At 39.1% G+C, this 238,839-nt stretch overlaps 2 protein-coding genes across 6 annotated transcripts; both read left to right on the forward strand.

Moving 5' to 3' along the window:
- Positions 1–12,102: 12,102 nt before the first annotated feature.
- WWC3 (WWC family member 3) lies at positions 12,103–112,196 on the forward strand. 3 transcript variants are annotated; one of them, XM_082772486.1, is made up of 23 exons: positions 12,103–12,460; positions 49,878–49,987; positions 54,942–55,145; positions 58,238–58,314; positions 60,101–60,180; positions 65,821–65,950; positions 71,789–71,938; positions 74,091–74,164; positions 83,176–83,418; positions 86,667–86,756; positions 87,912–88,486; positions 94,415–94,535; positions 95,263–95,337; positions 96,338–96,424; positions 98,905–99,097; positions 102,461–102,628; positions 103,368–103,519; positions 103,975–104,134; positions 105,256–105,420; positions 106,432–106,524; positions 107,526–107,756; positions 108,130–108,257; positions 109,657–112,196. In XM_082772486.1, exons 1-23 carry the CDS (start codon positions 12,195–12,197, stop codon positions 109,721–109,723), a joined length of 3,639 nt encoding a protein of 1,212 aa, XP_082628612.1. In that variant the 5' UTR covers positions 12,103–12,194; the 3' UTR covers positions 109,724–112,196. The 3 variants fall into 3 exon arrangements, with proteins under 3 accessions (XP_082628612.1, XP_082628610.1, XP_082628611.1); XM_082772484.1 differs by having other exon boundaries at positions 12,111–12,460; positions 107,529–107,756; XM_082772485.1 differs by having other exon boundaries at positions 12,112–12,460; positions 94,415–94,463.
- Positions 112,197–112,915: 719 nt separating this feature from the next.
- CLCN4 (chloride voltage-gated channel 4) lies at positions 112,916–159,666 on the forward strand. Of its 3 annotated transcripts, none has more exons than XM_082780133.1 (12): positions 112,916–112,947; positions 126,175–126,326; positions 126,661–126,760; positions 132,662–132,849; positions 138,535–138,657; positions 140,554–140,760; positions 140,853–140,933; positions 141,494–142,039; positions 144,945–145,131; positions 147,611–148,009; positions 153,636–153,852; positions 155,380–159,666. In XM_082780133.1, exons 1-12 carry the CDS (start codon positions 112,944–112,946, stop codon positions 155,468–155,470), a joined length of 2,295 nt encoding a protein of 764 aa, XP_082636259.1. In that variant the 5' UTR covers positions 112,916–112,943; the 3' UTR covers positions 155,471–159,666. The 3 variants fall into 3 exon arrangements, with proteins under 3 accessions (XP_082636259.1, XP_082636260.1, XP_082636261.1); XM_082780134.1 differs by lacking the exon at positions 112,916–112,947 and adding an exon at positions 115,647–115,699; XM_082780135.1 differs by lacking the exon at positions 112,916–112,947 and adding an exon at positions 120,953–121,066.
- The last annotated feature ends 79,173 nt before the right edge of the window (positions 159,667–238,839 follow it).

Raw genomic sequence — 238,839 nt, forward strand, 5'->3', positions numbered from 1 at the left:
AATATGTAAAACAAAATACTGAATCCGGTCAACAGACAGAACAAAGAAATAGGTAAAAGTTGTGTTCATTGTTCATAAATTTCAAATAAGTGTTGGTCAGCAAAATGTGTATGCTATGTGAGTGAGCAGCTTCACAGATATGAAAGAGTAAAGTTCTTGTTAAAGAATTTGTAGGACTGTGGCCAATATAGTAAACACATTCAGAAGATTTTTTTTTCTTACAGGCAGGAAATAAAAACCCACAATCCATATTAGTAATTAAATCGGTTTGCTTTTAATCAGCACATATATAATGACAATTATTAATGCATTGGTTTTCACTTCAGTGCTGCCATAATAAACTGTTGGGCTATTTGGCTTTTTTAAAGACTCCTGAAGATTGCAATTCAATGTTTCCTTGTAATACAAGGGATTTCCTTCAGTTAGCTGGTTTTTCTCTGTTGGTTTTCTGTGTTGGCTTTTAACCTGCAGCACCATGAGCAGGCAAACTGGAGGCTGTGGTTTGTGACTCATGCCACTAGCTTTGCCCCTGGCATCACTTAGGTAGGATTATGGAAAATCTGTTTCCCTCTAAACTAAAGGCGTCTTGACGGTGTTAAGTGTGCTGTCCTGATTTTCATTTCAGTGGAAAATTCTTCCCTATAGAAATACTTGTTCAGATTCTCATGTTCCATGCACATTTCTTGGGAAGATTAGGAATACTTTTCACCTTCTCCTCATGGAACGTATTTATGGAAACACTTCTCAAAGATCAATTTGACATGGACTCCTGAGGCAGGAGGAATTTCATTATGTCTTGTCAGGCCTCTGTGTCTTGGTATGTGCAAGCTGGAATTTCTCTTCTGCTGTAAACAGTGGAAGTATCTCCTTTCCTCCTTCTTTCCGCCTGCCCTCCATCCCAGTGAGGCAGGGAATTGGCTTTGCTCCTCCTCTAGGGATCTCACATGGCTACCCATCACTTACATACAGGATCTTTCTCCTCTTTCTCTGATAAACTATGGAGAAGTCTTCTGTGATGACAATCGAGATAAATCTGACGATAACTCCACCTTAGCTATCAGTCTATAGGGCACACTCTGTTCTGGGAAGTGGCTACAGAATGCTTTTTGGACTGTAATCCTATACTTATATGTAACAGCACATAATATTTGAGTTAGCTGCAAGCAAATGAAGCTGAAGGTTGGAATTCACGAAAAGAAAAGTGTTGTTTTTGCTAATTGGCTAACATTTGGGAGGGTTCGGCAATGTGATTACCAGCTGCTACAGTCTGCAATTGATGTCACCTTCTCTTTGTATATAAACATTAGTCATTTACTAAAGAATGTGAAAAACAGGTGTTCAGTGTTCACTGGAAATCTGTTCTTTTAATGGGATACTGTAAGATAGCACCTGACATAGAACAATCCCTTCTATGTTTGTTGTTATTAACATAAACACACTTGAACAGTTCCTTATGCAGTGCCATTGGTATGCATAGTACAGAAAAGATAAACAAAATGACAGATGAAATTACAATTAACCTAATGACAGACAAAAATAAAGGAAGTGTGGCAGGAAAATGTGAAAGAACATAAAAATCACTGCAAGCTGCAGTCACTAACTTTTTTTTTGTTTGTTTTTAAAGAGGCAGTTCTACATTTTGTGACTAACATGGGAAGTGAAGGTCGAAGCTGTAACCAAGCAGGGGGAAAAGTTGCTTCCAGACATGACTCTTTTAAAAGATTTTGAAATTCAGAGATGCTTTGCATATAGGATGAGAGAAGATATTGAAGACCAAGAAGTTTGCATGGAAAAAAAAAAACAACGGTGTTTAGTGGTAAAAGGGAATTAAGCCATGTCCGTAAGGTGTGCCCTCCTCGGAGCTCAACCTTCATATCAGCTGTACACTGCAGCAGGAAGACTGATACTGTAGCCCTGTCTGGACTCAAACTAGCATGTTTTGATTGAACTGCTACAAACAGATTTCATTAGAGCATTTTAAATTTATGTGTAGAAAAGCCCAAAATTAAATTCAAAAGGCATTAAATAAAATACACCTAAGTGAGAACGTACCAATAAAAGGTACCCATTTGTCTTCAGCAGGCTTTAAACTTCTCTGAGTGCGGTGCACGAGGATGTTTACATCAAGCTCCTTTGGCAGAGCAAAGGTGCACTAAGTCAGGGCCAGGCTCCTGCGATTCCAGCATGGAGACCCACTGAGTACCAACTCGATGTGCTAGCAGCTCACCTCCTGCTCTCATATCCCCTGTGGGGGCACAAGGCAAGGAGGGTGCTAAAAAGGAGCATGAAGAAACCCCTGTTGCTAATTTATACTAATTATAGGCTGGTGCTTAGGGATGCTGTTGAGCTGAAGGAGGAGTGTGAAGAGGCAAGCCAGGAAGCAGTGTGGCTAGGGACAGGGGAGCATAAGGAAGGTGTGATAGAGTAGTAGTCAGCGTGATATGCAGTCATAGCACACTATCTACAATCTACCCACAGTCAGACTTTGTGCGGATATCATGAAACCATGTTTTGAGGATCACTGGGGTAACTTTGAAAACATTACTGAAGTGCCCCTTCACATCGAGTTACAAGGAGATGATGCATGTTCAAAAAACAATGTTCCAAAGAAAAAGCAAGCTCAATTTTTGATCTCAGATAGCACTCACAACTATGTTTGTAATGCAGGAGATAGACAATTACCTAAAAGCAGTAAACTGTTAAAAAGGTAAGTAATTCCAAAAAAAGTTTAGAACTCTCACCTGGGGGTAAGCAATCAAGCAGCACCCCGGTAGAGCTAAAATATTTTTCTGCGTTTGTGACAGTATAATTTTATTTTATTTTTTTTAATGTGTGTGTGTCACACATTGTCGTAGTCTCCCAGCCAAAATTGCTGGAATTTTTTCCATTGTGCATGAAGCATTTTTACACAATTATTCATCTATTCTTAGTAAGATGTTATTTGGTGCGAATTCTATCTATTGTTAGAAAGTGTTTTTGAGAAAATATGATTCTAATCTTGTGGCTTTTTGCCTTGATATCAAGAGAGTTACTACCAAATATGCAGTCGTATCTTTTGTTAATAAAACCAAGTTAGGAGATCTATTCATAGAGTGGTAATAAATAATGGTGGTAGCGGGGGGGAGGATTATATGTCATTTTACTTGTAGTAAAATGATACTCCCAAAGGATAATGATATCAGGAAAATTAGCTGCTATTAACCTAGTTCATATACAGTCTGTCTTGTAGAAAAAATAAAAATAAAAAATGGAATAACCTCCGTGGAAAGAAAAATGTCATTTATAATTTTTCCAGCCACGAGCAAAAATCTTCTATTTCAGCCCCAAAGCATACCACTGACATTTGTGTCAAGGGGCATATTTAGTACAGTACAGCCCTAAAACTTTATCAAAACATTGAAACCGTAGCAAACAAAGAAACCAAAGTCAGGAGTCTCACAACAGAAAAGAGAATGCTGCCTGAAATGGTTGTTGCTCATTTTCTAGACTCTCCTTTATTCTCACGGCAGAGTATTGGCCATCCTAAATGTGCTGACCAAACCTGCAGAGGAGCTAGTGGTTATGGAAAAATGCGTGCTAATAATGTATGCCAATGGGAAGGCAACAGGAAGACCCAAGGGGCTGCCATAACTTTCACATACACAACTATCACATTCTGAATAACATTGTAAATTAACATTTTGCTGTTTTTTTTTTTTTTCTTTTTGTTTGTTTGTTTGTTTTCCTCTGTGTGACTTCCATATTGTTCTATCAGATCTGATAATGAAGTTAAATTGGTCTAACCCCTGATATCCAATTCAGGCATAGGTTAAAATTATGTCTCACCACACTTCATACACACCACGCATGCTGGTTCATTTATTTATTTATTTATTTTATTTATTTATTTCGTACTGATTCAGTTTCATGAAACACATAATGGCCTACCGATTTGTTTCCTCAGTCATGCCAGTGGTTGGCAACAGTAGTGTCCAAGACCTGCAAACCAAGGAAAAATTTTGTGTGCAACCCACCTTTTAAGGTAGCCAGACCTGGAAATTGTGCATGGCAGCTCTCTTTCCATCTTTTGACAGGATGATTGCAGGACACTGTCTTTTGCAAAAAGGAAAAGGCTGCAGTCCCTCAGCTTTCCCCATGGAAAGCTTCCCCTGGCAATCCTGGTGTCAGAGATTGTGAGGGAAGCACACGGCCCTTGGACCACTTGGAGTCTAACATCAGCAGCACTGGTTGGTGCCATGCTGGTCATCTAGAAAAGTCTCCTATGCTGCATGGTCGCTGTCATTTGAACCTTTTCAGCTTTAGTTTTGATTGAACTTTGCCTTTTTCACTTTCGCATTCCAAAAGCTGGAAGTGTTTAGCAAATGAAACAAGAAACTGCACCAAGAGAAAGTCCAGTGATTAAACCAGCTGCATCCTGCCCTAGAGAACGGGGCTACAGCCCTGCCCTTGCCACAGGATTTTCATTCTTTATGATGGTGGGCAGCTGTTTACAGCAGATATTACTAAAGCATAGCATTTGCATCACTGGCTTCAGGCAACTCAAAGCACATGACAGACATAAAAATCCAGGGCTTCCAAATCTAGATGCCCACAATGCTCATAGAGTCCACGGAGAGGATGCTTCTAGACAGGCACTGAAGAGAAGCTCTCTCTGCTTGAAACTGGACAAAATCTTGAACTTTACTTTGCCATGAAACAAGGAGTAATGCAGCGCTAGTCTTCCCAACATCACACAGCTCTGAAGGTACTGACTTTGACTTAGGGATTTTTCTGTGCAGATGAGGTTTTGGGCCAAGTAATGATTTATTTATTTATTTATTTATTTTTAACTTTGTACCAGATTGCTCTGTTTAGTGACAGAAGCATGTTGCTTATTTCAATACAGTGAGCTCAGCAGATGCTTTTCCTTTGTCTGTATTATTGCTATACTAAGTATCTTCATGGTTTTTACAATACCAGCCACTACAGAAACTAGCAGATTTTCCTACAGTAAGGATAAAATAAAGCAATATAACCTTGATTTTACAAGTTTGATTTTAAAGGACTGAGAGATCTTAGAGTTAAATTTTAAAAGCCAATTACAGATTTTTAAACACTGGAAAAATTCTAAGCAATTAAAAACATATTTTAAACTTTCCTTAAAATTACATATGATCCACTGAGAATACTAATCCAGCTGTATTTGAAAAATATCATTTGGAGGTCAGTTCAAAAATAAATGTTAATGTGAACTTTACAAGAACTTGAGAGTATCTGAACTAGGAAAGCTCTCAGAGAATAAAAAAGTCTTTTGTCTAGGTAATTGTCTAGGTAGTTTTGGTGAGATGGTATTTACTAAGGAATGATGGAGGGTAAAAAACAACCCTCATGTCATGTCATGGTTGATAAAACAATTGAATGAATACAACAAAGAAAATCCCAAGGGAGCTGTTAAATACAAGGATATCAGCTCAGAGTAATATCAGGTCAGAGCATCCTGAGCTGAAATTCACCGGAGATTGGGGTGGGATAAGGATATTGAAAAACGTTACTGCATTTTTTATTTGTTCTTCTCCTCTGGACAGCTGGTAGTGGCCATGGTTAGAAACATGGTATTTGGCTGGATAGATTTTGGTTTGACTTGATACAGTCAGTCTCACGTTACAGAGGTTTTATAGTTTGTCTCCAGTACCAGAGTCACAATGCACACTGTGGGTGTTATTCTTGTATTACTGAACTGGAATGTATATTTACTGGAATGCATGTGAACAGGAGTGCTTCTTTAGAAGGAGAAGAAAAGGAGATTGCAGGAGGTGGTTTTGTGTTGTTTCTTTCCCTAAGAGTATGCAATACCACGGACAATACATCTTTGGATGGAAATGAAAAATGAGCTGTAATAATGTGCTTTTGTAAAACAAAATTGGGCATATTCTACACAGCAAACATCTTGTGCTGGAATAAATATCTCTCCGGTGATGTCAATGTGAGAACAAGCACTACAGTGTTAGTGAAGTAATTGGGAGTCACTAAGCAAATGTGCCGGGGAATCCTGCAGAAAGCCTATATATGGTAATTTATCTAGAAAGTTCTCTATTTCTGCTTTTACAAAGCTTTATGCAGGGGAATGAATACGCTTACCACCTTTTGAAGTGACACAAGACACGCTCCATCCTTCAGGCCCCAAGAAGCCTTCCACCAAGCACCCAAACAGCAAGGAGGAGACCTCAGCACCAAGGGGTGGCACAGCACGCCTGCTGACTCTAAGGCCAGGAGGCAAAAACCGTGTCCTGTTGGTGCTGAGGTGTGTAGGCTGTGGTCACCATATGTAGTAAAGCTTGCTGTTATGAGATTTCAATGCTCTTGTATTTTTTTTTTTTTTTTTTTTTTTTTGTGAAGAAACCATTTCTTTCCTTATGGCAACTTGTTACAAAGACAGAAGTAGCACAAAATACCCATTGCAATCCCTGAAGCTAGGATGATATAGAGTAAATATAGTACACTAAGCTTTAAATTATAATTTCATGCAGTTGCAATTTATTTTGTACACTTGAGTTTACAATTTTCTCTGCTCACACCTCTGCAGGATCTCCCTAGCACTCAACATCTTGTCCTCCCACCTGAGGGTCCTCTAGGCCTTTTCCACTGTCCCATTTTATTTTGGGCATATGACAAGACTGAGCTCAGACTGAGTCTGTTTCTCAACATTTTTTTTTAATAAAAATTAATAGCAGCAAGAATAATGAGGCAGAAGGAATAACGTGCCAGTATACAATCATGCAGCAAATGGTTTGAACCATTAAACTGTTCCAGGTTCTCTGTGGCCAATTGCTAGGACCTGGATGAAGGAGGAAAAAACAATCGCATTCTGCCAGGAGAAGTTGTTAAATTCCTGCGAGTGAATGTGGTCCTGACTTAATTACCACTTCCAAGAGCCTATTTATAGTTGTCTGGGAAAGCACTTAAGTGAAATAGCCTTAAGTTTGCAAATAGAATAAGTGGGTGAGTATTCACAGCAAAGACAGAGACAAGAGAGGCAACTACCCCCTGCCCTTCCAGCCCCTGCAGTGGGATGTCACAGCAAGATTGTTATATTGATGGAACTAGCTCAATGACTCATCAGATTCCTACATTGAATTTTAGAAATCTAAAATTGTAAATGTTGTGCAACTTACACACAGATTTAATGATGAGCTTTGAACTTGGAAGTTGCCTGGAACAGAACATCCCACAGGAAGGCAAGTGAAAAATTCCTTGTCCCTCCAAAATAAACAAACAAATAAATAAATAAATAAAAACTCTTCATAATTATAAACATCCTAAATGTTTGGATAGATAAAATGCTATATCTGGATGTTTAAATGGTTGACAAGCTGGGCTGTAGGATGAAGAATTGAATTTGTCCAGGGAAACGTGGTCAGTGGGATTTCCTGAGTATGAGCACTTACACTGTTCTAAGCAAACACTACTGACAGCTGATAAATAAGTAGAGCGAAGAGGGTATATTAGGAATGAGAAAGAGAAATTCCCATCACCTCTATCCCAGGCCTTTTAGAGACAAACAAGTAGGTGCCATGAAATGGAGAATTAGAACAGGGTATGCAACCTGGGTGTAAGCAGGACTGCACACTCAGAGGAATTGATCTATATTTAAATCTATTCCTACAGTTATTTAATATCTAGCTCCTGTATATTTCACAACTTTTCTATTTGCAGCCAAGGTAGTCTTATATAATCTGTGATGCCTGGAGGAGTATCATACATGTATCTTATTGTTTCTACAAAATTCGGTATCTTTAAAAGTTTCTGTTCAATAATTTCATCTATGTATTTTTTATTAAATCAAAGCCATAAATGAAGAATCTTGGTATGCCATCAAATTTCAAATGTACATTACAAAAACACATTATTTACATATTATTATGTTTTATGGGCATAACTATTTGAGAACAAATAGCTATGTATACAATTTATTGTACCAAGTATCTAAGCACTTGATTTGCATTCAAGCAAAGGTTAACCACAGCCTCAAGATTTGAACTAAAAATCATGTAAGAGACTATTCTCTTCATGTGCCTAGAGGTACCATCAGCTTTGTTATCTACCTCACCCACCACCTATGTATACTCTGTGCTATGGCAGTGCAACTCTTGGGCCTTTTTATGCTATTTCCATACCAGGAAGTGAAGCATCAAACAATAGCTTGTTATTATTTCCTTGGCTGCATGTGGACTACTGACCCAGAAGGCTGTAACTATAGATATTCCATGTTCTGTTTAATTGGAATTACCATGAAGAAAAGAATCAGGGGAAAAAATATCAGTGACTACAAAAACTAGTAGAACTACTTCTTTTCTCAGATGATCTTGTTGCTACAGAATGAACAAACCTTCCCCTATACGAATGCCTCCTGATAAAATATTCTTGTTTGTGAAAACTTTCAATAAGTCTTCATGTTAGATTCAGACTTACCCTTTGCTTTTCCCACTGATTTGGGATTTTCAGTCTCTGCTGTGTAGGAATACCCTGTCTCAAGGAGAACTCCTTATCAGACCTGTTCAGTGTGCAGAAAGGCATGCTTCCTTCTCATGAACGTGGACACATCTCCCTCCTCTGTTTCACACCCTGAAAGCCCTCAGTGATTATACATTTCTGTTTTGTTTCTCAGTGCCCTTTGTGCCTGTACTTGGGCTAGAGGACAACCACTGACAGGCCCTCTACTCCCGCAGCCAATGAGGGTTGAGGGTTTGCTGCTCTTTGGTTCCTCTGTAGTGGGTTACTGTTGATCATGCTTCCTATTATATACAACTCTCCATGTTGCCTGTTGTGCCATCTAGAACTCCTGTGTAACCCATGGTGATTTGTGTTCATCCAGTTTGCCTTCCATGCCATCTCAATTGCTAACCCTACAGAAGGGCCAACGTTGCATCTTGTTTCACATATTTAAACCCACGTGTCAGACCTCTCCTTTGCCCAGCAACTGTCTGAAAGAGCTTCAGACATCATACCAGCCTGCAGCTGCAAAAGCTGGGCAGCCAGCCTGGTTTCCACCATCCTGGAGGATGAATCTCTGTACTGCATCCCCAGGAGAACTTTCCCCTGAGACAGATTTCTCAGCAGTAAAGCAATTCAACCGATTAAAGGGCTGCCACATGCAGCTTTATTTGGTTTGGAGAGGGGAATCCCCCAGCAGTCTCCCCCAATTTGCAGGATGAGTGTGATAGCTGGCCTTCAGAAGGGCAATGATGATGAAGGAGCCTCCACTCTGCCATTCCAGAAGACATCTATGACCACACATGGAAAATGAGAAACAAATTACAAGTAAGCTCTACAGTTAGAAGATGAGGCGTGGAGTTGTTATTATACGCACAGAGGTCACAGTTCTGCCCAGCTGCCATTTCCCGGCAATTGCAAGAAAGAAGTGGAGTACCAAAGGAGATTGGGATTTTCACGCAGAATGAAGGGGTTTTCCCTTTTCCACAGTGGGACAGCTGGAACTTGTTATGTACAACCTACAGCTGGAAAAGTCATCTATGTGTTCGATGGAAAATGTTTTGATATCCATTATGGTCTTGGTTATAAGAGCACGTAGAGTGGAGAAGATGTGTACATAGAATCCGTGATGGTAAAAAACTGACTATGGCAAGGGAGGGTACATGTAGAAAGGCTACATGTGTAATTTTGAGCTAATGGGAACAGGTGTGCCTGAGGAATGAGTGAGTATGTGAACAATGTTTGCAGGTGGAAAAAAATGTGATTAAAGAAAAATAGGCATGGAATGAAGGTGTGTGAAATCATGAGAATCAAGATGCATATTCTGAATATATGGAGACCAGTGAGACAGGGGACTTATGTGAGTTTATATAAACAGATACATCTTTATATGAAATACGACATACTGGCACGTGTGAAAGCATTTCATCTACTGTGGCAGACTTCTATCTCTTCTAAGCCTTCTGTGGTGTACTTGCATGTTGCTTATTATGTAGGTCACCTTTATTTGGCAGAGGGGTTTGTTTCTGCAACCCAAAATGGAGAGATGCTATGCTACATCACTTTGTCCATTCTTCTCTTTCTCTTTTTCCTGATGAGGTATGACAGACATTTAAGAGGAAGGAAAAGGATACTGAGGGAGCAGTGATGCAGGTTCAGTAGGTTTTCATTGCAGGTGAGGATGGCAGAGAATGCACTGCAAATTAGTGCTCTGGCTTTAAAACTGTGGCAACTTTTTCAGGTTCTTCTCTTCATATTGCTCAAAAATAACCATTGGCTCCTGAATGCTTTGTTCATTTCCTCCCGGGGAACAGGCAAAAGGATGAGGTAACATCCGATGAAGGGCACCAATCTGGCCTTAAAAATAATTGAGAGAGTTCCTGCCTGGCATCTTGGCACAAGCGTGCTGCAGACAGAGGGAGTTTCTATTCTTGTGTGGCAACCGCTAGCCCTATCATTTCCTACTGACTGCCATAACCAGCTCTGGGTGCAGCTGGCTGGATTCTTGGAATCACATTTTTCAGCACCTTTATTCAGAAGCTTCCATTCCTAAACTAAGCTAGAGGTTTTTTTCTAAATATGGAGAGCCTAGAAATTAAAACTGAAGGCTGGGACAATTTTAAATCGGAGTTTTTCAGGACAAGTTCTCTTGTTTAGCCTGAAAATCTTTTCCAGGCATCATGTACAGACATATATATTTTTTCCACATTTGTTGAAGATTTTGGGAGATATAAGCTACCAGTTGGAGAAGCAGCTACTGTGCACCTGAAAGTCTTGGCCCTGTCCTTCACACAGCAGCAGATGCATCCTAAACGGCAATTATAATGCATCCACGAGATCCAAGCCATACTGGACATCCAGCTCATGCTTTACACGGAACATGTGTGTCATAATTCTGCCGAGAAACCACAACCCAGCCAAGTCCTGTTCTGGCTCTAGCCTGAAGCACTTTGCCAAAGTTAAGACGAGAATTTAGTCAAAGGGCTATGAGCTGAATGAAATGTTCCACATTAGGTCCCGTCACTTCCCCTCTGCCCACCACCGTGTTGAGCTCCTTGTCCCCAAAATACTGACACTCCATGGTCAGTCAGTCCTGTACTGTTTCTGCAGCCTCAGTCCATAGGTTCCTCGCTGAAGCTGGACCTTATCTTGGGACTGCGGGGAGTGATGAGGAAGAGGAAGCTACGCTGCACATATCCTCAGCAGGGCTAATTAGTCTTGGTGGATTACTATAACGACCTGGCTCTGCTGCTTCCAGGTACTATGAACTGGTGCAGCGTCTTGGCACGGTGCTGTTGTGCAGACATTGTGCTAAGGTAATCGCTGCAAGGCCGTTAAAGGCAATGAAGGGAGAGCTGAGCTGTGGTGCAGAGGGCTTTTTTTTTTTTTTTTTTTTTTTATTCTTTGAACAAGAAAATCCAGTGTCCCAAGGCATTGCTAATACAGACCTGTGCCATTTGAGAACGCCTACCTCAGCTAAATAAAGGCTCGGAAAGCCTGGGAGACATAATTAAAATCCTAGAAACTGTAACCCCTGACTTAATACTTTGTGCCATGGCTTAGCTTTGACCCACGCCTCACAAACACTTGGCTCCCGGGGATGCCGCCCGCCGACCACCCTCGCCCCTCGCCCCCGGGGAGCAGCGGCCGGGCCGGGCTGGGGCCCGGCTTCCGCGGCGCCTCCCCCGCGGGCGGCGGAGGAAGGGGCGGCCGGGCCGGGCCGGGACGAGCCGAGCCGAGCCGGGGGCCGGGGCAGGAGGGAGGCCGGGGGGGAAGCGCCGCTCCCCGCGGGGCCCGGCCCGGCCCTCGGCGGCGTGGGAACGGGCGGGCGGGGTGGAGGCGGCGGCGGGGGCCGGGCCCTGGCGAGGGGGGGCGGGCGGGAAGATGGCCGGGGCCGGGGCCGGGGCCGGGGCCGGGGCCGGGGCCGGGGCAGGGCCCGGGCGGGGTTTGTAGCGGCGGCGGGGCTGGTCCCGGCGCCGAGCGGGGCTGTCGCGGGGGAGGATGAGCCCGGCGCGGCGCAGCCGGAGCCGCCCGAGTCCCGCTGCCCGCGGGGCCGCCTGCTAGTGCTGGAGGAGGAGGAGGAGGAGGAGGAGGAGGAGGAGGAAGAGGAGGGGGGGGAGGAAGCGGCGGGCGGCCGCGGGACGGGAGCTGCCCCGGCGGCGGCGGCGGGCGGGGAGCGGGTTGGTGCCGGAGCTGGGCGGCGGCGGCCCGGCGCTGGGGCGGCCATGCCGTGGCTGAGCGGCGGCCGGCGGCGGCGGCAGCAGCAAGGGGCGGCGGTGCAGGGCGGCGGCGGCGGCCCCGGCTCCGGCCCCGGCCCCGGCCCCGGCCCCGGCTCGGCGGCGGCGGCGGCGGCTGCGGGCGGGCAGCGGGGCCGGGAGAGCTCGGAGCTGCCGCTGCCCGCCGGCTGGGAGGAGGCGCGGGACTTCGACGGGCGCGTCTTCTACATCGACCACAACACCCGGCAGACCTCGTGGATCGACCCCCGCGACAGGTACGGGGCAGGAGCGGGCGGGGAGCCCCCGGCTGGGCTGGGCTGGGCTGGGCTCGTCCCGTCCCGTCCCGTCCCGTCCCGCAGGATCCCGGTCCCGCTGCCGGCTCCGTGTGCCCGGCGGCCCGGCGGCGACATTTTCCTGGCCGCGGCCGCGGGCGGGGTGTGGGCGGCGGGGCCGGGCCGGGCCGAGCGGGGCCCCAGCGCCGCGGCTCGGAGCCGGCCCCGGCTCACGGGCACGGTCCCGGCCCCGAGTCTCGGCAGCTTGGGGTGAATCGCAGCAGGTTTTGCACCCTGTGGGGTGTGCGCCCTCTGACAGAGCTGCCCATAAAGGCTTAAAAGTTGTCCGGGCTTTAAAACTTCTGGAAGCAGGGGGATATCTGCGGAGGGTGCCGCCTGCTGCACGCACCCGCGCTTTGAACGCGCTCGCCCAAAAATTTCCACGCGGAGCTGCGGAACACAAGTGTCAGTATTCGGAGGTGTCTGCGAAATAAGAAACATATGTCTCCGTGTGTGCTTTTCTATATTAAACAATGTTTTTATAGTAAGCGAAAGTTGGACAAGGACAGTTTGAACTTCGGCCAGAGCTACCTTGCCAGAGCTATGCCAGGAATGTTAAGCAGGCCACAGAAACATTTAAGCGCAGTCTGGGTTAAAGACTGAAGTAATTTGAGCAATTCCTGCCGTCTTGCACAATGATGCATAGCTGTTTAAATAGCCTAAATATTTACCTACGAGATCAAGATCTTTTGTCTCGTTGTTTAGACATACTTACGCATGCACATATTTTTTGCTGATGTATTAAATGCTTGTTATTATGCTTTAGCGCATTTTTTTCTGCAGCGATCTGTGCGTTTTTTAACGTCCGCTTACTTGCAGTACTCTGTTTTAAAGGTAACCGGTGACACAATAATGTGTCTGTGGCTTCTCTGCGTGCTGTCCTTTCCATTAAATTTCAGGGGGTGTGCAGTTTCGTCTCCTGGAGTACTTTATGTAGAGACAGCAAAGAAAAAGACTTAGCAATTCCCTGCAGTGTTTAAATTCAGTGGCGATGTAGCGCCGTGCAATTCGAATAGCACTGCTCAAATTAGGACCTCATGTTTTGAAGAAATAATTGAAATGCCACGCGACGTTTGAAAATTTCTTTAAATACTTCACACCAGTATTTAAACCGAGATGTATTTTTCAGGTGAGGAGATCAGGCTGTTGAGCAGAGATTGAGACAGTTACACTGGGGCAGGTAGAAAAGACACAATGTTTCCATGAGGAAATGTCAACAGTTTCTACAGGATTCAAGCAGCAGAAGCTAGTTTTATGACTGCAGAGTTGATCTCTGGCTGAGAACAGGCTGCTGTTAGTGCAGTGAGATGGCTGTGTTTTGCATAGCGGAAGGTGGCTGGTCTTTTGAGTTTTCATTGCAGCTACTCGGATTCCTGGGGGCAGCAACAAAGTAGGAAGGGGTCAGGTTAGTTGTGTTCTGCCAAAGTTTGGAAAGGAAAGGTCGGAGCACCAGGGAGATGGTACTGAAGGTGTTTTTTCTGCAAAAAGAACTTGAAAAAGTAAGGTAGAATAATGTGTTTGGTATCATATTTGCCTCAACATTGTCAATTTGCCATAGAGTGACAAGTCAGCCCCCTGTTTCCGTTCCTGGTGTGTTGGTTTCATTTCTATCCAGGAGGAGTTGGATGAAATTATGGGACCTCGGGCCATGTTGCACATGACCTGAACTCTGAGAATCAGCACCTCCAAGCTTTCTTATGGGCAGTGATCCTACAAGCATCCCCACGGGCTCCTCTTTCTCTGTAGCTGGGACTTAATAGTTTTTTTGTTTGTTTGTTTGTTTGTTTGTTTTGTTTTTTTTTTTTTTCTCAACATTCCCTTTGAGATTTCTCAGCCTTTTGTAGTTAGGTTAGTGAATTTAATATGAAGCGGTTATTTGATATAAGAAAAAAATAATCCTGTTGAAGCCAAGAAGAGAAGGAAATACTATTTTGGGAAGTTAAGGAAGGAGAAATGTGCTGTATGAAGGATTTGGGGGTTTGGGAAGAAGGTGACAGGAGCAAGAGGTAAGTCAAGGTAACAGAGTGAAAGGGATAAAGGACCTAGAAGTGGATGCCATATGATTTTTTTCTTTTTAGGGTAGGAAAAATTGAATAAAGAAAAGGGAGAACAGTAGGAGAGTGATAAAATGAGCAGATACGAGAAGCTGCTTTGGTATCAAATCAGTGGTTAGGTTGATGGAAATTATTGTGTTGATCTGTGTAGATTGCTAGACAGTTGTCTAGTAGACCCTGTAGATCTTGAGGTGGAACCATTCAGTGCACATTTTCTTCTTGCTGTAGTAGTTGTCTTTTATCTTAATAGATTAAGGCAGCAAATGGCCTTTTTATCTCGTGTTTGCACAGTACTTAGTATATGGAGATGCTGGTCAATAACTGGGGATCGTGAATGCTCTTATAAAAGACTGACTGCGTTTGTGGTTGATATTGATGATCTTTGTGGCACCAGGTCTTACTACAGTTGCTGTTTGTTACAAGGCTGTGTTTTCAAGTGATTAGAGCTTAGCCAAAACTGTTGGCAAAAGCTTTCCAAGCTGGTGAGTTTTTGTTAGATTTTTTTTGCTTGTGGAAACTACAGCTAAGACACAGTGCTGTTTTTGCAGAACCTCACCAGGGGAGATGATTTGATTTGTTTCCTTCAGCTTCTTAATGTGAGTTGTCATCTTTGTTTGTTTGAAGATTTAAATCATCTTGGTTTGGAATGAGGATTTTAAACTTGCAAGGTGTAGCAGCATTTTTGCATGGAGAAATAATCCATCTGGGCCAGTTTGGGAAGCTTTGAAGAATTCGTATGGGTTGGGTAAGGACTTGTATTTCTAGCAGCTGCGTTTGCAGGAGCTTCCTGCAAGCTGGACTGCTGGTATCTTTATTAAGATCAGGTAGCTCTTCTGTCCTGCGTCCTCAGCAGCATCTTCATTCTTGAAGCTGGTGAACTTGAACCCAGAGAGAAAGAGCCCTGGCCTTGTAGAGGAGGTGGGTTGGAACAAGAGGGATTAGCCTTGGGATTTGACAGGAGGGGGGATGTTTTGGAGAGCTGCGAGGAGCAAAGCAAATCAGGAGCTGGGGGTAGGGAGAAGGCACCTGAAGCCTGGGAAGCAAAAAGTAGGGGAACTGGACTGAAAACCTGTAGGACAGGGAAAAACAGGTGAGAAGAAACCGGTCTGGTGAGGGTTCAGGGTGTGAGGGTGTCAGCTCTCTGCTGGCTGTGCAGGGAACCCCGAGGGAAAAGAAGGAGCACCCGCGTGGGATGGGGAGTCTTCAGAGGCAGAAAACGTGCGTGCTGGGAAGCCTGTGGAGAAGGAGGAGAGACTTGGAAGGTGAAGGACAAGAACGAGGTGTGAAACGTCAGGCGGTGTAAGATATGCTGGAGGAGGAGACTGATGAAAAATCTGAATTATGGAAGGTCAAAATAAGCAGGAAAGGGTAGTGTACTTGAAAGGAGTTGGCTTGAGGAAGTCACTAGGCAGGTACGCGTTATTAGGAATGCATTGCAGAACAGCTCGAGGTAGTGGGTAATGGGCAGAAAAGTCCAGAAGTTTGGGCTGTTTCTCCCAAACTATTTCAGGGTTCCTCCTTGTTCTCATCATTTATTTGGTGTTTAGCAAGTGTACTACCCAGCTCGTCTCTTCTTCCTGTGAAGCAGGACAAAGGCAGTTCCTGCTAGCTGCTCTAACGATGTGGTCTGTTAACCACCGTTCACAGCAAAGCAAAGCGTGATGCTGCGTCATGCGATTTCTCTTTCCCCAGTTCAGTTTTTATAAAGGAATAGGAGATGGCGAATGGGAAACTTACACCATATTCTTGTCAAATATTCAGAGCTAGAAAACTACAGGTTTAAGTTGCTGAGCTATTGCTACTTTTGCTTTGAGAGCATTTTTAGTGACAAACTTTTTGATACCTTGCCTCCCCTGAGACCTGGAGAGGAGCAGCTCTGAGGGCAGGTAAGGGCTGGGAGGTGAAATAGATTTAGATTAGAAGGGCTACTCAAACTTTTGCTGAAACTGGAAGACATGCCTCTAATGAGGCAAAGGATCTTCTGGAGCAACCATGTGTGGTACCCTTGGAAAGGCAGTGGCCTCTTTGTCAAGGCCAGAGAGTATCTGCCAGCATAGTGCATTGTATCTGCCCAGCTGACAGCATTCAGCAGCCCATTGACAATCAGGAGAATCGTTTAAATCACAAATAGCATTTTTCTAGGCTGGGCTTAAACCCCTGCACTGAGAGTTACGGTCAGTGTCATTCAGCATTACAATTCAAATACTTCTCTTGCCAAGCATGGGAAAGATGAAGGCAACAGCACAGTACCACCACGGTTTTTGAAAGTTTGCACTAAGTTTTTGTGTGTTTTCAGACTTTTTTTTGTCTACTTCAATTTTGTTGTATTTTGTCACCTGCGTTAGCTCACATTTTTGTTTTGAACTAATGCTATTTTTGGAATGGGAAGAGAACAAATCAATTGTTGATCGTTGTAATATTCATTCTGAAAACACGATGATGACAGGACAGAGTTAAATCATGTGTTTTATTTGTGCGATGCAGACTGTTAATGTCAAAAAAAAAAAAAAATAACCTATAGGGTGCAAAAAAGTATTTTTGGAAGTGATGCTTTGAAAATCATTCAAGGTGAGCAGAAATGCCGAAATACTAATTTGGTTGTGATTTTATAAATAAATTAGCTCCTTAGGCTGTCAGAGCTAAGGTCACAAGAGATGAAGATGGTTATCTTCAAAAAAAAAAAAAAAAAAAAAAAAAAAAAAAGAGTAAATGAGTATGAATCTGGAAAACATGCTCTCCCAAGAGAGCAAGGGAGCTGAACTTACTCAGTTAAAGAGGTGTTTAAGAAGTGGTTTGAGTGCTGATTGTAAAAAGAGATTATGATATCTGAGACTTCAGATCTCTTTTGTTTAATAGATTTATAATAGTGTCTGATAGTCAGAAGTTGAAACCAGAAATTGGATATATTTTTTTTAATAATAAGAGATATTAAATGCTGGAATAGTTTTTCTACTCCTTTAGCTGTCTAGATGAAATTATCTGATTTTTTTTTTTTTTTTTTTTTTTTTTTTTTGCCAAAGTCAGCTATCAGTTGAAGCCCCATTGTCTGTGAGCATCTATTTTTGCTGCCTCCATTGCATGATACATCACTTGACCTATATATAATATATCTAGCTAAATATATCTCATACGGATTGGCAGAGCAGCCATGCTTTCATTAGAAAGTGGAGAGTTTCTCCAGGTTGTTTCTCTGAACACGGCAAGGAAGAAGTCCAGTTTACCACCGCCACTTGAAACATCTGGGTCACTGCAGTTGCATCATGTGGTTACCTCAAGTTAGCAGCGAATACAGTGGACTTGGTAGAATTTGTATGAAAAACAATGCATATAAAGTACTGCTCGAGATCCAGATGTTTTGAATTTTCTGTGCAAATGTCAAGCCTGGATGCAGTCACAGCGTGGATGGGAAAGCCGTGCAGCTGTGCGACTGCTCTCCTGGCATGCGGCTGGGAGTATGGGCTGCAGCACATGCGGGAAGAGAGGGCTGCGGTGCCCTGAGCCCCCGACCCATCAGGACATGCTTGTGCTCTAGTTCTTCAAAATAGTCCAGTAATATTTTTAAAGGTATGCTGTAGCTGACATTTGTTGTGAAAGTGTCACGTTTATATGCCATGACATATTTATTTCTTTGCCATTCAGAAGAGAGATGCATTCTATTTGATTCATGTATCTATTTTTTTTCATTCAGTCTGGTAGGTTTTCAAACAGGCAGATGTTTAACTTTTATATGGCACTTGTATGAAATTGTTTATGATTCAAAATAAGCATAGATATGAGAGTCTCAGAATTAATGTCTGTGCATTTTCAAAGTTTGTTTTCAAACTCAGTCCTTGCTTTCAATTGTTAGATTCTGATAACACGTAAACATTAATGAGCTGGTTCGTGGTAAATTAATTTTAAATTATTGCATTTTTTTCTTGATCTCAGCTCTCTGAATTAGATACCTGGATGAAGTAAGCAATACCTGTATGAAATACGTGTTCACATTTTCTGATAAACTACTCTTGTAATATGACATAGTTAAAAATGAGTGCTTTATCTCCAGTAATTGAGGATAAATATTTTTAAATGTTTTTAGTAATGTTTCAGTGTCTCAGAAAGTAGAGGTGGGAAGCATCCACTCCTTCTTCCTGAAAATGAAAGGTTGTCCTTTTAGTACAATAGTAGTGAATTGTGATTTGTTTGACTGGTTTTACAGGTTAACATATATATACTTTGAAAATCTGGCTTAGATAGCATAAAACTGCAAGACCTAATTCACATGTGGTAAGACATCCAAACAGCTACAGAGCCAAGTTTACCTCATTAACCAAGAGCGTTGTTGCATTGTTAAGCTTCTTAATGCTTCGTTAAAGGTAAAAGTTTTTTTTTTTTTTTTTTTTTTTTTTTTTTTTTTTTCCTCCTCTCCTGTGCACGTGTAGTTTTTACTGAATTCTAGATGGAGGTATTTAAGTATTTTCAGCAGTCAGAGAATGCAGACACCTGCCTTGCTGTGTTTGTGTGCTGGCTAGAAAGGACTAAATTAGGGCTTGTGACTGCAGTGAGCTGCAGCAATGCAATGGCACGTGTTACAAGGGCTAATTCTTGGAGGGTTCTGTGCAGAGGTATTGGCTGTCTTGCCTATAAGTTGGATCTGAGAAATCTTGGTCTGTCAGATGTTGCTAGTGCTCAAAACTATCAGAAAAGGTAGTTTACTGTTTTGTCTGTGTGTAGACCAATGCATATGCGAGTCACTGTAGACATAGTGGTTGTATTTATTGTTGCTAGACAGCACCAAGCATTGTTAGAAGAAAATTACGTATTTGAATGAATGTCTTTGAAAAAGTTGGAGGGGAGAGTGTCTGCTTTTCAAGATCTATAAACCGCACATGTGAGAATACAAGATTTGAAATGTCATGAGGCTAGGGTCTGAAGTTCTGTTATCTCAAGAAAAAAATATCCTATTTAGGCTTGGATTTTAGAGATAAGTTTAGTTTGAGAGATAACAACTTCACATTTTCAGCAAATGTAAATATAGTGACAGCAGTATGCAAACATGAGAACAAATGAGTTGTAGGCAATAAAAAAATTAAGAACTTATCTATAGCAGGCAAAGTCCTGTTAACAAGCACCGTAGAGGTGTCTGTTCAATGTAATGTTGGTTTATAATTTCACATTGATTACGGGAAGGTAGAGCTTTGTAAAGTTGCACGTGAGGCCGAACAGAAGTATTCAGCTGGTATTTTGGTGAAACAGTAAAACTAATACTTTTTCTGCCTAGAGTTAAAAATAGAACTTCCTGAATGTCTTATCTGCTACAGATGTGACCGCTCACGTTCACCAGCAAAGCCAGGGAGTATTGCAGCTTTTCTGTGATCTTCAACTTGTTTCTGGCTGCAAGAAGCTAGCCAAAGAGGAGAACAACCTCGAGGGACTTGCCCTACCTCTCCGTGGCAGCCCAGGCTGCACGCTCAGCAAGGTTTCACAATACAGCACCACCGAGTGAGTGGTTCCCTGTTGCCAAAAGCAGCGGTGTCCCCCCCTCCAGCCTCATGGTCTTGTACCTCTCGCACTGGTACTGGTGGTTATCCAACCTCACACTAAGTCCAGCTGGCAAAAATAAGCTATTCAGCATTTAATTTTTCTCTTTTTGGGAAGGGTGCGTTTTGGCCTGTTCAGCTCCCTCAGCTGACTTACCCTCAGGGCAGATGGATATTTAAATGGCTTATGGCAATTAAGTTTAATTCAATAAGGACCTGGCTTAGGCAAAAGTGATGAGTCAGTTTAAAACCCTCTTGGGTGAATCCTCTTCGTGAATGGCAGTCCTGACTACTGACTTCTAAAATACCCCCACGGTAAAACACTGCATCTCAAGTTACCTTTTTAAAAGTGAGGATTCACCTTTGAAATGTCAGACAGATGTATAAAAACTAACAAAAGTGTCTTAAACAGGTTTCACTGTAACTTTGTCCATTGGGTAGTGGTGTGGAAGTGGCTTTTCAGTCGTGAGGGGCAGGTACAACCTGCAGAGCTGATCTGGGGGGGGAGTCTGGGTTTTCAGCAGCAGCTTGGGAGTGCTCAGGAAGGGTTGGTGGAGTCGATGGCAAGTGTTGCCATCGCTGGCAGGGAGCGAAGGAGGCGGCTGGGAGGATCGGGTGTATGATCAGATGGGGAGCTGGGGAGGATGCTGGCAGCGCGGCACCTCGGAGGAGTGTGAGGGAGTTGGGTATGAGATCGGGTCGATACCAGGAGGATGTTGACAGTGGAGTACCTCCAGGGAGAATCTCGGCTCGGTGGGGAGGCACGGGGTGTACCTGAGGAAGGGTGGAGTGAGGAGAGGCACGTCGAGGGGATAGCAAAGCCAACAAAGCAGCTGTCAGAGGCCTTGGAAAAAGTGGCTTTACCGCCAGTATTTTGGGCTACAGCTGATCAAAAGACTGTTCGACGGGAGTGTCACTACGGGACTGGAAGGAATAAAGGTTGAAATTTCCAGCTAGAAGAGGAGGAGGTGGCTGTAATGCTGGAGTTACGTGGTTTACAAGGCTTTTGGCTCCCTGCTTATGAAGAAGAGCAGGAGCTCTGGTGTCATGTTTTTGCCTTGCCTGTTTTGTGGCCCAGTCCAGGGCCTGTTTCATGGAGATAAACCCCTTGGTTCTTAATTGTTCAGTGGCAAGGGAATGGGGATCTAGGTTTTGTTCTGCCATGCTACAGGGGCCTTGCTCGTTTCTTGATTCTGTTCCAGATAGGAAAATTAATTTGGATTTGGCACATTCAGAGCGTGCTAAAAACATGGAGAGCCTCTGCTAAAAGTTGACGGCCCCGTCAGTTCTCCTGGCACGTTGAATCATTTGAGTCAGCTCCTACCTAGCGAGACTAGCTCGAGATGCGTGTTGTATTTTCAGATAAGCTGGAGTATTTCTCAGTTCCTGTTTCTTGGCCTGTTTTTTCCTGTCCTGTGGGTGCTTTGCTAGAGTACGAAGGTCTCTTGCATCCAGTGATGAGTCCGGTCTGTCCCCTTCTAGTGTGGGGGATTGAGGTGAGATTCTGTGCTGGCTAACAGCTGATTGCCGTCAGGGACTGAATTAGTGACTATCAAAAACCGGTATTGCTGTATTTTTGTTGTTGTTGTTGCTTTTGAAGACTTTTCTACTTCAGCGCATTTAATTGGCAGTGGGACAAAAATAAAGTATAGTGGTATCAACAGCCTTGAACTGGCAGCAGAGGATCAGAAGATATCTTTCGTAGCTTTCTGAAAGAGTTATTTTCAAGATAAAATATGTATAGAGAACGTCATTGAAACTATTTTGATTTATATTGTACTTAGGCTGAAGGTTTTTCACACGTACAGTGATTAGTATTCCTTATGGCAAAATGCAAAGGTTGGTATCAAAGCTGTGAACACGCAATATTTCAAAGTTGATTTATTTAATATTGGATTCCCATTTAGACAGCTAAAACTAAGACTTTTTAACCTTAACACACAATGATTCTTAGAAAGAGTGGCTTATCTGTGTTTGGGAAGATGGCTGAAAATGCTGCATAATTATCCAATTCTGCAGCATAAACAAATTGTGTCACACTTCTTACAGTCCAAAGTTACTTGACTGGAACAACAACCCCATGCGTGCTTAAAAAGGGAACTTTCAGAATAAAAACTAAACTGACATTTCTATTTTCTTTTTGGCAATGTAGGGATGATTTGTGGATGGAGAAGGTATTACATATGTTTGGAAATGACTGTTTAAACATTTGTGTCTTCTGTTTCCCTCAGATTTCATCTTTTGGATAAAACCAAGACTGGCAGTATTAAAGATCTGATATGGTACATAGGTCTCTGTAACCCAAACTTCAAAATAAGTTAACCCAAGAACAATTTATTAAAAAAGTATCACAGCTGTTGGTTCATACATAGATCAGTTGTTGGAGAATCTAAATGGTCTCTAACAGTAACTGATGAGAAATACATATTAGACCTGTTCATTATCCATTATGAGATAGAAAAAGCTACACTTAGTGTAGAGAAAGCTACACTTTCTCTATCCTCTCTGTATAATAAAATTGAAAATGCATTTAAAGTCTTCACCAGTAGGTAACCTGTAAGGTTCCAGTTTAAGAACCTGTATATTTGTACTGTATATTCAGATTAATATTTCCAACTGTATGCAATGTATTGAGTTATGACATTAAAAAACTACTTTGCATTGTTTTGAGTTGTATTACCTTTGCTTTTCTGCCAGCTCATAGTTTATTCAAGGGAAAATCTAGTCCTGCTCTTGTGGTTATGGTTGTACTGAGATCTGTGATAAATAGGCAGCATGTACTCAAGACTCTGCATGGACATTTGAATTTCAATTCTGAGTTTAATGTTGCTGCTTAGTTGGGCCAATTCAGTTACAGAATTTCTGTTGCCTCTAGGGGAAGTTGGGGAGTACATCTGAAGTCATCAAGAGGAAAATCTGATGTGAAAACTTCTTTTAGTTCTGAACCCTTGGGAAATTGCAGTTTAATACACGAATGGGACAGTATTTTAATGTACTTAGTTACAGCAAGGACTTCAGAAAGAAGTGACACTTCACTTATATTAATCAAAAGTAGCTACAATGTAGGAGTCTAAAAATAATGGATTTCCTAAGCTTTTTGCCTTAGTCAAGGGGAGTGTGCTCAGAGACGGGGCACAAGAGGTCCTAGTGCTTGTCCTGATGCTGCCTGTCTCATTGTTTGTGTTTAATACTTCTCCGGGCTTTGGCAGTCTTGCATACTCATTCAGCTGAACTTTTCCTCGATTTCCCATAACACCACGTAATGCACTGAATTTAAGAAGCTTTTTTTTTTTTTTTTTTTTTTTTTTTTTTTTTTTTAGTTATTATTTTTTTAATATATATAATGACCAGCTAGTTTCAGTCAATTCAGTCAAGTCACTTTGAACTGATGGAGTTGTGGAGTATGATTGCTGTTCTTGAAGTGTGCTGGTTAAGTGCCTTCTGTTCGGGAAGGTGATATGTGTGTGTGGGGGGGGAATTAGCTGCTGGATTATGAAATAAACCCTTACATTTTTGCTTTAAGCAAGTCTTTCCCTTTAGCCTGTTTCTGGTGTAAAATGTTGAGATAGTTATGATCAGTCTGACTCTTAGGTTCTGATTGATTGATGGTGCTATAAAGATATTGTATTTCCAGTTCCAGGAATTATTTTCCTATTGTAAAATAAGCTGCTTTGCAAATTCCTCCTTGTCTTTTTTTACTGTTTTTCTGGATGTGTTTATATGAAGCTTTGGAGAAGTCTTTAAATTTCTTGACTTAAATACAATAGAAGGTTTTCAGAGCAAAAAGTCTTCTAATCCACGAAGGTGTATGTGAATGTTTTGTGCAATGCCATTTAATCATCTGAAAAATTGATCACCCCCAGGATTTACTATCTGTTAGTACCCGTTATTCTCACTTTACAATTCTGAAGGTTGGAGCTGAGAAGTGTTTCTGGGAAGTGATCTGTGGAAGGTTTGCTAAGCTATGATCATTTAAAAAAAAAAAAAAGGGGGGGGGGGCTGGAGGGGACAGTAGCTGGCTGTGAATGGCCTTTAAGGACCCCTCAGTTATTTGTACAGAGTCTTTTCTTGCAGATTCAAGGGCATCTTAGGGAATGGTCCATCATCTTCATTTTTAATGCATTTTCAAAAATAGCCTGTGGAGATTTTGGCACAAATTTTGATGTCCCAAGTTTTTGTCTCCTAGGAGTGTCATGTGCTTTAAAAAAAAAATAAATCTTAACTTTTCCCAGAAGTGCATTTAAAAAAAAAAAAAAAAAAAAAAAAAAAAAAAAAAAAAAGAACTTTTCATTGGGCCTTAGATGTAAACCTGTTTTCATGCTAAGCCAAGTTATGCGATGTCTTTCTATGACTTAATAAAAGACAAAACACCAGATGGTACATATGGGCGAGCTTTTTACTTATTTATTTTAACAAACATTTGTAAAATTTGTGACTCTGTTCTAGAAACTTGACAGATTAAATAAAACTCCGACAATTACGGAAAACAGCCTGTTTTTGTAAACCTTGTGCTGCCATGTGAAGTGCCTCCTTTGTAGGGCTCGGCACGGGTGCAGATGAACTTGCTGGTGCCAAGGCAGGCTGTAGTAGCGTGTTGGGTAAGTTCCTTCTGGGAGTGATCTCGCAGATCTGTCCGTGCCTGTTCGTGGCTTCTGTTTGGTAACAGTGATGATGGAGCGGGTTGTGTGCTCTGGACATCTGCCTGCTAGGAGCGAGCCGATCTCCAGCCTGTTGCACAAGGTCTGCTGAACAGCTTTAAGCTGGTAATACATTTTCATTGCTATCGGTACTACTGACCAGGTCTCAGTTCAGATCCTTGGTTTAAAGACTATTTCATTCACTGTATCTGACTTCTATGAAGCCTTTTGGCCATTATCTGATTATTTCAGCAACAGCATCTGAATGACAGTGTTGATTATATGTTTTCTTCCCCTAACAGCTTACATTTAAGGGGTTCAGAATTTTTAGAAAGTTGTCTTGTTCTTTTGAAATACTACTCCATCATTCTGCCATTAAAAGTTACTCTAATAATTTTTTTGGAATCTGCTTTCTGTAATTATGTACAGTAGATGAACATCTGTGTTTTTTGAAGTTTTGCACGTATGACTGTTTGCCCGTATTGTTCTTCAGATATTTGGCTTGTTCGTTCTGAAGTCAGTTGATAAAGAAAATCATGTTTATTCTTGACCTTAATCACAACCATAAGTTTCCTTTTCTTTACATTTAGAAGCCATGGAGCAGCTATAAAAGGCTTTTCTGTCCGCTTTAAAAATAAATTACCCTGTGTCCAGGACTCTGATTCCTTTAGAAACACCCCGAAACTGTGGATAGTGTCCTGGCTGTGGAAACGTTTTCCCCACCCTCCAGCCCATGAATGGTGTTCTTCAGAATGCAGCTCTGCAGGGATCATATGTTCGTTTTTCTGTCTCTGACCTTTTACATATGTACTCTGAGGCTTGTTTTTCAAAGTGGTTGAAGATTTTGATACTAGTACCCATATCCAGATATTTTTAGGGTATCTCTACTGTGAAGTTTGCCTGAGGCTCTTTCCATGTTTTCGTTTTGTTGTTGTTAGCACTTTATGTTAAAAGTGAAATCGTTCCCTTTAGCTGTGATTTTTGTCTCAAATAAGGAATGTATCCTTTTCCTTTCTTCTGTTGATTGGTGAAGATAGTCAGGTATCCAGATTTCTGAGAATAAAACCCAAATAGTTGTCAGAGTGCTTTCGTTAAAGAATTTCCAAACATTTTAACACATCACACTTGGTATAAATTAAAAAGGAGAAAAGTCCTTTTCTTGAAGAGAGGGAAATCGGTGCTATGAATAGAACGCTAATGCAGGAGATTTTCCTTGAATCCACATTTTATCCATTTTATACACTGTCTGTATGCTAGTAGGCATGCCTTTAAAACGTGTTTTTTTTTTTTTTTTTTTTTTTTCCACAGTAAAAATAGCTTGCTGCTTATTGAAAAACAAGGCAGACCTGTGCCTCAAAATCCAAATGAAACTGCTGCTTAGCTGAGGCTCTAAAGAGGGCATTTATATGTTGTGGAATGAATGGCATGCCTGCGCTAACTCCCGCGGGCCGGATATTTCCAAGGTATCAGACAGAGCTGTATATACTGCGGTCTTCCCCCTTCGGTTACCAATGTGCCTCCCTCGGCAGAGGCTGAAGGACCCCTTGCCCCTGCGGAGGCAATGGGGTGGGCAAGGGGGGGCAGAGGAGGAAGGGAAAATACCGAGCAAGGTAATTATAGGCCTTTTTCTTTTTTTTTGCTTTTTTTTTTTTTTTTTTTTTTTTTTCCACCCAAACTGTCCTGTGATAGTCTGTAGGCTCCTTGTACTTTGTAAGTTTCTGTTGTTTTTTTAATCATTGTTCTTTGAACAGCGTAGTTAGGAATTTCCTGTTCACGTTTTACTACAATGGTTTGTTTAAAATGACAGACCGCAGTCTTTTTCCTGACCTAAAACTAGATTAGCCTTGAATGTTGGAGAAGTCAGACAAATAAAGAGGGTAGACGGTATTTGCTTATGTCATGGAGAGAGGCCTTTTAACCGGGCTCAGTTGTATCAAATACCACAAGTCATGTTTCTTAAATATTTATTAAGACAAATAAACATAGTTATTGTATGAACTGGCATGCCTCCAAATTCCTATCTCTTTGATTCTCATGGGTGGGTCGCTTTTAATCAGGAGAAATATTTTTAATCAAGACTTAGATGTCTGCTGGATTGCTGAATCCCGGGTTTGCTCAGTTCTCAGCTTTTGCCCTGTTTTATTTATAAAATGCAACAAAACAAACATCAGCGAAGTTCAAGTTATAAAATGTGGCAACAAAACACTCAGGAAATACTGAAATTGGGAATGAACCTGTCTTTTCTTAAAACTTCTGGTGCCTGTCTTAAAGAAAGAGTAGCATAATCTTCCTATGTATCACCATGTGTTTTCTTTCAACTTTGGGGGAAAAACACAGCTCCCAAACCCAGCACTTTTAGGTTCACCAGCAATTGCAACATCCTTATACAATTTTTGTTTATTTAGGACAAGTTGCTTGTATAACAGTGCTAATGTATGTAAATAGTGCATACACGTATCGATGGACCCATACAGGCAATAAGGCTATTGATTTTTATCTGTAAAGAGATCAAATTTCGGCATTTAAAAACAATGCATGACCTACAATTTGGGTTTTTATTTTATAGAAAAAAATATTGTAACGTGAATTGTGTTGTGGCATGGCACAAAAGCTTTAAGCAGTTTTGGAGGGGTGGTGGATTAACCTGCTACTGAGATGGTTACTGATGAGCATCAAACTCCTGAACATACACTTGATACAATGCTCTTAGGTATTTTCAATGCAAGAATGCCTGTGCGAATGTGCATGTAAAATTCTGATAAACATGCTAAATTAATTTTCAAGCTGGGAGATGTCAGATTTGTGAAGATGTGGTGTCTATAGCTGATATGACACACGGGCATGTCATTACAAGGGTGTTGCCAGTTAAAATACTCAGCTGTTATGGTATTTCCAGCTTAGCATCTAACTTTGTTCCACCCAGCAAATAGTCACATAAATAGGACTAGCTGTGGATTTTAAAGGAAATATTTAATGTATTTTTAAAGAAAATAACTTTTGGAAGGGAAAATATTTGGGTAGCTTGCACGTGAATGTCTAGGGCAGGGCAGGGAGATGCCTTGCAGGATACTGAACTTGATGTGCTGAAGAAGCTTGCGGTAGATGTGGAAAATGTCACTGTTTATAGAAATCAGGTATTTCTACGAGTCCCGGAACTAACAAAGCCTGGTTTCCTGCGGGTTTGTGTCTTACAGCTATCAACTTCGGTGTCTGGGAAGGTGAAGGCTCTGCTGGATGCTTTTTGCCTTGCACTTTGGGGTATTTCTATCTGTTTGCTCCTGAGTGGATTTTCTGATACCTGATGCAGTGTGAGCACGGGAATCTCACTTTCTGCTGGGCCCCCTGCTTGCTCTGAACTCTATAGGGTATTGGAGTATTTGAATTACCAGGGGGCTTTCAGAAAAAAATTGAAACCAATCAATGGAATAAAAGCCAAATAGACACTAAACTAATAGTGTTAGTAATAAAAATTGCATATCCGTATTTTTATAAGAGACCAGATTCCAAGACCTTGTTTTTTTTATTTTTTTTTTTTTTACATCTCTGCCTGCTGGTTTTAGTAGCCACTTGACTTAAAGAGAAGCCAATTCCTAAAACCAAGCGATGGTTTTACCATTTGATTGATAAGAACAGTTATAATCAATTAATATAAACACATTCTGAGGTGATGATGTGCCAGATCTTATGGTACAGGCTTGGCTTATAACCATTCTGTGGAATGTATGTATCTTCACGTGGCTGCATTATTACAAAAAAATGGACCAAAGCACTGGACAAATGTAAGCTTCCTGTGTAGCTGTTAGGTTACGTGACCTGCAGTATGCTGCCTGGCTTTTAGCATTGGTTTCCCTTAGGTGTGAACAAGCAGTGTGATCTTAAGAAGAGATACAGAGTCTTGCAAAAGGTTTGTTGGTGAGATACCTGCTCTTAGTGAACCTCCTGGAGCTGCCAGCAGCCCGTTTTTGTCCCTAAGGGTCGAAGATGTATTATTGTCTGAACTGCCCTCAAGTGTAGAAGGTGCCAGTGGTTTTGCTGTCAGCAAAGATTGTTCATTTTGGTTTTGACCTTCATTAAGAACGGATTTTTCTACCTGGAAAAGCTGGAGTTCAGAAAGCTTGGGTGTGAATAAACAGTGCCCTAGATCTTCCATGTAAATGCTCTTTGTGTAGCAATATGGGTGAGTAGTTTATTCCACTAGATGAAGTAAGTGAGGTGAATAAGGTGAGTAAGCAATTTCATTATGAGACGTTCTCAGTTGTGTCTAAATGCTATGTTGCAAATCCGGCTCGTGCTTTGAGCTGGTCGGGAGCCAGGTGCCTGTGGTTAATTCATCACTGAACCTGAGCTAACAAGCCCTGCATAGGGGAGGTTGGGTTAGACGAAGCTCCCTGCCACTCTCAAGTAGCTGGCAGCCCGTACATATCTGAGCGAGGGCTGAGCTGCTTTGGGTCTGCCCAAAACAGTTCGGACAAACTCTAGAAGTGTCTGCATATAGTGGAGCGTGGAGTAATTACCTTAGTGTGCAAATCTGTAGTATCTCTACTATAATACTAGTTTCTTTAGAGATCAGTTAGCTCAACCTTCTTTTGTGTGAGTTGGAGACACTAGTCATGCCTTGTAGGGTTGTACTTATGAAGTACATATTAAATGCAGATTATTGTAGTATATATCACCATGGATTCATTATAAATGGATTCATAACTTTCTTAACTCTTGATTGGCACAATGTGTTGGCATACAATGCTTTGTATATAATAAACTGCTATTAAGGGAAGATCTTGGAAATAAAACAGTGTTTTCAGGAAGATTTTTAATATTACCCAGTCACAATACCTACTTGGAAGGATAAATCGAGTCTTTGCAGTGGACAGTTATATTACCCTTCTCAGATACTTCACAGAAGCACAGAAAGGTGCACTTCAAGTTTTCTTCCCAGTCTCCCAAAATCCTGCTTTGGACTTACCGCCCGATCTCCCAGCTCTCTTAGCACAGTGCCTTTTCGGACCTCTTCCTGTAGCTGCTGTGAAATACCAGTCCTGAAATGTTTGTCTCTTTCAGTCACACCCCTTCAGAGCTAGAGAGGCTTTGGTTCAGTGGTGCTGGTTTGGGATGTGGGAGACCAGTTCTCCAGACTTCTTGCATAGCGTTACTTTTAAACTCCCCAAGGAGTTTTCAGCCTGAGTACTAATTCTGGTGTTTCTTACCTCATGGTAGTGTTCTGCTTATAAATGAATAATGTGATTGTATGCATACTAATAAAACGGGAATGTAAAGATTCATCTCTCCTGTTTGGCTTTGTTTTCAGACCCCTGTGCTTTTCCCTTGTAAAGCACGTTCTAAAATCAGTGACACTTAGGAACTCTCAGCTACAGCCTTCCAAAGGCAGAAGACCTCAGCCCCTGAATCTTGTATCACTTCACATAGTTATTTGCAATGAAGCTTTGCAGATTACACCGTGAAGAAAGTTAGCAATGAGCAAGGTTGGTCTGAGGATAGAGTTGTGCGTTCTCTCTCCCTTCCTCCTTTCTAACTTGTTACCAACATCAGTTGTCATAATGTTTTTAAAGAAGCATTAGAAATTGATGGGGTTTATTGTTCTTCCAAAATTCATGTTACAATTGCGAAGCATGATATGATAGGTGTAGATGCCTTGCATTTTCTGGAAATGTACTTTCTCTCACATGTAAACTGTATCTTGTAGCTGTGTAGCTTGAGCTAAAGTTTTCTTTTCATTAGGCTGATGAGGGTGAATATTAGGCATTCATCACAACGCGGAATAGTTGGCAGTTCAGCAGCTTCACCAGTGGGGATTTTGTTTGTGGAAAGCAGTAGCCGTAAGGGCATCAGGCAGCTTTTGGAGACAAGTAAGACGCGTGTGGCTATTGACAGTGTGCAATAGGAAAAACTGTGTTATAAATGGTTAAGTACCCTTTTGGTGTCTCCTGCTCCATCGTGCCAGCTCTTTGGGTGGGAACATGCTGGAGGAACGTGTGCCGTGGAGCTGGCGGAGGAGCTGCAGGGACTGGCTGGCCTCCGGTGGGATTGGCTGCCGCCAGCTCTGCCCAGCCGCGGTGGCTGCAGCTGCATGGCTGTAGGAAAGAGAGGAGGAGGTGGTGCTAATAACGGGTATTTTTTGTTGTTCGGGGAGCTCTGTGTTTTGTACAGTCAAAATCGGCACGTATAAAATGACGCGAATGACAGCAGTGCGAAAGGAACACAGCAATTTTTGCCGCTAATGTGTGTGTGGGGAAGCACATGTCCAATCTGGATCGTATGTTTGAGAGTGTTTTTGTAGTTCTCTTGTTTTGGAAATCAGACATCAAAGCAGTGTACGTCCAAAACAATGGAAGAATGTGCTGGGCTTAGTTGCCCAAAATACGTGGGGATGAACAGTTTACTGAGGACAAGATGAATGCATTTTCATGGCTACTTATAAAGAAGAAATAGAAGGAGAATTAATGTTGCAGCTCTTAAGACAACTATTTTTTTTCTCTTCTCAACATTAAAATTCTGATGGATGTTAGAAGTTGCCAGAAGAACTTGTCAGTGCTTACTGTCATTACTATCTTAGGACCTGTTAAATTAAATCATATGTTAGACAAGCTGCTATTGAAAACGACATTTGTGTAATTTGTTTTCCTTTTAAAGGCAATTAGTCTATATGCAAAAGCTCTTTAAATATTTTTATTTACTTTCATACTGTTCTTGGATCGTGTAAAATGTTACATTGTGAAATAATTTTGGCTGGGTTGTCAACAAATGGCATCTTATCCTTTTAAGAATTCTGGATTTATATTATGGCAGCAACAGTTCCATCCTGTCCTTTGCTTCTGTCAGCACTCATTTTCTAGGAAGAAGTAAATGTTGAATAGTGCCCTTTTGTGTGTTTTCTGGGATTTTGAGAAGTACAGATTATTCAATCAGTAGAAATGTGCTTGCATCCGTGGATGTCTGCCCTTAGCATCACTTTGGTGCCACTTCGGAAAGCAGCAAGTTTTACAGATGGCTTTGGTAGCTGGTATGCTGCCTTGCATTTTGCTCTCTAGGTTGTATATATAGTCTTTGTGAGTCTCTTCCAGGGAGTTTGAGTTTGGCTCTGGTGATTTTTTTCCCCCAACAGGATGAGGATCAGCGTTTCAATTCAGTCTCGACTATTTGTTTAAATTTAGTGCATTTATGATTGCTGCATTGTTGAAAGGAGTTAGTTTTATGCAGACATTTATTTTTCCCTAACTTTTGCAGGAATTGGGAAGACTAATGCAGTGCGTTAGTAACAAGATGCATTGCTCAATACATGGCCAGAGGGAAGGAGGGGGGTCTAGACCAGTCATACCTATAAAACTTAAGCTTCCGTTAAAATGTAGCAGAGCAACAAGGTTTAACTGGGTGTGAAGTGAGTATCCTTGTCTCGGAAGGCTGTTCTGAAAAGAGACAGAAAATGATCAGATAGGCTGAAAAATGATTAAAATAGCTTGTTAATTTTTTACTTGTTGCCCTTTTGATAATGGCAGGAAAAAAATAATCTAGTGGTGGTAATACCTGAAGGGGAAAGGGCAAGGAATAGCTTTAATTCAATATGAACCAATTTATGTAATCAATGGTATCTTCATTGTACTCTAGCTAACTTGATAATTTTGCCCTCAAATTCTAACTTCTAATCCAAATTCTTTGGGATGTTAAAAATTTAGGATCAGACTTTCAACTGTGACTATGAGGAGGGAAGGGGTGGACTAAAGGGGTACTCTCACTCTTCTGACAGCTTCCATCTTTGGTAATTCCTGTCTGTCATGCTGGGGCAGAAAGGAGTTAGAAAATCTAAATTGTATGAATAAGAGTCATGTGGATTTAGCTCTGGGAAGAGCTGAGAGGGGCAATGCATGTAAACATATGAGTTCACTTATGAGGGGGAGGTAAGACCTGCAAAAAGAAGCTAGACAAGGGTCATAGCAGAGAAGGTTTTCCTGGCAGCAATGGCAGACTAGGAAATCTTTTCTCCAAATTAGTTGTTTGGCTGTGGTTTAAGTACAAGGTGAGGGAGGAAGAGTGAGTACTCCCTTATTTTTTATTTTTTTTTTTTTAGCTGCCTTCTTGCTTAATGGGTAGTAGTAAAAGATTTTTAGAAAATGATACAGCACAAGAATGTGTGGAGCAGAGTAAGTACATAAGAGTCATTACCACATTTTTCTTGGAATTTCCTGTCATGCTTGTATGCTCCCCTGCCTTCCCCGTGCTCTGCTGTTTCCCTTTCAGTTCACTCGGGTTTCTTAATAGCCTTGGAGTGGTAAATTTTTGAAGTCATAGTCTCTGAAACAGACTTTAGTCACAAAGTTTTCAGCACACATTAGGCATCTGCTGTCTGGAATAGCAATCGTGGTTTAGTCTGCTTCATGGCCTTCCTTTTACTGGATCTCCTGAAGTGTTGCTCAACTCCACTAAGCAAGGAGGCTTCGAGTGCCTCTGAAATCTGTGAATTTTCTCTTTCATACCACTCAGAGATTGAATCACTAGATCTTTGAGTAATGAGAAATAGCTGAAATTGTTGGAAAAAGTATACCACCTGTCTCAAATTTTGCTGATCAGTTCTGAAATTCAGAGGACTGTGCTATCTACCATCCTCACTTCGAAGACTTGGGATCTCACTGCTGGTTAGATTTATCCCAAAAGTAATTTTGAAGGAAGTAGGTAAATAGGACTTACAGAAACTTAAAGTTTGGATGCTTCCTCTGCTAGTAACCCCAAAGAGTTGTGAAACAGAGAATTCTTTCTGTAACAAGGCTTCATATCAACTCTGTGAGGCAGGCAATTTTCTGTATGAAACAAAGCATCGTATCCCATCTCCCTTCTGGCAGCACTAGGTAGAGCTTAACTTTAAGCAGTCCAAACTGCTTTATGCTCTGTACCAGAAAGGCTTCTTGGAAATGGGAATGTTTTTCTCTTCCTTCCTCTGCTTTTTCTGCAGTTCATTTAATCTGCATCTCTGATATTTCTATGGCTTTTCTGGTGTTGCGTGTGGAACTTTAAAGTCTATGTTAAAGTTAGGCTTGTTCTTATTTGAAAAAAGAGAGAGAAGGTGGAGATTTTAATTGCAGATACTATGAAAAAATATTTTGTATGAGCATATTGTAGCGGATATGTTTTAAAATCCAGTAGCTATCTCCTTTTGCATAACTTTTGTTTAAAGGTTGTTTGGTCAGTCAGTCATTACACATTTTAGTAGTTCATTTCCTTCATGAATTATTCTCTTAAGTAGCTCCCAGGGTATTGTTGCTTTTTAACCAGTCTTACCAAATAAATGGATTAATTTGGTGTTTTTGAAAGATATTATCCATATCAAGTTCCCGTGTTGTGTCTTAACATTTCATGAGCAATGAAGGAAGTGCTCATATTGTGGATTACTGTTACTGGGACTTACAATGCCATTGTTTGGAAATGGGTATTTAGAAGTGCCTATCATGTCTTGGTTTTTCATTTGTCGTATACTTGACTTTCTTAGAAAAGAACAAAACTTTTTCAATACACTTTGACCTTCCCCCAAATGTTTGAAGGCTCTTTAAGATATGGACCCTGGCACCTAAATGAACTTTTCCTAATGGAGATGCTTTTATGAGATGTGTGTGTAAATTCTTTTCATGTTTATTGCAGTTGTATAGTTGAACACAGACACCTTATAAAATGCCAGAATTAAGGTTCGCTATTAAATTGTTGTGAGACAGTCTTAATTTATGTGGTTGTGTTCTGTTGTGTTGGCTTTTTTTCCCCTAAAGAGCCTTGCCACAGTACATTAAAAAACTTGATTAATGGTTTGTTACCAATAGTAGGAGGTCTTGCTTGCCTCCCTTCTCCTCGGCATTGTCTTGAACTGGTAGTGAATCATAGAATCACAAAATACCCCGAGTTGGAAGGGACCCATAAAGATCATCAAGTCCAACTCTTGGCTCCAGACAGGACCACCCAAAAATCAGACCATGTATTTGACAGCGTTGTCCAAACTTCTTGAACTCCGTCAGCCTCGGTTCCGTGACCCCTTCCTTGGGGAGCCTGTCCCAGTGCCCCACCACCCTCTGGGTGCAGACCCTTTCCCTAACACCCAGCCTGACCCTCCCCTGTCCCAGCTCCATGCCATTCCCTTGGGTCCTGTTGCTGTCCCCAGAGAGCAGAGCTCAGCACCTGCCCCTCCGCTCCCCTCGTGAGGGAGCTGCAGGCCGCCATGAGGCCTCCCCTCAGCCTGCTCTGCTTGGGTCTGAACAACCCAAGGGGCCTCAGCTGCTCCTCACACATCTTGCCCTCCAGACCCTTCACCATCATAGTGCTCTTAAGTGATGGCGTTGTGCAGAGGTGGTGGAAGTTGGTGAAGAGGGCAGGGATCTCTGGTTCAGTGGTACTAAGATGGTAGTTCAGCTTTTGTGCAAACTGCAGTTGGAGCTTACTGAGGAATTGGAAGTGGGCGACCATGGGGAGTGGAGTGGACAGGGGAGAGAAGCTGTGATCTGCCCTGGGATTTCAGAGCAGAGGGCCATAGAGGACGGCATCTGATGTTGGCAAAGCCTGCCTGTCCTTCCCTGTCCTGTTGTTGAGGCCGTGCTTTCTTTTTCCCTGTGATGTTCAGATGTTCAGATCCCAAAGGGGTCGGATTGGGAGTGAAGGAAGAAACTTGTCTCCCTAGTCTGCTCCTGGGCACAGAGTGAGGAGCAAGGATGTGCTGGAAATGTTTTTTCTGTAGCAGCTCTGTGCAGCTGGAGCAAGCTCAGTGATGTCCCAGCACACAGGGGTTGGGTGGGTTTGTAGCCAGCAGAGGTGTCTGGAGATGTCAATGCATGTTGTGCAGAGTTTAAATTCTGTGGAGTTTAACCAGGGCTTTTGCATTTCACAGTTACACTGAGCATGTGCAGGAATACATTCCCACCCTTCCACTCCTTTGTGCCTTGGCCAAACTTGAACGTTTTTCCACAGGGATAGCAGGAGACCTGAAAAATGCAGATCCCAGTATTAGTAGTGGAGAGAGAGTCTGTGAAGCTGCTGTGGGAATGCTAGCATGGGGGTGGGGAGGGACAGCATTTTTTCCTCTGTTTTATTCTTTCCAATGGTAAGCTGCTTTAATTGAAACTTCTCACAAGAGATGAGAATGAGACACACCCCCAGGAGAGAGAACTTCAGCCAGAACAATGTCAGTCTAGCAAAATTAGAAGCAATCAACAAATTTCCTAACCGGGCGATGTCTTATGAAGGGTACCAGGCTTCCTAGTGAATGCATGGCACTGCTGTAAGGTAGTGTGTAGATGATACAGACTGGTATCAGGATTCCTCCTATTTTTGTGTTGTTGGTCTTCAGTACTTTGAGATAAACAGTTCAGATACTTATTCTGCAATGTACATCTTTTTTGATATAAACAAACAGTTCCCTTACCAATATGGAAAATATGCTGTAGGTCAACCACGAGATGTTGGGCTAGATGCAAGCATTGCCAGCTGAAGTTTTGTGGCAAGCATTATGCAGAAGGTCAATTAGGTGATGACAGTGGTTCCTTCTGACCTTAAAATATGGACCTGGTCAGCTGGGATCGTGCTGTGCTGTGACAGCAGAAGTCAGAGGCTTCCCGTGGCTTCTGACTTCCTTGAAGGCTAAGGGCCATGAAGGAAGGGACTTGAAGCTGGCTTTCTGTGGCTCTTACTCTCTCCTTCATAGTTATTGAACTCTTCTTGAATGGGGAATTGGAAGCTTTGTCCTGAAAATATCTGTGTTGTCTAACTGCAAAGCAATGCTTAAATACAGAAGTATAAGCAAGTACAGAAGATTACCCACAAAATATATATAGCCCTGTCTGCAGTGCAAGGGGCCTTTGGGTGAGCAGTATCCAAAGGTATACTTTCTAACACCTACACCTTCCAGAGGGACTTGTCACTTACAGACAGTAACAGTAATACAAACCGCACAAGTCAGTTTCCTGAGTTGCTGTAAATGGAAGCATGTTTTTAACACTCCTTCTTTTCCAACACAAATGTAGGAAGCTGGCAAAGTAGCTAATTTCAGTGCTCTAGAAAAGTTTAAAGGGAAATAATTTACGGAAACGGAAGCCTCTATTTTTAACTTTGTCAGTCATGGGAGATGGGGAGGAAGAAGAGGAGGCCATCTACTGTTGAAGTCTCATTAGTATGTTATCATATAAGCGTAATCAAAATTTCCACTGCTTTTTAAGCGAGGAGCTACTTGTTAAATGTGTATAATCAGTTATGTGCAAATTTAAGATCAGTGCAGATCTGAGACCATGTGCTGTCTGCTATAATTGTGCTTCATCTCTTATGTACTTTTTTCCCATTTTTTTGTTGTGCTGAAAGTTTATACTCTAAAAATACAAGACACGCTGTTTTTCTCTCTGCTTTAGTTTATTATACTGAAAAATATTTTTTTCTAGTAAGTTAAATATTTTTTTAATTTGGAGTTTGAGCAGGTTTCCCCACCCCCCCTTTATTACCTTACTATTCTTCATAAACACTGCATTATTTGTCTGGAATTCTTTATTTTCACAAATATTTTTTATTCCTGTATTTTAGCAAATATGCAACAGGGAAGTTATGAGTAATTCCTCATATTACTTGGAAGTACTTTATTGGTCTAGCTTGAAACTTAAATACAATACATTGCATAACTGCTGGCAACCATAGAAGTAAGAACATCAAACTTCATAACTTCAACCTCTTGAAAAGTTTCATATGAACATAAATCTGTATAATTGTCTTTTTCTTGAGGATATATTACTAAGTCACTGAATTGATTGGGGAATATATTGCGTTAGTTTGCATAGTCAGCATTAAGGAGAAGTGTAGAGGCAAGTATATTTGGGGAATTGTAATATCACTGGGATAACTAAATACTGGGAAAACATGGGCTAAGTTTTTGTAAAAGCATGAAAAATACTTGTTGTCAGGGTGGTGAACCTGGAGTGTGGAAGCAGTTGTAAACAGGTCTTAATGTGTTAATAATTTAAATTTGTAGGGACTTTCCCTCACCCTGCTGTCTGTATGAATGTTATATGTTTGTAGCTTATGCATTTGCATTCATGACTGCAAGCTGAGAATGGTGAGAATAAAAAGCTTAGAAAGTACATAAACTGACATATCAAGTACAAATAATTTGACAGATACATCTATAATTTTAAAGCAAAGGCAAAGAGTGAGCTGTGAGAAGAAAATGTAGCAAGGCTGCAAAGCACTGCAGATCCATTGCTCTTTTCTAGACTGTTACTGGGCTTTAAAGAAGTAATTTTTTAAATTCTTTTTAGCAAGGGTGTTATTGTTCCAATGGTATAAAAGAGCAAAGATGTTAGGGAGATGTAATCTTTTGTTGCATTTCTTGGTGCATTTGGAAAATAGAAAAACCTATTAGGGAAAAATTGCATAAAATGGGACTATTTTCTGACCACCTTTAGTGTCTTAAAAGTAATAACTAAATTTTTTTTTAATAAAGTTTTAAAATATGTTTTGCTGGATCTTTTAAGTAAGTAGGTGAATTGAGAATTCCTCTAACTGTGCTAATATACGGAGTATTTGCTAATGACTTGTCCATGACTTGTCCATCGCCACCTCTAGGCAACTGAAGCATGCACCCATATCTGCTTGACTAAGGGTCTCTAACTTCTGGAGGAGTGAAGAAACCTTCAATAACGAGGCGACTGCCATAGATCACTGCTTGCAAGAAATGGAGTCTGAAACCCAAAGCATCAAAGATCCTGTCAACATATTTTCTCTCCAGTTGCTTAGAGCTAAATTGAACTTGGTAACTCTTCAGAAAAGTTACTGAAACGGTGTCCTTGGATTGTCCCCGTGTCACGTTGGTTGCACTCTCTCCCACTTGCTTTATTAATGGGAGTTGAGGCTGAAGAAGCAGTCTGGAAAGCCTGCCTTGTGGATCTGCTGCATAATTTGGGCAGGGTCTGCTGGAGCACCATGTGTTGTCTTTGATGGCCCATGGCTGCCCACCAAGTGGGGCATGTGCCGAGGGTGTCTTCTCTGGGGACCCTTCTACAGGCAGAGGTGGTGTGTGACAGCACAGTACCATCTTAGAAGATATTGTGCAGAAATGGTGTGAGAGCCTGTAATACTTGAAGGAAAGTGGTAATCAAACGAGTTTGAGAAATGCTGTACGTGGTACTTTTAGAAAACATATAGGACTCTTATTTGAGTGGGCTGGAGGAGGAGCAAAGGTGTTCTCAAAGCTCAAATGAGAAACTCCCGTCTTGAATTTCTAATATTAGCTGGCAGTGTAGAGTTTTCAGGGCGTGAGGCATTTGTTTACTGTCTTACCTCACAATTTGTTTTCAATAGGATGTATGTGAAGTCATGGTGTGCATAGCCTTTTGGCACTTATCTACACATCACTTTGTTCAGAGACTTGAAAAGAATGGTCTCTTGAATATGTATTTTTCCAACCATTGTTTTATACTCAGTCCAGTTGCATTTACTCTTTCCTCCCATTGTTAGTTGTTTTCTGCTTTATTCTCTAGAAACTGTTTGGTAACTTTAAAAATGTGTATTGTCTTTTATAAGTATCATTAAGTGATACTTACTGATGGAAGTGGTTTTACAAAATTAATTTCAGTACAGTTTAATTGAATATACTCAAATTATAGTAAGTTTTAGCAAGATTGGGGCTTAAAACATTTTAAAACATCAAATACATCAAATTACTTTTTTTTTTTTTTTTTTTCATGGGAGTGCTGAGCTTCTTTGTGCACATAGACATGACAGATGTCTGGTTTTAATACCATTAAACTTAAATTTACCTCTAGGGCAACACTGGTAGTTAAGCATAGTTTGGCTGCAATATATTCTTCTCTCAGACTACAGAAGTATAAAATGCCTTTAGCATCGTGTTAGTTGGCCTGTTTTCTAGCATGATGGGTTTTCTCAGTATAAGAAAAGGGTTTTCTTTGGTTAATAAGCAGTTGTAGACCACATCAGGATGTAATTGTATGTATACCTCAAGATTCTGCTGCTGACCACTGTGCATCTGCAACTACTCGCCTGCTAGTCAGACCAAAGATTGCTGTTTAACCTAATGAAGATACTCAGTTTTGCTGACTGTGACTTGTCTTTTGTGTTCGTAAGCTATAATCAATTCACAGAAGCGTTTTACATCACTCTATTGAAAAATGTTGAAATTAAGCCTTGTCTCTGTCACTTGACACCTTAATGGTATGTGAACAAATTAGTAAATACATATTGCATCTTATATGTTTATTTCCAGGCTGGCTAGTTGGTAAAGAAAGATAAGGACTACAAGGACTTAATACAAGGACTTAAGAGGAGAGAGGGGGCCTTCAGCAGGGTATGGCAAACTGCAGCACATGTACAGAAAAGTGAATTACCAGTGGCTGTTAAAACATTTTAGAAAAAATTGATGTCAAAATTCTGAAGAATGGTTTAGTTTAGTAAGGTTAGATTTTAGTCTACTAAGGTTAGATTTAAAGGTAATGAGCTAGTCAGCAAGTGCTGGCATAATCTTCTGGGTGTAGGATGTGTGGAGTTAGTGAGTGAACATAGTAGATGGGAAGGCAGCTGTGAAGACCTTCCCTGTTTGCTTCTGTATTACTCTAGAGATAGCCAAGGTACCTTACTAATATAGAAATCAAGGAGGCAATGTAACACTGAGCATGTGGTAATCTTTTTATTTTTATTTTTCAATTTAAATTTCAGTCCATACTGCAAGAATCTGCAGGAAGTATTTCACTGCATGGCAGCATATAAGGCCAATTTATATATACATTTTTTATTGAAACATCAAGCTTCTTTTGATGCTTCCTTTTCTCTTAACATTGAACTCCATGGGCTTGAATTTGGAGTTTTATGCCCCATTTTTGTTCTCCTTGTCTGCTGGGGACATTCCTTTTCCTGCTCTTATTGCCATCTTCCTCATTTGATCTGCTCCCATTGTTCAAGTGCAAAGGGCTTGTTATGAGAACTTGCTGGTAAGGTCTGGCAGATGCACCTTTTCATCTTTGCTCAGGTGCCTACCGTTAGGAAGGTACAGGTGTTTCCTCTTCATCTGGTGTTTGCACACAGAAGTTGTGACCAACAGGCAGAAAGAAGGCAACGATTTTGTGAGTGCACGCATATGCTTTCACACAAACACATACAGCCCTCTGTATAAAGGGGTAGCAATCCATCGCCTCTTCCCGTGGCTCTTCTAGGATGGTTCACTTAGCCTGTGGACAGGATTGTGCCCAAGTAAGCTTGTCAGAAATTGGAGTTCTCAAACTGGAAGAGTCATGGCAAAGCTAAGCACAGGACTACCAAGTGGCATGCTAGATGGAGCTGAAGCTGGGAGTAGGCTTTGATGTGTACTGGGGATGTAAAAACTCAGACAGCTGCATGACTTGCTCTTCTCCAGCAGAAGGTTGCAGAATTGTGGTTGGCAGGATGGAAGAAAAAGAGAGATCTGCAGGGCTGCCCTGTACTAATTAGGACGTGAATTACCAATAGCATGTAATTGGAATATTGGTTGGAATATGATTAGGGATATGGTTTAGTGGGGACTGTTAGCGTTAGGTCAGAGGTTGGACTCGATGATCTTGAGGTCTCTTCCAACCTAGAAATTCTGTGAATCTGTGTGAATCTGTGGAATATACTGTTATTCACAGAAATTGGAGAAAAAGATAAAATGTTCATGCAGTATCAATAAAACTAGAACATGGCTTTACTTGCCTGCTCTAAAGCTGTGCCGTGTCAGGTCCGGTGCAGTGTTACGTTAGGCTTTCAAATTGGATGCAAATGAAAAATTAGATATGTGCTATTTCAGAAGCTAGCTGCAGAGAAGCTGAACTCGTATCACTGTTGGAACACTTCTAAAAGAACCAGTTTCTGAAGAGCCACTAACAGAGCCACGACTACTGCTCTGCTGTGTTTTTTTGCTTTTATCTACTTGCATATCTGAGTATAGCCTGGAGTTTAACCCATTGTGTGGATGATGTTTTACTATTTTTTACATGAATAATATTTATTAATTAATACTTTGTAACAATTTGTGTAAATGAGTCTCAAAAAGCACATCTGAAGATCCCCATTGTCCTGGTTATTCTTACAGAGCTGTAGGAATTCGGCTTTGTTCTCAGATTCCAAAGTTCCTGATTAAATTTCCAAATTTCCCTTTTATTTCAATCTTGACTTCTGATTTTTATTTCTTTTTTTAAAGGTTTCTCCCAACATATGTCCTTGAGAAGATCTTATAAATATTTAGAGATTTTGAGTAACCAAGGCAGCTTTATTAGGATTGGCAAAGGAAAAAATTGTAAATATCTTGCATACAATTGTTTCTGGCTAAGAACCTCCTGAATGCAGAGGTCCAGTTTGACATCAGCTGGTGAAACTGTAGTCTCCTAATTTTCTCCCATAACTGTTTTAACTGCTGCATGCTGTCTGGTGGTCTCTGATGGTGTATTACTAGGCTCCATGTGTACTTCTGTTTTCTGGTCTGAGATGTCAGGACACCTGCTGCTAATCTTAGGTTCTGGCTGGCTGCTTTGTACAGTTGCCCATAATTTCAGACCCTGTGCGTACACAAACAAAACATGTTTTAAAGTGGTCATGGAAGTCTTACTTAACCCACCTGTCCCTGTTTTTTATTGTTTATGCTCTGTAAAGACAGCAGATACTAGAAACAAAAGAAGTTTTCTTAAGAGCGCTGACTTTTAACCCAGCTATGATTTCTGGAGGAGGAATTTTACTTGTCTTGATGAAATGCTGGCACCTTTCCAGCAAGAATTTATGGTAATATTTGTGTCTTGAATTTGGATATGGATCATTGCTGCTGCTGCTAAGATATGGGTAGCTGCTTGGAAAACTTAGCTGTGTGGCATATTTCAGCAGTTCCTGAACAGACAGATAAATTATACTGCAACTGCAGTATAGATGCAACTGGAGCTCACATACTCTTATGTTTCAACGTGCTAACCCAGGATTTCTTTGCTGCTTTGGTTTTTGTAAGTATGATAAAGGATAAAAATAAAAGCATATTATTTCTCTGTTGCTTGTTAGTAAATGTTTATTGTTTCTGTAAGAATGAACAGAAAATAGAGTAGGAGTCCTGAGGTACATTTCTTGTAAATGTCTGAAGTAGGCAATGTAAGCTTCTATGATTTCTTTTGAAGCTAACAAATTGTATAGCTTATCTCCTATTCATACAGGTAACTGCATTTGCATCACAAAATCTACCTATTCAGGGATTTTATGGGTACCTACTATGTTTTGAATTTTATGTAGTATAGAGCATGTTGTGTGTGATGAACAGTTTTCATCTAAAATTAGTATACTACCTTGCCTGACAGAAAAGTGTTAATGAGATTAAAAAAAATAAAATTAAAAAGTGAGGGGTTGCCTACCTTGAAAAAAGTGAATTCTTTTTGATTTTGAGTCAATTGGTTCAACATAGTGTGTAACACAGGACACAATGATATGAAGAAATTCTTTCAGAAACAAAGTATTCCTTTCAGGTTTAAGGTGCCAAAATAGAGTACGAGGGCAGTCTGGTCATTGCACTGAGCTTTTATAGCATTATTTCATTTTTTTCCTATTTTTTTTTTCTTTTTTCCTTCAGTACAAAGTCAGAAAAGAGGTAGATAGCTGGCTATCACTTACTTTTTCTTCCTGTACTTTTTAAATATGTGGTATGATATGATGATGAGAATGTGATGATAAGAGTGTGAGGTCCTGGTCACAAAACCTGATCTTTGCAGTGAAACCTCTTGCTCTGTACTTAATTTCATTCATGAGATCTGTGGCAGTAAAAGCCTTTTCCTGCAGATCTCCCTTGAGAGGTGCCTGGGCATGATTGTGTGCCACTTTCCATTGCTTGTGAGTGGTGGCAAACCATGGCTTGGGCTTGGGAGGTGACTGACAAATAGCTCAAATGTTTGCGGGGGTGAAGTGCTTGTTGGCTGTCTCAGCATAGGTTGTCCAGGTTTGAAATAAAGTGCATTAAAGGGCAGTTAACTTTTTGTATGGAAACAGGTGATATCTAATAATAAACACAATTTTCTCCATGCATAAAGATGTTGATTCATTACTGTAGATGATTAATTCTATCCTGTGCCTTGCTTTGTATCTTGGTGCATACTTTTTTTGGCTTATGTTACTGTAAAAATCACCAAATCATGTACACTAGCTTGACACTATTATCAGTCTTCATGTCCTTATTGTTTTAAAAAGGAATGTAAATTACTGCAAAATGCAGTGTGGTCTTCAGAGGAATGAATTTCAAGTGCCCTTTAGAAGAATTGGAGCTGTTATTTCCTTGCTCCAGGGTGTTTTATTTTGAGGGGAAGTACATCCCAGCGATGACTTCGAATACAAGTTACTTTCTTCAGGTCTTTGTCTTGAGCACAGAATTGCATTTGTGCAAGTTTCCACTTCACTGTCTGTACTGTGGATTTGTCTACATGATAGACCATGTAGATGTTTATAAAGTTATTTTATTCCGAACGTGGGATTGAATTAAGTGGTAAAATGAAAATACGGCATTTGTATTGTGAAAAAAGTTGCAAGGGGGATTCATCTTGAAAATATACATAATGTGTGGTGAACTTCATTGCACTTTTGACTAAGCAGGCAGTACGTACTTTGCTCAACCTTGTTTTGAAATCCAGCTTATTTTAAAGATTTGGAGAGGTCACTTGAACTAAAACACTTCAGGAGAGCTGAGGCTGTTGGGCAGGACGGGCAGCAAGGAGAACATGGTTTCTTTTGGAGCACCAGAGGACTGGCCCCATGGTTCACGATGGCACCTGCTAGTGTAACGTGGTAAACGGCTCTGGTTTCGAGGTGTCAGGAGAGCCTCTTGCCTTGTCACCAGTGCATGTATGTATACTCAAGTATGTGCCCCTAATGTTGGGGGGTGTCTTCAGAGGGCCTGTGGGCTGGGGCTGTGGGAGGCTGTGGGTGGCCTCAGGGCTTCCTTCTCCAGAGAAGTCCTCAGGCCCGGGGTGCCCCGCAGGCCGGGCTGGAGCTGCCAGGGCGAGGTGCCTTCAGGACTGCAGTGTGATTGCTGAAAACTAAACAGCAGCCCCCACCCCTGCCCTCCTCCCCATCAGCTGGTGTAACAGCTTTTCTTGTGAACCTCTGTGGAAAACCGACAACAAAAACATCATCTTCTGTTTCTGTTCAGCTTCTTGCTTGCTTTTTATTTTTTTTCCTGTGGGACTGGGGGAGATACAAGCTACAGTACAAGGCAAGAGGATTAGTTGAAATTTATTGCAAGGGCTGTAATTTAAATGACTATTTGAAAGGAGGTAAGAAAAAAATGTCTGGCAGAAAGCCCTTAAGCATGTGCATGACTTCTCATTTTGCCTTCTCTCTTTCTTGTCTTGTGACTCTTCAGTAATATACTTGGTGTAATACTTTATTTTGGATAAAGTATCGCTAGGTGTGTCAGAATGGTTAATTCTTTTCTAGTTATACTGTTGTTTTAAAATTGCATGTCATTTATCAGATCTGTCATATGAATTAATAGTTTTCTAGCCTGTAACTTGGGTTTGTAAGGCAAAAACTCTTATCCCATCAGGCTGTTATTCAATCTGAGATTGGCCTTAAGAGACTGTTCCTCCTAGTTGTTTGTTGAGGAGTATCAAGTTTTATTACATGTTTTCTGGCTTTGTTCTTGGACCTGTCCAAAATTGGGAACAAAACCAAAAGCACAGTTGATGCTTTTTGTCCCTTTTTTCCCCCATCTCCTGTGCAAAGAGTGTTTTTGATTCAGAACTTGTTGGTTCATTTTCATAACCTGTGAGTTGTAGACCTCGCGGTTAGCACTTCCCTTCAGTCCTAGCCCACTTCAGAAGACAAGGTGACCCCGCATGTCATTTAGGCGTCTGGGTATTGACTGAGAGATGGCAGCTAGTTTGCTGTGGAGTTCTTGCGTTGGAAATGCTATTTTTTTTAATTATTATTTATTATTATTTTTTTTATTTCCTGATCAAGATTTTGCAAAAACAGGCTGTTTGTCTTTCTTTGGTTTCTCCCAGGGGAATTTTTGCTCGATTAGGCTTAGCAATCTCGACCAGCCGGGGCCTTCTGTTGTGGCATAAGGGACATGGGAGGCCTGAGGATCTCGTCCAGTATGTTCTGAGGCTTTGCGTTTGTAGAGATCCAGTTCCATTTTTGGAATCCCCGTCAACAAAATTGCTGCCCCATGCTAGCAGTCAAACTGCCTTGTGGAGACTATGCCTTTTCTTTGAACCCAGGAGTGTGCTGTTATTATTTAAAGGTTGAGTTTTTTCTGTGGTTTTGGGGAGCTGAAATGAGATTCTGTTAATAAAGTATGTTAAAGCTAAGAACAGTTTTGCAGTAATTCTTCTAAAATGGTACTTAGTCATTGCCCATTGCCTTCCTTCCCACCCACTCCCTGCTATGAACTGATGGAGTATTTCTCTAGCTGTTTTATATTCAGAAAGCTGTAGTGTTGCATTATGGAAGCCTTCTGGATATGTTTAATGGTTCAAGGTATGGGATAAATTGGCAAGGAAGGGGAAAAATGCCTCTTAGTCAGAAACTGTTTTATTCAACTGTTCAGTTTTATTTTGCGGTTTGATTTCTATATTCTGTTTACCTTGATAATTGGTACCAAAAATATTAATGTAAAATTTGGGTTTTCAGAAATGTCTTCTACTGCATTCAAGTTCCAGACTTCCACTATTTCTTAAAGAAAACATTTAATTTGGGTAGCGTTAGAAGTGACAGATCCACAGAGCAAGACCATGCTCGAAGATTTCTGTCGGCTTAGTTTGAGGGATTTTGGTGATAGGTGCTTTCTTCTGAGCTTTAGTATCTGCTTTTGAAGGGTTTCTGAGACACAAAATAATGGGTGCCTGATGACTGAAGAGCATCTTTACTTTTGGAAAGGAGAAACATTTAAAGATGATGAATTAGCCAAACAATCAAAACTTATGATTGGCTCTTTGACACATGCAAAATTGGTCCCCATGGACGATGGTCACTTACACCTGGGCTGTACATTCAGCGTCCATGCCCAGTTAATGTGGAAAGTGGTGCCAGAGGAACTCTGTTTTGGTTGGAAGTTCAGGACCAGCTTATACATGTCAACCAGACATCCTGTGGGACAGGAGATGATAACTTGTGACAGAAGAGACGCCTTACTTTGTTTATCTGCTACTGTGAATGGGTGGCAGAACAGTTCAGGGCAGCCCTGCTTAGTTTGTTCTTTAATTAAAGATGGCAGCATTTCTTTTCTGTTCTTGTTTGTCTTTATAATGCTTGTACGTTGTGCAGAAGCTGAGAAGATGACCTGTCCTATTTAAGCTATTTGGAAAAAAAAAAAAAAAAAAAAGAGGGGAAAGCAGTATTTCCAAAGATACAAAGTTTCAGTAGTCTGCTGCTGCATTTTGTGGCTGATCTCCAATACTGCATCTATTACATTTTTTTTCTTTGCTATTTTGGAACCCCCTGATTTCCCTAACTATAAAATATAACAATCTTGTTCTCAGAGTTGTCCTGGTCAAACAACAAAGGTGTTTTTTCACTTGACTTAGTTAAGCCAATGCAAAACACAGGGACAAGCTTTCAATTCTTATTTTGAACTTTGCATGGTTTAACCAATTGATTCATAATTTAGTCGCATTCAGACATATGTAGCTTGATTATTCTTCACTCAATGTTACGTTACGCTCTGTCTGAAGGAAACTCAAGCTGGAACAACTTTGACTATAGTTCAAAATAAGCAACATCAAGTTAATAGCCTTTGTGTCTGAAAGGTGGCTTTTTATATGTCCTCTTTCTTACAAGGTTTCCTTCAAAAGCATTAATTAAACTATTCACACAGGCTTTATAACGTTGGAATGAAAGCTGGTTAGACAGGTGGATTGACGCTCTTTGGTCACCCTTCTCCAGAAAGCCAGCATTGTACTTGGGGAAGTTGGGGCAGTGGTGGGACCATGGAGAGTGGTGAATTAAACTTCTTGTAGTGCAGAGGGTTGGAGTATCCTGTGCAGGTTTTATTTAGGAATAAAGGGCGAGAGTGTGTTTGTATAACAGGCAAGCATGTCTCATAACTTGTTCCAAAGAAAATCTTGTCTATAGTGTGGTAATTGAGGAACCAGTGTCTAGACTGCTTTGATAAATTGTAAACATGATGTCTTCTGAAAAAAACATGAGAGTTTATGAAAAAATGCTGCATGTTATATCTTTAATATTAGACTGAACTTCAGGGAGATCGGAAGTATTTTGACAATATTTGTCCTGCCTGCTAGATCAAATACCAAAAGAATGCATATGGCAGCCCACAGTAACATCTTCTTTCTCGAATGCTTTGGATTTATATGATTACATGATGTAAACTACATATTTGTCAGGAATGGAAAGTCTTTTAAATAGTGGTGCAGGGGTTTATGTGCATCTTCATTTTCTTCAGCTTTTTATACAGCTTGAGAATCTTTGTATAGAGCTGATTAAAACTTTACAGTTACAAGCTAAAGAGGATATCTATCTATCTATCTATATGTATGTATAGATACAATAGTTACAAGCTAAAGAGGATATCTATCTATCTATATGTATATATCTATATGTATATCTATATATATGTGTATAGATAGATAGATATCCTCTTTAGCTTGTAACTATTGTATCTATAGGTATATAGATAGATAGATAGATATACATATACACACACTTTTATCCTACTACCATTAGTTTTGAACACTTTAATCTGAAGAATACTAAAATAGTTTTAGGAGACAGGACAGATAAATGTAGTTTTATGTTCTGTATATTTTGTTAGTGACTGAGTGGTGCGCTTACTGGACCATTGGAAGAGCTCAAATATAGCCATGGTATTATTTCCATCATTTGAAGTCTTTACAACTGAATTTGGTTGGTTTTATTTCAGTGTGGGGAAGTGAGGAGAGATTAGTGTTTCAAAGAAGGACGTGTTTGAGTTCAGATAAAGCTATTGTTTTATTCAGGCTTTATCAAATGAAGTGAAAATACCGATCCCAATGATCCAGTGTATTTATAAATACAGTCCAAATTCTGGTGTCAGGAAACTTTAATTGGATATTATAATATATGAACAGTTTCCATTTTACGCCAAATACTATTATGGGCTACTCATATTATGCTGAACTTAAGTCAGTCCGTAAAAGAATGCATGCATTGAATCTTGGCAAAGCTGTTGTCATTCTAGGTATTAAAAATGCCTCAACATACAAATATTGAAGTTGTTGGAACCATATCCCATGTGTAACTGAAATTATTATATTAATAGCTTTTCTGTAATGGATTTTTTTTGTAGCTTTTAGAGGGAAACACTATCTTTAAGTGATGATTACAATGTTTCCCAAAGTGTGCTTTGGGAAGTAGACATGATTCAACTGAATGTTGAAGATTTTTATTTGCATCACTTGTTTTTCCTATTCTCATTTTCCTTGGTGTTGTAGAACAGCATTGCTACATAGTCTGTCTTTAGAATTCATAACCACGTGTTTTCAGTATTCATGTACATACCAAAATTGTTGTGGTTTTCAATTACCCACAGGTCTGTCAGGATTTTGCTCAGGAAGGTACGTGTGTGACATTTTAAGCTTTTAGATAGGAGGTGCCGTTACCTGTTAGTTACTGTTTCTGCTCTAGTGCAGTTCAGAATTGTTTTTAGACGTGTTTATATCCCCTTCTTTATGTTTTGGGGGAGAGGAAGTAATTTGGATGAGTCAGGACCAAAGGAATATCATTAATAGTAGCTGGAAATGTATAATTGAAAATAAATCAATAGCACTATATAACATTTATTTTTTAAGGACAAACAATTATACTGCTTTGACACCTTGAAGAGGTTAAAGCCTATAAAGCCTCTAATATTTTTCTAGTAGTGATGAACTCCAACTTTCACATTTGTGTTCTTTGCAATATGGGAGAAAAACTGGCAGGACTGCATGCCATCATAATTAAATTGTTAAACATAGAAACTTGAAGGTAGAAGCTCGTCTTTCCTGTTTGGGGAGTATCTGTCAGCATATTTAAAAACTGTATGTTTGTAATTATTAGCCCATTCCTAAGCAGTATAACTATTTTGTGATCAGAACATGGTGGTATCTTCAAATCATGTAATAACTGCACCTTTTGTATTTACATGTGTTTATTTTTGTTTTTACAGGATTACAAAGCCATTGACATTTGCTGACTGTGTTGGTGATGAGCTTCCTTTAGGATGGGAAACTGTTTACGATCAACAGATTGGAGTTTATTATATGGACCACATAAATCGTGAGTAGATGTGTGGTTATTTTTAGGATCACTAGCAAGCTGATGTTAACTGATGGCACTAACTTTGTTTCCAATACCATTTATGCAACTCATGTTACAGTGAGGGAATGCATGCAAGTAATTTCTTGTACTATCTCTTTCGTCATCTTTCCAATGGGCCACAACCCTTCTTCCCTTTGTAAATAATTTTATAATCGATGATTGAGATATAGTGTATAAAGTTACTTTGTTTTTCTTTGACAAACTGTGGACTGTTGGTGGTAATTTTGTTGCTTTTTATATTTATCAAGATTTTCATGTTATACTCTTGCACTTCCTAGCTTTCCAGTGATCCATAGTTCACTCTTCTGTCTTAAAAAAAAAAAAAAAAAAAAAAAAAAAAAAAAAAGTTCTGAGAGACAAGTGCTGATTTTTTTAATTAGAAGCAATATGAAATACAGTAATTTCATTTGCTCTTAAGCAGTGTAAATTTTATGCTTTAATATAGTACAAGGTACTGTCAAGAAGGACAACAGATGACCCTTTGAGAAACTAAGGGAATGATTTCCATCATTTTCTCTTCTGGACTACTGCTGAGCTTTGTATCACCACGGAGCTGGCACATCTGCCAGTTCTACTTTTAAAGTAGTATGCCTTAACTTCACAGCTTTGTACTGCTGCTGCAGTTACTACTCTACTCTATTGCTATCATTGAACATCTTATCACCAAGGAGTGAACGCTTTCAGTATTGTGGGAATTGATGGTTGATGAGGAGGGAGAAAAGAAGAAAGTAGCTATATGAGCTATCACAGTAATGGTAAATAATATAGTCTGCACAAGCAACCTCAATACTATCTACTTGAAATCTAATCTATTTAAAAGAAAAATGTAGAATTAGTTTTTGGTTTCCTGCCATCACTGGAATTACTTGTATATTGTGGTTTAACAATTATTTAAAAAACAACAACAAAAAACAGCACAACACAAAAACACCAGAATAACAAATGTTATTTTTTATACTGTTTGACCCTCATATGCGCTTATTTGTTGTGAAGTTAACAGCTATCCCAAATTAAATAACACACTTTGAAGAGCTGTTAGTGCACTGATCATAAGGATAGATAAGCTAGGCAATTTAAAATCAACAAATGCAAGTAGTTAGGTAATTCTTACAAAAAGGTCAACTTAAAAGAAATAGTAACTTAATGGCTGCTATTTAAATTGTCATGGTAACTTTAGTTAATGCTGAATAAAAAATGAGGTTTACATTGGAGTCTATTTGCACCAACATGTATGTGCATCAAGGTGCATATTTAAAACAACAACAATGAAAAACATGAGGATATTGGCAACTGTTTTTTTCCTTAATCTTTGTAAAAGGCATTAGAAGCCACTGTGAATAATGAGTAGAACATGAACTCCTGTTGCAATGCTGTGACTAAAAGAGCTAATAAAGCATCCCACCAATAGGAACCTTTGATAGGAACAACAATCACCATTGCATGCAAAGGAAATCACTCCCTTTTGTTTTTCAGACTTTGTTATTAGCTGTTTTACCACAGACATCAAGTTTGAACTTAGAGTAAGGATATTAATCATTGTAGGCATGTCAGATCTGGCTTGCATTTTTTTCTGTGCAATTCAGAGCAAAAACTGTCGAAGAGAGTCTTTGCAGAGAGAAATTAAATTCCCAAATGATCGATGGGAAGGCACAGAAAGAGAAGATTAATATAAATGAGTCTGGGAACATAAAGCTAAGCGTATTAGGAATTAAATAAAAGAAGTTTATGAACCGAGGGATAGAGACTTCATAGGGCCAGTGCTGAGCTGAGTGAAAGGAATCATTCTGCAATTAACAAGGTTGCAAAATTTGTCTCTTTCATGATAACTAATTACTTGCAGCCCACAGATATTATCCTAAGTGGTAATTCAGCCGTCACAGCAAAATGGGTTTGTCACCCTTAGGCTAATACAGTGCTTGCATATACAAGCAAGATTTATATTCAGAGGGAAGACAGAGTTGATATTCTAGCTAGATTATCATTATTCAAAAATTACTGGGATACTCGGTCCAATTTTGAACTGTGGACATCAAAGGTACCAATCAGGATGGCATTAACTTCCTTTGTAGGAGTGAGAACTAATGACTGGGCCATCATGTGCATCACGGGACGGTGTCAGGCAAGTGGCAGAGGTGGTAGAGGAATGGAAGAAATGTCTTTTCAAAACAAGTGCCTTGCATTGTGTTCTGAAATACGTCTAAAATACTTGAAATAGCAACTTCCAAGTGAAAGCAAAGTTTATTCTTCAGACCTTCTCAGGCTGCCTTTAGCGACTGATCAGGTTTAAATGCTTTATACAGCACTGGAGCTGTGTTAATTGACGAAACAGTTACCAGTGCTTTGGTTTCAAGAAATCCCGTGAGAAAATGCAAGGAATGATTCAAAGAGATTCTTCTTGAAGTTATAATTATCAGGGAACTGTCATGCTTTGTGCATCCTCTCAGCTTTTTGCCCTTGCCCCTTTTAAAGAAAAACAACATCTAATTTTTCCAAGCCTCCTCCTGTATTTGTTTACCCAGAAAGCAATAAAAAGACTTCCAGGCAATAACTTTCCATTTATATTGAAAAACCCCAGGAACAGAGGAATCTTCTGTAAATCTCAATGGTACTTCCAATCGTGATCTCCATCTTGTTCTGTAAATTCAGTACTTTGTTGACACCCTTGCTAAGCTACTCTTGGCTCTTGTCCAACCATTGCTTAAAAAACTGTGGCGGCTGCCAGCCGCAGAATTCCTTTCCCTCCTCCTCAGAGTCTTGGGAGCCTTTGAAGTCTCCTTTAACCAGTTGGGCATTCCCCAGTGGGGGAATAATATATTCTTTGCGTTTGTCTGGGGCTGTTCTTGAATTACTATAGTTGTGTTTTTTTTGTTTATTTTTAATTGTGTACAAAGAAACAAAGGAAGTGAATTTTATCATCCAACTTAGCTTTAGTTTCAGTCGTTACATGGCAAACTTATGTAGAAATCCAGGGCAAAGTGAAGCCTCTGTACACATAAACCAGAAGAGAACGTCACTGCTGTACCAGAGAAGTTTTCTGTCCCAGAAGAACGCTGCTAGCTTTTGAGAAGGCTTCTGAAATTATTTGAAAAGTGATGCAGCGCCCTGTAGTACAGAACCTCAGAAACATCATGTTTCAGCCTTGGCTGTTTGTTGAGATTAGAACTATTAATTTTCTATTCCAAAACAGCTGCTTACTATACAGCTCTTCTGTGTCTTAAATGTTTATTAATTTCTGCATACTTTCCATAGAGGTTTAGCAGTTTTAGGAGTATTACATTTGCACAAACTTGAGGGACAATGATGGATGCGATCGTGTTGCCAATTATCATGCCCTCTCTAAAGGATGGGCTGCAATGTGAACTCAGCAGTTTTCTCTGCTTGCCCTGCATGCAGAGACTGGGCACGTAAACATTTATGGAGACTGGAACAAGTTATGGCACATCCTGCCCTGGGCTGCAGAGGTAGCTTAGGGACATCAGAGCTGGGATGCTTTGGAGACTGGAGGTGCTGCTGGGAACAGAGGGTCACTGGGGTGTGGGGAATACGTTGGAGAAATCACACAGCTGTAGGCACGATCCTCATACTGTTGCAATGTGAGGAGTTGTGGGGAGAGAAAAGTGACAGCTGTTGAGAGAAAAGGTTATTGGGAACATAATACGGAAATTTGTTGGAAGTACTCTTCAGAAACTAGCTTCATGGTGTTTTTTTTTTTTTTTTTTTTTTTTTTTTTATCTACTTTTCAAATAACTCTCAAATGGTAGAGCTGGTAACATGACCATGACACCAGTAGAGATCTTAATTTGTTAAGGTCAATCTTTTATAATTTCTTATTTCATCACAAGCACCAACATTCTGAATTATGTATGCAAGATTAATATTAAACATAACTGGCTTTCATCTCTTGTGAGAAAAAAAGTTTGGAAAAAATGACTAGGTGCTTGCCTCCTGACTGTGCTGCAGGTTCTGCCACTGCTTTGACTACTGACAGTGCATCTGCAGCAACTTCAGTCTTCAGTCATCAGGAGTTAACACTTAAACATGAAACTTTTCATGGACATCCTCACGTAAAACATGTTTGCTAGCTTGAACATCACCACAGAGACAAAAGCAAGAGAACTAATAACATTTTTAGAATTTTATTGTATGTGTATTACAAATGTTTCTGGAACTCTGAAGGGATTGCTGTCAGGTAGTAGCTTTGAAAATAAGCATATATGGGAACAAATTTTGTACTGGAATCCTATTTTAAATTTGTGTCTAAATACAAAGAGTTCTAAACTCTAGAAGGAGAAAGCGTGAAAGTGCTTTTTCTTAAAAACAAAACAACAAAAAAAAACAACAAACAAACAACAAAACAAACCACTAATGTAAATGTTTTTTCTGGATTTGGGATTAAAATGCAAACTTTTCTGTTGAATAACTTTGTTTTTGACTAGGCAGGTATAGTCAGTAACCCTTTCGGGATGTTGAACCTGCAAAGCTATTTGTAATAATGTAAAGTAACATCCCAGCTGCCTTTAGAGTTAGGGGTTAAGCATTAAGTTAACTTCTGCTTCCCAATGTGGTTCTGAGTTTTGAGGTAGTTCTCAGATTTTTCAAGTTGGCTACAAAGGAAGGTTAGAGTAAAAATACTGTTTTCTTTGGGTATGTTCTCTTTTGTAAAGAAAAGAATCAAATTTAAATGCCTTTTACGTTTCAAAGGGTTTTCTTATTCTTCCACTCTACATCCTTCCTTCCTCTTGTCCAGGCTGGAGTGATTTTGAGCACTGTAGTGTTAGGCACACTTGTTTTGTCCAGATTTTTGAACATGTCACTCGTAAGCTGTGATATAGACTTGTAGAACAGACCTTAACAAAATAATTTGTACTTCGTGGGATGGTGTCTTAAAAGATTTTTATGTTTTTCTCCTTAGAGCTCACACAAATTGAGGACCCAAGGGAGCAATGGAGAAGGGAGCAAGAACGCATGCTAAAGGAATATTTAATAGTTGCCCAGGAGGCACTTAATGCCAAGAAAGAGATTTACCAAATCAAGCAGCAGCGTTTTGAACTAGCCCAAGAAGAATATCAACAATTGCACAAAATGTGTGAGGATGACAACCGTTCTTACGCTAGCTGTGAGTATACCAGCCTTTTCTTGATTTATTGTGAATACAAAATGCAGTGTGTGCAAACTGGCTTTACCACCATGTTCTGTTCTGAATGAAAACCCTGAAAGCAGAAATGAGGCACAGTCCTTAGACTCTGCTATTCAAGTACTTTAGTTTCCTGTTAGGCATTCCTGTTGGAGTATGCCTTTTTAACGTCATGCAGGGACATACCTCAACCAGCATCTCTAGCCATCTTGGAGCCAGCCATACTGAAAGCTTCATGAAAGGCAACAAAAGAATGAACGCTGCTGGGCCAGCCACCTACTGGCACTCCTAAATTCATAGTTACTCTTCTCTGGAGACTGGGGAGACAATCAGCTTCGGGGAAGTCTTCTGCAAATCTGTGGTCAGTTTATCAACTTTATAAAGAGTTCAGAACAAAGCTTTGTGGTCAAGAGTACCTCTGATGTGACAAGTTAAAACATCTTGGTGCACTAGGAGAGTTGTCTGATAAAAGTAGGCATTTCAGTAGTGCACCTGAGTCTTGGATGCCAGGCTCTGACCCTAATGCTGGCAGTAGGTGGCAGAACCTTGATGTCTTGCTCTTCTTGTTCCTCAGATGTCTGAGGCAGCTTGTGGTAGTAGATGGAGCACTTCTTCTAAAATCTGAAGTTGCACTGCTGTCATCACTCATGGTTAGTGCAACAGAAAAGGCATCTTCAAGGGGTCAAAACAGTCTAGTTCAAAGGAGAAGTGTATCAGATAGATACACCCACCAGCCACGTGGAAACCTAGTGGAATTTCACTGCACGGGTGGCTTTTCAGTGACTTTGTGTACAGCCATTGTTCAACTGCAGCATTTGCTGGTAAATGCCAAATCCTTGGTAAATATGGGAACCTCCGCTTACCCCTTTCTGAAAAAGTTTAAGAAACCTGACCATGAGGGTTTAAAGCAGGCATCTGGATACAAGTGTTTAGATATTGATACAGTGTTATTTATTAATCCCAGGTAATTCATTTGTATGCATTAAAACTAAGTAAAAGATGGTTTTTAGACCTGAGATGTCCCAGATGGTCTTGACCAGTCTTTACCAAGAGTTCTTTTACTGTTGAACTGAATTATCTCATCAGTTTATTTAGTTTTAAATATATGTATTTCTATGATTTAGTTTCTGACATGACAGGTATGACTGGTCGTATTTCTCCCTTTTATATGGAAGTTTCTTAAGAATTATTAAGAAAATATTTTTTTCTTCTTAAGGCATTTTTTATTAAAAAACAAAATATCATTCAAAGAACTTACTATTAAAAGACTTGGAGTGGGATAAAAAGATTGTGATTTCAGTATTTCAGATTATTAAATCTAACTTTATTGCAATACTGTTCTAGAAGCTTGGGTTTTTTGTTTTTTAAAAATTGACAACATTTCAGTTTGGTATTTTGTTGAATTATTTTGGGTGACTATGCAGGAAGAAGATGCTTTTGAAGAAGGTAATATACTAGAAAAAATATATTTTTTTCATATTTTTATAGCTCTTAGGAAAAAAATTGAAACACCAACAAGATTGACTGAAAATGACTAAGCTGGAATTTATCTGTAGCATGAGTGCAAACGTGTTGACTTATGCTTCTCAGTCTTCTGCTAGTGTTTGTATGTGTCTGTGAAATCGATAACAAGATACTGTAAAAATCATTTAAATAAAACCTTTCACTTGTTTTAAAGTGAAAAGATATTTTAATCTTCTACAGATGCATTAATTTATTTTATATTGCTTTGAGGTCATATGCATCTGTTTAGAGAAAATGGGTGGATTGATGATTCAGCGCATCATGTTGGTTTTTTTTGACCGCAGTCTTTATTTATTTATTTATTTATTTTAATCCCTTTGGGGATTATTCATGCTGTCTACATGAGATTCCCCAAGGCTTCTACATTTGTTTTTCTTAATTCAGCCACTCCCCTGCACTCTGGGATGCTTGCTTCTCCATTTATTGTGCAGAAATCTTTGACTTCTAATTAGATAGCCAAAAGGTGGGCACTCATATTGTGAACGTTCCTGCCTTCACCGTCAGTTGTTTCAATCTGTTGCATTAAAAATGTAAAAGTACACAAATTGTTTTCGTTCTCTTTTCTTGGGGATGCTGCTATTGCCTCAGTACAGTGTGCTCATGAGTGGGAGGCAGTGTGAGCTCAGCGGTCGTGGGTTGGCAGGGAGGTGCCCATGCAGCAGTTTTGTGACTCAGTTGCGATCAGCACTGTTAAAAAAAATTTAAAAATAATCCATAGAAAATCCTGGATTTAAAGAATTAGCCCAGGCATGACTACTCATTTTGGCAAGTTTCTGCACGCTTGACATGACCTTGGTGTTGCGGTATTCTTTTGAGAGTGGAAGGGCTCAGTGAAATGCAGACATGGATATGGGTTTCAAAGCAGCAGCCTTCAGCTCTACAAAAGGATGGTAGGTCTAACAGCACAACCTGATCCACTCGCATACCGGGCATTTTTCAGTGGGCCAGTGCAGCTATGAATGGCTCACTCAGTAAATCACAGATAGTCTTGTCCAGCCTGTTCTCCAGGACCTTTACTTCATCTGTCTAAGGTTTAGCTGGTAATGTCATGGCTTGAAATTGTTGCCTGGCTCTACAGATATGTTGCTGTACGAAGAGCTCTCCTGCCAGAGGTGGAGCTGTGTCTCTGTTCCCCACACCGTTGGTTTAGGAGGCAATGTCTCCCTTTCACTGATGGCATTTTGTCCTGCCAGTAGTTTTGTGACTTTAGTCCCTATTGTAATGGTGTGACAATGTACCAAGAAAACAATTAACAATTGTTAATGTTACACAAATCGTTTGCATAGGTAAATGCTACCATCTTTTAGTGGAAGTTACTGGCTTTTTAGCAACATACAATGCTGCTATAAACAATATATTTATTTTCTGTTCAGGACAAAAAATCAGGCAGGCCAAAGATAATTCTTCCGTTGCACTTTGGCAGGGAGGATTATTCTAAAAACTAATGACTTGTAGTACAAGGAATGGATGCAGTGGTCTAGTAAACACTTCTACATCTTAACAACTATGTTAAGAGAAAATATATAAAATGCTGTTTTCCATCTGTTTAGCATTTTCTGGATTTTCAACTAATACCAAGTATGACCCATATCAGATTAAAGCAGAAATAGCCAGCCGTCGTGACAGAGTGAGTAACCTTTTTTAATTTTGTAAAAATATGAATTAGGCATGGGGAAGGGAGGGGGACTACCTGCTTTTGCTTTTGCTTAACATTTACACTGGGTGTTGCATGCATTTTTGGAAAAAAGTATAAAAAATGCTTTTCTACTCTGACTTATTGTTCCATTAAAGTGAGTCTGTATTTATTGCATTTCAGTGACTTGTAAAGTAATGCTTTTTCCATGTTACAAGCGTCAAGATTTTGTCATGGATGTCAGAGACAAACTCAGCCAGGCTTTCAGAAATTACTTTCTCTGTGCAAACTGCTGCAAGTAGTAAATGCTCTGCAGCCAAATTCTTCCTTGATTGAGTGCAGTTCAAACCCACTGTCTTCATATTTTCCCATTTACCCATTTTCAGTGGGGTTCCATGGATGTCATTGAAGATGATTTAGCTATTTGTTTGGAAGTCTGTTAACAATTCAGTAGACATGCTGGCAAAATAGAAATGTTTTAGCTAATTTTTGACCAGAGCTCTTTGGGGATGGGGTGGGGAAGAAGTGCAAACTTTTTTGTAGTGATAGGTGGTTCTGTAATTAAAATGTTTTATTTCTAATTAAAATAAATAAAAATGACTAGAACCATACTTTTGGTACTGTCTTGTCTGAAGAAAGAATATCTGACTTCTCAAATTTCTCCCATGCTGCAAACAGTTGAACTCCGTGTGTCTGTTTAAAGCAAATTGATACAGTAGTCAACTGTTTTTAAAAAAATAAAAAATAAGGCAGTTATAACATCAAGCTTTAGGACATGTTTTCTAAATTGTACATTTCTCTTTATTAATCAGTAAAATGGAATTTAGTGTGCCAGGTCAGCCTAAAAAAATCAATTAAAAAATACTGATCTTTGCAGGATAGTGTTCCGGTTTTGTTGTAGTGACCACTTTCCACATGAGCGCCTCTGAAAATAAATCCTGTTCACCACCCTTCAAAGGCATTTATTCTATCTGTATATGTTTACTACATGCTGACTAGTGTTTGCTTGTTTTACGTAGCCTACATGTCAGCATATTCTAAACAAGAAAATACGCCTTATTTGTTTAAATAATATTTAAAGAAAACAAACAAGATCTTCACTTATGACTACTTCCCTCTGTTTCTGCATCTTAAAATAAAATGATATCCCAAGTGCGTAGGACAATCTGTTCCACTGAATGCATGTATTTGTTTTCATGATTGCTTCAGGTAATAGAATAAGTAGAATAAAATGTGCAGTGTAAAGTGTTTGTGGATAGTTCTTCAGACAGTGCTTCTCTTTTACTTTCCATTTATGCACACTAGCTGGAGGGGGCAGAAGGCAGGACAATATGAAAATAACCATAGGAAATCAGGCTGCCGTTTCTGGAAGAGAGACCAACTCTGCTGCCAGTGATTTTATTCAACACATTGAATGTGTTTTAATATTATTATTTTTTGACTAAAGAGCTAAGAGGTATTTGTTTGCTGCAAGGGAAGAAGAAAAATTGGGACTGAAACTCGTTAGCTGTTGGCATAATCTATTGGAGGCAGAAGACCATCAGAACAGATGAGGAAATCGATACTCTGAACGTTGTGACCACAGTTTGATTGGGTTGTATTATTTTTCAGAAGGTCTGTTACTTTTGTGCAAATTTTAAAGAAAACAGCAACAGCCCTTAGATTATCACTTCCATTAAACAAACAAACACAACTTAAAATTTTGATTCGGACATAGTTATTTTTTATAATGTAAGTTTCTGTTTCATACTGTTACTTTAAATTATTTTGATATATTCAGCTTTCTAGGCTAAAACGAGAATTGGCACAGATGAAGCAGGAGCTGCAATATAAGGAAAAAGGAGTGGAAACTCTGCAAGAGTAAGTTAAGGGTTTGTGGGAGGATGGTATTTTTTCCTTTCCTTTATTCATCTTGGAATGACTTGCTTAGAAAACTATTGCCAAAAAAAAATTTGAAACCTTCTAATTGCTTTGCTTCAGAGTTTCTGCTGTGATAGTGTTGCAGGTTGAGAACAGTGTGAAACGATGGAAGAAGGATTGGACAAAACTAGTTCAAAAGGTGATTTCATGGATCCATATGCAAAACAATTTTGTAGGCACTGTCTTATAACTCTGGCAGAAAATTTTGTGCAGGTGGAGTCAGATTTATAAAATGTTCTCTGGACATATCCGAAGATATCTCTGTCTGGAGCACAGTGAGAAACACCATGCAGAGGAGTAGCCTTTCTGTGAGCAGTACCTAGGCTTTCTGTCTGGGCAGTGTATTTCTCCTGGGAGGAAGGCTTGAATGCCTCTTTTTCCTTTTACCTTGGTAGTCAGACCTTCCAATTCTGCATGCTGGTGTGTGCATGTGCAGTATGCTCCGTGAGACCCGGGGTTTTGTTGCATGTGTTCAGAATGACTGTATGTAGATGTGACCCCTTGTCTCCTCCCTGGCAGGAGAGGTAACTCAGGGCAATTTGCCACTGCTCCTGGGACAATTAGACAGCCTGCACTCTGTTTCCCTCACACTTACCAGTGGCAAAGGTTGAGAACTGTTGTGGTAACCCTCTCCCTTCCACTCTTCCTGCAGGCCATCAGATGGGAACCGAGTGACTTCCATCTGTGCGCTGCTTAGTCACCTACACACATAGCACATACATGGGAAGCCCAGTGTGATAGGGAGAGAGGTTGCCAGGCCATGGAAAAGATGGCAGGTAAACACATGTTGCTGTGGCTTCCAGATCTGTTCAACAAGCTGAGAGGCCAGGCTGAGTATGTTGAACAACTCTTGGATTTGCTTTGGACGTGTGGCCGTATATTTAGAAATCTTGGCCATTTGTGCTGTTTCAGCATGCATGTGAACGAACTGCCTAATGCAGGCACTTCTTGAAAATGTTGGAACCATTGCATGTCTAATGCATTTTGCAGTGTAAGTACACTATCTGTGGAAATAGTTTGAAGCTGTGGATTTATTGTGTTGGTGCTACAAAGCATGGGCACGCACTTTCACTTCAGAAATCCTGGCAAAGCTCCGGAGGTCCCGGAGCAATTAGGTTCCTGATTTTCCAGCTTAGACTGCATTAATCAAACATGGTATTTTGTTAATAAAACTATATAAAGGGAAGTACTCAGGTTTTACATTTAAAGGAGAAGGAATAGCCTATGCATTTCATGTTTTCTAATCTTACGAGGTTCTTTTGTTTTGTAATGCATTTTAAAAGCTTCAGAGAAAAAAAGTTTGACCAAAATCCTTCATTGGCAGATATAATATAATCATTCTCTGATAAATGTAGTTTATTGACTACAAAAAGCATTTACACTTAGTTGCAGGGGAGTTGTTAATATATGATATTAACTGCAAATTTGTAAAGCAAAGCCTTCTGTATATTGAAACAGCAAATATTCTAAGTATGGTCAACATTTCAGGATAGTAACATAATTAAGTGGTAACAGAACAAAAAAAAATCATCTTAAGATTCTTAGTCATATTTTCTTTATTTCAGTAAGAATTGCCTTGCCTGTTCTACTTTATTTTCCTCCACGTGGTTACTGTTTTTTTTTTAAAGGGCGTAGGTTCAGTTTTTTATAAAAGGACAAACCACTTGAGGGAGATGAAAGTATTTGAAGGCCAATTGAAATTGAAGATTGTTTTAATTAATATAATTAATCTAAGACTGTCCAGCAAAGCAGTGCAACTTTTTGAAAAATAAAGTCTGCAAATGATTATGAGTGCAAGTGTTCCTTTGATTTTAGCCCAAGCTAAGTTGCCTGGAATACAGGACGGGGGTACAGGAGAGACTCTCAAGAGAGGAATTGTTTTAAATCGAGCTGCGTTCATCACATCGGTCAGTGGTAAATGTAATCAGCTGGTTTAAATGTTCAGGGATGACAGCTCAGTGCTTCAGAGCCTCTCATTGCTGCAGTCGCTCTCTGTGGGTGTACAGGGTGGCAGACATTGTTCGCTGCAGCCGGTGATAGCGTTTGGCTGGGTGTTAGCCTGTATTGCAGTGAACTGCAGTTGGTGCTTGTGCCCTGCTGAGTTCTGCTCTCTGCAGTGACTTCTGGACTTTTTTTATTTTTAAAGTAATTAATTGGTTGCCTTTCTGGTAAGGTACGTGCTTTCTTTTGAATATTTTGCTTCTACTAGGAAGTGAGCCAATTTGGAGAGTACTCATGCTGTCTAACAACTGAAGAGAGAAGCTCTTCTGGCCTCCTTGTGTAGGCAGTGGAGAGGCAGACTGCGTCGGTGGTCGGTCCATGCCAAAAATCTGACTGTGCTCTGGGTTGTCCCTGGGCCTTCACTCCCCCAGCTCTCTTGCTCTCTTACTTGTCTGGGGAAGAGTCTCTCCAGTCAAGTACTGAAACTAAAGTATTTTGCTGCTTGTATATTCAAAAACAAAACAAGTGCATTGTCTGAAAAGAAACTCGCTGTTCCTTCTCTAAATTAAAAGGTTTTTTTGTTTGTTTGTTTGTTTGTTTTTTTTAAAGATTCTTGCATTTCAGGCATTTCCCTCTTTTGTTACCTTTTCTAAATTTTTGGTCTGCCTAATTTTTGTTCCTTCTTGTGCTAGGTCAAATCTTCAAGTAACTGCCAAACTGAGACTGGCATACATCCTGGTCAGCTGTTTAAAAAGCCATGTTCTTCATTTTATTTTAAGAACATGCCAAGAACAATATTGGGAGTTGTCACACTTCAGGCTTTACATCTGGCCGAACGTTTGCCTTGAACCTCTGGACAGAATAGCGTGGGAGCAGGGACCAGAACTTGCACAGCCCCGTGTTTGGCCGCTGCTGGGCCCAGCCCTTGGAGAAGAAGAGCCCCATTTTTTGCTGGGGGTGGTTAGGGTGCTCGGTGTTCCTACTGCTTCTTGGTGCTCTTAGATTCTGATGCCCTTGGTTAAATGCAAATCCTCTGCATTGAAATTTTCCACATACATTATCTGCCTTGGACTAGGTTGTCATCTTTTCATTTTAATTTTAGTAAAATTGCCTAGCCATTTCTGAGAATTTAAAAAAAAAAAAAAGTAGAGGAAAAAATGAGTTTTGTGGGGGTGAGAGGGGATTGCAGGTTTTTAGTCTCTCGGCAGCTCCAATACAATCAGAATTTCAAATTTTGTAGTGTGCAGCATTTTGTTAGGTCTATATTTTCACCAGTTTCATCCAAATTCGGCAGTATTGTCGTAAGCCTTTGAACATTATGGTCTGCTTTTGCCCACTGCAGGCTTTCTGGAGGTATTTCAAGCCTGCTGGGATCCCACCCTGCATGAAAGCCTTCCCTGCTCCTTGGTCCCCAGGGGTGTCTTTGCCCTGAGGCACAGCTAGTCCTGTCGAGGCCCAAGGCTAGGGGTTTAAAAATGAGCCTTACCTGGAACAAATCCCTTCACCTGACCTGGCAGGGACTGGGAACGAGGAGCAGCTCCTTCTCTCCTGTGTTTTCAGTGACCCTGTTGCATGTCGGCAGGAATTTTGGAGGAAGAAGGCGTTTAGCAGGAAAGGAAATGAAAACCTGTCCAGTTGGCCGTGAGAGCACAGGGACCGCTCAGAGAAGTGAGGAGAGTTGGGGAATTAGGGCTGACTAAACAGTTTATAGCTGCAGATTAGTTCAGAGGATATAAGACCTGACAAAAGCTTTAAAATTAGGCTTTAACTCAACTACAGACCTATGCTTTGGGGGGGGAGTCTTAGGTATTTGAAAGACGTGGTGGAAAATAGAGGAACACAGAGACTGCCATGTAGGACCAAAGCTATTCCGAGTGTGTTAATAGCCTACATATCCTGGCAACATCTTCCTCAGAAAATGTGTATTTCAGTCATGGGTTGAGTATTACTTGAATGTTCTTCCTGTTCGTATAAAGGGGTAATCTGTTTTTGCATCACACTGTTTTCCATTAATAAATGGAAGATTCCTGTCAACATGGTGGCTTTCAAAACTAGAGATTTATGAAAGGAATTAAAAACTAACAGACAATGAATAAGCAGTAGTTTTGTAAGATACTTAAGCCGGTTTGGATTGACAGCAGTACTGATTTAAGTTCAGATATTTCTGGCAGTAGAATATTATCTGATTCTTTACTTAAACAAATACCAGTTCATAAGTTGGGCTCCAAAGTGACGTCCAGGAACATGAATTTGTGGCTAACTGGACAAAAATCTGGTTGAAATTAAATAATTTCCTTTTCCTGTAATACCACCTTGTACCTGGCAAACAGTATAATGAACGGTTGTGTAGGAGGCATTTTCTGGTCTAATATTTGGGTGGAATCTATGTTCTTAAAATTAATCTAACTGTCAGATAAAACCACGTTATCATTTTCATGAAACTTTTAGTGAATTGGATTAGTTGTTTTATCTAATCTTTTCTGGATTTTAACTGGAAATGAGTGAAGAGTCAAGTAACCATCTGAAAAAAAAATAAATAAAACTTTAATCCAAACTTTAGGTTCTTTCTGGTTTTTGAAACAAAATAAAAGCTTACATATTTTTGTATGCAACATGAGGAGAATTGTGCTTAAGCGGAAAGCTGAGGTTCAGACTTACTTTGCATTTTGACAAAATCAGGAGTTGTCAGAAGAAAACAAACAAACCCAAACTGTAGAAACCCAATCTGCACTTCCTCCTGAAAGTTGTGAGCTGCACAATAAAACCACTGGAGTTTTGTTCAAGCCTTTTGTTTTTTCTTATTATAATTTTAATATTTTGATTTTAACACAAGTGGCTATAAGTGGATTTTTAGTGTTTTTGTTTCTCTGGCAGAACGTAGTGAGGAGGGTAACAAAATTTTTGAATAGTTTAAGCTGTGAATGCACTTGCACTCACATTTGCACTCGCATTATCATTTTGGTGTTCTATGGAATCCAAAGGAAGAACTATGGGTAGTTCACATTGCATTTAAAATCTTCTGGGATGGTCCCTGTGTGCCTTCTCGTACCCCAGTGCAGGGAGATGATACTGTCTAGGAAAGGTATTTAAAGATTCAAATGATGGCAGGAAAGTATTTATAATACAGTTTTCAGAATTTAAAATTTATTTTAAAAATACCAAAAGCAAACAAACAAACAAACAAAAAAACACTCATCAAAAACCAGCACCCAACAAACAGAATGCCTTCATTGTAAACTTCTAAAACAAGATCAGACAATGTCCTGGAAGAGGTGTTGCAATGTGTAGTGACGCATCAGAAATGTGATGGCTAGGCTGCTAATGTCTTATTACTTTATAGGTTAGTTTTAGGTTGATTTTACTTTTGTTGCATAAAGTAAACCACAGACATTGCTTTTGTGAGTAAACTCTGTAGTAGGGGACATTAAAGACGTGGAATTTGTTGGTTCGGCAGAACAGGGGTTCTGCATTGTTTTACCTTTTGAATGTACTGGATGCTGAACGGTGTTCTGATTCCCTGTAGAGTGTCATTTTATTCCTGGAAATAAAGTGGTACGTGAATAAACAAGAAGTTTTACAGCATTTATGGTATTTCTTATTGTGTAAAAACTATTGAACCTGTCTTCATCTTTTCAACAGGATTGATCGTAAGATGTCAAGTGCTCATACAAATTATAGACTGGATGAAGCACAGGCTATAATGAGCGAACTTCGAACCATAAAGAAAGCTATATGCACAGGTGAAAAAGAGAGGCAGGAACTTATGCAGGTAAAAAAATAAAATACATATATATATGTATATATATATATATACACATTATATATATATATAAAAAATACTGAACAAATAGCTGCTCAAATGTACAACCTATCTTCATTTTGTTGTTTGTGATTGCATTGGGATTACCAGGTTTAAATAAGCAAGGGGGAGGGGAATAATCTGATTTTTCTGTTCGATAATTGCCTGTAGCAGATATTTCATAAGAAGTAGTCATTATCTATACTGTGAACATGAGACTTCATGTGACTATTTCATATTTTTTGTCTTAGATAAAGTACTACCCTTACATTTGGATCAGTGTTTTTATTTAATTTAGCTTCCCATTGCTGCTAACTATATCAAACACTCCTATGGAATAGTTATCCTGCATTTAAAAAACAAACAAACAAACAAAAACCAAACACAACCAAACAAAATATATTTAACTGTATTGTTTTTTCATTTTGTTTAATGTCCCCTTGTGTTCTGCATAATGAGTGAAGACTGAGAATTCTTTTGCTAAAATGTTTATTATCTCTTTTATAATGTTTTTCCTTTTATAAGCATCTCACAAAATTGGATGTTACTATACTACAGTTTGGCAGTTCTCTCTTTTTTTCCCAGTTGCTCCTCCTATACAAGTAGGACATCAAGACACAGATTACTTTCAAGTGTCCTCACAAAATCCTCAAAGCATGTGATCAAATATAGTGTATACATACACCATCCTGCAACCTTTAAATCATTTTTTAAAATCCAAGCACTAGGATTAAGGGGAGATGTATGCCCAGGTAGTGATACAGCTTTTGAATGGATTTTGTATCCTGCTCTGAGTTCTCACCTGCTGTGTATGCATTATCAATGTGACAGGAGCTTGACTTAAGAGCCATGATCCTTTGCTACTGCAGGAACTTTGGTGTATACTTGTTGAAATATGCTCTGGGTACAGAAGGATGGCAAGAACCATTCTCTTCACCTAGTCTTGAAACTGCTTTATGGAAAAAACACATTTTCATTACCTAAGTCTTTGAGACTGCACTAAACTATAATTGCCATTCAAGCGTTTTTTTTTTTTTTTTTTTCTTTTTTTTTTCTTTTTTCATATTTCTCTGCAGTAGTGTTTTGCTTGTAATTTTTTGTTGTTAAATTCTGTGGGTAGCTTGTAATCTGCATATAATGAATTTCCATAGTTATACAATTATTCAGTCTCCAAAGCATTACCCAAAGGTCAGCTGATGGACCACAAATCCTTGTTCAAGTAGACAGAACGCTTAAGTCACTGTTAAAAGTTTCTGCCTTGGCAGCTTTTAACATATTCGATATTTTGCGTTGGCCAGGTTTTAAAGTAATTCTCAAGTCTTCCACATGCCTAGCTAGCAAGAAATGATTAGAAAGGCAGTTCTTCGTGGATGCTCTGACGCACATTTTAGGAAATTAGCTGGTAATTTAAAGACTTCTGTATGAGATCCTGGAGCAACATAACTACTGGCCTTGTTTCGACTCTCCCAATAGTGTTTTTTTTTTCCCCCATAGATTTTCAGTCCTTGGTGGTGCTATATCCAGCAGTAAACATTGAGATGCCTTGAAAATCACAGCTTTTAGATGAACTTGAAGTGCCATCGCAGTGTCTTTAAATATAGTATTGAAAGATGTGGAGGACCTAGGATCAAGCTTAGCATCATAGACTGGACAATGCTGGCAACACCAAAATGTAGAGGTCACACGAGACATAATCAAAAAAGAAGAGTGTTGTGATCTTTATTTGTGAACCTATGTGACATCTAGGAACTAGTAGTGTAGGAGATACCATTTTTTTTTTTTTTTTTTACCACAGCAAACACCAATCTGTTGTGGTAGCAGACAGTAATAAGCAAGTAGTTCAGGAGAATCTATAAAATAATTTTCACACACGCCTACCAGTTCTGCATGTTCTATTGCAATTGTAACAAGGCATCAAATGTCAGTCTATAAGGTCAACAGTTGTCAAAGTTGTCTATGTCTACCAGCTTATTGTGCTCTGCCTAAAATCCCCAGCTTCTACCTGATATTTTTTCTTAGTCTTGACAAAAGAAAAAAATGTTATTTCATTGATGCTTTGTTGTTACCAAATTTCATGGTGCTTTGCCTTTTTATTTATTATTATTTGAAGGTAATTGTTATGGGTTTATTTAGCTTAGTTAAACAAGTGAAAGTCTGTTTTAAATATCTTTGTAATGAGTTGAGAATTTGATCTTTTCTTTGCCCTATAGATATTTAAATTGATTTGTCCTTAAAAGTGCTACATTTAAAAGCTATTGTTGGTTAAGACAAGCTTTCTTACGGAAAACTTTCTGTTTTGAAAGCTGTTTATAGAGGATTTGGAAGTATTGTGTAAACAGATGGGAATTTATTTCAGAGAAAGGAAATAGAAAATTTCATACTACTTCTTAATTTAAATCTGGCCAGTGTAAGCAACAGAACTAAACTTAGCAGAAGTGACTCAGTCTTGTGTAGGTGCTTGGAAAATTGTAGCTGTCGTAGAAATATGATAATTAAATTGATTGAGTTGTGTGGGAGAGAAGGCTGACAGGGGAAGGAGAAGGTGGTCAGATTTAAACTGGGTGCTGTGGTTACAAATAACATCAAATATGCAGTCTCGCAGCTCTGAAAAAGTGGACAAACTTTTTATATAAGATGGAGTAAGCAAGGTACATGCTTAAGTTCCCAAGTATGTGTGTGTGTATCTTGTCCCTCTCCCCAATACCCTTTGTGCCTTAGTTTCTGTTCCAGTATGTGCATATCCTTTAAAAAAATTCTCTCCTTAGAAGCACTGGAGTTTGCTTTTTTATTACTATTTTTTTTCCTTCCTTACCATTTAAATAGGCTAAACAGTTAGATAAGAACTGCACTGAAATTTTGTGGCAGAGAGCTCCCAAATCAGGTAGCAACAGATCAACGATAAAATGACAGTGCCCATTTCTCTCTTTTTAGGTAGATTTTGGTGTGCCTGCAACTTCACATCCATATGCTAGGCTCATCTGGCAGTTTTTCCAGGATTGCCATAAACAATCCTTAAACCCTGGATGAAAGAGAGGTTCTCCCATATAGCTGGGGATGATCTAGCAGTTGATGTAAATTGTTTCTATCCTAAAAGACTGCTAATTCAGGTTGTAATTCTCTGTGTTTTGATTGCTGGAGGGTGTGCTTTTGCTCATCCAACTAAAACGCTCAAAGGACTTCTATGCTTACCCTAGAGCACAGTCACCTATGCATGTAGGTTAGATTGCATATAGGTTGGGGTAACTGCCACCTGCCTCATTTTTAAGTAGTATCCAGCATTCAGCAGCTGCCCAGATAAGAAATCTGACCAGCATCCAGGCAGTCCTTCATTACCTGCCAGAGAGAGGCTGGCAGGGATTGGAGCACAGCAGTAGTGCATGAAGAAGCTAAAACGTGGGCAAAAAACTAGATATAAGTTCTGGAACCAGGACCTTTGGTATTGGTAATACGATAAATATGTCTGTAACACAATGCAAGTTAGCCAAAGGTGCCAGAGGGGACGTGGTTTGTTTGAGAGAAACTTAAGGCTTTCTGAATCCCTGGTGTTCATGATGTTGGCTTTGCTTTACTGGGAAAAGGAGATCTTAGACGTTTGATGTTTGTGTAGCTACAATTTGTAATGATTATTTCCATCTTATAAATCTGTTAGAGACCGTCTTGATCCTCTTGTACTGCAGGAAGTTGCCAGGAATGGGTGATTGCCAGTGAGTTTTGAAGAGGAACATTGGATGGGATGCCAATTTTCAGTTGCCTTAAAATGGCAGACACTCTGATTTTCTTCTTTCTGCTTTGTAGAGCAGTTCATCTTGCAGCAAATCTTCCGAGATAAAGGGACACTGGCTAGGGATTTCTCAGTAGCATAGCTCAAAACTGTATTTTGGTTCCTCAGGATGGAGAACAAATGGTTTTATTTGTCCTTCATGCTAAGGTAGCACAGTTCAGTTGGGAGGTAGCAGAAGAATTGGTTTCTTTTGGGAACTCAGGGTAAGCTGAGCTTCTGGAGGCACATAGTTGTAGCCTTGTCCCACCATCAACATGCCTGGTATCACTCTGCAATCTCCTCAGTCCTAGCCAGTGCTGAGCACAAACTCCCAGCCCTGCTCAGACTCAGTAGCACTGGTCGATGGAGACTGAAGAAGGAACAGTACGTGTTGTCCGATGCATATCATGTCTCTCCTTGTTGTTCCCCAGTAGGAAGAAGGCACCGTGTGTGAGTTCAGGGGTCGTCAGGGAGGAGGATAGTCCCCTCACTCATGTGCTTAGGGAGCCCACCCCTTCCTTCTTCCTCTACCAGGATGGGTATTTTCCCTCTTCTTCCTCTCTAGTGGAGGCAGGCATGAGGGAAGAACTAGTACATAAGGAGAACGTAGGGATAGAGTGTGAATGGGGAGTGGAAGCCACCAGAAAACACCGCTTTTGCTGTCTAGTTTCGGGCGTGATGCAATTCCTAAGGATGCTTCCTGAGCTCTGAAATCAGCTGCCTTTGTCTTCAAGGTGGTCTTGTGCCTCCTGTGAGCAGCAGCCAGTTGCTGTTATGCAGGCAAATCTTCCTGACTCTGCCAGTTCAATTTGTTGTAGGAAAAGGAAGCGTTGCTGTGTTATCCAGGGTATCCTTTTTAAACTGCTCTTTGAAGACTGAGATCCATCCTGGTAATTGGATATGCATCGTAACTGGGGCTTGTTGCAAATCATCAGTTGTCAGACACCGCGATTCCAGAGGGCCAGTGTGTTGCACTGCAGTGCCTCTGCTTAGTCTCTCATTCTGTAGTTCAGACAATGGAGCAGTTTTGATGTGTTTTTTTGTTTGTTTGTTTGTTTGTGTTTTCCTGGGCATTTTTACAGCTTTATCATCTATGAACAGATACAGTTTTTCAAAATCTTGAGGATTTTTTTTTATATAATTTGTTTCCTTCCTCTATAGTGAGGGGAGGGGCAGAGTAGATTTATTTTTATGTATTTTTTAATGTTCTTTTGATGAAAAATGTATAGGTTCTTAGTCACAAATGACAGCCTGAATAGTGGTTTTGTCATTACTGGTACGTTATCAGTAACTTCTGAAAAATAGTTTTGAATGCACAATCAGAAAATAAACGGCATTAACAAGTTTATCTTTTTATTAAAGGAATTCTAAGAGCCTGTCAACAAAGCTCTGATAGCCAAACAAGCTCTTGTTATTTGTGTGATTGTCTTATTCCCCTTTTGCCTTAAAGGCTGTTTGAGATCTCTGCTTTACCCTCACAGTTTGTGTCACTGTCTAGACATTTCAGAGATGTCGCTTCCTTAACCCTAAGTGTAAAATATCTCCAACTATGTGAACCTTGAGTAAGGGAGCACTGGGGTGAAATCAGCTGTTGTAAAAACACAATCAATACAAGGTATTCATCAAGTTGGATGTGATGGCAGTAGTGGCTAAGGAATGTAACCTGGGCAAAAGATGGCAAAAGGGCAGATGAATCCCATTTGTTTTTCCTGTCAACGAACCTGGAAGCTGCCAGTCGCTAGATTCAAAGAACTGTAAGCCATGTAAAAGTTAAAACCTTCATAGACCTAAAGTAAATTGTAAACATCAGATTTTTAAAAGCGATCTACATGTATCTTTTAAAAGGAGGTATTTATTTCTAAGCAAAGGTGCTTCAGATTAGCTGAGAGTATGATAAATTTTAGTTCCTGTAAATGGGTCTTTCTAGGTAGTCTACCTACATGTATATTCTCTAAACAGAATTCATTTCTCTTTTTCAATCAATAAAAGAATTACCAAAAGCAGTTACATTTGTTTGTTTATTTTTTTTTTTAACTCCTCTCTTGTAGAGCCTGGCCAAGCTAACCGATGGATTCAGGAATAGCTGTTGTATTACAGACTCCCTGCAGGATCTCCAGCACAATTCCAGTTCGCTCAGCGATTCCTGTTTACCTCAACAACACTGCGATGCTTGTTCTCAGACTGACATCACTGGAGAGGTATGTATTCCTACGTGAGACATTTGCTTTAGAAAATAAGCTGCTTTTGTACTGTAGTGATACTTTGTTGCTTCCTGCTTGAATCCAAGAGGTGCTAGCCGTGGCAGAACAAAAAAATCTAAGGGAATACTGGTGGTGAAGGATTTGCGTTTGCTTGTCATTTTCAGAGCAGGTGAATGGTGAGCTGTGTCATTCTGCTGCTTGAGCATTGGGATAGGGCATAGGCTGGCGACAGGTACAGTCAGGTCCTAGACACAGCCAACCTAGCAGAGCTCTTCGGTGACTGCTGGCTCATCTTGAGTAACAGCTCGCGCAGAGGCACCCACAGATTTCTTCTGGCCGTGTCCCTAGCTCTCGGCTTTACTGACACGTGTAGTGACACAGCAAGGAAGAAAATGCTTTAGCCTGCTTGAAGTTGCAGTAGAGACCTGATTGCACAACACCACGAGGTATTAGTTTTCTGGTAGTAGAGATGGAAGTATTTATCTTTTTTTTTTTTTTTTTAATCTTGTTTTTCTTACAATTGTCATTGTTCATAGGTATCAAAGACATAGGGTAGGCCTCCATTTCTTTTGTTTTTCCTCCGTTTCTTTTGTTTTTCCTAGGGAAGTATTTGTTTGAGCCCCAAAGTATTTTTCTTAAACTAAAAAACTTTGATCTACTTCATCATACTTAGTATTCCTTTATATATAGTATATATATATATTTGTATCATCTCTATATATGTTATATACATACATACATACTCATAAATTATGCAAGGCTATATAATGCCTTTGTATGGTATATTTGAGAGAATCTTATTAGCAATCTTCAGAAATAGTTCTGTGTGAAAGAAAAAGTATACTCCAAATACTAAAATTTTGGCCTGCCCTACCACTGTGGCAGCCTAGCTGTTCTCAAGCAATAAAACATTTGCTTCTGTGGATGAGATTGACAACAGAGCAAGAAGACAACCTGTTTGTAGTTTTGTAGTAGCATTTTGGATGTTACTACACATTCAGTTAGAGTTTTTATTCAACGGTATAACTTTTAAATACAGGCTTTTATCACCCTGTTTTTGTTTTATTATCTTCTTTTACTGATGACGTGTTGCCACGTTGGATGTCTCTAGAGAACCTCTACACAAGAGGAAGTCTGTGTTTTTAAGAAATTACTCCTTAAAGCATCTAAAAACTTATTTAATACTAGGCTTGCTTTAAGTGTGCTAGGTAGATGGTGCCTTTGGCACGTCATTTTTCAGACTGGTGGTGGATGTGATTAATTCCAAAATGAATTACCTAAAGGAAAATAGCAGCATTTTCCCATTCACAATACACATAGAGTGTCATCGAAGAGGAACCAAGTGTAGTCTGAAAATTGTGTTTGTCAGGTATGGTGTTTTTTTGTAAGGCAAATAAAATTGCATAATGATGTTAATTATTTTCCTGAATTATTAGTAGTGGAATGTGAGTAAAGAAGAGGTAGATTTTTACATGTGTGATGATAAAGAGAGCAAAAGCAGCAGATACCTAGCATGAAATCTAGATGTGGAGCAAAGCACTTAAGTAGGGACTCGGGTTTTAACTATTAGACTGTACACAGACTTCTGGAGAGGGCAGCTACTGATGCCCAAAGATGAAGAGAAGTTGCTGTAGAAACTAGACTGTATACTGTAGGAGTTGTAACATAAGCGTGTTTTCTACGACTGACTGATTCAAGGATCGGGTAATGTTTTTGTAATAGTGCTTAAATCACACTAATGATCTAAGTGCTGGGTAACACGTCACAGTACATGGACTGTAGTCTGAATTATTTCTTATTAAACTATCCATAAAGTAGCTACATTAAGTAATAAAATATTACACTTAAAGCATACTCTTTATAGAATTTTAGGATTGAAAAGTTGAAAAGCTTAGTGATACTGTTTGCTAGCCTTTCACTTCCTGTATCATAATTTATTAAAAGGGCTCATTTATCTTTCATGTTTTTAGCAATAAACCAGTTTTATATTAAAAAGCATAAAGTTAATATTGATTGTTTTTACTCAGAACATTGTCAATTTTTAGTTGCCAGTAGGACAGTAGTTTATCCCTTTACTTTGAGAGTGTTTTAAAAATCTAATGTCTCCCTCTCTTTCCTCCCCAATCCTTCCTCTTCAATTCTGCAACAGTTTGGGTTCGATGATAAAACAAGACTTGTAGACAAAGTAAGACTGAACTGGCAATATGAAGAGGCCAAGAAAAGGTAATTAAAGACAAATGTGGTGTTTTTACTCTTGTCAAAGTTTTCAAAGTAGAACTAGAACCAGCCTTCTAGCTGAAATGTCTTTAGGAAGATTAATATGCTTACTGTTGAGTAGTTCAGAGATAATAAAAGCTCAGGTAAACATGAGACTTTATCATAAGTTTATTATATTTGTTTGTACAGATAAAAACTAAACGTCAGTCCTATACTACACTTCTATAAACACAAAACTGCAGTAGTTTAATTGAGCTGTTTTACTTCCTTTTTTTTCCCTTCTTCTCAAGCCTCAATATAAACAGTCTTTAAATTTACACTGGGTTTTTACTTGCCAGGCTCTGTTAATATGCTCAGAGCTTTGCATACCTGTGTTCTAAGTTCAATATGCTGAAGTGTAAAGAAAGAATGAAAAAATTCCAGTGAGATAAATAAAGATGAACAAAACAGCACATAAAAATAAATTTGGAGATTGAAAAATATGACAAAAATGTTTTAAAATTAACTTGAAGTTGATTAATTCTTCACTAAGTCCTTCAGTCTAGTTGCTTATTGTAATTATTTAGTTCTTTTGTAAAGTTAGTCTTGCAGTTTTTTTCATGTCTTTGTGAAAATAATCTGCTCTGAGCATATTTTAAAATTATTACCTACCAGTGTCGTTTAGTGCACCCTCCTTCAATCTCACTGCTTTCAAATTATTTTCCATATATTCAGGACAGTAGTTTAGGTATAGCTGACAGCTTGAACATGGTAATTTTAAAATTACCTTTTATAATTATCTTAATTTGTGTTGGTAAAACTTCCTCTGCTTAAAATTGTTTGGCATGTAGAAGATCCTGTTACAGTTGACTTTGAAAACCTTGTTTTTGTTTTTGTTTTTGTTTTTTTTTAGTTAATTATTTTTTCAAGTTAGGCTTTTTTCTTTTCAATTTTATCTGTTTCTTCCAGTTTTCAACATCTGTGCGAACAAGGGTTAAAAATAAAATCCAGTGCTCTTGCCTGTTTTTTCATACGATGATGACTTTTTCTTTGAGGGAAACCGTAATGCTGTCATATGTCTTGGCACGGGTTGGAAGCTTTATAGGCAATTCGCCATTTTGTATTTCTTGGAAAGTTTGCCCACATTTGGACACAATACAGGCTTAGAAAAAAAATAGATTGGTGCAAGCACATTAGAAATACACTGCTAAATTTCTTCAGCATTTGTAACTGGAATGAAAGTCTGTATTGAAAAATGCTGCCTGTGGATAATACTAGTGGCTATCACCTAATAAAAGTTAAATAACTGGGGGCAAAAAAAGGCAAAACAAAAAGGCATCAGCGTACTGTTTGGTCACAGGTTAACCCTTAGTACTTCATAGTGATAAAGAGGTACATGACAGTCGATGAAGGAAAAAGGATAGGATTTAATGTCATACTGTTCAGTTTAGCAGAGCTATTGGTGCTGTAAAGATTATATTAAATGCTTATAATTAGATTTTCCGACATACATTTTCTGTGTCTTTTTCAAAACTATTGTGTGTTGGTGCAGGGAAAAGATAAAGTAGAGGGGTTTTTGTGTGTGTTCTGTTATTTTTTGTTTGGTTTTGATTTTGTGTCTGTTTTTAGTAGCAGAAACACTTCTCAGCTGGAAATGCTGAATATTTGTTTACGCATAGAATGCGGTATTTCTGAACATCAGAAGTGATCTGGGTTTTGATGTTAATTAAGTGTAGAAAATCTGGGTAACTAACCTTCCAAATGGAGAATAGTAATTGCTGTAAGGGTAGTTTTGCTGTCCCGGGATAGCAGCTCCAACAAAGGTCTGTTATTTAGCAAAAGCATGTTAGTTCCTTTAAAATAGTAGCCTTATTTTGCCCAGTATGTTGTACGGAAGTAATCAGCTTTCAGCTTTTGAGTGGAACTGCACAAAGCTCATTGCCCCTACCAGTTATCTCTGTGGTTGCATTCTTCATTTATCATGCATTCCTTCCCCTTAGCTTGCTGGCATTTCTGTAGGGCTTTTGTCTCTACTAAATATCTTTGTGCTCGTTCTGCCTTGGCTGGTGAAATATCTACTGTTACTGCACAGTGTGGGTGACGGAATGTGCTGCCATGGATTAAAATCTACGAAGTAGAAAATCAAAATGCCACAGTATATCACAACTGTAAAGCAGTATATTATGACTATTTGCTTGTCAAGCAGAGTGGAAACATATAGCAAATCAATACAACAAGCAAATTGCCTTATTCCCAAGTTTTAAGGGAAGACTTGTAAAGGACACCAAAGGAAAGAAGTGTATCTCTTCCCTTAAACGAAATCAAGGGGAGAAAAAAAACAACAAAACAAAACACCAACTCAAGGGTGGTGGGTTGTATTTTTGTCATAAAAGATAATACAGCTTTAGATACCAGAAGAATAGTTGCCATAAAGGGACAAGAAGACTTTTTTTTTTTTTTTTTTTTTTAATATATATAAATAAAAGTACAGTGTATATGGTATTTTAGCGAGAAAGTAGTGTTGGGACTTCTGAATGACCCATCTTGAGGAATTCGTGAGATGAGCCCAGTGATAGTGGAAAAGTTGGCTTATACTCCCCAAATATCTTTCTTCCCTTGAGAAAGATAATCTGATTTTTTTTTTTAATTTTTTATTTTTTTATTCCTCCTTCAAAAATCTCTCGAACAGTACTGAGTGGTTTGGTCTTTGCATAAATTAAGGCATTCACAGAGCTTTTTTTTCCCCTTCAGTTTCCCACTGGAAGGAAGTCGGATAATTTGCAATTTAATTTGTCCCATGAGTATCTTCAGATGTTGTGAGCTGTGGGTTCCGACATCTTCAAAACGCTGGGGAAGTCGTCCTTTATCCTGGGTCTGATCCAGTCTCTGGGAAGAGGCATGTAAACTCTACTTTTTAACTCACCAGTCATGCTGAACAGAGAAGCTCCTGCTCTTTACTGTTCTCTTCCCCCCCGTTATTTTAAAATAAACTTTACCTTATTTCCGTGAAATTTTTTCTCTCAGATCTGTCAGTGTGGCCCTCCAGAGAAGCAGGCGGAGGGAGGATGGTCTTTTTGAACAGACAGCCCTGAGCTGCCTGGATAAATACCGTTTTTAGTTTCAGTTGCTATTTCAGTGAGACTACCTTTCATGAAAAGCATTTGCACACTGGAAAGTGTCCCCCTCGAGCGCTTTTCTGAATAGACCGTTTCATAGAAAAAGAAATCAAAAGAAAATTGTTTTTCTTTGATAACTCAAAATTGTAGAGTTCAGTGTAATGACTGCGTGAAGTATATTGGCAAATGATTGCGAACTGTCACTGCAGTGCCTCGTGCCTTGGAAAGTGAACTAATCAATAGATGAAGAATGATCCCTCCAACAACAAGCGCCAGCAGACTGTGATTTTCATTTTTTTTTTAATCCAGTCTGATGACAACTGACTTGAATGAACTGAAACATCCAAGCATCTTCCTTCCGTTTATCTGATTTGTGAGCAAAAGAATAAATTTCTTTACACCTACTATAATTTTGAATTTAAAGATGCTATTTTCCAATTCAGGCATTTAAAACATACAGAGACTTGAAAAAACCTCCTGTTCAGCCATGTATTTCATGTATTTCAGCCATGTATTTCCACATTACCTTTCAGAATGTTGCTTCTTTCAGTATAGTTACTGAATAGGCGTTTTGTTGCAAACATGCTGTCTAATTACCAAAATTAGTTTTCAGTTGTGCCTTTAAAAGCACTAGCACATGAAATGTGGCAGTACAGTTTGTGTTTGTATTGATAAAACACATTTTGGTTGGATTTTGATAGCAACATTCCAGTTTGGATACAACAAAAGAGTCAAGTATTTTCCTGTTATACATGTAATTCATCTTGTGAAGGCAAGTTTCAAAATCTAATTGCCTAATTTCTGGTGAAATTCAGTGGATTTGCGTGCTTTATTCTGCTACGCTAATCTGAAAATCGGATTTAGGGATGAAGTAATTTCTTTGATATCCCATAAATATCTGGCTTAGGCACGTCAGCTAATCCCCAATCTCCCATTGTCATTTTTTTAAACAGATAGCTGTCTTTCTCTTTGGGTTAGTTCAAGAGCATGGCTCTGCTTCCTTTTTATCTTTAAAGTTTTCATTATACCAATTGACTTGCGAATTGAGGATATTCTAATTCCTCTCCTCCATTGGTTTTAACAGGCTTTGCATGAAAGGTGAATACCTAATTTTATCTGCAAAATGCCAGTGGACTCCAAAAGGTTTCATGAGTGTCTTAAGCCAATTTAAGACCTCCTTGTTATTGAAGCGGGCTGCCAGAAAGACTGGATATTCTACAGAGTGTACTCATGTTGTCCGCCAAAGCCACAGTGGCACATACTTGCAGGAACAGCCAAAGTAGACACAGTGGAGAAATTTTGTGAGCTTTTGGCTGAGTTCCCTAGCTTCTTGTTCTTTCCATTTCTTTCTTCCTCTTTCACTAGCCTTCTCCTCTTTGAGTACAAGTTATAATCCACTCTCTTGAGAGCCTGTAAATACCAGAAATTACCCAGTTCTTACACCCTTTGTGTGTCTTCAGTCCCGTAACTACCTTCTCTTGGTGTTGCATGTGGTAGAAATTGCCTGTTAGCTGAAGTTAGGATCTGACTTTAAGCCTCCTGGTGTTCCAGGATCTAGTTCTGTGTAAGCGAAAGAGTAAGCTGGGCTGATTTATGGTTGCGTATTTGTGCAATCTTAGCCACCGTTCTGCTCCAAACCATAACTGGGTTTTGGTTTTGTTTATTTTCAATGTTCCTATTCCACAGGTAACAAGGGCTTCAGCTGTAGAGGTGTCTGATACGTCACCCAGAATTCTAGGCAACTAATATAGAGTAGTGTTGTTTTTCTTGTTGTTCTTTTTCGGCTTGGAAAATTCAAGGAAAGTTCAGAGAACATGTTTACGCTAGGAAGACCGACACTTGTAGGTTACGAAATACCAGGTGGTAAGGTACCCTTAGTTCGTCCCTTTTATGGGTATGAATTAGGACTCTGATATTCTTCTGGAGTGTTTCTCTCCCCAGGACACCTGCCTTGCTTGTAATCTGAATAACAGTCTAAGCATCGTCTTAAATGTAATGCCTACAGCTGAGGTTGTTTCATCTCACAAAAAGTGATTTTTACTTCAAGCTTGCTGCTTGTGCTATTTCCAATGACAAAAGTGTTGCTCTGTTTTGACTAGCATAGTCTACGTAGAAGTATAATGACTCAGATATGCTCTAAGTTCTGAAAATGTGTGCTTCTCCCACCCTATGATGTAGTTAGGATGTTGTGTGGTAAATTATTGGTTGTCCTGTTTTCCACCCTCATGCTACGTCTGCGTTATCACAGACTGCGCATCATTCCAGCTATTTCAGTATGGCCATTTCAGGGCAAGTTGGCCATTTCACATCAATGTTTACTTAAGATCACCAGGTTAAACCTTTGTCATCTCATCCGTGCCCTCCTGCTTCTCTGCTTAACAGGAGCTCTTATATTAATTTCCATCAGAAATTTTTAAATCCTGAAATAAGCAGCAACTCGGGCTGCCTACCTAGGAAACCAGTCATTTGATACCACCTACTCGAGTGTGGAATGCAAGCTCCTCAGCGCTTGTTATGCAAGGATGGGAATGGGCAAAATGCCTGGAATGTTGATGGTTCAAAATTAACTGTTTTTTTTCCAGGAATACGCTAAATTGGTACGTTGGTAGGGACCTTGGTGTATCTGGCATTAAGCCAAGATAAAAGGACTCTTATACGGTGACTTTACTTAAGAGGTAGTATCTTAAAAATACACAGTAGGAAGGAAAAATGTTTTTGAAAAACAGAGGCTTTGAACAGGACCCCCTTTTTTTTTTTTTTTTCCTGTCCCTATCAATTCGTTGCTTTGTTTAAGTGGGTGTTTAAGGTAGGTGAATATACGTACTGAGTCTAAAAGAAGGCAAAAGAGCCACTTTTTGTAAAAGACGAGCAGTGAGAATGGCTGGTGTGGTATAGGCATTAAATCTGGCATGGACAAGCACAGTGAAAGTGCTTATTGCTTTTATGCTTATATGCATTTGTTATGTTTGAGAAGAAAAGCTTGTGTTGCAAGAAGCATATTGCAATTATGAATGTGCTTGGAGGGATTTTTCTTATTAAGCTTTTAGCAGAATTCAACATGCCTCCTCTCCTCAGATATTTTTCTAAGGTTGAGGTGAGGGAGACTGTAAAAGCTTTGGGGATGTTTTCTAGCCATGGAGACAAATTTTTACAAAGTTTTTCACTGGTGGTTCCGAGAACTTGAGTTTGCTTGCAGCAAGTGCAGGAAATACAGGTTGCAGAAAACTGGCTTACTGAAGTTCCCCTCCCGGCAGATTCCTGCGTTCTGTAGTGTTATTCAAGTGCTTTCTTTTTGCTTAAAGGGGAAAAAATAGAGACAAGAAGAGCTAGTAGAAATACTGAGAGTGTCAAAGGAACCAAAACAAATCCCTAATCAGATTTTGGAACTCTTCATTGACACAAGCTTAGTCCACAGCAGTACTTTTTCCTTTAATAATAGTATAATTAAGTTACTCTGCCATGACTTTCTACTTTCAAAAAGTCATTGTAACAGAAATTGGGGGAAAAAAAGGCAAACTTTAAACCGGAATGTCATACACAAGGGGAGTAATGCGCTCTTACCAAGCACAAGAGTCTAAATTAAAACCTCCTGTATTGAGGGTGGTGCACTGCTCAGACAGGCTGACTCAGTGGTTAAATGGCACTGCAAGGGCAGGTCACCTCCTTCCTTTTGCTACCTTCCCATCATCACTGCTGGTGTTTCTGATCTTCCTCAATGCCTGCATTAGCATTTATTTGCTTCAGTGGCTAGTGCCTTATCTAGCTCTCCCTGCATTAGAAAAATAAATGCCTAGTGAGACAATTGGGAGAGGGTCATTCCTTCAGCTGTCTCACCAAACAACACAGAGACTTCACCAAACACGTCTGATCTTCTTTCATCTATGAGCCATGTAAGAACTTGTGAACACGGTCACTCAAATACACTGCCAAGGTTCAGCCGATTCATGCTAACTAAGCTATGATAACCCAAACGTGCCTGAATTTTATAATTCCGTTGAACAGACCTTGGGTTTCTGTTTGTTTTGTTTGGCACCAAACACTTTAAAATTAAGCTGTATACACGTTCAGAAGTGTTTACTGAATCTTATTGCGGCCTGGGTGGAGGAGAAGAGGGAGGGAGGATGGCCCTGATGTCCCATGGAGGGGATGAGGTGTTCTTCAGGAAACTGCATCTGGAATTCATGCACAATAGCTGAGGCATGAAATATGTAAACTATACGTATTGATTCACAATGGTGCTTTCACTAGCTATTTTCAGGAAGTTGGTTATTAATGCAAGGAGGAGGAAATGGTATTGAAGGGCTTGATAAAGTATTACACTTTAGACTATAATGTAACACAATACCCAAATTCAATACCCAAATTCTTTACTGGCTGTAAATGAAAACTAAGGGGAAAGAAAGCTGTTTGACAAAAGTCACAGTAAAATCCCTGTTCGTATATGAACACAAAACCTGTAATTAATACAGTCATTGCAAAATGAATTATATTGATACTTTATTTCACTTCCTGTGATAAGATGGCCAAATACTTTCCAGATGTCAGTAAGAAAAAGCACTGCTGGAGGTTTGGGGTTTAGATGGGAAAAACCTACCTTTGCCATATCTTTTCCTTTTCTTTTACCCTTGGGAATATGTTACCATACTGTGGTATATTTGTTACGTGCTTTTCACCTTGTTTATTATTTTCTTTTTTTTTTTATCAAATATTTTGAAAAAATGATTACTTAAAAAAAAATAAATAAATCAAAGAATGGGAGCATATCCCACTTATATGGTTGGTTTTAAATACACTTTTTTTTTTTTTAAAGGGCATTGTTTTTTTAAGGGCAGTAATCTTTTATTGTGCACTGAACTTTGAACATTGCCATTGCAAAGTGAAGATGTAACTAAGGTGTACAGTTTAGTTTCTTACAAATGTTCAGAAATCAGAAAGCTAGATTTTCTCTTATGTACTTTTCATTTTAACTGTAAGCTTTTAAAGTGCCTAAATTGATAATTGTAAGAGAAGCATAAAAACCAAACAGTAACAGAGTGTTCTCCCTGTTATGCTAATACAACTTTTGATTTTGCCAAAAGAAACATTTGTGAAATTTCTAGCTTTAGGGGTTTGTGCAGTGTTTATTTAAAGTTCAAAATTTCTTTTTAGCAGAATGGTTTCTCACAATGTCAACTGTGGAATCACAAAACACTGATAGTTGTAAGAATGTAGTGGTTCAGTGTATTGAGACATAAAAGCTCCTTTTGGCTATATATCCTACTACTACAAAAAAATGAAGTTAGCATGTTTAACTACTTGATTTGATGATGGATTCATATGAAGCCACATGTATTTTGCAAACAGTAAATCTTTTTTTTTTTTTTTTCCAGACCTGTTTTTGTTTTACTTGCCAGCTAATATGTTCTTAAACCCTTATTGTCAGCTGGGACATGCTTCTCTGTTGAGGTGCGACACAAAAATACAGAATTTTTCAAAGACAAATAGTTTCCTATTTCTCAACCTCTCACTGCATTTCTCAAATCCCTGATTAAGATCTGATAGTGGAAGAATGAAGAATGAAATGATGTTCAGCTTCGTCATCTTGTCCAGGCAGCAAACTCAGGAGCTCTAAAATATCAGTTGTTTTTCTATAAAATGAGCAAGCTGTGAAGACAAATACTGTTCACGTGATAAATGTAGTGTAGTTCTCACACAGCTACACATTTATGAATATTTGCTCTTCTTTGTGTTTAAAATAAACAAACCAAGAAACATGTCAAACCCAGAGACAAATAAAGCCTCCTGAAGACCCCTAATTTTTTGTTTCAAAGTTTAAGTGAAGGTCACTGATGTTCACTGATGTTACCTTATGATATTTTTCTTCTTGCTTGTCTTTACCTTTGTCTCTTCTGCATTTTGAAATATATTTATTCTCTTTTAAAGAGTTTCAAATATACAGCAGCAACTGGCCTTGCTAGATAACGAATCATGGCCAGGGATGGCTGAAGCGGACAGGGACCGTCTTCAGCTCATCAAAGAGAAGGAGGCTCTTCTTCAGGAGCTGCAGCTCATCAGTCAGCAGAGACGATCCCCAGAAGACATTGCACGTTTGGAGGAAGAAAAAAGACGTTTGGAGGATGAAATTCAACGGGCTCGAGCAACCTCTGCTCATGGAGCCACTGAAAGGTTTGGGAACTTAAATCATTTTCTTAGCTTCTGTACTGTACTACTATAGGTGTAGCATCTAAAGGAAGAACAGGGAATTTCACTAGGTTTAATAAACAAACAAAGTTACTAATTGGCTTTCAGTAAAGGAGTTGTTTGCTCCTGACGTTCCCTTCATTCATCTGAATTGTGTGAAAGAAGAGATCAGAATAGTCACATCAGATATGTGATGTGTCTGAGTGATGTTGTCTGATAAGAGAGTTGAATAACAGCACCTGGGTAGTAAAGGATTTTTCTGTTATTTTGCAGTGGAGGGATAGTCATTTCCAAAAGCAGCAGAACAAAGATCCTTCCCTATATTTGCTTTCTGCCTTAGAACAGGAAAGTTAAAGGATTAACTTTTATACCACCTTTTGCATGTAATTTTTCCTTTTACTTTGCAGTGTGAGCACACCCCAATTCTGGCAATACAGTAAACTGAGTCATTCTTGAAAATATAATTCAAATGTCAAACTGTGTGTAAGAACAAACAAAGGAATAGAAACACTGTAGCAGAAACACTGTGTTTATTTCAAAATTAGTTTTTCTTCTAGAAACGGACAAGAATTCTTAATATGTTCTTTTTACAATAGGCTACTTCTAGTGAAAACGTGAAACTGCTAGCTCTTTTTTCCAAAACTTCTCTTACGTAAATGATACAGAGATGATAATCTAGAAATGTCAGCTTCAAAATTTATAGAAAAATTATTTATGACCTCTTAAAACTAATTTTCATTATTTCATTTATATTTTATTTATTTATTTTATGGCAGAACAGTGCTTTTGTCCACTGCATGAAAAAATACCTTTTTTTCTTGCTATTCTTTCTCATTCTGAAGCAGACTGAGGCATGAATTAATGGTAAAAAGCCAGGCTTGACACATGAGGGAAAACTATGTGAACCAGAATCGATGTGATCCATATAAAGGTTAATATTTACACAATTAAGAAACTTTTAAAAAGATTTGGAAGTGCCTTCCATGTACAAACTTTGGGAACTTTGGTTCCTTTGAAAAGGCTTACTTTAGATGGTAAATTCAGGTAATAAAAACAGAAAATTCACAGCCAGCGTACAGTTCAGTGTTGTGTATTTTGCAATTTTTGCAATATTGTTACACGGGCTTTCCAGCTTAAACTGACAGAGAAGGGAGTTCGCTTTACACTGCAGTGTAGTAAGTTTTATTTGTTGTTTTTGGGCTCTCATGTTAGGTAGTGCATACTATGTTGGCAAGAAGGCCAAGCTATTTTTCCATGTAGTTCATGCTGTGGAAACCAGCATTCCAGTGTGATACTTGATATTTCAAATGCTAGCAAAAAGTTGAGTTGAAGTTAGAATAATGTTTAAGGGCACTCTATTTTTGTATAACAAATTGGAGGAAAGCTTAACTATTAGTAAACCTAATTTATTTGTTTAGTTTAGGCTGAGGAATAACCAAAACCATTCCCAGATCTGCTTTTCTATTTCTACTTTCTCCAAATTCACAAACTACAAAGAAGTTTCCTGTTTAAACGATGACCAATTTTGTTCTGGTACTGAGTTTTAAATGCACTGTGTTGTGAGGGTTGATCAAAACTAACTCAAAATCTGTATGACAAAGGTCTTTGTTTGTTGGTTTGCTTTAAGACAGCCTTAGTTCCCGCACCTTCAATGCAGGTGCTCACCTCGCAGCATTACTGCCTGTGGAGTGAAGGTTCCTGCGTTTGTTTTTTGAAGTAGATCTTTCCCCCGCAAGAATTTGAATCAGTGGAGTTACTTGCATCCCTTTGTCTTTTACTGTTAGCTTCAAAGGTTCCTGCATGCAGTGCCTTTATCACCTGAGTTTACAGAACTGCAGCTTTCCTTGCACCACTTGATTAACCCGGTCTACAATGCACAAAAAAAGGAGAAATGCTTTGATGTCGTGCACACTTTGGTGTGCAGCTTCTGCTGTGTGGTTGCAGTGAGGGGAACCTCCCCAGAGGGCGGTGGGGGTAGCTGGAGCACAGCGCTGCAGTCCCTTGCCAACATGTGAATTAATGGAGTTGGAGGCCAAGGAAATTGAGAGATTTATGTTTTCACTGTTAACAAAGACGTATTTTTTCATATCTTAACCATCCACAGTTTATTGAAACTAATGTTGCCAGTTTGTTTTATCCAAAAGGGCTCCCTTTTATTTATATTTTTCTATCCTGACCATTAACATGTTGAATTCTAGCAGCTGCCTGCAGTAGGGGAAGGTCTGATGCACTGATCTTAAATAAGTTTGATCTGCTTTCTCCAGACTGTCTGTCAGAATCCCTATTTCTAACCATCTTGTGAACACAGAGCTAGAGAAATAACTTCCCTGCTCCAAATGTTCAAAAATATAGCACGAAACAGATTACTACCCTGATTTTATGTTGAAATTTAGTGATTGGGCTTGGAAGAATAAAGCACCAGGAATGCCTGTAATTCTAGATTCAGGGAAAGTGTAAGTGTGTTATCAGAAGAATGTATTCTTCAAAGTTTTAATAATCTCAAAGTAGAGCATTGAAGATATCTTACAGGCATTTGAGACTGACAGCATTATAGATATGTTCCCTTCTGTGTTGGGGCGGTGGTGCTGGGTAATTCAGCTACTTGTTATTAGAATGTGCAAAAAATAAGTTTCAGTGAGAGATTTCTGCCATAGCTTAGTATTCAGAATGCTATATTGTCTCCTAAATACAGTGCTATGTAAACATATGCGAATCAGATAGAATTAGACCCTAAAGCTTACTTTTATGATAACTGCTTAACAACTATTCTCCAAAATTTTTCTTTTTATCTTTGAAATTTGGAAGCTTGGATAATAGGGCTATTTTTTGTTTTCCTCCCAGGGCAACTAGTCATAGTAGGTTTCTGTATTTCACTGGCACAATCGCATTGATACAAGGAAAGAAAAATCTTGTCAAGTTTAATGCTTTTACCTAGGACTTTTTATGATTTTGACAATAGCTGTTGTGTATTTACAACATCGTGACTCTTATACTGTGCCTCAATTACTTTTCTTGTCTGGGAATTCTGCTAGTCTCAGTTCCTGTGTTCTTGCTGGAATTTCCATTGCTGCGTATGAGCTGTGTAAATTAAAACTTTTCATTAAACAGTGAAACTTCTTTTTGTATTCTAAGCTGCAATGCAATGGCATTTTTCTGTACTTGGAAAGCTCCTAGCACTTCTTGAGTACTGCTGTAATAAAGAAAAATACTAATATGTATCTGTTTAATTATAGGATACTGTTACAGGAAAAGAGAAATTGTTTGCTTATGCAACTAGAAGAAGCTACACGTTTAACCTCATATTTACACTCCCAGTTAAAAAGGTAAGTTGTGCAAAAGGAACAGGTTTTGAAGTTTAACTGCAGCAGAGAAGAATGTTAGTAATGTAAGTTTTACCTTTTAATACTTTTGGTGTATGTGTGCCAAGTAAATTGAATTTTACTAAGTGTACTGTTTGATCTGTGGAATGTGATGATTTGGATGGAGTTCTGTAAAGTGTTAGTAATGGCTATTTGGGCTAGATTATTCCATATATTTGGGTATTTTATTTTATACGTTCACTTATTTTACAAAAAGGAGATACCTAGTTGAGGAACACTGTAAAATTGTTATAGTTTTACTTTATATGTAGATAACATTCTTTTAAGTTCTGTGGGGTTTAGTATCCTGATACCTTTTCTAAAGGAAGGGTTTTTGATCCCTGGTGAGATGACAGAATTTTGCCATTTAAATATGAGAACGTGCTAAGACCCACATAGAAGCCCAGAATGTTTTGCATATTCACACTCGCAGCTGCCTTTTTTGGTGCAGCTCTCGGGGATTCCTCAGCTCAACACCATGCCGACATCAAAAGCTCAGTTCCTGCTGTGCCTCGCTTCATCTCTGTCCATCACTTATGCTGTCTTCTCCCTAGCCATCTGAGAATGGTAGAAGGAACTGAAATGGGATTCATACTGAAGTTGTTTTTATTTTGCGCTTGAAAAAACTGTAAGGATGAGACTTGTGCAGCACTTTTTTTGTTCTGTTAGTGCTGTCTTTCCAAATCCCTTCTTGCTGCTTCTCCCTGATACCTCTGTGATCCATCACTAATACCAATTCAGGCTGGATCATGGTAATCTACTATTCCTGGCTTTATTTTGGGTCCACTGATCCAAACCCTCCTCTGTCCTCTTTTCTGCCGCATTATGGCTGGTTGCAAGTTGAGGGAAGGAGTAGACCTGTCCTGTTGCTCTCTTTGTCTTCAGGCACATGGCCCTGATTTGGTTGTCACTTGCACTGTTCCAGTCACGTCTGTGCTTGAGACTAGGGCAAGAAACATGAGTTAGACCCTAAACTGCCAAAACATTTCCCAGTGCCATGTGCTGAATGAATGTAAAACTGCTGATGTTAACTGGGATGATGTTTCATGTCCACGCTGGTGTTTCTGACAGTATTTGAATGGACCTTTTTTTGTTTCCTTTTCCTTTTGCCTGCCATAGTCTCTCAGCGAGCACCCTCACAATGTCCTCTGGCAGCAGCAGGGGTTCCCTGGCCTCCAGCCGAGGTTCCCTGGCCTCCAGCAGAGGCTCCCTCAGCTCGGTCAGCTTCACGGACATCTACGGCCTCCCGCAGTACGACAAGTCAGACAGCGTTACAGACTACGGGCAGCATTTGCGCTTCGACATCATTCCCTTTGAGTCTCTGACGAAGGACATGCCGTACGCTGATCCCATCGGACACTCGAATTTCAATAAGCAGCGGAGGTCTCTGGATACCCCGCAGTCCCTGGCATCCCTGTCCTCACGGTCCTCCTTGTCATCGTTGTCCCCTCCGAGCTCGCCTCTGGACACACCATTTCTCTCCGCTTCTCGAGATTCTCCACTGGCTCAGATGTCAGAAGGTTTTGAGGAGATGGCAAGCATAGGAGCCCTGGAAATGCTCAGGGCTCAGTCTGCAGCACTGGGTGACGATGATACGCAAGGAACAAGTTCATCTCAGATGTCTGCTTACGCTGTGGACAGCGAAGGGGTGCGAGAAATGGGCCCACAGCTGACTGCTGTGCAGCCTAGTGGAGGTGAGTTGCTGGACATGATTCTTTTGTCACTTTGTCATAGAAGATAGCACACAAATCTAATGGTACCACCACAGTAGAGATTGTTTCTCAGTTTCGTTTTACTTACATCGGTTAAAAATTGCATGGTGGATGTTATATCTTTAAAAAGAAGATGTGAACCTCCTTTGATGCCCCCTAAAATGAAACAAAACCAACAAAAAAAGTGTTGATTTAGGGCAGAGGTGAGAGTAGAGAAGTCTTTGCAAATAGATTTTAAAGCAGTGGTGAATCGGGCAGAAGAAAGGGAATGGAAAATGAACTTTCTGTTGGTCTTGGTCAGGAATTAGTAAAACCGCACACGGTTTAATCACTTGTGAGGCCCTGTTTCTGCTCATGTTGCCATTATTCTGTTAATTTCAAGCAATGCAAAACCAGTTGATGGGTTTCATTAAATAAAGAAAAATGTGCTGGGGTGGGCAGAAGGTGATGATGCAGCTGTGATAGTGCTTGAAGGCTGTTTGGCTCTGTGCTGGATTCACGCCCACCCTGATACCAGATTTGTGTCAGTGAGCTCTGCGATGGAGCAGAAACCACAGTGGCACGGCAGTGTTGAATTCATGATGGGCTACGCTCATGAGTCAGTGCTTCAGTAACTGAGAACCATTTTTTGCTGTGGGTATGTGAGGAGCTAGGCATCCACTTGAGTGATTTGTTTTTGTTTTCATCATCTCTGAACCTGTTCTCAGTGATCACAGAGGAGCTGCCTCAGTTAACCACAGCACACACTGTTAGTTTTCTTTTTGTGCTTCAATGTGAAGTGGATGCACTTACTTCAGCTTGCAGTGGTGGAAGCTTCTGAGACTCTGTAGATGAGAGTGTTGGGATTTTGAACATGAGAGATCAAAAGCGGAAACAGAAACCTTAAAAAATAATAATAAAATTATTTTTCTGTTTTAATCAATCAGTTGAAGAAAGAGCTGATGTAAAATGAAAAGGAATACTCTTTCCTTGTAATATTTTTTTTATGTTGGCATACTTGCATTTCTAATAGAACCATTACAGTAGAGAAAGGCTTTTATAGGATATTTTAATATTGAATGTTGTAATTCACATCCCATGTCTGTATCCATAGTTTTGTGTTAGCAAATGCACATAATACTACACTCAGGGATTGGAGCATCAGGGTTAATATGAAATGTAAGCAGGGAATATATCGTCTTACTACATCTTGTTTGTCAAGAGATAATGAAAAGGAACATTGACACAAAAAAAAAAAAAAAAAGGAACATAAAGGATAACACAAAAAAAGGAACATAAGGAAAAAGTTTCAGCTATTTATAAGAAAAATGTCCCTGCCGTGCTAACAAGCCTGTATTGTTCAAGCAGCATTCGAGCGTAGACTTACCTATTTTCCTTAACGCAACTAACACTGCCAGAAGATACTGCTGCAGAATTCACATTTACTAGACATAAACACGTCTTGGTCCCATATTGCAGTATTCTGACCAAAATAAACAGAATTCCAGAGACCAGCATGTAAGTTTGTGCTTAAATTAGTGCCGTGGAGAGGCTTCCTGAGGCTTTCTTTAAACCTCAGATCAGACCACAGCATGTCTTCACCCATTGTGGTAAGTGAAAACTATGTTAGTAGTTCATTTATAGTTCGTGTGTGTTTCCTAGAAGTGAAGGCCTGATCTGTTGGCCTTGGGAGCAATAGGATAAAGGTCAAGGTCCTCTTTCTGTTTTCCTTTTCTCTATTTTCTGTAATGTTTTTGTGTATTTCAGGTTTTTCTAAACATGCCTGTGATACCTCTTTGTCACTACTGTGGTGTCCAGGTTCAGCTCCTATTTCAGGGTTTACAACTTTTCTCTGCGTACAACATAGAGTGCTTTCTGCTGCTTTTTGAGTGTGTGATTGAAAGGTAGCCAGTCGGTCTTTTTGGAGGTTCTCTTTTTTAAATATTTGTCTTTTAAAACAATTGCTTAGGAAAAATCCATTCAACCATTTTGGTTTTTGGCAGGAATTATGACTACTTTGAGCTTGGCGTTCCCTAGTTGGTGGGCTTGCAGTTATAAAGTAATTGTTTGCAAGAACCAATTGAACGTTTCAAAGTTACTTTGGTTTTCTACTGTTGAAAAATTTGATGAAGCATCAAACTCACATGCCACTTTGTGAACCCCCAGGTATTTTGGGGGGTTTTGGTTTTCACTAAATTACTATGCTGTATGCTTTGTTGCTGCCACCCTATGGTCTGGTAGCATAATGCAACACTGGAAAACCAGTAAGTGTCAACTCAGACAAATTTTTCACCAGTTCCTCTGTCAAATAAAATAGGCAATTTTGCAATTTCTGAGGGTCCCAAGGGTAATGCTCAGTACATTGCATATACCTTGCACTGAAGTAGTACTCAAGCATGTTCAAGAGTTCTCCAGGAACTGTATTTCTGATGTTCACTTGCTGATCTGCTGTTTTCTTGTTTTGCACCTCTTTTGGGGACATGTTATAAATTTTGTTAGGATGTGTGAATGGAGGGAAGATGCCTGAGGGGTTACATCCATTGTCCTTGCAAAGTGGGAGGAAACATGTTAAGATAACATTGGACTCTACAATCTCTCTGTATTTTCTTCTCTGTCCTAAAATAATCATTTGAATGTTAAGTTTCCTTTAATGCCTAAATAATCTCGTTTGCAAAATATTGTCGTGGATCTAAAAGATGATTGATCACTGTGTGCTTTTCATTTTGTCTTGTTTCTCATGCGGCACAACAGAAAAATGCACTGTAAGTGAACCTGAAATTACTTATTGTGCTGGTTTTGCTTGTAATTCCCAGTGTGTTTTTGTGTGTGAAGTGTTTCTTTTCTGAGTTGCATGTGAAGGAAAAAGGAGATGTTGCTACATTTGGTTTTGTTTGATACAGTGCTGTATCTGTTTAATCATTATGGCATAATTAATTTTTTGCTATGTCAACTAAACAATATATTCATGGCTGCAGTTAAATACGTGGAAAAAGTTTTCTGCAAGCTTCAGCTTTATTACATCATTGTAATGCCTGACCGCATCATGGTAGGTAAGGTCTGTTTGTGGCTCTGATTTAGTTTTTATGAGAGTGTTTGACTCTTGTATTAGTGCATTTTGAGCTGACATGCAGTATTTGTAGTCTCCTACGCCTGTGAAACATGCTTGAGATTTATTCATGTGTTTTTTCGCTAATGAAATACTGGACACCAAAATTTCCTTTTGAAGTTCACATTTTGAACTCATGACAGCTGAGAAAATTCTTTTCATCAGGCCTGTTTTATGTTTGTCAGGCTTTGGCACCTAGTAGTTCTGGAAATTCAAATCCATATGTTTTGTTCACTGATTTGAAAGGTAATTGTCTATTTTAGAAACTTTATTTTTAAGCAAGTCTTCAGCTTCTTGCATTAGATGGTCCCTAATTGTGGTAAATCTTGCTCTGTTTAAACTGAAGTCTGATGCTGCTTCTCTTTCTTTACAAATTCTTCTTGCTGATTCCTTCGTCTAGTCAAGCCATGTTCTGGCGTTTGCATCTCTCCTGAGCTCTGTGGGATTGTCCAGATGTTATCAGATGCTTCCCTGGCCTGCAGGCAGTGGCCAAATCATTGTCATGTTCCAACAGAGCTGTAACACGTCAGTTTTTCATGACATTGTGTTGGTGCGTCACGACAGTTTTTCTTTCCAGGCAAATTGGGAACATCAGCCTCCAAAGGAGAGAGCCTGTAAGGTCCACTCATACTACAACCTACTCTTTCATCTCTTACATCTGTGCAAAGTGTTCATATAGCAGGGTGAGCCAAAGGCTTATTTATGAAAAGAAGTCATCCTAGTGTAATTTGGTGCAATTAGGGCAACAAATGTAGACGGACCTGCGTATAAAAATTATACATTTTGTCAGCCTTTCTCCAGTGATGCAAAGTGATTGGGGAAACTCTTCCATACTCATAACTGTCCTTACAGAGCACTAGTTTTCATTCTGCTTAACTGGCAGTAACAGCAGTCATGGAGGTTGGCTCACCAAATGAAAAGTTTTTTCAAAAAAAAATTAAAGCCACCACTTTGCACAAATGCTGTGGAGGAGAGTATGGTTCAAATGCAGTCTTCTGGTTTTCCGTGTTAGTTGCAACTTGGTTCTCATTTGTGGGGAGGATGACGTGAATTATATGGCACAGTGGCACATGCTAGACAATTAAAATGGGATTATGGGAGGGTGAAGGAAGGGATGGCTCTTTCTCCAGATACAGAATCAAATACAGGTTGGGATGTTCTAGTCATCAGATAGCTGTCCTGCAGAACTAAAGATGGCTAAATCCATTGCTGAATTTGGAGGGGAGGGCCATAGGGCTGCATATTGATCCAGAAGCACAGAGAACTGGCTCTGCAGACATCCAGGAGTCTCAGCTTCAAACAGGGCCCAGTGACTGTTTTGAACATCTTCTGGGGCTTTGTGCTGCTGGTGGCCCGATAGAAGGATCCTATCTCAAGCTAGTGTAGGACTGCCGGGCTCAGAGCATCCTGCCTGGCAGGCCTGCTGTAGGTTACAGCCAAACGCTCCTATTGACAGCAGCAGCACAGATGTGTTGATCTGAGGGATTTTTATCAAGCTTCAAGGCCTGACGTGCTGCCTGCCTGGCGCTCATGTGGGAGGTGAGGCACAACCCATGCAGAGTGAGGGCTCGCTGTCCATCCCTCAGCTGGTCCCTGCAGGTGGGGCTCAGGCTGCATGCTGGCACTGTGCTGAAGGAAACTTGCTGGTCAGGTGGCAGAGTTTGGGTGCTTAAAATGCCTTAAGATAATACGTAACAGAGGTACTTGAATTGTTACTGAGAGTAAGACACCTCTTGTCCGTAGTGGTAGTAAGCTGGAAACATCAGCATATGCCTGCTTCTAGTGTGATGTGCACCGCACTGCTGTCACTCCAAACGCAGTCTGCTAAAACTTCAAGTACTTCTAGGATGTCTGTTTGAGATCATGAGCCTGGGTAGAAGTAAATGTGATGCTTTCTCCACTTCTGAAGTGTTTCCTCTTTGTCGTTGCTTTTCTGCTTGGAGGACAAACATTAAGCCTAAGCAAAAGAGGGTGAAAAGGAAAAGACACTGCCCTTCCCTAAGTCCATTTAATGTTTCTCTCTAGGATGTGAAAGAATTAAAGTCGACCTTTCATCAAGGTGTTGAAATCTTACTTGTGCAGTTCTTAAGAGTTATCACTTGTGCACATACCTTGAAGAATTTGTACCTTCTATACCTGCTTACATTTGCAAAATGTGATGTGTAATACCACTTAGCACATGAAAGGGATTGAAGCCCTGTTAATGGTGTTGCTGGTGGTTCAGGGAAAAGGTGTAAAAGGGGGTTGACTACTCCTTCCCACTGCCAAAGTTATTCAAAAATATTAAAGAATTTGAAAAAACAGCAGTCATTGAGATGGAAAGTGCCTCTCAGGCTGTAAATAAAAGCTGCTATTATGAGATGGTATAAACAGTATGCTTTGAAACTTCATATTAGGAAGCCAACAACAACAAAACCTTACTTTGTTATCTGATAACTTCTTAAAAGAATTAGTCTCTGTTTATTTTAAAACTATTGTATGTTTAGTAGGTAAATCTTAGAAGTTTAGGATGCCATGTGTACATATGCTGAATTAACATAAATGTTCTTCCCAGGAGTGATTATTCCACTAGAAGAGCACTGTAATAACAATGAGATTGGCTTATGTCATAGAGAAATTAGCCACAAACTTCCTTCCTTAATTCTTCCACAGAAAATCTCTGGTCCATTGTATCCTAGTCTTTTAATTTAAAGTCAGATGACAAAGCGATGCACTGCATTTGTTCCAACTTTTTTGGGACTCGTTTTGATATTATAAATGTTTCTTATTTAGTTGTTAAGAGATTACTTTGAGCTGATATTGTCTCTCCTTTTTCTCCATGATAGCTGTAACTCTGCGAGGAGACAGTGGTCGAAGATCGGAGAGGAGAGCCAGGCGAGTTTCAGCATGTCTCTCAGATCATTCACTGGCTAGTGACAGTGGCGTGTTTGAAGCTTTAAGCAAAAGGTCAGGTGTATAAATGCTTAGTAAGCTGGAAATATTCCTGTTCTGCCACACGGTCTGAAAGAATTGACTGTAAATTTCTGAATATGCTTTCAAAATAGATGATTCCAAGTATAATAAGAATATTAGATTGTACATATTAGACAAAAGAAGCTTTTTACATGCAGTTCCACTGTCATCCTCACAGTTGTCCCTTTCACTTCATTTTCTCTAATATTTTAGCACCCAATACTTCTCCCTTGAAAGAGTTTTCTCATTTGTTAGTTGTAAATCAGTATTTTTATTTCAACCATCTATAACAAAATAAAAATATACTGAGTAGGACATAGAGTTCTGGGAAGCATATGATTAAAAGTGTAAGTTTTCCTATGATGAAAGGAAAAAAGATATGAATTGCTGAAAATCTAAACATGCATAGGTTGGACAAGTTGTTGAAGGAGGGTAAAGATATATTATTTTATACAGTTCTAAATTAGTAAGCAGTAACTGGGAAGAAGTTAAGGTGTTGATGATTCTAAAGAGAAACTAACATAAGCATTTTGAAAGTGTTATTCTAAAAGCTTAATTTCTTAAATTGCTGCTTCTGTTCTGTGTGTTTTTAAATAGGTATCTCAGTCCCTCCTGTACCAAACAGTTGCTTATATCCACAGATCACAGAATAAACGTTGATTTCATTATGTTCTAACAGCATAGGGCATCATGTAGTTTACAGTACTTTCTGTTTGTGCAGGAATGAAGATATGGAAGAGCCTGTTTATGTTGATATTGCCAGTAATGAAGATCCACAAATACATGTTGGATTTCTGTAAGTAGTGCTACTTTACTTTATCCATGTCAATTCAACAGACATTGCTCACTAGTTTTCTTCGTTCTGGTTTTAAACTTCTTAATAAACTGGACCACTGGGTAGCTTTAAGAAGCTTTTGAACTGAAAGCCAAAGTCTAGTGGATGTACAGGATAGTCAACATGCCACTTCCTGCTGGGGATGTGTCCCAACCACTGTTCATTTGGTGTCCTTTAAATGCTGGCTGGTGAAAGGACTTTTGTTACTTCTTTCAGTAGCATTTTCATTGTGAGTATGGTTGTAGGGATACATCTCAATGTGTGAGATCTGACATTTTCCAGATAAATGAGGATCTGGAAGAAGAGAAGGTGAAGAGAGATAAAAATAAAGCTCCCAAATACAGCTTTGAAATCCTGTGCCTAGGACAAACTATTGTTAGTAGTGGGAGTACTGCGTGGAAGAGCAGATTATAGCAGTGCAAGACAGGTTTTCCTGGCTTAGACAGACCTCCAGAATCTTCTCTACCCTTGGGAAAAAATAATTCCCAAGGCTGCTGGCAGTTTTCAAATTTCAACCAGTTGTGATAGTTCTAGTTCAAAATCCATACTGGTACGGAAGATAAGAATATAAATATGTTTTTTTATTTTCATTAATCCAATGCAGACTGACTGGCTTAGTGTAACTGATATGTCACTCACATACGTATGCTTCTGGTATAAGTGTTTAAAACACGGAATCTATTTTATAAAACTTCACTATGAAGAGTCACACTAGGGAATATCTTATTGAATTGAATAATGTTTAATTCCCATAGTTGTGATAAATTTGTTACTTTAGCTAATCTTTTATGGTTCTGAGTGTGGTATCTTTAAATGCTTTTGATTCAAACTGATTTCTGTTAGAGCTTCATTTAACTGAAAAAGGTGCTTTTGCTTTCTTAAAATCTTCCGAATCTTTCACCTGTATTTCTTAGGGAAAGTATTGATACTTGGTGACTAACACCAGAAATTTATTTTCCAGGCATGACAGTGGAAGCGAATGTCTCTTAGTCCATGTATTACAGCTGAAGAACTTCACTAGCCTAGTTGTTAAAGAAAACTGCAAAATGTAAGCATACTTTACACCAAAAGTCTGATCATTGCTTATCTTGTGCAGTAATCTTAAGTGCTATAAATTTGTTTACTTCATGCAAAATTAAGCCATTACTCAGGTGTAAGCTAGCATGTTCTAGTTTACATGGGGAAAGGGTTCATTTTGTGGACACAAGGCGTCCTTTTAAAAGAACCTCTCTCTGTCCTAGTTAGTGGTCAGGTAGCAAATGTAGTCTCTAATGACACATCTTCTTGTGTTGATTATGTACAGGAAAAATTGTTCAAAAACATAAAAATCATTCTTCTATTACTGCATGCCTTCTGGCCAAGGAAAATAAACAATGGTTTGCTTTATTCCAGGAATATTATTTCCTGTAAAACTCCTCTACAGGTTATCTGTGATGTATCCCAGAATAAGCTTAGTGTTACTTTCTTAAATAGCTAATGTAACATACATAGTAATCAGTAAGAAAAAAAAGTTTTTTTGACAAAAAAAATGCTTTTATCTTTTTATATTTATTTATAATAATAAATATCAAAATAGGACATCTGCAAGTTTTTGTGGCTGTGCCAATTCTCCTTGAGTATCTATGAAACACCTTCCAAAATAATTTTAACATAACAACTAGCTGAGAATCAGTACAAACAACTATATTATTTTTTTTTTAACTTCTGGCTGCCTGTTGTAATGCTTCAAATTCCATATCGCATTATGTAGAATATTGTTTTGTTTGTTTAGTGGTTCTTAAACAGTGGCAATGTTGCTGTAAAATGCAGTCCGATGTAGTCATACGTGTCTTAATAGATTTTAAAGAAATATGAAAATTGTTGATCTTTATCTCAGAGAAGTTGTTTGAAAACTGGAAAATGGAGGTGTGGCAATATTGTTGTGTTGTAAAATAGCCCACTAAGTGAGAGCTGTTCAACTAATGTGCATTTTGCTGAATGAGTTGTTCTTTGTTCAGAAAGTTGACCTTGCAAACCCTGCAAACCTCTAGTGGAACCTTTTCATGTAGGTCAGTGCATTAGTGGCAGGCTTTTGATTTGTTTTCTATATTGGTACAAGGGCATCCTAGAGAGAAAAAAATGTGAGTAGTGCTCAACCATGTTTCCTTGTGATTAGAAAAAAAAAAAAAGTAATCTAAAGAAAAGCAAATGGAAAAGAATGACTCCAGAGGGTTCATTGGACACTTGTCATCAAGGCAACCAAGCCTCTAAGTGACACTAAAAAAGGCACTTCTGTTCCTTCTCAGTTAGCTGCTTAGGCTGGAATCTAGAAATTGTGTGGCTGCAGGGTAAATCAGTTACTTGACTGATTTGAAAAAAAAAAAAATAATAAAAGTTAATTTTGGCAAGACTAGAAGAAGGTTTTAGCTGGTTTAATGAGTTCCTCCATGCTTCTGTATGTTCACTGAATCTGAATTACTGGGGTGGCACTGGGAAGGCTACCTGCAGCAGGTGGTGAGCAGAGCAGCTGGATCACTCCCTTTTTACAGCATGGGCCAGTTTAGCTAACTGGTGCTCCATGCTCAGTGCTATGACTCCATCATACTGAGCTCTTCCAGATGTCCTCTAACCACTTCCTTGTCTGCCACTGTCATCCTGTCTCTTGTGGTGGCATAGGAGTTCAAGCAGTGGTGTCACTGAATCACGGTGAGCCTCTGAGCTGGATTTTTTTTTTTTTTTTAAACAATGAGCTGTTTTTTTCTAGGTTAGCTTTTTAACCCAGATGAGTTTTCTAGCCTGGTTCACAATGCAGTTGCATGAACTGGCACAAGGGAAGATATAGCAAGAGATGTGGTATTGCAGGGGCTGGGCAGACTGTCAAAACAGGCAGAACGTAGAAGCACTTCTTCAAGTAGGTATGTTCCCTTCTGTCAGGTTAAAATGGTTGTGGATTTTGATTTTGGCTTGGAGTCTAAAATGAGATGGCATCAGATGTATATATTTTTTTACGATGGCAAATCTTAAAAAATCTTAATCTTTCTTTGCCGTCCTTTTGTGCTGAATTTCTCAAGGGAGGGGGCGAGGGGGTTAAAGGGGCTTAGTGGATGTAGGGAAGAAATGGAGGGGCAATTCAGTTGCTTAAACATTGGCATATGTTTCCACTTGAAATGTCATAGCATAGCACCTGGCCTCCAGCTGCTGCTGCTCAAGAAGGCTGTAGTTCTCCCGTAGATTCTATGTCATACTTGCAAGCCCCATGCAGATGCCTTAGATACCTCAGGGCATCTCAAGTGGCACTTGGTGCCTGTGCTTAAGCACCAACTTAGAAAAAAGTTGGTTTTAGTTAGACAAAATGGGGTTTCCAAATCAGTTTTGCTCTTCTGTGTTAAGAATACAAAGCAAATTCCTGTAGCAAAAAGATCCCGAAGTAGATCCTTAATACAGAAGTTACACTGATGATTTTGCTTAGCTTAACTTTCAGAAGTGAGAAGTACCTGAAGATAGCTTTCTTTGTCTGAACTATGCTATTTGTCTGTTTTGCTGTTCCAGTCATGTGAGAGTTTATTTGCCACCGCTTGAGTCAGGCACACCGACCACTTACTGCTCTAGAGCTTTGGAATTCCAAACTCCGTTAATATTTAATGAAGTTTTCAGAATCCCTGTGCATTCAAGTGTTTTGAAATTAAAATCACTGCAGCTGTATATCTGCTCAGTTGACCATCAGCAACAAGAAGAACTACTGGTAAGTGGCCCTTTGGTCCTTTTTTTTATTATTTATTTATTTATTTATTTATTTTTAAAAGCTTCGTGATATGGGAAATAAAGATTTGGAAGTAATTAGCAAAATTACCAGAGGTTGATAATTGGAGCATTTTAAGCAGCATTGAAAGTACCGTTATCTGTGCTATTAATATAACTGTTACATTGCAGAGCCATATTTAAAACTGATACAATATTTATATTAATTGCTGTGGGATTTAGTAGATAAGGAGTGTTTTTAATGCATTTTTTAAAAAAACAAATTTCTGCTTTGGGGAAAGCTGAAAAATCTGCAGTTGCTAAATGTTGGTGCAAGAGGAACACATTGAAAAAGTTAAATGTTTTCCCAAAGACAGATTTCAGGCTACAGTGTGCTCAAGACTTCTGTTTCTGCATGGCACTATAATGCATGCGCAATGAGTCTGTATCTGCAAAACAATTTTCTAATAAAAAAGATAGCCCATTGTTGCTGTGGTTTGAGAAGACTAAACTTGCAGAGTAATAGTGATCCAGGCTAACTTCTGTTATTTTATTTTAAACTGTTTGAGGCATCTAATGTAGATGCATTCAAATAGGTATAACATTGCTTAAATAGGTTACATGTTAACCATGTTAACTTTAGATGTGTTAAATGTCAACTTTGTTTATTTTCAAATGTAAATATGCTTAAATTAATCTACATTGGGTCTGATATTCTGAAGTCATTGGGCTGGCATTTTAGTGAGGGGTTTGAATGGGCTAGTTAATTTTTTTAAAGCCTGTAGACATAGTTAAGAGGTACAAGCAGCTCAGTGTCATCCTAGACAATGGATAAGAGGTGTTTATTTGAACAAAACTGGTCAAGAATGCATGTTAGTTAGTTACCTTTCAAACTAGATAGCATGTTAGATAAACAGTGGCCTTAATGTTGACAGAAGTAGACCCAAGGGCTTGTCCACAGCTGGATGTTTGGTCATTTTTACTGCTGCAACCTAATTAAGGAGAAAGCATCTCAAGAATGGCCTGGATATATTGGTATAAAATGCTTTATATTGGTTCCTCTGAGAGGCTAAGTAGCCGTTTCAGTGTAAAGCATCTGTATATTGACACAAGCACATCTAAGTTTAGGATGCTTTTATTTTAACTGCTGCTACTGAATTAGCAAAAAATGATAGGCTTTCAGAACATCTTCAGGAATTTTTTATCCTTTATAATCTCAGCGTACTTTTGTCAGAAATATCTGTCTACAGTAGTAGGTAACATATACTTAAGGATAAGGTAACAGTACTACTCAAAAAGAGAGAAACAGTGCCATGGACCTTCAGGTGAGCGCATTGAAGTCTATATTTAAATATGCTGCTTGTTGCCCTCTTGCTGTAAGTTGAAAAATAAGCATATTATTGAATTAAGAAATCATTTATTTGGAACTGCTGTTACGGCCTCTGTAATTGTCTTTCAAAATCTCTTTCCGCAATTTTTTCCGTCTGTTTGATTGAATGTTTTTGAAGTTTTTGATGACCAATTTCTTTTAATTAGATTATGCCAATATATAGCTTTCCTAAATGCAGGGGTCAGGCTGGAGTGTATCCTAAGTTAAACAAATGACTGTATATAACAGCGAAGAAGAAAAAATGAAGATATATTCTGGCAAATAGTTCTATACTTCACTTACATAGGGAAGTAAATCTACTGAACTCATGTGTCTTTCAGTTCCCTCAATCCACATATGCCCTGCCTTGATGAAAGATCCTACTAGTTTACTATAGCTTTTCAAACCTGGTTCTTTAAGTTGGCGTATTACTTCCCTGGTGGCCTCATCAATGTTGAGATAAAGGAGTTGTTATTTTCCACAATTAGCATATATTGCTCGTGTTAAAACTTCAAAGAAATGCCTTTTCTTGCAATAACATGGCTTTGCAGTTTTACACCATTTCTGGTCTTTTGTGGCCTTGACCAACCTGTTACTCCCCAGGTCTTAATTTGAACTCCTCTTCAGTGTAATATTTGTTTTTTAGCATTTTGTCTTTTTATTTTAGAACATCTGTCCCATTTTTCAACACCATATAAAATTCTCATAAATTTTACAGTCCCCCTGTTAGACATCACTAAGAGATTTGTAAATGCTTTTACTGTTCTGCCATCCAAGCTGTTAGCAAATATATCAGAACAGGTACATAACAGACCCATCTTGACTTCCTCCTTGTTATAAGCAAGCTCCAAATCTTAAGGTGAAGATAAAATATTTATTAGTCCTATCAGTACTAATCACCATCAAAACAAATTAAAAATTATTTTCTACTCAGGCAGTATTTTGCTTTGTAGCAATAACTTCTTTGGCATGCCTTTTTAGCTGATGAAGAAATACGGTGTATAGGGCAGTGTGAGACATCTTAAAGTTGAAGGATGTTTTCAACATCTGTAACAGAGGAAAACAGATTTTCCCTTTACCCCCCAAAACAAACCCAGCATTTCTTAAATGCTATCCAACTCTGATATAAAAGTGTGTGTTAGATGTTTTGCATTTACTGTGTCAGAAGAAGTAGATAACTAGTAGACATCTCTGTTTGCTATAATAAAGGAAAGGTATTTCTGTTTGGAGCATCCAGTATGCTGATATAAAATGACATTCTTAATAATATGCTGTGTCCCAATATGCCATTCTGTTGTTAGTCTCAAAAAATCTGTTCCCCTGTTGTTCTTTGTACACCTGTTTAAACAGAGCTGCAGGGAACATTCATTTAGGTCAACACGGCTCAGAAATTTCTTATGTGAACACCGTTTGATATAGTAGGCTTACTTTAAAGTTGGGAATTCTTTATAGTGGGAAGCCTCAATTAATTGTAAAGATAGCTTGGAAAGTGGAAAAATGAGATTATGGTCTGCTTGATGAACTTACTATATAAACAGGGGAAAAAAAAATGTTTTATATGACATGTTTTCCCCCTTTGGAGGATGCCTTTGATGACTAGGGAACTGAAAGATAGAATATAGTCCTGTCAAAGGAAAATAGGTTAACTAAAGTAATATTGTTTTAATAATGCTAATTTAAGCAACTGCAGAAATCAGATATGTAATTGAGAGCTTTTAAAATAAAATATTAAGAACTGACGGTGTTAGTCATACTACATCAGTCATAGTAAGTTTGCTTTTCAGTTTCAAAAATGTAATACCCACTCTGATCCTTTCAGGTAGTAAGCAAGAGACAAGAAATTCAGTATCTTAGACAATGTATTTTTTTTTCACATTATAAATGCATTTATAAAAGCCTTTTTTTCCCATTATAAATGAGATACTCCTTAAATGACAAGATGTCTATCCTGCTATGTGTGTTTATCTTATCATGGTGAATATGTTTTGTTGTTTACAGGGTATTGCTCAGATAAACCTGAGTGATTTGGAGAGTTCTGGTGAGATGCAGCTTCACTGGTATTCTGTTCAGATCTTCACTGGTTCAGACCCCCAGAGAGCAAAGAATAAAAACCAGTGTGAAGAAAATATTCCCCGGTCTTCTGGAAATGTAACTACAGTTAAAACGGTATGGATCGGAAAAAGTGATTTGTTTACTTCATTTGACCTGTTGGGTGGTTGGTTGCTTCTGATCTTATCTTGGATACAGTTTGTTTGTGAGGTGCAGAGAAGATTAATTGAACTCTTGTAGTAAGAACTGTAATATAAAAAAAAATAATTAAAAGCCATGTCTGGACAGGTGCTTGAAATACTACTTGTATGTTTGTATGCACGCCTCCAGTTCAACTCACTAAAACTCATTTAAAAAATCTACCACTACACTGGAGGAGGCTGCCAAGAAAGGTTGTGCAGTTTCCATCCTTGGAGGTTTTTCAGCATGCCACTTAGCCCTGGGCAACTTGGTATAATTCTGAAGCTGTCCCCATTTTGAGCAGCATGTCAGACTAGGTGACTTCCAGAGATCTCTTCTCACCTAATTTACTGGATGATGCTGCACTGCATGTTAAAGTCACCCAATCCACAAATGGCTTTGACTCAACTTTTTGGATTCTGAACTGCTGTGTGATGTAACTGTAAAGCATTCACTTTCTGTTTCTGTGTTCACTTTCTAACATTTTCTTTTAAAAGCTGCATTAATGGGACACCAAGTACTTCTTGATTTTTGAGATTCAGGACAGACTTTATTTTTTTTTAGGAACATACATGTACAAGGACCACGGTTTTATTTTATTTTCTCTGAATACTATACATTGAATACAAAGGCTTGTTCAAATGGATTTGTCTGAAGTCAAATTGTTACCTTCTAGGATGCAGTGACAGCCCTGTTAGCCAGGACCACTGCCCAGCTGGAAGCAGTTGAGAGAGAGTTGGCAGAAGAGAGAGTGAAACTGGAGTACACCGAGGAGGAAATCCTGGAGATGGAAAGAAAGGAAGACCAGGCAGAAGCTATATCAGAACGGTAAAAATAGTAGCTCAAATACCTCATCAAACAGCCAAGTACTATTTGCACTGTAATTATGCTCTGAAATACAGCAGGAGAAAGAGCAGATCCTTATGTTGAGATCTGTTCCCTGTTAGTGTTATGGGTATAAAATTGTTTTATCATGTGATGATGTGCAAACAGGAAAAAGCTTAATTTGAATAGCTAGCTGAGTTTATAGGACTTGGAATGTGGGGAGTGGGAAAACATTTCTTTTGGACCAAACATAAGCTTCGTTAGGGAGGCAACTGTAATTTGTGCATCTGCAGAAATGCAAGTGGGATGTGTTCTCCCTTTGTGAATTTTGTATTTCTATTGCAGAAATAATACTCTAAAATGGTAAACTGACCTGGATAATGAAATATACAAATAGAATTCGTAACTTTTTTTTTTTTTTTAATACCTACAAAATCCTTGTAATGTTCTAACTTCAGGAGTTGGCAAGCAGAATCTGTTGACAGTGGATGCAGTAATTGCACCCAGACTAGTCCTCCTTATCCGGAGCCATTTTGCGGGGATTCGTTAGCTGGACACATGTTTGCAACTCCAGCAGGCCAGTACAGTTCTGGAAAAATCCAGCCTCCACCACTAAAGGTAATGAGAAAAGACACTGCAGTATGGAAACTGCCACGATGCCTGGCGCACACAGTGTGTGTTACTGCTGCTTGTTGAGTTTGAGTCCAAACTGATCGGGAGAGAATAGAATCAGAAATGACATTAGCAACCCTATATGAGCACTGTCGTGATGACAGTGGTATGACTTTTGAGTTGCTAAAAATGTCCTCTTTAGGGCAGTGTTTTTGTTTGTTTGTTTACTTGCTAGTAATTTCGGAACTGAACTATTTATTATTTTTTTTTACATCAAAAGGCAAGCTATTTTTACTGCTGCTTTTATATAACTGTGAATATGCACTTGTATAAATGTCTGTATTGACTTGAAATTATAACAAAAAAAATCATGCTCTAATTCCAGTGCTCTTAGAAATTAGAATTGTCGAAGGAATTGTGCTGGAACTGAGGTATTTAAAATCTTTCAAATTCAAGATATGAGACATTGGAAATAATCCTGACAAGCTGAAATCAAGAAGCTTTCATTAAAGTAAAGGAACACTTATTTGTGTTGCCTTCAGGGAAGATTCTGTTTCATATTTTGGAATAAGTTATCTTAAAAGTTTTGATACTATGATAGAGTAGCATGTTTTTTTTTCCTATATTTCCAAATATTTTAGTGTTCTTGTGTCACTGTTTAACAGTCTTTTAGTTCTCTTTCATTGGGTTTCTTCTCTTCATTTGAATTCCTGCAGTTTTAAAGTTGCTTTGTGTTTCAGTCACCTTGGAAGTATGGCTTAGTTTTCTCCTTTAATTGAGGCTGGGAGATCAGGTGGTAGCTTGATTAATGCCCAATTTCTAATGGTGAATGCAGTCTTTGTGCTCTGCAGCTATGATTCATGTTATAACTGCATCTTATAATTGTTACTGTTCCAGGGAAGGCTTCTGAAAAGTAATCTTATAATTTTGAATGACCTAGTTTTAAAACTGCTAAAAATGAAGTGATTCATCCTCCATTCTCAAGGCTCATTAAAACTTTAGCCTATCTAACAAGACAAATTGTTTACTTTTGATATGGTTGAAATGTCTGGCTGGTTTTGATGAGAAAGAGAAAATAAGGAATAATTTAAATAAAGTAAAATAAAATTCCTTCATTGTAATTTTAGGTGGATAAGGAAACTAACACTGAGGATCTGTTTCCTGAAGAAGTTGCTATTCTTCCAAAAGAGAGAACTAGCCGCAGGCCACGGGGTTCTGCTTTTGTTCGCAGTAGCACTATTGTTCGTTCCCAGACCTTCTCGCCTGGAGCACGAAGTCAATATGTTTGCAGAGTGAGTAAGGCTTTAAAGGAAGTTTCGGGGAGAGGCCCCCACACAAGTATTTTCTGTATTTTTGATAACTTCTTCTTAAAACTTGAATTATAAGAACTATATACTACTATTTGATACTAATGAATAATATTTAGGTGAATGTAAATGTTGCACTGGGGAAAAAGTCCCCTGGTTCTTTATCTTTCTGAGTTTAAACCTGTTTGTTTGTTTTGTTTTTGTTTTGTTTTGTTTTGTTTTTTCTTCTTAAATTCAGATTTAAGAACCTACAATAACTTGAATCTTAAACTTTCTTTAACTAGCAATCTTAGATATTGGGCTAGAGTAATTAATTTTATGGAGGTCCAGTGCTGCCTAACGAGGTGTATGAACAGTGAGCTTAGAGGCCTTGTTTAACTTCCGGGTACATAAAAGTTGGATAAAGGGGGACTCAATGCATAATCCTGTAGTTATTGCATAAATATTCTTAGGGCTTTTTTGCTGCTGTTGCGAATGTCAATCATAGGATGCCCATTACAGTGGTATGCGGGGTTCCTGGGTGCACTGGTACAAGTAATTGAGAATCAGCACAATAATTCCAAACTCACGTTGAGTAGTTGCTATGTTCAACTGCAAAAGGTTTATAAGAAGTTTTCTCCCACTATTGCAGACCAATATATTGATACTATTTTTGGTATACTGGTGGAATGCACACAGCTTTAGTTGTACTCTTTCATAAGATGTTGAGAGCTTGAGTTTGAATATGCCATAATGATTTTTAAGCCAAGAATCACCTGGTTTTTGCTCTCTTGTTTGCATTGTATCCAGTGTATCAATGGACCACATCAAATTTTCAATATGCGCACTATTATATATAATTTTTTTATAAATAGTTAAAGGTAAATTTTTTATTTAATTTGCTTAAAACAACACAATTTCATTTTTTTTAAAATAATACATCTTAAAATAAAAAAAATAAAATAAATCTGAATTTAGATGTAAACAACCTTTATTTTCAATATCTTTTCTACTCAGCTGTATCGCAGTGACAGTGACAGCTCAACTTTGCCAAGGAAGTCACCTTTTGTCCGGAATACCTTGGAGAGGCGTACTCTACGGTATAAGCAGGTATAGCTAGGAAATCTTTTTTTTACTTAAGTTGCTAGAACAGTGGCACTGGTAGACATCTAAAGCTTTGGTATAAACGTAAACTGTGATGTTTTTAGGAAATATATGAGTGTTCTGTTATGTAATTAGTGTGAGGGGTTGTTTTGTTTCTTTTTATTTTTTAAGCTGAAAGACACAGAAGTGAAATACTGTTGTGAACAATTGCTGAGGAAAAAACAAGGTGTGGCAGACAACAACTAGCCACTGGATTTGTATTGATTTAGATGTAAACTTTGTTAAATCTTTAAAATCTAGTTTATGATGCAGGGTGCAGGCCTGCAGAAGTGTGAATAGTGGGAAAACATCTTGCTACCCTCCCATGCAGCCTACAAACAGCAGTATTTGAGGAATAAATAGGTTAAGTTCTCCTTTTTCTTCCCACCCTGCAGAACAGGTGGGTAGAGAAGGACAGGTAAGGTGTTACCTGTAGATAAATCATGTAGGTAAACGTCATATGGTTTAGCCTGGTAAGCAGAAGTTAATCTCTTGTTTATGTATGTAAGTAGACGAACATGCCTCCCATTTTGTTTTGGAACATATCTAAAAGCCAATACTGAATAAATTTCATTAAGGGAAATCTGTTGCACTGTGCACTGTTTTCTAGCATCGTGATTCAGTTATGAGTTCTTCGTGTTATATCCCTTTTATTGTCATCATTACGTAAGAGTTCAGTCCATAAAATTAAATTAGTTAATTATTTATAAGCTAAGAGTAGACTGTAAAGGAATGTAGTAAAAAGTATTAATTGAACAAAGCTGTGTTTTGTACAGAAAACCCTTACAGCTAGTTAACCTTTCACTATGGGGTACAAATAACCTCTCTAAAACTGTGTCAAAAAAAAAAACACTTTTTGTAGAGTACATAAATAAAATAAAATGCATGCCCTTTGTAGCTAAAAATAGGCCAGTATACCATGTTGAGAATAACATTCTGTGCATTTTATTTGAATCCAAATAATTCAGCAGTCCTGCAGATCATCTTTGGCTGAGCTTATGGCAAGAACGTCCTTAGACCTGGAGCTGGATCTCCAGGCATCCCGAACTAGACAGAGACAGCTGAATGAGGAGATATGTGTCTTAAGAGAGTTGAGACAGCGTCTGGAAGATGCTCAACTCAGAGGGCAGACAGATCTACCCCACTGGGTCCTTCGGGATGAGCGATTCCGAAATTTGTTGAAGGAAGCAGAGAGGCAGGTAAGTTAACATTAGATGAGTAGTCAACATTTTCAGAAACTTCTCATTTCAAAACTTTTTGATTGTAGAAAAATCTCTAAGGAGCTTTTTTTTTTTTTTTTTTTTTTTTTTTTTTACAAAATTTCAAAATAACTAGAGTTGCTTCCATATATAGATTAAGAAATTAAACAATAGTATCAGTCTCCTTCATTTATATTCATTCATTTATATTCATTCTCCTTCATTTACATTTATGATCTTAGTTATTTAAGATAATATACTGGTGTGGTTTTACTGGGATGAGTGGTAACAATCCACCATTTTAACCTGGGTAGTCTTGTGTTGTATTTATTCACATGATAACTTTTGGCATTATATTTTTTCTCATTTTCAGACAAGACAGACCAAATATGAACATCACCAAGAACAAGCAGCTGAAAAGATGCTAAAGAAAGCGTCAAAAGAAATCTACCAGTTGCGTGGGCAAAATCAGAAGGAGCCTATTCAGGTGCAGACTTTTAGGTAAGTGGTAATGTGTACTGAACTAGTGTAACAATAGTTCATTATGTAGGTTAAAGGTCTCTGAAACATTTAGCTAAAATACTGTGTGTCTTGTATATAACCAGTAATTTTTAACCACATACTGATTTGGGCACATGAGTTTCCTTTGAATCACTTGTAGTACAAAGAGGCAGAGATATGGTAAAGTTGGAGTGTTACAATTGTAAAACACATGAGGAAAAAAATTCTTCAAGTGTACACAACATACCTTTAGGTGATTCTTTCAACTTAGCCTAGTTACTATTAAGTTCAGATGATTTGTCAGGTCTTCAGTGCTAGCCTGTAGGCCTACATAGTTTGTTTAGTGTAATACATATGCATTACTAGGAACACTCTCTCCCTGAAAATTACTCAGTAATATTCCAGCTTTCTTTTAAGCCTCTTCTATGTGTTTTATTTCCTGTTTCATCTGTGTTTGCATAGTATGTGTCCTCTCTTAGCTTTAGTTTGTGTACAGGTGCCATTGATAATGGGCATTTCACAGGAAGATTTTATTACTTTAGCATTATTTTTTTCCTTTTTTTTTTTTTTTTTTTTAGTAGAATAACATTAGGAGTAAGGAATGAAGAAATACTAGTGCAGTGTAGCTGCGGGGGAAAGCTCAGCTACAATTTTATATTCTGCTGTAAGTGTTCCGATTTTTAGAAGTTGTTTGCAGGGCATACTTAAATAAAATGCAAAAGTTGTCTATCCTTTAATGAACTGTATTGGAAAGGGAAAGGTCTTCCTCACAGATGTGGAGAGGAAATAAGAGGAATAAAAATTCTAGCATTGCTTTTGCATCTTGTATTTCTGTTAATAGAACAGGATTCATTTGCTTTGGCTACTGAGATAAAATTATGTGGGGAATTGATGAGATGAGAGAGATGCAGTAAAATGAATCAAATGATAACTTGCTTGTTTAAATTCTTGCCCCTTGTACGCACACATCCATTTCTTATGACAGTTAAAGAATATTGCTTCTCAATAAAGAAGCAAAAAGATGAAAATGCCATCAGTTTTGTTGTTCTAGGCACTATTGAAAAATGTAGAAGGTGAACTTTGCATTGCAGAGGGGACTTAACGCAGGGCTAGTCCCGTGAAACCTTTTTACAGTGAACTATAATTGATGTCCAATAAGTTGTATAAAGCTGCCACCTAAATTTTCAAAAACAGTAGTTGTGTTCAAGGGAGTGCCTCCAAAAGCATGCAGTGAGGAGTTGTTTCTCATATTCACGTAATCCCACAGTTCAACGTGTAACAAATAATAACCACTAATCAGAGTAAAAAAAATGATGTTCTTGCAGGGGTGTGGGATATATTTAATTTTATTTTATTTGAGGCATATATTTGACTTTCTTTTCATCTTTTTTGGTCACAGAGAGAAGATAGCATTTTTTACAAGACCAAGGATTAACATACCTCCTCTGCCAGCTGATGATGTATGACATGTTGCATTGTAAACATGAAGTATTTATCGCTTTTATTTTAATGAAGTTATTAGATTAGCCAAGTTTCTTTAAAAAAAAAAAAAAAAAAAGTGCAAAAGCTAATATACACGTTTTGTAAAAAATAAAAAAGTAAAAAAAGTAAAAGTAAACAAAACCATATATATAAATATATATACATATATATATTTTATAATAGCGACTGCAACAAGGCTTGGTTTTTCCTTGTTGTGAAATTGACATCTCTGAAGACAACTTATTTTATAAAAGATCGACTATCCTGTTAAGAGCGTGTACAGTTTTTATGCTGTTTTATTTGACTTAAAGGCTGGAAGACAGAAACAAAGTGAGTTCAGGCAAATTCACTGTAGTGTAATTTATTTATAGTGCCTTTTTTCCTTGAAGGAAAATACCTACTTTAAGATGTATTTTAAGACTGAAATTTTGTTCTTCAGTATTTGTCATACAGTAGAATGGAACCATTGAGCTGGTTTTGTTTCTGATACCTGAAATGAAAATACTGTGTTCTAAAATTGTCACTTTTTTCAGCTTTATTATCTGTAGCTTATTATGTATATTGTATCCTTTAGCACTGTCTGTGTTATAGCAAAATATTATCACCTGCAATGTGTTTAACACTGATTAGAAGTGATGTTAAACATTGCAGAATTCATTTGCATGTTCTTACTGTGCACTAATAGATTGTTTTCATTTCAGTTTTGTCTAAAATATCTTTATATTCTTAACTAGATTCTCAATTTAAACGGAGGAAGGAAAAGGGTGACAGGTCTTTGTTTTGCTATTTAAGGGAAAGGTAGTTAAAAGAGCACTGTGAGCTAGCTGTGTGGAAAAACTGCTAAAGGAATATAGCAACTTCTACAGTTTTAAAGATTCTGATCTGATTCAGGAAAACACATGCTAATTTCAGAAAGCAGCTGCAATAAGTAAGGGTGCTTAAGCACATGTTAATCCTAATGGATTTGCTGTGAGGTTACTACATGTGAGTTCTGTTGTACAGTGACACTTTCCAGAAAGGAGGTGTATAATTCTGGAAGATATAGATCACTTGATTGATAGTTGGACCAGCAGAAATGTGGTGAGAAATACTTTTCTTGTAACCATTCATTGTAACGAAAGACTGTCACCCTAAATTCCCGAGAATGCCAGTTTTGTGTCCTTGCATCCTGCAAGTATGTAAAAATACTTCTTTACTAAGCTACTATAATAGTTTCTCATATTTTTCTAATTATACCTACACAGAGAGGTGCCCAACACAAGACTAACTTCGCAAATTGCTGGAATTGCTTAGAAGGATGATCATGATGTCTTTTCATTATGCCCAGGTCAAATTGACTCCAAATTTTTATATGTCAGGAAACCAAAGCAACAGTCAAAAACTAAACTTATCAAAACCTCTGACCAATGGGAATATTTTAAAATATTTTGTAAGTCGTCTATGTGAGTTTCAAGAGCTTATAATCTGTTAGTTTGTCAAAGATCAGGAAAACCTGAAAGTGAAACTGAATTGCTTTTATTTGTCCAGGCTGAGACCAAAAATACTGGAGGGGATGGGGTGGGGGCTGGTAAAAGACATTTTAAGCAAAGACATTTAATTTTAAGCTACTACAGGCCTGGTATAGCCTGTAATCATTACAGACATCAAGTGATCTGGTGGTGTAGCAATACGTATGAAATTAAAGTATGGTTAGCGTTTATCATGCTAACCATTCTGAAGTCTCTCTTTTTGCCAGTTAAGTTTTGATGGGTGTATATTGGGTTCCTTGGGCTGAACTAGAGCTATTCAGAAACTATGCAGATAAAAGCCAAGTAAATCATGTAAGAAATTGCTAGTGCTTGGGTAAAAGTCTAGGGACAGCAAGCTTTCAAGTGCTTGTTACTTGAAAAGATCAGTTGGTCGGAATTTCACGTCTCATGTTCAGTGGAGACCCTTACATAGTAGTATTTATCCAAAGTTACCATGTGGTGATACCAGAAATACTTGCTGTGTACTAAGAATAGACAACACTCTGTTTTCATGAGGGTGTTCCAGTCCTGGAAGAGCTTGCCCAGAGAGGTTATGAGATCTCTGCCCATGGAGGTGTTGCGGATTTGACTGGGCATGGCCCAGAGCAGCTTGGTTGTGTTAAACCTGCTTTGAGCAGGGGCTGCCATAGGGACCTCGCTTCCACCCTAAATTGTTCTGTGACTGTGTAACAAAGGGGCAATGTCTGGTGGCTTACCTCTTAGGAGGGGGTTCAGCTGGTGTTTTTAATTAGTGACTGCTTGGAGACATCGTCAGTTTATCTTGTGAGTCCGTGATTCTGACTGCTGTAATGAGTTCTGTCTTGATGTGGTAATGAGTTATCATAGTCAGTATTCATCTCTCTCGTTTTTGTCACAGTTCTGTATGATTGTGTCATTTTTGTATTATTTGAAAGTATTTCTTCTATAAAATAAAATAATTTGCCATAAACAGAAAGAGAGTTTTGTTTAATGTCACAGAAGAAGACATTGTTGCAGTGGTTTATATTTGCCACACTGATGATGCTTTCATGAAGAAATTTTATATTTTGTAAAACAGTGTATGTAATGAATTTTCAAATAAAAAAGAGGAAATCTGTGAAGTTAGGGATTCTAGAGAGGTTGCATTGAAGACCTGAAATGGATACAGAGTGTAAGGAATGGCAGGTATGTTCTCCCACGTGCTTATTGCTCATGATAAGCCGACAGCTGTATCTGAGGCTCCTAGCTGAATATTCTAGGAATTCACGGGTAGCTCCTTATGACACATTGAACTGTTTTTTGTTTTTTGTTTGTTTGTTTGTTTTTTTTCTAGCAGAAGTTTGTACTTTGTAGATTAGTATTCAAAATAAATTGACAGCGTTATTTCTGTAGTATCTTTATAACCAATCCCAAGCTGAAAACCACTGGAAAAAATACAAGTTAATGTTAGTAGGCAGAACTTCACTGCTTCTTTCACAAAGGAAAGTTAGACCTTAATATTTATAGAAAGGCCATTTTTTGGTTTCTCCTTGCAGCCCTAAGCTGCCAGGAGCATGGGCAAATTTGTAGTACTGACACTTGACACCTTTCTCATCCAGTATTTGCAAGGCGTTAAGGGTATGACACAGTTTAGGTTATTTTTAAAATGGTCTGCTTGAAATAGTCATTTGGAATACCAACTGTCTCGCTACCATCAAGATCAACAACAAAAGCTATAATGGGTAGGTTGGTATGAATTTTCTGATATAAACATGAAATCTTATATGTGTTTCTTGCTGTGATTCTTGTAAGCACTTTGCAAGACTTCAAGGTAAGTGTTGTATAAAATGAACAAATGTTTTTTAGGAATCAAATGAACTATGTATTTTGCATCCATTCTCAGCAGAATGCAAATCTAAAATTTGAATTATGTTTTTAGTTTGGAGGAGGGTATTTTACTGCTTGTATTGAATCTAATCTCCTTTTTAACTATAGAGTCATAGGTCTATGAGAGGAGGAAAAATATATTTACAGAGGGACTTAAGAAACTACAGGCTAGAAAAAGCAAGAACAATCTTTTCTAAAAACATGATGTGAACAGTATTTTCTTTCCTCTGAGATTGCTTGATTGACCAAGTATAAATGAAAGAAAATACCAAAGAGTCAAATCGAATTGATTTTGGAATCTATGTATATAAGCGATTTGCTTGTACTGTGGAAAATCTCAATATTCTTGGGAATTAAAAGCTTCTCAGAAGCTGTTTCTGGTTTATTATAACTTTTCAAAATCTCTCAAATTTGAACATACCTGGCTTATAGAATCACATATTCTACTGTGAATCAGTTATTCTGTCCCTGTAGTGTGCAGCTGGATCATCCAACTAAAAAAATAGACATTCAGGAAGAGACTCAGTGAGTTTACCTGTGGTAACAGACAAGAAAATTAGGAAGTGAATTTAGGAAAATTTGTCCAGGAAGAAATGGGAGATTGAGAGCCTTGTGCTTGTTTTTTTCATAGCACAGAATTGCTATCCTGTGTTTAGGATGTGGTACTTACATTCTGTTAATGTGTCTTATGGCACGGAACTTTCCAGGTATAGATGGTTGTGTCTGACTGATTCAATTCAAACTGCTTGCTGTTTTCCTTACTTCTGTTTCATAAAGCAATTAAGGAAAATTGCAGATACTTTATCAAGAAACTAAATTAAATACTCTGTGTTGGTTTAACTTCCTCCACAGGATTCAATTGGCATATTAATATTGATTTTAATGGGCTTAAAGAACAGATGCTGGCAAGAAGTTAGGCCTTTCCTCCCATCACTTTTCCTCACTTTACTGATGTGGTTATGGTAGCTCTGCAGCTATTAGTGATTCATGAACGATAGGGAAATGCGATCTGCACTACTGTGTGTAAAGGGCATAATCAAATCTCTTTCCTAAAGGCATGCTCCAGAAAAGTGTAGGAATTGCAGGTGAAGCAAATCAAGTGCTCAGATTTCACAATAAAATTGAAAATGTGTAACTTCCGTTTGGGTAATCCATATCAGAAATAAGGGGTACTGGAGCTCCCTTCAGCTTACAGACAAGATCTGGAGGTGCTGTGTAGCCATTTTGAAAAGGTTTTGTACACTGTGTACCAACCAGCTTGCTTTGTTGGGCCAAACTGTCTGCTTAGAGCATCCAAAAAAAATTGTCCAAACGCACTGGTACAAAAAGGTCTTCCAAACTGTGCTCTGTGGCCTTTGAAGTTGGTGGAAGCCACGCGTGTGCCTTCAATGACTCATGGATGTTTTCATGTGTACCTGTACAAGATCTCCCTCTAGCTAGCTGTTGTGCTTGCTTAGTAATACAAAGCACAACTTGCATACCCTTAAGGGTAAAAACCAGTCTGCACCATGTTCAAATAAGAGACAATAAGCAGTGGAAGGTGAATGTCTTGAAATAAAGCATAACATTGCATGCACACAAACTTGCTTATTTGTATTCTGTCTTAATAAAGAACAGTTATAACCACGGTGTTGCAGAGCATGATCCTAGTGGGGCATGTGAAATCTGTACAATCAACTTTCGAAATTACTATTTTGTAGTAGAACTTGAATACATTGTACAGTATAACAAAAGTGTATGTGTGTGTATATATATATATATATATATATATGGTTCTCAGTTGCAATACATAGTTAATCAAAATGTGAAAGTGGAGATAATTGCTTTATTATAATATTTGATGGGGGAAAAAAAAAGTAGAAGTTTCGAAAAAGGAAAACTAGGCTGGCAAATAGGAGATCTTTCAAGCAGTAGCAGTTGCATTGAAGAAAAGGCAGAAGGCTGTAAATGAGGTTATTTAATGGATGAATGGGGTGGAGAATGAGGAAGTGAAGGTAACAGAGGAACAGAACCTTTGAGGTAATCTTGCAAAACTCAGATATGACCCAGAAGTTGGAGGGAAGTCAATCTGGATAAGCTTGAAGTGGAATACAGGGAGAAGGAAAAATGCAAGGGATGGTGAAATTGTGGTTTGTCTCACTTCCAAGCTGCTGTGATTACATATTTCATACAGATTAAAGAAGATAATTATGGCACCTGGGCACTGCTGCAGAGTAGGTAGGAATAAATCTTAATTCGCACACGGTATACTTACAGTGCTTTTTCCTCTTGAAAAAAATGTGATTGTTACTGCTGTTGCAACAAAATCCATGAACTCTCTTTAAAAAAAATAAAAGGCTCAGGTGAGGGGGGAAAAAAAGGCACCAGATGATCTAATGGCTGCAGAAATATGTAAGGAAGGATAAAGAAGCTTGCAGTTTAATCCTGCAGGATTACAGAGCAGTCTCTTTCCAGCCCAGTCTCCTATCAGAAATCCTATAGACGGAGGATGCAGTCACATGATTGTTACTGCTTCCTCCCCATGACATCATTGCTTTGCAGCCATACCACCAAAGAAAGGATGCTATTAAAATCTTTGGGTCTGAGCTAAATGATGTTGCATTGCAGGTAAGCAACGTTAATTCTTCGAAAAAAATAGTTTGCCAGCTGCTCGTGTGCTGCCGTCCTGGAGCTGCAGCTCTGTTAGGCAGGGTTTTCACTGGAAAAGAAAGCAGAACGGTTTCTCTGTGAGCAGAGGGTTTGCAGGTGCAGAGGCTGCTTGCTGGCTCTGTGCTGGTCTTCCGGCTGACATCCCCAGCAGAAAGGCTGCCAGCTGGAGCTTTAAAGCTGAAGAAGGCCCTTTGTCCCTGCATCTTGCTATGGCTCCTTCGTGTGTCTGCTGAACTCTGTATTTGCGTGAGCAGCCATCATCATCCAGCCCTGTGGAGGGAGAGAGAGCAGCAATACTGTCTTGGTTGCATTCCCCGTTTCGTGGGATTTTTGGTTTTGTTTCGCTTAGTTTTTAACCCTGCATGCCTAAAAAAAGTTATTACAGACAGAGATGTGTCTACGCTTTAAAAGGAATGAGGATTAACTTGTTCAGGGGGTTAACAGATGTATTTGGGGAAAGAGGCTTTTCCTTTTTTAATTTTTGCTGACGTGGTTTGAAAGTACCTAGTCCAGCAGGTTTCCCGCATAATTTGCTGTAGCGTAGGATAGGTTTTGTTTGTCATCCAAAATAAACATGAAAAAATATTCTCCCAAAAAGACAGAGGAGATGACAAGCAGATTTTTGCTTCTTACACAAACTGCCAATCCTCGAAAGGCTGAAAAATCCTTGCTAAATGGATTTTTCGGACAGTGGGTATTTATGTAGCAAAGTCCAAAGTCTGTTTTCTTTTCCTAGTGTGGGTGTTTAATTATGCACTCCATAAAACTTATGGAAGACATATATTTTCAGATTAAAAATGTTGACTTTACTCTTCTGTGGCTTTTTTAATTCTGGTTTGATTTTTTTAAAAAATATATTTTAGGTTATTTGCAGTGCATTATTATTTTTCTTAGTTTAATACAAATGCTACAATGAAAGAAGCTAATTTTTGAGCTTATACTAGTCAAAAAAGTAAAACTGCATTCCCCCCCCCCATTTTTTAAGTGTTCTGATAAATATTTTGTGCCTTTGCCAGAGAATGGAGGATGACTCAGCTGCAGCTTCATCAGGCAGATAGTCAGGTGACTTTTCATTCCTAGTATGCAGGAAGTTTTCTTATTTGTCAAAATCCTGTTCTTTGTTCAAATATTTTTTTCCCACTATTGAAAATTCTGAGAATTTGGCATGTCTAGGGTCTCTGTATGCACACCCAAACACTCGTGGAGGAGATTTTGGATCTCCTGTGGTAAAGTTAACTAGGCTATATGCCTTAGGGAAAGGCGGTCTGAAGTGACGATATATGCAGTCATATCAGGGTTAGAAAACATGGAAGAAAAAAAATTATAGAACCAAAACCAACAACAAAACACAACCAAAGCCAGCAGTAGTAATGAAGTATTTAAAACAATGAAGTAAGAAAGGACAACAGTTTTTCAAAATGGAAAGCTCTAAATTTTTTTTTTTTCAGCCAAACCTCTGTTTTTACATGATCTTGGTTCAAAAGCAATACAAATACAAACCTGTCATTTTATGAGATCACAGTGAAGACTGTATCTTGATGGCACTAGTACTGAATTTCCTCTTTTAAGTTCCTCTGAAGCATCAGGAGAAGTCTTGTGTCAATTCTTCCTACCTAGCACTTAAAGTACACCAAACTCCTCTCTTGCTCACCGTGCGTGCAGGGACTTGGCTCTTTGCCCACATGAAGTACACACCAGGGCTGCCACACACAGATTCTATGGACACAATGTGCTTTTGCCTTTTTTTTTTTTTTTTTTTTTTTTTTTTTTTTGTCCCCAGCCTGGATCATATTTGAGTCCTGGTCTCCTGATTTGAGTCAGGTGTTTTTCATGCAACAAAAGATGTGATACCAGCCTAAATGTATGCTGGAATAACTCAGAAATGAAGGATTTGAGTCCTTTAACAGCTATTTAGTGTAAAACTGTGACCCTGCAAATATCCCTGGTTGGAGTGTTTTGCTCTCCTGGGCCGGTTGCATTTCACTCAGGGCACCTACCCCATCTGGTTTCTGGTGGTGCCCATCTCCCTGCCAAAGGACGTAGCGGCCCAGGCCTTTTAAACCAGGACTGGAGGAAGTCCCATGGATGGTGTTGGATGGTCTGCCTGCAGAAAACAGGCAGGGAAACAGGGGCAGTTTGTAGACTAGGAGTCTAATGTGTTTCTCAGCATATATGCATATATACACTAAAGGTAATGGATTTACTCAGATTTCTTCCTTTCTAGCCCAGAAGAAGCAAAAATCACACACGACCCACAGTTGATGCTAAAAGAGAAATTCTGGCAGGGTGACTGTAGGTTACTATTCCTAAAGCGCTTCTAACATGCTGCACTAGAAAATTGTCACAAGGGCGGGCCTTTCCTTTCTTGCAGGTGGGGGAACTCAGGGGTATGAAGTCACCTTTCTGTAAATGCACAGCTGACCAGCATCAATTGCAGCAATGCCAACCACTGCCCTCAGAAAAACATGACCCTCCATCTGTATGAGTGACTCACTCAAATCATGAGAAGTGACATGGTAGAACAGATTAATGGCTTTTCTACTGCAGGTTTACCAGCTTTATTTCAAGCTGAGGGCTCAGAAAGGTTTTTAGTGAGAGGTGCATTTAATGCTGCTACACTCACCATTTAAGGGGAGAGCCTTTTAGTGCAACTCTCTTCTCTCTGTATTTATTTTTTTTTACCCTGAAATCCATGTTTTCCCTCTTAATGCTGTCGTTTTCTGACTGAGGAGACAAAAGGCAGCACTGCAGACCAAAACCTGGTGCTGCAAAGCTTGCTGAACTCCCCTGAAGCCCCTGAACCTCCAGCTCTGTTTTTGAGTTCGGTGGCAGCAAATCAGCTGCTCCAAGAGGAAAACTCACCCTGTTTTGTGAGTAAGGGGACTAGAGGAAAAGCAAAAAAAGAAGCTATGCATGCTGGTAGCCTGATTGCCAGTTCTCCTCCCTCCTGAATTTTAGTTTCTTACCAACGATGCTGAAGGATTTCTGAATTTTATCTAATCAAACCTTGCTTTCTTCAAGAAGTAAAGGCATGCTGGTTCTTGAAGGCCCACAGGGCTCATCTGCTGCTGGCGTGTCAGTGGAGGGGCATCCTTTAATAAAGCTGTCGCAGCTTGGTTTGTGAAAGGTGGACCATCACGCCCCATAGCCAACAGTGTTTTGCTCATGCTGTTTCCACAGCCTCAAGATCAATGGTAGCAACTACATTTTTTGGAGGGACTGTTCAGGCTTGCTCAAAATAACAGAGAAGTGCATTTAGCATTATTTTTCTCAATATGGAGCCTATTTTGAGCTATGTGAGTGCTAAAATTCCACTTGGCAGTTGTGGGGAAAGAGCTGGGCTTTCCCCCGCCCCTCTCTCCTGACATAACTCAGCAGCTGAACTAATTTTGGTCAAACTTTCCAAGAAACCTCGAGTGGAGACCAGACACCTGATATTTCATCCTGAAAGGAATTTGCTTCCAAAGGGAGACCTGCTCTGGGAGGGGGAGCAGGGGGCAGGCTAGGCGTGCAAGCCTCTTGATACTGAGGAAAAGCACTGTCACCTAGGGACCTCCTGAGAGAAGAAAGGGAGTCAGGCCTCTCACCCTGTGGCTGCTATGCCCCCCACCAAAGGGTCTCAGTGCCCTGGTCATTTGTCCTTAGCTCCAACCCTGCTGTGGGGCACATGGGGTGCTCAAGCCTCCAAGCAGGCCATGCTGCCCTATGCATCAGGACCCCTTGCTGTGCCTCACCTCGCCTCACCTGCCCCGTGTTCCCAGCCAGCACCAATATTGCTGCTGTGCTCACGCCCTTTGCACGTGTGGTGGTTGAGGGCGAATGTTTGGAGACTGTGGTTCAGTCTGGAGGAGCCTTTTGTGCCTTCAGTTTTCCACCACTTATCCCAAATGTTTCCCCCGTGCCTTCCAGGCCCTCTCCCCTGTGATCTACTGCCCTGTGTTTTTTAAGCTCTGCTGCGGCTTCATAATTTTTTCCGTAGAGGTTACTCAGGGTAAAGCTACACTTCAAAGATTGACTCTATTTAGCTTGCCCACACTATCATAGCAGGAAACTCCTTAATGTGTGGTGATGGGGCCATACAGTAACATACTGCAGTATTTTAAAGTCATGTTCCAGATACTGCAGCCAGTCTGCTCTTGTGCTGTGGGAGATGGCAGGCTTGTGCTGTATAATTTACACGTATACAGGGGCTGAGCCATTAATCCTTGCATTATAAGAGAAGGATTTGCCAATTTCATTATCCCTCTGTACTTTCCTAATTTAACTTCTCTCTGCTTTTCTTTTTTTTTTTCTTTTTTTCTTTTTTTTTGGTGCCATATTATGTTTCCAGAAAGGCCTGTGACTAGGTTCAGCATTTTCTTATTTTTGCAGAGACAGTTCCTTGCTCTGGTCCAAGGCCATCTCAATGTTTTTTAAACACTATTGTTAAGGTCAATAGATCATCTTACTCAGTCTGAGGCTTTTAAGATGAATAGTCTTAAATTGGTCATGGATGTTTGTAAGCCTGCAGAAAACTGCACATTTAACTTGCCAGTGATTAAGTCTGCTTTTGCTGTAAACAGCTTCCTTGTAAACTCATCACCCAGCAGCATCTTACTTTCTGTTTAGTGGAATGCTTTGTAACTGTTTACCTCCTTCTACATCTTATAGGGTGCAATGTCACATTGGTGTTCCTAGGTTGTCTTCCAGGCAGCACCCATCCTGCTTGGCCTTCTTGGCTGCAGGCTAAGTAAAATGTATTTTCTCACTGCTCCTCAAAAGGCATATGTCCCTGATCATCTTGCTGTATTTCTCATTCATCTCTTTCCAGGTGACCTCATAATAATCATGCTTGCTGGCTTTCTGTGCTCTCAGGCCTATTTTCTCCTGCCAGGCAGTCCTGAAGACCTGTAGTATGCCTGTGCTCTGCTCTGGGATCCATTTCCTGCAGCGTGGGCCCCCACCTATGTCCTCTTACAGCTCTTCCTGAACACTGACTTCTTCAGCTTGCTCTGCAAGCAGCAGTGACCTCCTGATTACCTGGATTCAGGGACTGGGTGGGAAGTGCTCAGTTTCCATCTATTACTAAATCTAAATCCCTTGGGACAGAGGGTACATGGCTATTGGCAGAGCACCTAGCTCTCAAGATGAGATGCCTGTGTTTGACTGGTTACATTGAGCAGTCTGTGACAAGAAGTGTTAATGTCCATGAATCTGGGGCACCGTGCTTGGCTTCTTTGGGCTTTCAGTATTAGGAATGGTCAATAAAGATAGCAAGACCATGGAGAGTGGCAAATCATCTATCAATGCAAAAGAGTTTTGTGATGACTGCCATTTGGTAAACCAGTAAGACTGCATTGTTCATAATCAAAGTCCCAGAGATTTTCACAGTCCCCACTCTTTGTGCAGTGCATGCTGTAATATCACATAACATCAGCACAGCTAACTACACCAAGCATTCAAATCAGTAGTGTGTTCAGTTCTGATGGAGTCTAGATTTAACAGGCCTCGAATCATTTCAAAAGCATCATGTCTGCAGTAGGACCCTCCCTACTTTCTATGTATGTATGTTTATTTGTATCAGAGCATAGAAAAGCCATGAGTTGTACCATATTCTGCTTTCATGTGTTGGCTAGCTCATGCCACATTTGGAAGAGATGGAATAGATGATGCTTTAGATGCCCAGGAAAAGTCGCTCCAAACAAATACAAATTGAGGAACTTACAATAGGCTTTTAGGCTTCTGCTTTCTTCCACCAGCCTCTTGGCAGATCCACTTCTTCCTTATACTACAGCAGAGGAACTGAGAGAAGTATGCTTTGTTGTTTGCATAGTCACATTCCACATAGCCAGCCCCAGACTACTCTCTTCACAGAAAACAGCATAAATATGAAAGCGTGTAGGTGAACGTTCATCTGCTAGAAATATTTAGTATCAGTTCACTGATACAGCTCTTCTAGCTGTGACTTTAAGATTTGCACATGCTGTAATAGTGCTGCAAAGGTCAGAGGTTGTCAGCATTTCCATTATAAATGTAATTTATCATTCTTCCACAAGACTTAGCACTAAGCTGCAGTGTACAGCTGGTCTGAATCACAAGAAGATGAGTTTACTCACTGTGGGACCTGCAGAAATGACCTTAAATATGATAATACTACTTTTTGGTTCTTAAAAAAAATAAAAATAAAATAATAATAATAACAAAAAGTAAGCAAACAGCAGAAGAGACCTACAGTCCACATACTGTCCACATACTGTGCTTGTTGGCATGCACCAGCCCATCAAGCAGCTAGCTCACTGCATTTGCACCCTGGCTTCTGTAGGCTGTCTGCACTAACCTCTTCATTGCTTTCTTTGCATAGGAGGCTTCAGTGATTACTTAAAAATTATCTGGCTTCTTTCATCATCAAGCCTCATGGTCTAATCTTTGAACTTGTGCTTGTGATCCTTACTTCCAACTCCTCTCATGCAACACCTCACAAGTTTGTAGGGCAGTGTCTCTTTCTGGCTACATAGTATTATGCACCAAACACAGCTAACTGGGAGATTTAGGATTGAGTATCAGGCTGGCCCAATGTTTCTGGAAGATATCTAGGCTTATGTGGCAGCCGGGAGAGCCTCTGTGAAGAGGCACAATTGCCAGTCTAGCACTCTGGCCTCCCATGATTTGTGAATCAATCCCTGCCAGGACCTTGCCTCATCTACAGGACCGCAGTAGTCTGACGTGGGTCTAAATCTAGGGAAATCTGCTAATTGGGCTCCAAGGAGGAAGCCTCTGAGAACAGAAGACACTTGGTTCAGTCAGACTTCTTTGTTTGGCTTTTAGCAAGAATTAGTTTTACAGTTGGTAAAGCAGAGGTTTAACAAAAATGTCCAGTTGTAGAAATACCTAAGCTATTCAGTAAAAATGATAGCTGAAGAATGAGTCTTTCCATACTGAAGCATGGGGAATGAAATGGCAGATGAAATTTTAAGTTGATAAAGGCAAAATAATGAGGGAAATGACCTGAAGAGACCAGAGAATGATAGGCTTCTGACTCTCATGGAACATATCCTGGAGTTATAGCAGATTGCTCAATGAAAATGTTGGATGTATGCCTAAGGAAAACAAATGGAACGCCAGGAATTATTAGAAAAGAATAGGGGACTAAGCAGGAAATGTTTGCCATTACACAAATTGTTTCATCAGCATCTGGAAAAGCAGTGGAAAGGACAGGAAGGACATCTAAGTCAGAACAACAAAGGGACAAAATACATGTCACACAGCAGCATAACAAGATCGGACACTTTTCATTGTATATAAGTTTTGTTGGAGTATTGAAATTCCTTAAATATTCAGGTGTTATGGCTAACAGTTGCATTTGTTACTGATTCTGTATGCAATGGAGTTGCATTATTTTTGTTTGAATTGGTAGCCTTGGACTCATTTGATAAGACATCGATGTCTACTTCTGACATCTCTGTAAGCAGTGAACAGAAATTGACACTTCTAGGGGACAGACTGCCTCATTATAATACAGGTGTCTCAAATATACCAGATGAATCACCTCTGAACAGAGTTTCTCTCTCCTCATCAGCTATGAAAGGAGTCTAGATTCTAGTATCCAGAGTCTAGAACAGATTTCTAGTCCTAGATGAGATAACTTGTGCCATGAATGCTCATCCTTTGCCATCATCGGAGTGGATTGCTGCAGTACACCTGGCTGCAGTCCATGTTTGGATGACATGTATTTGCCCTTAACATGTGTGTATTAAATTAACATATCTATAACTAAATCATTAGTATAATGCTCTAGTTGTGCTGGCAGAACTGGAAGCATCTCTGCAAGCGCTTCTAGAGGGCAATTTAGCTATCCTGAAAGAAACCTTGGAGATTGTTTCAGATGCCTAAATAAGGTGAGATAAATAATTGCGAAATAAAGAAAGTGATACTTCTGGTGCTAGCACAAAAGGTGACTACTCTATACTACTCAGTTCAAAAGTGCTGAAGCCAGATTTTATTTACTAGAATTGGGTTTTGCGTAATCTGATATCACATCTCCACTTACAAAAGTGCGGTACCTAGAGTCAAATTTCAGGCTGATAATCATCCAGCTAGCTACAATTTCTAGGTATTGGAACATTATCTAGAATTCAAAGTTTATTTGTTTCCTAAGTCTTCCATGGCCCTGTGGTCTCTAGCACTTTTGTCTCCTTGGACATGCTGTGCAGCACGTATTTCGGGGGTAGGTTCAGGCTGAGATTGTAATTATCCTACATACTTGTGGTCTGGCCTGGTATTATCCATCATAAAACTGTCATGTGCTGGGCATTGACAACATACTTAAAAAGCTATTTTTTATGTGATATAACTAGCATGTTGGGTAATTTTCTTGTAGCATTAAGGAGAACTTGCCAACTCTTCCAGCACAATAGTTCCCAGAAGTTTGTTTATACAGCAGGGGTACTGCCTGGGTTCAGGCAAGCAGTCTGAGCTGCATGCATATTCTTTGCAGGTACTTCTTCACTGTATGGGAAGAATAGGTTGAAGTAAATGACCTGCAAAATATCAGTGTGTTACAAAATCATACCACGGTCTAATTCTTTCACCTCATTTCAGCTTCCCACTCCAGTCCTCTGTCATGGCTTACAAGACACCGAACTCAAGATCCATTTGCAACTTCAGCTCCCAGGTGTCAGCCGCAGCATCCTGCCTTTGGACTCTAATTTCCCTTAGCAAATGCAGGAGTGTGCTCTCATCTGTTTTGCTAAGTACTGCTATTTTCAATTGTCACTCCTCTTAGCTGCTGCTTTTTAAATTGCCTCCATCTTGTGGCAGCCTATTTGTGCTCTGCAGCGCTGTGTGGGACACCTGCTCTGCATTTGGTTTCCTTCCCCAGCCTGTGACTCCCTTGCTTGATTCTCTTGCAGAAAAACATGCCATGGTGCTTGGAGATTACTTGATTTCCGCACTTAAAAAGTCTTCTATAGAATTATAATGATGACCTGCTGTTTGCCTCTAAGATAATGTTTTTCTCAGCTGCTTGTGCTGAGCACATTGGCTGTGCAGTCCAAAAAGTCCTACCCAGTGGAGTGCAAAGGAGTAGACACTGACAGAGTTGAGTATTCATGCTTGTTATATCCCTGAAGTCAACACCAGGGAAAAAAAATTAATGGATAGGATTCAAGTAAAACAGTCGAAAATGGAGAGAGAAGGGGCAAAAGGGAAGTAAATAAAGGGGGCTAAACACATCAGCAGAATGGGCGGGCAGTTTATTTAAAGCTCATCTGTCACGTTTTTTCCTTTTTCATTTGCAGAATTGGGAAATTTCCTCAATGATCCATAGATCCAAATTCTGTACATGTCAAATCACTACGTGCCTATCTGAAGGAGGTGTATGGGTTGTAGTAGTTAGTACTGTATTAGCCTTGTCAGCAACCTGCAAAAGTTATTGTTGAGTACAACAAGGGCTTGTAGGCTTTGCAGAGTCAATGAGTCAATTCTGTACAACCTTTAAAGTCTGTATCTGTCACTATTTTTTTTTCTTTTCAGGTGACACTAACCTAATCTACTGTGATTTTATTTTTCTTTTTTTAAATGTTTGCCCTTTCAGATTAAAAATCCTGGCTACATTCCAGAAGACCCTGTTTCCCAGACACCTATTTTAGGATGGATAGGATTATGTCACTCTGTAGAGCAAGACATCTTTGTCTCTAGGAGCAACCTAGATGGTTCTTATAGTCTAGACAACATACTTTTGGATGGCTGAAGTTAAGTTGGATGAATCCAACCCTTTGTGCCTAAAAGACTTTATTTAATAGATTCTCATGCTACTAAGGGCTCCTCTCCTTGGGAATGATGTCAGCTTTTTCTGGAACCTGTCATATTAGTGACTGCTTTGGGACCTGACCCTGTAAAGGAGATGGTAATTTTTGCACCTAGCCAAATGTTGCTAAGGTCTCTGTGGGCAAGAGAGGTACAGTAGTTACGAGTTAACTTTTTCAGGTGTTGCTATTGTGGATTGCATGAAGTAGATGTATTTCCAGGGCTTCTGTAAACCCAGAAGAATGATAAATGGTATTGAATCATCATTTGTGTCCTGAGCTGGTAATTCTGCCTACTCAGTGACCTCCCAGCAGACAGGGTACATCTTCCAGCATGTGATCAGGATGTAACATTGCAGAAGAAGCCCAGAACTACCCTGGGTTTTGGGGCTATATTTTCAAAAAAGATAGTATATCTGCATTAAGACACTGTGCATTTTATGTATGCTTTTTAGGGTTTGCTAAGCTGTTTTAGCAGTCTTCAGCAATTCCTAGTGGCAATGCATAGATTTCAGTAAGTGCCCACCAATACTGCTGACCCACGGTCTCTTAACTTCATGGTTTGTGGAAGGATTTTGGAAAACTTGATTCTGCCATGTCTGGCAAAGCTGCACAGATTTATTGAAATTCTTGTTTTTCCCCTACTTGTAGACACTAATATGGTCAATGCAGGAGAAATGAATGGTTCTGGTAACCTGATGGATTTTCTGGATGAGCCTTTCCCCGATGTTGGGACTTATGAAGACTTCCACACCATCGACTGGCTGCGAGAGAAATCACGTGATACTGACCGCCATAGAAAGGTAAAGGCAGCGTCTTCTCCCCGAATTACAGCCATCCTGGCTGTGAGAGAAACAAGCAGGTTTCTAAAGATTTTGCTTCCTCCTTTGTTGTATCACTTGAGGAGGACTTATAAAAATAAGGACGCAAGATGTCTTGGGTTTGTAAATATGAAACTGCTTCTGGCAACTTAAATGTCAGGCCATCACTAAAAAGTGATTAGGACTGGAGAGAGCAGAGAGTAGAGGAATTGTATACACTTTTGAGTAGGTTAAATCTTTTTTCAGTTTAAACACAATGCACTAAAACTCTGTCAGCCTGAATCAGCCATTTATCTCTCTAAATGTATTATTCCAGATTACAAGCAAGAGTAAGGAATCCATATGGGAGTTCATCAAGAGTTTGCTGGATGCCTGGTCAGGATGGGTTGTAATGCTTCTCATAGGACTACTGGCAGGTACGTGTGTGTTAACATTCATTATGCCTGGAACCATTTCACTGAAATTTGCTGCAGTGCCATCTGTTTCTCTTTTTACTTCATTGTCTGTTCACTGATGGTTCAAGCTAAAAAGGCAGTTATGTATCCATGCAGTTATAATACTTAATAAAAAATACCCGCTTGCAAAATCTCCTGCTGAGTGCTGACCTAGAAAAATGTTATTCTCCAGTAGAGGGGTTTGTCTGTTGTTTTTGAAAATATGAATCTGAGTACTTTACACTTAACGGCCTACTTTGGCTTTCTGAATCTTTGATTGACACGAGTCAATTTTATTGGTAGAGTTTTTTTCCTTATCTTCGCTTAACTGAACTCTGCAAGTAGATATTATAATGAGGGTGAAGAAAATCGTGGTTGTGTACAATCAAAGGGGAGCTTTGTAAATCATCATGTTCACTGGGTTATCTTCTTTACACATGCATGAAGGGAAAATACAGTTTCAGACTTAGTTCTGGATTTGCTCCCAAACCAGACAGACATTACATATTTAACAACCTGCTCAAAATCAGATGGCAAATTCATTAATTGCCTGAATTGCTCCGGTCTTCTACTCAGTTTAGCTTAGCACATCTTCCAACTTGGAAAGCTGCACTTCTATTACCAAGTTGAAACAGCTGCCATTTTTTATGCTTTTTCAGTGATGTCAGGGTGCTCTTGTATCTTGGTAGAAGCTTGATGCAAAGCTTCACAGTTTCCAAGCAGTGCGAATTTCCTGCTTGCCAACTGTCAAGTTTATATGTTTATCATAGTTGTTCAGGAGTGTCAGAAGTACTGGGGAAGTTTTTGAGAAAACATAGCTGAAGTGACGTTTTGGCAAATTATGCTGTTTTATAGAGATACATTTGTTTCCACAAAAGTTGTGATGGGAGAGTGAGATGGGAAGAAAGTCTGACAGACTGTGTACTACCAGAGCTGCTGAGCTGTCTTTAAAGCCTGGGTTTGCCCTCATCTAGGATGGGGAATTCTGCTTGCAAGTAAAGCTAGAGTGAACTTTCAGCAATGGCCTTCCCCAGGCCAGCTGGTAAACCCCTTGGTCATATGGGGAATGTAGTATATACTCACATGCTCTCTTTATAGTAAACACATACCAGATTTGTTTCAGTTCTAACTCACAATGAAAGCTCATTCCAACATCCTCAAGGTTGGCGCAACCCAGAACTGATGAGGTCTGGTAAAGCTCTAATGCTGGTATATCCAGTTCTAGGAATAGAAGGTTATTGAGGGTAAGCTGGAGCTGAGAAGTGTTAGCTGTAGAAACCTTTTCAATGATGCAGGTGCAGAAAAGCACAACTTACCTGAGAGTCAAGACTAGTCTGTTTTTAAATTGGGGTAAGATCTTGTGAATCAATGAGAGAACAAAAATTACCAGCATGCTCGTGATCTGGGCTGTAGACTTTGCCTGCCATTGAAATGATGCATGTTCTCTGTGCATCCAGCATTTCTGGGACAGGACAAAGGTCGAGAGTCACCACCTCAGCCTTAGTGAGAGGTCAAGCACCCCTTTGATCTGGGGATTATTGATATGTGGATGAGGTTTCTAAACCAGGTTTGGAGAGGGAGGAGATGAGGCCGGTGATGCAGTTGAATCACTTTCCCTCTCTGCTTGAAATATTAGCAGCTCAGAAACATTGCCTGCCTCTTGCTCTGCAGCAGCCTTGCTCCTCCATGGCCCCTCTTACCCTGCTGAATGGGCAGAAGCTGCCTCTGCTCTGAGGGGAGCAGCGCTGCACTGGGGAGCAGCCTGGCTCGGCTGTGGGGTTATGTCTTGGGCAGCTGAGTGCAGACATTGCCAGGGGAAAGGACAGTGGATGCTGAGGAGGGAGAAAGCAGCAGCAGTATTCTCCAGGGCATGAGGGGACTGGGGAGCACCCTGCGCCACCTGCACCCCTGCTGGGGATAGAGGCCAGCAAGGTGGGACTCTAGAGGGGAGGGATGGCAGGAGCCTCCATGTGTATCTAAAGGCACTTGGAAATAAAATTAGGAGTTTAAAGTTAGCTTAAATAACCTAGCAGCCTAAGTCCCAATAATTTGGTCAATTGATTCTTTCAGGTTTTACAACACTTGAAGGGCTGCACCTCTGCAGTCAACACAAGCTGATGTGGCTGAAGGAAATGATCCTTGTTCTGTGCTGCCCTGCCATTGGGCCCTGTTGCCTCGTGTGTGCGCAGCTGCAGAGGGGGTTGGACTTGGGAAGTGTCCTGGTGGGAAAAATGGATTTTGGCCAGATTTGTTTTCAGTTGGATCTGTCGGCTCAGCAGGGTTGATCACCACAGGGCCATACACACAAGCAAAATACTGCTTATGGGAAAGTACTATGGAGGGAGGAAGGACAGGACCATTCTGTTTGGGAGTAGCCCTCAGTCATGCTATTTTTGGCATTCTTTGTCAGTCCCATAAAAGCGTAGGTAGGAAGGGGAACTCCAGAGGAAGTCTGCTCCAGCCTCCTACTCTCGGCAGAGCCAGCTTCAGAGTTAGAGCTGTATGTTTTGAGTAACACCGAAGTATTTAAAGAACTTAACAGCAACCATTTGGGATGAGACCAAAGTTTCATGAATGAATGTGTGAGCATACACACATAAATTAGCCTTAGTGGAGCCCCTCGCTACCACTGCAGCCTGACATAGGTAGCTCCACGGCTCTTTCAGGGCTGTGTACTCGCAGTGTGCATCTCAAACCTTAGGTGCTAAATGGAGGGAGCAGACAGTGTATTACACTGTTACATGGAAATGCACTGAGTAGATTCTGGAAATCAGGCCTTGGGAGCTTGCTCATTTTAGAAAGGGGAAAGGAGCAGTAACACCCACAAATATTCACTGTGGAGATCAGATGAAAAGCTCACAAGATGCTTTAGAAAAAGAGTATTAACTGGGCTTGTCTCAATCAGGAAGGCTGCACACTTTTTGGAGAAATATAAAGCAGTGTAAGGCCAAAAGAGCCTAAAAATTTAGGATGTGAGTGCCAGATGTTTAGGGACCCATTTTTTAAGGAATGCTGAGTTTTTATTTTGCCCTTCCTGCTCACATATCCATGATCATCCCCCAACCTAACCATTACTAGCCAGCTGAAGGTACATGCTATTTATGCTATTTACAGAAGATGATCAAAAGAGACTTGATTTTCTAAAACTATGCATCAGAAAATACAATCATACTAATGCTAAAATGCTCCAGTACTGGAATTGGATGTGCAATAATCCCTTATGTATTTCAGTCCCTTGCCACTTGAGTGATGCAGTTTTCTTGTTTTATGTTATTTTTATGGAAAAATATGTTCTCAAAGCAAAATTTTAGCGTTCTCATTAGAGCATTAAAAAGGATGTGTGGCTATCATCAACCAAAAAAAGAAAAAAAAAAAAAAAAAAAAAAGGAAGGAGAGAGGTAGAAAGCTATTATCTGAAATGAAGTTCAACATTTTCTGGCTTTGGAGGCTCATTATTTTTCATTCTGGGCAGGAGGATACATAGATCGGGGAGCAAGTTCAGCTCCTTCAATGAAATATGGAGATAAACTTACACTATATTACAGCAATGCAGTGACATGTCTAGACAGCCATGATAAGCACAAGAAATGAAAGGACTGAGATACCGAACAGTCTGCTACCTCCATTAATTTCACTTAAAGTTGCAAAGATTCAGAACTTGTAAAATTTCTAGCTCTGGTCATGTGGCTTAAGATCAATAACTATTGCACCGTTATCCTGCAAGTGCTAGCCTTCTCTTCTCATGATTTTCTTCTCTGTAAATCTTGTGTAATAAATCATACATAGCATTTTCTTCTTTATGTGGATCCCAAATCATCTGGCGAGATGGATTAGATCAGCTGCATAACTGAGTACAATTTCTTAGAGGAACTGTGGTGTACGTGAGCTTGTTGTATGAGAGAACTGAACGTTCTTTCCACTCTCTGTTATTCACTATATCAGGGGAAAACATTCAAAAGCCTGCTTTCCTTTGCCCCTTCTGCTACGCAGCATTAATATTGAACTGCCTGATTACACATGATGTGAGTTTTGAAGACTGGAGTGACTAGAGAGAATGATAAAGGTCCATCAACAGATACAAGAGGCACAGCACTTGGTGCTGATGTCCAAGGGCTCAGGATTCTTTGTGCTATTTCCTGAAACTCAGAGAATTGGAGGAGAATTTAGAGTTTACTGTAAAACTCACTGAGTTACACATGCTGATGTTACTAGCAGCACAATGATTTCCCATCATCTAAAAAACACCATTCATTGTTTCCATATAAATTTGGGAAAATGGAAAGGCTAAGCAAGAGAAAGCCAAGCTCTGCATGAAAGAAAATCGCTGATACAGGCATCAATACTCCCTGCTGTAGCCTTTTTTTTCTGTGGTCTTATCTAATATCAGAGTATATTTCTTTAGACTATTCCTGTACAACAAAAATTCTGCATTACTGTTACAGTGATTGCTTGTCAATGTGGTGACAATTATCCTTCTTAAGGAAGTGAGAAGACATATTCACGTATAAGGTTCTGTGAACACTTGATCTTTTTTTCTTTTCTGTTCTGTGAATAAAAAACATGTTGTGTATGCCTCAGCTATTTGATTTTTTTATTTTTATTTTTGTTCTTTCACAGAAATGAAAAGCAGAAACCTTTATTTCCAGGTCCAATGAACTTGCTGTTGAAGACATGTGTGCCCTAGCTACTAGGGGAAAGAGGAGCAAGCCCCAACCCTTTTTCCCCACTTCATTCGATTGCATTCTCAGCAAGAGTCACAAGACTAAAAGTTTTGGAGACATAAACCAAACCATTTCATTTTCCAAAATATTTTCCCGTATTTTAATCCAACTGAAATGAACCAATGAATTCTGTTCAAATTCGTTACTGGTTTCCTTGAAATTGTACTAATGGTGACTAACAAAAATGTTGTTGAACTCCTGTGAAACAAACTCATTCTTTCCATTGTACCTGAGAGCAGTTTGGAAAACATTACATGAATTTGCTGTCGTTTGGTGGTTTAATGCTTTCCCAAAGTAGGCATATAGGGTTCACATGTAAGCCTGCCATTTCTGTGTTCTGGCTTCTTCTGGCCTCTGCTATCCTGCTGGTACTGCGTTAGTGGCTGTGGGGACACATCTGCTTTGACAGTGCCAGTGCTGGGGCAGGTCATCATCATCTGTGACAAAATACTCTGGAAAACCAAGATTTCCACAGGGGTCTTGCCACATGAAGTTTACACTTTTGCATCCTCTAGCCACTGGATGTCGCCGTAGCTCTGTGTAGTTACCAAGACAAAGCTTGCTTGGTAAAGGTTACTTCTGTAAAGGGAGGATTTGAAGTGTAATTTTATTCTGTGCGTTTGGATTGGTAATGAATGTTCGCATTGAGAGTCTGATTCCATTAAGTTCACAAGGCAGAATTTGGCATCCGTACTGTTTTTGTACTGAAATCATCCCTTTAAAAGGTTGCTGTCTTGGGACCAGAAAGGCTATAGGAAAACAACCATATCCTCTTCCTTCCCGCCCCTGAAATACACCCAGGGTGGTTTCAACCCTGCTGCCTAGTACTTGCATACAGTCCTGCTGGTCTTTGTCAGACTGTGCACCTGCTGGATTGGGCCCAATGTTCGTTATGCCATCCCTACTTGGCACCTGGACAGTATGAAAATGGCAGTATTTAAAATAAATGCTTTATGAGAGAACACTGAAGGTCTGACAACACATTGTTGTGGCTGGTTCTTTGCAAGCTCACTGTTTCTCCCCATTCTTTGGTGCATTCATGTTGCAGCTGCTGCCCCACATCATGTATTTTTTCTTTCATTATAAGCAGCTATATTTTTCTCATGACTTGGTATTTTTTATGCCACAGCTTATTTTTCTGCATTTCTTTTTTTTTTTCCAGGCACGTTAGCTGGAGTGATAGATTTAGCTGTGGATTGGATGACAGACCTGAAGGAGGGTGTCTGCCTCTCTGCGTTCTGGTACAGCCACGAGCAGTGCTGCTGGACGTCTAATGAAACTACATTTGATGACAGGGACAAATGTCCCCAGTGGCAGAAGTGGTCTGAACTTCTTGTAAACCAGTCTGAGGTATGGAAGACATGATTAGGCTGGGGTCAAAGCAGGCCAGTTAATGAACTTTTTCATACTTGCTGATGTTCCCTCCAGAGAGTTTCTCTCAGAGTCATGAACTGGTGTTGGTGGTTTGCTTTTTTTTTGATTACCACAAACAGTATTTGCATAACTTGGGATAGGTCCCACTGTTACAGTGTCATGTGTGATAGAAATTGGAAAAATGCAAGATCTCTCTCTCTTTTTTTTTAATCAGTGTTAAAACAAAAGTGTTTCATAACACTCATAACATAACCACCGGGAGACCTTAGCTGCTATCCAAACTTTTCTTTTAAACACAGTTTTATATGAGAAAAAAAGATCATCCCTGCAAATATATTTAAAAGGAAATGTTCATGGTTGCAGATGGATTTTATGTATTCAGATGTTGTGAACTGTACTGCAAGCTGCATAAAAACTGCTTGTTGTGACCTTGCAATCAATTTCTTTATTGGATAGCAAAATATTTAGATAGTGCTGAACACTGGGGAAATAATGGCCTTACTGGGAAGTGGCCAAATTTAAAAATTTGCAGGGGGAGAGTAGAGGAGGGGAAGAAGCTGATCCAGATTTATACGAAACTTATATTGAAAAAACTTTTTACTATCCTTTCTTTTTTATTGTAGTAATTTTAAATACAAATAATGCTGTTTCAGAGAAAAAAAAAAAAAAAAGAAGAAGAAGGTTTTGCTTTTTAGGTATCAAAAGTAGCCTTTCTGTACACTTTGTGGCAGATGATATTTTTATGACATTTTATTTCCACCTAAACTATTCAGTGTATTGAACAATACTGATTCCTTCACAACCTCACAATTCTTTTTTTTTTTTTTTTCAGAATTATTAGGTTGAAAAGAATCCCTGATTTCTACAGGTGTCTAGGGGGCAATATTGAATGTGACACAGGGGTAGGATGGATGTGGCATTGAGGATAATTGGCTTATGGAATACTGAAGTCTGTAATGGAAGTCTCTTTTTTGTAATACTTGATATTTCAGTTTAGTCACTAATAGGGAAGAAAATATATACTTCAGTGACATAAATCTTCTCCAGCCAGGCAATTAAAGACTGGGTGACTTGGAGAGATTGTCTCAGATCTTCCTGCAGTTTGGATATTGTCTGGCCCTATAGAAAATGCTTCAGGAAACCTTAATTGCTGTACAAGTTTGTCATTCACATTCACTTCAGTGCCGCTTTAGGTTTATAGTTAAAGTAATACTAGATGAGAGTGTCTGTGAATACGTGTAGCCCAAGTTTCCATACTTTTAATTAACCATAGTGAAAGTAGTGGGGTGCTTGCTGTTCCTGAACATTCCCACCACTTAATCACAGGCAGAAATCTCTCTGTACAGCTGCCAGTCCACAATGTCAAACTTCCCTTTGCCAGAGGTTTCCTAAGTCTGCACTTTCCTTCATAAACAGATGGTTCCAATGGTTGTATCTTTGCACCAGTGAAGAAATATTACCCTGGTATAAAGTTGCAGGACTGGGGAAAAGGTTGTAATTTAAGCGAACAAAAAATGTGGGAAGGCTAAAAAGGGGGAGAAAGTTACAATTGTTATGGGATTTGGAAATCCTGTGCATGTGTTTGACATGCTGTTACTCTGAAAGGCTGGAATATTTAAACAGAGCATATCCTTGAGAAAATTTACTGCTTTCACCTGCTACACAAACTCAGCAGCCATGACTATTGCATGCTGTGGCCTAGAAGAAAAGTATCATCTAGGTAGACAGTGTAAAGCTGCTCACTTTATATCCAAATCAGTCTTCTGACCTCTTAGTATACTGTCACTGTGGGAAAAATAAAAAATAAAAAATCTTTTTGGCTTAGTTTTAGGCTCTTTCTCAAAAGGAAGGTGGCTCTAAGATCTATAGTTCTCTAACTGCTATGGACACTGTAATATGAATAAGATGGCTGTCTATCACTGTTACATAGAAGTCCCAGGCAAAGATCAATAATACCTCCATAGAAAGGTGAATTTGGCAAGCAAAAATTCTGCTCTGTAGCAAAAGGCTTATGATATGGGCAAGTTCTACATGAATCTTGTAGCTGTAAAGGACTCTAGGAGGGATCAAAATACACTGAAAATTATTGAGTTTCAAGGGATATATATATCCTAAATATATAATATTGCTTGACTTTGCACTCTGTGTTTGGGTAGCTGCCCTATAAAACAGCATTACACAGAAAGACTAATTTGGAGCACATTTTAGACAAAAAGTTCTCTGAGCAATTTCCCTAAAGGTACTCTGTTCAGGCATGTCTTCTTTTTCATGCATGACTGTGACTCTTTCTCATCATAGCCAACTAAATTTGGCATTTTGAGGGCTAAGATTTTGACCAGTTCTTCCTTGTGGTTTTGCTGATTTATGTCAGTGATAAACCCTGTACATATGTTCTCACTGAAAATTGTGACATTTTCTATGTCATCTCTTGAAAAATGTTTTCATTCTAGTCCTCCTATAAAATGAGCCCAAAGCAGAGTCTTGATATAAATTGTTATGAAAAACATAATAGCATGTCAGAAACACACCAGACTGTATTTTCTTCCCTAATCACTGTTTTGTAGGCCAGCAGTACCCTTCATCCCTCTGGTCATGAATTGCTTTCAAAGAGCATATGAAGAGTGTTGTGATGCAAGAGAGTTTCAAAACCTTCAAATTCACTGGAGCTGTGTGTGTGTAAATCGCAACAGATGCCACCTACTTCAGCTAGCTTGTTGGCACTATCTAAAGCCTCAGAGCTTCTGCAGATCCAAATTGTTCCAAACCTCAGCTGCGTTGGAGCTGAGGACTGTTTCTAATGCCTTGTGTCTGTCCAAGTTAGAGGGAAGGACCATATGTTTTCCATGGCTCATGACACTGGATCTGGACATGGCTCATAACACAACCGTAGGTCTTTGCAGAGTCACAGACTTATTTTGGTTGGAAGGGATCTCTGGGGGTAATCTGGTCCTACTCCCTTGCTCAAGCAGGGCCACCTACAGCAGGTTTCCCAGGACCATGCCTAGGCTGCTGGATCTGCTGTCACGAAGCTGAGACTTGCAAGACAAGGAAACCTTTCTGTATCTTGGACCCAATTCCCAACTTTGCAGCCTTGAATCTGTCAGTCTTTGAGCCCTCAGGACATACATTGCTATAAAGTCCACAGGAGGGAATCTGTAAGCTGTGACATCTCCAGTTGAGTAAGAGCTGAGCTCTTTGCTTCTGTAGTAAACAAATATTGGCCAGCAATGGGTTGCATCCTAAGGGATGTGTTTTATCTCAGTATTTTGAGTTTACGAGAGTTGTATTCAGTTGTGTTCCATTTGTACCTAAATAGGACTAGAACCAGATCTGAAATCTTGCTAGGTACTTGCAAGCTAAAATATAAAGTTTTGCTCAGTTCTATGGCTTACTTCATCTCTATTGCTGCTTGGGTGAGTCCTCTGAGCCACTGGTGGAAAAGGTCTTAACAGAATCATCTCTACTGATGAGCTTTTTTGGTCTCTGATTCCAGTGTAGAATTTCACTGATTCAGGACCTTACTAACGATATATAATGGATGAGAAATCATTTATTTGCTATACTGAGTTACTACTAAATAGCTTCCCAAAGGTTTTATTACAAATCATTAGAAACTGCTGCATCTGGACCAGTAGAATGCCAGATATCTGGAGAATGTAACAATGAGAGTTGTCCCAAGGGACAAGACTGAACTGGCCATATGGACTCCTGTGAGGTCTTGCCACAGCGGACTAGGTGTATACGTGATTGTGGTAATGAGCTAACATAGTTTTCATTTGAATTCTGAGTTGTGAAAGAAGAGGAAGCAAAAGGAAACAAAATTAATTTGACTGAAGTGAATTTAGAAGCAGAACTGCAGCTTTACCTCAACATTGTAGGGCAAATTTTTGTAATGGCATTGGTCTTCTTTGGAGCTAATCCAGATCCACAGATGAGTATTTTGCCCTGGGGCAACATATTCAGAGTTTTCTTTAGAGGAATAGTAAATATTGCCATAGCTGTTTGTAATTGAAAGCACTAGGAGAAGACATTCATGAAGAAACGAGACTATCTTCAGCTGTAGCAACAAAGATCCATGATTGCTATAGACAGATGTCAATCACTTGTAAGTGGGGGATCTGTGACTACCTAGTCTCCAGGGCACTGGGAGATGACATTGTATTGATCTTCTGCTTTTATTAGCAAGACCAGCTGCTAACATCAGCAAGCACAAGAGGAACTTAACAAATTGCCCTTCTTTCAAATATATCCACAAGGGTAAGGGCTTTTCAGTTGGATAGAGACCAGGAAAATGAGGCTTAGCAAGCCTTCATGTTGTTAAAGGTTAATTTCTTTCAGGCTTGCAAACACAAAGACCTCTCAGTACTAGAGGTTTATTATTATTATTATTATTATTATTATTATTATTTATTTTTAAATTATTATTATTATTATTTTATTATTATTATTTATGACTAGGAACTGGGTCTGGCCAGCTCTGTTAGCAGAAGGCATGGTACAACTGATTAATGCCTATTTTTCTATTTGATTTGCCATAATGTTGATATCCAGGCTGCTGTCCTGCAGAGCAAAGGCAAGAGCCTTGATGTTCTTCAGCAGCTGGGCTTGTATCCGGTAGGAAGAGTTCACTTAGAGGTGAAGGTTTCATACCAGTTCATGCACTGAGGTTCATTTTATTTTTTATTCTGTAGTGTCGTGTTGCTGGAGGAGATTATTTGAAGGCTTAAGCTCCTTGCATTAGTCCAATGCCTCTGAATCTGTTCTCTTTTGTTTGTGTAGGTGGGGTTTTCAAAATTCTTCTCAAAATTATGCTTGCAAAGAAGGAGAGGCAATTTAAGGCAGACTTTAACAACAATTTTTGCTTGACCTTTGAGGCAGGTAGAACACTTGAAAATAACTACTGACTATGCTTTTGCTATAGGACCACTACACAGTCAACCATAGCTAATGATCGTTAGCATTTCCATTCTGTCAGTAAAGATGATTAGCCTGCAGATTGTTTTTTATTGATGACTGGAATACTTCTAAAATATCATGGGCAAATGATTGTGATGTGTGTGAGTTGGGTCTGTTAATATACTGTGTTTTCAAATTATTCTCAACTGTATCATAGATAGTGTGTTACAGAAAGAAAGGATTTATTTATGCTTTCACCCTTCTACTGGCTAACTAAAGTGGCTGCTAATATGAACAGGGATACAGTCGGAAAAGATCAGCACCTGACCTTTGAATACCAGCCCTCAGAAAAAGATGTATCAGGGTCTCATGTCCTGTCACCTGCCATGGGGTGAACACAGCAGTTTGCTTCAGTAGGTGCTTTTTTATTACCAATTACTTTTGCCCTTATGACAGATTTGTTTGAAGTCTTGGAACTTTTGTTGTTGGCTTTATTTTTCAGTGCTTGAAAAATGCTCTGTTTAAGGTGTTTGTGTCCCTTTCAAACCAACTGAACAGATTGTGTTAGTTATATCTTAGTATGCTACTTTTTCACATAGGTAGCAAATATTTTTTATGAGTATATTATTTGTCCTTCTTGAGCCAAAGCAGCAGCTGGCATTTAAATGAAAAGACTGGGATTCATGCCATCATGATCCCTAGAAGAAGCATGAGATTTACCAACCTGTATTTGTCTAACAATGTTTGTTACTGTTATTTTTCTAGGGTGCAAGTGCTTACATTCTAAACTATTTTCTGTACATTATGTGGGCTCTATGTTTTGCTTTCCTGGCAGTCTCCCTGGTCAGAGTGTTTGCTCCCTATGCCTGTGGCTCTGGAATCCCAGAGGTGAGTTTCTGTTTATGGATGGACATCCAACAAACAAACAAACAACAACAAAAAAAAGATCATTTGCTGCCTTTTTCTATTCTAGAACTGTACTATCAGGTAGCATTAGGAACAAGAGGATTGTCTTTCCACCTCATGTGCAATCATTCCTTTGTCTAACCTACCTGTCAAAAATTTTCATAGCAGAAAATGTTCAAACGCCACTGTGGCTTGTTGAGCTCTGCCAATGAAAAAGTATGTATATTGAATTAAAAACTGACAGCTCCCAGTCATCATTTTATGGAGTCCAACTTTTTGTGTCTAAGGCACTTATGAGGAGATTATACAGTGTTTTCTTTGGATGAAATTACTTGGACCAGTAACAAGACAAATTTTTAGGCGAAGCTTTAAAACAAAAGCAAAGTAAAATAACAGGGGAGGACAACAAATGTAAAATTTCCTAAGCAACTAAAGATGTGAGATGCCCATCATTTGGGATGTCTGAAAAGTGCCTGGCTGTCTATCTCCTGCAAATTGTGTCTTTGCACACAATGTCATGCTGGTATGACAGCATTATGACTGCCAAAATCTCTACTACGTTTTTGATATTTTGTATATTGAGCCTAAATCCATATTGAGTCATTGAGTGGTGGACCCTGTAATTAAAGCAGCTTAACTACTCAATTTTTTTGAAATCATAACAATCTTTTGTTAGAAGTGCTACAGAACTACTGAGATTATTATTTAGGAATCTAGCAAACAGAACCAACAGCCCAAAATTTAGAAATCTTTGCATACTTTTTTCTTTATCTCTAGGAGAAGCATCCAAAAGTTCCATAGCCAAATACAGGAAAAAATAAAACAAAACAAACAAAAAAAAAAAACACCTGCAAATAATTTGGAATATTAATAAAATTTCCATGTTTCAAAGTAGTCACATATTTGTTACATCATTTGTTACATATTTGATACATCTCTAAGTATGTTTAAACATTTTTCATGGGTAACTGTAAATCTAGTTTATAGAAAACAATTTTCAGAACCACTTGTGCCACTCAAAATCAGTTTTACTTGATATCTATATTTGTTTGCAAGAAATGCTTTTAATAGTACTTGCTGTTAAGATGAGTCCAGCAAAAACACTATTATTTAAACACTCTCAGTCAATTCATTTTCTTAATTATTGTTTTAAAACCATAGTTAATAAAGTAGAGGTTTGGCTTTCAATAGCAATACAACTCCTTATTCTAGTTCCCACTTTTGCTGCTAAATGTGGGCATGACCCTCCATGTCCCCCATCATTGTTATCAAGTGGTAAATCACATGTGAGGGTAACACTCAACTCTAGTTCCTTTCCAGAGCTAGTTTCCAAATCCAAATCCCCCTGCAGCATGTGTTTAATGCATGTGCATTGCACTCTATCCAAGCTGCTTGTATGCAAAATTAAGAGGAAATGTGTAAAAATAAGATCTCTTGGACTTTCTTGTTTCATAATACTTGCATGCTTTTATCTCGTGGCCATTCCAAATATTTAGAACTTTTTTCCCCCTTGTTTTAACTGGGAAAAGCCTGTGCTTGTTTATTTGCTTTTTTTCTGCTTTGTTAAAGTTCAGTCTAGTTTAACTCTGATCCTGTAAGCCAAGAAGATATGTAAGAGTTTCACATTTCTATTGATCTCTGTGAGGCTCCTTACCGACATGGGGGACCACCCATAATAACAGTAAAAGTGTGGTCTGCTTAACCCCTGCTCAGAGATCACTGTGGGAAAGTTGCCCTACCTAGGGTTTCTTTCTCTCCATCACTGTCTCTTTTCAAGTAGTCTGTAATTTTTAATTCCACTGAGGTTTTAACTCCATTTGCAAGTTCAGAGTAGTTCAGGTTTCTTCAGCTCTTCAACATGTTCTTCCTGCTTTCCAGATAAAAACCATCTTGAGTGGGTTCATTATTAGGGGCTACCTGGGAAAGTGGACACTTTTAATCAAAACAGTCACCTTGGTTCTGGTGGTATCTTCAGGCCTCAGCCTTGGGAAAGAAGGGCCCTTAGTCCACGTGGCCTGTTGCTGTGGAAACTTCTTCAGCAGCCTCTTCTCAAAGTACAGCAAGAATGAAGGAAAGAGGAGAGAGGTGAGTTTGGCTCAAACCATCCTTTATTTCCCTTTCCAGATACTCAGTGTTTCAAAGGACTCATGCCTTGTACATAAATATTTGCTTTGTAGGTGCTTTCAGCCGCGGCAGCCGCAGGAGTTTCTGTTGCCTTTGGGGCTCCAATTGGAGGTGTACTTTTTAGTCTGGAAGAGGTGAGACCTGGCAGTTCATTTGTTTCAGTAAATATATTTTCTTTTGATGTCTTTTCCTAAGAGTCCTCTTCATTTTTTCAAATATTTATATGCTTATTTTTCTTCTAAAGCAAAAATAATCTTTGATTTCTAGTAGTAAGAAATAGCCAGGTGTTTTAGCATAATTTGAGTAAAAGATAATCACTGGCTTCCTGAAAATGAATAAAATGATTCAATCTGGAAATGTATCACTGTGCTGAGTTTTCTATGGCTCTCTGATAGCTGCCGCATGGCATGAGCTGCTGAGCACCTATCTTACCCTCTCTAGCCAGCAACTTTGAATTTAGGTCCATTGATTTTTCACTGGTTGCTGCTCCATAACCAAAATCTCAAAATGCCTTTTCTAATACCTTTGTGAACACATTCTGGCTGCAGTAACAACTGGTGTTCTCAGTACAGTCAGATGCAATCACAGATTAAATGCTACGGCAGCCTACTGTGCACAGTGCTCACGCAAATAATTAAAACCAATGTCCTCCATCACACTCAGTGAAGTGTTGACTGTCTCTGCTTGGTTTTAGGTCAGTTATTACTTTCCTCTGAAAACCCTCTGGAGGTCATTTTTTGCTGCTCTCGTGGCTGCCTTCACACTGAGGTCCATCAATCCTTTTGGAAACAGCCGACTGGTCCTTTTCTACGTGGAGTACCATACCCCCTGGTACATGGCTGAGCTCTTCCCCTTCATTCTGCTCGGTGTTTTTGGTGGCCTCTGGGGGACCCTCTTTATCCGATGCAACATTGCCTGGTGCAGGAGACGAAAAACCACCAGGCTTGGGAAATACCCAGTGCTGGAGGTTATTGCAATAACAGCTATCACTGCCATCATCGCCTACCCCAACCCATACACCCGGAGGAGCACCAGTGAGCTGATCTCAGAGCTCTTCAATGACTGTGGTGCCCTGGAGTCCTCGCAGCTCTGTGACTACATCAATGACCCAAACATGACCAGGCCAGTGGATGACATTCCTGACAGACCTGCTGGCCCTGGAGTCTACACTGCCATGTGGCAGCTTGCCTTGGCTTTGGTGTTCAAAATTGTCATCACGATATTCACTTTTGGCATGAAGGTAAATGGGGGAGTGGTGCAGAGCCTGCCGTGGCACCACAGCTTTGCATTTAGCACTGAAGCTGTCTCTGTCCCAAGGCACAGATGGGTTGTGGTCAGCAGCTGTGGTCTATCTGATGTGGTGTGGGTGCGCCTGACCTCAGCTGTGCACAGGTTGTTGTGATGTCTGCTGGTCCTCTGGCCTGCCAGCACCTCCCTCTGCAGGCCCAGATGGCAGCAGAGGGACAAGCCCTGCTATTTTGCACCTTCTAATTTTCTTTGTCTTTATTAAGTGAAAAAGTTATCTGGAAGGGCATTTAAATCCACTGCTGCCAATGAGCAAATTCAGTGTGATTCCCACTGCAGCTGTCTTTCAGCTCTACCAGAGACACAGACTGTTTACATGGTTGTTTGTCTTGCTGGATTAATGTCTTCATGTGCCTCAAGGTAGCTATGCTTAGGGAAGTAATGGCTTTCAGTTTACTGATTTACACATTTACAATGTCACAAGGATATAAAAGTAGCTGAAATCTTCTATTTTTGAATCTTTTTAAGCACTTCAGCCTGGAAGAACGAGGGAGTGGGAGGACTGATAGATGTATGATTTGATTATTCTAGATTTGCAGCTTTTTCCTTCTGCTCCTCCTCCTTCCCATAAATGGGTGATGAAAGATCCAAGAACAATTTATCCAAGCTTTCAATATATACAAAGCTGTCTGTGGCAAGTTTTATGTATGTGATTGCTGGAGCCCATATAAAACACATATCTATCTGTCTACAGCTCCCATGATCTGAGAATTTAGTTCTGGATCTCACTGCAGCAGATGATGTGAAGTTATTCCGAGTTATACACTATATGGTATGCCATACTCAAAGCTAAGGCATCTCATTTTTTTCTCTTAAAAACAGAGCTTGAACTGAAGATCTATCCTTTAGAATGCCAGTTATCAGAAAAATAAGAGGAAATTGCTTGAAGTTTGATTTTCTATCATGTTTTCTCCATTTGGGACATCCCTGATGACAACTACTAAATTGTGTTGTAGCGAGGTGGGGGTTGGTCTGTTCTCCCACGTGCCTGGTGACAGGACGAGGGGGAATGGGCTTAAGTTGCGCCAGGGGAGTTTTAGGTTGGATGTTAGGAAGAACTTCTTTACTGAAAGGGTTGTTAGGCATTGGAACAGGCTGCCTAGGGAAGTGGTGGAGTCACCATCCCTGGAAGTCTTTAAAAGATGTTTAGATGTAGAGCTTAGGGATATGGTTTAGTGGGGACTGTTAGTGTTAGGTCAGAGGTTGGACTCGATGATCTTGAGGTCTCTTCCAACCTAGAAATTCTGTGATTCTGTGATTCTGTGGTTCTGTGTTCAGGTCAATCAGGATGAGTGATTGAGTTCTGCTGATTTCTTGAGCAGGGAGAATGAGTGGGAGTTTAAGAGCACTTGGATGTTACAGGTGTAATATTCCTGGAGGAGGGTTTGAAACAAGATGCCCTTTACTGCAGAATGTGATTTGTGCTGCAGCTGGCAGCCAGTTTTTATTATGCTCGTTCATTAGCTATAACGTCTGAGTTCGGGTCTTCATTTGACATACATGTATAGTTCTTCATTTGATGTATTTAAAATTCCTTAGAAGCAATTGACAGTTTTAAATATTCTGAAAAAGAACAGGCAAAATACATTTACCCACCAAATTTTGAAGGCCTGATCTGATTGTATCAGCAAAATTAACAATATATTGTGGAGGAGCTTCTGCTGTTATCATCACTAATACTTTTGGGCCATGCCAAGGTTGTTAGTTTAGTTCTCTAGGAAGCCCAAAGTGTATTTTTAGAATCCAGAAGATATAAATAGCTTTTCTCTCTAAAAATAACAAAAAGTCTATGCTTGCAAGTCCTTGCAATGTTTGTCTTCTCCGCTAGGAAATTTGTCTCCAGCTTGACATCTAAGAAAAAATTCACTTGGCTGAGGCAAAATGGGCAAAATGACCTGCCTTCCTTTTCCCTTTTTCCCTTTTTCCCTTTTTCCCTTTTTCCCTTTCTCCTTTCCCTTTTTCCCCTTTCCCTTTTTCCTTTTCCATTTTCCCTTTCTCCTTTCCCTTTTCTCTTTCCCTTTTCTCTTTTCCTTTTTCCTTTTTCCTTTTTCCTTTTTCCTTTTTCCTTTTTCCTTTTTCCTTTTTCCTTTTTCCTTTTTCCTTTTTCCTTTTTCCTTTCTCTACCTCTTTCTCTACCTCTTTCTAATCCTTCCCCTCTTCTCCTTTTTTTCTTTTATTTTTATTTTTTTTTAATGATTTGTGACTTGTCTGTGTAGCATACAAGAAGGTAATGATTCATAGAGCTTCCAGGAGAATACATAGCAAACTGAGATGAAGAAATATCTGCCTCTGAGCACTCAGCCACTTTTCTCTAAAATTTTATTCTGTGCTTGACATTTAATTTAAAATCTGGTTTGATTTAGCCTGAAGGAGTAGCAGAAAAGTTGTAAAGTACTTCATGTGAGAGGCATTGAATTCAAGATGTTATTTTCAGTCAGGCTTATTCTCAAGCCCATGACACAGCCATCAGCAGCTTCTGATGAGGAAGCAATAAAGTCAAAAACAGGAACATCCTGGCTTTAAAAACAGACCATGATTCAGAAATACCATTTATTTATCAAATTCAGTGTGATGCAGCAGGAAGGATTCAAAATGGCTATAAAAATGCATTAAAATTACATAAAGCTGTTAATATACATGTAGTTGCACAAACTCAGTCACTGCAGAAGCCTATGGGGAACATCACTGTAGGCTGCCAAAAAGCTACAGCCTTCTGATCTAGCTTTTAATAAGGAAAAAGTGTTCTTTTGTTTCCAATAATAAACAATTAATGGTTTGATCAATAATTTCATTACTGGTCATTTTTGTTGATGCACTCATGTGTCTATATTTTATTCAAGATCCCTTCAGGCCTCTTCATTCCCAGTATGGCTGTTGGAGCCATGGCTGGCAGGATGGTTGGGATTGGAGTAGAGCAGCTGGCGTATCACCATCATGACTGGATCATCTTCAGGAACTGGTGCAGACCTGGGGCAGACTGTGTCACACCAGGACTTTATGCTATGGTGGGAGCGGCAGCTTGCTTGGGTACAGTACCTGTTGATCACTGTGCATGTGTAACATGGGTATTTGGGCACCTACAAATTGGCTTAAGACAGCTTTATATTTGTATTAGGTTCTGTGCTGGCTTTCTGGATGTAATGAATTTGATGAGCTAAAGCATGGGCAGCTTCCTCAAAGGGTCTCTACCATGTAGTCAACACAAGCAGTTTGCAGTCACCAATGCCTGCTCCTTCTAATCTGAAAAAAAACCAACAATAAACAAAACAAAGACAAAAACAAAAACCAAACCAAACCAAACCAACAAGAAAAAATGCACAAAGAATGAAAGAATTAAAGTTAGTCTACTGATTTCAGTAGGTATTTTTTTGTTTTGTTTTTCCTTAGGTATAATGAAATTCACAGTAGCTGGAGTAAAGCTACTTCTTGTTTAGATTGTGCTCTCTCTCTAGTGCAGGAAACAGATTCCCAGGTCTGGCCAAATCTTAACCAACACAGAGGTAAAAATATGGTGTCTTATTATGGCTGTGTAACACACACTGGTCAACTGGGTTGTCTTTTTGTTTTCATTTTGACCATAGGCAAATAAATTTGATTACATTTAATCACTAAGCGTCCTTGGATTTAAAAAGAATGACCTGTTAACTTTTAGTGCTAGATCATTGAATCTTTCCTCATGTATCAAATTTCTGGGCATAAATCTAACAGGAATGTTGCAAGAATGCCATCTGAACACATTTTTGCCTTATCATGTCTTTCCCCTTCTGTACGTGCATGTTTTACCTCCTTTTGTTGTCATCATTGATACAATCATTAGATGATAAAATAACAGTAGGGAGGTATAACATGTTTAATGTAATTGGGTGAAAAGATGCACTCAGAGAAGAGCTGGAAAAGTGTCAGTTTCAGAATTTCTTGTTAACAAAGTTTGGATCATTTGTGTGATCAGTTATGGAGAAGCTAAGGGTAGGATTTATCTGTCTAAATTTACTGTCTGTAATGTAGACAGTAACGCCTGAGCTGTGTTGATACTTGTCACAGTCAATACAGAAAAATGAGATACTCAGAAGTTCAGTCTCATCTGGCAATAGACATCTAAAACCAGGCAAATGAACGGATGAATTTGTCCTTGAAGGATTTGGTTTGTCTCCAAAGACTTTAAAGGCAATCTGGATGACCACTGTGAGTATGAACACCTACAGCAATGTAGTGATGTAACAATAACTAGGTTTAATCTTACTGCCAGAAAGTGGAAAGCACTTTTTCTTACCCATAAATGGTCTTAATGTTCATAAAAGAAACAACACACAAAACGTTTGCTGTGATATTCCTGTTGATTGGTTAGTCAACAGTCACACCGTCTTTCAAAAGGTCCAAATCAAGGTGCAGAGGTTTTAATAGTACATTGAGACATACAGCAGCATGATAACCACTCATTCGTAAGCCCAGTGTTCTGTCTTGCTTAGGGAAAGCCTGTAACAAGTAGAGGAAGTATTAAACGATCCTTACTGTGATATCTGCTCCCAGCTTTTCAGGCTCAGTCATTAAGGCATTCCTGAGATGAAAGCTATATCCGGATCATCGTGTTAAATAATCAACAATTTAATTTTCCTGTATGTTGCTAGATTAAAAACATCTTTTAATGACCTGTTTGCTGATTTCTCGCATCTAAAATGGTGCCATATTTTGAGGCCTAAAAGTAGCAGATTTATTACTTTTACCTTTTGAACAGAGGCAAAGAAATGTTACCTAATAATTCAGTGATATATACACACTTGTCTACAGTTATATGATTGTTTTTATCCTTTAATGTAAACTGAAGGAGTAAGTATGCTTGTAATATGAGGAAAAGGATTGAAAAATATAACTACAACCCTGTCTATAGCTGCATGCCTAGACGTAGCTTTAGACCAAGTTGTCTGGGTTCAAACTGGGTGTTATACTAATACCAACATCTTGGGTTTAAGCTGTAATGTAGCTTGCAGTCAGTGGCCCTAAACTGTTCTTGTATAGAATTTTGTAGCCATGGCATATCTGGAGATAATGCTCAGTTTTCTTCTCAGTATGAATGCTACAGGTAACCCAATGGAAAGACCAGCTGTCAATGCTCCCTAGGCTGTACTCCTGCCTGTCCCAGCCATGGTACTTAGCTGATCCTTGGAGTTATTTTCAGGTTTAGTTTCCGAAGTATTCAGTGTAGCTGAGTTTTTTTGCATGCTTTCTGGTTTGACAGCACAAGCTTTTAGCATTCAATATTTGCTTTTCAATGTTGGCATCTTTGGCTTGAACAAGTTCACTCAACCTTTTTGATGAAAATTGCAGCACATGAAAAATCTCTTTCTTCATGTAAATATCCCCCAAATACTTCACAAAGTATAAGGGCAAAGTAGTCATCATGAATAATCTCATGGCTTTTAGAGTGTAAGACACAAAAATAGGAAAGAGTTGCTTAGCATGTACACTTAAAGAGCACTGAGGGGAATGTGACTGCTTTCCTTGTTGGCAGGTGGTGTTACCCGAATGACGGTCTCTCTGGTGGTGATTATGTTTGAGCTGACTGGAGGCCTGGAGTATATTGTACCTCTCATGGCTGCAGCTGTCACAAGCAAGTGGGTGGCAGATGCCTTTGGGAAAGAAGGGATCTATGAAGCTCACATTCATCTGAATGGTTACCCGTTTCTGGATGTGAAGGATGAATTTACACACCGAACCCTGGCAACAGATGTCATGAGACCGAGGCGTGGTGAAGCTCCTCTCTCTGTTCTGACACAGGACAGCATGACTGTGGAGGATGTTGAGACATTAATCAAGGAGACTGACTACAATGGCTTTCCAGTCGTGGTTTCAAAAGACTCAGAGAGACTTATTGGATTTGCACAGAGACGAGAGCTGATTCTTGCAATAAGTGAGTAGAGAGTATCTGTGTATGTGTGAGTGTGACTTCATTAGGGATTTTGACAGCATAGGGTGTTAACAGTGTTGTTCACCTTGAAGAGTGGATAAATAAGAACCAAGCCAAATTTTCCACAAATCTGGCTTTTACTTGTTGCTAGGACACATAGCTGGAAGCTCTTCTATTGCAACTGTAGCCTTGATGTTTGTGAGATAATTTTGTTGTCACTCACAATAGTACAATACAATGTGCTAGAGACAATAAAGATAAGCACGACTTGTATGACCAGAAGTTTGCCAGAACCAGATCAAATGTCACTGTGGTGCTGAGCTTCCTGTAGTCTCATGGGCTTCCAGTGGCAGCTGGGGCAGTTGCTAACCTTTGTCACCCTGTGACAAGGTGCATGTCCATGTATTTCTTTTTGTTTCACTATCTCAATTTTTTCTCACGTGCAGGTGTTTTGCACTAGAGATGGAAAACTTTTAATTGGAGGATGTCGATGTGATTAGATCTCAATTCTTGTTAAAGGATGGTTGAGTTTTGTTAAACATCCGGTGTAGAGCTAGCCGGTTAACTTACAGCATGATCTAGATCCATAAGGATTTTGACCCATCAGATCCTTTCCTGTATGGTCTGATGGCTAGGTGGGGATCGCAAAGATGTGTTATATGAAAGCGTTTCCACCTTCCTTATACCCAGAGACCCAAGTCTGCAGAGGTCTGCAAGCCTGGGAAATCAACTGCATGGTCTGCTCTCAATCTGAGTCCTATGGTGCTGAAGGCCACCCAGGCGGCCAGACAGGCTGCTGGCAGGGCATGGCTGCCTTATACTTTGCAGAGGGGTGAATTAGGAATATCCTAATCTCCCTGAAAAGGAATTATTCCTCTCTGTGTGAGCCTGTTTCATCCTTCTGCTTCAGGTACCTTTAAAAAAGCTGCTGTCTCAGATGGAGCTGAGGAAACTTCTATACTCTTCAGAAAAGAAAATCCCTAAATAGAAACTTGGGTTTAGAAGCCTACTTTCCTGCTCACAAGGACTTCTCACAAAACTAAAATGAGATTTGAAAGAATGGTGCTCTTTAAAAGCACATTTTTGGATACATGTGTATTTCTGTCTATCAGATGTAAAGAGATTCATTCCAAGTGATCAGACCTAAAATTTATATTCATTTATTCAGGGGTGTTCAGCTGTTACTTGGTTTTTCTCTTCTCATCCAATAGCAGAAATTCATCAGTGCTGGGATGCTATATACAGAAGAGAAAAAGAAATGACAGAGCCCAATTTTCTCCCTATAATATGCAATGCAGAATTCTCTTCAGTAAGAAATGCGTTTCTGTTTTTTGCCCTTCTGTGGTGTAAGTTGCCATTGCAATTACACAGAAAAGAGTCTATGAACTCAATTAATTTTGCATTTATAAGGAATTTCTCAAAACACAGGAAAGCAGAACAGATATTGCTGCCAGTTTTACAGCTCCTCTAACTACACAATTGCAACTTAACTTCCAAGGTGTATGGGAATTTAATTAATTAATTTATTTATTTTGTTAAAAACACACTATCACTGGTTGCTTCTTCCTCTAAAAAGAAGGGAAAAAAAGGGTCTATGAAGTCATAATCCTCTGCATACCAGTCTCAGTATAAGAGAATTTTAAATACATCAAAGTAAGGTCCAAGTCTGCTGCAATGCCCTCTTTAAACAACCAGTTTTGTCTGAGGGCTAATCTTCCTTTGGTAGTAACAAAAGGTGTACATCCAATCTAGGATAGTAAGTATGTGCCTGTAGTTTCACCAAAAGCATAAATGCTAAGAGTTTATGCCATTTATGAAATAGTTTGTATTTTATCCTACTTTTGCTAATAATTTTCAAATGTCTTCTGCAATCCCCTGTGAGAAGTAAAAAACCTTAATTAAATGTTTTTGGCCTGCCTCATGTCTGGCTTTTACAGTGTGCATGCCATGTCAGGGCTGTAACACTTGCTGCCATCCTAACTTTATAGCCTTCTGCGTCTCCCTTGCAGAGAGGTATGTCAGTGAGAAAACTGCATGGAGTGAAGGTGCAAAGCCCTCACTTCAAAACCAGAAAGATCTGACACAGTCTGAAGTGAGTCATAAGTTTGAGCAGCTGAATCTTTTGATTCAGGTCATAAATGGCAACATAAATTCAACATGGTTGAATAGGCTTGCTAGGAGATATGTGAAAATGCCCAGCTATGCACAATAACAAAGAAATTAATTAAGAATAAACTCAGTGAACATTTTAGATCAAAATGCTTTCCTGTTTGAAAACTGTTTCTCTGACATCCACATATTCCAGAAGAAAAGGTACTGTGTCCTGACCTGATCTAATTAAGAGTATCTTTAATAGAATCAGAGACAGAACTGAGATTTAAAACCAAAATCTTATCTTCATAGATAAGTTTTCCTAAGAGGCTTAGCTGTAAGGGACCTTTGGTAATGGTCTTTCTCTTGTGCTGGACATGACTGCTCCCTGATTTCATTCTGGGCCAACTCTGTGATACAACAGTTAATCTTTCCAGTACTTCATAACTTTAGGTGAGTATGGTTTGTGTCTTTGTGACTTAAAATCTAGATTTGGTATCACTTTTCTAAGAGACATGGTATATGATTCCAGTACAGGGCAGAGCAAAACACTGGTTTTGTACCAAGCTAGCAATGTTTTGATAGTTAATCTTTCACTGAAGGGTAAAGTTGCTTTGCATTTATTGCAGAAGTCGTTTCTGCTCTTGGGTAATAAATAATGACAGAGTATGTGTTGTATGACAGAGAATGTGTTGTGAACTTCCACCTCAGCTTGCTTCACAGTTGTGTTCATGGAGCCATACCCTAAGTCTCTCTAAACTATAAAATTACTGGCCAGGAGACAGACATCACATGTGGTAAAGCATCTTTTATTCTCCTGTTCGGGTTCTTATCTCCTGTTCAGCCTGACAGCATCCAGAGATACTGGAGTAATCTCTACAACCAGTATAGCCCCATCTGTGCAGCCCTGTAGCCAGAGAATGAGGCCTTTGGAAAATCAGAGTAAGGCTTGCAGATGTATCTCTGCTTTCACTACATTGTGCTCCACAGAATGTATCCTCAGTTTGAACTAGCTTTGGTACCTCTATGCAATGACATGTTGTGACATTATATATAATCATAGAATATTTCTGAGTATATGCTTTCAGCTAAGAAACTTCAGCTTTCTCTTGCTTGATTAAATGTGCATCCGCAGTGTGCAGACCCAGGGAATTCACGGGAGAAATTCCCTCACACAACTGACTTGCTCTAGAAATGTATCCAGTCCCTGTAAAGTGGATGGCAATGCCACTTGTGATTGCTCTGAAGCACCTTCAGGAGGATTGAGTCCTTCTGTTGGTCCTTGTTGAGCAGGCGGGCAAGCAGGTCAGGTGAACTTGGGTGGTCAGAGTCACCCTCTGGGAATATGTGTCTATGTTTAAGATGACTCCTACTTTACAGTCTTACAGTCGGGGAGTATTTGACTCTGTAAAGCTCTTTTTTCATTTGGCTAGCTTCAGAGGTGTTGTACAGAAGGCAGAATCCAGGACACAAACCAGGTAGCCGGCATAATGTGCTTTCCCCAATGTGGAATTGAAAGAGCAACATAGTTAACATAGGCTGTGAACTCCTGAATATGAGAGGCCATTTCACATTTGGGAGAATTAATTCACTCTGTAGCTATGACAAAAGTCTTCTGTATTGATTACTCTGTAGAGCCAGACATCACCATCCACTCCTTCTGTTAAGTTATATCTATTTTCCTTATCCACTGACTGCAAAAATCATCTGTTCTTCCGTTTTACCTTCTCTCTTAACTCCTCCATGCAGTGAGATTGCATATAAAGTCCACCATTTTTATGATGCTACTGAATTTGCTCAAAATTACTACATCATTCAAGTTGCTCCAGAGAGATGTTTGGCTTTGAAGAGTGAAGTCATGGCTTTGGCTAATCACTGTTGTCCAGGGTCATTGCTGCTTTGGGAACAGCAAGTAGTAACTAAAGTGCTTGGGCCTGTTGCTTTGGGTGCAGCTTCAGGAAGGAAATACCTAGCTGTCAAGGGCTTTTATCAAAGGGTGGGACTTACCTTCAGTTTGATTAATGATACCTCTTACTGCAGATCATATATCAAAGAGTTATGCAGGCATGTTCACACTTGAAATTGGATGTATGAATCAAAACAAGATGAGACAAAGTTAGCATCATTCCTATAAATTGCAATAGGACTTGTAATATGTGGAGTGAGAAAGTTGAGAATCATAATATAGTGATACTAGGTTTGAGCCAGCACTGCTCTGGTTCCAGAAATATTACAAGACAATGATCATTACAAGGAAAAAAGTGCAGCTGGAACATGTTGGAAACCATTACTGTCTACACATTACAAGTTGCAGAAGCAAGTTTCTGCATTTTGATTGATGGAAATGAGCTCCAAGAATATATACATATGCTTTGAGTATGTCTGATTTGCTGTGCCTCTCAAGAACAGAAGCAGCCTATATTAATCAAAGATAACAATTCATACCATTTCCAAGAATTTATACAAAAAAAAAAAAGAAAAAAAGAAAAAAAAAAAAGAAAAAAAGAAAAAAAAAAAAAAGAAAGAATGAAACCCTCAGAGCCAAACAAAAGATATACTTTTTCTGGGGAAAGACAAGTAGTCTTTCATTTGGAAATCCATCTCAAACGTTGTTCACACCCTGTAGTGATGAATAGAAATGAGGTAAACACTACAGAGAAAATAAACCACTTCTATGCTAAGAATTCTTGTGGGGTGATACTTTAAAGTAAAAGGCTTATACTGATCATGTAAACTCCAGCTGTAGTGTGCAGTTCACTTCATCGTTTGATCAAAGTATGAATGAAAGCTTTTGACCTTTTGAAAAGGTTCAAATACATACTGTTGAGGAAAATGTATCAAACTCATTTACTGCTATATATTGTTCCTCCTTTTGGTATCTTCTGTTAAGTAGGAAGCTTATTTTTTCTGCCCTTTTAGAGTCTCTCTATATAAACTCTATTTGAGAACTTAAGTGCAAAAGTGCATAATTTTCCCTGCAACCTGGAGAGGTGTGCCATTCTAGAATAACACCCACACTGCTCCCATATTCCTGGGAAGTGATTTAGTCTTTTGCTACTTTTACGTTCATAAATAAATTTGCCATGCTCAGGTTTCATCAGCCCCACTGAGAAATCAGGAAACAAATAGGCTGCTCCAAAGCGACTGGGACCATATACAGGCTGTTGACTCCTCTCCTTCATGTGTGCAATAGAAGTTTCTGTTGTGATTCTCACAATGGAGGAAACATCCTATAACCATTTGAATTTGACAGTGATTTGGATTAGTGATGTTAATGAATGCAATGAGCCACGCTTTTATTCAGGAAAACATTATGCCAATCAAGTAAAAGTATGTATTTGTAAAAATGTTGAGCAAACTATATCAGAAGGAAACTCATGTTTTCTCCAAGACCTCACCTCTTAGGACCTCGGTAACTGTCTGACAAAAGGCTACTACTGCCTTTGCTTTCCAAGGGAGGACATAGTTTTTTCATTGTTATTATCAAGCCTGATTAACAGGCCTGACTCATGGTCTGCCTTGATCTTTCTTTATGCAGAGAATGCAAGGCAGCGTCAGGATGGGGTGGTGAGCAATTCCATTGTGTATTTCACTGAGGACCCCCCAGAACTGCCACCCAATAGTCCCCATCCACTGAAGTTGCGGCGTATTCTCAACCTGAGCCCTTTCACCGTCACTGACCACACACCAATGGAGACCGTGGTAGATATCTTCCGGAAACTTGGACTCCGACAGTGTCTTGTCACTCGCAGTGGGTGAGTAGATGCTGAGTCAAGCACGCTTCAAGAATCTTAGGTTTTCTTTAGCATTAACAAAAACACTGTTTGTGCATCTAAAGCCAAGTATAGATAGTAACTAATTAATCAGCACCTCTGAGACACTCAGATGAATATTTATATCCTATTTTGTGGGTGGAAAACCGAAGGGAAGTGTGCCCAGTCTCTCTTCAGGGCAGCAAAAGAAATCAGACTCACAACCAAAATGCTCCTACTGGGAGTCATGGTTCATGCTATTCTGCCAAGTCCTTAGTGTATTTTTATTTAAATAAGGTAAAGATAAATACAAAATAATCTGTTGTGACTCCTACTGTATTTTCATTTTCAACAGAAGCAGATCTGGCAAGTAGTATTGTTTGCAAATGATGTGCCTGTTCCTAGACATCCAGCTAGATTGGATACTTATAAAGACTGTGATAAAGATGTCAGTTGAGGAAAATTAATTCATTCTGCTTTCTTTTTTGGAAAGTTCAAAGTCATATAAACTAAAAGTCCACGAAAAAGTGTGGGCAAACATGACATTAGAAGAGCATAAAGCTGCATAGTATGCAGTAGAAATAAATCTGGTGGTTCCAATGAGGTTTCCGTTAATTTGGGAGTATTGCTCATCACAGGATCTTGTGGTAAGAAGGAACTTTACAACAGGACCGCAAAAGTAGAGCCATCATTTTCAAATGTGGAAGACTAAAATTTAGTCTTCTGCAAAACCCCTTTTTGTTATTCAAATACATTGCATATAATCTGTTAGTATCAACAGAGGGCACTCAGCATTATAAAAAACAAGTACCATTTCTTGGGACAGACGTGTAGGTTCTGTTTTGAGGTGCTTCAATTTGGAAATTTTCATCTTGAGTTCTTTTAGTTCATTTCACTAAATGAAAGGTGGAATAGCTCTAACAAGGACATAGTTTCAAAATTCAGTGCCTCACTGCCTTCAAGGAATATAAATAAAAACCCTGGAACATTGAGCGTTAAAAAGTTTTTTTACTCTTGGGGCTAGATGACCTGTAAGTCTCACATTTTGTGACAGATACAATTCATTTAGTATCATATAAGTGTGAAATTATCACTCAAAGTTGAAGGAAGTGTTATGTCAGAAAGTGAGAGTTTCAGAAAGCCCATGCTTTTGCTTAGTTCGTGTACTATTAAACCCCATGCATGTCCTACATCAGGTCACTGGTGCCTTGGTTTTATGCTGTGGATCCTCTGCAGCCTGAGCCTAAGGGAATTCATTAGTTTGTCATATGAAATGTCGGTAATTGTAGCTCCTTGCTCAATCATGTTCTCAGCAAAAGGAGATAACAACCCAAAATATTTCATTTAATGATCATGGCTGAGGTAGTAAACATACATGAAGTGAGAATGCTTTTTATAAAACAGAATTTCTAGGAAATAGGATGGACAGTGTTAATGGAAGCACTAAAAATGTCCCTGTAGCTAAAGAGGAAAAAAAAAAGCATGATAAATGAGATGATTGTTGACCTTTCCTTTCCTTTTCTCCTCTAGGAGGCTGCTGGGTATCATAACTAAAAAGGATGTATTAAGACATATGGCTCAAATGGCAAACCAGGACCCTGAATCTATCATGTTTAACTAGTCTGGTAAAGGACGAAGAAAGTAACCCCAGAGGAATCCCTTCTAGATTAACACAAAGGCTATGTTCAGTGTTTCATTTTGTTTAAAGAGAAAATGTAATGTGTCTGAGGAATGGCCTAATATGTCTCCGACAGAGGGAGTGGATGCAGGATGGCACTTATTTAATGAGGAAAGCAGTTTAGAAGCTCTGAGCAGCTGCAGACATCAAGCTGTGTTTCCTTAATGAGTTACCTAACAGCTCAATTGGTGCATTGGTGGGCGTAAGTGATGTGGTGCTGAGAGACAAAGAGCCAGGAGCACCAGTGGGATGCATAAACATTCACAGGAACTCAGGAGGCAGGTGTGAAGACTAGCAGACACCGTTTATGCATAAATTGTTAGCAAAGATTTGTGTTCCAAACTAGGGAGCGTGTATGAGTAATGCCAGTTGTATTTGTTACTGAAATCATGGCTATTTGTTTGCTAGAGAATTATACCATTTTCATGAGAAAAAAAACATCATATTTTAAAATGAAAATTTTTGTCACCCTCATTTATTTTTTTAAAAGTTAAGTGTTTTGGGACTGAAATTAAAGGAGCAAAAGCACACTTAAATTCATTTTAAAATGTAGTGTCCCCTGCTCCCTGTTTTAGTCCTTTGAATTTTACAATTTATATATATACAATTTATAAATATACAGTTCAGCATTTCTGTCAAACAGCTTTTCTTTATTAATATTGAAATGTGACTTATTTCTAAGGATTTATTATTTCTCTATGCAATTTTGCATACAGGTACTGTAATATTTAGTATTACGTGGTTTGCTATGACAACAGGAAAAAGCATAAAAGCCCATGGAGGTATTTTCAAAGGCAGAAAAGGGAGACTGGTATCCAGCTCTCATCAAAGCTAGTGACAAGAAATAGAATCTTTCGCCTGCCTCCCCTTATGTAAACAAAAATAATTTTTCACAGACTTATGAAGTTCTGCATTGATTTCTTATTCTCCATTTAGTTCCTTTTCTTTGTTGCCTTTTCTTGGCACTTGTCCGCGCCTGCCAAGAGATCGGTTAAGTTAATTTAACAACCACAGACATTTATTCTGTAGCAGATCTACTCTTTACACTTCTACTGTTAGTAATAGGACTGCAGAATTGCTCCCCACAACACTGTGGCAAGGATAAGGGATCAAAGCAACTGAGAATGCAAATGACAATAGCAAGGCTTTAATTACTGATCTATTTGCAGCAAGAACACATGATTTAACAACCCTCAGTAGGAACCTCTAAGCCACTCAGGTAAAAATGCTACGTTTTCTTAAACCCTGGTTCTGGTCCTGCATAAGATAAACACAGTCAACATTGTCTGTGTCAAAATACTAGCACTTTAGTCAAGACTGCTGTCACTAATAGGTGACCAAATTCTACGCTAAGTAACACATAATTCACACTGCCCAGTGTTTGGTTTACAACCAGCAACATAAAGATAATGACTGGAGTTAGGCTGGATCCTAACTTAGGTTCCTCGAATCCCCAGCAGGAGGGCCTTCTGACCACCTGAGAGTCTGGACTATTCATTGAGGCATCTAAATCCTCTACTATTTTTGCTCAAATATATATAGATACCAGTAGATACCAGTTTGGATGCATCTTTTGCATCCAAATATTTTTCAGAGACAGAGATTATGGAAGAAGAATATGCCAGATGAACCTTTCATTACTCCAGACAAAACCCAAACTGTGTTAAATTGTAGGCAGTGTGCATGATCATTGTGTCCCTGAACTGAGACAACTAGCCAGGTGCACCCTAAGTTAGATGCCCAAAGTTACAAATTCTTCCTCTCATCTCCAGTGACCCTGCTTCCGTCTGGCAGGTGTCCCACTGCATTCACAAAAACTATGGCCCAAATTGTTTAAGTAAAAGAAACGGAAGTGAAAGGATAATTTTAATCTGCTAAATACAGCATTTAACAATAGTGTTTGCAACAGACTGACATAAATATATGTAGCTCTGGCCAAAGCCCATAGATATTTCAGTGTATATTTTTGTTAAACATCTGCAGTACAATGTATTATTAAAGGGATATTGTTAAAACTATGAAAACTATAGGACTGAGCAACCCTTTCACTCTGAAAATAGGAAATGCAACATAACATTGTTGTTTCTTTTGTTTTGTCTTTGAAGCAGTCATCAACCAAACTCATAAAAAAGCAACCGACTTAACCACCAAGCTCCTGAAAATTGGATTCCCTCATCTGAAGAGAGATGCCATCTTAAAAAATCAGTAAATTTCCAAAACTAAGCCCAAATGGGGCTTAGTACAAATGTCAGGTTCTAACCAAAATTATGAGAATCTAAGCTTGCTAACTTTTGAGGGCACTCTTGCTCTGACATTGAAACTGAAGTGTTTAACTTTTCATTCTTATAGATCTTAATGTTAGTATATGTTTGATGAACACTTTCTCCATCTCCCTGTATGTTTATGTGGGAAGCAAATGTGCAAACTCTCCCACTTGAACACTTCTAAATACCTCTTTTGCTCAGAAGTCAATTGAAATAAGTTAGGAAGTCCATTTAATTGAAATCAAACCCCATGCTTCACATATGTCAGGGAAAAGGAGAGGTCTTAATGCCTTCTCTGTTGGCCAAGGAAATTTCAGTCCATGCCACACTAGAATTTAGTCCATGGCAGAGCTAACTTTGAAGAGCATTCAGAGCATGTGTTTGCTAACAGAAACCAGGATAATACATCCATGCTGAAATAAAATGTCATTTCCTGAGGAAAAAGATATTGAGTCAGCTAACTGAGATTAAACTCGTTGTGAATACAAACTCATCTGGGTATTGACTAGGATTATGGCTCAGTCCATGGTTATGCATAGGCATAAACTTGCGTGGCAAATTCGCCTTAGTACCCAGAGGCCTGATCCACTAAAACCAACAGCCAGCTCTGTGATATCTTGTTGGCTCCTCTTATTAGGCTGCATATGAGAAGGACTCAGGGATGTTCAAGGACTTAAGAACAGGGTCCATAAGACCAGCATGGTGGTAGTTTGTAGGAAGCAACAACAGAAGCAATTGAGACTTTAACTTTGGGACTACGACCCAAGCTAGAAGGTGGGTAAATGAGGGTCCAGATCTTTTTTACCAAACATGTTCCTCTTTAAATGGCATCGTTTAAATATTTAAGGGTCAGAGAAAAAGGTTTGAATGTGTAACTGTGTACATGGGTGGTTAGACTGCTGCTCTTAGTTCCAAAGTCTGTTCAAAATACACTAAATCCCCTTAGAGCAGGGACTGACATCTAGCTCTGCAGAAATGGCATAGGAATAGCTGACTTCAGCTGCTTGGTGTTATCATGACTGAGTTAATGCTAGAATGATGAGGAAAGCTTAGAAATAGGACAGACTTTGATAATGAGAAAACTTCCAGAGACAGTAGTTGGCTGTAAGTCCTTCTGTTGAATTTCCTTCATGCTACAATTTTCATTGCTCTTAGAGTTTGAGTGGCTGCATGGAGAACACTTGTATAAATTAATATCATGCTTTTTGCAAAAAATGCAGTTATAATGTAATAATTCCCCATAACAAGCCCATTATTAGTTACCATTTTCCATCCTTATTCCCAAATGTGTCTCAGAAGTCAGTGAATAGACTCTAAAAGGCATAGATCTCAGCCTTAAGTATTTGAATCTGTAAAACTCAAAATAGCCTGTTGAATCTGAGTTACATATGTACTTTGATATCCAGCGTTCAGTTTATGCAACCTCACATTCATGTAGTTGGATTTAAATCCTCACATTCAAGCAGTTGGACTTTGATGTCACATTAAACAAGAGAACAAAAACCTTTGAATGATGCAAGTTCAGTATTGTACCTTTGTTTTGCATGAACTGTGTTCAGTTACATTCAGCTTCTGATGTATACTTGAAGCAATTTGTACCAGAAAGTTTATTAAAACAGAGAACATGGATGGGATTAGCCAGATCTTTTGGCTGTCACAGTGACACTAATTATTAATTCTTATGCTTTGCAGAAGCAGAAAAAGAATGTTTAAGAATTACAGAAGACCCATTGATTCTGTGTTGGAATGACACTATTGTTAAGAATATTGTTTTGCTTTTTTTGTTTGTTTTAACTGTAGAAAATGGTATATATGTTGCACCTTATCAAAAACAATGTTTGGACTCTATTTTTTAAATAAAACTGACTTACTGTATTGGAAACATTGCTTGAACATATTATTAATTGGAATATTGTATCATAATGTCTCTGTATGATTTTGATGTTTCTTTTTACCACCTATAGGAATAATTCAAGCCGGATTAATGCTTTAGGATATCTAGTTCAGCTTTGGGTTACCTCATATGAAATTAGAAGTTAGTCCATGAAGTAGACTTCAAAGAATCAACCTTGACAGCTGGCTGTTTCATTTTTGGAAGGAAATTATTTTCACTTCAGCATCACAAATCCTTTATTAAAGAAATCTAAAAAGAGAAGAAAAAAGATTTATCCTATCAGGCTCTTCTGTTTACAATCGTCATGAAATTTGTTTAAAGTTAAATGTCACAAAGCCCTTACTATTTCAGACTTTGTGTTTTTTTTTTTTTTTCATTTTTACCTTAGTTTAGAGCTAGGCCCAAAGACTGAAAATGGCAGGTTCAATTGTGCACATTTACTTGGATGAAACATCCCTTAAATGACAGAACTTTTATGTAGTAGCAGAAAATGAGATTCATCCTGATTAATGTACTAACAAGCAAATAGAAAGGCGCTATGGCATTATGCAAATAAGACATTAATCAATGGTTTATCCAAAAGAAGCATTACAGATTTAAAGGCATGCTCCAGGGAACAAATCTGATAAGACTGATATGTCAGCATTATCCTAATTTAAGTTAAATTACTCACTTCAGAAGCTGGTGCTGGAGTCCCAGGGCCTCCAGCTTGCTCCGTGGATTGCTGTAGCTCTAACATGGCCCAATGCACACATGAAGAAGCCAGTAGGCATCAGGCTTGCAGCAGCATAAATAAGCAGTAATTGTTCCTGTAGTTTGTAGTTGGTCACGAGGGACTGAGCCTTAGACCTACCTGTCATCACTTGTGACGGCAGACCAGGAAATGGAAGAGAAAATGTTGAGAGGAATCCAGCGCTGCCCTGTCACAGCTGTGCACCACACATCCTGGCCTAGGTGCTCAGTTCTGCTAAACCAAATGGCCTGTTGCTATCCACATGCCTTTCTGCTCCTTCAGGAGCCCCCTCCTTATTTACTTGCTACAAGCAATATTGTAGCAAATTACAATTTTTGTCCTGGTCCTCTGCTCCAGCTCCAAATGCAATCTTGCTCCCACTGTGGTAGCTTAGTCCACCACCAAGCACCATTTTACAGACTACATCCCACACAAGAAAGGTGCACCTGTGGTAGGTGAGCTTTTCTCATGGTATACAGGATTTTTTATCACTCCCTGCTGAAGGACATGGAAAACTTGGTGTGACTTGCAGTGGTATTCTGCATTGAGTTTTCTGATTGTTTTTTGGCTTGCTATCTTAACACATTACCAAAAAGATGGACTTTTCAGAAAAATAGTTGCTGTATTTGCACAGATCAATGTATGTTCACCATCTCAGCCAGTAAGTAGTGAATCCTCAGTGAAGGCAATCAGGAGCTGGGAAATGACTGGCAACTATACACTGAAGCACTTATGAGCTCTCAGAATTTGTCAGGAACTGCTGACCTGGGGCTGCAGCATTTGGTCAACTCTGCATCTCTTCTTTCATCTTTCTTGCATTCTGAGCATAATTAATATGCTCACTTTGAGCGCATTATAAGCACAGCTTGAGCACAGTTAATGATTTCAACCCGTGCTATCTTCAGAATTATCTTGTGTAGTCAGGGTCAAAACAATCTGAGTATTCCTATGGATACAGTGTTTTCCCCAGCTTCTTCAGCTGTGTTTCATTTGAAAAAGGATTCTGCAGCCTGAACAATCAGTGCACAGCTCCCCGTGGGGATTTGCAAAGCCCCTGCGGTCCGTCTCTGGCTTGCACAGCCTTAGGAGCAATGTCTGAGCAGGCCAGCGTTCATTATGGAGCACATACTTTACAGATTAAGCAGCCTTTCTTAATCCACAAAGACTCAGTAAAGGGCCCAGAAAACAACAACAGCAACAACAAACACACAACAAACATGCAAATTGCTTAGGAAGCTAGACAGTCAACTATTTTAACCACAGAAAATTGTTTTGTTCTCAAAGTTATGTCCACCATGGTGTCTAGCTCTCAAGAGAACCATCCCCAGTGCAGTATTTGCTCAATAGTTTCATCACTAGGAAGGAGTAAGATTTCAAGCTAAAAACATATGTATTTCTATGGAGTACAACCAATGTTACAAAATGTATCTTAAAAGATAACTTTTTTCCCCACTTTGTAGTAAGCTCTTTATTTTAACAGCTGTTAGTGAGGACTAACTGCACTGCACACAGGTCAACATGAAATGCTTCTGGGCTGGTGCATCAAATACTGAGCATTTCTCCTTTGATAAATGTAGTAGATAGGAGTGCCTGGAATAATTGTGCCATGGGAAAGGACCATTTTAAATAATTAAAGTGGCATGACTAGAGGAAAAACATAACTCTAAAGTTTACCACTAGGTAACACGGAAAGGTATTTCTGTATTATGAAGCCCCAAGGTTTATAAAATAATATTTAACATTTACATCATTAACAAACTTGCATTTTGCCTCAGACAACTTTTACTCATCCAACTCTTATATTAGATCACCATTAGACACCAAAATATCTGAAAGAATTGGAGGGGACAATAAGACTCTTGAAGTCCTCAAGCCTGGGAAAAGAAACATCTAAGCTTTGCTGCAGTTCGGAGGTGGAGGACACAAACTCTAACAAAAGTCACAGCATGGCCCCAGTCAGCAGTGAGTTCCAGAAAACCAAAATACAAGAGTTGCCATCTCCAGCCCTTACCTTTTGCATAATCGCCTCATGGTTAGAGATTTTTGGGATCTGGTAGGGCTGGGATCCATTTATTGTGTTAGGTAAACGTCCCAGTTCCCATGATACCAGCTCTTCTGGGTGTTGAGTGGCACCTGAACGTATTTAGACCAGCACAGCTCCCCTTTTTGTAACTGCTGCTCTGGTTGGGTTTCTGGCAAGCCAGCGGGAGCATTGTTCTACAAGCACTTGTAGGCTTCTACTTAGAGATGTCTCAGCTGGCTATTCCGAGTGACTTTGAGATGCACATTCTGTACCTGGATTTTTCATAGTGAGCTTGGGTGCCTGCTTAGACTCTCATAATTACCAGAGCAGGATCAGTTATATTTTCAGTCATTGCTATAGCCTGAACACTGTGCTTGGCTTCTTGCAAGTACAGATACAAGTATAGATTAGATTAAGTCTGAGATTACCTCTTCAAAATTCCTTCTGAATATGCTGTTTTCCAGACTGCTAAACAGTTGGTTCACAGTTTTGGAATCCTTAAGGTATTTCTTTGGTACTGAACATACAAATGGCCAAACCACTTGGAAAAAAAAAAAATCAGCAAACTAAGCCAAAGAATAAAACATTTTATTTTTTGTTGAACAGAATATTTAAACTGCATCTATATGATCACTGTTTGAGATCAATCATCATTTGGATTATTGTAGTAATTCATGATTTTTAATCTATTTAAGTACCTGTTTTGCCATTATATTTTATATACTTATTCAAGTGGTACTACAGTTAGGGATATAAGAAAAGTATAAGCTCAGTCTGACTGAAGGTTTCCTTGTCACAGATATTCAACATTTTATCTGAATTAAGTTTTGGCTACATCTCAACTTTTGAGGAACGCTCCCTCAAAGCACTAGTCACAGAAGCACAAGGAGTAAGTCATAAGCTGTGCTGTACCTCTCCCTTCCAAGACTGGGAGCTTGAAGTCATGAAATCATCCACTTTCTCTCTGCCAAGCTGGTTTTGAGCAATAGAAATCCCTGTCCTTTTGACAGCTACAGTGGCTCCAGTTTAGTAAATCGCACAGTGCCAGACTGCCTCCCTCCATACACAAAGGCATTCTTCCACGTGTAACAGTTCCCCCTCCACGTAAGGATAAACAGGTATGGCAGGTAATACCCTTATCTCCCTCCTGCTTTTCTCATTTCATGCTCTGTGCTGTATGCTTCTGCCTTTCTTCTCATTGAGCCTCAAGTTCCAGCCCACTCTGACTCCCTGCTGCAACTTTTCTGTAATAACCAAAAGAAAAGCCCAAACCCCAAACAAATCAACACATCTGCTCTTTCTGTTGCAGTGGGGCTACTGTGCAGAATACAAATTGGCAAGGAGGAAAGTCATTAACTGAGCAATCGTCTGGTTCCCAGCATTATTTCCACAGAATAAACATTCAGTGCTGCTGAAATGTGAAAGACAAAACATAGAGGGACTGGGACCCAGTTTGCCCACACGATGTCCTGATGTATACAGACTATTGTACCAGATTCTTTCTCATCTGCTCTTCTTCTGGCTCCACATTATATTTCTGTCTTCCTGATGTTCAAGCTTGAATGACATGGAGGGAGAGGAGGAATTATTGCCATGCCAAGAACCCTTTTTCTCAAGAGAATGCTCCATTCATGATGATATGGAGTATCTTGAGCTGGGCAGCCTCTGCCTCTCTTACTGAAGCTGTTTCATTCTCCATGAAAATATCTATTAAGACAAAAAGAAAATGGCTTTAAATGTGATTACATTTGCTCACTGGATAGAGAGGCAAGAACTGAACCCCAGGCTCCTGCCTGCCAAGGGAATGCCAATACCACTGAGATGTTTGTGTTAGAGGGTTAAGTCTGTGGGAGCAGGGAAATTAAGGAACTATGAGATGTGGATGTTGTAAGTGCCAGACGCAAATGTTGTGAGATCCAGCTGGAAATTCAGCCCAGAATGAGACCTGTGGAGAGGCAAGGTTTTCTGCACACCCATCCTCCCCATTTCTAATGGGCAACCTCGCACTCAGAAAATAAACTTCTGCCGTTTCCGTGTGGGTGCACAGTTACACTGGGCATCGTACAGAAGTGTGAGCCCTTCATGCCAGCCTGTTAACACTGACCATCTTCTCCAGTGTAAAAACCTGCAACAACTGTGATAGACACAGAGGGAGTGAGGGGCAGAAACACCAGGCACTCTTCTCTACCTAGAGCCATATTCAACAGGAGCCAGAGCAGCCGTGCTGCTGCTGCCTTCCCTGCATGGCCATTGCCCTGCCACCTCCTCCCAGGCCCATTGTCCCAGTGCTTTAGGGCTCTGGGAACAGAAGCAACTAGAGGAAAAGGTGGGGAACTGCGATAGCTGGCTGAGGATCCTCCCGGTTGGGACTGGCCTCTCAGCTGGGCCCCAGCAGGTCTGACCGGACATTTCCTTCCCACTGTTCCTTCCTGTAGGCCTTACAGATATTCAGTAACTGCATCGCCCTGCACAGCCACACCAGGAATCACAGTGATCTTGTTTTCTGACAGAGATGCACACAATCTGCCTGTCCCAGGAGAACAGAAAACCAAACCCATCATTGCAACTACCACAGCTCCATCTGCTCTGAGCACAACAGAGGGGCAATTTGTCAAAGCAGCCAGACACTGTCCTGCACCACCAAAAGGCCCCACAACTGTCTTCGTATTTTGACTCTCTGTGAACTTCAAAGAGAATATCTTATCTTTTATAAGGGTATTCAAGTACCCCGGGATGCTTGGCAGAGGCCAATATCCTTAGTGTAAGGAGGAGTTGGATGTGGTGGAAGTGCCCTCCTGGCAGGCTGTGACCCAGCGGTCGGCATTTTAGGTGCCCCAGCAAACACTCCCCTGACCCGCTGCTGCTGAACTGGTCGCCCGGTGTGGTGTTTGGTGACCCACTGCTCCACATTCGGGTTATTTATTAATCACTGTCAGGGCAATGAGCTTGAGTTTAATTTAATTGCTCCAGAGGTTTCAGGTCGCAGAGGCCCACGAGGTGGCGTTCAAATACTCGGTATGGCAGTGCTGCACGCTCGGTGCCACAAGCTGTGCACACGCTGACAAAGGCAACAGGGTTTTGATTCGTGTACGACAAGATGTCTTACTGTTTGCTCTAAATTTATAAAAAATCGTTCTCATCAGTTTTCTTCGGTATGCCAATTAAAAGCGAATGCATACATATATATAATTTTTAGTCTGATATGCTGAGCTCTCTAGAGGGAAAGGGAAAGGGAAAGGAAAGAAAGAAATCTTTTCTTTGTTTAGACTATTTGGCAGGGCTCAGGCATGCCTGTCTCCTTTGGCTTCTTAAACCACATATCACATCTGTAAAAACATAGTGGCAAAAGGAGGAAAAAATAATCTGCAATGCTTTCCTGGTGGTTTCTGTGAGGCTTTCATGTAACCAATACGTTTTCATCAATTATGCATTTAGGTCACAGGAAGAGCTGGAAGAAGGAATTCCTTTGCCATTTCAAAGTTGCTGTCAGGAAGTAAATATAGCCAAGCTGATGGAGCTAGAAGAAATACAGTTTTGTTCTTCTGTCCTGATATTTTTCCTCTCCACTTTCTTCACCATCGTTTCTGTTTGCGCAAGCATTTCCCCCAGCATAGCAAAACTGGTGGAGGGAATGCACAGAGGCCCTTTGAGCATGGAAATCTCATATTGTGTAATAGCAGTTCTAAAACATAAGCAGCATTAGGCAATTGACTAAAAGGCCTTCCCTGTAAAGCATTTGGTCAGATCTGGAAAACAGCACAGGCTCCTTGGTGGGCAGCATTGCCATATGTAACCTTTAGGCTTCTGTGCAATTTACAACCTGAAGTTAGGTGCTTAAATACCCTTTTAAAAGTATAATGAGACTTAAAGGCTAAGGAATGAGTTTTGCTGTAGCCAGCACACAGAGCATGCAAAAGTCCATAACAGCTACTGAGAAATACCAGAGAAGACCTTAAAATCTTGCCTCTTCCTTATATTAGAGCTCAGAGAAGCCTCCTGTCTCTCCCGACCATATGTCACACACACATACCACAGTACGGATTACTTGCACTCTTTTCTTGTGAAAAGAGTCTGAGAACTTGTAGAAATGTTTCTGGAGCTGCTGCCTGCATCTTACAAGCACTCAGAGCATTGAGCAGGAAGCAGCAGATGGGGACTCAGTACTTATTCCCCCCCCCCAAGCAAAATTAATGTGGGAGAAGCAGGAGGAAGAAGAGAGATACTACTGCAGTTAGCAGGAGAAGGACCCACTCTTTCTCCCAACTTTTTAAACATATTTTACGTACTTTTCTTAAATGTAAAATCTATTATAAGCCTTGGGAAAAAGGACAGAACTGAAGTCTTCCACCTCTGAAGTAAATGCCAAAGCAATTAGGCTAGAGAGTCATGTTTCCCTTTGTGTACTGCTGAAATCATGCATTCCTGTGGGCCAGCTTCAGCAGGAAAGGCAAAGAGAGCTTTTCTCTCTGCTCATTCCTAGCCTCAAGGTCAGGGTGGTCCCTTGAGAGTCTGTAGCTGCTGCTGATAACTCCATGCTGAGGAGGGTCTGGTGCATTCATCTGGCGCTTCTTCCTTGGGTCAGGTACCCGAAGGTAAGTATTTTGTGAAATTCAGCAATGCCAGCTCAGGCTGTGAAGAGATCAGACTTGTCAGCCCTAAAAGATGAGAGGACTTGTCAGTCCTAAAGGGTGGGACATGGTCATTAGCCCTTTCTCTGGCCTCCTGGTACCCAAGTTCTCCCATGTACTAAAGGGTGTCTCCAAAAGCTTTGGAGTTCATGGCTAAACACGATACACTTACTTAGAGATCTCTAACTGGCTCTGAATAATATAGATCCAGAACAGGAGGCAACACAGGTCTTTGGTTGTGCTAGCCAGCCTGCATGCTTATAGCTGGTAGGCTTCCTTCTAGGAGGGGTAGACAGAAAACTAGAGAAGGGTGCTGTACCTGCAGAGCTACAATACCCTGGGACCAGGGTTAGTGTCGTGGCATAGCATGTATTACCCTGTACCAGGATGTTTGGATCGATGTGTCTGGTAGCAAGTACACTGATTCTTACTGACCCCGAGCAATCTGAGAGATGCAATGCAGATTTCATGAAAATTCATTTGAAATTGTTAGCAACTGAAATTTCATATTACACAACAAGTTCCTTCATAGATGTGGACGGAGGTTATCTCTCTTCCATGATGGAAAAAAGGAGCATGCCTCTTTAATCCAGGGCAATTTTTACTCTGTTGATTTTAGTTTGGGGGTAGAACAGCTAAGAACTCTTTTAAAGGTTAAACTTAGCATATCTGCATTATATTTTACTTATCACTTAAGATATTTAAATTGTTTCTTAAAATAGTCTTCCTAGTAAGCAGAAAAATCTCTGAACTGGCTAAAAAGAAAAAAAATTAATGTTAAATTCTGCTTTAATTAAGGTTACACATGCAAAAGTTAGCAGTTTGCTTATGTTCATGAAATAAATCTGTCCTGTGAGACAGGGCATTTGGAGGCAGAGCTCTTTCATGACTTCCTCTTGGAGGTGTCCTACTTTTTATGGAATACTTGAATATTCATTTCACAGAGTGAGAGTGACTTTATGGAACAACCTCTAGGACTTTTTCCTAGGGCCCCTAGTTCTGCTGTTCCCTAGCTTTCTCTAGTAAATCATTAATTGTTTAGTCAATGTTGAACAGTAAGAGTAGAAGAAATTAAAGCTCCCTCTGATATCATATGCTAGTTCTGGTATTCTCCTGAGGATGTCTCCTAAATCACCAGGCTGCTGACTAGCATTAAAAAGTAAAAAAAAGGCATTTCCGAGAGTAAAAGTCTTCATTTCCTTTACTTTTCTTGCAAATACAATGAAGTGGATCATGCAGAATGAAATAAAATCTTTCTGTGACATTTTTGTGAGGAAAAAGCACTCAGAAATATTGCGGTCTCCCTCCACCCGAGAATTTAGTTTTATTACACAGGCAAAAGCATCAGTCATTTCTACAGCCCCTCTTAACTCCTTGTGGGCACTGAGATCCAGACCTTACCATTTCTTCCAGGGGTCTACCTTACTAAATTGGTGGAACAAAACCTAGTCCTTTGTAAAAGCACTAAACCATCCATTTGTTTCATTGGGCCCAAGATTTACAGTCTGTGTATGAAAGATAAGAAAAATCAGGCTTTGAAATTCCTTTTGACAAATTTTGCAGCAGTAGAAGTATTAACTCTGCTCTCGTAGTTGGTACTTAGTTCGAATTGTTCTGTTTTACTTTGCTCTAAACTCAATTGACTTTCTGTTTTCCAGCAGCACTATCAACTAGAAATTACCTTTCACCCTAGAACCGTATTTTTTCCTTTTCTGTACCATAGTGTATATTGAAGTGTGTTAAGTGCTTTTAAGCCATAGACTGGCAGGTGCTATATAAATGTTTATCTTTTTGTTATGATTGATTAAAGCAGTCAGCTCAGAGGTATAGAAAAGAAAATTAAGTAGCCCCACCTTCTGCCCTTGGTTTTCAGATCTCTTTCATAACCAATTCAGCATGAGAAATCCCTCACAGAAAGAAAAGATTCAAAATGCCATGCAGCACAAAACAAGGATAATTTTAATCCACGTTAAATTCCCAGATTTACAGTCACAGTTGATTCATTTCTGAAATGGCCAGCTAAGCAGTTTATTCAGGACAAATGTAACTGAAGAATTTCATGACAAAAAAAACTTTTATATTCTCTTCTTTTCCCTCATTCTGGATTTTCTTCTGCTTTCATTGAAGTGGTGTTTGTTCAGAATGTTCAGTCTGGTGGGATAGTGGAAATAAGGAGGATGTCTTTCTTTGGGGAAAAAGACTACGTGGCACTCAGTAGTATGTGGGTTTGCTGGACCATTCTTGTGCTATTGTTTCAGGACCACTAAGGTTTACTTAAAAAAAAAAAGTTTCAGAGAGGCCAGGTGCCTTATATTATATGTGTGAGTGTTCCTTCCTGACCAAGTTGCTTTTCCCATTAGAGTTTTGTCCCATTCTCTATTTGAGTTTTGTTTCCTGTTCCTTTTCGTTTCACCTTAGCTTTTCACACAATGACATCCAAATAGAAAGAGACAGTCATTGCCATGGCTTTCACTCCAAAACTGAACTTCCTGGCTTTTATGACTCATAATCAATCCCATAATGTCCTGTGATTTCCACGTATGAGTGCAAGAAGTAAAAGGGAGTTTATTTTGCCTGTATGCAGACAGGCCAAGTTTCACACATTAGGAGCAGCAACTAATCACCCACAGCATTTCCTAACGTTTATGGTGCTGGTAGACAGCTGTTTTTGTTCTGATATGATAGTTTCTTTGCAGACTCCTGCTGCCAGCAATGTCTCAACCACTTTACTAGTGCTCCATGCACAGCACATCCTCAGCTACTGCCTTTATTGCTACTTTCTACTTTACAGACAAAAAAGCAAACTAGACTGCCAACAAATACTAAGGAGACAGGCATATTGTTATAGCCATCTGCTGTACCAAAGGGAAATTTTAGTTACCAAAACCTAGAACTAAAAGAAGAAAATAGAAACATATAGGCATGCAGCCCAGGTCCCCCAATATGTTTTTGACCTTACATTTTGGTTTCTGTTTTTTTTTTTTTTTTTTTTTTATTATTTTAAAACTTGAATATTTTACCATTTGAAGGGGTAAAAATGTGTAAGATCTACTGTTTATGATATATGATTTTTTTTTTAAACTTGTCTATATTCTCTGAAAGTTAACCTATGTTACTGTAAATACATGTATCCCACATATGCTATACACGTATAGAAGTTTGGGCTTTGCCTAAATAATCATTGGTAACAGTATTTAACAGCTGTTTAATACTTGACTTAATTAGTGCAGAGTTTAGGATACTGGGAAAAGCATATCCATTCATTCCATCTCTGCAATGCTAGCTACACCACTTTGTCTACAATTTCCTATCCTGCAATCTTGTTCCAATGTTTTGTGTCTTCAAGGACTTCAAAAGTGTATTCTTGGAGCCAAAAATATGCCCCATTGCTAACCAGCAGGCCAAGCATCCACTTTAAACAGAACTAGTGTTGGAAGACTAGCATCTTATGCTATGGATAGGATGAGATTGAGTTCACAAAGGCTGCTGTGAGGCACCTGTGTTCTCTTTCACCAGTTCAGCCCAATGATTTGCAGCCTCAAGATATATCTCCTAGGCATGAAAAAATGGGAAAGACTCAACAAATTCTGCAGATGTCTGATCCGCCATCAGTTGTTAAATACAGGAGAAGAAATAAATGGATTGGGGGAAGGGGAAGAGTTCCCTTTAATCTATTCCTTAAACTAATGTTTATGATCTTTGAATAATGAGGTATTAAAATCTGCATATTTGAAGTATATTCTTTCCTTTACTCCTACTGATACAGACACATTTTTAATTATGCATATTTGTTCACTACAGTCATGCTGTTTCTAACTTCCATCTAATTATTATTTATGTGATTACAGCTCCTAGAAGACCAGTCACAGAGCAGGAGGCTATTGTGCTAAATGTAGGAGACGGGCAAAAAAAGAAAAGTCTCCAACCCCAAAGATTATAGGAAATCTGTCCATTTATTTAGATGCCGTTTTTCCAGTTGGTGTTATTATGCCTTTAATTATTCTGCTACATGCAAAGACAGCAAAACCCAAATGAAGCAAACATCATTTTCTAAAAACCAACACAAAGAACAGATCTTAAATATGGCATGAATTGCCAAAGCATCTAAATCTCTACACTGTTCTGGCAGTATAATGCTAGTTACAATTTAAAATTCATTGGAAAGCTTTAAATAGTTTGTTAAAAACTTTCCTAGCACAGTTTCTGTAAGTAACAGGGCAAGCTTTTTTTTTTTTTTTAATTAAAAAAAAATCATAATTGCTCACATTAAAAACAAAAGAAAACAAAACAAACAGAAAACACCAAGCAAGTCCCTAATGCAGGAATTAGAGTGAAATTCTGTGGGGTATCCATTATAGGAGCTCCAACTTGTCAGCAGTTAACTGCCCTATCTTGTGTTTCATCTAAGGCATGTAGATTTAAAGAAGCTTAAATAAATGAATAAATAATGCATCTTTGTGTAAGTATCTAATGCACAAAAGGAAACATTGTCCCAAAAGACACCAAAGAACACTTTTCTCAGCACATCAGAGATGTTTGGCAGACCTGCTGGAAAGAATTTGCAGTCTACTTAACTAGGTATCAAGAGATATCACCTCTTCACGTGCCGTCTCCAAAGACACTTCTGTAGCTCCTACCATGGCCCTTTCCGCAACAAAAATGCAATTATCATAAGCAGACAACATCCACTGACTCAGCTGGAGGACAGACTTTGGTCTCAGCTACATCCGCTGCAATATAATGTTACTATGGGACTGGCTCTGATCATTCTAGAATCACAGAATGGTTTGGTTTGGAAGAGACCTCGAAGTTCATCTAGTTCCAACCCACCTGCCATGGGCAGGGACACCTCCCACTAGACCAGGTTGCTCAAAGCCCCATCTAACCTGGCCTTAGAGTGATGGGGATTCTGGAAGCTATGTTAGATTAGGGCCAGTTTCAGCAGGCTCCAAAGGGACATGCTGCTGCCCAGAGCCGAGCCAATAAGCCATATTGTTTGTGCCTCTGGAAGAACAGATTTAAGTAAGAAAATATAAACCTGTGGCACAACAGCAGCTGGGAGAGCGAGGAGTGAGACCCAGCCCTGCATACCCCATGTGAGCGCAGCAGGAGGGCAGGAGGTGCTCCAGGCAGGCAGCAGCAGTTCCCCTGCAGCCTGTGGAGAAGCCCCTGGTGGCGCAGGCTGTCCCCCTGCAGCCCATGGGTCCCACATGGAGCAGATCTCCACGCTGCAGCCCCCCCATGGGTGGAGGAGCCCCCGGTGGAGCAGGTGGATGTGGCCTGGAGGAGGCTGCGGCCCATGGAGAGCCCCCGCAGGAGCAGGCCCCGGGCCGGAGCTGCAGCCCGTGGAGAGGAGCCCACGAAGGAGGTCTGGGGGGAGCTGACGCCTGCCCGTGGGGGACCCGTGCTGGAGCAGTTTGCTCCTGGGGGATGGACCCTATGGTACGGAGCTGTGTGGGAGCAGTGCTTGAAGAGCTGCTGCCTGTGGGCAGCCCCCACAGGCTCAGTTGGGGAAGGACAGCATCCTGTGGGAGGGACCCCATGGGGAGCAGGGGCAGAGTGACCGTGAAGGAGCAGCGGAGATGAAGAGTTAGGGACTGACCACAGCCCCCATTCCCCACTCCCCTGCACCCTTTGGGGAGTTAGGGAGGGGAGGAGGTAGAAAAGGGTAGATGGGAGGGAAAGGGGAAGGTATTTTTGGTGTGCTGTTAGTTTCTTGCTGTGCTAGTGATAGGAATAAATTACATAAATTTCCCCATGCTGAGTCTGTTTTGCCCAGGACAATAATTGGTGATTGATCTTCCTGTTCTTGTCTCAACCCTTGAGCCTTTTTCCATTGTATTTTCTCCCCCTTTTCCTTTGGAGGGGGATTGAGAGAGTAGCTATGGATGAGATGGAGTTCAGCTGCCCGGCAGGATTAAAAACACCACATGTCCAATAATTTGCTGAGGGTACACTCAATCCATGTTGCTGACAGATGTTATATAGAACTGGTCCCAATACAGAACCCTAAGGAACACCGCTTGTCACCAGTCTCCACGTGGAGACAGAAGATATAATCACATGGAAGGAAGGACAAGGTATATTATAGCCATGTTTTAACTGTGAATTGCCAGGTAGCCATACTTGTGGGTAGAAGCCTGGTATGTACAGACATGAATTGGGAAACCATTTGAGATCAACCAGATCTCTGCTAAATATGATAAAATCTATCAATATTATCAATGGCACACAGTGGCTTTTCGGGACTCAGGCCACATTAGGCGTAACATCCTGTCCCCAGTACAACACAGCCCTACAGCAAGCACAGCAATCGCAGCCTCAGCAGCACTCTGCTGAGTATGATCAGTCTTTGCTCCTCTCCTGTGCCACACTGTCAACCAGCGGACAGATTTTTCCCTACCTGCCCAACATTTAGCAGTGCTCCTTCCAAAAATTCAGGGGTCTCTTGCTGTTAGCTGTCTGCCTGAGGAAGTTCACTGTGACCAGTGTACCAGCAGTAGAGATGTGGGCTCCGAATTAAAGGCAAGAAGCAGTCACAGATGAGGCACTCCTGAAGGGGCCACATGGCAGCCGATGTCCTGTGATCAGCACAAAGCTGGATGAGTAACACTTGAGGGGCAAGTGTTTGCACCATTCATATCAGGCGCCTAACTTGAGTACACAGGCTCCTGCATAAGCCTCTCCTCCGAATAACCTGCTGGATGCATGTGCCATCTCTGCACGGGCTATCTAGGGAGCCAGCATGCTTTGTCTAGGCACATGAATGTCTGAAATGATGGTGTGAGCAACTGCCTCCTCTGCGTCATCTCGTCAGTGAGCTGAGAATTGATGGTGGTGCATGCAGGTGAGCAGAGAACAAAGGAAATCACCTTTGTTTCTGGAAGAAGAAAAAGAATGTTCTCTTCTTCTTTTAAAGTACACAGGATTATGGATTCATTTATTCATAGTACTTGGTTTTTAATCTGTCAGGGAATAATGACCCATTATGTTATACTTATGGGAAATGACACTTTCTAGTACCTGGTATTTGCAGCTGTCAAATTATATATGTCAGCATCTGTCACTCTGCAGCGGTGCTTAACGAACAAGTTTTGCATATCCCAATGAGCTTCAATGAGAACTGAGAAAAATATTAACACCTTTGCTGGCAACTGTATGGGCTGACTGCTGTTCTGCCATATTCACTTCTGCTCCATATATACAGCATGGGCTGAACAGTCTCAGTTGTTGCTACAGGCCTGATTAAGTACACCAAAAAAACAGATCTCTGCCCATAAACTGCAGAATAGAATATCCTCATTTCTTAAGTCAACTGACTTCTAAAAAAAAAAAGAAAAATAGTACTAAAATTATATCTAACAGCATGAGCTCTTCAATGAAAGCTTAAAACCTTCGGGGTTTGGCCATCTACTTCTAAGTGAAGACAGTTCTCAGTGGTCCTCAGACCCTCCATGAGACTGTCTTGTCCAACTTGCACCCAAAGCTTTCCAGAGAAAATGCAGTGAGTGACTTGTCACTTCATAAAAATGAAGAAAAAAAGAATCAGATGATTACGTATTTACAGGAAAAAGTTTACTATCATAAAAAAATGAAGTTGTTCAAATATCGAAGGAATCACAAAAATCTTATCTAATGGATTATTCCCAGTTTAATGTGCCAATGCAATGTCCACAGCACCAGAGGTCTCTACGGACTTTTTCATATCTGTCTCTGAACAGCTTCATCACTTTTGAGATAGCAGATCCAACTGATACCAGATCCAGATCCAGATAAGACCCTTCCTTGGTAGACATTATTTACACAAGCTTATGAAAAAGACCTTTTCCTTTTCTACCACATTTTTTTTTTTGTACATTTTGAACCAAGAACTACTTTGTAGCAAATTATCTGCTGCAAAACACAGCAGTTTACCCGAGCACTATTTAACAACACCACATGGGCAAGGACATCTTTAGCACACAACTCTGCTCATAAGGATCATTGCATCACTGTGATTTATGGAGAGTGAAACAGACAGAAGCCAGACAAATCAGACAAAGGAATAAGCAGTTGTGCTCTGGGAATGATGTATATTGTTCCCCCATTCACAGGCATATTACTTTTTGTTGTTGTTTTCTCCTCTCACTTTTTTTTTTTTTTTTAATAACATGTTTTTAAAAAAGTTCCAATAGCAACTCATATTCTTCACTAATGAGCTTTCCAGGATTGCCAGGACTTCTGGTTTCTTTGTGCAATCTGTGGGCAGGACACTAGACATGTCTTATCGAGACAAACCTGTCCTCAGGGTAGAAACTTTGAAAAGGGAAACATATGGGGTGCAGGCCCTTCACTGCAGGATAGGCCATGATTTGATTTCTTGATTTTGGTGGGGATGACTATGTTATATTAAAGCAGCCATATCTTTCAGTATTGGGTTCTGTGCATTCTGATATAGCCTGTTATCTTTTCCCCCTTGAAACTCAATGGAAGAAAAGTGTTACTTCCTCAAATGAGTCATACAGAGGAAACTTCATGCTGAACTTATATCACTAGACACAGCTGCTCCTCATATCAACTATTAAAAACTAATCATTTTAGAATCAGAGTCTTTATTTTTAAAGAAGATTCTGCTTTCTGAGATTTCCTACCATGGTGCATAGTATTCACCAAATCCTTCTACATTATATGTACTTAACAAATCTGTGAGCCTATGTGTTTTCCATGGCTGAATGGGGAGGTGGCAACAATTAAGAAGGCTCATCAAGGAGAATATTTTCACATTATTTCCTGCTTAGTCCTACTTTTCTACAGTTGAAATAAGGCATCATAAAGGAATGCAAGTTACCAAATCTTTGGTTAGCCTGAGCAGAATCATATCAGCACAGCTGAGTCCTAGAGATTAAACAAAACTGTTTCTGCTGATTAAATTGGTAGATGCCACCCACAGGCAGACACTGTAGATCTACAGACACTACGACAGACAGCTGGGAACTGAAAGATGAGGGCAGTAAGATTCATCATGCTGCATAAAGCGCTAGAAACTAAAGCTGACTCCTACATCCGACTTACTCATACCCACAAATATGAGGGAATTATCTGTATTGTTACACAATACGTTTAATCACAGAAATCATTTAAGTTGTTCATTCAGTCATATTGTTATAATAACTAAGCAGAAAATCAGCCCCAATATCTGTTTTCCCCCCATAGTATTACGTATGAAACAATATATGTCCATGAGCTAACAGCCTGAGTGAAAAGCCAAGCTGAAGATATAGCAGTGCTACAGAAAGAAAATAAATCAATGATATCATGAGTTCAACAAGTGTTGCTGTTTAAAACGAAAAATGGTCTTCTGAAATTCTCCTTCCATTATTGCTTTGGCCAAAATTTGTTGTCAGATTCAAATTGGATACATGAATTTAATTTATTCTCTGAAATATAAGTTTTCAGCAATATTGCCATTCTTAAAAAGCACTTCTTGGTCTACTTAATGTTCCTAGAATTATGTGTGATATACCCTAATGGCAGTGATTCCAGTTATTTGTTTCGGAAGATGATTTACCATAAGTTATATCCCAATCTCTTCATTTATGTTTGTATTGCCAATAAAAGTAATAGTATTTACTATGACTGGAACGTATCTTAGCAATATTTCAGGTTAATCTGACTAATTTCTGCACTGTAGATGTCTTCTACATCTACACAAATCACTTTGGAGTTCTTCTACATAGAGGAGAATAAAGGCATTATGGCACAACCCATCTGATCCTAAAGTCATCATCTTAGATTTATATATATATATATATATTTTTTTTTTTCAGTGAGCTTTCACATGCATCTAATTCTTTTTGTTAATGAAGGAAGATGAAGGAAGAAAACATGGAGTAACTAGATGATCCGTTAACATCTAAAGCAGAAAAAAAAAAAAAAAAAAAGAAAATCTAAAGAGTAATGTGAGAGGAATTACATCATCTGAAAAATATTAAGATTAATGTGAATAATGTATTCAGATATACGGTGATTAAAACAATACAAATGAACAGCAAGTATTTGGGTATCCATGTAAGTACAGAATACTGTATGCAATAGGGACCTTCTGAGTGTCACATTCAATGGGGAATATGGAAGTTGCCTAGACCAATAAAAATAAGCAATAATAAAGCTCAACAACAACAATGAGCAGATAGGAAGTTGAGCTTAGTTGGCAAAGGCTTAAATTAAAGCTGTTCATTGAAATCGCTCATAATAACCCATGAAATTAGAACCACTGACCTGAAGCACTGGCTAGGTCTAGTATAGCAATATTTTTACCCTCTTAAACTGCTTAAAGAAGGTCTTTCTCATTTTAACTATTTGGACATTAATTCACCTTATTTTAGTGCACTCACAAAGCTTTATTCAATTGGGAAAATCACTGAAAATATAAAACAGTGGTGAACTAATGTAGTTTGCGTGGCATTAAAGAACATGCATGATAAATTTTAGGTTTTAAATACAATAAATCAGTCATTTAAATTTAATATAAGCTCCATAATTTCATTCTGCTTCATTAGCCTATATAAACACAATAAAATCTGTCAAATGCAAACAAAGGGCCTCCTAGAGGTGATATTTTAATTGTAATAAAACTGTCATCTAGATTAAGAAGCCAGCTGAACAATTCATTTCTTCATAGAACTTAATGCTATTCTAGGAAATGAGCGTTAGGTTTAATTTCTCATGATGCGTTGGTGCTGAGGAAACTGGAACTTTGTTTCTGTTCTTTATTGCAATGAATTTGCTCCATGGTGTTACCATCACAGTAAGAGAATAATGAAGAAAAATAAATAAACAGGGAGGGTTGGTTAGGTTGCAATACTAAGCTCTACCTCTGCTGTCTCCTATAGACAATCCACATCAATGTAAGTTGAAAGGGAAAGCATCCTCCAGCAGCCAAAATAAAGTGCCTTAATCAGGTAGAAAGAGCTTTCTGTCCTCTTCATTCCCTTGTAGTTTCCCCACATGGCCCAGCACACGATGGATGAGCTCCCACCCACTCCAGTGTGCTTCCTCCTGGCTGATCCTGGCAAGGGGCAGCAGTCTCTGAGCTGTGGCCAGGCTGAGACTCGACACAAGACGTTTCCTTCACTGCCCATAGAGCTTTTACCTTACCCAGAGGAAGTTGAGGCCCTGCAGATGTGTAGGGGATTGTGGAAGCCTTCCTCTGTCTTTGGATGGGAAGGGCTCTACAACAAGAGAAGGGAAATTAGCCCAGCAGAAAAATACTCTGCAATTACCACACTTGCTAACAAAATTTTAATTCAATTTCCTTCCTTCCTGTTGTCAGTACGAACAAGTATAATGGTTTTCTCATGGTTCCTTTCCTCTTCCCACCCCCCCACCCCCCAAAAAAATAAAATAATAATATTAGTATAACTCATGGCTCCTTTTAGCTGATGGGGAAGCAAAACACTCAGCTCTTCTGCTGATTGGCTGTAATTGCTTTACAAAATGCCTTTCAGCTGGTAACTACGAAAAATTCACAAGTGGCATAATCCAATTCCAGCTGGGACAGGCGACTATCAGAAGTTAGTCTTGCTAGCTCTCCCTCCCCGCTCTCCTCCACAGGTACCCCTGCTCCTCTTCCACATTCTACTACTTCATGAGACCCTCTGCAGCCTATACAGAGAAAAAACTTGTGAAGGCCTCACCAGTCTGGTATGACAGCATGAACCTGCACTGAGGGGAGAAATAAACTGTTGCAATAAAGAGTTCTGTATAACTGTTTATCTTATCTTCTAAGTTTTAATCCACAGAAGTGATTCTGGAAGCTGTGTCAGTCCCTCAGATTTCTTCATCCCTGGTTTGGGTATCTCTCTCTGGTAGACACAGAGGCGAAAAGCCACTCTTTCTTGTGGCTAGTTGGGTATCTGCTCCTGCCAAAGCTGTTCACTGAAGCCTTTTCAGCCAAGGAGGAATGGTTAGAGGTTACTTTCTGAAGCTATCAATTTCCAACGCTGAAATATTCCCAGTAGTTCTGAAGCATCATCCCTCACGATGCCTGCTCTGCTGGGGTCTTACAGGGACAGCCAGCAGGGACAAGGAGTCTCAGGTTGCCTCTGAGAAGCATACAAATGGAGACTGTTTTGCCAGCAGGATAGATGTGCCAAATTGCCCAAGGGGCATGTTAAGCAGATCCTGCCTAGTGCTGCTCTCCCCTAAAGCTTTACCCCCATGTGCAGCGCACAGCCTGCCATGTCACACCCCAGGAGCACAAGCAGACCAAAGGCAGGGGTCACCCATCTTCACACTGCTGAGCCAGGCATTTTGAACACCACAAGTGTCCCAGGTAAAAAGCAGTTCCAGAATACATCTTGCTGCATTGGTGCTACTGGACATACTAGCAGATGAGTCTTTCACACATGTAAGGTATTTAATGAATCCAAACCAAAACATTTCCAAGCCACTTTGAATTTCACTGTTAAGGCTTTCTCAGCCCCCAGAGGACTGACTCTCTAATCTTCAGAGGTGAAAGGCCAGTGTATTAAAATAAATATCTTGAGGGCTTATCAGATCACTGGATATCACCCTTATTTTGTAGATGAGGGGAGGGTAAACACAGCTTGTTTGTGGAAAAAAGAAAAAAAAGAAAGCTGTGAGAGATTAAGACAATTTTAATGAGTTCAAGATGATGCTTATCTGTTTCTGAAAAGTGCTGCTGGGCAGCTGGAGCACATGATGGCATGGGGAGAGTAGGAGGAGGAGGGCTCCCTGCACAGCATGCCGTTATGAGATACCTCATGAGATGCCACAGAGATACCTCCCCAGGATCAGCTTGCAGCACCTCACTTGTGGTCATCTGCTCACTTGGGAAGCTCAGCGCCAGCTGAGCTGGGAAGATGAAATGCTGCCTGGCTGCCCAGGTTCTGGCTCTGTCATGCACAAATCCGGAGAGGGAGAGCTTCCCTGAGGGGCTGTGTGGGGAATGAAACCTCCTTTCAAACATGGAGGCCAGAGCCACCCCCAGACAACAGAGGAGCCACCACTGCTAATCAGACCAAACCCATCTTCACTCTGCTTTTAACTGAAACCAGGTTTTCTTAAGTTTTGGTTTGCCCTTCCCTTTCTGCCAGTGCTGTTCCAGTGCCTGCATTGTACTCATGCCTGATACGGCCTCACTGTGGAGGCCTGCTTGCTACCTCTCCCCAGGCTGAACACAATGATAACTCAACCACCACCACTGCCATGGCAATGACTATTCCCAACTGTCTAAGTGTTTACAGAATGCAGGCTACACCTGTAAGCCATTACAGATAATTTCAGCCTCCTGTAAAAACAAAAAGGCTGTTTCTATATCATCCACATCCCAGCTTCACCCTGGAGTTGACACCAGTCTTTTCTCTGCCCTCCTCTGGTCTGGCCATCTGCCTGTAGATACAAAACCCACATTCGGAGCTGAGATGCCTCCAAACATCTGTCAATGCAATCCTAAAGCACAAAGGCAAAAGTATGCTTTGCATACTCCACCCTCTAGCACCAGCTTGAGTCCAAACAGCCAGCAAAGTGCTTTGCCTCCCATAGTCACCCCGCATCCTTCTATACTGATATGATCATATAGCTTTCAGAAGGGAGCTAGTTTTTAGCTAGCCACTTCAGGCAGGAACCTGTGTAAACAGAACCCTCTGTAAATATATATAGCCTGTGCAAATATTTGGATATTATGCATGCAAACAACTGTATCATTTAGTTCTCCTCAAAGTGAGAGGTCCCCAGAGCAAACATTGATAACTGCCAGTGTGAGAGCATGATGTAGTTTTTCCAGTTGAATTTAATGGAAATAATGAGCAATGGTAAAACTTAGCTTCCAAAGATTTGGTTTCAAAACATATCATCATGAAGGCTATCAAACTATGGTCATTTTATGTAAAGCTGGTAGTGATTTACTACAATACAATAGAGATCAATAAAATCATCTAATGCCTTTGGACCATCAGCCAAAATCACTTGTTGTAAGGCATTTGTAAACAGTCTATGATTGGAAAATATTTTTCCCTTTCTTTGTGCTGCCTGTTGTTTTTCTTGAGCTTAAAACTACCCTGTTTGTATGGGCCTTTCATCCAGCAAGAGAGAGAGAAAATAATTTCTGTACCTTTTATAGCAGGAGGTAGTACTGAAAATAAATTCTGTTATAAATCCATCACAAGGGCTTTAAGTTTGTCACAGCAAGTTCTTCCTAAAATAGCTGTGAGTCATTCACTCTCCCTTTGGCATATTTCAAATTTTCCTGTTGGGAATCTTCAAACACTTGCTCACGTACCTTTTGATTTAATGGTACAGTCCAACTAAAACTACAAGGCGGGAACCAGCCATTTCCAACTGCTTGAAATTCACCAGGTTTTTATTCTGATCTCTTCATATAACTGCAGGTCACTCTAGGCAACTGTATAATTAATAGTATGTTTAGCACAGTTAGATAGAGCACCAGCAATGATGCCTTTAAACACTGACACTGGTGTTAGCATCCTCGTTGGCTTAGAGAAGTAGCAAGTTCTATTAAGAATACTATAAAATTAATTCAGCTGCATTCAAGCTCATGTAGCTCTACAGTTTAGCAATACTGAGGACATTTTTATTTTTATTTTTTTTATTATTTTTTTATTTTCCCTACAGTTCAGAAGAAATACCCCTGGCCCTAGCATGCTGGGTGTTACATATCTAACAGAGAAGAGATTTTTCCTGTTGCAGGACCTCTAGATAAAAGTTAAAATAATGATATAATCTAGAATAATATTAATGATTAATCTTTCTTTTCTTTGGGCAGCAGAGAATAATATTTTCAGGATATCAACATAAGACATTGTGAAGAGCAGCTCCCCCTATAGTCAATTGAAATTTTTGTACAGATTATTGGATTAGGATTTTGCCAGTGTGTCAAATATAACTTTTAGCAACAGAATTGGGAAGGAAAGTCTTTCCTAACCTCCTGACCATTTTGGAGGTTTTGTTTTGTTTCCCATCTGAAAATGCATTGGGGAAGCCAGTTTTCTAGAATTTCTGTTGTCCAGTAGCTTGAAGTATTTTTCTTTGGGTGGGGAAGGTAGAAAAAAAAAAGAAGGAAAAGGAAGATGAATAAAATGGAAATAAAATTGTTCCAGGATGCTGTCAAATTACAAAAGGCAAGGGATGTTTTTCTGACAAAAGGTCTTATTATCAGTCTAAGTGTGCGCATATATAGGATGACTGTTGGAATGATGGAAGGGAGTGCTAGTGTCAAGGCCAACAGTTCTACCCTGAACTTTTTCTAAACTTTCTCAGCATCATATATGTGCTAAAGGTTGTATTAGGTTCTCCCAGCAGAATTGCTTCTGTCTGTAGATTCTTGAAAGACATATTTTAATTTTGCATATATTCACTGAGATGTTCCAGTTCCAGCTGACTTCAGTATTCTTCCCTGTCTGCATGCAAAGAGTGAATTTAATGCTGAAACTTTTGTATTTATAGTGGGAGTGCAAGAAGGAAATGTAGGTCAAAACCAACAAAACCTAGATGAATTTTCTCCTGTTTTGTTTCACCCCCACCTTTTCATGGCACAGGAAAACTCTTGGATTCAAACCAATCCTCATCCATCATCTAGAAAAAGGAGAAGCAGAAGTGTTGTGGGAACATTTAAAGGTCTGTTTTTTTCAGTTGTACTTGAATTTAACAGCAGCTGGGATTTTCTTAATAGATAAACCAGAGAAAAAAAAGATATACAGGGGAAATTTGGGATAGATGTATTGGAAAAAATAATTAAAGATCACAAATCTATTGAATACTGGGTATGCTTGTATTAAAGGGTGGTGCAGTTTTACAGCTTGAGACCTTGGAATTTAATTTTTCCGTGGAATCCACTTATACCAAGTGAACTTTTTAATTAATTCATCCATTTTTCCATGGAAAAGTTAAAAATCCTTAAAACATTTGAAAGGGTATATTCAGGGATTTCCAGTTCTAAACATTTTCACTTTAATCCAGCACTGGGCACTGCACACACTTAAAAAAAAAATGAATTGAAGGCAGCTTGTGTGTATTAAATACAGTAGTCAAGTGTCTGTCCAAGAGAAAAAAAATGCACTTTAAGAAAAAATACCTTTTTACTGAAGCAAATTAAAGTTCATATGTCATTGGAGGTTATTAAAGCTGGGCTCAATGCCATCTTTTGCCTTTATCCTTGGGATTCCTGTAAAAGATTGATTGTTTTTTTTTTTTTACCAACAATTAAACTCCCCTGCTTTATTACAATCATGCAGAATGATACAAGTTAGACTAGCAATAAATTGCTTAAATTTTTCTGAGCATGAGATCTGTTGATTTTGTAGTACTAAGCATTTTCTCTCTTTTCACTGTCATGTAATTTTGGCTATGGTAAACCATATGGAGCATGTATGTTTGCTGTATGACAAATTTGCTATTAAGGAAAACCACTGGCTAATTTGGAGGTAGAAAATATGGACAGGGGCCACCATTCTGTGGCTTTACCTTTAACTTTTTCTGGTTCATGTTCTCAAAGACCAGCCCATTGTTCTCAAAATAAAAATTTGCAGACAAAGCTATTTCTCTGAAAAACTGAAGTATTTTGCTTTTGGATGGAGGTAGAACAAAGCTCCCAACAGAAAAACAAAGAGCAGCACTATTCAGGAAGCAGTTCTATGTGGCTGATTGAATAGATGCACAGTTCAGTATTTCACCTGTGAAGAACTACATGCCACAACCATTGTACTCTTTAGCTTTAGGTTCACTGTTCTTGTCTTGATATTTTTTCTGAGTAGTTTGTTGGAGTTCTTGCACCCAGAAGTTGCCTCTTCCAGGCACCTGGAAGCTTCCTGTCAATGAACAGAGAGAGAGGGAGAGAGAACACTGCAATTTAAGAGAGCATTTCAGCAGATCCTAATACAGGTGTGCAAGACAGGCAGCTGAATTACCCTCTGAAAACTTTTAGCATTTTTTTAAAGCAGGGCTTAAATGGCTAAGCCAGTTCACCTTTTAGTCAAGGGAAGATGCTTTCCACCTGGAATAAGCAGTACAACATATCCTGAACTGGTGAAACCTGAACCAGAAATTCGTCTGGGCTTCAGAGAGGCTGAGCTACAGAGATCTGGTTGTTGTAGTGCATGAAGCTGAGATGAGTTTCAATGCAGCTAGTTTCCCACATAGATTTTACCACAAAAGTGGTTGAAGTATAAAGGCCAGCAAATTAATAATTCCTAGATGGCATGAGCGGAGCTGTTAACAAAATTCTTTTTCATTCCTTTACCACTTTATTTATAAGTAAAGCATAGATAACAGCTCAAACTGAATATCTAGCTTTTAAACTGATAAAGTTATGTCCATTTTTCATCCATATTTTAGCTGCAACAAAGCCTACAAGCTGTTTTGGTGAATCCCATATGCACACTGACAGGTATCTGATCTGACCAGTAGTACTTTTGTCTCTTAGACAAAGCCCATACAGATCCGAGAATATTGTGGTGGTAGTCAAAAACCAACTCTATGGAAAATTCAATCTTTTTTCCAAAATTTGCTGTAAGGCAAAACACTGAAGTCCAGTGTTTTTAGCCTCTGTTTTTAACCTCTGTCCCACTGCAAGGAAGTTAAGCAATTTCACACCTCACAGACATCAATAATTGCTGGAGTAGCTGCCATCCTATCCTGCTCTTTTATGTGGCACCTTACACAATTTGAGTAGGTGGCAATGCATTGGGAGAGCACTGCTGTTCATACAGCTTGCTCCCTTGCCACTTGTTTCCTGTTTAGTGTAGCTGTAAATGTTTTCATTATCTATATACACACACAGAAGCTCCAGAGAAGAGATTCCTTCACCGAACAAGTAGTCAGAAACCATGGCTGGATGGGTAAACTGCTGTGTCTCACATTTTTCAGAGATGGGGGTACTTGAGCTGTTGGAGCTTGGGCCGGATAAAGCTTCCTGGAGATAAACTTCTGATCCTGTGCAGGTTGGGATTGCTGGCTGAGAGACAGCAGACACCTCTTGCTGGAAATTGCCCTCCCAAAGACTCAAAGACTGTTTCAGCACCTCAAGCCATTGTAAACCTTTCATTCACGTCCCCTGCCTACAAAATACCCATATGAAACTTCTAAGACTTGTGTAGTAAAGCTGACATGTACAGACCTGGTACTGAAATTTGCATCCACACTCTGCTTTGTCTTCTGTATTCTTTAATAACTCATTTACAAAAACAAACAAACAAAAAAAAAACCAAAACAAACAAAAACACATACCTTCCCCCCCCCCCCAAAAAAAAAAAAGAAAAATAAAATAAAAAAAAAAAATAGGGATATCAGATGAATTCCTGTTGTTCCTCTTTATTGCACAGTTCAGGAAGCTCCAAGGCAACTAGAGGAGAATAGAAAGAAAATGCCAAAATTAACATTGCTGCAAATGTTAATACAGTCTTTTGTGAGTTGAACCATAACCCTCTTCTAGTCTCATGCATATTCATTTTTAACGTCTGTGTGAAAACTTCTATGTATTTTTTCACCCCTTACCCAAGATATTCATAGTGTTGCTGCTTGCATTAACAGTTCTCTTCCTTCAACCATTTTTTTTTTTTGATGCAGTCCCAATGAAATAAAGAAATGAGGGGAAAAAAAAAAAAAAAAGAGGGAAAGAATTTTGGTAACAACTCCTCTCCTGTCATCTGGGGATTATTAGTTTACAAACCTTCAACCTTTGACCTGGTATTTTTGCTGAAGTCTGAGTGAAGAACAAGCTCTCTTTGAAGCTCTCCAAATCATGTACCAAGGAATGCAGGATCGCGATCGCTGTGACTGTTTAAAGCCTGGATGAGTTATTGAAGCAGGTTTCACTGACTCAGAATGGGGGCAGGGTTGTTTCCCCTCATGATCAATCAGGAGGGATCTATCTCATCTAATATTTTTTTTCCTCTGTAAAAGCTGTCTATCCATTCTCAGTATTCATCAGGGCACCCTGAGTGGAGACACGTAGGCACCCACAGAGGGCATTTCAGCTGACATGATAGGATATGCCTGGAGGTGATTATTTCTTTCCACTGACGACCAGGCAAATAAAGTCTGATCAGATACAATCTATTCAGCAAAAGTCCAGTTTATAAACACCAGCATAAAGAAGGCCAAAGCTTTATTTTTTCATTGTCTAAAAAAACTGCTACCTAGTACTGCAGTGCCCTGCCATCTTGCAAATGTCTTGCAAAGAAAGAAGAAAGACTTCTGCTCCCAAAGAAAATCATCTAAACATGTTTAGACTAATTCAATATAAACCATTAAAAGCAAATTTTTGCTTTTTGCTTCTTTTCCAAATAAACAGAGGGCTAAAGTGGTCTTATTTCTTATCGTTTGCAAAAATTGAGTCAAATCTTTGTGCTCTAAACAGCATTGCCATCCTTCACAATTTCTGATTTATTTCACAATAATTCATATTACCTGTAAATGTATCATCCATTTATTAAAAAAAGAGAAAGTAATATTTTATCCATCATGATTGTAGAGAAAAGTTAGAATATCTGTATGTCTGTAGTGTACTACAGATTACTAAATGCTAGAAAATCCAATTTTAATTATTATCCAAATCTGTGTTCATTCTGTTCTATTTTGTTCTGTTTGGCTTTATTCTTTTCTGTATATTTAAGTTAAGACTCAGCTAGGTGCTAATGTCTAAATGTTTTCTGAACAAGGAATAAATTAATTAAAGCAAAATCAAGTGCACAAACAGTGCATATAAAAGCAGGCGTGCATGAAGAGATAACTGAATTCCAAAGGAGATATGGCTGTGCTTGAAAACTTGTAAAAGTAACAGCAGTTTCCATGTTGCTTCACTGTCTATTCTAAAGATACTACTCCAAGGACCTATATTTTCCCACAGATATGTGTATCAGTAAACATATTATGCAGAGATATGAGCTTCATTCCTCTAGTTAGTGCAGAGGAGAAAAAAAAAAAAAGTATTGGGTGAAAAGAATCAGAGCTGTTGTTTGAAATAGAATTATATTTAGAGCTACTTTATGATACTGGGAAATTAAGAATTTATACTTGGATAATTTTATCCCTACTTTGAAAAAGGGCAGAATACAGTAAAATAGTTACCCTCTAACAAGGACCTGGCAAGTGAATCATAACTTTAAAAATCCTGGACAGACTGAGCTTGAAAAGAGTTCCTTTCTGAAAAGAAAACTCAGCCCAGAGCCCAGAAAGTTGCCCCCATTTCCCTGCCTTGTTCAAAATGGAATTCTAGTGTAATGTATTACAGCACATTAAGGTACAAGGCACAGGGCACTAAGCACAGAAGCCCTGTGTGATGGGTCTGCCATCACCCTGGAGAAGCATGGAGGCACAGGGGCACCACTGGCTCCTCAGTCTCTTCCAGCCAGCCTGGGACACCAGGCAACCCTTCCCCTCCTCACAGCTGCCCTCTTCATCAGCTGCCAGGTGCAATAAGGTTTCCAATTTGCAGTACAGCCTGAATGACAGATCATGGTATGTTTTACCCAGGAAATATCCCAAGACTGGAAAGAAATTCACTTATTGTAGAAGACAACTTGGCTAATGCACTGAGGCTGAAATGGAGACAGTGCTGTCAAATGTGGTAAAAGAGAAAAAAAAAAGCTTAAAAGGTAGCACATTTGGGAATACTAACAGAAAGGAGGCAGACATGCCAATGAGTGCAGCTGAACACCTTTTAACTGAGAGGAAGCTAGAAATAGCAGCAATGACCCATAGGTAAAAATAAAATAAAATAAAATAAAATAAAATAAAATAAAATAAAATAAAATAAAATAAAATAAAATAAAATAAAATAATTCACCCATTAGTATTTATTTGATACTAACATATCTTCAATATAAAAGAGAAACAAAAAAAAAGAACAAAATAGTAGCCTATTTTTTGGGGGCTTTTTGGTCAAATGTGCAGTTTCCTGAGCATCATGTCACTACTTTGTAGCTTCAAAGATGGAAGGCTTTTTGAAGGGAGGTAACTATAAAGTACTGATTTTTCATGTCCTTGGCCCTGTGACTCAGTAGGTACAGAAACTCCAGAGAAGGTGAATACTTTTCTATTTGAAAGTAATGCTTCTTTTATCCTCCATTTTTCAAAACTGTGTCTGTTTTGCTTGAATGAGATCTGTTGTCTGGGATGCACTCTATGTCATGGAATAGCTGCCATTGCTTTGTAATGGTTAAAGTTGGGGATGAAAGACTTTTGCCTTTCTTTTAGTGGCAAATGAAGAGTGATGGTGTCTCTATGGTATGAAATGAGTAATGTAGATGCATTGTCTGAAACTGATTCTGAAACTGGGATACATCCCACTTGACGTTTGATGTCTACCACAGAAATATTTGTACCTGGGTTGCTCACCCACATCTCTTTTCATAGTCAGAGAAAGAGGTACTCAGAGGATTTGCCTCTCATAATATGCATAGAGACATACCTTGGAAAGAGAAGTGACTGTTTCCAGATGAATTTCACCTGTTGAGCCCTTGCTAGAAAATACAGCCAGGCAACCAACTTGGATGTAAACATCCACATCTGGTCCGATAAATCACATCTGAGTGTCCCATTGTCTGAAGTCCTGGTCTAGTGAGGAAAAAATGTATTGACATCTGTAAAAAGATGAAAGGGTCTAGAAAGTACTTTGAATTTTCAAATACGCCTACCTCATTTAGGCAACTAAAAAAGTATTCCTCCCTGGTATAGGGTATTTCATCTTTTTTCCAAGTGCCTGATTTTATCCTAGACGTTTGACTATGCATGTAAACATATGTTGCAGAAGCCCATAGAAAGAAATCTGCTGTGCTTGAAGTGAAAATGGATCATGGCAAGAAGAAATAAATCAGTGTCTGTTGTGCTTCTGAATTATTATTCAGCCTTTCTTTTCATAAGCTTACCTATTCTTCTACAAGTTTGTGTTGTTTCTGACTTGTTGCTTAAATTGGGATTTCCATCTAATTTTAAAATCAGAATGCAGTAGGCAAATGGCTGATGTAACCGGTAGGTCAGCGTTGCATACATTGGATACAGTCTCTGAGTGTGTAATATTTATCTTGACATTTAGAATGCAGTTTAGCTACCTGAAACTGAATCCTGAACATCAGGAAGTGAATCCTGATGTTCTTATTCTGTTTTATTATGCTTGTTACTGAATTGCTTCTGTCCTACACTGGAGTGTTCTTGCTACAGCAATGCACTACTTTAGAATGTAACACTCATTAAGGAAAAGTACCTGTACCTTACACATTTCTAAAGCAAGTCCTACGATATGTAGGCTACATTTTCTTCCGATCTCAAAACAGTTTTTCTCGTGTCTTCCCATTATTTTTTTTTCTGCATTTTTTTTAATTTATTATTTCTTGCTTTATAAGGGTGTATTAAGAAGCAGAGAAAAATCAATATGGACCAGTTGAGCACAAAATTTTAAAATAGTAATATTAAAGAGTTAAAAGCAATGTGCATAGAGGAAAGCATTTAAATGAAACAGACCAGGTGAAAAAGAAATAGAGTGCATCATGCACAGAGAATGTGTTTATTGGACTAGTCCCAGTACCAGATCAAAGATATTGCAATAGTGGCTGGAATCCATAAAGCATTTTCAGTGCCAGTAAATGTTTCACAAAACCTCACAGGGAAGTCTAGGATGTTCTTTTTCAGTATCATATTAAAAGAAAAAGAAAAAAAAAATCCAAGGCCAAAAGTTGTTAAATCTGCGATCAGGATTTCCTCTATCTTAAAATATACTAGAAAGCAGTTCTTTCAAATACAAATTCTCATGTAAAAGAAACAGGGAAAAAAGAAGTTGGAATAAATGCTGTCTGCAGAATGGAAGCCAAAAAGTGTAGCAGGAGACTCTGTATCAGAACTGTGAGCAACCTTATGTGGGTGCACAGCAGATAAAGGGAATGAGTTTGAGGCAAGACCTCTTGTGTCTAGTGTGACCCGGTGTTGTCATTAGCAGTGAGGAGAAAGGAGTCCAAACCAAGAACCTGGGCATACTGAAAAGGTGTCTAGAACAGGGTATGGATATAACCATATCATCTATGTTGACTTTGGCTGTGTGCAGATGTGATAGCCAGAAATTATAAACCTGACAAAAAAAATGGATGTGTAAGACAGCAACTGAGGAACTCTGGTGCTGGGGTTTCCTCTAAGCTGCCCAGACCCATTTGGACTACTGGAATGAGGTGTTAGGGAATGTTTCTTTGGCAATGTGCAAAAATGTGGACAAGCAGCTCAGATCTTTAGAAATGAATTTGCTGTCATGGCAAAGCATGAAAACCTGCAAACAAAGGAGATTCTCTCTGTTCATCTGTACCTCATCTTGCTCCCTAGTACTTCCAGCATGTCCACAGCTTAGAGGAGTGCTATTGTAGCTGCCTTGCAAACCATTGTGTTAAAAAATATCACTTTCTTCAGATGACCTTCAGATGCTGGCAACCTGAAGTTGCCTGCAAAAACAAAAACAAAACAAACAAACAAACAAAACCAACCAACCAACAAACAAACAAAACCACACAACATGGCTATGCTTTTTGTAAAGGTAACTTTACCAGTTTCCATGCTCTCTTGTCTTTGATTACTTGATCTTGTTCTTCCTATCAGTCAAAATATCTTTGCCTTGGATTTTTTGGTAATTTATAGTCCCAAAATTGCTTATTTTCACACACCTCTCTATAGCACTTGGTGTCTAATGTAAGACAGAGAGAACAATGTATTTGTAAAGAGTGAGGGTGAAGTCAAGTCTAGATAAATCAGAGCACAGTGCCAGATTTAATTAGATTGAACGTACCATTCTGAGACTGCAAATAGCTAGTATATGGCATGTTAGATTTTAATTCATCTCACCTAATGTCAGAGAGACACTTCACATGGTGATTCATCATTTCCAAAAATAGATATATTTTGGTAGCTGTCCTACCTATATTATAAAATAGGTATAGGTAGGACAGCTTTGGGACAGGTAGATAGTCATGGATAGCTCTTTCAGTGGAGTAGAGGAACAAGGTCAAACACTGACATTTTGTTCAACAGACTTAGAGTGAAATATGACTTCCCTACATACTCAGCTACATCCCTCATGGAGATTTTTCAACAGTTGCTTCCAGCTGTACTCTGGAGCTGAGAAAAATTCTGCATGCTGAACTATTTGGAACCATTCCAATTTAGAAAAGAAAAGAAAAGAAAAAAGAAAAGAAAAGAAAAGAAAAGAAAAGAAAAGAAAAGAAAATAAAAGAAAAGAAAAGAAAAGAAAAGAAAAGAAAAGAAAAGAAAAGAAAAAAAGCAGGAGGTTGAGGCCAAAATCCTTCATCTGAAAGTCTTTGGATGAATATGTAAATACAAATGCAGGGTATGGTTTCAGAAGCAGTTTGGTCTGGACTTCTAACTGGTTTGCTAGTTACAAGTCCTGCTATTCATACCAGGCACTCTCTTTGCATATATGGTCTTGCTAATGAATGTGGGATTGTTTATTTTGGTGTACTTCTAGGAGAAAGCAAAACTTTCTGTGAAAGAACCCTTCAGTCTGCCCAGCACTAACAGTGTGAGCTATATCACTGGTTATCATAAAGCTCTCCTGCTCAGTAGTCTCCTGGTTCATTTCAACATTTGACCTCATCTACATTTTCTGCAAAGGTAGGCCAGTAGTCATATTTGGTGTCATCTATGTCTTATATCTCCTTGCTTACACCTTTACGTCAGTTATAAGGAGCATGCACATGTCTAAATTCTTTTAAGCTGTCAGTAGCCACCTTTGTATTTTCACAAATCTATTTGTTCACACATAAAGCTACCTGCACCAGCCTGAGCAGGTGGGAGATGACGCAACCACTAAGCAAAGACCTCAGCAGGGACATTAGGAATTTGGTGATCTGTTCACCCACCTAAAAAAAACAAGCCCCTCTTTCAGAGATGAAGTAATCACATTCAGTAAGAGACTTCAAAATGTCCCTTTTATTAAAGCTCAGTCATCTAGCTCAGCTCTGCCAATTTCAACAATTTGTATCAGAGACAGTTTGTCCCTTGAAAATACTTAAACAGACTGTCCAGCCAAAGAAGAAAAAAAATCACAATCATGAAAAACATCCAAACAAATCTATACCTTGTGCCTCTTAGAAGTTCATCTAACACTTCTGAATTTCCTAAACTTAACATAATTAGGATAAAAATAATAATAAAGTGATACAGAATTTAGTTTTCTTTTCTGGTTTTGTGATTTGGCTAATAACTAACAATTTCTCATTAAAAGAAAAACTTGTTTACATCTTTGCAACTTGCTAAGATTCATCCTGAAGACACAGTGCTCTGAGGAGAAAGAGAAACGAAAAGAAACAAAAAGAAAACTTTTTGGTAGTAATATAAATGAAAGATATTTTTGTCCTCTAGTTTATCTACACTTTTTTTTTTTTTTTTTTTTGCTTTTGGAGAGCTAACTGAAACATATGTTGTAGGCTTGTCACTGAAGATCTCCTTGAATTCAACCAACTCTTTTCTATGGAGGTTGTACGAAAAGTTGGTATTCAGAAGCACTGTTTTTTCTCCAACAGCTCTGTCTATTTTGTAACTCTGTGTCTGAGGACCCACATTACATTAGGATCTGAATTTAGATATTTCCTCATATGGTGTTTACACAGACCATCAAGTCTAGCTAGAAATTAATGCCTTTAATGCAATAACACATTCCTTGAGTCTGTTCCTTTCCAGCAGTAGAAGTAAAACATCTTCACAAGTACAGTACCTTTGAGTGAGATTCATCTCTTCTGACTCTGGATAGTAACAGTGCAGATATCCACATCTGAGATTATTGAATTGTTTTAGGCTTCCTTTGCAGTCAATGGAGAAAATCTCTAGGGTGCAATTTATCTGGCCTATTTGAGATTTTACTAAATGATGAATTGCACTTAGAAGAACATCTTTTTCTCCGTTGACTGTAAAGTAAGCCTAGGGTATATACCTGAGATGTAATTATCTAGTGCTACAACTTGTATTTTAAAAAGGGAGAAAGACAGAAAAAGGTGTCTTGTTGGAACAATGCCTTGTAATATAAAGGCCAGTACTGGTACTTCAGGTCTCATCACTAACGCTTGTGACTATGACCTTTATATAGGACTAGGTATTTCTGCTGACTTCCTCCTTTCTGCTTATTTATTGGGTCACATAACAGTTTATTGGTTGCACTTCCTCCCTTCCTTGCAACTGTTGGTCCAGTTGTCCAAACTCATATGACCCTATTCAAGATCTTTCTTGACCTCTCATTAGGATTACAGCTGGGCTCCAGTTTATCAGCAACAGTCTGAAAAAATTTTAATCAATGCTGATCCCCAAAGCCAGGCAAGCAACCCTATTAAAATTAATGAGATGGCAACCCTGTAAAAGCAGGCAGGACTGACTGATGGGGAAGCTACCTGATGGCACCAGAGTCTCTTGACAAATCAAATGCACTCAGGTGTCTTGTCAGCTTTTCACTCTCTTTATTTTCCTGTGTAAGCCAACATATATAGATACTTCTGCTTCATTCTGCCTAGCACTCACTTGCTCAGGGTGAACAACTGCCCAGAGCAATCCAGTCCTATTACCCTCAAAAGATCACATACAAATTATGCAGCTATGCTGTGGCTTTGTAATTCTGACAGTTTGAAGGAAGAATATGCAGGATAGTGAGATGAAAAGAAAACAATACAATAGGAAGTGTAAGTTTCCTCAAAAAGCTATTATTCTACAAGAAATAATGATGAACAACATTTTTAATCTTTATGTTCTTAACAGCAGAATGTTGACTGTTTATTTTGAAAGTTCATATTAAAAATAGCGTATGTGGTATTGAAGAATGTTTATAAAGAATCTGAGGTATCAGTAACTTTTCCTGTGAAATGCATTTGAGCACTTCATATTCCTCTACTACACTATTAGTCTGGGTCACCTTTCTTTAAAACACATCACAGCAAGGGAGTCCTTTTCTACTAAGTATGAATGTGGAGGATCATGGAAATTAAGTCTGATAAGGGAAAACAACTACAGTGAAAATTGTGCAGACTCTTGTTGGTGTTGTTCTGAATTATTAATTATTTCTTTTAAATTTTTTTAAACTCTTTCTTTGAAAGGTTAATTTTCAATGGAAAGGGAAGCTCTGTCTTCATATAGTTCTGTTTGCTAACACTTTTGAAATATTGTGGAATGACCTACAGATCATTGCACATACAGCCCTGGTTTACCATCCTCTCTCATGTCTTCATAACTCAATATCCCATCTCGTAAGCTATCACACCAGACAAAAGAGATCATTTTCAAACAAGGAAACTAAAACCTTGAGTCCCTTAACTCCTAGAATAAGTTCTGATTCACGCTACTGAAAAATGTAGGTATCACACCAGACAAAAGGGATCACTTTCAAACAAGGAAGCTGAAGACTCGAGTCCCTTCACTCCTAGAATAAGTTCAGGTTTACTCTACTGAAAAATGTAGAAAATGGTTCACATACTGTTGGGGTCTAACCCGACAGTAGTTAGCCCTCCATATATAAGACACCAGCAGATATTGTACATTGGAAGTTCATATTTCCTGGCATCTGATAAGTGCTGCTGATTGGAGAATTCCTCTGGTTAACATCAGGGACAAAGTTGGTGGTCTCTGGTTTTCTTCAGCTTAATCCTCTAGCTGGTCAGGAAAGCTACTTCAAAGAGCAATAGGGAAGAACATATGGACAGGGGACAGACACCTCTGTCTTTTGCAGCTTTCAAAACTCCAAGAAAACAAATAGACAAAATATAGGACACCCCAGAAAGGGTTCAATTTATTGTCAATCAATTGTCAAAGCTTTCAGGGGGGGAGCGTGATTCCACAGTAAACTGCCAGAGAGTTGGAGGGGTGGCTCAGAGCAAAAGCATCTTATGTTTCTTATCAGATGCTCCAAGGATATCACAAACAGCTTCACACACTTCTGCTGTGGGGCTCCATTAAGTGAGATTCCTTCCTCAACAACCCACACTGCCTATGCACTTCTCTCAACAGCTTTTTGTCTGACCTTCTGGGTAATTGCACATGACCTATAATTACAGAGTTCTTTTTCTTCTCTATTTTAATTCAGTGAACAAAGTGTTTACCATAGTTTTTTTGAGACCCACTATATTATTTTCAGGGGCTGACATTAATACTTAAATCCTCTGTGGATTGGATTACCTTTATGTTTTTTACATAGGCATCCTAAAAAAAGGAGGGGGAAAAAAAAAAAAAAAAAAAAAAAAGAAACACTGCAAAAAGGCAGGAACTGTGGGATTGTGTTCAGTTTTCAAATAGGCTAGAGCATAGCAAAGACACCTGCACTTTTTTGCAATTGTCTTGAAAAGTTAACTTCCTTAGATATTGTATCAGGTTTTATATTACTTTTACAAACTGTAAAGAAAAATACCAAAGAGCTCTGATGGATCCAGTGACCATGCAATTTCCCATACAACTATAATACATGCAGCAGCACCACCACCACCAAAGAAATAATATCCTTTGGTATTTCAGACTGAATATTTATGAAGGCTCAACAGGGTGTCACATCAGAAATTCTGCAGCTCTGTTTGTTAATGATCCATGGAAAGAGCTGGATCAGCCACGCTCAACCTTGATTAGAGAAAGGAGGACAGAATGGTAAAAGTTACTCCTGAGCACAACAGCCTGGGAAATTCTTTACAAGCAGCCAGGAAAGAAGCAGAGTCATGTTTCTGCAATCAGAAAGATAACAGGACAACTATAGATAAAGATGGAGAACCCAGGCAGTGCTCTAACGTCTAATAATAGTTTGTTCCCTGTACCTGGAGACATCAGGACTGCGATGTGAGGGGATGAAACAGGGAAGGGGAAGAAGGAAAAAGGTGGCTAAAGCCACCTTAATTGTTTTATAAAATCTCCTTATTCCTTCTCTGTCTGCCAAATCTGAGATAATAAACTATGCTTCCTTCGGACAATGAGAGCCAATCTCCCCATACCACGCATATCTTCCACTCAAAAGTAACCAAGGAAACAGAGATAAAAATACCCTGAGCACTGGGGATGGGAAAGAGGGGTGTGGCCCTCTTCTCTTTAAAGGGTCTTGGCTCTGCACAGGACCTTTTAATCAGCCATCTTAAGGCGGGGGTACTGAAATGGCCTAAAGGTGCTAGCTCTCTGCTGTCAGAGGCTAAGCCAAGCTGCTTTAGGAAGGGAAGTCTGCAAACAGCACAGGTGTTGCAGTCATCAAAATGAGTGTGGAGGTGGAGAGCATTCTTGTACTGTGGTTGGGACAAAGGACAGTTAGCAGCTACTGAGTCACATAGCAGCAGCACATCCCTCATGTGTCCCTTTTCCTCCTTCTTTCAGTAAAATCATCACTCAGATGGAAATAAGAGACACTGCCATAAAGACTCAGAAAATAAAGCAGAATGGTAAGAGGACTGAGTATATAAAATATACTTGTCTATTTTAAACTAGTGGTGAGAGACATCACTCAATCAGTGAGACAATGCATGCCTAGAGATTATGTTTTTATTTTCAGAGAAACCCTGCAACAACATGTCCTTTAAACAACAGGACTCGTGGCACAACTGACACTGGGAGAAGATGTATGTAGATTTGACAGGGTGCACTCAAAGAACTGTGGGAGCCGTGAGGCGCTTGTGACAAATTCTTTTCTGACAGCACCAAAATTTCAGCTCTGCAGCTCCTAGACACTTGCTTTGACAAACAGGGAGTAGCTGAGTCCCTCAGTCACCCCATTAGTGCCTTTCAGGGCCAGGGCAAGACAGCTGAGATGCTGTCAGCATTGGCTGCACTGACACTGCAGGAGGCTGCAGCGGCTTTTCTCCAATAATAAGTATTAAATTTAATAGGCATTAATCTGCAATTAAATGAATTTCATTTCTGTCAGGGTTGAATCTGAGACTAGGATCACACAGAATACAGGAAAAAGTGAAAGAAAGAGCAAAGCAGTTTAAACTCTTAACATCAGTTTGGCTTTTTTTTCTGAACTAATACATGGATAGATGGAGAAATGAGAGAAGGAGAGCGTGCGAATCATCAGTCTGCTGCTAGAAATTGTTGAGAAAAACAAAAACAAAAACAAACAACAACAGAAAACAGGACCATTGACATTGATTTTTATGATCATCTTTTGCTCTCTTCTTGGAATCACCAATATCCTGGGCATTTAACATTCCTGAAGCCTGGGGTAATTCATTCTGATCTTTTAGATTAAGATTAAGAGTGAAGGGAATGCATGAAATCAGTCTGTGTTGATTAGTAATGTCATATGTTCTTACTGCCTTTTGGTGTCCTTGTTAGGAAAAAAATCAGTGCTAAATATTAAAATTAGTTTGCATGGGCTTGGGAGAGTGCTGGTTCCTTCATTCCTTCCTTCCCTCTTTTTTTTTTTTTTTTTTTTTTTAATTTCTAAGAGAGTTAAGTTTAATTGCACCAAGTATCTCAAGGAATTCTAGATCTGCTTTTTGTTGTTGATGATTCTGAGGACAATGAAATTATCTAGTTTGCAGTCTCAGCTGTGAACAGAATTTAAACTTTTTAGATCAGAACTTGAACTAAGCACTTTTACATCAGAAAATACTTGTATTTTCTATGTGTATATTGTATGTGTATTTTTATGCCAGCGTTTTAGCCTGAACCATGGGAGAAGTTGCTCTGATATTGTTTCATGATGCTAAATAGGCATGTTGGAAATTTAATTTCAATATTTTTCCTGAGTTCTTCCCCTTACTGCTTTCTATCCCTCTCACACACACATACACTCTGCAGGCTTTCCAGGCAAAGTTAAGACACCAAAGCTAGCTGCTCATTCAACTATAAGGCAGTCAGTGCTCTTAGTAATGATTTCTTAAAATAAAGTTAATAGTTAACTAGTTAAATGTCTGATGAAGTAATGCATTCTGCCTTAGGTGCTTAAACACAAGGAACAAATATTTTCCTCTTTATTTAGAAAAACAAACAAACAAACAGAACAGTGTTACTAATCTCTTCACAGTGCAAGCCAGAGCTTTTATTCAAGTACTGTTGTCTCGCTCCCTATTCAGCCCATTACAGTCTGTAGCTCTGTCCTGCTTCAGGCAATATATAGATGATCAGTGTCCTGGAAAACAAACTAAGAAGCAAAAAAACAATTAATTCATTTGTATGCTTAACCATTAAACTGAGAGACATTAGATAGTGTTGCTCATTGCATATGTTATTCTTCATTGCCTGCCATTTTTCTCTCTCACCCATGCGTTCCCTCCAGATTGGTTCCTTTTTACCACCACCCTTTTTACTGTACAGACCTATATCTGATTGCTACGGGAATAACTACTTGACATGTTTCCTTACAAATATATGCATTTATAGCTATTCAGTTTTAATTGTCTTCTCCACCTTCTGACAAAGGGACACTCTGTACAACTGCAGACTTCAAATTTCAAGCAGCTTCCAACAAATCATAAGGATTCAGGAAGAGCTTTCCAAAAACATCTCTGCTTATGTACTCTACTGCCTCTTCATGGGACAATCTAAAAAATAACATGCAGACAGCCTACACCAGTGTGCTGCTGGTATGCTGACCAAGGCAAACCCATTGTGTTTACTCGGACAGATAGGTTCTTACATATCACAGAAGGTATTTCTCAACAATTCTGTTTCCACATTTGCTCATTTGTTAGCTGTCTTCAGCAGCCGAGAGACACACTCAGTGTTACCGTCTCTCTGTCCTATTAATTTGTGACCTAGTTGTAAAAGGGTAATCAGATACACACTCTGACTTGCAGCCTTAAATTTCTTATTTATTTGAGATTGGCAACTATTCCCTTGTCCCAAGGTCTCCTCTTTTGTTGCAGCCCTGGTATAAAATCGGACTTTAAAAGCTTCTTTTTTACAGAATTAAACAATTCCTTTCTGTTTGCTTATTATTTACCTTCTTAAATTAATAAGTATAATTTAACTTCTTTAAGGCTTTCTTTTATTTTACCACCCATTATCATTAAGCAGAATATATATATTATGTGTATATATATATATATAAAAATATATATTTATTTATTTTTTCTCTATGTAGGAGTAGGAAGTGGTATTCTGACCTCTTCCTTTACTGTCGTCTTCCTTTCCCAAAATGCCCTAAAACCTCTCATAAGCTATGGCCTGTTGCCTCTTGTATAAAATTCAAGGCTGACATGTCCTGCAAGCTGGAAAGATCCAAATCTGTATGAGCTTAGGAAGATAGTGATCTTGAGTTATACTCTCTGAGTTTATTATCTGGGTAGAACATTCTGGGAGGATTTTTTTTTTTATTATTTTATTTTTTTTTTTATATGTGGCAAGTCCAAAAGTTTTTTTGGCTTGGTTTCTTTGGGTGGAGAGAGAAACAGAGAGATTTACACACAGCAGGCCATGAGCAAGTTCCTTCTCTGTGATGGCCATGCACTGCTGTATGTGATCATAACAGAGATCATCCCAGCCAGACTGTGTGGTGGGACAACTTCCTGAGAGACTATGGGAGAGACTCATGCCTACACTAGCATTGTGTTCAAAACTTAATCAGAGCAGAATTTCCATTGATTGAAAACAAGTGTTATGAATCACAGGCATTTGCAAAAAAATTAAACTTGGTAGTTTGAGGCCTGGAGCTAGAATGAACTGGGAAGAAAAGGGTTTATGGACTCATGTATTCTTTTATAATTCAGCTGTCTGATTAAAAAAAAACATATATATATATTTTTATATTTTTATGGAAAAGGGATTTTAGCATATGATGACAGTGCTCACTCTAAGTATACACAGCCTTTCATGAAAGTTTTAGTCACACTTTTCTGAAAACTGAAGAAAACATGAAGATTAACTCACGTTAATACCAATTTGAACATGAGTAACACTGAAGGTTTTACAATCTCTCTCTTTCCTTTTTCTTTTTTGTGTCAGGTCATAAACTAAATTCCATCATTCACTTTATAAAATGAAGTTCCTCTTTGTTTATGATTTAGTGTTCTTTAATAATAATTCTGCACTATATGCAGTTAAGTTCAGAGATAGAGGAGGTCCTTTTTGATGTCAGTGAACTCACATGTTGAAAAGATATAATCTGAAAAGTGATATGCTTTGAAACAATGTGTATTTACTACTAATGGCTGGCATTCACCTATTTTTTATATATTTGGAGAGCTGTACAAAATATTACCAAAGTGACCTTATGCTACAGGAGTGGTAGAGATTTTTGTCCCATTTTATATAGGAGTGAACTGTAACAAAAAGATGTTAAGTGTCTCATTAAATGTGATATACTGTACAAGCTTACAGTTCTCCCGTATATTCTCTAATGCTCTAAGCATGAAGTCTCAGTTATGTTAAATGTATCTAAATACTTCATATTTAAATTCACCTAAAAAGAGCTAAGAAGCTTGGCTCACTATCTGTTTAAAAACTAACCAACATTTGTACATAAATTATTAAATTAACCTAAAAAAATAAAAAAGATGGTGTGGAAAACAGAAAAATAAGAATGGAAAAGAGAATGATTCATTTGTCATAAAATACTAATTGATGTAAAATTCCACCTATCACTTTCATAAAAAGTTATTGTGAGAATCATAGGAGAGAATCAATCCAGAAAACACCCTCTGTCAGTAGGCATCGTAGGTCTGAACATGTTTTTTGAGTAAGGGATTGCAGCTTTCCTGATTCTTGTCGTCAGTCACAAAAAACTTCCTGCCAAACACCCACAAAGTTTATAGCTATCTATTTTGAGAGTTATTTCATAGCCATAATTGAAACAGTAGGTGAAATAAACTCTTGGAAAGGATCTTCTTTAAAATAATGTTGTACATATGGATATTTAAAATGATAAAATAGAATCTCAATTTCTCAATCTACCAACACATCGAATAAATTCACATCAAAATGCAACAAAAATAGTTCACATTAGGGATATAGGCAATATTACAAGCACAGGAAGAAGTACAAACTCCATGTCCCCAATGCACTAAGGTTTTCCAGATGTTGACACTGTGCCTCAGATGACTAGACAAATGCTAATTCCAACATAAATGGCCAACCAATGAAAGAATACAGAAGCCATCCTACTACACCCAGCCAAACCATAGATGCAGTGCTGACAAGAACATATTTGCTCAGGGAGAATAAAAGAGCCACAGAGGAAGAGTCAGAAGTTATGTCTCCCTTGTGGTAGGCACTGTATACCCTTGTAATAAGAAGACTGTTTGCAACTCAGCGGGCTTACATTTCATGCAGTTTGGCTGTAGACAGTCAAAAGTGAGTTACTTTAGCTTTGTGAAGCTCCAATATTGTACAATTCTTATAGATTCTAGAAAAATTAGCATGCATTTAACTGCTCATTTAAGAATTTCAAAGAAACAGCAGAAGAATTATGTCACTGAATTTTTAAATCTTGAAGACAATTCATGTGGTTACCCACTCATATGGGATACTTATATCTAAGGATACAAAAGCATTATGATGTATAAAGTCAATGTCACATGAGGAGGGCTGTAGTGTAGTTTTAATGAATCTTAAATTTGCCAAGATGAAAATCTTAAGAGCAAAACAGTTATGTACTTCACATAATACTTAATAAAAAGGTGAAATTTATTGCTGCAGAATGTTGTAGAAACCAGAATCAAAGGGGAACAAAAAGAAACTGAATAAATGAATGAAAGAAAAGATCATTGGTGACCCACAAATCCAGGATAGGTCAAAATGGAAAGAAGATATCTGTGACAGGAATATAATGGTTAAGGTCACTTGTGAGAAGGCGGTTTTAGATGTCTAGCTTGCATGTGATTCAGAATACTTTACATTGAAGCATAAGTTCCTACTTAACCACTGGAGAGAGTTGTATGACTTCTGAAGGTTATTTAAGTGCCTGAAGGTAAACTTCACAAAACCACTGGGACAGGTTTCATTACTACAGAAGATCAGTGTTTTTACTGCTCTATGCCCATGTGGCTAAACAGAGAAGCAACAATCAAAAAGCCTTGATAAGAAAACTCCTTTAAAATCTTTGCTTCATCTGCTGTGCACCTCACTCTCTAATAAGAAAGTGATGTGAAAATAGCACTAACAAAGTTCATGTGATAGTTTTTTCACTATGCAGACTAATAAGTAACCTCTCTCCCTGCACAATAATCAAGTTCTTCAAAAAACACGTTCACTGTATATGCAGACACAGAGATTTTTTTTTTTTTTTGCCATACAAAGACAATTTCAAAAGTAAGTGGATGACACTCCCTTGATAAGAGATTAATTTTCCAATGTATGAAAATGCAGTTGTAACAATCTGCTTCCCGTAATAATTACTCCTTTAGGCAAAAAGTGTTATTACCATGTGTTTCAGTTTAAAACCTTGCTTTACTTTTTGTTTTCTTTTGTTTTGTTTTTGTAAAACATTTGGACCCATTTATTCTTGCTGTGAGTGGCCAGAGTTTGCAATTATGTTTTAAGACTAGTCCATCTATTTGATAAACACCTGTTTTTTCATTTCAAGAATGGAAACTGTAGTCTAAGTTAATCAGCATATAGATTTGAACTTCCAGATGTAGAAGACGTTAGATCAATGTCGCTTTTAAATATACAGGAAATCCTTTTGCAAATGTTTAGTGCATGTGGTACTTTTGAAGTTGTTCATGTTCATTTTCTCCCTCCTCCTCCCCTCCCACACAAACTTTCTCCTGGGCTTTTTTGTTTTTACTTGTTATGTTCCTTGAATGGTAATGCCATGGATCTTTGAAGGCCTGAATTAAGGTCTGGTGTTCCACATCTAGGCTAATGTGTTTTTGTTTCTGAAGATAAAGATAAAATTTAGTTGCCTAAATATAGGCACCTAGTTGTGCATCATATGACATAGTTTATCCAATGTAGGTACACGGGAACAGCAGATGTGGCCTTTTGGGAAACCTGAATTTCACTGGCATAGTAGGAAATAGGTAAGATACCCATTAGTGTCTACTGTAAGGCTGCACACCTATGTTCAGTTTGCTGAATCCTGCTCTACATGTTAGTGATGTACATCTGTTTCTGAGCTGGCTGTCTAAACTTGTGCTGTACTCTGTGGTCAGAAACAGGCAGGATTCTCTAAAATCTGAAACTGGCATTTAAAATGCTGAAAAAAATGATGTCCTGATGTTTCTTGCAGTCGATATGAAAGGTTGCTAAATCAGCTGTCATGGAAAACCTGGTGAAACAAATTGCACCTCAATGTACACATAAACACAGGTACTGAGTTACTTAACAACTTCTTTGCCTTGATCTTCACTGGTGGTCAGGCTTTCCCCATCCCTCAAGTCTCCAAACCTCTAGGCAGGAGCTGGGGGAGCAGAGTACCACCTACTGTAAGTGAAGAGCAAGTTAGGGACCTCCTGACACAATTTAGCGAGTAAAAGTCTATGGAGCCTGGTGACATGCATTCCAGGGTCTTGAGAGAACTGGCTGATGTAGTCGCCAAGCCATCCTCCATTGTATTTGAAAAAGCATGGTAGTCAAGCAAAGTGCCTGGTGACTGGAAAAAGGAAAACATCACTCCCATTTTAAAAAAGGGTAGAAAGAAGGACCTGGGGAACTGCAGACTGGTGAGCTTCACTTCTGTGCATGGCAAGGTCATGGAACAGATCCCCCTGGAAGCAATGTTAAGGCACATGCAGCACAAGGAGGTGATCTGGGACAGCCAGCATGGCTTCACCAAGGGCAAATCCTGCCTGGCCAATCTTGTGGCCAGGAATGACTTTGGAATGGCTTTGGAATGATTTTATCAGTCAACAAGGGAAGACTGACCAATAATATCTACTTGGACTTCTGTAAGGTTTTTGACATAGTCCTACAGGACACACTAATCTCTAAATTGGAAAGATATGGATTTGAAGGGTAAACCATTCAGTGGTTAAGGAATTGGTTCAATGGCCACACCCAGAGAGTAGTGGTTAATGGTTTTATGTCCAGGTGGACACCAGTAACAAGCAGTGTCCCTCAGGGTTCTGTCTTGGGACTGGTGCTTTTCAATATCTTCATCAATGGCATAGATGATATAGGATTGAGTGCACCCTCAGCAAGTTTGCAGGTGACACTAAACTGAGTGGTGCAGTTAATACAACAGAAGGAAGAAATGCCATACAAAGGGACCTGAACAGACTGGAGAATTGGGTACATGTGAATCGCATGAGGTTCAACAAGTCAAAGTGCAAGGTGCTGCACCTGGGTCAGGGCAATTCCAAACAGGAGTCAGACTGGAAGAAGAACTCCTTGAGAGCAGCTCTGTGGAGAAGGACTTGGAGGTTCTGGTGGACAAAAGGGTTGACATGAGCCAGGAATGCATGCTTGCAGCCCAGAAGGCCAACTGCATCCTGGGCTGCATCAAAAGAAGCATGATGAACAGGTCAAGGGAGGGGATTGTTCCTCTCTACTCTGCCCTTGTGAGGCCCTACTTGGAATCCTGAATTGAGGTTTGGGGCCTCCAGCACAAGAAAGTTGTGGACTGTTAGAACAAGTGCAGAGGAGCGCCACAAAGATGATCAAGGGTCTGGAGCACCTCCCCTATGAAGAAAGGCTGAGAGAGCTGGGGATGTTCAACCTGGAGAAGAGAAGGCTCTGGGGAAACCTCATTGTGGCCTTTCAGTACTGAAAGGGTTCTTATAAAAAGGATGGAAAGGGACTCTTTGCTCAGGTAAATCATGAAAGGTCAAGGGGGAATGATCTTAAAGTAAAAGAGGATAGATTTAGATTAAACATCAGGAGGAAATTCTTCACTCAGAGGGTGGTGAGGCACTGGAACAGGTTGTCCAGAGAAGCCGTGGATACCCCATCCTTGGAGGTGTTCAAGGCAATGTTGGATAGGGCCTTGGCCAACATGTTCTAGTGGGTATTGTCCCTGCTTATGACAGGAGGGTTGAAACTAGATTGTCTTTAAGATCCCTTCCAACCCAAGCTGTTATATGATAAACTGATGATTCTATGATAAACTATGATTCTGTGATAAACTATGAAACTCCTGGACAAGTCTGGAGTTGCTCTTTGTGAACACAGAAAAAATTGACTTAATTGTTATTTATAAATGTATTTTTAATTGCTGCAGTGAAATTCCTTTACTTTCCTTTTATTAAAGGAAATTAAAGGTTTTCCATTTTTCCACTCACATTTTCATTTGGGTAAATTCGTTTTTCAGGAGTGAGCAAGTAACCTTTTCTGATTTGTGTATTGTGTCAGTATTCAGGATTGCTTAACTGTGCAGGCTTTCCAGACAACATTAAATTGGTTATAGGCTGCTACTACTAGATTTTTCTGTTTATTAATATGTTTATGTGTCATGTAGGTTGCTACATGCTCTTTGACAGGGAGTATATACTGCAGCTCATATGGTAAAAGTACATTTACAAATACTATAGTCATTGCAAATGTTTCACAGATTGAATTTATATGAGATCATAGAGCAACTCATTATATAAAAGAAACTTTTATATACTGCAGTCTTCAGTATTGCTATATGAAATATGACACACACTTTATGTCATGTATATGAAACATATGTCTGTCCCACATAAGAATTAAGACTGCCACACTTTCACAATAAACACCTGTTGCTGGTCTGTCTAAAATACGATCATTGTTATCACAGGATCTGAAACGCTTTACCCTTACTCTGATGCTGGGACATGTGGCTATTCCCATTTTTGTAAATACAGGGACAGTGCAACACAGGATGACAGAATGACACCCCAGGGTCACAGGAAATTTAAGATAATATGAACACTGGAAATTTTAGTGATGCAGGCCCATTTAGCCTGCATCATCCATGCTCTTCAATTTCCAGAAATATGCATTGTTGACCTGCGTGTCTTACTTTACTGAGTTATGGGGTGATTTCTTCATCAAGAGTTTTGTTAAATATTCTTCTTAAATCTTAGTATAATATTGTAATAATCCTAATTTTTGGTGCTTATATAATATGCAAGATAATGCCTAATACTTTATTCTGATGATCATCAAAATGTATTTATAAAGGACAAATTTAAATCTATTTGTTTTTAAAAGAAGCTTTATGTTAGTAACTCATATGGGGTGAATATAAGAGAAGATATTGAAGTTGATCAATAATGTTGACAAAAGAATTTATTGGTTTGCACTAATCTGGACAAGTTTAGGCAGGAATTCAGCAGTGCTTCAGTGGCCTCCTTTTAGGAATGAAGGGAAAAAAAATCAGCTAGTTTGAGGGTGGTTGTTCAGTTTACCATACGGATTGTCTGAATTAGATGTTTGGACTCAGTGACCCAGGAAGTCTTTTCCAAGACCTTACTCCTCATTCGAATTTTCATATTTCCTGTCATTTGATTGCTTTCTTTCTTAAACTGCTTAGAGGAGCCTTCAACATTTTCCTTTCTAGATTTTTATTTTTGTTTAAAAGAAAGTGGAAAAATAATATATTTAAATGTTGAAGGTGGGCTTCACTGAACTGACCTTTCTTAATTATTTCTTTGGCTTATTCTCCTTTGAGTTCTTTTCTTTGTGTTGGTATTTGTCTATTTCTCATTAATTCAGTCAGTTCCACTGAGTAGCTTTTCCTTTAAAACCACTGCATTCTTTCAAAGCATTATGTATCTGGAGGAGATGAAATATAATGCAGCTTCAGTGAAGCACTATAGTTTTTCTTCCTGTCTTCTACTCATGATGTATATGCATGCACCAGCAGGAGATTTGAGGAGGGGATTGCAAAACCAGGAGAAACACATTCATAACAAAAATCTGAGAGAAGACAAGTAACATTTATTAGAAAGAAGCCCATGAGACTTTTTTTAGTACAGGGGAGAGGTAAAAATCAGGAGTCAATGTCTGTGATTAATTAGTCTTTGTAAGGTCAAAAGTAAATGAAACACCCCCAGAGACAATCTGAAGTATTAGGACCTTATCCATCGGTGTAGATACTTAGCTCTGAGTGCTATGAAGTAGTGAAGAGGCTCCAGGACAGAAGCTCCTATGACACGCTTCAACACTCCCATTCCAGCTGAAGGGATAGAGATAGAGGAGCAGGGATCTGGACAATATGAATGAGACTGTCCAGATTCTGCTTTCTGAATGAAAAACAAAACCTTCAAATTTGGTAGCTGTTGTCTGGATAATTTTTAGGGGAAAAAAAAAAAAAAGAACAAAAGAAGTTTTAACAGAGTTTTCAGTTCAGTTCAGTTTTCCTAAACTGAAAATAATATTTAAAGTAGGTAGTGCATGAAAAATAATCTATGACACAGTGATGGAAAAAGATACACAGAAAGCCAACCCAATTGGCCTCGTTCAGGCAAAAGCCCACCTACAAACAGAGTAGACTGTGCCTGAATAATGCCTGCAGGATTACCACCTCTTGTATATAATAAAGAGGGATTAATTTTAAGATTAGGACACATAAACTGAGATAGTGTTAGTAATGGGGTTTCTGTTGCCTGGAGCTAGATGCTTAAACATCATTTAAGATGCTGTGGGGTATTCTTGGATTTCACATGGACTTGCCTCTCCAGAAGGTCTATCATCATTTTTGTATGATGTCTGCTGTCCCTATATTGATGTATATGATATACTTGCACATCTCAGTTGACACAAGGTGCCTACTACCTTTAGACTGAGTTTAGCAACTGATTTTCTCCTCCAATTCATGCATAGACATCTCAATTTGCATGTCTTAATGCCAGGCTGAATCCTGCCTCCTTATTGTTCAGTACATCCAAAACCAGCCATGGTGACATTTCATGTGCAGTTATAACAAAGCAATAAATGAGGCAAAAAGAGGAGAAGCATTATTTGGTGACTGCAGAAAAAATTGACAATAATTCAGCTGTGTCTAATGAATAAGGAACTTTTTTCTTCCTGTTATACCAGTATAAATCTGGAGAAATTGTACTGACCTACAGGAAAAGAAGTGAGAAGACAGTAAGACAGGAGAGATACGAAGCAGAAAGAACATTTTGTTGACATTTTTCTCTAAACCACAAGATTTTACAAGGAAAATCTTCCCTGAAAGTACAAAATACATGAAAGTAAATCCCAGTAGGCTTTCTGTCCTATATCTTGTGTTTGGTATATCATATCTGCCATTCAGGTATTTGGACAACACTAAAGACCAGGTGTCACCAGTTTGATAAAGCCTCACATAGGACAAAGTCCCTGGTTATTCATAAAAGAAAAGGTCATAGAAGCAAAGGTAGGTTGGCAGAAGGAAAGTAATAGAGATGTTCACATAAGAATGTGCAGGACAGATGCATGAATAGTATTAGAAAAATTCATTTTGAGTCCCCATGGTGAAATGAGCAGCAGGTGCTGGGCTGCTGCAGGGGAAATTAAGCAGGCAGTTTGAAAGGGCAGATAGATACATAGCCCTGGGACACATTCATTAAAGCAGAGGAGATGTGAAATCTCCCTTAGCACATGCAATTACACTCTGCTGATTTGAAAACAACTGATTTTATATTGTGAAAAATAAAGTCATGAGTGGTCAAAAAGCCAAAATAGTTCTTGACGTTTTCTGAAGTCAACACCTTCTCTATAAAATGGAAGCACCAGGCAAGGCTGGACCTTTTAAAGGAAGGCTTCATAGAAGACATTATTCTCAGATTTCAGGACAGGAGCAGTGGAGAGAGCTGCTCAAACAGAATTCCTGAAACCCAGAGAGAAGTGTTTCTTTTTTTTTTTTTTTTTTTTTCATGGGAGACAGCCACTGAAAAGGAGTAAGATGATTTTAATAACACTGGTACCTCTACAGAAAGAATACTTTGGTTTAGACTTTTGTTGAAAGTCTCTAATACATTTATCTTATAAAGTGGCAAATGACATCCTGTTCTAGTGAAGGCCAAATACTGCTCCCCCAGAGATACATTGAGAATAAATTTACTGACCTCAGTGGAGCTAGTGTGGATTATACTATTGTGTCACTAAATGAAAGTAGAGTATGGCTCTTGCTTTGCTAAGCAAGGGAACTGTCAACTTTGTAAATGAAACCAGCCGCATAGCAACAGCCTGGTTTCTCTCATCCAACACGCACTCTGCTTTTAATTTCCATTTGTATTAAGGAGCTTTATTTGGGTCATTAAACATTTCTCTATTAGCATATCAGATTTTGAATGTAGAAACCAGTGATATGGCTTCCAAAAGTAGCAGGCATGTCAGCAGTGAAGGAAGAAAGAAGATCCAGGAGGACAACCTAAAAACATTGTAAAATGTGTTAGTTATAACTAATTATTTTAATCCATATATTAACTGGCTGAAAATACAAGATGAGTTGCAAGATTTTATAAATACATCAAAGACTTCTGGTTACATCAAAAGACATTCACATTCTTTATCTATTATGCTTAGGGCTTAAGGTTTCCTATTCAAACCAGTTGTCATTTTTCCCTTTGAAGAGCAGATGTTCTGAAAGAGCACTGATACTTCAAAAGAATGTACCTTGTACATGGGGTAGCACTTAGTAAAAAATGTATCTTGTGCCCCTCTGTCTCCATCTTGCAGAAGAGAAACTTGAAACTAGTTAATACGTATTACAGAAAAACCTGTCATCATTATGTTAAGAAAATTCCTCATATTTTCTCTCTTTCAGACTGTTTTATACACGTTTGAGAAATAAGAAAGGCCTGGATTCACACCTACTTGAACAGAGAGGGGAAATCATAACCCTTGTATTCATGTTGCTAAGCCTCATACTATGAGTGCTGTGCAGTCTATTGAGAAGCTGAAGCTGAATTTGAATCAGTTTTTGAGATCTTTCCCATAAGATTTCAGTGAACTTTAATCAATCCTCCAGATGCCTCTTAATCCAAGCAGAAATGGGAATTATGTCATAAAAACATCACAAGATAAGGAGAAATGTGATGCTTGTACCTATCTGAGAATGTTAAAATATCCATAGAATTCAGAATATCAGGGTGCAAAGAAACAGAACTTATAAGTAGGAGGCAATAAAAAGATAAAGCTATAAAAAAAAAGAAATGAAGAGCAAGCCAAGTCAAAACTTGTCACCCAGGCAATCCTGCTAAAGAAGGATTACTACAAAAATGGTGAACTCAAAGTAAAACAAGGGGCAATTCTCAGAGACCAAGGGTTCTGTTCAGACTTTAAACACTGGAAGGCAGGAAGTATGAAAAGTATAGTAGGGCAGAGCAGTGCTGGAACAGAGGTCAAGAGACATCGTGGGATCTCCCTCTCTGAATGATTTCGAGTCTTGGTAAGTCTATTGGCTGATGATTGACAGTAGCTCTGCTTTTTGGGCCAGGTGACTCCAGAATCTTCCTCCAAACAACACCTGTACCTTTTGGTGACTGAAGGGCAATATCTACTAGTGTCACCATGTATTTTCTTGGAATGCATCTTACTCATACTGTGGAAATACCTTGCTCATGATGGACATGAAGAGGCAAGTCTGGTGTATGGGGGTGCATCTGTGCTCAATATAAACTTTCACATTATTGGCATTTTGTCTGAAATTTGTGTAGTAGAAAGCCTTCAGCCAGCTTCCCCAAGCATCCTCTCACAAGGATTTCAAATTCCAGGAGTGGCTCCTAAAGCACAAATGAGAGCTGGTTTTATGAGTCTCATTGATTCCTATCCTCCATCCATCCATAACAGTGAGTATCTTACCCATTGTATTCATTACTCTAGACAAATTTGTAATCTTAACAGGAAAGAGTCATTAACAGGAAACATATCTCATATTTGCATATAAGCTTTTTGCTGACACTCCAATTTCAAGACTAGGTAGTTACCAGCTTCACCTCTCTGCAATTGTGGAGTTACCTCATTTTTTACACCTCTAACCTATGCCAGTTTTATAATCCTACAGTGGATCCAACAACTTTAAACAAATTGTTTTTATTGACAGTATTATTATGATCACCTAGTGTAATACAAACACTTAACTAAGTTACTTACTCCCAAAGATAATACATACATCTGATTTTAAAATTACTGTTGTTGTAGAAAACACCATTATTCTAAATAACTTGTTCCAAAGTTCATCTATTCTGCCTATTGTAATTTTGTACTTCTACTTTGATCTTATTTCATTTCAGTTTTCATTCACTATATTTTTTTGTATCAAAGGTTGTCATTATGCAAGTATTGTCTAAACAATGCCATTTAGGCTAGTTTTCATATAATTTATAAAAGCATGAATTAATAGTATGCTATTGTCTCTTAACTGCTTGAATTTATACAAGCACTTTGAAACACTGAATAGGAAAACCAGTTTAGGTTTCTCTTCCGTCTATTATTACAAGCAAATGAAGTCAAACAAACCAGAATGAGAAATTAATGAGAGAAAGCACAGCACAAGTAAGAAAGCTTATTCCCATGAGTTTATAATAATGGTAACACTGGCTGGTACATTTTTAATTTTAATCAAAGGCAATATTTAGGTATTCAGTGTGATTCAGTCAATTGCAGATCAGATTTTTGTCTGAACTATTTAAGTCTTCTATGAATTTAGAAAGAAAGGCTCCCAGAGGTGCTCCTTCTCTGAGTGATGAGCAGAGGTTTAACCTTCTGACTCATATCTAGTTTAACGCAGATTGCGTCCTCAGATTCCCATTTCTCCCTCCACCACTCCCACCAATGAAGGGTAGCACATATAAATAGTATGAAAGCAAGCAACTTGGTTTGTTTAGGTTCCCCTTAGTGTCTGGAAGGGTCTATGTTTGGTCTTTATAAATATATATTAAAAAATATATTAACAAAGGAAATCCCATGGTGAAGAAAGTGTTATTTAGGTTAAGGAACTAATACAACCTAGTCATAAATAAACTTATGCTGATAATTAGAAGACTTATAGAAATTATTGCAATGAAGATCTGGAATAGATTTCTACTTGGAGGCATTAAGGGGAAAAAAATCTAATTAGCTGTAAAATAGAGTTTGATCAATTCTAAACCTGTGGGATTACATGATGTGACTGCCAGAAATGACAGGGGACTGAACTCAGTGAAGTCCCTCTACTGTGTCAATTCTTACTGGAATATTTCAACTCTCTCACTCTTTTGTTTGTAATCCACGTTCCTTAATCCTTCTCTTCAGATATCTAATATCAGAGCTATTATACATCTGAAGGTATCCTGCCTGGCCAGAATTTCTCATGCAGGACACTAGCTATATTCATGACATGAAAGATAAGAAATGGGACCAATAATTTCATGAGACGTTTCAGTTCATTATACCAAGTTCTTCTCTGTCCCCAGACCTCCAGAGCAGTAGCTTTGACATCCTTTTCCACAACAATGTGTGCACTTCTACAATGCTGGTGTGTCTCTCTATGAGTGTGTGTCTCTATGGATGTATTCACTAGGTAGGTGTAAATATGTAAGCACATTTCTACTCTGCCTGACCTCTTCTGGTAATGACATTACCAGCTCAAGACTCACACCTATTTCTTTCAAAATGATGATTTTCCCCACAGTTTCCTAAGGAAAAGGGAAATTTAGTTTGACTTATTATACTGCCACAGGTACACATACCTCATTTTTGCATGCTCAGAGTATATTTTTGCAGTAACCTTCAGAGACAGAGAAAGGGGTGGAGGATCATGCAGTCAGCATGAACCAGCTGCCCTTCTGTGCCCTTAATAGCCCACTTGTCCTCTTGGAGTGGTGAGCACCTCTGAACCTCAAGGATCCCAAGAGAATTTACCACAATGTGCTTTCATTATATTGTCCTCCACAGGATTTATCAAGCCTGTTAATGTTAGTGACAGAGACAGCTCTCCAGCTGCATTAGCATCTATGTCAAAGTAGGCACATACTTCATGGGATACCACTGTGTAGGTAGTTCAAGATGTCTCAGAGAAGTTAAAGCTTCCTGGGCCTGCCAAAGCTTGTAGCAAAGGACGGAGACACAAAATCAGATGCCTCTTCTAAGTTCACACATGTAAAAATGACAACCTGATGAATGTTTCATAATTTATATTTATTCTTTCCCTCTCACCTCATAATATGGAGTATATATATCAACTAATCTTTGTGAAAATAAGTCTGGGCTATAAAGAAATAGCTAGAATGCTATTGAAATGTTGAAATGTTCTCTCCTTCATATATCTCCTAATTTAAAGACCCTTTGCATCTTGAGAATTTTGAAATAGGACAGAACAGGAATTTTGTCTTGTTATGTCTTAACATATTTTAGATTTGGATGGACACGAAGTTCATCCTGAAAAGTGCTCTGAGCCTGGTATCCTTCAAAACTGCTTTAAACAGGATCAGATAACTGGGCAGAAAAAATAGCTTGTGCTCTGTAAAGCCTCCTCTGTAGGCACTTGTCATATTCTACCCTTGAAATAATAAGGCAGATCCTCGCAAGGGTAGATCAGAAGTATAAAATATAATAGCCATTTTTCTTTAGTTACTCTGCACTGCTTGCTTTCTTATTTATTACTTTAAAATATGTATATATATATATTTTTTTTTTTCTGTTATCCAACTCTAATTTTCTCCTCCCAAGCCCAGCTTGCAGAATCCATTCATTTTAACAGGACATAAGCCACCCTAGAGCCATGAAGTTGAAGAGGTTACAAAATTTAATCAGCTTGTTTACATTATTCATCCTTTTAATTTTTAGCAGCCTACATTTTCTCCATCATTCTCCTGGGGCATTATGGCAGCAGCAAAACTTTTCCAGACAGAGCTGCCAAGCCTGAGCTTGCGAAAGGTCTCCCTTCACAACTCAGGATGAATGCCACTGTGTTGTTACTGGAGGAGGCTACAGATTAAAGCAGGAACTGTTTCAGGCTGTAAGGTCTGTAATGGAAAAAGGTTGAACTCACTGTGGAATTGGGATATCTCCCTGTTTTCTGGTCAGTCTGCATGGGAGATATCCCAGGTGCTTTTCTCCTTCTGCTTAGAGCTCTATTTTCCCCTGCCTCCCATGGAGGCTCTCCCCAGATCCCTTATGCCTTTATTTGTCCTGCTGCAGCTCTCCTGGATCAGCATTGACTGTCGCTGTCATGCAGGATTTACCCTGCAGCGAAGGAGCCCATGGACTATTGCCACTCATTTTCCTCCACTTGTAACAAAGCCAGCTGGTGCGGCATAGGAGTTTCTGGGAGGACATGCAAACAAGCTGAGAACGCATTCACAAATATATCATATAGGAATAAAGAGCCCTCTATTTGATTCCAGAAAGTATATCAAGAAACTAAGCATTATAATACCAGAAAGCTTTAGAGAAAGAACAATTATTCTCTAAAATAAGAATTCCATTCTCTGATGCAGCGATTGGGGATTTTCCAGTGCATAGGCCATGACTGTCAAAAACACAACTGTTTGTGAAGTAACGACCATCTGAGGAACAACCTTCTAGCGCTTCAAGCTGTAAAAGCTGCAGATGGCAGGAGCATCTTAAAGGGAAATAGCTTTAAGAATGAAGTGTTTGAAGAAATCTTGTTGAGACATACCATGCTGAAGATAAATCAATGCAATCATTCCTGGAAAGCCTGGCTGACAAATTTCCCTATCGCATAGTTTGTGGGGGTAGCATAAAATGTTTCCTGCATTACTCATGCAAACATTCCTAGTGATTTCAGTAAGACCCAGTCTAAAGCTCCGAATAAAGAAAATAGGATTCTGCCAAGACTTTTCTAGCACTTATGAAAATTCCCCAGAAATTGGGAGGAAAATTATGACCATTTTAAGGTAGACTGGAATTTAAGACATAATGGTTGCTATGGGTTTTTCAGGAGAAATTCAAATTTGATAGAAAAGGTGTCATTCTGATTAGACTCACTAGCTGCAGAGTACAATTTCTGTAGGGCTGAAGTGATTTTGGTTGGATAGGTTTTACTCCATAGTATGAAAACAGCTTTCTAGCAGACAAAATTTACACATACAAGAACATAGCATAACATAAATGAATAATTATGTGTCCCTGCTTCCCATGTATATTCCCATGTAGCTATATAACCAGACTCTACAAGACGGTTAAGACCTTCAAGACGGTTAAGATCTTCAGTGAGAGCTGTATGTCACAGACAATAAATACATATAATAGGGAGGAAGAAAGGAAAACTACTTAGCAGACAGCATGGTTCTTCTTTCAAGTTTCTGTCCTTTCCAACCACTGGTGAATTACAGCAACACTTAGGCAAAAGAGGCAGCCACCATTTATCATTTATTGTAAAAGTATTTTTACTGCTGAAAGTATCATTCAGGGCTGAAAATGTTTGGTTCACAAAGAGTTATCTGTTCTGAAGCAGTCTGGTGCCTATGAAACAAGCTGCCAGCAGTTCCCGGCAGTGAGCTGGACGAGGACAGCTGAGGGGAATGCCGGGAGGAACTGAGCTCCCAGGAGGCAGCATGGAGAGAAAGCATCTGGTGGTGGGGATTCGTGACCTGAGCCACTGGAAACCACGGGCAGGGAGACACATCCTAATGCCTGTAGTCACGTCCTTTCCAAGGAGATCAGCAGTTCTCATAATTGACTTCCCGTAGGACTTCAGTAAGCACAGAGATTTTTTCTTCTCGTCCACTGAAATCAGAGACTGTTTCTGCAGAAACATACTGCTGGTGATGCATGCTGGTGATATAAGCAAAGGCACAGTATTATATAGATGTGGGTATTAGGTCCCTTCCTGGATCATTTTTTTTTTACTAGTCACATTTAAAGCTGCATCTTGCTGGTCACTTGCCCTAAGGCACACAGTACAAATTAAGAAAGAAAAGAAAAAAAATGGCATTCAGGGAAAAAATCTCAGAAGTAATTATTGTGGGCCAGTCAAAATATATATATATATATATATATATTTTTTTTTTTTCTAACATAAGAGGATGAAAAAAGACAACAGATTTCCCCATGGCATCTTTCTGTGCTTCTGCTGCAACAATTAAGTTAACATGTCACATCTGCTATACATCCTAATGAGGGGAAATAGGAGGGATTCAAACCCAATTCATCCAAGAGCAAGGGATCTTAGATGCTCGTTTCTATAGCCCTAGCAGCAAAAGCCGTTATTACAGCTGAGGTATGTGACTGGTACTTATTTTCTAGACCTTTTCTCTGTACCTGCAAGCAGTTCTCAATTTAATTTTCTTTCCTCTTCCCATTCTAACATCTATAATGATCTTCTTTTTCATAGAATAGCTAACCTAATAACAAACAATTGATATCTACCATACAGTTATGTGTATATACATCTCTATATACGTCTACTAAGGCACCATCAAGTAAGGAAACAAAAGTGGTATCACAAACTAGTCAATGAAATGAAAAAAGTGTATCAGATTGCCAGAACTCTGTCTTAAAAATGATAATAGTTTGAATTTTTAGACTTTCCAACTAACAGTTTTCACTTTTGAAAAATTAATCTATCCCTCAGAATAGTTGCCAAAAAAGGAAAAAGAAAAATCTGGCTCAGTCCTGACTGCAACTCCTAAAAGGATCATTCAGCCTAATCCTGTCTTTAGGAAAAACTAAAACTGTGATTCCAAATTTCGGTTTCTAGTCTAAAATATATATATATCTAACATGCCAAAAATGTGTCTAAAAGAAGTAACCTGCCTGAGGTTAAAATGTTTTCCCTGATTTATGGTGTTTGGTTAAAAATGTATTTAGGATGATGACAAGCAAAGCAGGGTGTAATTTACTTTGAAAAGAAATTACTCTAATGCTGTAAAACTCACTGAGAAAAGTCAGATACATAAAAGGTGAAGAGAAATGCTGACAAACAATAACTATCACAGTGCAAGAGAGTAAAACAGCTTTAAATAATGTGCATATTTTATGAGGTACTCTTTTTTATAATTCACAGTAGAAACATGTATACTTTGCAAAGTCTAATCATGGCAATCACTAACAGTTCAGCAAAGGTTTATAAATAGCTGTGTCTGCTTAAAGCAACTGCAGTGGGCTTCATCCCATATAAAATTAATAAATTTACAAATGGAGCTTCTTATTTTAAAACCTCTATTTAGGTGTTTGTCCTCTCTGGATGTGAGTGAGTTATTTAAGATCCAGTTCCCACTAACTGAGCTGTAGATACTGGGTTAGTATCTACAATTACTTTCCGTCAGCTGACCAGCTATTTAGATTTGGGGAAGGGGAAAGCTCCATTGCCGGAACAGACCTTTTTGATCTCCGTTCAGACATTTTCAGGTAGTCTACTTGGCTGCAGACACTGCTACAGGAAGTCATGGACCAGACTTACCAGCCCCCAGCTAATGCCTTTGGTGCCCCAGGGCATCTCAGTTGGTTCTGTCTGCTGAAGCTTAGGTAACTGTATCTCACCTTTTGTTCACTAGGGTTACTAGAGGCTCAGTTCAGTTGCCTAAATAGAAGTGGGCTAAAATAGACCATTTAAGACGACTCAAGATATCAGAAAAATCTGCTCAGGTCTGGCAAATGTGGGTCAAGCCTTATGGGAGACCCACATGTCTACAGACAGGCAGCCAGCAGGCAGACAAAAGATCTCACCTAGGGCATTTTAAAAGGCACTAGGTGGCTAAGCTGGAACAGTAAACGTCTGATATTAAACAGCAAAGAGAAGAAGAGAAAAATGTTATCTACAGCATGTATTGTAATTTTGGCACATTTGCCTTTTCCCTCTGTATTGGTTCTGATAAAATCTATTGAGTTCAAAGGAAAATCTTTAAATGTTAACAAAAACAAATGTAGGTCCAAAGAGACTGCAACACACTGAGCTTAAATGGAGATCTGTGTAATAAAATGCCAGGCTAAATGTTCTGCTTTGGCAGCCCACCTGTTATAAGTGACATGTTTGGAAAGCTTGTGTTGGAAATGCCTTGATACAGCTTCTGGGCAATTATAACAGAACCACATTTCCGTACCCAATCCTTTTGCCTATATATTCGTATGCAGAATACCTGGACATGAAACTGGCTTACTACTCTACTTACTTATTTTACTGTCTTTTTCAGAAAATCTCAGCAACAAGAAAATTCTCCTGCCTGAGCAAGTCTCACTCCAGAAGCCTGGAGTTCCACAGGCAGAATACTACTTCTGTGTTTTTCTATCCCAAATACAATTATCTGTTTTGAAAGCAAGGACAGTTCTATTCTTTTAAGCACTTCAAAACATGAACTGTTTTGCCACCTTTTGAAAAGTGTATGTGTGTGATGCTCTTTGTTTTTTAGTGTGCTTGCTTGTTTTTTGTTTTTTGTTTTTTTTTTTTTTTTTACTTTTAACAAAGAGAGACATCCAAGCTAGTTTTGTGATTCCTACTGGACCATATTGTAGTTATATTCCTCCCTTAGAAGACTCATAGAAGAAAATTGAAAGAGTGGTCTTTGTTTCATGGTTTATTAAATGAAAAATAAATAAATAAATAAGGGGAAAAGCAGCTTGCTGCAGAAAATACCCTCTCTGTCTCTCTCCCTAAGGCATAGATTTATAAAAAATTTATTCCAGCTCTCTGATATTTGAGCAGCAGGACAGTTGAGATCAAGTAGTATGTCTGTACTTACCTAAAATTTACAGTTTCTATCTGTCAGAAAGCAAATAAATCATCATGCACTGCCTTACTAAATTAAATTGCTGCACTAGATTCATTTTCCTCCTTAGTCCAGATTACATTTGTATGAATTTCACCATAAAATAGTGAATGGCATTTGTATTTTAGTACTAGTCCAGACTCATCTGGACTCAGTTGTGAAGAATTTTGCCATCAGGAAGGCCTCACATGGTCTGACTACAGATGTTCTCAAAACAGCAGATCTTCACGCAAGTCATAACTATGCCATGGTCATACTAGGTGAGAAGAATGCGTGGTTGATATCAGATACATACATTTTTAACGCTGTTTATCAAAAGGAGTATGATATCAGTGCATAGGGCAAAGGCTCTCAGTGGTGTTTAATAAGATGAGCTTTATACTTTACTGTGAAATTGAGATAGAATTCATTGCTGAGGACATGGTCAATGTGAGGATAAGATTGCGCCTTGCTGAAATAAGAACTGGAGGGAAGAAAATATACAGGGAACTACCAGCAGTATCCAAATGAAAATAGTTTTTTTAGCTTTAGTTTTTGGGAAAGTAGAATACCTTATTTTGATTTGGAGCAGATTCGCCACTCAGCTAAAACTTCAGACTGAAGATCTCTTCTTGACCCATTAGAATATGATGAAAGACTTCACAGGGAGCTGAAACAGCCATTGAAATCCAAACTTCATTATCATTTACTTTCCCACAGTGATCACCCTGTAACAAGAGACAGTATCCTTGCAGGCTGTACCGCTTGCCAGGATAGCACTGCCACCTGCGCAAGCTCCCTGCATCACCATCCTCTAGGGGAGAGTTCATGGGAGCATAAAGTCTCACCCTGGTGAAAATCTGTTGAGATGCCTTTCAGCTCAGTTACAGTAGCACTTTCAGTTACAGTAGCACTCTCTGCAGCATGTATCACAGCTGGAGTCAACTGGGCATCTAACTGCCCAGTGTGGGCAAAACCAGCAGCACTACCCTTGCACGCATTCATGTTCCTTCCTGTTCATTAGTCGTTTGTTTATCACTTCTGAAGACTCAGTCTGACCTTCTAACACAGAAACTGAGACTGCAATAACTTGTAAAGCACCGGGAAGAAAGCCACAGCATGCTGGTTTTTCAGACTGTAATGTCCTAACTCAGTTTCTCCTTCAGAAGGGGTGATTTCATTCCTAGTATCAACATATCCTCTAAATTTGTGCTAAAATAATACTTTTGAAAACACCTCTTATAAGTAATTTTTTATATTTCGCAGACCAAGTATCCCAAACTTTGTTTGAGTCCAAAATGTTATGTTCCTGTCCCTGGAGGTTTAGTTTCCACTGCTTGAAGCAGTAATGCCCCACCTCTAAACCACATGCATTTTTTTTTTTTTTTTTCTCCTCTGTTTTTCACTTGCCAGTGCATACAAATGAAAACCTAGGTAAACCTTTTCAGAAGGCAAATGGATAACTTTCAAATTCCCACGACAGTGCTAGCAGGGTGCTAAGCTATGAGGAGAAAAGGAGGAAATTAGCCTGTCACTCTGGGAAAGCAATGCCTACTGATACAAGGAGCAGTCTAATCTCAGTAGCCTTTCCAAACAGTTTACATGAAAAAACAACAAACAGAGAGAAGGAAGAAAGAAAAGGATTTCTGTTGTAAATTGACAGGAACGACTGTATTGGGTTTCTGCTGATGAGATCTCTTTGCAGCAAAGGGTTAGAAGGAATAAAAGAGTCTTTATGCCTTATTGGGGTGAGAGAAAACAAGACATAATGATGAAGCTGAATATATAAGCACGCTTCTCAAAACCTATGCAAATATTCAGAGATTTACACTTCATGTTTCTCGATATCCACCAGCTTATTTTTTCTGGTAATTCTGGTGGATTTTTTTTTTTTTTTTCTGTACACAGATCAGCTATTTATGATAGTCAGAGATTATAGCAACTCAATAGGATATTTTAAATGAAAGTGAAAAATTATTAAAAGCTAACTGGATTCTGGATAACCATAGCAGTAGCATACTTGCAAGAGCAAACTATTTTAACATGGACCATATAAATTACATTTATGTATACAATCCAAATACTTGGGATTTACTGCATTAGCAGTGTACAAAATGAAATGCATTTGAGAAATCCTTGGAATAAAGAATATATTTACTACTGATAGACAGCTTAGAAGAGAGATAAACTTCTAGATGATCTTTTGGACTCATGATAAATATTTAATTGGGAGATGGCCAAAACCCAAAGATTTAAAAAATACAAATGCAAAATTCCTTACATCGTTCTGTAACCACATTCCTCAGAGATAGAGAAAAATGTTTCTATTGGAGTATTACTTGTGTAAACACTATCACTTATGAAAACGTTAGGTCAATAAGGATGTGAAACTGAATTGAAGAACTGGATAACTGGTAACACAAATCTAGGAGCATAATTCTTGAATATAATTTCATAAAGCAGTGAGAATGCCAAAGAAAGTCTGAGGAGGTGACTTAAAGCTTTCAAAGTAGATCATAATAACCCACACATCCCAATTAGATGTTCTGCCCTCAGGAACATGCAGGACCTGTGGTTCCATGACCTGAAGTCTCTGGCAGAAACATGTATTCCCATTCCTGACTTTTCCTGAGTTCACTTAGCACAGTTTGTTGAATGGATATACTGAGAACAGTGTTGGAGAGCCAAACATTTTAAAATAATTACTGGTAAATTTTATGGTTTGGTTTGTAGCTTATTTTTAGTTCAGGTCAGACTTGTGCTGAAGCATGGGACAGGATTTCCCCCAGCCACTACTGCCATTTCAGACTTTGTTTTAGAAAATTTACTAGCCTGTATGTAGAAACCTAGTATGACAAAGCTGTTGTGTTACTAGTTGAGGAAAAAAAAATAAAAAAATAAAAGACACTACATTACATAAATGCATTACAAATGGTAAAAGTTAATTATCCAGAAGCATTTTACAGGTTCGAATGTCATCTTTGTCTTTTACTCTCATTCAATCACCTCCTATATTTAAACAAGAAATTTCACTCAGTAGTTGCTCATCCTTTACTGATCCAACTGAGTTTAACCGACCAAGGTAATATTAATGGATAAGTTGTACGTTATTTTTAACTCCAAGGATCTGTGTGTGACCTTCAAAAGCTAATTTTAAAACTTCAGGAAAATTTGCACTGTATAGATATCCTCCCTGCATACCAATCATATTTCATTCATGGGAAATGTTTTCTTCTGTTTACAACTCTGTGTAACCATACTGACTCCTGCATTTCAGAGAAGGAACATCCCACAAACACTTGTTGCTGTTCAGTCCTTTTTAGGTTACTGGACACAGCAAGAATGGACCAATATTCTGTTTGGAAATGCTACTTTGGAGAACTTTTGCCAGTCATCCTAACATCTTATTTGACATGAGAAAAGCGTGAAGTATTTTATAATAATTGCAATAATTAATAAATAATTAATATGTTTAAAAACTGATGCACAGAGTTAGGAAAAAATTGTGGCTAATGACTCAATCTCAATTTTGGCAAACTCTGTAAGGGTTTTCTACTGTTATTTCAGATAAAATGCTCTTGGCCGTCAGTGGGGATGCTTTTCTTCTAATCAGGCGAACACTCAAAAGCAGTCTTCAAAAGTTTCATCCAGAATAATTAATTCAGGTCTCATGGTAAAGAACTCTTCCCAACTGGTGTTTCCTATGATTAATAAACTTAATCAAGGTATCATCGTTACCACATCTTGCAACCACTAGCTAACCATCGGTGTAACTTGTCTTCTGTGTAAAGATATTTTTAGAATTGCTGGTTGGCCTGAGTCAAAGCCAAACAGAGGTCTTGCCTGCTCAGGGAGTAAATAGATATTTAGCAAGAGAAATATAATGTCTGGCTAATGACTTGGTAGATAGGAGTGCTACTTAAGGCTATGTGAACAGAGAACTATTGGCTTTCTAACATTAAGTCAAGTACTAACTTGTCTGTAGGATTTTTCAGTAAACAAGTGGAGAATTTAAATTCTTTCCATGTCTCTTTGTTTGTCATACATATATATTAATGCTACCTAAGTGTCTTTATTAATCATCACCTTTCAAGTACCCACTATTTTTGGAACTCTGCTATGCCCAGGAATAGCTTTTTGCAACAAGTTTCAAATATGATTTCAGAAGAACATTGAAGTGTTTAATATGTTTTGATGAATTCTTTATCTTTTATTGCAATAATTAAATCAGACAAGTGGAAGACAATCTGCAAATGCAGAAGTTACAATAAATAGGTGATATAGCAAATAAGAGCTACTAATTCAAACCCACTCATTGACAATGTGATGCAGATGCTAAATAAAGCAGAGCTAATGCACAGGAGGGACCAGATGGAATTCCTGCATCACAGCACAAATCACCATGGGAAACATCTGGAAATTATCATGAAAAAAACAAACAAACAAAGAGGTCCCCTTAACCTCTAGAGCTTGCTAATCACAAATCATTGACTGAAAGTATCTGGAGAGTAGAGGTACAGCAGTTATTGTGAATGGAACTAAAAGAAGAAAGGCTATGACAGTATTTCATATCTGCTGTATTTTGGGTTGGATATAATGCTCAGTGGGAGACTGAGCATTACCAAGATGACACTGCATCTCCAAGGCATATGTGAACAAGGCAAAAGAAAGGTTTTTGCCAAGCTTAATTAAACACAGCCCAATGCATTAAAACAGATAGAGCAGACAAGGCAGCATAGAGTTCAAAAAGGGCCAAACAGTTCAATTTGGATACATGGGTATCTTCAGTGCCTGTACATGGCGAAATAAATCAGCATAGGTGTGAGCGTGCCTAAAGCTATGAAGGACACACGTTGTCACCTTACGTCTCTTCTCCTGTTTCTGGGAAAGAGTGCTGTGTGACTGAGGGATGCCCGTATACTGATAAGACGTTCTAGGTCCTCACTCTACATTTCAGATCATGCTCTGAAAGCCAAGCATCTGACGTATAGGCAACATCTCACACAACTTGCATATGTATTCAGTCTTCACCGGTCTTGGCCCTACACCATCTATAGTTCAGAGATTTTCTGAATGGTCCTGGAGCACACACAAAACACGCTTCTCTTGGTTTCAGTTGCACCCTGTATTGTTTTGGAATTCTGGTAATTTTTAGGGTCTGTCCATGACCAAAAGATACCAAAGGAATGCATACAACCCAAGATCTTTTACATAAAGGAAGAAACATAGCTTTGAGTAACAACTTTTGAAAAAATGTTGTAATAACCAAAATGGGAAAAATGTAGGTTTCATTTATATGGTCAACTCAAATAAAACAAATTAGGTCTCAGTGAGTCCATTATTTCTTTACCAAATTTATAGTTCCCATATGTGAGATTTGTCATGAGTATGGCCAAACGAGGCCTAACCACCCCTGGTTTAACCTGAATTTAAATGCTCTTATGTGCCTATTTTTATAGAAATAAAATCTCTTTGGGGTTACCTTATTATTTTTCTCTTCTGTCATTTTTTATGTGTGAAACATTCTGGACCATATACTTTAGCTTTCTTTTTCTAATTTAGCTTTAGTAAGTTGCAAGAATTACTCTATAAAACTTTGCTGAAGGAAAAAAGAATGTCTAAGAAAAATATTATCTGAAGCAAAGAAATGTGAAAAGTCTGAGATATGAGCCACAGCCTGGGCCTGACATTGTTCTCTTATGAAAAAAAAAAAAAAAAAAAAAAAAAAATTGTAATATAAATGGTGGCAATGACATTTTAAATTACATCAGTATTCACATGACCAGAATTTGTTCTGCTTTGTTTTCTAAGTTTATTGTGATGCTCAAGATTATACATCTGCCTGTGATGCATTGCCATATAATGAAGTCAATAAAAATGTAATGAAGAATATTATCTGTTCTTCATCTACCTATTACAAGGATTTTGTGCCAGTATGCCCTTTACAATCTTGTAAAAAGCATGTTTATTCTTACGGAGCATTGAGATACATCATACGGCAATGGCAAAAGAAGTATATGATTTTACCTTCTCTGTCAGATTGTTTCTCAAAACCATTATCTGTCTGAAGCCGACAGGGTAACTTTAATATGTCCATAGTTAATATGGAAAGTAAAAGATGCATAAGCTTGTATTTGACAGAAACAACTTTTTCACAGAAAAATGGATTTATTTATTTATTTATTTTATCTTAAATGCTTTATTGGCTCTGATGACAGATTGGGATTAAGCAATTTTACTACTGTATTTTAAAAACATTCTCAACAAATATTTTCAAAATATTCAACAAATATTTTCTGTCCCAAGGAGAGTTTGGTGATAGATTTGTTTCCAGGTATTCCCCAGAAACTGTTTGCTCCTGCTCTTATCAGACATTCCTGAAAGGGAATGACCTTAGAAAGGAATAAATGCAAACATTCCTTTTAGGAGCTCAGTGAAGGAGATTTAAAAATTCTGACAAAAGAAAATTCCCCTATAAAGGTATTTGTAAACAGAGTCTAAGCAGAGAAAGTTGTCCTAGGACTCAAGGTAATAGATCAAGACAGAGCCAATAGTACTGAGGTGCTAGAAACACCTTCATCAGTGAAATATGCAGAAGATAGAATCACAGAATGATTTGCATTGGAAGGAACCATTAATTTAATCCAGTTCCAACCTCCTGCCATGAAGGGGGTGGGGTCCAACCTGGCCTTGAACAATTCCAGGGATGGGGCATCCACAAATTTTTCCAGGGCCTCCCACCTCCTGAGTGAAAAATTTCTTCTTTATATCTAATCTAAATCTACCTTCTTCCAGTTTAAATCTATTACCCCTTGTCCTATCACTACATGCTCTTCTAAAAAATACCTGTATTCATTCACTATGGCTGTTTTTATTATGTCTCAATATGGTCTTTCTACTCACTGAACATACATAAATTCTTTAGAGCTTTCTGGGATGCAAGGAAAATATGGTCTAAAAAGAAGAAAAAAATTTATAGCCACTGAAAATATCTGCAAGTGATTTGCTATACCATGAAGTGGATGTGGCTAAATTCAGAGTGAGTTCTTTCTGTGGTTACTAATTTCATAGGCAGTGATGGATTTTTTTTTTCCCTTTCTTGTATTTTATACCAGATTGCAGTTAATAATGCTCTTGGAAATGCTGTCAAATTAGAAAATAAATCCATTATCATTACGTGTTCCCTCAACTAACAGTCAATCAAACTTCCCACACAATTCTCCCAAATCTTTCTTCTGCTCCCCCAGAAAATATTGGAATTGCTGAAACTTATTTTTCCCTGCAGCATAATACTGTTTAAAATATGTCTGATTTAATTCCTTCTACTTGTAATAACTATCTTTCCATTTGCAGGTAATATTTAAACAATCCTCTGCAGTTCACATCAAATGAAGATTCGTGGTGCCATTTGCAATCTTTGCAGCAGAGAAAGACTAAATAAGACTGTATTACAATAGAAGGGAAGTAAGCATCCATTTTTTTTTCCCCAAAATTCTCTCTTCCATCCTCAACCATAATGGATTGTTCTGAACAGGGGATCCTGGGTTAGTTCATCACAACCAAACACTCTCAGGGGTATTTCTCACTGATCGCCTTCCTCCTGGAGGGTGGCAGTGCTGGTTACCATGAACTGACAAGGCAGCAGGTTAAGCACTGATTTTTCTTGTGTATTTCTGAAACTACTTCCCAGATGCTTCCCAGATGCATCCTCAACTCAGAGCTAGCATTTACACTTTAAACATGCTGCTCTTAGAACATATCCAGATTTGTTGTTTTCTTTTAATTCCCATTGGGAAGTTGGTTGGAGAGGGACTATGCTGTTTCAGAGCTGAGTAGGTGCAGAGCAGCACAATATTCACCATAAACAGCCTATTATGCCCATAACTATGTGGCAAATTTCTTTGCTGTGTCTCTCTCAGGTTGTGCAATACCAAACAATTCACACTTACAATTATTTTGAGCTACCCAAAAATCTTCAGAAACACAATCCATCTCCAGACATTCAAGCCTTCAAACGCTTTGCAACTCTTGATTTGATCATTACAGAATGAAGGTAATGTTTCTATTGCACCTGATTTTAAAACAAAAAGAAATACAAGCTGGTCTTTGTCCAGGCCAACAGGCACTTATTTAAAACTAAGAACAAAACTAAAATGAAAACCATCTCTGTCACTTCTCAATAACCACCAAATAAAAATCCAAACACTTTTTTTTTTTTTTTTAATCCTTTGATACAGAAAACCACATGCATATTCCCTCTTTCATTCTGTTTGAACAGAAACCTCTTGCATCCCACATTGCTGTCACTCAGCTGAGGAGCTGCCAGTCAGACACAACAGTATTTCTCTAATCACTTCGAGGACCACTAGAGAGTGACTGTATTGTTTTCTTTAATGCCCTGCCCGAGAGCAAAATCTCCCACTGAGAAGCAGGGAGCAGAACATACACTCTTCTTTCACGCCTACAGAGACAATTTTGTTAAATTTTTAAAAGTTTTGTCTCCTCTGACTGGCTCCTTTGCCCATGTTCCAAGCCAGCCAAACATGCTCCAGCCCAGGAGACAAGTGGCCTGTGCACCACGGGCACACTATGCCCTACCTCTTACATGTTGTCACCAAGCACCTGCTAACTAATGGCCTTGGCTGTTCCCCACACTGCTGTCCAGTATAATAAGGGGTGCTGCAAGCAGAAGGTCATGTGTGCATGTTGATGTGACAATTTTTTTTTTGAATAATGGCAAACTCTAAACACAAAACCGAAAGCATACAGAATGATGTTTTTATTGAAGTAATGGTTAAGTACAAATTTATGAGATGTTACACAATGACATGATTTTTGTTGAAGAAAAAAATGGTAAATGACAAATTATTGTCAGAAGCAAGACCCAAGTTCCCAGCTAAAGGTGGATACTATGAAATACAAACCAAAGAAGAATACAAACTGTCAGACCCCATTAACAAAGCTTCCTGCTGCCTATGTTTAATGTCAAAAAATTATGAGAAATCCACAGGGAGACAGCTGTTAGACTCTCAGAGATACTGTTACTGACCTTGGTAGGAAAGGTTAACATGAACCACAAATCTGAATATCATCAATGTGCATATGGTAATAAAAGCCATATGACACAATCAGTGTCAAGGAGATTTCAATTTACTGAAAGATCTGAAAGGCTCAGGACAACGCCCTGAGGTCCACTGACACTCACAAAGCTGATGACTACAAAACTGCACCTGGCTTAAAAATGTTGCTTATAAGGTAAGACCCACATCTTGTCCCAACCCATACAGCTTCTCAGACAACAACTGTTGAAGCAATGCCAGAGACAGCTGCTCAGCTGAGCAAACCTAAAGCAAATCCACAAATGTCACTCAAGATCCTTGTTTTAACACAACTGGCCTAAAAACATAAATCCACTTAGTCATACGCTAAACAAATATTGAGTTTGAGACAACATAAACTAAAGGATGTGTGGAAGGAAAAAACATAAAAAGAATTGCTAGATATAATGAACTTCAGGAGATGCTATAGGCTTTGTTCCAATCATAATCAGAACAATGGAATGGTTTGGGTCAGAAGGGACCTTGAGGATCAGGTTCCTCCTGCCACGGGCAAATGCCTGGCAGGCAGCTAAGCACCACACAGCTGTTCACTTATGCCTGTCCCCTTCCTCAGTGGGACTGGGAAGAAAATAGAAATAAAAAGATAAAAACTTATGGGTTGAGATAAAGGCAGTTTAATAGGACAGAAAATGAAGGGAAATAATAATAATGATGATAATAATAACAGTCCTGGATGTGTCTCCCCCCAAATCCTGGCATACCCTCACCCTCCTCACTGGCAGGATACCATGAGAAGCTGGAAAGTTCTTGCCTTAGAGTAAGCACTGCTCTGCAACAAATGAAACATCACTGTGTTATCAACATTATTCTCATCCTAAATCTAAAACACAGCATCTGTCAGCATTATTCTCATCCTAAATCTAAAACGCACTGCTAGGGAGAAAATTAACTCTATCCTAGCCCAAACCAGGACAGCAGAGACTCATTTCACTATATCAGGCTGCCCAAACCCCATCCAACCTCGTCTTCAACACTTCCAGGGGCAGCACATCCATCAGTTCTCTGGGCAACCTGTTCCAGTGCCTCACCATCCCCCATAATGACAGCTTTATTTAAGGATTAGAATGTGAAAAACTGGAGTCTGGTACAAATCTAGAATGTCTCACTGAAAAAGTAAAGATGAGAATTTTAAACATGGTTTCCTTCCCTGACAGTTCAAACTGTTAAATTAGGCCAATTACAACACGGACAAATATTGTCAAATCCTAAGAGCTACTTGCCTAGCTGTTGGACCCCTTACCTGACCAAAATATACATTATGTTTCTGATAGACAACAAATATCTTGACATACTAATTCTGGTTTGACCTCTGATGTAAGCTCCCAATAGAAAGACTTAAATTATATTTAATTATGTGTAACAATTCACGTATTTGAAACCATGCATTGTTATATTGCATTCTTGAATATTCAAAAGGTCAATAAACTTTTTTTCTGTTGAGACTTATTTGTGTTACTGCATTGTGCAGCTCTGTCATTAACATTTTTAAAGGTTCTGAGGTCATTTGAAAACTAGACAGAGCTATGCAGTTTAAAAGAGAGTGTATAGGGAGCAACCATTCACAGACAAGGAAATGACTAATTGGATTGGACTTTAACTTCAGTTCAGTGGTATCTCTCATAGATACTATTTCCTCTCAATGACTTTTAAGGATGCATAAGTGTTATAAGATTATAAAATTCTGGCCTGCTTTTGGCATCACAGTGTTGGCAGCAGGAAATCCCAGTCTAAAAGACCGATGCAGCCTCATGCACGATCTAGAGATCTTCAAGCTCTTAAAATGATCTTGGCAAATTTTGCTTCTGGGCTTTTCCTTTCCACTGCCAAGGATCCTATGCTTAATGGCTGCCTTAGTGGATGTTGCCTCACTCATAGTGTGCACACGTGCACAGGCACACATTTGTGTGCATGTGTTTGCACTTATTTAATCATTTATTTATACAAAGAGGTATCTTCAAGATACATTATTAACTTGTCCTTGATACATTATATATAGCCAGAAGAGCAAGGACAAGACTAGGAGCAACAGGTTAGCTTGAGTTCATTTCTATGTAGGCATGCATAAAATATGTGATGGTGTGCTATAAAGGCATGGGAATTTTTGTGGAGGTGTTGTCAGATGACCTAAATGGGGACTGAACAAACCTTGAGGAACATGAACAACTAGCAGAGGTGGCCAACAACCACAATGCTTTGGTGCAGCAGTTGATGCAGAAAGGTGCAAAATAAGGGGAAAAAACTCTTTATGTGTACTTGGTGACAGTACAACCTCCACTACTCAGTCATCCTGTGTTTCTATGCTGAATGCAAATGTATAGCTATTTCAGTCAAAAGAAACTAATTTTTTTTAGAAATATGGTTATTCAAAATATCCTTGCAATAAAACCTTATGCCACATGACATTGATTTTACCCTTATATCCATGCATGTGACTTTGCATGCACACATGTAGAAATCTCAGACTCACAGCAATTTTTGATCACAGCAAATGCCAAAGCACACACACATTTAATTAAAAGAGGAGACATTTTATTAGCTCGTTTCTTACTCTGAACTTGTACAGAACCAAAAATAATAAATCCAAACTTTTTTTTTTTTTTTTTTTTTTTGTGTGTGTGTGTGTATGTGTGTCTCTATGTCCAATGCTGAATAACAATTTGGATTAGCTATAATCATAGAATCATAGAATCATAGAATCATAGAATCATAGAATCACAGAATCATAGAATAGCCTGAGTTGGAAGGGACCCAGAAAGGACTCCTGGCACCACACAGGCGTACCTAAAAATTCAGACCATAATATAACGAATAGAATGATAGAATATTTCAGGCTGGAAAGGACCTTTAAGAACATCTAGTCCAATGCTTAACATAGTACTGACAAGTCCACCACTAAACCATGCTAGTAAGTTCTACATCTACATGTTTCTTAAAGACCTCCAGGGATGGTGACTCAACCACTTCCCTGGGCAGCCTATTCCAATAGTAATAGTAAAGAAATTTCTGAAGGGCAACAACAGATACTTGCAAATTACCTGTGGTTTTCAGAAAAAAAAAAAAAATAAAGCTTCTTGGTTTCACTAATGCAGCAGACTTTTAACTAAAATTAATAATTATACTAAAAGGTACATTTTTGCTTATTCAATCTTCTGGTTACATCCTTTTGGTTCAGTCAGTAAGAGTTCCCAGTTAGCATCCCATATGCATGTGAGAAAAAAACTGATCTCATGCAATTTTAAAAGAATTCATAGGAATCCAAGCTCACTTGGCAGGGCTTTTTCCAACAGCTAAAAAAGTGTCCATTTTTAAGTCAGCAATGAACGGCTTGTCTGTAGCTGAGGGCTTTAAATATTTAAGCTGAGTTCACCAGGCAGTGTGTTACTACAGGCTTTGACAATTACCAGAAGGAATGCAGAAACTGTCAGAGCATCTGTTTTCCAGCACTTGCATCTGTAAAAGCATTTTCAAAGAGCTGGCTGGGCTCAGAGCAGGTATAGGGATCCCTATATTACAGTACCAAGGATAGGGAAACAGGGAGCACAGCTTTCCTTCCTCTTTATTCCATTTACTGTTTATTTGGAATTTTACCTCTCTGATAGTGTTTTCAGTTTTGCTTCCAGATCAGCTCCATTTATTTTCAGCTCCTATGTTGCAAGAATTTTTTGTTTGTTTTCCCCTTTCTTCCCTCTGCATCATGCTTTTAAAATTAGGTACCTGCAACACTTCCAATTTTTATCTGGATCCTCTCCATTCCTGATGCAACGTCTCCAGCTTTTAAACTATATTTTTGAAACCCCCTTTCCTGCTGTGGGAGGGACAATTCAGAACCAAATAGAAAGCTGATGGCTACCTTAACTATTTACCTGATGTCTCTGAATGATGTGGAGACATTGGTTGCATGTGGGAAGCTCCAGCTTAAGGAGAACCACAATAAAATAATGCTATATGGCCATCTTTGGTTGAAAGAAAAGTGAAGAGTTCAAGAATTCGTGGAAAAGGGAGTCATAGATGATTGTGGGAAAAAGCAGAAAGATAAAGAAAAATGTCTGCATGGAACAAATTTGCCTGTAGGGACACATTTTGAAGAGGAAGAGATGTGAGTAAAGTGGGGACTTGCAAAGAGAATTATTCTCATCTGCCTTTCATCTGGTACAGAAAAAAAGGTCTATGGTATTCTCCTAGGCATGGTGTCAGATGAAAAGTAGCTCAGAATTAAAGGAAAAAATGATGACACATTTGCAACATAGTTACTAGAAATCACAACCAAAGCTGCAAAGAGCCGTGGGGTAACAATGAAAGGCAGCCATTGCTGACAGTAGGTAGATTTAGATTAGATACCCTGTGGAGAGAAATGCCTCTCAGTCCTGAGCACAACGTGTATTTTTTTACCTTATAGTGTGTCTCACTGAAAGAATGCAAAGTTGTTTCACAGACACTCCAATTGAGGTCTCAAATTTCCTGAGAAAGTCCTTTCAAATTGGCAAAAAGACATAAAATGTCAGGGAAATCTTAACAATGCTGTGCAGTTAAATTAGTAGTTTTAATTCCTCCCAGTGTCAATAATTTGCTCTGTAATTACAGTTGATACAGTAATAAAGATAAATGATAGTCGGCTAAAATTATCTAGAAAGAAAATTGTCTCTTTAACTCACACAAAGACAACAATTTGCATACGGCAAAATCCTGGCATATTCTTTAGCAGTCCTGTCCTTTTTGCTGATTTCTCAGTAATGCTCCAGACTAATTTGTTTTTGATTTGTTTTTAGGTATACAAAAATGATTCATCTGGACTGTGGTCATTCATGCTGAGGCCAGGTTTGTTTTACGCTGTTTTCTGCAGAACAACCAGGAAAGACGAGCAAAGGACTTTTCAGTGCCAGAGTTAATTCTCCTCGTTCCAGCTGCCCACAGAAAAAGGCACAGATTTCACAGGGGCTACTAGAAAGACTTTCATCTGTGTATGTATGTATGTATGTGTATATCTATCCATCCATCTATCTGACTATCTTTTTCTTCCTGTTTCTATTATCTGTATTTTCATCTCTGCTTCTGTACAGTGTGGTGAGAAATCAGTAAAGGCCAGTTACAGCTGACAGTCAAAGACTGAAGGTCTTTGCATTAAACTTGAGACCAGCCCGTTTCAAAGAACGCTCATTTTAATTTGCAGGAGAAATAAACTAAATGCGACAGGAATTCACAGGGGCAGAAAACTTTCACTTGGTCTGGTTGGTATTAACCACCTCATTGCCCCAACATAATGAAACATTATCAAACACAAAGAAAGTCTAGAAGCCCCTAGGATTATGTGAGTGCAGCCTACAAAACAGATTTGTACACTCCCTGACTGGTGAAAAACAGGGGAAAAACTACTGTCTGCTGCTAATGGAAAATTTCAACACCTTCTTGAAGCAAGCTAGCTTGTCAAACTCTTTCTGAAAACAGCCATAGTTTCAAAAAGAATAAGGAAGTTAGAAAAGCCACTTCACCCATTTCCCCGTCTCCAGCCTGGGAAAATTACTGAGGTGCAGAGAATGAAAAGCAAGTGACATCTGCCAACATGCTTCATATCTGGGATGTAGTAGTCCTGAAGGCTCTATAGTATTACTTGGGGCAATGAATACCAATCACATCCCAAAGCTCCTATAATTTGGCTCTCTGCAGCACAAGAACTAAAGACCATGGGTTACAGTGTCACCACTCCTTGAGCAACTGGCATTACTGTGGTCTTAAATATTCCTCCTCAGCAAAAGTAAGTTGCTCACGATGGGCAATAAAGTCTCTTTTCAAAATGCTCTTTTTGGAAATTTTGTGATGTCAGGCCCACAGAAGGCTAGTGATGCTCTGGTATAGCCAGCCATATCATAAGACTACTTTTATATAGACTACTACTTTTTTGTCTAGGACAAATCGGCGTCCAGAGGAAAAGCTGCTGACTCAGACTTTCCACTGCAGAGTTAAACAATGTTATCTGGAAGGAAAGAACAAAATAGCTGAAATGCTACCCCTCTCCCCCACTTCCATGTTTTCCTCTGTTTATGAGCTTGGATAGAACTGGATTCATATGGCATTTGTCTGGGCAATTGAATCTAGCAGTGAAAAATCTCCGGCAGTGAAATTCGTCTTACCCAGCTTAAGCCGTTTCAAAATAAAATTGTTAGTTTAGCTAATCATCTAGGCTCTTGTATGCTGTGGAGTCTTGCAGATATTTATGAAAGGTGATTCACCCCACCCCGGGTATTCAGCAGAGGGTGGAGGTGTCTATCCTTCTCTCCTGGCTATAGCAGGAAGCGAAGTGCTAGTTTAGGCTAAGTGATTAGCATTTAATTGGCAGGCAAGATTAATCCCAGTTCACTTTAAAACTTCCTTGGCTACATCAAGCTTAATGCCTTCCTGAGAATCCTGTAACATACTTTACTATTGCCTGGAGGTGTGCTTCAAGCTCCAGCACAAAGAGGCAGACTTCTGCCTTGTGCTAAACTGCTGGGGCTACATTAACCCTTTCTCTCAACTTTACCCTGGGTTCGAGTTCACAGCCATGGCTGGTTTAAAACCTGGATTTTACTTTTCAGTGATCACAATGAGCTGAGTATTACAGAAAATGCAAAGATATCCTAGGCAAAGGCCCTAAAAGCTGTGAGATTTTCTTCTTATTATTATTATTTGTATTTTTTATTTTTTAAGTTCTATCAAAATGAGTGACTTCTCTACCTTCTTCCTCTAGCCTTTTCTTCTTCCGACCCTTACCTTTCACTTTCAGCTCATGCAGATTTCTCAGAATATTTTAATAATATTTTTTTTTTTTTTTGCCTCCCAAAACCTGCCTTCTGTAACAATTCATTTTGATCATTATAATTAGATGAATTTTGCAATAGTGGTACATTGAATTGCAGTGGTGTAGTACTGAGCTTGGATCACAATTCTTCCCAATTTTCTATATAAATCTGGTGTTTCCTACAGTCACAGTGAAGCACTAAGGGAAGTGAATCAGCCACCCTTCCTCCAGGAGAGTCATATAACACAGCCTCATGTTTCTCTTACTGCATTTTATAACAGTAGTAATGTAAGAATTTATTGCTGACCTGATATGCAGGAGCAAAATCTCGCCACTTAATAAAGCTATTAAACACTCTGGATTTTTCCCACGTAAGAGATCAAACTTACAACATTACCCAAAGTTCCCTGGCACTACTATTCAATACTCAATACCACTGTATAGAATCATATGGTTTGTCCATAGAATTTATAATCCTGGAAGATACTGTGTCTGGAAAGAGTTTTTATTGCAATTCAATACATGTTATATATTACTGTCAAAGATGAAACATCACTCTATCAGCAGTGCTTGTTAGGGAACAACACCTGGTGTATATGCAGCAAAGGTTATTATATTTCCCTTTCACAGTAGAGGTTTTTAAGTCTTGACAATTGACTGGCTTTTTACAGCTGAGATTAAAGTTGAGACTATGACAAGCAGAGAGAGGTGCTCCTCTGTTTATTGAACCTTCTGATGATTTAAACAGGAGGGGAAAAAGATAATTTTCCCACCAAAACTTCTTTTTCCTTTTGTAAAAACTCATACGTAAAATGTCAATGAAATGTCTAAGAAATATTCCACTTCCATCATTTTAGTTATTGTTATTGCCCAAAAAGGGATTTCTGGTTTGTTAAAACATCCTAAAATCCTTTCATTTGCAGCTGAAACCAGATTCATTAAAAATGTAATTAAGGCAAGATTTTATATTTTATTTTATTTTATTTTATTTTATTTTATTTTATTTTATTTTATTTTATTTTATTTTATTTTATTTTATTTTATTTTATTTTATTTTAATTTTTTATTTTAAACCATAATTCTGTTACATCAATTTCTGGAAAAATTTCAATATGAGAATTCTCTGCTGGCTGAAATCTTCAAGGCTACATTGAGACAGGCTCCTACATAGAAGACACACTCACATTGGAAGGTGCTGGTGTAAATAACTGGTGGAAATGAAGTTTTAATGCCAAGAGCAGGGGAGCCTGCCAGGGCAGCCATATGGCCCCAGGGCTGGCTCTTCCACTGGGGCTTAGCACTACCCCTGTGGAGGAATAGTAAAAACAAAGACAAAAGCCTGTAATGGGTAGTCCAGGGGTCGAGGGAGAAATGGTGTAGTGAAGGCTGTAAAACCTGGGTGGGGGAATTTAGAGAGACAGAAGATGGCAACTCCTGAAGATGGTGGTTCAGCAACAGACCACGCGATGGGGATGGCACTTCCCTGCCTGCCTGATGGTTACAGGGCTAGCACAGCCCTGTAGTGATGAGCCATGAGTGATGAGCTTATTAGCACTAATTAGCCAAGAAATATTTGCTGTGTACTCTCAAGTCTTTGCACATGGTGAAAGATGCCTCATTTAATGATTCCCCATAGAGGGAGTCTATGCTGATGCTCTCCAATGGAGCCAGACCCAGAGCAGGCACCGTGTGGTGTACCTGCCTGCCCCTCACTAGCAGCTGTCCGCACAAAACGTTCAGCTACTTATACAAAATATTGAGGGCAAGTAATATATACTGTGAATATACAAACATGAATTTACTGAAGCTATCCACTGATGTACAAGTAGACTGGGATAAAACCATTCCTTAAATAGTGTAAGACCCTCATCAAGGTCCTGAAAGTACCTGCTCCTCCTAGGAGACATAATTCATCCTACTCAGTACTCCACAGAAAGCTGAAGATGAGGCTTGCTACTGAGTGCTTTGAAGGGTGCTAAATGTTCAACTTGGGAAGGCTGAGAGCAGCTTATCTGGGGACACTGAGAAGAGGAGACATGCAATTCAAATAGCTTCCCAGGTAAAATGGTGAGATTCTTTGTAACTGGAACACATACTTATTTATTTATTTATTTATTTATTTATTTATTTATTTATTATTTTATTATTTTATTTTTTTTAATACTGAATTAAAATTGGTCCTGAAAAAAAAGTTGGATTATTTTTTTAAACTCTGTGAATACATTTTTTCATTTTTTTTCTTTGAATTTTTCTATTCTGATAGTCTTTTCTTTTCTTTTCTTTTCTTTTCTTTTCTTTTCTTTTCTTTTCTTTTCTTTTCTTTTCTTTTCTTTTCTTTTCTTTTCTTTTCTTTTCTTTTCTTTCCTTTCCTTTCCTTTCCTTTCCTTTCCTTTCCTTTCCTTTCCTTTCCTTTCCTTTCCTTTCCTTTCCTTTCCTTTCCTTTCCTTTCCTTTCCTTTCCTTTCCTTTTCTTTTTTTCTTTTCTTTTTTCTTTTAAACACAGAAAAGACATGATTATTGCAGAGGAATTTGGATTAAATTAGTTGATGTATCTCTGGAAAATATGTGAGGCTGCAAATCTTTTTTTTTTTTTTTTTTTAAAGAAACAAAGTTGCTAACTCTGGTTGCTAGGACACTTTAAAATGATTTTGTTTCCATTTGATGAAAACTTAGCTTGTATTTCACTTACAAAGATGGATGAGATGTTAATTGGTTGACGCACAGATGCGCGTATGGGTAGAGAAGGCGCATGCTCTGAGAACACCATCTGTGAGCATGCCTCAGCTGGAAAGTTTACAGCTCTGCTAGCATGGGACTTATGTCACAGCAGAGCAACTCACTCTCATTTTTCCTACGTCAACTTGGGAAAGTCCAATGTTAACACAGGTCTGCAGCTTCCAGACCACAACTGGCTTGTATATGGCCAGCTTGAAAAGTGGGCATTTGCCAAAGTGGACATACCTAAAAGAGAATATAATTATGTGTGTAATGGGTCCTTGCCATACAGATGGCCTCCCTGTTAATACTGAAAGCAGCATGCTACCATGATTAATTTTCATCCCCACATGTGTATGGCACATAGAAAACAAACTCTGAACCATGATACCCATCAAGGGTATGGAGGTCAGCAGGAGCCTGCTGAAGTGGAGGGGACTACTGCAGAAGATGAGTGTGCCCCAGGTTCCCTAGGCAGCAGGCAGATGGGAGAGCCAGCCAGCCAGGGATCTGGCAGCTGCACCTGAACAGTTATTTGGCCCCTGTTAGGACTGCAGAAATAACCTTTTCCCTTTTCCAGGCAGAGAGCCTTGTCTTCCAGCAGATGTGAATCCATCTACCCCTCTGCAACACGTGTGGAGGAAAGTATCACAGAGCCAACGCAGAACCCATGTGCAATTCCAGCCACTGCAGTAAGTGGCTCCTTTGCTTCTGAGAGCAAAGAGATCTGTGCCTAAAAGAATTAATCATATGATGTAGATGGAGGAATTCGTGCCTTCTGTTAATCATACCGAAAATATGAGGGCGCCTGTTAGCTTCTTCTGTGCAAGTAAAAATAACTTCACTTGACTCCTTCTTTTTCCTTATATATATTCCTTTCTGATTCTAAGATTCTCCATTTGCATCACAGTGCTATTCTGATTCCCAATACTATGAGAATATATATATATTTTTTCATATGATCTCTTTTCTTTCCGGATTAGGCTAGTGACTTATTGTATCCACCAAGGACATTTCTGAAGTCAGACCAGTACATGAATCCCCTTTCTTTGCCTCCAGACTTTTTTCAGAACTTGAGAGAACACCAGTAATTCAAATGCAAGTAGCAGTGCTGGGAATGGTTTCTGGCTCATTGTAATTACTGACACAAAGGCAGTTAAATAGAGTTACTGATAATTCTGTTATGAGGAGGATATAGCAAAGGGGAAAGATACCCTTCCTCCTTCCTATCCTACATAAAAATAACTGTATTCTAAAAGGGCAGGAAATAGACAGAAGTGTGTTTTTTTTTTTTTTTTCCTTTTGTTTATTTTGGTTTTTGTTTTCCCTTTTAGCCTAAGCCTCAGGATGACAAGCTGATATGCCCAAGAAGGCCTACTAAAAACAGGGGATCAAGGTTCAGCAGTAACATAAAACAAAATGAACAGAGATTCCATTAGAGATTTAAAATGACAAAATTAAGGTCAATTAATTTAGGTCAACTAAGGAATGACCCAGTTGTTAACTATGGACCATTTTATGTGGCTAGAATACCTTGTTTGCTGCTTTGGAGAAACTGTCCCCTAGATCCTGTGGCATATCTGCCAGCCCATGTATATATCTCCCATGCCCTGGGGCATCTCAGGAAGCACTAGATGCCTATACTTAGGTACTAGACACTTATATGTTGTCATTTGGATGTCTTCATTTTGAACCAAACATCTCACAGAGTATCTTTCAGCTGCTCTGATATATTTTGTTTTGTTT

The sequence above is a fragment of the Aythya marila genome (genome assembly GCF_965140915.1).
Source record: "Aythya marila genome assembly, chromosome: 1".
Classification (NCBI taxonomy): domain Eukaryota; kingdom Metazoa; phylum Chordata; class Aves; order Anseriformes; family Anatidae; genus Aythya; species Aythya marila.

Coding starts and splice junctions, on each gene's coding strand:
- WWC3 (XM_082772486.1), top strand. CDS start 12,195: ATGCCGTGGCTGAGCGGCGGCCGGCGGCGGCGGCAGCAGCAAGGGGCG. Junction 12,461..49,877: donor TGGATCGACCCCCGCGACAG/GTACGGGGCAGG, acceptor TTGTTTTTACAG/GATTACAAAGCCATTGACAT. Junction 108,258..109,656: donor ATTCAGGTGCAGACTTTTAG/GTAAGTGGTAAT, acceptor TTTTGGTCACAG/AGAGAAGATAGCATTTTTTA.
- CLCN4 (XM_082780133.1), top strand. Junction 140,934..141,493: donor TACTTTTTAGTCTGGAAGAG/GTGAGACCTGGC, acceptor GCTTGGTTTTAG/GTCAGTTATTACTTTCCTCT. Junction 145,132..147,610: donor GGGAGCGGCAGCTTGCTTGG/GTACAGTACCTG, acceptor CCTTGTTGGCAG/GTGGTGTTACCCGAATGACG.